We start from the raw sequence: 250393 nt of genomic DNA, 5'->3' as shown, positions 1-250393 counted from the left end.
GTTCAACAAATCGAAACAAGAGAGACACGGCGTCAGGGACAATGCGTGAAAGGCATTGCTTATTGTTTGTTCTCTCATCTAAGAAACGGACATCGCCAATCTCGCATATAGGTTTTAACTGGACTGACAAAGAAAGAATTTGTGGCAATTTATTCATGCCAAACCAAGTGTATTTGCATCTAAAAGGCTGTCCGCACATTAGTGTCAATGTTTAAGAAGGCGTATATAACGCAACGTTCAAACTCTGAGATTGCTTCTTCTGTTTTTTTCATATCGATTACGTCAGTCAACGCAAGCGAGGAAAATGAACCTGGTGATTTTATGTGCGCACTACATAGTGATTCATATTTAATATGACAAGAACAGTAACACAAGTGGAACTTTGTCTAACAGCTGGGTGTGGCTGCATTCAATGTGTGGAGTCATTGAATATGTGTCAGCAGTCAATATATGCGTCTGTAGTCGTATATTTGAAACTGAATATGCACTGGAATATGTAATTCACAAGCTTTTCCATTTTAACCAATAAAACGCTTGATTATATTGAAGTGGGTGATATATTAATTCCCCATATGCCATGTAAGCTAGAAGCTAGATAGATATAGCACAAAACATACGACTAGATCTAGTTCCACATCTTCATCACCTCAATCCGCACTCACGTGCCCAAACAACCCCACCCCCTCGGCCACAATCCCCACCCCAGCCACCTATCTACCAATCTGTCAATCTGTACAATCTGGTGATGGCCCTCGACACATTGCCATTTAAATTCAAAAGTCTGTCTACCAAATATGTAATATAATTGTCTGGGGTCGGCAATATCTATTAAAGTATCAATGTCAACGACTGACCAAGGGTTTAATCAAGCTTTCATTAAACGTCACGATTAACGACCATGTGGTAAAGAAAGTCGAATTTCATTAACTCTTCCTAACCCTTATAATCATTGAGAAAGTCTGCCTCACGATTAACAACGAAATTGGAGTAATTCTTTCGTAAACACTTGTAAATCTATGGCAGCCGGTTTCTACAAAATCTTATCCCAAAACCTTTAAAACGGACTTGGCTGATACGATTGAGAGGAGCTATCGTGTTATAATTCCGATATTCGGGGATTAACAGAGACTATGGAAATATCTCCAACGCTAAATCCTGTCAGCCTAATTGAGTTTGATATTGGCTCAATGCTGGACATCCACGCTCAATACAGGACGTCGCGGCAGCCATCTTGCGAGCGGACGCCCAGCTTTCGAGACCCATGTCGATTTCATGCTCAATTACGCTGATCGGTTATTCCCGGAGCTGCAAATGATTTTCGATGCAAAGCTTTTCTCTTCTACGCCTAATATGAATATTGCTTCTATTGTCCTTGCAATATGGTCGCTGTTAGGCGAACAATGTTTCAGGCTACCGCTTGCCATGTGTCGAACTGGGCGTGATTGACGCGCAGTAAATCCGTCCGCACGTGCCCGCATTCGGATCGGAAGCTCCGGACAATCTTTCCTGCGTGTCCCCTTCATTTCAGACTTGGGCAATTTCCAGGGTAGTCCTTACAGCTAGTTTATTATCCTCTAAATGTTGCTCCTTAGAAAGGCTTGGACGACTATGAATGTCATTTGTAGCCCATGTCTCTGATGGGGGATGTCTCATTATTTTAACCTAAACGGTTTTAGGGTAATTTGGGGCTCTGTAATTAACACAGCATCAAAAGAGCGCGCCTCTGGGGAGGAAAGTTTATAAAATAGGGGTATTAAACCGAAACCAAAAATATTTCCAAAGTTTGATAAAGATTTTGAACTGTTGTCCTGCTTTGCGATAAAATCGCATATTCGTTAAATGGACTAACATATCGAATCGAAAACCTAATTGGAAGGAAGGAGAATTCAAATATCTATCACTGATTGTACAGTAAATGTTTCCGGATAAACCTAGATACAACCTAGATAAAAACTAATAATACCTAGAGCATAAATGAAACTATTTCCGAAATAAAAATTGATTTTTTTTATTTATGTTCAATGAAAAGAAAGAATAATTCAGGTTTAAGAATAGCAATGGGATATAAACACCCGGGCAAAAGAAAGTATACACTTGAAAATTATATTTGACCAAAACATTACAAACGTTATCAAAACGTTACTAGACTGAAAACAGTCGCCGAAACACTGCCAACTAAAGTCCAAAACACAAATATGATACCCGTTTAATATAACATCACCATCGACTAACCATTTCTTGTTTTTCTTCATTTTAAGCACACATCAAACATTGGTGTATACTTTCTTGTGCAGTTTAGATTTAAGATATGGATATATTTCAGTTGGGACGTATCTTCCGATAACTTCAAATAAACTACGATGTAAGTATGTAAATGAAAACATAAGTAAAGTAGCATTTTGTTGTTTTATTGGCAGTCGGTATCCCTTAAAACCAGCTCTGTCTGGGGTATTTTCTTTACATTGTCAGATACCAAAGCGATTACACTTCCAGTTGACCTTGTCCTCTGACAAAATCCACTATATATGTCCCGGGTTCGCCTCTGACGCCGGCCACTCTCTCCCTTGGCGATCTGTGAGGAACAGCCCTAGAATTTGAATCTCGTGCTATTGACGAGAGCTCGGTGGAAAGCATTTCGCCAACTTGGACTAGTGGAGAAATTTTGTCAAAGGGGATAAACAAGAAAAAACATTTACGTATCAACATCCTTTCGGATCTTGGAAATATTTCATGGTAGTCTTCTGTATTTCAAAAAAGACAAACGCTCGAAAGTCTGGCGTATGAGATGCATGGCGGGTTATGCAATGTGAAGTTTCGGTTTGTCATGAATAATGTAGATTTTCCGGGATATGTGTTTAAGTGCAGAACGCAAGCCAACATCTAAATTTAAAATATATAAATATAAAAAGACGTGAATCAGTTTCATGTGTTTTAATGCAAAATCTTATCAAATATAACTGTGACATTTGAAAAGATTAATATCGATGGCCGAATAATAAATATATTTAAAAATTATCATTAAACTTGAGCGAAATATCATAAATAGTTTTGATAAAAGATAATAGAATGCGAAATCATCAAAAAACTGTTAATTACACTAATAATATTTGAGATTTTGTACACAGTTTATTCATACTTATATAATAGTCCCTATTTCTTCAATATTCACTATATACAACACTATGCCAGTATCCGACTTTACCACAGCAAACACATCTCCGCTAAGTTAAGCGTATTCATCTATCAACAGACCATTGAGTGTGTCTCCATGTGACCAGCATCTATCGTTAATGCCTTGTTTTCAATTTTGTCACGCAATTTAAGATTAAGTACAAACACACAATTTGATGAAAAAACGAGCCAAGGTCATTTAATGCATTTCTCAGCCATCAACAAACTTCACTGTGAAATATATTTGCATAGCGAAGGGTCTGATCTTAAATTACTGCTAATACTGGTAGTAATCCTCTCCTCAAACGAAAAATATTGTGTCTCTGACTCTTCAAATATTTATATTTTTTACATTGAAATAAGTTGAGCATATTTATTCAGAAATGTATACTGCCTCGGTAAAGTGTTGGCACAAAATATTGAAATAGACAACTTCGCGTGTCTTTAAGTGCAAAAAAGCTGCAACAATGTATGGCTTTATCAGTGAAGCAAAAATCGAATTTTGAAAGAATTTAGATATATGAGTTATCGACAAGTCTTCGTATCACCCCACGAAGTAACACAACGATAAATGGCTATCGAATGCCTGCTTCAATGGGGGTTGGACGCTGAACAGCCCGAGGGTAGACAAAATCGACTTCAAGTTCATAGAGTGCAAGGTATCACCGCCAGAGAAAACAAAACACATGATCAACGATATTGACATCTTTTACATTTCATTGAAATATACATGCGCTAATTTCGCTAACTGAGACTTAAGGTAATGCCCGGGATATTCCATAATGTATGTATACTGTAAACTGTCGGGCAAAATAAGTACATACCTATGTTTGGTGATGGCTAAACATGAAACGAACCAGAAATGTTTTTCGATGGTGATGTATTTCAAACGGGTATCATAGTTGAGTTTCAGCGACTGTTGTCAGGCGCTTATCGTTTTGATAACGTTTAACGTATTTTAGTCAAATCCAATTTTCAAGTTTATATTGTTCCCTGCAGTTTATGTTGACTGAAACACAATACAGCCAAACGGGAGTGTCGAATGCATTTTGTATCATTGAACATTTGCACATGGTTTGGTATATTTCGATATTAATAAATACAAGTAACATTGTTTCATAATCGTATCATCCTGAAAGAATATTGTATGATCAGAAATTACTTTTGAATTATATTTTGAGCCAAATTTCAATATTAAAGCAGATAATTAATTACACCTAATATTGATTGTAACTGGTATGATTAAATTAAAAATAAATGAAACTATTTTTCTCGTTTACAATTGTAATCAGCTGGTGCTATGACGTTCACAATGGCACGTGGAGTACACATAGCGATGATGGAGACATAGTCCATGCATAGCATCCTAATATTGTTTGAAGATACATAATGTCAATTTGCAGAGATAAGAATCAATATTGTTTAAGCTGCAACTGGCAGTGGATTAATGACGGTATACAAATCTATAAAACCTTGAGATACAGTCAAATAATCAGCATCCTTTTCAGCTTTTTCTTGTGTACAATTTCGAAACATATGTCGATATGCGATGGTGATTTATGCCTAATAAGGTTCTTACGTAATGAAGATAGATACACGTGTTATATGCTTTCTCGGATTTGTACTTATTAAAATGGCAAAAAGTGTTTAATATTGAACATTACAAGAATTCGTATTTAGACAAGAAAGTCCTTTATAATCGGGGGAAAATACAAGAGGATCACGAGAATGCGGAGTTCTTTTTTGAAAGAGTTGGGGGCGGGATGGTGGGGGTGGGGTGGGCATACACAACACGTAATTTGGGAACGCAACAACGTTTGGGTAGAGTACACAACTCACCATACAATATAACATTTGGTTTGGGAAAATATACAACTCAATACAGGAATATGGTATTTGTTTTGTGAAAATACACAACTCACCACACAGGGGTATAACATGTGTTTTGTGAAAATACACAACTCACCACACAGGGGTATAACATGTGTTTTGTGAAAATACACAACTCACCACACAGGGATATAACATGTGTTTTGTGAAAATACACAACTCACCACACAGGGATATAACATGTGTTTCGGGAAAATACACAACTCACCACACAGGGATATAACATGTGTTTTGTGAAAATACACAACTCACCACACAGGGATAAAACATGTTTTGTGAAAATACACAACTCACCATACAGGAAAATTACATTTGTTTTGGGGGAAATAAACAACTAATAGAACAGGCATATGACGTTTGTTTTGGGAAAATGCACAACTTTCTTTTCAGGAATAGTATATTTGTTGGGAAAATACACAACTCATAGTACATGAATATTACTTTTGTTGGGAAAATACACCACTCACCTCACATGAATATTTCATTTGTTGGGAAAATGTAAACTAATCACCTGACACGAATATTACATTTGTTGGGAAAATACATAACTCACGATACAGGGATATTACATTTGTTGGGAAAATACATAACTCACGATACAGGAATATTACATTTGTTGGGAAAATACATAACTCACGATACAGGGATATTACTTTTGTAATTCATCACCATACAGGAATATTACATTTGGTTTGGGAAAATACACAATTTATAATACAGAAACGTCACAATATTTGTGGAAGTGTGCAAACGCCATACTATTGGCGAATCCAAAGTAGGTGGGAAATGACATATATACGCATGACGCCTGCTCTTTAAATTTTTATTTAAATCACAAACCGCCATTACAATATGCCAAGTGTACATTTCATATTTATCTAACGTCAGTTTACAATATCGTAATTATATTCTTTAGAAATAGTACACAGGAAAGTCCTCTTCTGTGTCGGGTCTTGTATGTGCGACGAGATACACCCTTTAAACACTGACGCATGTGTCTTGCTAGACGTCTAATCCTGAAGGGGTGACAGATTGCTAAGGGTGATATTCACAACCCTTGTCGATGTATCTACACGTGCAGGCACTGGGTTGAAGTCTCTGGCAGTACTTGATGGGCAGGGGAGATTTGAATTGTGTACAAATGATATTTCCAGCTTATAGGACATGTACTATGTTCATCCCCTACGGAATGTATTCCTTACTTATATTTCGCTGGCGCCACCTGCGTGAAATCTCTGGCAGTGTCAATATCATGTCTGAAATATTCATGGCAATAGATGCCTAAAGAACGTTTGACCTATCAGATACCCATTGCATGTAATATGACAATCTGGGGACAAGTCTGCTATATAGCCCATGTGATATAGATACAGATGCGTGCATACCCGGATTAAGATCTTATCGGTTTTGTTCCAAGACGTGATAGATTTTGACAAGTGTCAAACTCAGCCCTCGAAATAATGCAAATCTTACGTTGAGTGCCTCATGAAAAATGTATACGGGGGATGGCCTGATCAAATTCAAAACTTTTTGACATCCGTAATGCATTTCACTTGTACAATAATTTGTCAATTTCACCAAGGTTTGAAATTTACATGTCATCGAAACCAAGATGGCGTCTGGTGTACGTTGCGTATTGCGACACTGCCGAACTTCATTGCTTGGACGAAGCGTACTTTCGAGGCTGGCAGGCACATATTTCGTTGCGTGTCCTAAATACAGCCGAGGATAGGGGTATGAATATGAACGCTGTCAATGGGTCGCGTTTCATTCGGACATGACTTTGAATGCATAGTTTTGGACAGGAAGTTGGGAGCCGTGCGAGGCTTTGACGAGACTCGTCATCGGAAGTCAAGGGCATGATGGGATTGACCTTACGGCGACTCCTCCAACTCTCGGGGATTAACGGAGCTGGGTCACCATGTACGAGGTTTTAAGAGATTTGTTGTATTGCCTCCGAGCCGTTACCTAAATGCCTATGAATGACTGTTGGACTTAAAGTGCATTTCCTTCCAATATGATCATTCAAAAAGTTATAAATAAACATATCTGTACATCATATATTTAAATTAAAGAAACTGTTTCTTTCCTTCGGATTTCTTAAAAATACTTAGCTTAAAATCAATAATCATTAAAACTTGGAAACATTTTTTATCCATTTTGTTATGAAACAGAGGAATTCAGTAAAGAAAGTTTCCAAGAATCCTAGAAAAGTTTAATGGTATACTATAGTACTTTAATGACACCTATTTTATCATCTATCCCCATAATCCTTTACGTGTTAATTTCTACGCTGATAAAGTTAGGAAGTAACTATCCAAACACTTAACCAAGCCCTGCCGCGCCGTGTAGTAGCCTTCAACGCCGATTTAAATCGTTGGCAAACGGCACAACGAACTTATTGACAAACCTAAAAGACAAGTCCCTAGTTCAGACAAAGACATCAGTTTGCAGTTTGTTGTTATTTTTCTACCAATCAAAATACTTGAGATTATTTACTCCGTAACTGCAAGCATTTTATTTGTTTCCGCTTCCATCGCATTTCGTCTTTTCAAACTTTCTGACAGGACTCGGAATTCTGTAGTGACACCCAACTGTATTGGATCTTTGTTTTAAAAGTGTGTTTATGTTGAACTGTAAGTAGATTGTGTGGTGGGTCAACAGAGAAGGTGCGAGAAGACATTTTGGGTATCTTGAAAATTTGGAATCACACCAGAATCGGGAACTTCTAAAACGAAATCGGACGTGTTAGGAGAAAGAGATCAATTCCAGAAAAAAGAACATCCGTTCGGAGACACTTATTCCCAACAATGTGTTTTTACAAAATTCCCTCGCGTTCGTAGTGTCCATATGTGAAATTGCAATGTGATTCTTTGCTGACCCAAAACCTTGACAGATTTGTTAATGCGTTGGAAGTATGTGTTTAATGCACTGCCCATTTGAAATCTTCTCTGTTCTAAGAAATGTGATAGTTTCGGAATTTTATGTATAACATGCGGAAAAAGACCAAATTTCCAAATGTTGCGAGTGTGAATTTAAACTGAAGGATACGCCGAAAGAAGGTAACTCATCGATTAGTTTTTTTGTTTACATGGAATTCGCACGTTTTCCGACAAATACTGTTATTCATGTTCTTGTTATCCGTTTTCGTCCTTTCATAGTTTAAATTTGAAAAAATACTTATAAGGAAAATTCTAATTTTTAACCAACACATTTTATCCTCTTTGTTCCACCATGTTAAAAGGTTGCAGAGGACACGGAATAGCAATTATCCAGTTCGACTCTCAACTTGATTCTATTAAGCCAAAACGGTATTGCAAAAGTCAAGTATTGAAAATTAAAATATACAATTCAATCATATAAATGGGTAATAAATCATTTGTCTTGAGTACAATCGTAAACAAGCAAATTTAAGATCAAAGCGAGCGGTTCGATATATGACGGGGCCGCCAATCAATAGACATGTTTATTGCAGCCGTCTGAAGATCTTTTCTTGTTCAAGTTACTCCTAACCTCGCAACTGGTGATTGGCGAAAAATTTACAGCTCGGAGTGTTTTGCACTATACCCGTCTGAAGATACTGATCAGCTGCACGTGTACCAAGAGAATATATGAGGACAGCTACCTTGAACCTACACCTACCTAAAACATACAAAACACATTTCAGAGATACTTTCTGAAACACAGTATAAAATACAGCAGGAAAAATAAATAAAAGCGACAAACCCTTTCCATAGCTACAAGAAATATCTGCTAAAAACAGTCGACTTTACAATTGAAGGACACCGCTATTGTATTCAAACAATCTCAATATTCTCACATTATCATACAGTGACAATCTAACCCCGTTAGTACGAAAACCCTATTGAAAATATCCATTGTTAATGCATGGGAATCAGTACTTACATATAATTCGTTAATCCGGATATTGGTTGATATTTCAGTAACAACTGCAACGTCTGGCTAAAAGGTGTTTCATTGTATTCGGACGAGTGACAAAGTGATGCGTTAACGGTAGTATCAACCAAAAGACATTATTTGAATTTTGAAATACCTCCATGCATTGAAATATCCGAGACATGGCTGCGGTTATACTTTGCATGCATGCTGCCATGTGGATATGAAAACAACAGACTTACAGCGCTACGCTTGGGAGGCATCGATCATGCATACATCAACATACAGAATATAATTCAACCTTGTTCACTTAACTGATGCTCTATTTAATTGTGTAGACCGTGGAGAATAGTCCCTTTAACATTTCATGCACACAAGCCAGTAAAACACACTATATTGAAACGTTGACCTGGCGATATTGTCGTAGTGTAGGTGCTCTTCTTTGAAATCTTTTGAACGTAATGTGTTCAACTTTATTTACGTTTTAAACTTTAATTACATCTACCAACTAACTTAGCTATAATTGCCATATTGACCTTTATCCAGGCCAGTGTTTTTCATAATTTTGACCTGGCAATGAAAAGTTAATTTAAGAAGAGCAATAACTCTACAATACACAAATAAACCAGGCGTGGGCATTCCAATGAACAGGCGATCCCCTTTAAGGGATGGATGTGTCAAGATTAAAATGTTATTTGTAATTAAAATAGTAAACGTTAAACTCGTTACTTTCATCGACATTTCAATCACTGAAATTTAATAATGTAATTAATGTGATACAATTACACAAGTCAAAGAAAATAAATGCTTAGGGAATTAAATTATTAAACAGATTTGACCTTATAATTTGCATTGTTATCGAAATCGGTTTACTTACAAAATCGTAAAAGGTAAGGTTAGTTTACAAAGTACACTTTGTTGACGTGTTTCCCGCATCTACACTTATAATGTCTCAATTTGTTAAATCCAAGACGTTAGACATTCTTGTTCTGACCTGTAGTTCGCGGTAGGCTTGCCATATTGTTTGTGTGTTCGATATTTACACCGAGTGACCATTTCTCGCGCTCACCAACACCCACACAGCTCTGCTGCGGTGAATGGGTTATTGCCTGGACAGAACACGCTCCATCTGTAAGTGCCAAATGGACCCCAAAAAATCATACACACATTTTAGCAGGATCATTTGGTAACAGATCTGTTGACAATCTATCAAATCAAGACAGCATTTGGTTTAAGTCTCTTCCACTTAAATCGTTCCGAATGTAAAATCCTGAATCCAAGTTGAAGTTTTTACGACATGAGAGGGTAGTACAAACCGAATACAGACGATTAAGCAAAACCGAATTGTCCATGACTATCGGATTACAGCTATGATTTTCTTTCTATTGACAAACTCTTGTGATTTTTAAGTATCTTAAAATCTCCCTGATTTGATATCAGATAAGTGAAGTTTTAGTCATGCAACATAAATTTTTTAAAATGAATTAACAAGTTCTTTGTATCGTCCTTCAATTGAGTCATAACCATATTCATAAACCGTTATGATGATGTGGCTTCAGTAAAAATGATAACATCGTAGAATAATACATTTTTATCACCTACGATACACTAAAACAACTCGCATTTTCGGTTGCTATCGAAATCTTGCTGATAGTGTTAGCGTAATGAAGTAATGACACATAGATTTCATTTTGATAGGGCGGTCGGGTAGCCTAGTGGTTAAAGCGTTCGCTCGTCACGCCGAAGACCCGGGTTCGATTCCCGACATGGGTACAATGTGTGAAGCCCATTTCTGGTGTCCCCCGCCATGATATTGCTGGAATATTGCTAAAAGCGGCGTGAAACCATACTCACTCACTCACTCATTTTGATAATGTTCTTGCTTGAAATGTATGGAGTGACGGGATCTGGATTAGCGAGGGTTAATTGTACAGGGGTGACCATAGTCTGTCTCACAGACCCTGGAATATTATAGTTCCTTCCACCTAGCCCTTACTGTAATGAGATAGCACTACATGAAGCCAGTCTAGCTTCACGGGCCTCAAACCGACGTTAACGCTACGGCGGTGGTTAACGCAAAACTGACGGGCAAAAGAAAGTTTACATCGACAATTGGATTTGACCCATAAATTTACAAACGTTATCGAAACGTGACTAGGCTGAAAACAGTCGCCGAAACACTGCAAACTTCAGGTCCAAACTATGATACCCGTATCAAATATATCACCATCGATTAACAATTTCGTATTTGTTTCATTTTTAGCCACCATCAAACATAGGTGTGTACTTTCTTTTGGCCAGTAGTTTACTTTAACATAGACTTACGACGGTAGGGACGCACCACGCCTTACTGAGGACACGAGGATAAGTATAATGCGTTAGTAAGTTGGCTTTAACTGCGCTTTAAACAGTATCCCAGGTATATAACTGGATGTGGGAGGATGGCCGGAAGTGATCCAGGTCTTTCACGCTTACAACTTTGGTAACATCAACGTGCACGGGTATGGTGCTAACAAACCTAGAAACATAATCGAACCGGGATTCGAACCCAAAATAGGATGGAAGGGACATTTACACAAGGGAAGTGAATATTCGACTGTGTCAACCTGATACTTCGTCCACGTGTTCGGACCTAGTGTCGGTGAACTATTCGTTGGTTGGTTGGTTTGTTGTTTAACGCCGCACTCAGCAATTTTCCAGTTATATGACGGCGGTCTGTAAATAATCGAGTCTGGACCAGACAATCCAGTGATCACTATCATGAGCATCGATCCACGCATTTGGGATCGATGACATGCATCAACTAAGTCAGCGAGTCTGACCACCCGATCCCGTTAGTCGCCTTTTACGACAAGCATAGTCGCCTTTTACGGCAAGTATAGGTTGCTGAAGACCTATTCTACCCCGGAATCTTCACGGGTCCGGTGAAATATTCATTTGAGTAACGTTATTGAGGAGGTTGAGGGACTGCGCAAGTTTCCATTCAGGTGGCATTCGGGTAAAGTGGTTGGGACAACAGAAATCGGTTCCCATGTGGAGAGTCGAACCCGGCGAGCGCTGGAACCAATCGGCTAACCTAACGCTCATTGATGTAATATAATTCTACCTTCATATGCACACTTCCGTCACCAGATGGTGATGTGAGGTGAAATGGGGTTTAACGTCGCGTTCAAGATTAATTAACGAATACTTTATGTACATGCACGTGTGTGTGTGCGTGCGTGCACATGTATGTGCGTGTACGTGCATGCGTGCGTGTGTGCACATGGGTTTGCGTGTACGTGCATGCGTGCGTGCCTGCGTGAACATGTGTGTGTGTGCGAGTGCGTGCGTGCGTGCGTGCACATGTGTGTGTGAGTGGGGCTGCTTGTACTAGTCCGGACTAGTTGTATACTGCTAGCCTACTGAAACACCATGCCGTAGTTTAACCCCACTCAGACAGTATACTGACTCCGAGCCGACCAGTCCTTGTTTTATCCCATTAATGCCGAGCGCCAGGGAAACAACAAGGACCATCTTGCAACGTGTTAGGTGTGAAGAGACGGGGGATCGAACAAGGACTTCCGCTCTTAGGGTAAACCGCTCTGTCCACTACACGACAGAGGCGGCAGATAGCGAAGACTGCCCTACCAATCACCAGCATACCATTCTAGGTCTTATAGAAGTGGATAGAAGCGGCTCGCCGGTGAACGAAGCGGACGACCCCACAGTGTGATGGGGCTAGGTGCTTTGTTCTGAAACGAACAATTTGTTACAGACAAGTACTGGAGAAAACAATATTTAAGTTAAAAGAAATATCCGGCCAAAAAAAGTGATTGTAAAAGCAATATATCATACGGCTTCTCCTCTCCTAGAAAATTAAAAAAAGTCGCACGTTCGGAAACAGCGATCGGAAACATATTCAAGGTCACTTACACAACCACCACATGAACCACATCACAACCCACCATTTCACAACACACCACATCACGACCCACCACATGCACCACATCACAACACACACGACACACCATTTCACAACACACCACATCACGACCAACCACATGCACTACATCACAACACACACAACCCACCATTTCACAACACACCACATCACAACCCACCATTTCACAACACACCACATCACGACCCACCACATGCACCACATCACAACACACACGACACACCATTTCACAACACACCACATCACGACCAACCACATGCACTACATCACAACACACACAACCCACCATTTCACAACACACCACATCACAACCCACCATTTCACAACACACCACATCACGACCCACCACATGCACCACATCACAACACACACGACACACCATTTCACAACACACCACATCACGACCCACCACAGGAACCACATCACAACCCACCATTTCACAACACACCACATCACAACCCATCATTTCACAACAAACCACATCACGACCCACCATATGCACCACATTACACAATGCACCACATCACAGCACAGAGGACCATACAATGACCATTCCCATATCTGACATCCAATGCCGCAGTTCTTTCTGTGATTCCAGATTAAATATTTTCATAAAAACACATATGAGAAAGGTTTTAGTACTGGCGTGATGAAGCTGCGATGAACGTTTTTTATCTGATATGACTGAGCGTGTAATTACCTGCAACATTTACAATTTTTTCAATTTCTTTGCTCTTACCGACAGGAGATAAACGCGACTTCAGGACACAAACATCTGTTTCATTAAAACGACAATGTAAGCAAACATTGGAACAAGACAGTTCCAGAAACTCGTCCATGTTTTGCGATAACCAACACAGCATTCCGAAGATGAAATAGACTTAAAACTTTGAAGAGTCATTTCAATTTCGGATACTTTAAGAATTGAATTTTCCCCCGTCAGCTTCAAACGACCAATATCAAAAACCTTTTTCACGAGTCCCTTAATTTTGTGAGAAAAAGGTAAAAAAGATTTGGCGATAATTCCATGAAATAACTTAGCAAAAAATCACACAAAAACCAGCTAGAAATTTTCCCCAGTTTTATTACAAAGTGAGTCAAAAGACCGCAGGTTTCTTTATCAGAGTGAACTTTTCGATATGCGACCACGTGATCTACTCACCAGTTCAGCTCGCCGATTGATTTATGCGCTCTGAGAAGATCAAAGATGGAGAAAAGTGTCGAACGCGCGCTCTGAGAGGGTCCAAAGATCCCAGATATCGGGTTTTGAGGAGGGGGAAACACGAGGGGTTCGAAACAGGACGAAATTATCTCTCGGCCAATAAGAGCTTCTGCACGTGCAAGGGCGGATGCCATGTGTAGCCTCGTTATCACCTTGTTAGACGCGATACGCTGTAAGAACGATGGTTAGAACAGCTTTCGTCTTCAGTTTTTACTTTCAAGATTGTCATTCTTACAGCAAAATATCAATAGCATTGAACCACATTCGTGCAATTTTGTGAGAAAATTCTGTTGAGATTTTCTGATGTTGAGATTGGGTGTTTGAGTAGAAATAAAAGCGTCTATAGAATTGATCGTCATGACTAAACCTTTTTCTTGACCCTTTTAATTTTTACGCTGCTATCCTATTTACGTAGGCAAGCACGCAAACCCAACACGGTTACAAAACAACGCTGGAAACTATTAATTTACACCAATCTAGAAGACAATTATGATATAAAAAAGTCATCGTAAATGTTTCATCGTTATCAAAATATTGAAATAACATATAGGTATGATGCGGATCATTCAAATACAAATGTTTCATCAAACGCGTTGTTACTCTTTTTCAATTTATACCTACATGTAATTGTACATTGAAAAAAATTGAAACCAACCAATAAGGTCTCGTCCCAATATGTTAACATTGGCAACTAAACTGCCGGGAAAAAGAGAGTTGTGATGGTGATGATGATGGTGATGATGATGATGATGATGAGGAGGAGGATGAGGATGAGGATGATGGCAAAAATGAAACAAACAAAAAGAAATATTATGAGCGGGTATCATCGTTGTGTTTTGGACCTTAAGTTTACATTGTTTCGGTGATTGCTTTGAGCCTGGTGACGTTTTGATAATGTTTGTATTTTTTGTCAAATCCAATTTTCAAGTGTGTACTTTCTTTCCCCCGGCAGTTTAATTTTATTGAACAAAACGAAATAAAACAAAGCTAAACAGATGTTGACTACCGTGCACGACAGTTTGTTGACAAACACACCGTTAAAATAACAAAAAAACATAAAACAATGTATACATAAGTATAGGAAACATACTTCTGCACAGTAAAGCTGCAAGACAACGTCAATTACATCAGCTGCCATGATTGACGGCAATTGACACCCACCACGTGGTATATGTCAAGTTGCACACATTTCAAACACGTGAAGAGGAAGCTGCAATTCGTATCGAAATCTCGATCTCGGTGGTGTTTAAGCTCTCATCATACGGACCCACTCGAATGGTAATTTTGTGAGTAAAGAAGCCGATGTTCTTGCCGATCTCACAACAGACAATAACATTCAAACTTCGCAAGAGAATTGACAAAGATTTGCAATATCCCGGGTGAAAAGCATTTCATTTGGACAAGCAATCGATTCCATCTCAACATTTAGAATGTGAAAGAGTGCAAGGCAATGTGTGTGAAAATAACGGTAATTAAGTAGTTTGGCCACCTCTCGAGCAAGGTCTTAGCTTCTTCACGTCGGGTTAAGGGGAGCGATCACAATCTTTAAATATGAAAACAGTATTATGTAAGGTCATCCTTCAAGGCAATGTTTACAACTTGTCAAAAACGAAATTTTCAAATATTTGCTAAACTTGCTGTCGGGAAGATGCAAACACGGAAACAGGCGATCTTGATTGAAACATATTGTCCAAATCGCAGTTGTCATCAAATTCATTAGATCCATCGCGCTTAAGAGTGAGCTTATTAAATACGTTAAAACGTTGAGTATAGCACTGATCATCCTACGATTAATTTGCAAGATTAATTGGCCGATTTCATCCAACCATTCATGTTCAAGAGGTTCAGACAATCAGCTGTGAAGAACATGGGCCAAAGAACATGTTTCGCCATCATGTTAATTGCATGTCAATTTCACCTTAGTTTATTAAGGTGGGTTATAAAAACGCGACCTTTCAATCAACATTTGGGTCCATCTCCTCATTAATATTGTGCCGATGCTAATATCAGTTCTAACGTCACGGCTCATGCTCTTGTTGAAGAGCCCGTGTCACCTAAAGAGCTCCTCCACCCGTCTGGCCGTGGAGTATTATTAAAGCAAGGTCTCTCTCCCATGGTTAATATTCTCACTTCCAGCCAACACAAAGCCATAAGGAGGGTCTTTTATCAACTCCATTGCTCCAGCCATGCTACCTGCCGTGAACATCAAGTTTGCCGGATACGTCGACGGCAAGCTACCACGACAGAGAGAGTTAATTTGTTCCACAACCAGAACAAGGGAATAGGGGGAAATAATCCTGGGCGCAAAACGCGGTTGATCCCACTGGAACAAGAATCCCGGGAAAACTCAGATTGCTTCTTTTCCTGTGAATAGCGTCCACCCAAGAAGGCCATTGTTCCAGGGATTTAATTTTTTTTATTTAAAGCAATATTTGGCGTAAGGATCGGTTCATTTAAAGTGCCTCATCCGGTTAATGAAGGCCAAGTGGGCAGTTTGTTCTTAACGCGATTGCGCCGATATCTGATTAGGGCTCTTCAGCCTTGGGAAGGAAATTGGACTGAAACACAATCAGGATGTACCTATGGAGACATCAGATGAGCGGTACAGCTGGGTACAGTGGAAGCTGTACATCTGTACTGGGGTATATTTGCGACTGCAGTTTATAGTGGAGCGGGATCCTGACATAGGTCCTTGTTTGTTTGTTTGTTTGTTTGTTTGTTGTTTAACACCGCACTCAGCAATAGTCCAGCTATGTGACGGCGGTCTGTAAATAATCGAGTCTGAACCAGACAATCCAGTGACTGACATCATGACCATCGATCCACGTAATTGGGATACGATAACATGCATCAACCAAGTCAGCGAGCCTGACCACCCGATCCCGTTAGTCGCCTCTTACGACAAACATATTCGCCTTTTTCGGCAAGCATGGGTTGCTGAAGACCTAGTCTACCCCGGATCTTCACGGGTGCCATGTAGAGGATTATCCAAAACACCACCCTTTTATATCACACATTTTTATCGCGGTTCTCCATCGGTAGACATTGAAGACGTATGATGATATTATGAAAGTTTTTTTAACGCTTTGTTAGGAATCACTGAGAGATACACAGACTGACATTGTTTGTCAGCATTTGGGTCACATGACCTGTATTGCATTTGAGTGCGTGAGTATGGTTTTACGCCGCTTTTAGCAATATTCCAGCAATATCACGGCGGGGGACACCAGAAATGGGCTTCACACATTGCACCCATGTGAGGAATCGAACCCGTGTCTTCCGCGTGACGAGCGAACGCGAATGTACGATTCCCGCTATATATCATAAGCATGAGTTTGTGAATAGTGGGTGTTCGCGAAAAGGCGAGCGTATCCTGCCCAACCAGTGGCACCAACACATGCAAAGGCAAGTCAGTACAGTACAGATTAATTTCCTTCATTGACTTCTTCAGCTGAACATATGTTTCAAATAAATAACAACGTACTTCGTATCATCCACATTTCGTGAATTGATAACATTTATCAATAACATCAATTTATTATCACCGTTTAGTTGCAAAAGATATATTTACATCTGGTATTAACATTACATGGTATTCATCGTCGGTTTACTCTTTTTCGCAGACTTTATCAGGATGAGTATCTGCTGATCTTCAACAAACATGGATATTTATACATCATGAAAGATCACCAGCATATGAGATATATACGACTGCATGTCAATATAAAACATCAACAAAGGACTATAACCAGTCTCGACTATCCGCCGAAACAAATTCCAACCCACGATCAGCAGATCCTGGCATGTTAAACTGAAACAAAGTTTCTGGACTTGATGGGTGGGTTAGTGAAGTCTGTGTGAATGATGATTGGGTTAGTGAAGTCTGTGTGAATGATGACTGGGTTAGTGAAGTCTGTGTGAATGATGGGTGGTTGAGTGAAGCCTATGTGAATGATGAGTGGGTTAGTGAAGTCTGTGTAAATGATGGGTGGGTTAGTGAAGTCTGTGTGAATGATGAGTGGGTTAGTGAAGTCTGTGTGAATGATGGGTGGGTTAGTGAAGTCTGTGTGAATGATGAGTGGGTTAGTGAAGTCTGTGTGAATGATGGGTGGGTTAGTGAAGTCTGTGTGAATGATGAGTGGGTTAGTGAAGTCTGTGTGAATGATGAGTGGGTTAGTGAAGTCTGTGTGAATGATGAGTGGGTTAGTGAAGTCTGTGTGAATGATGAGTGGGTTAGTGAAGTCTGTGTGAATGATGAGTGGGTTAGTGAAGTCTGTGTGAATGATGAGTGGGTTAGTGAAGTCTGTGTGAATGATGAGTGGGTTAGTGAAGTCTGTGTGAATGATGAGTGGGTTAGTGAAGTCTGTGTGAATGATGAGTGGGTTAGTGAAGTCTGTGTGAACGATGAGTGGGTTAGTGAAGTCTGTGTGAATGATGGGTGGGTTAGTGAAGCCTGTGTGAATGATGAGTGGGTTAGTGAAGCCTGTGTGAATGATGAGTGGGTTGAGTGAAGCCTGTGTGAATGATGGCTGGGTTAGTGAAGTCTTAGTGAATAATGGCTGGGTTGGTGAAGTCTGTGTGAATAATGATGGTAATGTTAGTGAAGTCTGTGTGAATGATGGTTGGGTGAGTGAAGCCTATGTGAATGATGGCTGGGTTAGTGAAGTCTGTGTGAATGATGGTTGGGTTAGTGAAGTCTGTGTGAATGATGGGTGGGTGAGTGAAGTCTGTGTGAATGATGGGTGGGTGAGTGAAGTCTGTGTGAATGATGGGTGGGTGAGTGAAGTCTGTGTGAATGATGGGTGGGTGAGTGAAGTCTGTGTGAATGATGAGTGGGTTAGTGAAGCCTGTGTGAATGATGAGTGGGTTAGTGAAGCCTATGTGAATGATGGCTGGGTTAGTGAAGTCTGTGTGAATGATGGGTGGGTGAGTGAAGTCTGTGTGAATGATGAGTGGGTTAGTGAAGTCTGTGTGAATGATGGGTGGGTTAGTGAAGCCTGTGTGAATGATGAGTGGGTTAGTGAAGCCTGTGTGAATGATGAGTGGGTTGAGTGAAGCCTGTGTGAATGATGGCTGGGTTAGTGAAGTCTTAGTGAATAATGGCTGGGTTGGTGAAGTCTGTGTGAATAATGATGGTAATGTTAGTGAAGTCTGTGTGAATGATGGTTGGGTGAGTGAAGCCTATGTGAATGATGGCTGGGTTAGTGAAGTCTGTGTGAATGATGGTTGGGTTAGTGAAGTCTGTGTGAATGATGGGTGGGTGAGTGAAGTCTGTGTGAATGATGGGTGGGTGAGTGAAGTCTGTGTGAATGATGGGTGGGTGAGTGAAGTCTGTGTGAATGATGGGTGGGTGAGTGAAGTCTGTGTGAATGATGGTTGGGTTAGTGAAGTCTGTGTAAATGATGGCTGGGTTTGTGAAGTCTTAGTGAAGTATGTTTTAATTATGGATGGGTTATTTAGTCTGTGTGAATGACGAGAGGGTTCGTGAAGTCCGTGTGAATGATGGGAGATTGAGTGGTAGATGTGTGAATTAGAGTGAGTGAGTGAGTGAGTGAGTGAGTGAGTGAGTGAGTGAGTGAGTGCGTCTTCTTTAGCAACTTCAGACACCATACTAAGTAGACTGCGGCTACTCAAACTGTTAACGGTCCAGGCCCTGATTTGTCTTTCGCACAGTATCTATACATATTTAATCAGGGAGTCTATATAAGATAGATTCCCTGGTATAATCGTTTCTCCGAGGATTAGGTCTGGTCAACATTAGTTTAGAAAAAAGAGACGTTCAAAACGATTCGATGTATTTTCTGACAAACACCGGCAGTGCAAGACCGACAGTATCAACACGCAGTGTATATACAAGGGCGAGTCAGTACTCATGTACTTACTGAACACGGTGATAGCCAAGGAGATAAAGACAGTCACGCCTCGTTATTCCGGACATCCCGTTTTCCGGGAGTCTACTGTGACTCATCTTCCAATATAAAAACTCATTACCACCGCAACAATAATTTATTAATCCGAAATATTGCAAATCGCAAAGATTTCACGTGGATGGCACCGGGTTTCACTGGGGTTTCACTGGGGTTTCACTGTACACATATAGTTGTGTGCGTGTCGTATGTCAGGCCTCTACACTGCACTGTTACTTAAACATTGACCCCGTGAAGATCCGGGTTTGAACTGGTCTTCAGCAACCCATGCTTGTCGTAAGAGGCGACTAACAAGATCGGGTGGTCAGGATGGCTGACTTGGTTGATGCATTTCATCGTATCCAAATTAAATTGCATAGATAGATGCTCATTATGTCAATCACTGGATTGTCTGAAACAGACTCCAATATTTGCAGACTGTCGTCATATAGCTGGAATATTTCTGAATGCGGCGTTTAATAACACACAAACAAACAAACAACTTCTCAACCATTGTGTGAGTGGGTTGTTCTCGCTGCAGTAAGCAATATTATATACAACAAAGGGTTGTAAATACTCGAATGAGTGAGTGCATGGTTCTACGCCGATTTAGCAATATTCCAGCAATATCACGACGGGGGACATCAGAATTTGAGCTTCACACATTGTACCCATGTGGGGAATCGTACCCGGATGTTCGGCATGACGAGCGAACGCTTTAACCACCAGGCTATCCCACCGCCCTTGTGATAACCAAACGAACAAGTGATTGATGAACAACGGTCCACGCTGTCGGCGTACGAAGCAGCACAATCAGCTGGGTCACATACCACCCTATCCCCATTTCCGTCGTATGGGGAGTTGTTGTAAGAGGCGATAAAGTGGACCGGATGTCAGGCTCCAATCTTTTCGAGGCAAGGGAGTTAACTGACTGTAAAAGTCCCGTTTCCATCCTTGCTGAACTAGGCTAGAATTTCTGCACTTGATTTTAGCGCCACCAGTGGCTATTATGAGTAATGTCTCTTCTACGTCCCTCCTACTGACCAATCAGATTTCACCTCTGATATCACTTGCATTTGCTTCAAACAAAATGGCGGCATCCAGTCAAGATGATCAGATCTATATTGTTAAAAAATGGTCTTACTTCGCGAAGTGCATCAAATCACGTGAGCACCTTGATTAGAAACATGAAAGGATTTGGAAAATGTCTGTTGACGCCGAGTTGGCGGTACACATGCTTTACAATCTGCAATCTGCACGGCAGTTGACGAACCGGATGTAAATTTCGTTTCGCGATTTTGATTGGACTATGCATAGACTCGTTAATCCAGCCAAGATATAGCTCCATAATTCCAGCCTAGTTCGGCCAGGGTGGAAACTGGACTTTGACAGTCAATTAACGCCCTTGCCTCGGGAAGATGTCAGGCTCCCTGAATTTGGCTGATTGCGTGTCGTCGTACCCCGACATCGTGGGATGTTGCTATTAATTTCAACGACTGCTTTGGCATCTGGCATATCTGGAATATTGCTGCCGTAAAACGACAAAACAACATAATAAAAAAACAAAGGAAGGCTGCATATGGATAAATATACCAATAAACTACTAAAGACAGTTTCACTGGTCGGACGACATCGGCCGTGTAAGGACACCCACTTCTTGGACACGTGTCATTTCTAACTGTGCAATATATCGTATGTGGCGGTAACGTCGCGTCTCCGTCGTTGTTTTGTATGTCTGTCTAACATTCTGTGTCTGTGTCCAACTATTGAAGCTGTCAGTATGTACTCGCGATTGAAGCAATACTTGGATCGGATGACCACCCGCGTTTACCCAGCTGTTGACGGCGTAGCTGCAGAAGGTATTCGGTGAGAAAACCATGGATGTCACATGTGGGATATGTTGGCATGTGTGCGAATAGAGCCACTGCGGGGTATTATCCGAGACATACCTGCTGTTTCGCTATCGTTTTTACACCAAGAAAATCAGAACATATACACCTGCTGCGCCCCGTTTCACAAAACTCCTATACTTGAAGATTCCTATACTTGAACACTCCTATACTTTAACACTCCTATACTTGAACACTCCTGTACTTGAACACTCCTATACTTTAACACTCCTATACTTTAACACTCCTATACTTTAACACTCCTATACTTTAACGCTCCTATACTTTAACACGCCTATCCTTGAACACTCCTATACTTGAACACTCCTATACTTGAACACTCCTATACTTGAACACTCCTGTACTTGAACACTCCTAAACTTGAACAATCCTATACTTGAACACTCCTATACTTGAACACTCCTATACTTGAACACTCCTATACTTTAACACTCCTATACTTTAACACGCCTATCCTTGAACACTCCTATACTTTAACACTCCTATACTTGAACACTCCTATACTTGAACACTCCTATACTTTAACACTCCTATACTTTAACACGCCTATCCTTGAACACTCCTATATTTTAACACTCCTATACTTTAACACTCCTATACTTGAACACTCCTATACTTTAACACGCCTATACTTTACACGCCTATACTTTACACTCCTATACTTGAACACTCCTATACTTTAACACTCCTATACTTTAACACTCCTATCCTTGAACACTCCTATACTTTAACACTCCTATACTTGAACACTCCTGTACTTGAAGATTCCTATACTTGAACACTCCTATACTTTAACACGCCTATACTTTACACTCCTATACTTTACACTCCTATACTTGAACACTCCTATACTTGAACACTCCTATACTTTAACACTCCTGTACTTTAACACTCCTGTACTTTAACACTCCTATACTTGAACACTCCTATACTTGAACACTCCTATACTTTACACTCCTATACTTGAACACTCCTGTACTTGAACACTCCTATACTTGAACACTCCTATACTTGAACACTCCTGTACTTTAACACTCCTATACTTTAACGCTCCTATACTTTAACACTCCTATACTTTAACACTCCTGTACTTGAACACTCCTATACTTGAACACTCCTGTACTTGAACACTCCTATACTTGAACACTCCTATACTTGAACACCCCTATACTTGAACACTCCTGTACTTTAACACTCCTATACTTTAACGCTCCTATACTTTAACACTCCTATACTTTAACACTCCTGTACTTGAACACTCCTATACTTTAACACTCCTGTACTTGAACACTCCTATACTTGAACACTCCTGTACTTTAACACTCCTATACTTTAACGCTCCTATACTTGAACACTCCTGTACTTTAACACTCCTATACTTGAACACTCCTATACTTGAACACTCCTATACTTGAACACTCCTGTACTTTAACACTCCTATACTTTAACACGCCTATCCTTGAACACTCCTGTACTTGAACACTCCTATACTTGAACACTCCTGTACTTGAACGCTCCTATATTTTAACGCTCCTGTACTTGAACACTCCTATACTTGAACACTCCTGTACTTGAACGCTCCTATATTTTAACACTCCTGTACTTTAACACTCCTATACTTGAACACTCCTGTACTTGAACGCTCCTATATTTTAACGCTCCTATACTTTAACACTCCTGTACTTTAACACTCCTATACTTGAATACTCCTGTACTTGAACACTCCTATACTTGAACGCTCCTATATTTTAACGCTCCTATACTTGAACACTCCTATACTTTAACACTCCTTTACTTTAACACGCCTATCCTTGAACACTCCTATACTTGAACACTCCTATACTTGAACACTCCTGTACTTGAACGCTCCTATACTTTAACGCTCCTATACTTTAACACTCCTATAATTTACACTTCTATACTTGAACACGCCTATACTTGAACACTCCTATACTTGAACACGCCTATCCTTGAACACAGACTTACGACAAGCGTAGAGCTATGATCGCTTTGTGAAACGGGCCTTGGAACAAGTTATACATCGTATTTTCTCATATATTCCGAAATTCCATATAGTTGTATATTTTTTTACATTGGACAATGATCTCAAGGAAGTGTTGTTTTACGACGCAGTGGGTAATGTCACGTGCAGATAGGACTGTAAATAACCGAGCCTGTGCCAGACAAACTAATGGTCGATAACATGCGCATCACTCCACACAGTCGGGATACAACACACTCTATCAACCAGACCGTACATGTCACAACCCTGTCGCAGCTATGCAAGTTTCATACACAGTTGCAAACATTACAGTCGAATATATGAATGTTGCATACAGGACAGTTACATGCATAATAGTTGCATGCGTGATAATTTATATATATGGAAGATGCCTGCATGACAGTTGTATACATGACAATTGCATGCAGGGAAATATGTATACATGACAGTTACATACATGGCAGTTACATACATGACAGTTACATATATGACGGTTACATACATGACAGTTACATATATGACAGTTACATACATGACAGTTACATACATGGCAGTTACATACATGGCTATTACATACATGGCAGTTACATATATGACAGATACATACATGACAGTTACATACATGACAGTTACATACATGACAGTTACATATATGACGGTTACATACATGACAGTTACATACATGGCTATTACATACATGGCAGTTACATACATGGCAGTTACATACATGACAGTTACATACATGACAGTTACATATATGACAGTTACATACATGGCAGTTACATACATGACAGTTACATATATGACAGTTATATACATGGCAGTTGCATATATGACAGTTACATACATGACAGTTACATACATGGCAGTTACATATATGACAGTTACATATATGACAGTTACATACATGACAGTTACATACATGACAGTTACATACATGGCAGTTACATACATGGCAGTTACATATATGACAGTTACATACATGACAGTTACATACATGGCAGTTACATACATGACAGTTACATACATGACAGTTACATACATGACAGTTACATACATGGCAGTTACATACATGACAGTTACATACATGACAGTTACATACATGACAGTGACAGTTACATACATGACAGTTACATACATGACAGTTACATACATGGCAGTTACATACATGGCTATTACATACATGGCAGTTACATATATGATGGTTACATACATGGCAGTTATATATTTGGCAATTGTAACATGACAGTTTCAAACATGACAATTTGTATATATGACAATTACATACATGGTAGTTACAAACATGACAGTTTTTTATTTTTGACAGTTACATACATTGACAATGTATACATTACTGTTTGAATATAGGGCAGTTACAAACATCGTAATAGTATACATGAAAGTTACATACATGACAATTAGCATACATGTCAGTTACATACATGACAGTTACATACATGACAATTAGCATACATGACAGTTACATACATGACAGTTGCATATACGTTAGTCGCATAGGGTAGCGGCATGTTCGCGATGAGGTTGTCAGAACATCATGGGCAACTCAAACACACCACCACCACCACCGCTTCTGCCCCCAGTAGTTCAATAATGACTTGATGGCTGTACTTAATTGCTATATTTGCTCATGTAGACATGTCTCATTTCGAAACCTGGCATTGTAGAATCTAAAGTATGTGTAATTCTGCACTTATCCTTCTCTTTTGGATAAAGAAAGGCTTTTAATGGAAGAAGTAGAAAGGCCGTGCTGGATTGAGCCACAATGGCAAGCGGCCTTCAACATCAACGGCCTAATCAGCTAACAGAAAATTCAAAAACCAAGAGGATTGAATATCATAGCCCGTACAATTATCGGAGGATTTTATCCAGAGTCCGTGTCTCGAAGCGGGATATTAAAACAAACAGCTGTTCCAAGTCGGATTTCTGCGTCACGAAGCTGGTAAACAAACATATGGTTAAGATTCGGAATCAAATGAAAACGATAGTAATGACGATTGGAATACCGTCAGCGTAACAAGGCCTGAATAAGACTCCCCCAAATATACCTTAATCACGTGGATGTGGATTTGAGGAAGGGAGGTAAGCCATGTTGGGGATGGCCGATTCTCGAAATGCGTGAATAAGTATTGATGAATCGAACAATTGAACAAACGATAACGCTGATTGTAAATGATCAAAGGGAGGTAACTGCTAGATGACAAATAATGCGATTTGTCTGGTCGTCGGTTTTGTTGCAGCTCTGCTAATGACAAGGATTTTACAAGATTGAGTTTCAAAATTTGAACGGTTTTGGTGTAAGGCACCTCCCCCGTTTCTGAAAGGGCTTGTTACCGGAGCAATGAGTCAATAGCGACAGAATGTTGGATTACAAGAGGATTTCAGATGAACTTTCAGATCAAACATGATGTGCCACCTGACCAGGACAAGACGAAAAAATAACAGAACAGATCCCCCCGCCAAACCTCACCAATTAATGCCCGGCTCATCTGACAAGATGGCGGAAGCGAGGGCAGTTACCGTTCTTGATGAAACAGTTAAACTTCGTATCTACATACAAAAGGAAGAATACGACGAGCTGGTGATGATAAGATCCGACCCGATCCACAAAGCGATCTTAGGATTAAGGCAGTCGTAATTCTGCTTAAATCTGGGTCTACACCTTGTAATTAGTTCTCTCCGTGATATCAGGGTAGTCATTCATTTCTGGATCGATATAGATATATGATAAAAACTGCCAGACTAAATGAACACGTGTATTTGGGGAACATAATCAAGCTTCCCCAGGGCTCCGTTCCACAAAGCGATCTTAGTGCTACGTTGATCGTAAGCCTATGATAAAGTATGGGAGTTACGATCAACTTTAGCACTAAGATCGCTTTGAGGAACGAGTTACAGGACTGCAAGATTTCCCTTGGTCCCGTTCCACAAAGCGATCTTAGCGCTACGACTATCGTAAGTCTATGTTAAAGTATGAGAGTTACGATCATCTTAGCGCTACGATCGCTTTGTGGACAGGGCCCCAGGCCTATAGTCACCTTCACAGACTACAGGTTAGGACAGTGGTAAAGATGAGATCGCTTTGTGCAACCGGGCACATAATGTGATCTTAATATACGACTATTGAATCACGGGAGAACTCCAATTGGCGGTCCCTCTAGAACATGTTGTTTGCAATTTCATCAAAAGAAGACAACAATACAACTTTAAACTATTCACATTGACCTTCTCTGACATTAAAAAACAAACTTGATCGGCTCGAATGGAATATAACCAGGATTAAATGGGATGACAAAACACTGTTTAATGTAAGCATCCAACTAAAGCGCCAACATCAGTTCCATAATCACAAAAGCGGCAAACCCTTGTCAAATTCCTACGAAATCTATGCTAAAAGCAGAGTCGATTGTACGATTCCGACTATATCATGAGCATGTGCTTTTTAATCACTATCAAATAGTGATGATACCATTCGCGGAAAGGTGAACGTTCCCTGCCCCACCGGTTCCGTCACAAACACATGAAAAGGCAGGTCAATTGTTTATGGTACAAGTCAAAATAGGGAACTGCAACAGACATCCTTTTACTCGCTGCTGCATTAAATTTGGAAGGTTTTTTTACATGTCTACCATAAAACGTTTTGAAATCTTTAATGGGGCCTCAAATGAAGGTTTAATGTATAGTTACATTTCTCCAGACGAAAGGTAATTCAATGAATGTGTACCTTCTACACAAAATACCAAATACTTCCAGAATCGGGCATCCGACCCTGGATGCAGCTCGGTGGATATATTGGAATATAATTGTCTATTAAAATAAACGATCAATTTAACTTTATGAAAATAAACCAAGGTTCCGGACAGTTAAACATTGGAACTTGACATAAATGCAAGAGAAATGTTGTTTCTACATGTCTCGAACGATTAGCGGCCGCCATCTTTTTGACGCCCTTTTTCTGGACCCTCCTCTCATTCTCATTCCGCATCATTTCTCAGTTTTGGTATACATGCACGTGCTGACTATTGTGGGGATGCGATACATCAACTGTCTTCTGTCATATTTCGGTTGTCAGTTACTGCGAGTACGTTCAAACACGTATTGCTGACAATGTAAATATTTTCTGAAGTAGTTTCCTAATGTGATAGAAAGCTTCGTTCTGGGATAGAAAAGGCTTGTTGATATAGAAAACAGAATATGAATATACGCGGACTTTAATCATATCTATTGTAAATATCTGGTTTTATATTTCGTGTGAAAGTAAGTTTTCCTCGTACCGTACATGGTAAAAAAATGTCATTTGGGTTTTAAGCGAGGTGAGTTGTAACATGTACGCTTTAAGCTTGAATAAACGTGTGTTAAGATACTTTTGCTGGGATAAATAAGCATGTCACACGTTTGAAAAATACGAAAAAAACTATCAGATATTTGATGATAAATGCTCTTTTTATTCTATTTCATTTTCATGTAAAACAAATAGTCGTTTATATTTTTTGTGCTGTATGTAAAAATACATGTTCCTGCAATTCTATGAAAAATCTGAAGCTGTAAAGTATTGCTATATCGGCCCCGGCTTGTGCTAGAAATAGTATTAGTTACGTTCATATACGAGAAATGTATTCAAACAAAGTGCCTGTCAAACTACTCGTTATGAAGGTGCATCCTTTGAGATTAAGTTCGGATAGAAGTTACCCCAAACCGTAACGAAAATATTCAACTGACGCGTGGAAAATAGAACCCTTTATCTCCAGTGCCTGGCACCAGTAACACACACACCCCTACCCACGGGCAAAACACGCAGGGAGGGGCGGATGGGATAGGGTGTTTAATCCAAGAAGAGGGCTAATTAAGACAAATACGGCCATGCCCTTTGTTCCGCACTGCAGGTGGTCCTCGCTTCTCCGCTGCTGTACTGAGTTACACAGGGATGTGTTCTCTCTCCCTCCCTATTAATACTGCTCATTCCGGGTAGGCTACCCCACAATAGACGACAGCACTTCAATGTCAAAACGTGACGTGACCCAAAGATTGGAACAATGTCTTTCACACCAGCCTTAATTAACCACTCTTATCTCGGTGAGTGTCAGGCACAATTATCAGTAGTAAAGTGGCCGAACCTCATCATGCACTCGCATCTACACTGGTACCCGTCGTAATGAAAAGGTCTTATTTCACACCGGGGTTAAAAACTATTGTTCGTTTCCGAAGGTGGGTGTCAGTTTCACATGGGTCTGATGACGTCAACGGGTGCATCGGTCTATTAGAACTATTCTGATTGGTGTTCCACAAGGAGCTTAATTGTCCCCCGTGTCAAAGGGGTACATATGGAAGGGTCAAGGGTTTTATGGGGTAGCAGTGATATTCCTAATTATTGCTCATAACGGAGAGTGTTTAGACGATATTGAGAAATCCAGAGTCCTTCAACGATGAATTAGGTCTTGTTAAGTGCACTCATTATCTCTCGATGTTCATATCAATCAATCAGGCTGTAACTTGGAAACGCCTTTTTCACGGACAGTCATACATCTTTCGAAAACAATATACAGTGCATGTATACAAAATAATACATTTTCAATATGTACAAAATTAATGGCGTGATTTATGGACATTTGGGATAGGCGTGTGTGCATTTTTTGTAAATCGATTAAGATTGTATGGCCGTCAAAGAAACCACCTCGAAACGGTTTTATCGAATGTTTTATGTTACACGTGGGATAGCATCAGCATTTAAAGTGATCAATTCCCATTTAAAGAGCAATCGAAATGTGTACTGTCCGTGCATTAATTCCGGATTCAAAAGACTTTTCTGTAAATACCAATACATTTAAAGGCCCCATCCATATTCATAAGATAATGTATATGCACAACCGATAGAAAGGATATGCACTCGTGCCGCTACTGATATGTAGCTTGAAAGGGGGTGTTCTGCCGGCCAAAAGAAAGCATACACTTGAAAATTCACACTTTGCCGATTACTGTGTACTGTGAAATTGCGAGCACCATGTTCCTTGAGACGTCATGTGCACGTTGTGGGATATTCATTGATACGATGCATGTAATATCACCTGTGCTACCCGTCTCAATCATATCACCACCAAATTCCAATATTTCTTGTATGTTTCATTTTAGCCACCATCAAACATGGATGTGTACTTTCTTTTGCCCGGCATTGAAAAACTAGGTGTTCTGTTGGTGCACCGGTATATGGAACGGAAATGTTCTTTTGATACAGCCAAAACATAGAAAAGAAATGTTTTATGCTGAAACCAATATATAGAAAGATGTTCTTATGCAGCAACCGAAATACAGAAACATGTTCACCTGACGCACCCATGATGTATTTTGTGTTTGTTTGGGGTTGGTTTTTGTTTTACGCCGCACTCAGCATAAATCCAGCTATATGACGATCAGGCAATCCAATGATTGATATCATGAACATCGATCTACGCAATTGGGATACAATGACATGCATCAGCCAAGTTAGCGAGTCTGACCACTGATCCCATTAGTCGCATCTTACGACAAGCATGGGTTCCTGAAGACTAATTCTAACCCGGATCATCACGGGTATTATACATGTAAAAGAAAGGAAACGCTCACACGTGGAACCGACAGAAAGGAGTTGTTCTCGTTCCTCACTCCATATGTTCGTATGTGCATCCGATATGTTCATAGATGGTGAGATGTTCATATAATCGATTCGTTAACGAAGCACCAAACATAATCAATTCAGTTTGACTTGTCACGTTACTGACAACCAGTCAGGTGTTATACAATTACTGAAATACAAAGTATAACAGAAACCGAGCCAAAGATGCATGGTGGTTTTTATGAATTATGAATACAGTAGTCAGTGTTTGAAACAATGAAGGATCTCGAAGCATGTGCCAATGAATGGACCAAAAGGGAAGAGGAACCTGTTGAATGTCCTTCAGAGTGGGTTAAGTCAGTGCGTGATGTCATTGGTAGAATGCATAAACTGAAATAGAGGAATCAGAATGGGAATAAACCCGTTCTGACCGAGCCAGCTACCATCCAACGTCTGGCTGTCCTACATGAAAAGTTTGTCGTTCGTCCCACTGACAAGGCCTCAAATGACATAACCATTACATGTAAGCATCACTACATTAGTTGTTGGATAAAAGAACTTGGTACACGTAACATATCAAATAATACCACATATAAGGCCAGTATGTTAACTGAGGAAGAATTCTGCTTAACCCATGCATCAGTGTTATCAACTTTTGGCTTGACTCTACAACATGTCCATTCCTCTTTTGTACTGGATTCCAAAGCCCCATAACAAAATCCATACAAAGAGAGATATATTGCTGGGTCCAGTAAATGTACCACCAAATCCCTGCCTCAACGATTAACCATTATCCTGAATACAATCAAGGAACTACTTTCTTCATATTCACAGAAAGTATTTGAGAAAAGTGGAATTAATATCATGGGGAGTCTCAAAAGACTCAAAGGATTCGCTTGACTTTTTGCAATCTCAGTAAAGAACCAGGTTCAATTCTGTGTCAATATTTGATCTTGCACCTTCATACACCATTATCCCATATAGCAACTTAGGGGGAAAACCCATTCCTTGATCCATGGGGCTTTTGTTACAAAACGTGGTGACCATAGATCCCTTTGCTTATCTATCTTCAGATTTTCAGGTCAATTTGTCAAAAATGAAACTTATTGCCATCGGAAGTTTAATGAGAAACAACTAAGTGAAATGCTGGACTTCCTCATTGAAAATGTATTTTTTTAGGGAAAGACAATTAGGCAAAGGGTAAGCATCCCCACGGGCACTAACTGTGCTCCCCTTCTTGCGGATCTGTTTCTTTATGTATATGAATCAGAATGTCTGCTCGGATTGGCCAAGTGAAAACAAGGTAATTTGGCCAAGAAGTTTAACTAAGGCTTCAAGTATATTGATGGTCTGATATCGTTCAATAACAATCAAATAGCCAATTCCCCTCCACTGATTTACCCACCTGAACTAGAAACAAAGGCGACCAGTGAAACAGGCTCATCTGTTTCATATTTAGATGTATGCATAAACATTCAGAGTGACTAAACACTCTCCACAAGACTATGTGACATGGGGGAAGACTTCAACTTTCCTACATGTTGAGCAATATTCCCAATGTATAGCCCTTGATGTCTACATTTCACAACTTTTGAGGTATAATCGAGCGTGTTCTTTCTAACAAGATTTCAAAGAGCGTCATACAACTGGTTACAACATTCAAGGCCTCTGTAAAGCTTTCAAAACGTTTTATGGTAGACATGGGGGGAACATTTTCAAATTTGACGCATTAGTGACAAAAAGGATGTTGGATACAATTCCCTACTTTGACTTCTACCATATGTTCCCGTGGTGTGTTCTTTTTAGGTGAACGATTAACTTGCGTTTGCATGTGTTTGTGACGGATGCCACCGGTATGAAATACGTTATATCTTATTCCATTAAGATCAGATAGATATTCTCTTTTCGTGTTAGCATTTCGTTACATGAACCATGTTTGTTTCTGGTTCAATCTGAATGTTGTTCTGCATACAGTGAAAACATATGCTGTTAAGTATACACAGTAAGACATTACCGAGGTTGCATGTGTACAGATGCACATTTCTCAGGACCATGATTCGTTAATATGCCATTTGTTTATCAGGATGATTTCACCCGAAACGGTACATTCCGGTTAACCGAGGTTTCATTGTACATAGATGAACATTTTATCAGCACCATGATTCATAGTAATTTGATAACGATTTCACCTGTCAGAATGCCGTCCGGTTTAACGAGGTTACACTGTACTTGATACCCGCAAACACTTGACTAAGTGGATATATACATAACATTTATTTGAATGTGAAATCGAATTCGGAGAAACAAACTGTAATGATTAAAACATGGAAGAAAACAAGTGGAAATATTCTTGTCATTTGAACACATTGCTTGAAACGAAAATCATCCCAGATATCTGTCAAAGCTGTGTTTGCTTGGCCACAATGAAAACAAAAACAAATGTAGGATTGTGTCACGAGAGAGTTGGGAAGTGGAGCTATGCCCAACCAACTATTTATCAGTGTAGGGATAGAATTAGACACATACAGAGGACACAATGCAGACACTTCCCGTCAACTAGCCGACCTGTATGTTCTTCTGATTAATTAATTCATATAATAATTAAAAATATACCTTGTTAAGTAGTATTTGCAATTTTTGATATTAATTAAGATGGTTGTGAAAGATACTGTGAATGAATGTGAAACACTTTCTGTTTAATAATTATGCAATTTCTTTATAGTTTGACAATACATTTTGAATTGACTGAAAGTGAAAGACTTTCTGTTAATTAAATATTAATTTCTTTATAGTAGACCATATGTATTAATGTGACAGAGCATAAAACACTTCCTGTATATTTAATTATTAAATTTCTTTATAGTTTAAAAATAGATATTAATGTGTCTGAATGTGACATACTGATTAATAATTATTAAAGTTCCTAATACTTCAAAAATATTAATTTTTGTGAGCAAATATGAAATACATGTACTTTTGGGGAATAAATCATTACATGTCTTTATTGTTCGGTGAAGCAGTATGTTCAATGTAAACGTTTCGTTAAACACGAACACATGTGGCCACACTTTTTATTCGATTTTCTCTTGGCTTAACTTGACAATGAACTCTCTTCGCGCAATACCCTCAAACTAAGAGCTATTACAACACTGACATTGCCGATCAACAAACACAGCTTATATAAGTCACATGTGATCGTTATAACGTAAAGGATATCATCTTGTTCCATGTTTCCTTGAAGTGAAATGTAATACATTTCATTTGTTCCAGAGTAAATCTCCAGTAATGATTGAGCGATATATACAAACACGTGTATGGTGCTAATGGAACCAGTGTCAATATGGTATGTACACCTTTCGTTTGAATGACGCCTGTCAACCTACTGAAATTGACAACATATCTAATCGCGTTGTTAAACAACTGGCGATAATAGGCGATCGGGTTCTATGCTAAATTTGCATCCACGAGACCCATTGCCAAGTTAGTTGTGTTACATAACGTGTATGCTATTCTGAAAGGAGGAATTGTGCATGCAAACACATCAGTACAATGAATGGAGTACAATGCTGCCTGTACTTGAATGCCCGTAATACGCTACCAACATCAATCATAGTCAACTGCAATTATTGAATCCGTTAATGTTGGTTATACGTAATAGAAAAACGTGCATGTTCATACGTGTTTAAATGTTGTTGAAAGATCTGATAACTGTGTAATTTTGTCATGTTATATAAACTGTGTGTAGATATTACCATGTGAATACAGTGAATATAAAATGTCAGCGCGAGAGAATAATCAGTCTGTAGTAAGATTATCTGCCGAAACAGATTCCACTGGGCGTTAAAGGCAGAACGGCGGTGAAAAGTACATGAATGGAACACTAAGAATCAGTGTTAGTACCAGGTGTTCGCCGTTTAACAGAACCCCGCATATCCGGACACCCCATATTCTGGACGTATTCGGGAATTTTGTTTCGTCTCATTCCTCTTGAGGGAGAGAGAGAGCGAGAGAGAGAGAGAGAGAGAGAGAGAGAGAGAGAGAGAGAAAGAGAGAGAGGGACAGGCAGAGAGAGAGAGAGGGACAGGCAGAGAGAGAGAGGGACAGGCAGAGTATATATAAATATAACAACACGTTCAAAGAAATTGATATTCTTTTAATCTGAAAAAAGAAATTGACATACTACACATGGAGACAGTACGTATATCATCCCTTCTGCACATACATGCAATATTTATCGTCCTATAAGACAAAATTTTAACGTAAATTCGTTTTCATGACATTGATAATTACTGTTCGGTTCCAATTAATTGGCAAACCATGACGTGGTAATCATTATCGTTGCAATACGAACTGAGATTCTGAAACATATATTTTTACATAAATACGAAATTCAATATGTACATAGCCTTTACATCGGAGTAAAGTCAGCCACACTTCTAATGTATATTAGCAGCTAAAGGTCAAACGCCTACCAGGTAAAACGCTCGTGAAACGCTAATTAACCTGTCCCGTCCTGGTGGCATCGAGTGCACAGCCTACGCGACACTCTAATTGTCTACGTCTAAACCGCTCCAGTTTCACCTGAGTTTTACCTGTTATCCACCTTAGATGTGCTGATGCCCCTGGGTGGCCGACGAGGAGGGTACCACTCAACGGATATATCCAAAATTCCTCGTAGGTGAGCGACGGCGAGCGCACTTTCTGTCCACCCTGAAATGGACGCTGTTATTTTGCTTGCTTCTTTTTGAGATACAGTGTAGCTGGTACCCCTTCGTTGTACGGGCGAACTAATTAACGCCGACAGACGAAATCGCGGGAGGAGATTGCGAAGTGTGATGGCTTAGATACAGGACCTGTACAAAATGCCATTGGATATAATTGCCTTGACAAGGAAGGATTTTTTTTGTATTTTCATCATAATTGGTTCGGGTAACAATCTGACACATAGGGTATATCTTATTTACTGAAGTAAGTCCTTGAATTAGGGTCATGTGTGTGAGCTTATTATTTGCATGGAATTTATCGTTTGTTAATGTTATGTCTCCCGGGCGGTTTAGTTAAGTTAAAGTGTAATAATACCGAACTAAAATAATATTGTTTTTTCGGTAATTTGTAAATACAGATGGGCAAGGGTATACACACAAGAATGAAAAAAAAATGAAATTTTCAGAACGAAAATGCTCTTCGTAATGCATAAAGAATAAATAAACGACTTTAATTATAATTTCGCCAAGTTAGCAAATGTTATAACACGTGTAGGTCTGTGAGGCGTGCTGTCCGTTGTGTCTCACACATGAATATAGTATGTTCCACTATGGTATGAATATAGTATAGATTATACCACTACACCCACATACAGACACAGGCGTGCACACCCAGGTATATTTAAACGACCATATTAACTAACATGAAAAACATGAATATCATTAACATGGTTACAAATACTCATTTAATGTGTTATCCCGAACAATTAGAAATCAGTACTAAAAACTTTCAGATTAAAACAAAGCGTTTACGTTTTAAGGAGGTATATTGCTGCATACGTGTATAAACAAAAAAACCGTTTTAATAATAAATCATTATAATACATTCAAACCAAATAATGGTTTGGTGACAATGAAAGGCTTATATCATATAGTTTCATCAGTAATGAGATATGTCGATCTTCATTAAATGTCAAATAGGGTTTCAGCCGGTTAATCTTTGACACTGGTTAACCTTACCTAACACCGTGTCATCTTCCTGTTCTTTGTTTTAAGGTTGTTGTTTTAATTCCACTAAATGTTTGTCTTACATTTATACACCTTTGTGTGTTTCTTCTGCAAATAATTGATGACGTAGACAACTATTATTTTGGTTATTACACAACCTCATACTTGTCACGATTACCTGACTATTAAAAGCAAAAAGTGAAAGTCATGAATTATTCAGGATAAATATTGAATTCAAAAATACACCCACTTAATATTTGCTTTGTAACATGTACATAGAATTGAAGCTTTTTCAGACTGAAGAGATATTGATATGCTATTTACTTAATAAGCATATTGTTTATAATAAATAACCGATTGTGTTTTGTCGAAGCCGGCGTTGTATGTATAATGAACTGAGGTAAAATGGATATTTCGACTTTTTTTCGACTATAATTAATTCAAACAGACAATATCATTTAGATAAATGTTTATCAATGAACGAAAATATTTGTTTACTTTTAACACTACAGTATTACCTTATAAAATATTGTTTTTACAAACAGCGCTATAATACCCTAAAAAATGACAATTGTTTAATTCGTTTGAATTTGAACACATACATGTAACGAGGAAGTATTTAAATACACTGTGATTTATATTTTCCTATGTGAAGTTATACAAAACGTCGATGATGCAAACGTGAGTAAACACGATATAAACACGATATAAACATTCAATACACAAACTTAATTTAGTCATTACCCGACACACTCCAGCCCATGGTTCGAAATTGGAGGGGGCTGGAGGTTTCGGGAGTTAGGGAAGCTCGCCATGAAATGTAAAAAGGATGGAGAAACGACCAGGTTATTTAGTGCTTACTTATATCTTTTTAGACGCCTTAAATTCGATATAATGATATATGATTTATAAGTTTATACTATTATGCCATGTACATATTTGTGCATGAGTTCCACATGCTAATACTATATATACCACATGCTAAATATATGATCATAGGTACGACGTCATATTATATGGCATTGTCAGTTACACTGAAGAGCTGTCATGAGACAGCGAAAGTACTATGTCTGAAACTGATATAAAGAAGATGATGGACTAACGTGGACTTTATTATTTTATAATATATTACATGTACACCGAGTGAACATTTACCTCATTTTTGTATATATATATATATATATATATATATATATATATATATATATATATATATATATATATATCACAGTTGTGAAATCGACATTGGTAACGATGATGAGCATATGACATAAAACAGTATATATACACGTTATATATGCATTATGACAGAGAACATACATGGACTACTGCGGATGTCTATCAACGAACACACTCATCACTTCTATGTACTATCTGCATTAAATATAAAAACATAAATTAACTGCATATCAGATATCACATGAATTAAAATACAAATGGATTTTGACACAAAGGAGTTTGAAACACGTGTGATTAAATAATCATTATTTGAGGGGTAATATGTTATACATGAAATGTGTCCATTTTCAAAATAAACAATTAAATATGGTAATATATTTTATCTTGACAAAGGGAAAATATGTAGATTTCCTTAAATGATCCCGTGATATTATTGTTAAGTGTAGAATCTAACTGACAGATTTCAGTATAATTTTAAGGTCGAAGGAACAATAGTAGGCATGAACATCAGCATGTATATATTCTGGTCAGGAATAACAGTAAACCACCTCTTAATTCTACGAACGAAGGAAAAAACAACAAAATCACGAAATAGTGGAAAGTAACATTGTTCGATTTCCGTGCAGCTGATCCGATGTTTGTGTTCAAAGAGCTTCAACATAGTGGGTAATTCGATATGAAAAGAAACATATGTTCATGACTTTACACCATCAAATATGATCAACATAAATCACGAACCTGGACATGTAATATATAATAATATTATTATAATGTGAAAAAAATAAATACATACAAATAATAATTAGTCAGGCAAGAATTATATTCTTTATGGATCAATAACCATGTTCAAGACCCAGCAAACCAGTTTTCCATAACTTTGTTGTACAAATGTGGACCAATAAAATTTAACCGTTATTATAGAAACATAACCCTTATATTCAAATATACACATTCGTAGGAATATTTCATGTGATATCCACGCTCCGGGCTGCAAGTGCCCACAGTGATACCCCCCTCCCCTCCCTACAACTCGTGTAACACTTAACCCATGTAGAAGGGGCGGTCTGTTGTCTAGAGTTCAAAAGCCGTGTTGCTTGTAATATAAGTCTTTTTGATGTGTTTGGTGACTTAAGTGGCTGCCCTGCCCACGGGAATATAGACAAACTGAATTGTGACCGTCACTTTCCCGTTAGCACGTCTGGTACATCTCCGCATATTGGTCTTACCACTCGTCCAGGTTTGGAAATTTGCAGAGTAGATCTCTACACAAATACGGAGGTTTGAGGAGAAGTGACAACAAGCGTTGTTACACGCTTGATTCCATATAGCTGTGTAGGTAGCAATCGCGTAACTTCACAGACAAAACGACAAAACAATGCAATTTATGTCAATAAGATTTGTTAGTGAGCCTAAGAAGGTTAGTAAAGTTTAAGCCAAAGACGGTTATTTTCTGCTGTAAATTTTCTCTCCGAGCACTGGAAACCGAGATGAAATTTTGGAATTCCGTTCTCAAACATTACTGTTTGAAAAGGAAATCACACATAAATAATGAAGCCGGAGTGAAGCAAGGTTAAATAGCTGTATGCTTGCTTAAGGGGGGGGAGAGTCAACAGCTCTCTGCGCTGAGAAAGCGCGCCTAGCGGCCATGATACAGGAAAATGTTTGTGCTGCTCAACGAGCACACAACAAAGTTATTGTTACATGTCCAGTCTTGTCTGTTTGTTGATTTTTCACACCTTCGTAAGAAATTTGCATTCAAAGTTTTTTTCTTAGTAAGCAAAGGAAAAGACCCCGGCATGAGGATAACGGACACCCTCCTTAAGAAGAATTAAGTTTGATTCTGGCGCCAAGATAAATCGCGGGACGGAAATTTGACGTTTATTCCCTTGTCTCTATCAACATGGCTACCATTCATCTCACCGATGGCACTGGGTTTGCAATAGGCACCTGTCACTCAAGTGCTAATAGCAGTAAAATATGTTCAAATATGCCAACAAAAACGGTGTTTGGTAATACACGGTATTCATTCCTATACCATCGTTAATGGGTGAATTTGGTGGTTACTTTGACTTCCGTTATAAGCAACTGGAGAGTTGTTTCAAATGACGTCACGTCGCACGCGTTTGTCTGTCGCCCATCATTAGTTTTGTTTCGCGATTCGTGCATGTCAATTTCAATGTGAAATGAATAACGGTGAAAATTACGCGTATTTGTTTAGTTGCTTTTCATTTCATATCTTGGCGTGTTGAGTCGTAGAGTGTGTTCGGACGAAGCGAGACTCTATGTACAAAGTGGTAGCGGGACGTGCCTTGCCGTTTTCTATCCGGCCGAGAAGCAGGGACGGGTTTTCCGGTGCAAGCGGCACAATTCGAAGAACAAAATGCATTTGTTTTGTCAGTAGCAAAACTGCGTACCATTAAGGCACGATTTATACACAATAACATTGACATGTTGTGCGACATGATCCGTCTAGGCCACTGACTCTTGACCAGTGCAAAGACGACGAGGGGTGTAATTCTCTAATCGAAATACCCGTTACGTCGCATTAACAGAAGAACGGTAACTATGTTCATTGAATGCACATTGTAATATAACAATTCACAAAGTCTCGTCTAACAGACATTAAGTTTATTTCATTGGACATATTTTACTTACTGATTTCTCACAAAACCAGGACATTACATTTTTTTTATCAATTAAAGGATATAATTTCATCGAAATGTCTGAAATTAAAATATCAATTTAATTGATGGCTCTTCAAAATGCACATATGTGACCTTGTATAGCTCCCCTCACATAAACAGAAATAACATCTAAGTCGAATATCGATATAAGAGACTTTTAACACAACTCACCAATGTACAATAGTACTATTCGTTCTCAGTATATTCATCAAGGGTTTCTATGCAATCCTGAGCACTGTTTTGTTTTTACGCTAATTTAATTTTATAGCCGATCAGGTAACTAGGCCTATTCCCGCAGCTTAAATCCAGAGGGTACATGTTTTTATGAAAGAAGATGAGTATTATCTTGTCCAGCGAATGTTATGTTAAGTAATAGGTATAATTAATATGAGTGAGTGGGTGAGTTATGGTTTATAGTCACATCGGCAATATTTCAGCCATATCGTGTAATTAATTAATTTGAATACAGAATGCAACAGTATATTGATTAATACTATGAATTATGTTCAAATGCAACATGAAATGCACATTAATGCGCATTCTCAAATACAGCACGAACTTCAACATTTACCCTTATACAATTTTACAGTTTTGTAATATAGTCGCAATTAGCTTCAAATAGCGTCGAACATATTGCGAAAATAACACAGAACCTTGCATAGAAATACAGAAACTGATTACATACCATCAGCTAAACGCCGGGACAATTATTTTTGTAAAAATATCAGCTCATCTTACAATGCAGTGAACCTGTTATAAGGGTCAAGGCATTTGAAATAAACACCGTTATTACGCTCGAGTTGGCAGTTGCGGTAATCTCACTTTCGTTTGATCGTGTGTGGTGAAATGTATAACAGTAACGCGATAGACGGGGACATGTACACATGTCTATTTCGTTGCTCCAGATGCGTTTATTAATTGGTGTTGTGTATATTCCATGCCCTATAAAGATAAGTGATTAACAAGCCGATTCGGTTTCGGTTGATAATGAACACTTAACGTGTTCATAACATGTGATAAACGTGCTCGCATTTATGACCGTTTTAACGTTGTGTTTATTTTCCATGTCAAAGGAAAAGACTTCCTTTATTCCAAACACACACTCACAGACCAAAAAGAGAAAAACGTGATTATTTTTAAATGATTATGAAAAGCAAATAATCAGTGTGCGGTTGTGCGGTGCATATCTGCTTTAATGGGAACTTTGAAAGTTCACAGAAAAACTAATTTGATATGATATTGATGTATTGTCTCTTCAAATGTACTCTCGGGCAATGCATTAGTGCGGTGTAATTAATAAACGTGATTGACTTTTAAACCATGGAAATACACACAAATTCTATCCCACACCAACGTACATGCAAGGATTTCCTTGGTAAGTAGTGATATGTTGAAACATTATCACAGAGTGATTAGATGTACATTTAGGGAAACTGTGCATGCTTGACTTATGCTAATCATATTATTATGGAACTTTCTCAGAAAGGAACGTTAACATCGCATAATTGCAGCTGTGCGCGCCGCTTACGTAAAGTCTTTCATACAATATCACTGTGTGTAGAAAGTAGAAAATTTCATTTCACGTTCTGCTCCAAAGCCAGCGCAAAAACACAGTTGCCGAACATCAAAGTCGTAATATGTGTATTTCAATAACTAGTTTGGAAAGGCAGAAAACCTTCTGATTAGAGACAGCGAGTTCAACCTGTATAAGAAGCAAGAAAATTGGATTTCTCAAATAATGTTGGCTGGAAATTAAAACCCGCTGTGCAAACACAAATCTTCAAAACGCTGCAAATTTGGACTGTATCCGTTCTCAGAGTGGTCCACTGCAAGGCAGATCTATTGATCCCTTTCTTTTGCCACTGACATTTTCCAGACGCTGAAAAAAGTTCAGAGGTGACCGAAGAATTCTAGCGGCTCCTCTCGCCGTATCTTACCTTCATTGAAAAGAAAACTATTTGCAATAAATGTGTTTAATTTACTTGGCAAGCGGCGGCGAAAGAAGCGGTGCAAATTAGCGAAATGCTTAGGGGTCAGAGGTTGCTATATTGAAACATAGGACGCTGTTGCCATTTCGGCCACGTTCAAATCGAAAGCTGGATAATTGGCAAGAAGAAGCTAATTAGGGCGGGAAACGGGATGAGTAAACATAAAATCTCAAACTGGGAGGTCGACAAAAATGAGATAAAAGCCCAACTTTTAGGGTGTACAATAATCCCAATTGCTTGACGTCAATAATGAGACGTACGTCGAAAGGGAAGGGGTTTCAGGCCTTTATCCTCCCCCAATCACGGCTTTGAGAGGCCACTTTACATCGCTACTATACCCGTGTAATTTTCACCAATTCACGTTTAAATTTCAAAGTACACACATAAAACAACGATTCCGTGATTTCTTCAATCGCGATCTTGATTTGAAGTAAGTTCATCTGCCAGACCGACCCAGGGAGAGGACCCGTCCCCCCGGGCTAATGTCCCGACGGATAACACAACATAAGAGCACTAGAAGCCAGCGAATAGTTCTGAACGCAACACAACAACACATAACACAATATGAACCCTGAATGTCTTCAAAAGGCTATTTTCTATAAACAATCCTTCAGTTCAAGCGGTGAGTCAACGATCTCCGTTTGTTAGACTTGTTAAACGACATCTGGTTGAACGAAGGGATGGGGATTAGTTTCATACGAACAGATATGCCGATAGTCCAAAATATTAAATATAAGAATTCTTGTTAAGTGACCCTTTAACTAACCCGGCAGATGTTGCATTATATCAACAACAAACATTTCAGGCTAAAGGGTTCAACTGTCAACGTGAAATTGACATGTTAACTAATTCTTGGAGTAATTGTATTGACAGTATAATGCGATTATAACAGTGAACCAGTCAGTTTAGTAGAAAGGCGCGTGAACCTCTGTCCGCGGACTGCACTGTGTTCTGTGCTGTGCCACCAACGTCATTGTATCTGTACGGAGAATTCTTCAATAACGACACGAGAATAACAAAAACAATGTTACGAATATGTTTAAAATAGTCTAGAAGAAAACATGTCTTTTACTGGTGTTCAGAAAAGTTTGCTCTCAGACTTATTAGAAAAAAATCAGCTTTGAAACTTGATAAAATATTTTATTCTTAGTTATCAAATTCTGGCCTATAACTTGTGTGTATACAGTATTTAAGATTAACATTTTCATATCTGGACAAAGGGATTGTTTTTGGTATAGTGACTGCGTGAGTTTAATAAAACACTAACACTGACAGATCATTCGCTCTCATCTACATCACAGCTGAGATACCACTCTATCAGTTAGGAACGCAGTGAAATGGCCAAATCCAAAAACAAATACTATTACAGTTATTCAGTTATATCAGTACGTATTGATTTTAAGGTCGCCGATAGTTAAGCTATCAATAATGTACTGCAATGATCACACGCTCGGGTAAACTGAACAAAGCTGACCTCTGACACCACGCGCCACGTGCTGCACGTGCATATATCCGGCAAGTGCCGCGATTGACCACACTACAAAACACTACTTTATACTAATTTCTGTTGCTTTGTCAATCTAGGCCTCTCCTTAATGTGCTCTATCCAAAAAAGAAGTTGAACGTCGGTAAGTGCATATGGTTGCCTCCCGTACTGATCAATAGTGCCGTTTCAGTAACGTCGCCGTTTGAAATAAAAAGAGCAACGACCAAAAAACATTGCTGGTTTTAATTCCGTTTACAGACAGACAAACAGATAGACAGACACTTCTATTCGGCAGTTGGGCCATCCGCCCATAATAAAAAAATAATGTAACAAATATATAATAGCATACTATCATGTTGAGCTTATAGGGGGTGAGTGAGTGAAGTGGGTTTAACGCCGCTTTTAACAGTATTCCAGTTATATCACGGCGTGTCAGCTTGATGTGGAAGGAAAGCCCGAAGTGATGTAGATCTCAGACGTTTACCACTTCGGTGAAACCCACGAGGACGGGTAGTTGAGTTATACCTTATACAGGTACATATGAACTAAATTATAATCTTGTTGCAATCTCTTCTCTTTTCTCTTATCTTTTTAACAAAACCAAAATATGACAGATAATTTGAAATATTAACTGTCACATCATATGTGGACATTATTCTTACAAAGCATCATTTGATGAGTTACTAAGTCATTTAAAACTCATTCACTTCTAGCCTGTGACTAGTTTACCAATACACATTGGAGAGACTGATGAGGACGAACCTTCTAAGACTAATTAAAACTCTGTATGTAAATACGCTCTTTGGGAAATTACAAGTGGGGAATATAAGCGGATTATTATATTTGTACTCTTACAACACCACATTACATCACTAAGAATACCACACCATTTTTATCTCCAGAATTTAGCCGAACGTTCATTACGTTCCATTTCAGAGATTTATCTTAATATCTTGATGTCTATTCAAGGGTTCATAACTTGGATGTGATTTGAAACATATTCGGCCTTAACCTCCTTAAAATGCCATTAAAATTATCCAGAGTTTGACAAATTAATAACGCGCTTCATACCGTGCCATTATTAGTTCGCCGGACACTGAACACAATGTGGGTTGTATATCATTCAGCTTTGTTAATAAGTTCGTTGAATCGTGTAACCGACAGTCCCGTGTGTTGTCAAACACAGTGGAGCCTCGTTCTGATCAAAAACACCTCTTATGGCCGTATAAAACCAGGCAACTAAATGATAAGGCAAGAATATGAAACAGTCGGTTAAATCTCCGAGTCTTTGATATGACAGCTTTAGGCTGCAGTAAATCCCAGCGGGAGGAGACGGCACCTTGCATTACCTAGGCCACAAAATATGTTGCCGTTATCGCCAAACTTTACAACCATCTTTTGATCCAAAGGAATATTGCTTTCGGTGAAATGGATCATTGGTACCTGTCCACCCTTATGATTGGTAATAGGTCAGCCTGCCTTTTTATATCGACCAGTCGATTTGATCCTAAAGGTCGAGTATGACCGAATGCGAAGTGAATTTACATTGTTTGATATTATCAGATAGCAAGAGATTTGGGGGATGATTTATACATGAATGTAATTGACTTCCAGTGTCGTCGTTTGGGCCATCGAGGATTGAACTATTATTGGATGAAATCTATAAACATAGCTGAGATAACAAAAAAAATATGTCACGCGATATAACGGAATATTATTGAATATAAGCCTAATCCTTTTAAATCCTACATCGGATTAAGAGTTTAATCGAATACGGGAACAAAAGAATCCTTTGTTTCGCATGTGTTGAACGGGCATAAGGCTGATAAAACTATCGAAGAAACGTCGTTAACTCTACGTTCTCGTAACTATAAAATATATATCGAGTTATCATCAGTTAAGTTTACATCGTAGCGGTAATATTGCAGCCATATCGCGATGAGAACAAGGTAGTTACTATTATTATAATGAAGTTCGACTTAACGAAGTATCCTTGGGTTTTTTATCACAGGGTTTGATTGTTTGTTTGTTTGTTTATTATAAAGCCACACTAAGCAATATTCAAGCTATGTGACGGCGGTCTGTAAATAATCGATAATAATAATCATGTAATTGCATCATGAGCATCGATCTACGCAATTGGGATACGACGACATGCATCAACCAGATCAGCGAGCCTGACCACCCGATCCCGTTAGTCGCCTCTTACGATAAGCATTCTACGAAATGTCTGACCCGGATCGTCACGGGTAACTTATTATTTTAAAGCGAAGGTTGATAGATAATGTTACAACGATAAACGTGCAGAATAGACCCGTTCTCGTGTAAGAGCCGACGAATGAGGATCCGATGGGTGCAATGCCACCCAGCTGATGGTGAGTCCTCGTGCCCCGACGGCGCAGAAAGTTGCTCATGGTATCAACCACTGGTGTGGTGTCCAGATTCTATTACTAAAAACCCTAGCTAAGCTAGATAATTGCTGTGTCGCAAAACACGATCAACAAACATTAACTGACTCCCCTATATATCACATAAACATTCTACGATATAAATATTATGAAACAGAACAGAGCAACGGAGCTAATGCAAATGATGATATAAATGTAAAATTGTTACTTTGCATTTATAAACGGTCAGGATAATGTCTGAATAAGTTGTAAAACTGTTATCAGCTGCAGATATCAGAAACCGTTATCTCCATAAATACGCCAAGAGTCTAATTTAAAGATGGGATGAATCGCGGTAAAATAAGGAAAACTGACAACAGTTTAACTGTTCTATCTTGACCCCTTATGTTGATGTATAAATATTCGAGATATGCGTCTCAGATATCACCCAAGTGTTAACCGTCGTGTCCTACAAAACTCTTAAACACCGATGACTTGCGGATAGAAATAATGAAACCATAATAGACAAGCGAGCGTCAAGCTATTTATTGGCCTTATATTCTCATGTGAGCGGAGCCCAATTTTGAATAGACATCCACTTATGAGTATGTGAGAAGACACCTACCCCCATAGAGGAGAATTTAATACCCCCGCGTTTGGGTTATATCCCACAGAGAGATGTGTTACAAGCGTACAGCAGATTATGAGACACTGAATACGTGTTTCTATCGATGTTGCAGCCCTCGTAGGTTTTATTTTACAGGTTTCATGGATATTAAAGTTTTTATTCCGGGCAACACATCAACATGTGTGTTAATATGTAACGTGGTATGACCTCTAAATTGAGGGTTTCAAACTACTGACGGCAAGGCGTTGACATGAGACATCTAGCGTTACACGCTCAATAAACATAATTGGGTGTACTGCAAGGCGCACATCTCCGTGTCATTCTTTTCACGTCTTAGTGCAAGAAATTGGCATCTTGAATTTTAGCTTCAAAAGAAAAATAGCTTAGATAATCTCTTCTGATAGGGTAGATAGTCAAATTAGTGAATAGTGTGTTAAATTCGTGTTTATCCACGTCAGTAGAAAACTCTTTTCGCGAATTACTGATTACTGATATCAGTATTGTGAACGTAATACCAAAACTCTAACTAACTGAAAAACTGTAGCATTAGAAGCAACACAAATAACACAATGCATTTACAGTTGCATACACTGGGTTTGGACTATATATAAATTTCAGGGGCATGGGTCCTGTCGTCTAAGTTGCGTCCCTTGGGCACACCAGAAACCTGTGATCATGGGCTCGAATCCCTGCAGTAACAGCTGAAGTATTAGTAGTATCAGTTGTAGTATAAGCAGTATCATCTGTAATATAGGTGAGGTGAAATTGGGTTTAACGTCGCGTCCCAGATTATTGCACTTATATAGCGACGTGCATGCACGTGTGTGTGTGGCTGCTTGTACTAGTCCGGACTGATGCCGATTATTAGTGCTAGCCCTCTGAGATACCATGTCACAGTTAGACATGAATACAACACTCAGACACAGTATACTGAATCCCAGCCGACCAGTCCTTGTTTTAGCCCCTCTCATGCCGAGCTCCAGACAGGGTAACAACAAGTACCATCTTTTAACGTCTTTTGGTATGACGCGGCCAGGGATCGAACCCCAGACCTTCCATCCCCCGGGCGGACGCTCTACCACTAGACCACGGAGGCGGTCCATCTGTAATATAAGCTGAATCAGATGTAGTGATAAGAACTGTCAGCCTAGTATACGCAGTACCAGCTTTAGTATAGGCCGTGCCAGCTGTAGTATAAGTAGTATGAGCTTTAGTGGCAGCTGTAGGATACGCAGTATCGACCGTAGTATAAGCAGTATAAGCAATACCAGTTGTAAGTAAGTATATTAAAAGCCGGCTTTAGTGCATAGTACATGATGCTACTACATTGCGCATAAGACTATGATTACGTAACTCTCATCAAACCGCCATCCCTGCATAAAACATCGATGGATGTCAATGCATCGCAAAATTCGTAATATCAAGTTTCTTAAATATGTGAAAACAAAACACGAGAACTCGAATAACACACCCTCCCTGTGTCGAATGACGAGACATTACATAGCAAACATTTTTCGTTTGAGGCGTTTCGTATGTTAAAGCAGCGTCAAAAAGTTTCGTCAAAAATGGATGAAAACTCGCACTTGCCAGAAAGCGTCTCAGCGTGGTGTTGGCTACACTATGCAAGCAAGCGTTACATCCCGATTCTGAAGCCAGTAAGCAGCATGCATATCCACACACCGATATGGGGCTTAATCGTCGGGTCATTTCTGCTGATCGGTACACAATTCAATTGCGAGGAGTCACGTACGTAGGACGCGTTGTCTCCGCACGTGACGATGGACCCCGTACCACCTCGGGGAGACTTCCTTCGAAATGTAAACGAAATCACCCTAAGTATCACCCTTAATTTGCTTGTCCTGCGATCGAGTTCCGGAATATTTGTCTCAAATCAAATTTTTACTGTTTGCGAGGCTAAAATAGTGTCTTGGCAAGCGCGTCACCGCATGGGGGAACCTGGATAATTTGTTAGTAAACAAATTAAATCCGAATTATTCTCTCTTTGTGATAGACAAATATTTTCCACTGTACCTTGGATTGTTGGTAGAGGCACGATCGTGTTCACTAAATGGACGTCAACGGGAAGGTGTGAACAGAAACATTGTGTGTAATATTATTTTATCAAGCTAACCTTCCCCTCCCCTTCAGTGTACCTTAACCCCCGGGCACATGGCTTCACCCTGGGTCGGGAATAACATCGGTTATATCCCCAAGGGAACTAGACAAAAATCTATACTCGTAAACTGTTGAGCCGTTTTTCCAGCATCGACGAGGCTTGGGAGATTGCAAGGTAAATTTAGAGGACTCGTTTGCGATGAGGTTTTGTATTTACGATGAAAAGGCGCAAGAATTTGGATATTTTGAAGAGGAAATTAACGACGTTTCCCAGTGCGATTCTGACAATAGAAAAGCGAGAAAGGTTGGTGGTTTAAGAAACATGGAGATTACATGTGAACATTACGATAAATTCTTGTCAATACACCTTCCCAAGCCACAGGACGCACAGCAAAAGCTACCAAAGCTAACCAGACGAAAATGTAGGGACAAACTGAGGGTTTGCAGCCATCAACATTTGCACATTTGAAATTATCCCGACACCTCCAGTGACGCTACTAGCGTTCGCCCACTGGTCTGTCTTTCACAGTCACTGAGCTAACATTGGCCCCGTCTTGTTTTGAAATCATTTCTCCAATCATTGCAAACAAATAATAAAAACGTCACCATTAAAACTACGGAATACCATAATTTCGCCGCTTTTGTCCCAAATTAAAATGCATGTCTCACGATGTGTGTTTATAGTACCCGTAGCTTGTATATAATGCAATTAACTGCGTTTGAATTCATATCCACAAGTTACGAAACTGATGGGGGTTTGTTTCAACCGTTTAGGAGTACAAAATGGCGTCACCGCTGTCTTACGTTTTTTTGGACACGTAATACGTAATAGCCTCCTTCTATGGATTCTTTAAGTGGCGTTTTTCAAACTAAATTCTACTGGAGAGTGATTCTGCCAAACAATAATCCCCTGCTCAGTTGGGCTTCGCGTGTGCTTAGGGTTGATCCGCGCAGACCGCGGGATTAGGGTTGGCCTCAACACTCAAGGTCAGCTCAAAGACGTCGCCACTGAAATCGACAACTGACATGAGATATCGTACAGAGGCCAGCCTCCGTCTTACTCTCACATGGATCTCAGAAGGAGAGGTTTCGCTACCACTTCGGCCTCTCACAGGTCCCCGTGTTGAAGGAGAACGCTGTCATGCTGGTTAAAGTGGATAGAATTAAGCTGTTTTGGTACTTGAGAGAATTATCTATCAAAATCGACACCGTGAAAACGTAATGACAGGTTCAGGCATTGAAATAGGGTTTAGTGACAGCTAGGTGAAATGTACAAGACTACTTAGTGAACACGCCGTTACCTGGCTAAGTGAGGAGGGGCTGTGGTGACCGCGGTGGTCAGTCTACTTCTCGTAGCTCACCTGCTATGTCTGGACCGTGTCCTCTGATCGAACTACTGGTCAGTACGGTAATTACGAATCGATCACTGCGACTGTTCGTGAATTTGGTCGTTACAGACTGGACGGAGCGCGGAGTTCTAACCATCGAATGGTAGTAGTCGTTACACAACAAGTATTTACATTGCGTAGGTCAATACTGTCTTTACACATCGAGTACTTGCACTCAGTTGGTCAGTACTGTTATCACACGAGGATTACTAACACTGAAAAGGTCAGAACTGCTATGGTACACATGGAATGTTCACACGCGCACCCAGATGGGTGGGGGTAGGGGTGGGGGTGTCTGGGGTAGCGCACCCCTCCCTTTTTTATACATTCGGGAATGTTATAGGTGATGGAGATACCATTTAAAGTACTTGGTGATACATTTTCAAATGTATTACACGAATGTTGAACACGTAATGCCAAACCATAAAATGCAACCTTCCTTTTCCAAAAACATGTACAGTATTGTTATTACACACACAATAGGTACGCCGATATTGTTCAGTATTGTTATTACACACACAATAGGTACGCCGATATTGGTCAGTATTGTTATTACACGCACACAACAGGTACGCCGATATTGGTCAGTATTGTTATTACACACACAACGGGTACGCCGATATTGGTCAGTAATGTTATTACACACACAATAGGTACGCCGATATTGGTCAGTATTGTTATTACACACACACAACAGGTACGCCGATATTGGTCAGTATTGTTATTACACACACACAACAGGTACGCCGATATTGGTCAGTATTGTTATTACACGCACACAACAGGTACGCCGATATTGTTCAGTATTGTTATTACACACACAATAGGTACGCCGATATTGGTCAGTATTGTTATTACACGCACACAACAGGTACGCCGATATTGGTCAGTATTGTTATTACACACACAATAGGTACGCCGATATTGGTCAGTATTGTTATTACACACACAATAGGTACACCGATATTGGTCAGTATTGTTATTACACACACAATAGGTACGCCGATATTGGTCAGTATTGTTATTACACACACAATAGGTACACCGATATTGGTCAGTATTGTTATTACACACACAATAGGTACGCCGATATTGGTCAGTATTGTTATTACACGCACACAACAGGTACGCCGATATTGGTCAGTATTGTTATTACACACACAATAGGTACGCCGATACTGGTCAGTATTGTTATTACACACACAACAGGTACGCCGATATTGGTCAGTATTGTTATTACACACACAATAGGTACGCCGATACTTGTCAGTATTGTTATTACACACACAACAGGTACGCCGATATTGGTCAGTATTGTTATTACACACACAACAGTTACGCCGATATTGTTCAGTATTGTTATTACACACACAATAGGTACACCGATATTGTTCAGTATTGTTATTACACACACAATAGGTACGCCGATATTGGTCAGTACTTACGTTATCCCACAGTTTTCACAGAATTGCTATACCAGGCGGTAAACTAGAATATACTAAAATCAGAAGACGTGTTGACAGACAACAAACAGACATTACGGTCTGTCTGCAATATTACGACAGTCTCAGCCGCTGCTAACAACAGCTTCATCTTTCATCACAGCCGGTGACACATCTAAACTGTCATGTTTCAAACGGAGCACATTAAAACAGTTAATGCAAAGGGAAGCAACTCGGGGTGAATTTATTTAACTGGATTTCGTAATGTAAAATGTGAAACAATTGATGGCAACAACCACCAAATCCACAATTTCATTAACATGAGCTCAAACGCTGGTGGGATATTGTTTGTGTATTGGATGGTTATTTTGAAGCTCCCAGTATATCCCCGCTATAAGGTCTGTCCCGTCTGTTGGTTCATTCCGTCCTTCCCTCAGCCAGGAATCCCAAGCACCAGACAGTCCACAGATACTCAGTGGAAGTTTTTATTTTTACTGGTCGAATCCCTCCCTTAATCCGAAAGCGAATATTTACTCCTCCTAAATGACAAAACATACTACACATATATCAACAATAATTAAATAGATAATATATATAAAACAAAATTATGATTCAGAACGTAACGTTCATTACTCTCCCAGACCGAGAGAATATAAATGAAAAAGCGAATTCATCGTCAGTCTAGAATGATTTGGCAAGTCTAGATTGTCTAAAATAAGAATTGTTCTGGGCTTCATTTTGATTTTATTACTTTATTTTGTAGATCTATATTTTTAAATATGATAAGTATATTTCTGGGACTAAATATTAGTCTAAAGACCCATCTGTGTTGCAAATGAAATAGTTCCCACGCCAGCGAAGAGAATTAGTCCAATTATAACTGCAATATGTCACGTCAACGCGATAAACATAACTACACTAGTAATTAAAGGACATAAACAAATAATTATATATTCGCTACATAACTGGGTCGGAGCGTTGTACTCATGGTAATAAACAACAGTTTATAATGATTCTGTAAACGACAACTTGAATCACGACGTAAATAATACAATGTACATTTCGTACATGCGGCATGAATCACACTCGCATCGTGTGAAAGTTCGGAATTAATATTACGACGTTATAATGTTGAATGTGAGGGACCGACGAACTTGGGGGAGGGGGTATCGAAAACGATACATTGTCCCCGAAAATTCTTGCAATTTTTGTGATGCCTCAGACCGTGGAAAATCAGGAATGGAATTTCCTGACACAAAAATACATTTATGCGAGGTGGTTGCAAGGCTTATTGTTTTAAATAAAGAATATATCTGGTTTTGTAGCTTAAACTGAAAAAAATTATCTAATCCTGATACAACACCACCACCACCACCCCTACCTACGCCCCCCACCCCACGTGCTCTCAGTTCAAATAATGTACATCACCTGATCCTAGTAGGACACTGCAAGTGTTCCCGCACTTTTAAAAGGAAGGGGTCCAAAATATCAAGGTCCTCACTCAGATAATTTAACTGCCAACTACATTTGGTTTTCAAAAAGGGAGGGGGTTGTGTGTGGACTACCTCCTACCCCTACCCCCCCCCCCCCCCCCCCCTTTCCCGGATCCGCCTATGCACTGGACGCAGAAATATTGCAAAGTGAAATTATAGCAGCGAGAAATCAATTTTCCATATCTGACTCCAAATTCCTCGTTAGACTTTAAAACAGGCAAACTTGGAATATGTATTCACCATAAAAATCAATTCTTCGATAAAATTATTTTTGAGTTCACCCCAGGACGAAAGATGTGTCAAAGAAAGTGTATTCCAGCTCCGCGATCAATCAGTCAACAGCAAAACCGCTTACCAAGTTCCCAGCAACCCTGGAATTTTCGCGAAATATTAGGGAATGTGCCAGTGCCACTTTTGTTCATTTTTGGAGTAAACTATTTCAAAGGCGCAAATAACGTTTTAAACGCAAATTTTCTTATATCATGTTTACTTCACAATAGTGAAGGCATGTGACTAGGTGCACTCTTTCTGAAAAGATTCGTCGTACCAATTTCACTTGTCAAATATATGATGGGTTATTTTTTCAATGACTAATACTACTTTTGAATTCTTTTCAAAGACTATTTACACACTGTCATTTATCTGTTAGATTCAGCTCAAAGTTATGCGTATACTGACATCTATTGCGAAATACATTAATCTGTCTTCTAAAGGAAAATACCGACATACAGTGAACACGCACCTTGTAAGCTTCGAGATTCAATTCTCATCAGGAAAATTACTGGTTAAAAACAGATTTGTGAATTTTTAATTATTTTTCACATCACCGTACTCAAACACAATTTAAAACTCGATTGAATAGTATGACTCCCCCACGAGGTAATTTTATAATGAACAAAACGTGCATACACACATGTAAACAACTACTATTAACAAAAGCACCAATAAACTTATATGTAAATAGAGAACGTTTTAGCATTATTTTATTCAAACGAATAATGACGGTAAATGAAGACACAAATTGTCCATTGGTCATTTGGTTTCAAATTAACAGTATGTATATATGACCAGCGTTCTCCGAGTATACCCAGCAAAATGATAATAAGCTATCGATGACTAAATAAATACTATTCGGGTCCATACGTGAGAGGTTCTCGTTTATACATTGGACATTGTAAATATTTTAGAGATTGAATATCTGGTGTTTACAGTTCACTTTTAGGCAAAGAAATGCATGATTTCTGTCAACACGTGATTCTGACGCGGCCTTATGTTGACATCAATACCCCTCCTGCCGTTAATCGTGAAAAAGGTCTTATTTAATTTTGTTGGGATGTGAAATGAAACAGAAAAACAACATACCTTAATAATACGATTGAAAAAGGTCTTACTTAATCTTGTTGGGATGTGAATTGAAACAGAAAAAAACATACTTTAACAATACGATTTATTATTTATTTAGTGGTAAGATACTGTATTTATCTGACAAAATAAACTTGATATATCACCCGAGTGAAATAAGAGTTTACGACGGAACTACTTTAATATGTCATCAATGACACAATGGTTTTCAGAGTTAAACCATGAAGACAAGTAAGAAAATATGTAATAAATAAACATTTTACGGCCATAGAACAAGGGAGTGTGTGTGTCTTTTCTGTCTAGCATGTTAATCTCGTGTCCCAACAAAGTTGACGTTGTACCTCGTGGCTGAGTCACTCGTGAAATAGTCAAGTTCGTGAGTTGATTCGATGAGATAAACGGGTAATTTGAAGAGAAAAGAAACATATCCTCTTTTTCTACCAACGTACACATGGGACAAAGGACATCTCAGGTTGTGATAGAATAAACAGTTGAAATGAATGTCACTGAAGTAATGCGCTGGATGTTTAAACTTTGTATGAACAAATACCGTTTTTCATGACAAAATATTGAACGTTCACTTTTAATAGAATTTTATTTTTGAGAACTTATTTCGAAAGCGTACGGATGTAATTACATAAGGAGATCATTTACTGTTTGTGATGATATGGAAGTCATTTAAGGCTGGTTTAGAAGACCGCGGTAAGAGGGTTACTGGTAAACACGGTGACGTTCTGCGTTGTAAGTGCAAGAGGCTATACAGTGATATATGTGGGTGCAAATTATTCATATATTCATTTCATATAAATCGCTTTCATAAACTATAAATTAAATGACTTAATTAATCAATGAAACAAAGCACTTTTATTACCACTGAAATAACGGAATTTCTGCAGTCCTTTGGACAGAATATATCACGCCATCGTCGGCTCCTAGAAACGTTGAGTACATTTCTGTAATCTGTGAAATCATTGCACGTCTAGAGTGAGTGAGTATGGTTTTACGCCGCTTTTAGTAATATTGTGACACTATCACGACAGGAGCACGTCTTGAAGTACATCACATGTATGCTGAAGTGTTGGAGCAATTTCTTTGATAACAATGACATATCTTTGTTTTAAGGAATTATTGACAAAAGAAGCTTCTCGAGAAATTGAAGGGAGGCAACTACTGTTTCATTGTGTGAGTGAGTGAGTTTGGTTCTACGCCGTTTCATCAATATTTCATTTCCCTCACGGCGTGGTATACGTTTATCCCCATCGTGAAACCAACCTGCACGGGTGTCGCGCAGTCAGACCAGTAATAATCGGGCATGATCCACGACCAAAAGCGCCTGTAACGACCAAGGGGCGCAACTCCAAACAATGAAATGCGGCACTTTAAACCACTGGGCCAAACGTGGAGTATTCGGTTGTGCATGTCTTCTCACCAATGCCTCTCTAATACATCAAGTAATCAAATGGTTTGACAAAAAATTCAGCGATCAAACAAACCAGACGGTTTTCTGTATCTGGATGTGGCTGATGTGATAACATTAATTGAGTTATAGATAGCGAGTTTCAAAGTAGAAAGGTGTTGTATTCATAGCAAACAAAAGAAAAAAACAAATGATAGCATATTTAAATAATTTGTCACGAATACATTTTTCCATTCATTTTTCGAAATATTCTTAATGAATTCCGACTGTTAAATTAAGAAATATTTGTCTTCCATGATTATGATCTGGCGAATCTAATGTAGTGGGATGTGAGGAATCGCAAATTTTAGCATCTGCTATTGCATATTTCTAATAAAAACATTTAAATAATAGTAATATTGACATTTAGCTCCTCGCTGAACAGATTCGCTTTCTCATCCTGAGAAACATTAAAGTGCAGGTAAGGTGTTTATTACGCATTTCTGTCGTGAATCACAATTTAAATATCGTTGTACTTGACCCAAGCTCTGACTCCAAAGAAAATGTCATTCGAGATATTCAAAATGTATCTTCCCACATATATTATTTAGCAGGGCTCAATAAAAATAGTATAAAAACTAAAAAAATATCCCTGTATTCAAAACGCACCTTTAAGTACTTTAAACTTAGTAGACAATACGGAGGCGACAAAACGACGTCAGTTGCGACATGCACGACATCTAAGGCTGGGCACTGGGTACAGGCAATAGCATGAATGGACAAAATTCATAAACCCATATCCTAATTTCTACTATGGGATTAACCAGGTCGGATGGATCTCTGGTCACGTTCTCAGGTTTGGCACTCCCCGAATCAGGATTCTCTAAATATGATATAGAGGTTTGGAAGTGCGTTTGGGCGACACACCTGTTTAATGACTAATAAACGTGGCAGTTGAGCATCGCCACATCAACACGAGACAAGAAGCCGTCCTGTTTCACATCTCTATGATAAACTAGACGCACATATGTGAACTCAGAAAAATAAATGATTGACAGGTGTCAGAAATACGTTTTATTTGATGACCCTCCTGAGATTTCAACTTTCAAAATTTATAAGATTATACATGTCACATATATTTCGGTATTTTTCAGAAATGACACACTCTTTCAACATTTGAAGGAGGGCGTCAGTTTACTAGCATGAGTCTTAATAATATTTCGCTCACTCAGAACTGCAAAACAAATAAACATGCACATCACATAAAGTGCATTTGGACAATATCAATTCTAACACCATTTCACGTATCATAAAATTGCGAAACAATTAAAATTACAAAATTATTTAAAGCACAATCTTCCCAGAACCAAACATGGTCTTCAGATGTTCAATTGCTTTAGAATACCACACTCGAAAAACACTATACTGGATTGTCGCTCATCGCCTCCCGTTCAATGGTGTTGCGACTAGTGGTAGTTGTGGATGGTCGTTTTAATTAAAGATGTAGTATAAAGGACCTTAGATGGACTAGCTGTCATCGGCAACATCTAAGTCACTTGACTGCTATTATCAAATCATGTTCAATCCTTGATCAGGACTTAATTTCCCGTGGAGAATAGGCCCGAATAAGCGCTTGAAATGAAGCAGTCCCGAGTGGCCGAGCTCTTCATAGGATATACCCTTTTGCGCGAAATACAGGAACTCGCTACAAGAGCATAATCTAATAAAAGCAGGCGAATTTAGAATGCATCTAAATTTTGGAAATTGGAAATTGCGTAAAATGAACAATCAGAAGCAGTTTTGTGTAAATATGCTGGCTTTGGAGTAGGATAAATGTGATTTGTGCCTTCTACCCGTCAATAGGATTCATTGTAAACCCAGACCATTGCAGGGGGCCTCGGAGATGAAAGTCTATTCAAATATTTACCCTTACATTTCGCCAGATAATTTCCCATCATTACGGCTTTTTTCGTCCGAGGTTGAAACTGTCATACTTTCCTCATTCGATCCCGTTTCTTTATTCTCGGCTTAAAACCCTCCCCTACTTTATTTTTTTCGTTCCGTTTTAGTCCCATTTCGACATATGCGTAAATGGCCTCTAACGAGAGGCCTGGCTGTACGCATTTCCTTCTTGAAAGCTTCTTCACTGGTCAAAGGTCACCTCCGCCTAATTACGTCGTTTTGAAAAAAGTATCCCTCCGCCTCTCGCGTTACTCAGTGAAACATGTTTGATTTTCGGCTCCCTTATGAGTTTCCATTTAAGAGTTGACAAACATGTCTGTTTTTTCGTCGACAAATGGAACGGACGCATTTCGTTTTATTCAGTTCAAAACACGATAGCACCACGAACGTGCGCGAAATATATAATATTACATTTCATATTAACAGCTACTTTGTTTGGTTTGAAATCAACATTTTACGGAGTTGATCGGTCGTATTGATAAAATACCGGCCTTTCTATTATCTCCTAATAGATCTGAATATTACACCTATTGCCATGTACACGGAGCCTTTAATGATAGATGCAGTTGTGGGAAAGTATTATATGAACACGAATCTTGGAGTGGTATTAGAACCTTCTATGGTACGAGCGACGTATTGCTTAAAGAAGAGGGTCAAGTTGGGCCATGGAAGGGCATTAATTGGCCACCTCGGGGCTGACATATCAGCCCGCTATTGTCAAGATTCGTACTTCACCTTTTACACAATCGGAACGTACCAATGAGCCTCTTGAGTTCGGAGTTCTATCCATAGAATTCATTTTCGAACGGCCATTGCCAATCTTTTTTTCTTGGTTGTGTTAATGCAGTACTTCAACCGAAATAGATAATTTATAATAGAGAAGTGTTTTTAAGAACCGTAGCCATTAAAGGGGTGTAGTTTGGGAACCATGGTTTCGTTCTTGTGATCATTACAAGCATAGGTGAAATATATTGTACTTTGTGGCCGGTGTCTGTTTCGAGAAACCGTCATGCGACACAATCACGCGGCGTTTAGATTTTGTGAGAACGCGCAATAACATGCTGAGGGGTCGTATTGGGTGACACCTTCCTTGGTCATCTGTGCTATCTCGCCTTGTGGCTGTGATATACAGGAATCGCCATTTTATAAAGTTATTCCGTGAATCAAGTGAGTCTATGCTTTCTGTTTGAACCAGTGTAAGCTCTTGACAAGCTCCTATAATGATAGAGTAGGACCAAGACGAGTGACGCGGCGTCACGCCATGTTTTGTTAGTTTGTTGTTTTACGCCGCACTCAGCAATATTCCAGCTATATGACGGCCGTCTGTAAATAATCGAGTCTGGACCAGACAATCCAGTGATTGACATCATGAGCAGACTCGCTGACTTGGTTGATGCATGTCATCGATCCACACATTTGGGATACGATGACATGCATCAACCAAGTCAGTGAGCCTGACCACCCGATCCCGTTAGTCGCCTCTTTCGACAAGCACAGTCGTCTTTTACGGCAATAGTGGGTTGCTGAAGACCTATTCTACCCCGGATCTTCACGGGTTTGAACCCAGAATGCGGCTTGATGAAAATGACAACAGGATAGTTCTTTTTTCTACCGTGATATCCTGCTTCTAAAAAGTAACGACACCACATACGTATAATATTTAATCACATGTGAATGTGTAGCACATTGGAAGATAACGACTAAGTGGCTGCGATAGTCGAGAAATATGTACTCAATTCGATGAAATCAAATCTATACTGCTCCCGTCTCTCTCCTATCCTGGATATTCCGATGGTGAAATCGTGGCGTCCAAATCCAGTGATACCACCAAAATATTGACAATTAGGAACTGGAAGCAAACAGTTTTTGTCTAAAGAAAGCATAGAAATCCCCCCATTTTAACCACGCATTAACTAGTTGACGATAAGTATAGCCGCTTTCGATTGGATAACCCGGCTGAACATGCGACCGTATGGACAAAGGGCTCTGCGATTAACCGGTGTCACTGGTATTTATTCTTTTTTCAGACCCTAAGTAAATTTGTGGAGCCAATGACTGAAGAGTGTCGGCCAAGTCAATGACTTCACAATTTGTTGCCATTTGCAATCTTTGGTTTACATGCAATTACAACGCCAAAGGGAACTAAATTACATCATGGCGTATTTTCAGACCAAATTTTGCGAGTCATACCAAACACGCTGGTCGTTCTTGAGGGCTGTCTGTTGCACGCCGAACTTTTGGTCGGTTCTTTGTAAACAAAAGGTATCGATCTTGAAAGGGGCCTTCCGTCTGGCTGGTCCAATGTAAATAAATTCAACATATTTCTACCGGTGTTCATGACAAAATGCGACGGCACATCATCCCTTGAACGACAGCCAAGAGAACAAACACAACGTCTTTGTTTTAAAAGTTTGTGAGAATACGAGCGTTCTCATGGTAATCAATGCAACCCCTCCCTCGTGTCACTTTCCCCTCCGCCCCCCTCATTTAATGTCCCCCACCCCTCCCTCCACCCCCTCGATCTCTCAAAACCTTCGTTGCCATTTTGACAGTCTTTAAAATCTTAGCGTTTAGTTCCACTCTTGTGTGGCTCGTCAGACCTACCCTTAACCATTATCATATATGGTTGTTCGAAACTATTGTCATGTGTGGCCCGTTTCACAAAGCGATCGTAGCGCTATGACTGTATTAAGTACTGTGTTAAACTGTATTAGTAAGACTGTAGTAAGTCTATGTTTAACAAGATGATTTACGACCATCGTAGTGCTGACATCTCTTTGTGAAACTTAGCCCTGAGATATATACTTGGACTATTTGCTACACCAGAAATTCAACTTGTGTTCAAACCTCAACATAGGAGTGAGTGAGTGAGTGAGTGAGTGAGTGAGTGAGTGAGTGAGTGAGTGAGTTGGGTTTAATGCCGCTTTTAACAGTATTCCAGTTATATCACGGCGTGTCAGCTTAATGTGAGAGGAAAGCCCGAAGTGATGCAGGTCTCAGACGTTTACCACTTCGGTGAAACCCACGAGCACGGGTATGGTGCTGACAAACCTAGAAACATAATCAGGGCGAACCGGGATCCGAACCCACAATCATAGGTTTCTGGCGTGCCCAAGGGACGCGACTCTGCACAGCGAATCGCGGCGCCTTAGACGAATGGGCCAACCGTGTCCCCTCTACATAGGAACGAGATATAGGACTACGTAATCAACCGTGATGACAGATCTGTACGACTTCTAGAGTTATGAGTAAGTACGGTTTTACGAAGCTTGTAGCAATATTCCAACAATATCACTGCGGGGGACACCACAAATAGGCTTCACACATACTGCCCATGTTGGGAATCGAACCCGAGCGTTTGGGCGTGTCGAACGAACGTTTTACCCACAAGGCTACCCCACCGCCCCAGGAGTTATGACTTATGACTTATGACTTAGGCTACGATGGCATTAAGGAACGGGGACACAGAATATGTTAAGACGTTCATGTTCATGCCGGTGCAGCATTATAGGTAAACTACTGATTCAAACTTATTGTGAGTGAGTCGTGTTTACCCTCGTTTTGAACAATATTCCAGTGATATCTCGGCGTGCCAACATCAGTAGGAGGAAAGTAACAAAATATGGAGGTCGTAGACGGTTACCACTTGGAAGAAACACACGAGCACGGGTTCTGACAGACCAATAATTCACACCCACGACCAGTACATGTTCGCACGAACACAGTCTTGTCCCCTGGCGTCAGTGCAGCGCCAGCGCAACACACACAGGGAACCAGGCTTCGTACAAGAGACTCAAACTTGGCCACCCGCGCGCCGAGGTGGTGAGGTGAGGTGAAATGGGGTCTAACGTCGCGTCCAAGATTATTGCACTTATACAGCGACGTGCATGCACGTGTATGTGTGTGTGTGGCTGCTTGTACTACTCCGGACGGATCCCGATTTATAGTGCTAGCTCACTGAGATACCATGCCGCAGTTTAACATGAATACCCCACTCAGACACAGTATACTGACTCCGAGCATACCAGTCCTTGTTTTAGCCCCTTAATGCCGAGCGCCAGACAGGGTAACAACAAGTACCATCTTTTAACGTCTTTTGGTATGACGCGGACGGGGATCGAACCCCGGACCTTCCGCTCTCTGGGCGGACGCTCTACCATTAGACCACGGAGGCGGTCCCGCTCGCCGAAGACGTCCACAAAAACCTAGCTCTCGTAGTTTGCTTCTCCCTACAATCACCACTACATTTCATTCAAAACTAGGCAGAAATTCACCAGAGGTAGAACACGCGTAGAACATTCGCATGTGTGCTTTAAGCCATGTTATTTAAGACCTCTAATGGATAATTTGTATTTGTGGAATCGAACCCGGACACATTCATCACTGAACTACCATACCACTTAGTATAGGAATATACTGCTTCCGACCAGAAATATTTTTGTATACACAACTGACAACATAAAAAGGTTTGTTTTTTTCACAAACGCGTAATTATGACTACATAAATATCGACGTCCATCATCGCTGTTATCTCTGAAGTACAACCATATATCCTTTGTAGTTTTCTTATAAAAGCTTGTGGATGTTAAAATCTATAGCCCTATTTTTTCTCGACGAACCTATGTAAATACACCTATCGTTTTAGCGAGTCCGTGCCACTGAGAAAAAGTACGATATAAGCCGATAAAAAGGTTCACACTCAACATCGATATACTCGCCTACATTGAACTTTAATATTATCGCACTCAACTTGGCGGTGTTCAGAATAGGAATGGGTTTAACCGTGAAAGTTGAAAAGAAAAAGAATTACTTTGTGCCTGCAAATGTGCTGCGGAAGACTTGACGCCTGACGTGTGAATTCGTCATTGATGCTCTAAAACAGTTTACAATAACATTTGGTAAAAAACAAACATCAAAAGGTCGTCCACGACAACAGCGCGGTACATGAAATATGATGATATTCGGCAACCTAATGCAATGAGAACACGTAACTTCGTACACTTAAGATTGATTCGCGAAACTTGGCTGGCGTTCTCAGCATCGTCCCCGCGACGTGTTGTGTTGCATACGTCCTGCATTGGCCACGGACTGTGCGAAAGAAGGGGGTTTAATATGCTGACAAAATAACGTCCATCGAATGGCATTAAATAGAAAATTTTGCATACGATGTTAAACACTCGGGGTCCCGCAACATCAACCCACTATCATCAAAGGGGCATTTGGTATGTTCGTGAAAACAGAGTGGAGAATTCGAACGCTTCAATCTGATGTCTCCACGCACGTCGGCTTTGTTTGAGGATGAAACTTCAGTTCTGCAATACATCGTTTAAATTCTGCAGTAGGGTATTGAAGTGTCGTGTTCGTTTCGGGGACGAAAACACTGACGGATGGATATCAAGCAAACAGGAGGTTAATGGGACAGGTTTGGTTTTACACAAATAACAGTTTCTGAAGAAATTAAACGTTTTCTGTTGATGATGATGATGATGATGATGATGATGATGATGTTTGTTGTTTAACGCCGCACTCAGCAATATTCCAACTATATGAATGCGGTCTGTAAATAATCTTGACCAGACAGTTCAGTGATTGACATCATGAGCATCGATCCACGCAAATGGGATACGATGACATGCATCAACCAAGTCAGCGAGCCTGACCACCCGATCCCGTTAGTCGCCTCTTTCGACAAGCATAGTCGCCTTTTATGGCAAGCATGGGTTGCTGAAGACCTATTCTACCCCGGATCTTCACGGGTCGTTTTCTGTTGAAGGCTCAAAGTTAGGATACAAACGTACATACATATGTAACTTAATTGTTGTTCCTGTTGGGTCAGCACTATTCCAGCTATGTGACGATGGCCTGCATATATTGAAGTCTGTACCAGGTACACCAGTAGATCTTAGCATGATCTTACGATAAGCAGTGGTCTGGGGACCTGTCTGACCCAGAGTCACCAGTGGGTGATACTCTTTATGCCCTTGTTTACGTTTATACAATGAAACCTTTCTAGTCCGGACCCTTCAGACGGTTACTGCCTGAATATAACACATGGTTACACCATGGTTTTATCCGTAACCATGTTTCGTTTATACAGACTATTTCGTACGGATTAACGGGGAATCACTATCCATCAGTATTAATGCTTCCTGTCGTCGTTTATGAAGATTGTATTTAGACGCAAATGAAAAATTATCAGTTAATATAATGCATACATCTCCGTACTAAACTCGTGGTTGAGCGTCCGCCCGGACAGCGGAAGGTCCGGGGTTCGATCCCCGGCCGCGTCATACCAAAAGACGTTAAAAAATGGTACTTGTTGTTACCCTGTCTGGAGCTCGGCATTAAGAGGCTAAAACAAGGACTGGTCGGCTTGGAGTCAGTATACTGTGTCTGAGTGGGGTATTCATGTCAAACTGCGGCATGGTATCTCAGTGGGCTAGCACTATAAATCGGCATCAATCCGGACCAGAAAAAAACAGCCACATGCACGTGCATGCAAGTCGCTATATAAGTGCAATAATCTGGGGAGCGACGTTAAACCCCTATATCACCTCACAGTAGTGAGGTGAGGTAAAATGGGGTTTAACGTCGCGTCCAAGATTATTGCACTTTATAGCGACGTGCATGTACGTGTGTGTGCTTGTGTGGCTGCTTGTACTATTCCGGACTGATGCCGATTTATAGTGCTAGCTCACTGAGATACCATGCCGCAGTAGGGATACAATGACATGCATCAACCAAGTCAGCGAGCCTGACCACCCGATCCTGTTAGTCGCCTCTTACGACAAGCATAGTCGCCTTTTACGGCAAGCATGGGTAGCTGAAGACCTATTCTACCCCGGATCTTGAAGGGTTTCATATGACATGTACTTGCGACCATCTGGAGAAATATACATCAGGTATCAGTTGTATCTTTGACATTTCTCAACATAAAATCAATGTCGATATTTCAAAAAAGATGTATCGACGTTTAAGGGAAATAACTATAAAACGTCAACGTCAGCAAAACATATTCAGTTGGGCGTAAATTGCAACATGGCGGTGAAAATCATACGAATGGATATCTGAAAACCGGTGATGACACCAGGTGTTCTCGGAAACAAAGGAGGGATGGTGGTAAACATATAACCTGGGTGACGTTGTACAAAGTGATCTTAGCGCTAAGGTGATCGTAACTCCCATCCATTTTCATAGGCTTACCACAGTCGCAGCCCTAAGGTTGTCTTGTACAACGACACCGAGCCCTACATACAAGTAAACGTTTAAAATTTAAAGCAATGTCACATCAATCGGAAGATTCCGACAAGGACAAAGTTTCACTGGCTGGCCGTAAACACCTTCGATTGCCCCCTACCCCTCGCTACCACCCTCCCCCACCCACCGCTGATGACCTCAAAGATGACCATGGTTTAAATGGAGAAGGTCTCCCCACTCTCTGTCATTACGGGGTGGTACAATAATGCTTTGTAGTTTGCATACACAGTGATGCTAAGAGGAGTCGCGACATCATAACTTATATGTATTATTTTGTTAACATTTACGTACGAAAAAAAGAAAGCCATTATATTAAGAAGACCACACGGCGCCCTATAACAATGTTCTACAAGGCCAGAACCAGGAGACCCGTGTAATCCTTGTCCGCTTGTGCATAATGTTCCCGGGGACCCAGGGGAGGGTATCGTGTATCATAATACATATGTTTGTACGGATTTGGAGGTAATTAACGATCAAAAGAAATCAAAGCAATCGGCATTTAAAAGGAAAACGTAATCTCGAAAATGGGAGCGAGTTTTCTCTTGCTGCTTGAAGCAAGGATTCACACGTAACGTCACGAAATAGGAAGGCGAGTAGATGAAACTAAATTGACGGTCTGATTTGAACAAACAAATGTGGGGAGAAATTTCCTTTCGCGCAAGTCTAACAGCGATAGGTAGCATTGGCCATTAGTCAGTTTGGGATTAAGGCGAATGGACAAACACACATTACGAGTGAGTCTGCGCAGATTGCTCTCTCCCAGGTCCGCGCATTACGGCGCAGCGACATCAAAGGATGCCGGTTTCAGCCGAAACCCTTGACCATTTCTTGTGGCGGAAGAGGCAGCTCGATGGACCAATGGGATTGGGAGTTGCAGAAACATTTTTTTAAATACTTCATAGTTGTCTCAAACACATATATAGAGTGTTTGAACATCAAAGGGAACGGTTGCTTTAAGGCAACGTGTCACTTTGGGTAGAGCTGATAACAAATACCGCAAATATTAATGTTCGCACATCTGGTATAGTGTGAGAGGCTGGCAAAGATTAGATACACTTCGACCTCTTCACATTTGAGGATATCACTACAAACATTAAAGTAGATTGCAAAAAGGGTGTGAGTGTTTTTACCGAGTTAAATTAGAAATGTCGCATACAGGGTGAAATTGATTAGCCTGAATAAAATATTGTCGACACCAAAAATAGTTGTACCTAGTATCACATTCAAGTTTCTTACATTGCAGGGTAGTTTCATGGAAGTATCCTAGCTCGACTATCTGCCGAAACAGATTCCAAAGGGCGTAAAAGACAAAAAAAAGTGATGAAAATAACATGTATGGGTCACTGACAATTAGTGATGACACCAGGTGCTGACGGAAATGGTGAACATTGCCTGCTCTACCGGGGCATACGCCACTCACATATTAGGAAAGATCGTCCATTTGTATTCAATTCATTTACTAGAACCAGTAGCCTTCTGACTTGAAGCCCATTTAACGCAAGTTTCGCCAGGAAATAGAACGTTATATTTTCATATGAATATAAGGGGGCGGTGTGGTAGCCTAGTGGTTAAAGCGTTTCCTCGTCACACCAGTCCAGGTTCGATTCCCCACATGGGCACAATGTGATGCCCATTTCTGGTGTCCTCCACCGTGATATTCCTGGAATATTGCTAAAAGCGGCGTTAAAGCGGGGGACACGGGCTTCACACATTGTAACCCTGAACTTCGGTATGTACAGTAAACTACGGTTATAACGAACACGCTTATAACGAACTGACGGATATAACGAACTTACTTTTTGGTCCCGACTACTGGCTGTAGTCATGCTGTATATGTACTTATAACGAACTACGGTTATAACGAACTAAAATTAGTAGTCCCTTTGAGTTTGTTTTAACCGTAGTTTACTGTACATAGATATAGAGATAGTCTAGTTCTAATTCCTAGTTTAATCAATTTAGATGTAAACATATTGGTCACTCGTCTCTAGACGTTGGGCTTTGCGCAAAATGGAAAAACTGCCAATGTACAATAAGGGTAATCATTTATTTCTAGAGTCAAATAAATCGAAAAGTGTTTACGCAGAAAGCATCATGTGGTTGAGGGTCCTTATTCCAACGTATTAAGGCTGTCAATATATTTAGCCAAAGCTGCACAATAAAGCTGTCCCATAAAATACTAACAAATCTGACCACAGTTATAGTATGCTGAGACATCACTCTCCCCCCTTCCCCTTGCCCTCTCTTCCCCCTCCCCCAAATTCAGTTTCAACTACCCCTTTTTCAACTGTATGAAGTATATTGATGAAACCAAGTATCTCCCATCATAATAGAGGCCGTAAAAGGTATTGAACCAGACTTCTGGTATCGAATCTACCTCATTGTACAAGAACTGACCATCATAGACCACAGCTATAGATTTAAAAGTGTCGATGTTCCTTAAGCACCCTCAGAGGGTCATTTCGCTTCGTTCCCATGGGGGGCACTTTTAACCAGGGTTCTCGTGCTTAGATCCTTCTTACATAGATTAGAACACGGGAGATGGCAATAGGGCAGGCACAATTGGACCGGGTCACGTGACCCTACTCTCGCCCACCCTTTAGAGGTACCCAGGTGCTTCGGAATAACAGCTTTTGTTGTGGTACATTACCAAAGCAAATAGGACTCTGAAAAGATTCGTTCGACATATATTTTCGCACCGATTTTTTGAAGGGAGTAAAAGGTTTGCTGAGACACAAATATGGCGGTACTCTGAACGCCGTATGGGAAAGTTATTAAAGGCATCTACGTCCGCCGTGTAATATTCTTTCTTGGGTATAGAATTTAGAGAAAAAATCCCGTTATGACTAGATCAAAGACTCCCGGGACGTCGCTCACAAAGACCGGGAACAGGGATGTCAGATTACGTAGGGAAATGGGTTTAAAGAGTTGAAAGCAACTTGTCTATTATCAGGGACGTATAGACGCGGGGCTAAGTCCCCTCATCCGAAGTTTTAAATGATTACTTGCAAGAAATTGTTGAGAAATAAATTCTGTTCTATGTCATCCCGATGTCGTAGGCAGTTTACTCAAATGAATAATTGTCGTGTCAAGCATTATTCACATTTAATATCATTTGATGTTTAGACATAAAATGACTCATTCTCGTGTGTATTTACAGGGTTTAATTTGCGTATTAAGTAAATAAAGGCGCGATTTACATACCGTTTTACTTTTTTAATTCGGGGATATATTTTTAAACACACACATCTCAAATAGCGTAGTTTATGTCCTTAATTCGGCATTTTTTTATTCCAATCAGCAAGGACAGAGAGTTTAGTATCTATATCACTCTACTCACGAACATTCAGATTAAGGGTCTAAAAGCATAATCATCGAACACTTAGAATTAGCACTGATCATTTAAAATGACTAAAATTGAAATAACTTAGTGTTAAATTGTCGAATGTCGTGAACGAAACTGAATGTAGTAATTCCGTCTAAACCAGACTTGTTTGGGACAGTGAGGTTTATACGTGTGTATCAGATAACGCTCAATCTACGTAAAAAATACAACATTAATATTTCAGACAATAAAACTCATTTTCCACATTAGGCTGAAGATTCATTCTGATAACTACACAGAACATTCATATTAATTTTCACATCAAAGCCATCAGATATCAATATATTCGACTATTTGTTTTAACAACACATCTTAATAAACACGCTCGTGCACTACACATTGTTATGATGATTATCTAACAAATATATGGGGAGATTTCGTTCACTGGTGACATTGGACTCGGTAAAATTGATTGTCATGACGTTAACGGGACTGTCATATGTTATCTCGAGGCTCTCATATAATGTTCGGTTATTATCATGTGATCACGCTTGTTTAACATAATAATTGTTTACGTATTGATGCAAAATGAAAGAGCTTCTCAAACAAGCTGTAAAGACTGTTGGATCGTCTACATATTGTACTTTAGGATTAGGTGAGGGGTCAGAAAACATTGTACGACACCTTTCTCGACAAATCTACAAGCTGGGTCGTGGGGGAAAGCTTACAGTGAAAGCTCCCATCGCCTAACAAACGTTTTAGGCCGTGATGTTTGACATCCTAAATAAAGTAGTCGTTTTGAGCAGACTGTTACGCGCTTGGCCAAGCGTTAGTGAAAAGTGGGAAAGCCTTTTCACAAACATGCATACTCCGCGACGGTAAACTCCGTGTTTCTTTTGGCACAAATCCTAAAATGTGTTGCGAAGTACAATATAATTCCGACCCAGGGAACCGGTTGAAGCTGTAAAGCGTCATGGCCTTGTATGCTAATCCGGCGGATCTACAGAAACGTCTAGTTCGCACCAGTTAAGTCTCTGAACGTAGCTCCTCGCTGGAGCCTTAATCCATACTCCCATGCCAATTGCTGGGCGGGGAAACATTTGCAAGCCAATTGGAAACGTAAATTTTATTTTGGATAAGGAAACAGTGATGGGAAGTTCGAGATGTTTATTTAATCAGGGTCAACTCATACGTTGGACGTGTTACCTTTATTTCAAACATTGTTGCTGTCTTACGAGGTATTTTGAGCGTATCGATAAGTATGTCAGGTATGGTGTGTGTTTACTTGTTGGAGAATGTAGAGATGCTTACAGTGATACTACGCATACACACTACGTATCCATAAAAATATATATATACTTTCTTTAACGTTCCTCAACATGTTAGCATCCAACATGCTCTTGAAATAGAGCTTCTGCAGATTTATAAAAACGTGTCCACGTTGCAATTCCGTCTTGTCATATTTACCGCTTAGTACAGGATTGGTTTAAGTCATCATTCAACAGAATCTATACAGGCATAAGGGCCCGTCATTTATTATAGGAGTGGGGGTCAGAGAGAATCAGGAGAGGGTCACCCAAAATATGATAGGATAGGGTAAAAATATTAACATCTTGGGGAGGGTCATGACAAAAATGTCAATGGACAGGGGGAGAATCATCCCCAAATATGACAAGTATAAGGGGAGGGTCAGTATTGTCAGTACATAAGTGCATCACGTCCCACACCCCAACCCCCTGCCCCCCTCCCCCGTAACAAAATGACCGGTCCCTTAATCTGCCTCATTCCTTCAGAAAGGGTTTACTAATGCAACATTCAGCACACCTAATGCTATCCTATGATTGTATTTTTCTTTAGTTTTTAAATTGGTTGTAATTTTATCTTGATCATGAACCAATATGAAAACGTTATTACTAACATTTTGATGTATTGAACAAGCATAGTAAATATTTCACAATATATTGAAAATAAATATGCAAGGTTATCAAACGAAATAGAATCCACGATCCGTATGACAGCCTATGTTGAGAAGGTTCTCAATATCAAAAGCGCGGGATTCGCACCTCTCTGGAACGTTCTAGTTCAACGTAAGCATATCTAATGAGGGGACACCCTTGACGAAAACGCTTAAGTTGAGGACTTTCCCATAGCTGACCACAGAATGTCTGCTATTGTCCGACTTCGAGGGTGCTCAGTAATCCACTTAGAAAATCCACATTTACACATAGTGGGAGGCGAAACCCTAAGTCGCGGAATAAGTGTGGAAATTGTTTTCTTTGGGCTGGACCTGGTTGAAGAGTAAAGGCATTGCTTCCAGTCGGTGTGGTCCGTTAATACAGGTCAACTGTAATAGGATTAAGTCCAAGGAAGGTCCTTCTTAAATGAAAAGTTTCCAAAACAAATAGGGTTGAAATTGTTCCCGAAGTTGTCAATTACACGGTGCAGTGCCATACATCAGCAACAGTGTGAGAAAAGTTGCCCCTTAGTTTGCATTCTCATGTATGAGAATGAACGTGAACTACAAATTGAACATTATTATCCACCAGCATCTGTGATTCATCATGTATGAATTCTTTACATGGTTCCACAAAGGATAATAATGGGTGAAATGCTTAACGCAAACAACGCATCTGGAGTTTTCATATCAACCTGACCTGAAAATATGGCAACTTTTCAAAATATGATTTCGTCGAAATACCATTTACCATGCTTACTGATCTCCATAATGACAAAGAAGTTGAATCAATAAATATGATGTGTCCACGGGGGACGGCTTTTCAAATTGACCATTCACTGGACATGGAAAGAGGGCCACAGTAACCAAAAGCAACAACTATTGAGACGAGTCCAAATCCTTAACATGCCCCGAAGGGGGCCAAACACGACATGCTCGATATTATTTCAAAGAAAGATTTATATAAAAACGTGTACGGTATACAAACGCAAAGAATAAGATGACACTAATGTCACTCCCGGCAGAATAGATGTAAAGTTATTTATCTATAATTCAGTGCAGTGTTAATGTACCTTCAGTATAGCGTAGCATGAAGTGACAGCTGGACAGTTTCCTTGCAAGGAGGTATTTGTGACATGCGTGCGTCATACTGTTTTTAAAACGTGCACGCTGTCGGGTATTTTAATTGAAGTTTGACGTCTATTGTCCTGCGCACGTGTGACACTAGGCTAGCATGACTGGTCAAGATTCGTGAGACACATACTCCCGAATCACGAGGTAAACGTTTCATACACCTCAACCATAACCATTATTTCTCAACTGGAGCGTTACACTTGTCCCAGTTTGACGTAAGGAGATAATCTAAGGCTCCACAGTCATTGCTAGGTGCGGTGTCCGGCAACAAACACGAATGTTTTTAAAATTGTGTGAGTGGCGGGTGCTTCAGGTTGAGCAGGACACGCTCGGCCTTTTTTTCGGCAGAGACCGATGATTCTCTGAATTTACATATGTCCAGAGTGTACACACACGCACACGCACACGCACACGCACACACACAGAGTGAATCCTTGTTGACCCAATTCCTTGGGGTCTATTGCAACAAGTCATCCATTAAAACCACAGCCTGATGATATTAGGCCACTGTGCTCTTAAGAATTCTGGGTGACTTGTATCACGTAATCTTAAAAAATATGTGGATTTGTTTCACCCAGCATAGTTTCATTGTATAGCATCGGCAATTTGCTGAGAATACCCTCATCATGACTGAATTTTACTGGTTTAACAATATTACAGCATACCACAGACAGTACCAAGGGATGATCAACATGATCAAAAGTTACCATGATCTACATAGTCAAACTGAGTGTTCAATGAGCTACATACTACCAAACCATTCTGTCTTACCAGCAAAACCACATAAAACACAACTGGAGCATAAACTAATTAAAGAATTAAGCACAACACCAAATCCAGATGTATGGGAATATTTTATTACAGATATTGACTTCCATACTGTATATGCCCGACTGCATATTTTGGTCAGTATCACAGAGGGAAAGTGAGTGACCTCACGGAGGACGGAAATCACACAAGACAATACTCAAACAAACACATGTATACTGTGTATAATGAGATCAAAATTATAATCATAACTGTCAAACACAAAGGTACAGCTGGTTTAAGCTTGCTTTGAACAGTATTCCAGTTATATCAGGGGGTGTCAGCTGTATGTGGGAGGAAAGCCCAAAGTGATGCAGGTCTCACACCACCAATTTGGTGAAACCCAGGAGCAGGGTATGATGCTGACAAACCCAGAAATATAATCAGAGCAAACCGTGATTTGAATTCACAATCACACATTTCTGGCATGCCCAAGGAACACAACTCTGCACAACAATATGTGGCGCCTTAGATGACTTGGCCACCCGTACCCCCACACAAAATAGTACACTATACAATAGCTGTCAAAATATAGTCAAATCTTATATCAAATATCAGTACCTCATGCTTTTCTCAAGGAAAACCACAATTATGCATTGTTCCTTCATCCCACACACAGAAAATATGTTTGTTTATGGGCAAACATTTCATATTCTGTGACCTGGGATTGTTTAAAAATATAATCTGCTCCTGAAAATGCTGGAAAACATACTATTCTTGTTTTGGTTTTACAACAATACAATAAACTGTTCACTAGACATGCTGCAATAGTATTTGGCTCCTCCTTACAGAAAAGGAACTGTGTGTTATGAAGACTTAAAGAAATGGTCAGGCCTCCCCGAGAACATTTAAGGTCCTCTAGTTTCCCTTCAACCTGACATAAGGCACAAGTGAGTGAGTGAGTATGATTTTACGCCGCTTTTAGCAATATTCCAGCAATATCACAGCGTGGGACACCAGAAATGGGCTTCACACATTGTACCCATGTCGGGAATCAAACCCGGGTCTTCGGCGTGACGAGCGAACGCTTAAACCACTAGGCTACACGACCGCCCCCATAAGGCACAAGATGTCCACAGAACTTAACACTGAGCTTCATCAACATCTACATGGTAGAATCAGGCCCTTGCAGCATAGTGAGTGAGTGAGTATGGTTTTACGCCGCTTTTAGCAATATTCCAGCAATATCACGGCGGGGGACACCAGAAATGGGCTTACCTTGCAGCATAGTAATGGAACTGAAACATGAGGTACATATTTCACCCTTTTTCTGACATAATACCATATAATCGACCAAATTTATGGCATCTATCACATAGCAGTGAATGGGTACCTGGTAGGATGAGATTGTGATGTGATTTGTTATGTTGTGGTGCCTCACATCCAGCTTACAATCTCCCCTGCCAGCTGACAATGTAATTAGAGTGCACACTGATCAACTGACCAGCTTGGTTTGTTGTTAAATAACGCCACACTCAGCAATATTCCAGCCATATGACGGCAGTCTGTACATAATCATGTCTGGACCAGACAATCCAGTGATTAATGTCATAAGCATCGATCCACGCAATTGGGATCGATGACATGCATCAACCAAGTCAGCGAGCCTGACCACCCGATCCCGTTAGTCGCCTTTTACGACAAGCATAGTCACCTTTTATGGCAAGCATGTGTTGCTGAAGACCTATTCTACCCCGGAATCTTCACGGGTCTCAACTGACCAGGGCAATATTGTTGAGCTTTGAGCAAGCTTTAGGGGAGTGGATTTGGTGTGATATAAACATGTACATTATTATTCAAGCACATTTCTTTTAGCATCTATCCTACATAAACACTTCGAGTGAGTGAGTATGGTTTTACGCCACTTTTAGCAATATTCCAGCAATATCATGGCGGGGGACACCAGAAATGGGCTTCACACATTGTACCCATGTGGGGAATCGAACCCGGGTCTTCAGCGTGACAAGCAAATGCTTTAACCACTAGGCTACCTGCCTGCCCCTTACCCTGAGAAGCAAATGATGCATCAGAAGAAAATGATGGATGAAGACTGGAGTTACTACAGTTAATCTTTCATACCAAGGATGGTTCATAACTAATTCTGAGTAGTATATATCCGGGTTTCACAACTGTATAGAATGGACACAAACATAATATATATTGCGTCTCGAGGGACACATGATAATATCCATTGTACCAAATTCTTCACAAGAAATATACCAGTAGAGTTCCTGTAAGTAAAGTAATTATTAAATCTTACAGTACAGTACACTACACGATTTCTTTACTTTAACGGGGCCCTCATATTTCCTGACAAGACCTGTGAAATTAGTAATTGAGGGTCCTTCAGACGCCTAGTATTGTTTATATATTTCTATTGAGGATTATGCTTAAATGCCCGGATATTTCTGCAAGATTATGGAATGCTTGCACTTGTATAACAGTGCACCTCCATATAAATATAAACACACAGGGGCCAGGTGTTAACAAGCCATGGCATATAACATAGATAATACAATCAATGTAAAACACACAAATGAACTGAACACACACTAGGACATGTAAATGCAGCACCCTTAAGTATATATAGTTTACAGGAAAACATGTTTCTACAACAACATATCACCTATTATGACAACTTCCATGTGGGGTTCCCTCTAATTCTGCCTACAGCCTGGAAAAAAACACTCCATGAATTGTTGTAGAGTTGTCTGCATTGCACACATTTGTTTAAGGTCATTCATTAATGAAAAGACTGTTCTAACAGGACCCGCTAGACTATCTGACTACAACCAGTACAGCCCTTATAGTTCTGTATAATACTCAAAATACCATAGAGCTAAACAATCTACAGTAATCATTTATTAAACCATATACTCTAAAATCTTGTGAAAACTCTTGGTTGAAGATGAACTGAATTTTTCATTAATAGATTCACATAAATATTGGATCATATTCCTCAATATGTTGGTGAATTTCATACACTCAACTTTTCGAAACACTGTGCGTCGTCACTATTTAATAGTGATTCATAAACACATGCTTATGATATAGTCCCAATCGTACAATGGAATCTGCTTTTAGCACAAATTTCTTAAGATTATTAAAAGGGTTTTGTCCCTTTTATGCACAAATAGGGAACAGCAGGTCATTGTCCTGGAGAAGCTGCCATTAACACACTGTTGTTCTTCCCGCAAGAGTGTAGACAGAATGAAAGGATGCCCTTTTAAAAATGGTGTCAAGATTATGCAATTGGAAAGAAAACCACACATTAACTATTATTAGGTTGAACTCACATTATTATCGTGCAAATAGCATTTTTCTACTACTATAATGATAATAATAATAATAAATAATGAGCCTAATCAGCCTCACTGTGCCAGGATCACCCAAACCTTCTTTGTCGCATTTTTTATTTAAATCTATAATAATAATAATAATAATAATAATAATAATAATAATAATAATAATAATGAACCCTGCTGATGCTTTTAAGTTATTCCTGCTGTACCCTGTATTTCTAAAAAAAGAACTTTCTCGCTGATGAAACATTATGTGCATATTGACATAAAAGATATTGCAGATGATTATCTAGAACATAACTTCAAAAATATTCTTTTTCCTAAAATGTGAAACAAATTTCTTTTAACTTGATATGCCAAGATCAATAACTTCCTCTTCAAAATTTTGCTAAAAGCGTACAATAAACATTTGAAAAAAACATACAATATTTGAAGTAAGACGAGTTCTATGGATGAACAACTTCTTTATTACAATTGGTGCGACGTTTCGGTGTAGATCCTAACACCTTCACTTGCTTGATAAAGGTGTTAGGATCTACACCGAAACGTCGCACCAATTGTAATAAAGAAGTTGTTCATCCATAGAACTCGTCTTACTTTATCACTCCAACTTCTAAATGCCACTCAAAGAAGTTATACAATATTTGGTTCGCAGGATGACTATGTCAGAAAGACCAACTAAATGGATCCTTTCAGAAACTTATTCGAAGACAATTTAATCCATACCATACCTTTTGTGTTATTTAAATATAAAACATCAATTGTATAACATCAGATTGTATAATACTGACAGAAAACTTGGGGTAAATATACCACTCTATCTTATAATATCTATAACATCCAACACATCTAACACTACATTTTATGAAACAATCATGACAAACTTCACATATATAGGAATATAGATATTGGCACTGTAAATATAACATACAATATATTAAATACTCTTATGTCAACAAAATCAACAATACAAATAGCATGATGGTAATAGGACTTCAAAATAAATAAATAAATAAATTATCCAAACACATGTAGATACTGACTTGCCATCACCAAGGCTGTATTTGATTATGAGGTATATGAAGAAAATACATGATTTCACTAAACACTTCAAATAAACCACACCAACAATGGAAGACAAATAAAACAAACCTGAAAGATTAAACCCATCAAATGTAATGTATGATATACTTGTACAGAATCAATGGAAGCCATGATGAACAAGAGTGCCTATGAGGCATCTCAGAGTTTCCTTCTGAAACCTGTAGATGTGGCAGTAAGTAAAAATAGTGACATGCAAATCACCTGACATGTTGGTTGGTTGGTTTGTTGTTTAACGCCACACTCAGCAATATTCCAGCTATATGACGGCGGTCTGTAAATAATCGAGTCTGGACCAGACAATCCAGTGATTAATATCATGAGCATGGATCTACGCAATTGGGATCGATGACCTGACATGTACTTACTGTTGAAATAATTAAGAATGTAAGTCTTACAGGTAGACATGTGCACCACTGCCACAGAAAAATATGTCATTCAAATGTGCAAAACCACCACAGGTTTACATATGGGTGGGATGGGGCAGGTATGTGGTGTGTGAATGTGTCCGTGTGTCGAGGGGCAAAGAGGTTTGTGTACATGTAGGTGTTGGTGTGTGTGGCAAGTCTGATGTATGTGTATAGGTGTATGTGTGGTAAGTCTGATGTATGTGTATAGGTGTATGTGTGGCAAGTCTGATGTATGTTTACATGTTGGTGTCGGTGTGCATGTGTGGCAAGTATGATGTATGTATATTTGCATATGCATGTGTATAGGTGTATGTGTGGCAAATTTGATGAAGGTGTACATGTTGTTACAGACACAAAAAAAATCAACCTTTGCCTGTTTCACCTTTGACATCAGGACTTAATGTAAATCATTTTCAGAAGCTCAGAAAATACCTTCTGATAATGTAACCCTCTCCAAACCTGCTCTCAATGCATGCATATCACCAACACAAATTGCAAATGAGCACGGCAATAAATTGCCGACATGTACAGAAAGCCAATTGACTATTTTTTAACTAATCACTAACATGCCATAAATTTAATGATCCCACCATTGCCACAAAATAGACTATGATTGTCCCATGTTTCCTACCCGTGGAGCACGAACCTCACCAAAGGAATAGAAAGAGGTCAATGAAGTTATAAATCCTGGAACAACTTAATTAACCAGGGAATGCTACTTTGATGGGCAGAAAGCTTTTCAAGGAAGATTTATAAACACTCTATTGTATATAGCTGTGATAAATATACTCTGGGTGCATGCTCAATATTCTCAAGCTCAAAGTCTAAGAGACAGCACCTGAATATTAGTTGACCCCTAGCCAGTCACAGTGCAACATAGAACAAGATAATATAAACTTGCAGCTAATGGCAAATTGACTGAAATAACACATGCACTAAAACCTTTACAGTTAACATTTGGGCTAAGTTTGTCTTTGGTATGTAAAGTTCCAAATCAGTGTCATAATGATATTCATTATTACTTATAGTTTTACATGACCAAAACAATCAAAGTGTAAAGTGTCATAAAAGCAGCATAAGTGTGGAATATTACTTATTTGCTTTTTTTGTCAGATGTGACGTAACACAAGAGAGTTACATTGGATCAACATTTCACTGACCCCTGTTCATATAGACGTATTTGGAAGGAAACATTTCATAGAAATTTCAAAATATATAAAATAATTTCTATAATGAGTTAATTGAAAAAATCTCATCAGTAAAGTTTCAACAGGAAGACATAAAGAGACAATATACCTTGGCAACAACAGATTCATAACTAGGAATATATAATACATGGACATTTCTAAGGTAAAGTGTTTATACAAATAGAGATTCTCCTCAGACAGTACATATTCTGGCAGGAATGTATATTGTAAATGCAGCGTAAAGTAGATTCTTTATGAAGGACCTGTTTTGGTAGACATTTTGGTATAAATATTACAACTGTGATCCAAATAAGAAAATAGTTACTTTGAACAACATATAAACATATAAACAAATATGAAGTATGAATATTTTCCAATGTATATATGGAAGACTGTATGACTTGGATTTATTTGGAATCATAACTCTCAGTCAGTTTACGTTGAAGCACAATCACTTGTCTTTCAAGTCTGAAAAAAATGAAAACAATATATAAGTATCAACATTGTCAGGTGATGTGCACATATTTTTCTTTGAATAAGAGTTATAGGTGGTGGTGAGCTATGGGTGGTGGTGGGGGATGGAGGTGTGTTGAGATATGGGTGGTGGGGGATGGAGGTGTGTTGAGATATGGGTGGTGGTGGGGGGTGGGGTGGTGGTGGGGGAGTGGTGAGCTATGGGTGGTGGGGGTTGGGGGAGTGGTCAGCTATGGGTGGTGGGGGATGGAGGTGTGTTGAAATATGGGTGGTGGTGGGGGGTGGGGTGGTGGTGGGGGAGTGGTGAGCTATGGGTGGTGGGGGTTGGGGGAGTGGTGAGCTATTGGTGGTGGGGGTTGGGGGAGTGGTGAGCTATTGGTGGTGGGGGATGGAGGTGTGTTGAAATATGGGTGGTGGTGGGGGGTGGGGTGGTGGTGGGGGAGTGGTGAGCTATGGGTGGTGGGGGTTGGGGGAGTGGTGAGCTATAGGTGGTGGGGGATGGAGGTGTGTTGAGATATGGGTGGTGGTGGGGGGTGGGGTGGTGGTGGGGGAGTGGTGAGCTATGGGTGGTGGGGGTTGGGGGAGTGGTCAGCTATGGGTGGTGGGGGATGGAGGTGTGTTGAGATATGGGTGGTGGTGGAAGGTGGGGGAGTGGTGAGCTATGGGTGGTGGGGGATGGAGGTGTGTTGAGATATGGGTGGTGGTGGGGGGTGGGGTGGTGGTGGGGGAGTGGTGAGCTATGGGTGGTGGGGGTTGGGGGAGTGGTCAGCTATGGGTGGTGGGGGATGGAGGTGTGTTGAAATATGGGTGGTGGTGGAAGGTGGGGGAGTGGTGAGCTATGGGTGGTGGGGGATGGAGGTGTGTTGAGATATGGGTGGTGGTGGGGGAGTGGTGAGCTATGGGTGGTGGGGGTTGGGGGAGTGGTGAGCTATGGGTGGTGGGGGATGGAGGTGTGTTGAAATATGGGTGGTGGTGGAAGGTGGGGGAGTGGTGAGCTATGGGTGGTGGGGGATGGAGGTGTGTTGAGATATGGGTGGTGGTGGAAGGTGGGGGAGTGGTGAGCTATGGGTGGTGGGGGATGGAGGTGTGTTGAGATATGGGTGGTGGTGGGGGGGTGGGGTGGTGGTGGGGGAGTGGTGAGCTATGGGTGGTGGGGGATGGAGGTGTGTTGAGATATGGGTGGTGGTGGGAGGGTGGGGTGGTGGTGGGGGAGTGGTGAGCTATGGGTGGTGGGGGATGGAGGTGTGTTGAAATATGGGTGGTGGTGGGAGGGTGGGGTGGTGGTGGGGGAGTGGTGAGCTATGGGTGGTGGGGGATGGAGGTGTGTTGAAATATGGGTGGTGGTGGAAGGTGGGGGAGTGGTGAGCTATGGGTGGTGGGGGATGGAGGTGTGTTGAGATATGGGTGGTGGTGGGGGAGTGGTGAGCTATGGGTGGTGGGGGTTGGGGGAGTGGTGAGCTATGGGTGGTGGGGGATGGAGGTGTGTTGAAATATGGGTGGTGGTGGGAGGGTGGGGTGGTGGTGGGGGAGTGGTGAGCTATGGGTGGTGGGGGATGGAGGTGTGTTGAAATATGGGTGGTGGTGGGAGGGTGGGGTGGTGGTGGGGGAGTGGTGAGCTATGGGTGGTGGGGGATGGAGGTGTGTTGAAATATGGGTGGTGGTGGAAGGTGGGGGAGTGGTGAGCTATGGGTGGTGGGGGATGGAGGTGTGTTGAGATATGGGTGGTGGTGGGGGAGTGGTGAGCTATGGGTGGTGGGGGTTGGGGGAGTGGTGAGCTATGGGTGGTGGGGGATGGAGGTGTGTTGAAATATGGGTGGTGGTGGGAGGGTGGGGTGGTGGTGGGGGAGTGGTGAGCTATGGGTGGTGGGGGATGGAGGTGTGTTGAAATATGGGTGGTGGTGGGAGGGTGGGGTGGTGGTGGGGGAGTGGTGAGCTATGGGTGGTGGGGGATGGAGGTGTGTTGAAATATGGGTGGTAGTGGGAGGGTGGGGTGGTGGTGGGGGAGTGGTGAGCTATGGGTGGTGGGGGATGGAGGTGTGTTGAGATATGGTTGTGGGGGATGGAGGTGTGGTTAGCTATGGACGGTGGTGCTGGGTGGATGTGAGGTGAGCTATGGTTGTGGGGGATGGAGGTGTGGTCAGCTATGGACGGTGGTGCTGGGTGGATGTGAGGTGAGCTATGGTTGTGGGGGATGGAGGTGTGGTCAGCTATGGGTGGTGGTGGGATGTAGGGGTGGGAGGAGCCATTGTGGTGGGGGATGGGTGTGTTATGAGCTATCGGGGCGTGATGAGCTATGGTGGTGGTGGTGGTGTGGGATGGAGGTGTTATGAGCTATCATGGCATGATGAGCTATGGTGGTGGGGTGTAGGGGTAGGAAGAGCCATATATATATATATGACACATGCCAACATTTCCATCAAAAATCAAAATACTTAAGATTCAAGCAAAGCATATTTAATCAAATTTGAGCACTCTTGTACATATCACAGGATTTTACCGTTCTTTATTACACCATTTAACATGTCCTAATAGTCTTTTATTGTATGGTTTTGTACTGATACATGACCTCGCTATACCCTTAACCTAAAGTTATCCTAATACCCCTCAAGAACAAACTATTAAAACTAACCCTATCAAAAACACAACAGGACATTTTCACATAAGATGGGCACCTAAACATAGCTGAGTAATGGGTAAAAGTATCATTTTTCAAAACCAACATCAAAGTTGTGAAAGCATATGTATGTGTATTTGATGTTTAATGCTGCACACCACAATGTACCAGCTGTATGACAGTGACTTGTAAATAGTGAGTGAGTGCAGTTTTACGCCGCTTTTAGCAATATTCTGGTTATTATATCATGGTGGGGAACACCAGAAATGGGCTTCACACATTGTACCCATGTCGGGTATGGAACCCGGGTCTTCAGTGTGACAAGCTAATGCCTTAACCACTAGGCTATCCCATCACCCAGCTTGTTATAAAATCAAGTCTAGTCCAGACAATCCAGTGACTGATAATGTGATAACGTTCCGCTACGTTATACTACGATGACAAGCAATGAACAAAGTCACCGAGCCTGATCACCTACTCCATTTGGTCACCTCTTATGACAGCAGAGGTTGCTGGGGACCATTTCTAACATGGAATCACACGGGATAAAAGTTCATGATGGAAAACAACCAAAAGACTGACCACCAACCTATCAGGAGCGAAAATGTTCACGTGATCATAAACTTTGTATCATTCTTTTATATGTCACATTTAAAAAAATACCACAGGGCCTGATTAAATAACGGCGGAAAAATTGAAATTAAATTCATTGACCATGAGAGAAGAGAACAAGTTGATTTATGATAGGGACAATGAAATAAGGTTGTATGTGACAGGTTAGGCTGTTGTTTATAAGCCATATGCTGTTAATCAATACAGCGACACCTGGTAGTTAGGCCTAGCGGCATGAAACTAGTAACACAATCCCTATAGGAAAACAGCATCCAAAAGCTGTTCTACTGACTGCACTGTGAGGGGTGGAGAGGAAAGATATTGGGGGAGATTATGTAACATATGGCTGGTGGATTTCAACAATAAATACAAGCCTGAGTTTGATAATAAGAGAGTTACAGACAAAGGGAGATGACTCTAACCTTGATTAAGCCATACTCCCAAATACTGCTTTGTCTTCCTAACAATGGCATGTAATGCATAATTCATGACTACCCTGAATATAAACTAAATCCTGTTATTTAAATGTTGTGATGAGTGTGTCCCAAAGAAATATGGATTATTTCGATGCCATTTCACAACTTGGTATGCTCTGATGGTATACTGTAAGTTTGTTAATGCCGCACTCAGCAAAATTCCAGCTTACGACGGCGGTCTGTAAATAATTGAGTCTGGACAATCCAGTTCTTGACATCATGAGCATCGATCTATGCAATTGGGATACAATGATATGCATCAACCAAGTCAGTGAGCCTGACCATCCGATCCCATCAGTCACCTTGCATTGGTTGGATCTTCCAGGGTCTTCACGGGAGGAAGATATTTGTATTAAATGACACTTTCCAATACTCTGTACTGGTTTTTTTACCTCAATAATTGAGGATGATATCAACACATTCATGAGTCAAGAATAAAATAATAACATTATTTTAAGCACAGATATGTTGCTGACAAACCATGGATAGGTCAAATCTGGCTTGTCCAATGGTAAATGGATCCTGGCGTGACTAAGGGATGCAACTGCACATCGTAGCACCTTTGAGCACAGGCCAACACATGCCCCCTCACACCTTGAGATGCTCACGTGGACTGATAAGAACTGCATACAAATATTACAGTCCAGATCCATCAGTGTCATGGGTGAGTGAGTGAGTGAGTGCAGATTTGACAGGTTCGTGATAAGTATCATGGTTCATTCCATGGCCTGTTTTGATCTCTTGTAGCAAAGGTTTTAACAATATAAATACTTCAGATCATCCATCTACTTTTACCTTCATGGGCATCTACAGTGTGTCAGTGCAATTTGCGGACCTTTTGGTGATAACGAGCTCATTTCATCAATATACAACCTGCATAATTAACCTCATGATTTGCCACACTTTGAAACGTTGTCATCCTCAAACGACTAGAGAGAGGGAGATCTATTTCCTGGGTTTGGACAGTCGTAGCATACATTCTCGAGCCAACTGTATGATGACCTTCACCTTGAAAGTTGCTACATCAACTCACTTCATAAATACTTGTAGTCGTAACTGTAACGATACATTGAGTCTAGATGTTTAACATTTCCCTCCCCTTTTTTTGACTATCCTTCTTTCCTAATGACAGAGCTTTAGAGAATCTATATCTTTAAAAGGCTCTGAAAGCTTAAAGCTCCCGAGGCTTGCCGAAAGGTTTTAAACTTTTATAGATGAGTGTTGATATGTTTGATATCCACTCAGTTTGCAAACAGTAATAACCAATGAATTGAGTGTAAAAAGTACAGCTAACCAGCTTCAGTGGCAAAGATAAGTGATGTCATTTGATTCTGGCGCCATGGTAACCAATGACATCACAATGGTCTGCAAAGCTTTGTGATGCAATTCACTATAGCAGAATATCCTAAGGGATATCAACAATGTCAAACAAACAATGTCCCCTGTGGAAGCCAGTTTTGTATGATAAATATTAATAATCCTAAGGTACTGACACTTTTAACACAAAGGACAAAATATGCAGATAAAAGCCATAATCCATGACTTACAGTTCCTGTAGCTAAGTGACAAGCAAGCAAATGACTTCATTCCTAAGCTAGGTTGCCATTTCTACAGACTCACTTACCGCTTGTTGTTGTCCATGGTCGTCTTCAGATGCATCTTCAGGTTATCCCGCTCCATCTTTACATGTTGCAGCTGACTGAGAAGCTGGTTGTTCTCCTGTCTCCACTGATTGTTCATGTGTCGAAGGTCGGACATGTCCTTGAGAGGACCATCAGGAGGCCATATTCTCTCCTTCTCTTGTCCCTCCATTGGGGAGGACCTTGATTTGTCCTTCTGTTTCTGAGCATCTAAGGTATTGTGGATCACTTCAGGTGACAAAGATTTCTGAAGACTAGAAAAAAAGACAAGTATTGTATAATTATTGCAATGATTTATTGTATTGTGACACAAATACACATCAGTTTGACAAAAGTTGTGTTCGTTTGTTTCTTGTTTAACGCCACACTAAGCAATATTCAAGCCATATGACAGCAGTCCGTAAATAATCGAGTCTGGACCAGACAATTCAATGTTTGATATCATGAGCATAGATCTACACAATTGGGATATGATGACATGCATCAACCAAGTCAGTGAGCCTCTTATGTCAAGCATGGGTTGCTAAAGACCTATTCTGCATCAGAATCTTCACCGTTCTTGACAAATGTACCGGAAATAAAAATGTTGCATTTGAAAACCCTACTTGGAACTAAATGAGCTGAAAATATCAAACCATATTCTGAAATAAACCAGCGGAACAGCAAGCAGACATTATCAAAAAGAAACAGAATTTCAACAAAGTGACTTTAACCATTACCCTTTGAAAGCAGTTTAGTGCCTGTGACTAGTCTGTGAAATAGTCTCAAAATATTGCTGGGCAGGTGGGCTAGCTCGCCTTAAAAGTTACTAGCCAGTTTCAAATTTCACAAGCTTAAATATGCAAGTTGATTTTTCCTCAAATTTGATTTAAAGAAGGTATGAATAAAGTAAATTCAAATTGTTAATCATGAGTCAAATAATATGAAAAGTGGTAACTATGATGCTGCAACCCCGATTGGATTTCTTATTTTTGAGGCTCCTAATTGCCAGCACACTATGCAGGAAGTGATCAAATGTAACTTTCTTAGTAAAATACAAATTCAAGCACTTTGGTGGTGGTGGGGGGGCACATAATCGCAAAGTCACTGACTTTGTGTGCTGGTGATTAGGTCACTCTGAGAGTGTGGGTTCAAATCCTGGATGGGAATCAACACCAAAAGTACTATGATGTCTCCTTTACTAAGAAAGTGTTATCCCAAATATAACATTAGTTACATTCTCATCTGCATGTTAATACTGATATAAATAAATGTGATCAAACCATTTCAATAATCATAAGAAATCTCTGCTAAAAGCAGAGTCCATTATAAGATTCCCGCTATATCACAAGCATGTGTTTATGAATCACTACGAAACACCAGGTGTTCTGCTCTATCGGCTGCATCATCACAAACACATGCAAAGGCAAGTCAATTGTTCCCTGAAAAAACCCACAGGAACACATGGTCCAAGTCAAAATAGGGAACAATGTGCTCTATAGACAGGGAGTCAATGAAGCCAAAAGATCTAAGCCTCTGTACACATTTGGGAATTAGATTTACCACATATTTCAAAGTTTTATGTGGCATTGCAGCTAAAATCTTCCACATGGCCAAGTTGCTTTGTTAAATCTATGGAAGAAACATCCACTCAAGAATAGTTTATGTGCTGATGCATTGTGCCTAAATCTAACAAAAGATATGTCCCAATGTTCTAGTTGATGGAATCTATGACAATCACTCAAGATCAACCATCACTTAGATTTGTTCATTCAATTTAGTTGATCATGTATGGGCGACTCATCTGGGAAAGATCACTCAGGCCCCAGTCCATCTAACCAATCACAATATGATCATGCTGTCGAAGCCATTGAATATAGAATCAGCTACGCTATCCACCAGTCCTGTCCACATCCAGCTTGGGAACTCAACCCTAAGTCAATGTCCTCCACTAACCCTATCTCAGGAGATGGAACACTGGTGTATTGTGGCAACATGGTGGATGATGACAACATCAACACTAAACACAAGCTTCGCCACTCGGCCCACCGAAATATGAACTGCTGGTGATATACAACAGCAAACCCTTTCACGGCAACCTGTCCTCTAGATATTATGACACCTCCAAATGGACGGAGTTCCCTGGGGAGAAGAGGATCTTGTTCTTTTGGTTCCTGACTGTGAATGGGTTTTGGTTTAGTGTACGAAATGTATAGCGTTTGTTCACATTCAGGTCTGTCCCCTAGAACTAGGATTAGACAGGAACTTGTCCCAATTTCTAAAATATAATATACGAAAATTATATATGTTCTTTGCCTAGCCCTGGTGTATTCCAAATGCATAAAATAGTCGAAACAAAATCTACTTTATAACTTTCTTTTGGAACATTGTTTCAAATCATAATTTTTTTGTTGCCTGTTGTTCATAAAGGTTATGCGAGACATCAGTAACATCTAATGAGAATACAAGGAGATTTCTCCAGTCTAGAACTTCAAGAACTTCTTGGTAACAAGCTCTTCATTGTTACAATTTGTTGTTTCTGAAGAAGTAAAACGTATGACACAGTCCTGAGACCACTCTCACCTCCCCACCCCACCCCCACCCCACTGAACCCCCTTGAATAAATTATCAGTCACTAAACAATACAAGGATGAACAAAGATGAAGCAAAGCCAGCACCACTTTCCAAAACAAAATCACCACATTCTGTTTCAAGATCAGACTATATCATAATATTCATATCAACAGCATCACACTAAAAAGTGTCCAATGACTTAATGTGAATATCAGAAAAAGGATTTGGCATGATCGCCATCATGCTGATGATGGTTTTCCTCCGTGATGTATCACAGCCCTTACATGAAAAGAATTAAACTCTCTCCAAATGCTGGCTTTGGATGACTTTTGCTGATATCTTTGATGTTGGATGGACCTAAGGACAATTTCAGGGCTGGATGTTTAAACATGAAATGGAATGGTTTGGGATCTTCATTACTTACAGGGAAGCTCTGAACAAAGAAATTCCTATATTGACCATGCTTCACTCCTTGATGGGTTTACATTGTGATTTCAACACAGCCTGACAACTTTCAAAATGTCCATACAAGAAAAATAGAAATAGCTGCTACACACACAGCTGAGGGCTGACTTAGACTGACTTATTATTCCTGAAGTGAAAAAGGGCTTTTCTTTAAGTTTTATCACATTCCTGTTCTTTCCAATTATCTGTATGCCTAAAAAATTGAAATGACAACACATAGCTACAAGACTGGGAGCAGTGATAAGGAATGAGATAGACTGAACGTCATTAAGTTGCTGGCAGAAATATTCCAGCTATATGACACTGGCCTGTAAATAGTCGGGTCTGTACCAGGTAAACCAGTGGCTGACAGGATCCACATTATCAGAGCACATTGATACAAGCTCAGCCGTGACACATACTGTAACCACCCAACTCTCAGTAGTTGCCTCTTACTACAAGCATGGAGTTTGGGGGATCTTTACTCCTTCTAAATTCCAACAGAGAAATGTACATGGAGTACTAGGGACCTACAATAATAGGGACATGTACTCCCCTGAACTCCTGCAGTACTAGGGACCTATACTCCCTGAACTGCTGCAGTACTAAGGACCTATATTCCCCTAAACCTCAACAGTACTAGGGGCACATACTCCCCTGAATTTTTGCAGTACTAGGCACACATACTCGCCTAAACTCCAGAAGTACTAGAGACCTATACTCTGCTGAACTCCTGCAGTACAGGGGAACTATATTCCCCTGAACTTCTGCAGTACTAAGGACACATACTCCCCTGAACTCCAGAAGTACTAGGGGCACATACTCCCCTGAACTCTCAGATAGTGACCTATACTCCATCAGAAACCGAATGGAAAGCCAATCACAGAGTCTGAGGGACCTATCCCGGAATTCCAGCATGGGACATTGATTGTGACCTGTGTAAGAGGATGGTGCTGTAGATGGAAGCATGGCTGCCACCTGTGTACTGCCCACCTGTAGGCAAGCTGTGTGTGCTGCATGCTCTCCTCCAGGTGTTTCACCTTCCTCAAGGCGGCATCCCTCTCCTGCTGCAGAACCTGGAAACAACACAAACAGCACTACAATATTCCACTCCATCTCATAAACTTGTTTAATGCCACGCTCAGCAATATTCCATATATATGACAGTGGTCTGTAAATAATCGAGTCTGGACCACACAATCCAGGGATTGATATCATGAGCATTGAATCACACTATCGGGATACGATGACATGCATCAACCAAGTCAGAAGCCTGACCACCCGATCCCGTAAGCGCCTCTTATGACAAGCATAGGCACCTTTTCCAGTAGGCATGGGTTGCTGAAGACTTATTCTTCCCCGGATATTCAATAATTGAGTCTGTACCACACAATCCTGTGATTGACATTGTGAGCAATGATCCACTCCATAGTGGTATGAGCACATGCAATCCACCAAATCACTGTCTGACCACTTGATCCATTAAGTCTCCTCCTTTGACCAGCACATGTAGCTGGGGACCAATTCTAACCCGAAACCTCCATGGGGACCTGACACTAATAACTGGTAGTGGTCTGTTGAATAAACCAATGTTCAGAGCACTGGAACATATTGGGCCTCAAATGGGGTACAATACTGTGAAATCTCGTATCAACACAAAACATTACATATTTGAATAGCATGTAAAATGGAATAAAACTGAACTAAAAACACTATTTTCTGATTGAATATTCAAGAGTTCTCAATCTATCTGGATTGATTCAAAATAAAAAAATATGTTTTTTTGTGCCTCAGTTCATTCTCTTTGTTTATGGAATAGCTTTTAAAGATGACAAGTATTACCAGCATAGCATGCATCACAGCCAGTATGGTCAGTTACAGTATACTGTAAAAAACCTTGGCTTGTACTGCCCTAGAGATGCTGCATATTTATGTAAAATAAACCAACATTACCCAATTACCTTTGAAAAACTTCCATACAAATATGAATGAAACATATAAAAAACAATAGTATGACACAGTACATGATTACCCAAAGTGGCCTTTTCAGCTGGCACACCAGTTCTACTGCAGTATATATAACTATAGAGCAACAGCTACTGTCCACTCACTTCCATCTTCAACTGTAGGTTTGCAGACAAAAAATAGTTGACAATTGGCCGATCATTTCAAACATATTGTCTCTCAAATACTCAAAGCCTATTGAAGATAATAACTATTCAAGGCTTGCACTGCCTACACAAAACCTCAATGACACCTCAAGGAAATCTATCATATGGAAATCACACAACATGTGCACTTGCTTATTCCTATCCATTAACCAATAAATGTACACCATATTACACCTAACTCTCTATGTCTAATGATACTACTGAAATATACAATACCTCATAAGTAACCCAAATTTATTCAGATTGCAAATTATCTTTTCAGACTGCTAATAAAAAAATTAAACTTAAACCATGAGTTTGAATGGAATCTGTAATTGGCTCAAAACCAACACGAAGAATGGAGATCAGCAAACAGCTTTGTTTACCCAAAATTAACACACAATGCTCCTTCAGATTTGAAATTCAAATTAATTTACACCTTTTCATTGTGTGCTGTAATACATATTTTATCGCAGAACATTGCTTTAAGCATCCAGTTCATGACCTTTCATGTGAAACACCATCCCTGGTGCCTAGCCAGGAAAACAAGGAAGGTTGGGGAAACTGACAAGGTGGATTAACGAGCCCCTTCAGGTGGGAATGGCAGCTAATTTACATGTGTACAAAGCCCAGGTGGATGATAGCTCGTGTCATCACACCACTAATTGGTCCAAATTTGTAAGTGAGGAGATAGCTCGCCTCTACAGCACGCGTCTAAATTGGATGAAAATGAAACTGTACGTAGAGGACGAGTTGGACGATGAAAATCGGCAACATTGCTGCAGCCGGTGAATTTCAAACGAAACTGATGGGAAGAAAATGGCTTTGAATTTTGCACAAAAGCAAACATTGGCAACAGAGGCCGTGCAGGGACATGAAGAAGAATCAATGTGGCGTGCTGTCATGAGAATTGCCGGAGATTCTCTGCGCCCGTTTCACCATATTCGTAGTGTTTATTTTTCATGTCTGGGCATGCTAATGATAGAATGACTTGATACCCGCTTCCTGATTCAGGAACATATTAATACACTCCCGCACTCAGATGAGACCAAGATGAAATTGTAGAACTTAGGAACAAAGCCCTTACACATCCATCTCCCATTCATTAGCCTGTAGTCCTTGTGTTGGCAGCTAATGAGTGAAAACGGCTTGTTTTCCTACCTAAAATCTTCCACCAGGGAAAGATTTTTTGATAGAAGTTTATGTTTTTTAAAATACAAGAATTTCCCTTCTGAATCTTAATGATGTTTGACAGCGGGAAAGTTTTTTAAAAAGACTTTCATTTAAAAGGAATAAATTTTACCTGATTCAAGGGACTTTACTCTAAATAGGGTCTAAAAGCAAAATTTATGTATTGACTGAGAGGATTTGGTCCTTCACATTTTAGCATCCACAATTATCGAAGCCTAATCTGTCTATAATGGTTTCGTTAACATAAGCCTTTTATGTCAGAAAAGTGAGCATATTTCCTTTGATGTATAAACACATCAATACTGTCCTACTTTACTGTCACTTCTTAAAAAAAATGTATTAAACATGCAATAAAGTACAAAATCCAAGATTTCATCATATAAGGAATTTTCTTCATTATTTGAACAAAATAAAGGAAAAATATAATATACAAATAGCATTCAAAAATTGAAAGCATTGCAGAAATTCTGCAATAATTTTATCATATTTTGAAAATATTTACACAGATACAATAATTTAACTCACTGATCCACAATTCTTCATTGAAACAACAAAGAACCTTTTATTACATAAAAAAATGAAAAATGCCTATTTACATGAGTGTAATTTGGCTATTTGACAAATGACACGGACGTGAAACATGTTCTGGGTGATCATCTACACCACTGACCAAACTTGCCACAGATTTAGACGATTCATGAAAACCAGCAACCAGCAATCAAAATTCGCTCAAAAACAACAAATCCATGTTGGAAATGATGACAAAGCGACCTCCAACTTTGACGAGAGATTAGACGCAAAGCTGTTCATGTAGGGATTAGCAAAGCCCCAATTCACTTCTGTGTCGGCCTATGGATAAAGCTCTAATCCTGGGATTATTACACAGGTTTTTACTAAACACTCTAATCTACCATGGCCTCCGAGCCAAGTAACTGTCAGCTGGGATGATGGTGAGTTTTGCATTCTTTCTGAAATGTTTAGAATTTGATGTCAGATTGATATCTCCAAGGAAATAGATTTTTATTTGGTTGTTTAGGCAGGTCAAAGCAGAGTGAAGGAGATTACATTGCTGTGTTTTTACTCTGAAACTTTTTATCAAAACACAGGGAAGAAAGATGCACTCTATCCTTATTTTGATGGGAGACCCTTTAGAATTTGCATCAGCATTCATTAATAAAATGTGTATAGAATATTTTATCTATTAATTAATGGAAATACACGTCCCTATGTAAACTTGAGCTGTTAAATACTAACACCTGCAAGAGGATTGGTACACTGGCTATCATATCTAACCAATGAAAAGTGCAAAAGGTGGTAACAAAAAAGGTTTGGGAAATAGCATCTGAACCATTTCAGTTCCTACAAAGGGATGTTCATAATTTTCCTTTCTATCCAAATAACAGAAACTATGATTATTATGTAATATTAGCAGGGTAAGCACAAAAGTCTGTATTTTCCCTTCATTAATATTTAAAACAAAACCTCTCATAATCATTGCTCACAGACAACTATCTGTAATCGAAGTAGTCTTGAGACTTTATTCCAAATTTGTCCTCAATCTCAGTTTTCTTTCAAAGTTTGGAGGTAATTATTCAATGTATGACAGAAAGTCTTCCCAGTAAATGTAAAGTTTGAACAATATGTAACCCAAAGATGCCACAGTGAATCAAAGACAAGAGACCTTCAAGAGTGCTTTCCTGAAATATTTGAAAAATTCATGAAGATTTTGGATCTTTAGTCATGGGATTTAGCTGCTCGCGGGCTTCTTTTCGTACTTTGTTGACATCACCTACGGATTGGGGCGATTATACCTGCGAGCTTTTGTCAGTGCGTTGTGGGATAGGTGGAATGGGATCGATTTTCGGCATTTCTGTTGCGGCTCGGGACATGCCGTTGCCATCACAACAGGGCGCGGCACGGAGCAGCAACATCCTCTTGACCCTGGTTTCGAGAGTGACAGTAACACATGGAGGAAAGAGATATCGGGCTAATCAACTGTCAATTGTGCCTGATCAATACATGTAATAACCGATCCATGATACGTCTATAGTCACCGTCATATTGTTTACCTTCCAAACAGGAAAACAAAGGCCAGAGCACTACAGATTACACCTTTTCTCTGTCACATAAATGGACAATGACGTGGTCACTTTGCATGAAGTATACCACCGCTGCAGTGAAATTGACGAGCCATCAGTGCTGTGACCTGACTAATTGTAGCCATCTTGTGTTGGATGAACAGTCAATACACAAGCGATACTGATAATTAAGTCATAAGGAGGCCGAGCCCAAACACAACAGGAAAACAAATAGGGAGGCCATTAAATATCCATTTTCCTTGCTTACATTTCGATGCTACACCTTTCTGCTGTGGTTTCTGGTCTTCTGTGATCTACATTCAATTGAACTTATCGCCTGCACTTTGGGTGCTTGATCAACTTGCTCTACAACAATGTCAGGTGAATCAGTCCTAACGATGACCTTTCTAGGTGAAATGAACACTTTCTGTGGTTGAAGACAGGGAAGGATATTATATGATGTCCGAATCAATATGAAATGTGATAGCGACTAGGAACACAGGGATAATTTTCATAGATAATCATGCTTGAAGTATCCTATGTCACACACAACTTCCTTCATAGGTAATGTTTACCAGACAACTCGTACCTGAATAAAACTATAGGGAAGAAGATCATGTGATGTCATAGATACATGCTTTACATGATATTGATATTTACTTTCATAGTAAAATTTTATATATAAAATGCAAACATTATTCACACAAAAAATCTGTTGGTGCCACAACCTTGTCTTAATTATGGATGACAAACATAGAATCTTGCCATCAGTGTAGAAATAAATGAAATATGGAACCTAAATGATGATAAAGAAGATGATGATGTTGGAGCTTTAACAAGCGCTTCCGCAAGAGCTGATTTCAAACTTGGCGACAGCTACATAAAAGTCAGCAGTTAACATAAAACAAAAGTGACAAAACAATTTCCGAAATTGTGAGAAATTGCTTCTAAAAGCAGTGTTGTATGATTCCAACCTTATCATAAGAATGTGTTTTTGAATAACTACCAATTAGTGACAGAATAATGAAAGAGAAGGGGGACTTGTTCACTGATGACTGGTTGAACCAACCTGATTGCTCTCCACTTTCCTGACCCCCCCCCCCCCCCCCTTCCACCACCAAAGATTCCAAAGTAATGTTTATCATGAAGTCTTCACAATTATTATGGATTTTTTTTTTGTAAAAAAATAATGTAATTTTGATTTTAACAGAATTAATTGTTTACAGGCTAATCCCCTAAACTATGTATCTCTTGTCAAACCCATCCTTCTGCATCAGTCATATTTGTGGGTGTATTTTTTGGCTGTGCCTCCTCACCACATAACAAATGATGCGTCTGATCTGAGCTGATGAATATAATCATACCTTCATTTGCTAAAAAATGCAGACAAAACGATAAAATGTTGATACTATATGCTTTAATTGACAAGAAACAACTTAATTCATTTACCTACCAGTACTGATTGCTGTTAGAAATATAGACACAGACAATATCAAAATGTCCTTCTCTCATTTCATAAATATTATGATTAAGATATGCCATTAGCGACAGGTCTATCTTTCTCTATATAAACACTTTAAAGAGGTGTAGTGTTGGTTGTGTTTTAAGGCTGTCAGTTTCATTGATAAGGTGAAGTTGTTCCACTATGTTTGTTGGCTAAATATTGTGCTAGTCAAGTGTATACACAATGAGGGAGAAATACACTGAGCTTTCCAGCACCACGCTCGTTCATTCACACAGACCAGTCAGTCAATGACTGACACAAATCTACAACACAAACATACACTTTGAATGGATATAACTTGTAATTAAACTTAACATTTTATAAGAAATTCTGAGAAATATTGTTTTTGCTTCTTGAGAAAAGAGTGAAATAATACATATTAATTGAGAAGCAGTATGATTTACAACATTAATTAATTTTTGTTTAAATAATAGACAAATATATTTCAAATCAGTGATGCAAGTTTTGAAAATAGCAACTGAATGTGTATGAAATATTTGAGAACATTGTATTCAACAGTCAATAAATCAAGTCAAATTCTGGTGGCAACCCTACTAAAAATAACAGCAAACATCAGACCAAATGAAGTGTTCATGCACAGATAAAACAAAAACATATTAAACTTGTCGACTGTAACAAACAATCAGGAATACATACTCCCAATACCATTTTAATAAGTTTCATATACAAACCTAACAACAAAATAATTCCACACTACATTGAAAATTATTATTATTATTATTATTACTAAGAAAAAAGAAAAAAGAAAAAGAATAACAAAAACAATTCCACAAGCAAAAAATGGAAAACAAAAATTATTTTGGATGTCTAATTCTAAATTCTCCCCTTGTCTACATTCACTGACCAAGGCAATGCTGTTGCAATGAAAGTGTATCATGTCTCTCTAAAGTCTTATCTACAAGAATCCATTAGCCCATACACACATTTGATGATCCGTAAATCTTGCAATATCCAGTCACAATGCTTTGATATGGCTTTTCACTCCGCCATTAGAATTATGGAGATTCCAGTTTTTACATGAAACCAGCCATCGTGTATTGTGTAGGTGATATCATAAATACACTCTAGTGTATGAAAAACGCATAAAGGGTTCCAGTCTCAATACCAAGTAAATAGTCCTGTCTTTGTAGCCTATCTCCTCACGAGGAAGGTTATTATACCGGTAGTTGAAACTTTCAGGTCTTCAAACTTTCTAAAGGAGGGAAATAAAATGGGATCTTTCGTACAATCACTATTTAAAGCTAATCATAAAGTTGGTGTATTTTGCCGTGGTAATTTGTATTCTGTTCAATGTACGATTATTTCCCTGACCCTGAAAACTAATAATAGTTTATCAACATTAAAGCGCTTGACATTTCTAGTCCCTGTGTAAATACAGGTGTGGACAGATCCCGCTTAGCCGCCCTGGTGACGAGGCTTGCTTCGGGTATGTCTCATTACCGAGGGCTGTGCATAATCGCTCGGCCCATCTACGCACTATGTACGGCATGCGCGTGTGATTTCATCCAACGGTTACAAGATAAAATCTTTAATGGTAGGCATCTGCAATCGATGATTTCCTGAAAACAATGAAACCTGAGTTTATACGACAATGGTATCGCTAACCGCTTCGTAAATGAAGACAAAAGAGATATTACAGAAATAATTTGCTTTGGAAAAAAGTACTCCCCACACTTGTAATACTGTTAGCATTTAAAGCTATCCGTCATTTTAGTTTGATAAGCTAACATGAAACACAATTGAAAGTCACTGATTTTGTTGAAGGCTGCTTTATGTGGATGTTTGGAGAGGCTTTTTATTGTCTGAACTTATTTCTGGAATGAAAACGACTTTAAAAACATAAAAATCATTCATGACAATGCTTTTTCTATTGTCTCAATCCTAATGCACAAAGACAATAGTTAATTCTCTATTCTGGTAAATGTGAGGGAATAATATGTTCTGTAGCTCAGAAGCCATCATCACTTGACTGCAATACCTGGGAATGTTTTCAGGCGATTTTTGTTTCAAACATATTTCCTACATTTGATGAAAAGAACTTCATGTTGTATTTCTGTTTACACTGATCAGAGAATTCCATTCAGGGGCCACAAAGGTGCTTTTGAAACGTTCCTAAACAAATTAGAACAATGAAATTTTAATGATTGTTTTTCAGATTAGTCTTTTAAAAAAACCTGCCATGACAGTGGTACAAATTGTATGCCTAAATGGACATACAAGCATGAAGCCTATTGAGGTGCATGACTTAATTGTGACTTCAGTCTCAAACACTTTATCCTGACATTTGAGAAGAGGATTTCGCATCATGCTTGAAACATTTCACAGCAATTCCACCTGAAATGAGATAAAACCTCATTCCCGTCCTTCCACTATCACCCAAAACAATCAGCGAAATAAATGTCCTGACTGAGAAATACGTCTTCCTTAAATCCTTCCCCGTCGGACAGTGTGAGAAATAAATTTCATCGTGGGTTGTCTCTAGTTCCTGCTTAAATACATCCGCTGGGTTTGAACGAGGGTGAGTGTGTCCACATAATGTTAACCTTGCTTAACCAATGATGGCAAAGATAAGAAAAAACAAATTTACCTACTCCACGTTCCAAACACTTTAACACGGCCCCCTCTGACCCTTTCATTTACAAAAATCATGTTTTGTTCCTTGTACTATGATTGTAAATCAACTTGATAAGATGCTGATGAAGACTGGTATGATATGAGGCCATTAGTGCTGATTTAGTTGCCCAGTCAGGGAAAGGAACACAATATCAAGCCATTTTCTTCTCTTCTCACTTATCAGTTGTGATTAGTAATGTCATCAGTGAGTGTTGACTATGTCTATTTACATTAAAGATGTGTTCGCAACTTCTACACAAAACAAATTTACTCTACTCAAGAGGTGGGCTAATTTAAGTCAACATCGACGGGATCCTATGTACTGGAGTCTACAAACAAAGGACTATACACTATCAAACGCTAATTCATTCATGACCTTGATGAGAGAAATATTACACAACACGTTCACTCCACGGACAGCCCCAAAATCTCGGCCTCCACTCTATTGTTCAAAATGTAATCTCTCCTCAGTTTTGGTCAATCCCTGTAACTTAGAAGACGATGCCATCTTTCTGGCTCCTCAGTCGTATTCTTGACACTTTTAATTTTGCTTGTGTAAACAGTCTATGTACGGTGTATTAGTGAACGATCTGGTGTGAATGGGGCTGGGGTAAGATGACCCCTGAGGAAGCCCCAGCCCTGATCAGATACCCTCAGATTAAATGCCAAGAGGCCCAGCAGGATGGTTTCACAGTAGAGGCTTTGAGCGATTAGGCTGTGTATGAATACATCACTGCTTCACCCCTGACCTCCAACATAGATTCTACTGTAGACACCAGTAGTAGGCATTGATGGGCATGTTGGTGGTCGATGTAAGTGCGGCAACTTAAGGTGGATGGTCTTATACTCATGTAATAAGTCTTGAAAATTAATAAATACACTGTATCCGTTAACATATGCAGAACATTAACAAATTTGGAACAAACAATAATGATGATATTTTTATGCTAGCAGGCAATACATGTGGAAGGAAGTGAGGTGAATTGGGTTTAATGTCATGTCCAAGATGATTGCATTTATCCAGCGATGTGCATTTATACAGTGATGTGCATTTATACAGTGATGTGCATTTATACAGTGATGTGCATGCACATGTGTGTGTGGCTGCCTAAACTAGCCCGAACTAATGCTGGTTTTATAGTGCTGGCCCACATAGATACCCCACTCAGACACAGTATACAGACTCCAAGCCAACTCCTCCAAGTCCTTGTTTTATCCCCTTAATGCCAAGTGCCAGACAGGGTAACAAGTACCATCTTTAATGTCTTTTGGTATGATGTGGCTGGGAATCAAACCACCGACCTTCCGCTCTCCGGGCAGGCGCTCTATCCGCAAGACCAAGGAGGTGATCAGGCAATATATGAAGTGATTACTATTCTTCTGATGACTTAAAAATTGTGTAGTTTCATTGAAACCACGACAGAGTGAGTGAATGGTGTTTTATGCAAATGTTATCAACATAACAGTCATACGACAATTACCTATCTGAAAAGGAATGGACCCATGACCACAAAATCCTAGGTCAAAGAAAACAAAAAAATTATTTTTTTAAAATCCCAAACTATCCAAAGGCGCCAGTTCACCACTAGACCTATTCATGTGCCAAGTCTGGTTAATCTCTCATGGTTTTTGAGTTCTGTTCCGGAAATGAAACTTGATGGAGGGACAGAAGGACGGATGGACACCACCAATTCCTTTATCCCCTTCCACTTCGTGGCGGGGGCTAATAATATAAGCAATAATATTGGAACAGACAAACCATGTCATGAGTGTGACCAATGATATTGAACCCAACAAACCACATGTCATGAATGTGCGCAAAGATACTGGTCCAGACAAACCAGATGTCCATTATATGAGCCAGCTCTGAACCAGACACACTACATGTCATGAGTGTGCGCAATGATATTGAACCCAACAAACCACATGTCATGAGTGTGCGCAATGATATTGGTCCAGACAAACCAGATGTCCATAATGAATGCAATGCTACTGGACCAGAAAAACCAATGGTTGATAATGTAATGAGACCAATGGTCCATGGTTGTGATCACACACAATGCTACGGGTCACAACAAGGCTGATGCTCTATAAGTTGCCTATCTCAAAACTCTCTATGAAGCTATATTTTGAAGGAATGAAGATCAGCTTAACAAGGTTTTTATTGTACTATTGTTAAATGCTCTCATTCATGGACATTCCTTTTCACATCAAACAAAATTGTAGTGAAAGAATCAAACTTTTCTGGCATTCTTACAAGACTTTTTTTTTTAAATTTCACGATAGACAATGTTTTACTTCTTTCGGCCTTATAAGTGTTGAAACTGTTTACTGATTCAGCTCATGTAAAGACAGGATTTAATAGAAAGGGATTCACAATACATGTCTAAGTGATGGGTAAAAAGCTGCAAGCTTCACGACTGTACCAGGAGTATAATTAACAAGAGATGCCCCGGATTTTCCCACACTGTCACATGTCCTGCACTGAGTCATTTCACACCTGGGAGGCAGCATCATATTCATCTTATTTATAAATCATCCCAATATCTGTGGATGTTATTTCTAGGTGTTACTTGCTTAAACAAAACTAGTGGTCTACACCCCCATGAAGGGTGTAGCTTCATACAGCTTAACTCATTCACCGACCAGGTATAGATGAAACAACAACACAGTCTGAATGCCAAGCAGGTAAAATGGACACAATTTCAATCAAACTGTGAGGCGTCTTGCCATCCTCCACAATTCTCCCCGACCACAGAACACTTTTTCTCTGGCCACAAGCACATTCACTGCATGAGAAACACTCAACAGCATTCTTTATCTACACGCCACAAAAACCAAGGCACAATTTTTAACTCATCCCCTTGAAAGTTCACCTGAGTTCATGAAAACACAGAAACAATATGGAGGCTACGGAGACCGGGAGAAGTGTCACCTCATTGCTAGATGAAGGTAGGCTGGTGATCGTCGAGCTCTCTACAGCATTCTTAACACCTGGGGATCCCTCGGGCTATGGGTGCTGAGGTTCCACAGTCCTCAACACAGAACCCTATTATCCTGTACACAGACATGAAACATTCACTTGTTTTGTCATTTGTCAAGCTACGTATTATGGGACGAGCCTCTCGAGGTTGATATGAACATTATAGGTACGACATCCTGGCCCAGGTGTGTGAGATGTAACTGGCTTCACCACAGGGTAATAGGACAGTCATATGTCTATTATGATCATGTAATTGAAATTGACAAATACGGAACAGTTGAGGAGGATACCCACAGAACTTGTAAGTGCAAGGAACAAGCAACTTGTACTCATTCACCAAAGAAGTAAATACAAATCCTGGGTGGATTCAATCTTTCACTGAAAACATTACAAACCTAAAAAGATTTTTCAGTTCCTTGTGACACCATTCAAGGGATTATAATTGATGGAGTTTAATTTCAATTGTAAAAAGGATTTTTGATTTGGGAGAGGTGATTCAATAAATATTGATCCTTATTCATCATATATAGACAGGGAAAGATTATACACTTGGACTTCCTTGATATATGTAACTGCTTCTGTATATATACAGACAATGAGTCAACAACACATTTTATTAAGTTCATCACTGTTCATGACCCTCATCTGTGTTTTTCCTAGTTCACAAGGTGCAACCAGTGAGGAAGATGACCAATGATAAACTACTTTTCATCATGGACTAGGTGTGTGTTCTCTTGCCATTGGCTGAATGAAGTGATGCCTATTTTAAGTATTCCTTACCATGATATTTACACAAACGCATACAAAATTATGTCAACCCAAAGGGAACAGTCACCTAGCCAAAATATCAATAAAAAACAAATCAGCATTATAATAGCTTCATTTTAATAATATCTCATTCACAGAGAGTTTGTACAGAGTGTTCATAGCTTTAACGTTAGGATGTACTCTTGATTTACTTTTCTGATCATATAACTTAAGCATAGCCGTTGCACGATTTTAAATATTTTCCTACATGGTTATATATGGCATTTGTGATTTTGTTTAAATATTGTGAATATGAAAAAAAATATTCTGAAGTTATTTTCTCAGAAGTTGTGGTTTGTCCAATGTATTACTGTAAGTTATCCTAAAATCTGCACCATAAATTATAATCAGTTCATAGGTTCACTCAAAATCATCTCCCTTACATTACAAAATGTCCTTACAAAGAATCAGAAACAACAGCAATTTTCCTTTTGGAGTTTGTCATCCCCCTACTAAACAGAAATGCTGCCTCTCAGATATACATATTTAATAAGCTCCATTGTTCCTGCACAATATGAAGGAAAATATTGCCAAATAAAAATATATCCATAAAAAGAAATTATTAACTAGTTTCACATCCATCATATTATACCACATTTCTAGACGTCAACAGCTTGCCCCTTCCCAGCATGCAAACTCTTGACACCCCATATTACTATTTGGATAATCCAACTTTATTATTTAGAATTAAACCAAGTGGGCCAACAGTTGTTTGAGGGTATCCCAAGGTGTTATCAGAGAGCTTTACATGAGACCCCTCCAGGACGATGACCAAGCGTGTCCAACATGATGCATCTCAGACAATAATCAAGTGGACAGCAGATTGACTTGAGTGGACAATGATCTCAGCCTTCCAACATCACACTCAAACTAATAAAACTGGTCACAATATCATCAGAAATTTGTAACCCTACTCCAGATGTTAAAAAGCTTTCGCAAGCAACATCAGCCCTCTTCCCAGATCGCCAGTCCTCAATGTCCACTCAGGGAAAATTGTCGACCTTTGTCCCTGGAACTGGCCATTTCAACTCTGGCTTTTAAAGAGACCATTAAACTCATAATAGTACCTCTGTCCACAGATGAAGAGAATGGGCAGTTCCTTTCAGCCCAAACTGCCATGTGCACCGTTAGGGTCTACCAAACAAACCCCAAGACAAGAAGCTAGCGGGAAGAATGGAGAGAGAGAAAGAAAGTTGGATAGTGTGATAGAATCTATAGTAGCACAGAGACAAGGAAAAGAGCGTTCAATTTGGTTCTATCTTTGCCATCTGTGCACAGAAGAGGGGTATATTGTTGGCGAACTGCCTTGTACAGTCGTAATCGCCAAGTGTCAACAGTTTCGGTAATTGCAATCCTGCTGGGTGCTAAGAAGAGGACAAAACTGGGGTGATAATATTGTGATGACTTCAATGGGATTCCATAAATCAGAGGCTCCATTAAATGAAAATGATCGGCAAATGAAACCATCCAAATGAAGACCAAGCAAAAATGTTATTCATGGATGTTATTCTTGAGCAGATCAAAGTTTGTTTGAATGTCAGTGATTCACTGCTTGTTCTTCGATCTACGTCCCAGTTTAGAAAGCGAAAAAGTCAGGATCAAATTTCATGCATAACAAGCGTTTAGTCTGTTTAATTCTGGCCAAATATGCCAAAAGCACAAAACTTGGATAAATGAAAAAAACAGTTAAGAAGGGGGAAATATTTTCACAAGTGACAAATCTCTTTGTATGACACAGACATGATGCAGACACATAATCAGAACCTCAACATTGAAAAATTGATTGTATTTATACAAGATTAAATTCAAACCATCTTGGTCAAATATCCATTGAGGACATTCAACCATGGAACAGAGCAAGTCAAACTTCATCTCGTCCATAAAAAGGGAACGAAATTCAGAAGAAACTTGAACACCAATGACCAAATTAAAACACTGATATAACAATAGATAACAAAAGATACAGGTGCTGGGTACTGTAGATTTTGACATATTTGCTGTTAACATTTCATGTTTATTCAAATTTGACAAAATTTTAAAATAGTCATTGAGAGTAAATTATTTTATAATAAATATTGTCTATGCTCTAAAAGGTTTCAGCTATAGAAAATAAGAAACATCTGCATGTGTGATACATTATCGGGTGATTTATAGAGGATGGGAGACAACTCTTGGTAAACATCCCACATGCTTGAACAACCAGCTCGCAGTAGTGTGCTTCACTGAAGATCTCCACTATTAAACCTATTTATTGAACATGATACTGCAAGTTATATTAAATTCTTTTTGTTCCATATAACTTCCTAATTCCAGCAAAATTACCAATATGTAAAAATATCAGAACATGACTTTTTAATGAAAAATTATTTAATGTGCAAAAACTCTCTTAATTAAGGAAATTGCATTCAAAGAAATTACAAAAATTAAAAAAAAAAAATATACCCTAATCCTAACACTAAAACTAATTAAACCCACTCATGGAATTTTCAGGCATTGGACAATACCCAGTACATGAGAAGATATGCAACCGTTCCTAAAATAGTTTCTATTGCAAGCCTCTCTCATTACATAAAGAACCTAAGCCTTGTCAAATGCGATAATTAAAGGACAAGCTTTTCACACCTAGCACTGAAAACTAATGCTAAACCTTTTTTTCTGTCTTTCGCACATCCCACCAAAATCTTCGAAATACTCTAAGCCTCATGGGAGGAAAATCTGGCCGCAATTTTCCTTTACAGACCCAATGGTGTAGAAAATTGAAGTAGCGAACCTGACGAGATGTTTAGGGTTGCTTTGTTGCACACCGAAAGCTTCAATCAAGCTCGTATTAAAACGCTCTAATGACCGCCTGTTATTGTTGTGTCGCCTGTAAAGTGTTAGTGCCCCATCCACACGATAATTACAAAAATGAGGGGGAAAGTCGCAAGGGAATGTGTATCATTTATGGCAAATTGCTGCAATGAATATTATAGTTTTTGTTATAATCACACAGCTTTTTAAATGGAGCAGGTAGTTTAATGTCATATTGACGCAGATCAATAAATCTTAAAACTTAAACTATAAAATGTGAAAGTATTTCAACTAGAAATTACTCAGTAATGGATTAATGTTTAAGTTTTTGTTACTTCTTCATAAAGTGTCGCCTTTTAGGATTATTCATCAATTTTATATAAAGGGTCTTAAAAACCTGTATTGTACAATTTGGTCTTAACTCATCTTTTCATGACATCAAAAGTGCCACGTATTTATCAAAAGTTTTTACATAGGAAACTAGGACACATGGTAAGTTTGGGAACAAAATTGAAATAAGCAAGTGTGTCATTAAACATAAACATGCAAACAGCATAATCCAATTCATTTCAGATGTTATATAATTTCTACTGAGAATCTCACTGACATTCCAGAATATCATTCTTAGAAAAAAACATTTAAAAAAATAAATTCATTGCTCTTTAAAGATTTATCTTCTAAAGTCAAAAGACTTTCATCACTTGCTGTCAAACATGTTTGTGATTTCATCCCCAAAAATTGCTCTTGATTACAATTTTTGAAAAAAGAAATACTTCAAGTTTTTGTTGTCTTTAAATCATCTGATCCTGTTCTTAGAGCTGATACTTTTTATCAAGTAGAAAGCTGTAAATAAATCAATCTTTTTACAAAGATTTAAAAAAGTAAACTTTCTACAAAAATAAAAGATTCTTTCAATATTAAATAAAAATCATGGACATTTGTCTGAAAGTGAATTTGTTTTATACAATACTATGTGGAAATTTCAGCATTGCTAGAGTTAAAACAAAAAGTTCCATCCACTAGTTTTATAACAGTGTCGGCTCAAACATCCTCCCCAAGGGATGAACATCCAGTAATTGCCTTTCTATCAATATAGTTATGATATTCACAACGGGATGTCAGATTGCAGCTTCTAACAGATTATACCCAGACCATAGGCAGCCATTTGTCAGGGGTGCTGCCACCTAGGTTCAAGCTCCCAGACCTTCGTTGTGGTTTAATTTGGACATTGGGGGCAAGGGGTAGATTAAAATTTGTCAAAATAGGAATGGATGCAGAATATTGATACTAAATCAGATTTCATCGTTCAATGGCTTATAAACTGTAGTCTGCAATCCAAACCAATTTCATCTTGAGCTAACCTAACTTGTAGTTTTTGGGTGCAGTCATTATTGCTTTATTTCTCTGTGATGCTGATAAGGTTGGGCCGTGGTAACATTCGACATGGCGAGCACTGTAAGTTCATGTCTGTTCTGTGTGGGTTGACAATGTAGGGTTGACAGTGTAGGGCAGGGCATGCTTTTCCTTTTGTGAACACCTGGTGTCATAACTGATTTTCCAGGATCCACACATATTATCTACACCACTATTTTGCCTTTTACGCCCAAATGAATCTGTTTTGGCTGATATATGAGACTGGTTATTCTCAGGCGTTGACGTTATATATTTTTTAAAAAGATACCCTGCTCTCTAATTGACTGAGCATACTGTGCCCTTTAGTAAATGATTATTATTTCACGTAATATTTTGCAAACTTTGTTCATCTGTTCCTTGCCATACCAGTACTTGGACCAAAGAAACCAGTGATTGATATTATGAGCAATATTCCATGCCAACAAGGTACAAAGCCATGCAACAGAGTCACTGCGCCTGACCCCAATCCATCAAACCACCTCTTACGACCAGGATTTGCTAATATTATTTGATCTACACCCAAATTAATATAGTAATCTTATGCAAGGCAAACATTCAAAACTAAAACTGCCAGATTAACAGTCATTACATTTATTGTATTTTGCAATGATGATATATATAAATAATTCATCTCAGTGAAAAAATGGAAATATTGCCCTCAATGTTTCATACCAAATTTACAGCAAAAGAAACATATGAGATGTTGACATAATTTTTTTCTGTAAAAAACCCTCTTTCTGCATAAGAAATAACCATATGAACACAGATTCTGACTTGTTTCCCACTTTCTATATAACTATCTATACAGCACTTCATTCATTCCGTACTGCTTAACACTTCATATAAACATAGAACACATAACAAGACTGAAGTAAAAATATGACTTACAGGTCAAGGTATTCAAGGGCACAGCTTTTGTCTTCAAAAAGTATATGATATGATGCCCAATTTGCATGAATTTTGTTTGGTTCAAATGTAAGTTTTTGTTTTTCAAAGATACATCTTAGTTTCATCTCTTGCTAAAAATGTTTAAATGTTGTTTTTTGTCAAATTCAGGTTACATTAAATTAAAAAAAATAGCAAGTAATAAATTGAAATCAAATACATTTAATTGATTTAGCACTGAAAGGGTAAGTGACAGAATAACAACGGTAATATGAAAGAATCGGGTGTTCTTTAACTTCTCTTGTGTAATATATATTACACTTTGTGGATCAGTGCAGAAAATCTGATTGGAAATACAAGGCTATGAATAATGCTGGTATTGTATTAGTACATACCTTTTTTATTATTATCAAACAAAGATTAAATCATTTTATACTTAATTAACCTTGCTAAATTGAATCCTGATCATTAAAACATTTTCAAGTTATCCCTAGCAGAGAGCCAATATTAAGCCAAAGTGTTGATAAGGATTTCGCTGGGAACTTAATGTAACATAATAGTGAATAGAATTTGAGTTAACAAGCATTCACACTACTTATAAGGAGTTAATCAAAGGTACTAGGATAGGCACAGTAATTAGGGCCTTTTTCAGCCAACAATATTTCTCTGGCTTTATTTGCTGTCAGGCTGCAAGGATAATTCCCCAATCTAATCCACCAGCTCCATACACAATCAATGAACCTGTATGCCAGTATATTTAAACTCACCACCATCAAGAAAATCTGAGGGATCTGTGCCGTCAATCTGGTGAGAACAACACAGCGTCTCCGACACACACATCTGCACTCCACGCACCAGCCTTTTCACACTTACTTAACTACAACAGGAACTATGTAAGACAGAATCAAACTCAAACTTAAATTGCGGGTATTTCCGGGACACTGAAATATACTCAACTAATACTGCTACAATTTGTCAAGTCTAGCAGGTCTGTGTATAGGGCTGGGGAGCCAGCGTGTTAGGCCTGTGTGTGTATGTGAGCAGATCTCAGGGTCAAGCCCTTAAGCCTAGTCTTCCTTTGATGGGGAATTCCCTCCGAGACTGCATTGAACAAGCATTGTTTGAAGTGGACTCAAGGCAAGATTTGAGGCTCACACAAAATGCCAGGTGAAAATGAGAACTCCAAATACAATATCTCCTGTCAAATTGTTCTGCTTTGTTACATAAATGTGGTAATATTAATTTCTGGCACAATGAATTTATTATCTTCTAAAATAATTATTTTCTTCAAATTTGAGATTTGGAATGAATATGTCTCTTCTTTGAAAATTATAGACTTCCTTCTATAAAATTATGATATAGCAAACTCTGATTCATTTCGATATTTTCTGTCAAAAATGGTTAATATCATATTTCATGAAAAAGGGTGCCTTATCATAAGAAGGTCTGCTGAATCATTTAAATCACTTTAGATATGAACTTACAAAAAGCAATATTCAAAATTCTGTCCATATTTAAACATTTCTGGCATTAAATACAAATCATGCCTTTTTTCCCAACATCTTGTCCAAAATCAATATTTAATTACTGTCTTCACCACTCCCCCAGTTACTTAAAAAAGAGACAAATATTATGTCAAATTCAGTGAAGGAAATCTTTCCATGCATTACAAAGTTTATCTTGGGAGTTGCAGAAGAACCACAGTGCTGGAGCAGTGGGCCAGAATTAATTACGGTCTGGTTGAAGCAAAATGCACTAATTAGGGTCTTCTAGGTAAACATGTGTTACAAACAGTTCATTTGCAGTTTTTCAACTGCAGCCCAGTGTTCACAACAGCTGGATATGGGGAAAATGTTTGAACTGGAGATATACTTTGTGATGCTGAACGCGCTTGTACAAGCTGATTGGGATTACTCCTCTGTCAGCTTGTTTCTTCCATTTCACTTATTTTCAGCTTCCTACAAATTAATTATTTTCATTAATCAAACTGGTCATATTTTCAGGATTGAATTCATCTTGCAACTCATCCAGCTGTAATTTAAACTGAGAAAAAAACTGAGACATTGGTGAAATGGAGAAAATCCTGAACTTCTTTGGCTGCTGCTAAATAGTTGATCACAAAGTGGAATAGGTAAGATTAGTAACTTTTTAGCTTTAGTGAGTCACCACAACATGGTTAGGTTTATTTAGTTACCCAAGACAGAGTCCTGTGTCTGGTTTTCAAAAGAAAGAAAACATGAACAAAACAGACCTACAAGGCTCTGCAGCTTGTCTGAAAGAATGGCAGCCATGTTTAAAGTCGGATCAGAAGTCTTTGAGCTCTTTGTAGAGACACCAAAGCTGGGATCTTTCATACAAAGTTTCAGCTCTATATGCCTGGTATTTTCAGAAAAGATGTTGAAAATGTTGAAAAAGATAGACAGACATCTTGCGGTGATGGCTAGACATTCAGCCAGGTGAGCTAAAAATTAGTTTCACTGTGTTCAGAAAATGTGGTGCAAACACGGAACTGACTTTTGTTTCATGGGTGTTCATTGAACTATGAACCATCATGGAGGAAATACAAAACCACTGAGGTTACAAAATGCCTTCACTCTTTGAAGGTTCATTTTCCTATATCCAGCTACAGATATCACTGCTGCCTGTAGTTGTACCACATCTGGACCAGGCAAACCAGTGCAACCAATGATCCATGCCATGAGGGTACCAAGATACATGACTTGGGAAGATCCAGGTCTTCAGCAACCCATGCTTGCCGTAAGAGGTTACTAAGAGGACCGGGTGGTCACGCTTGCTGACTTGGTTGATGCATGTCATTGTATCCCAATTGCATGGATCGATGCTCATGATGTCAATCACTGGACTGTCTAGTCCAGACTCAATTATTTACACACTACTGTCATATAGCTGGAATATTGCTGAGTGCACCATTAAACAGCAAACAAACAAATAAAACAATGCAACACAATGAACAGGTTACACTATGTAACAAATGGGTGACTGTTGGTGACCTAACAATTTTATTGAGTCTAACCCATCTTCAACAGTATTGCATTCCTTGACTCCTGCCTATCTTCCACAATGTCGCCTGCACTACAGCTTATAAATTACAATGATGAATCATGGCGAAGGAACCCATCAACTGATATGCTGAACATCTCTCTACAGTGATCATGTAACATGTTCAAGAAGGTTTCCGTAATTTCCCATTGACTTGTGTTTGTGCATCAAATTTAAAAGAAAGCAGACCCATGCTTGTTGTAAGAGGCGACTAAGAGGACCGGGTGGTCAGGCTTGCTGACTTGCTTGATGCATGTCATCGTATCCAATTGCGCTGATCGATGCTTATGATGTCAATCACTGAATTGTCTGGTCCAGATTTGATTATTTACAGACTGACGTCGCATAGCTGGAATATTGCTGAGTGCAGAGTTAAAAACAGAAAACAAACAAATAAACAATTAAAAGATGTTTTCTGAAGACCAATGTGTTTCATAGCCTTACCTTTTCATTGTACAGTAAAGATATGAGCTTTCCCAATCACTAATATAGTATATTATAGCTAAAATGGATAGAATTATCCTAAAAATGCCAGCATGTTTTCAGAAATGTGTGGGCCACTGTTACTTGATAGCAGCCCACATTTCTCCAATGACTGGGTCGGGTCTGTGTTACTGTTATGTAATGTCATTGGCATTACGTTTCTTGTTTGTGACATCGTCTTACATAACGTTCATCATTATCAGAATCCTCCATTGTGAGGATTTAACACCGCCACTAGACTTACGCTGCTAATTGTTGTTTTGTTCACTTTGGGATCTGCTAGAATTCTATCCATTTTAGCTGTAATAATGGTAACATTATTTTTCATGGCATTTTTAATAGCAGCTCCACCACATAGGACACAACCTACCCATAGAGCTGCCAGTCATCTCCCAACCCTGCCAGACCCTCCCACTGTTGGCATACAACATAGAATAATAGCAGATCAACCTCATAGGAAAACAACCTATCAATCGAGCTGCCAGTCATCTCCCAACCCTGCCAGATCCTCCCACTGTTGGCATACAACAGTTGGAAACAGACTAATAGCACCTCCACCTCATAGGACACAACCTACCCATAGAGCTGCCAGTCCCCTCCCAACCCTGCCAGATCCTCCCACTGTTGGCATACAACAGTTGGAAACAGACTAATAGCACCTCCACCTCATAGGACACAACCTACCCATAGAGCTGCCAGTCCCCTCCCAACCCTGCCAGATCCTCCCACTGTTGGCATACAACAGTTGGAAACAGACTAATAGCAGCTCCACCTCATAGGACACAACCTACCCATAGAGCGTGCTGGTCTTCCCTGAAGCCTGCCACATTCTCCCGATATTGGCGCAACTCACGTTCCATCTTCCTCCGCTGCAACATTACATATATTACACATTAGTAAGTGTCAAGGACTTTGTAAATCTTTAGCAATATGACAACAGGTATGTGACACTGGCTTCACTCACTGTACCCATGTTGGGAATCAACCCTGGCTTTCAGCCAAGATGAAATGCATTAACCACTATCCCACCACACTATTGTCCAAAGATATTTGAAATGATGTTCATCAAATATAGCTCATCTGGGATTTAAATACTCCCATTACCTATTTGGGTGACAAATAATATCTACTTTGTAGTTACTTAGTTATTAAATTATGGCAAAATACAGGTTTACAGGCAATATTCCAATCTATAGTATCTATAATCTATCATTTTGTCTTTATATTCAGTTTGCCTCCTCTACCATAAGACTTATCATCAATATACATATTCTCACCGCCACTAGAAATGCAACCATAGAAACATATAGAGAAGTACGTACGTTAAGAAAGGATGTTTCCAATGTGTACCAATTAATGACAAAACTAACAATCAGTCAAGTGTTACCACAGAGTGTCATTATTCTTATCACGATATGTTGTATGCGATTTCCAAACTTTACACACTAATCATGCACAAGACAAATGGTGCATCTTGAGTCATGGATCTATGACGTCACATGTGATGCATTCATGAGCTACTGTTCACACAACATACCAGTATGTTCGTTTGTGCATCAAACCAATTTAATCTCTCTTGAATATGTGTAATTATTCAACATATTAACAACATGTATGGTATTCGTGTTTCTTTTGGCATGAGTATATTATCGATAAATCTTTATAAGTGATAAATCCTTTACCAAAGATAAAAGTTGGAATTATAATGATTCCAAAACCAACAGGTTTAACATGTGAACTAAGTTGACATGATAGCAATGATGACACACGAAATAAGCAGGGCTACTTATTCAAAGATAGGTAGCACTACCTCAGCTACAGCTCGATCTCGGGAAAGGATAACAGCTGTCATATCTTTCTTCATGAACTCTCTCTCTGTCAGCATCTTGTCAATCTGACTCAGGAGACGGCAGCTGACCTGATCCACCGACACACTGTTCCTGGGACTGGAGTTTGTGGATGATGTCTGAAACATTAACTTCTGTGTAGACTATGCCTGAAACATTTACTTCTGTGAAGACAATGTCTGAAACATTTACTTCTGTGTAGACAATGTCTGAAACATTTAATTCTGTGTAGACTATGCCTGAAACATTTTCTTCTGTGTAGACAATGTCTGAAACATTTACTACTGTGAAGACAATGTCTGAAACATTTACCTATCTGTAGACCGTGTCTGAAACATTTTCCTTTGTGCAGACCATTTCTAATACATTTACTTCAGTGTAGAGGATATAGGAAACATATACTTCAGTGTAGAGAATATCTGAATCATTTACATGTATTACTTCAGTATAGGGATATCAGAATCATTTACTTCAGTGTAGGGGATATCTGAAACATTTACTTCAGTATAGGGTAGGGTATGGTTTTGTGTAGGATTTTTGGATTTTGTTACTGAAGAATTTATTTGTGACATATTTTACTCCAGTGTATGAGTACACAGTTCACTTCAGTTCACTTCACACATTTTATTTTTGTGTATGACACATTTTACTTCTGTGTATGACACATTTTACTTCAGTGTATGTCACATCAAAAAGTTCATAACATTTCCTTATCACTTGATATATAGCTTCCATGATAACATTAAATGTGATGCATCATATTTTACTTCAGTGTACGTCACATTTTACTTCTGTGTATGTCTCATTTCACTTCAGTGTATGACACATTTCACTTCAGTGTATGACACATTTCACTTCAGTGTATGACACATTTTACTTCTGCGTATGTCACATTTTACTTCAGTGTATGAAACATTTTACTTCAGTGTATGACACATCTTACTTCAGTGTATGTCACATTTCACTTCAGTGTATGACACATTTCACTTCAGTGTATGACACATTTTATTTCAGTGTATGTCACATTTCACTTCAGTGTATGACACATTTTACTTCTGTTATATGTCACATTTTATTTCAGCGTATGACACATTTCACTTCTGTTATATGTCACATTTTATTTCAGCGTATGACACATTTTACTTCTGTCTATGACACATTTTACTTCAGTGTATGACACATTTTATTTCAGTGTATGTCACATTTTACTTCAGTGTATGACACATTTTACTTCTGTGTATGACACATTTAATTTCAGTGGATGTCACATTTTATTTCTGTGTATGTGATATATTTTACTTCAAAGAATGTGACACATTTTGCTTCTGTGTGCATGACACATTTTACTTCTGTGTATGACACATTTTACTTCAGTGTATGTCACATTTTATTTCAGTGTATGTCACATTTTACTTCAGTGTATGACACATTTTACTTCTGTGTATGACACATTTTACTTCAAAGCATGTGATATATTTTACTTCAAAGCATGTGACACATTTTGCTTCTGTGTGCATGACACATTGGAGTACTGTGGATATTACACATTATACTTCTGTGTATGACACAGTTTACTTCAGTGTAGGTCACATTTTGCTTCTGTGTGCATGACACATTTTGCTTCTGTGTATGACACATTTTACTTCAAAGCATGTGATATATTTTACTTCAAAGCATGTGACACATTTTGCTTCTGTGTGCATGAGACATTTTGCTTTTTTGTGCATGAGATGTTTTGCTTCTGTGTGCATGAGACATTTTGCTTCTGTGTGCATGACACATTGGAGTACTGTGGATATTACACATTTAAGTTCTGTGTATGTGTTGCAATCTACTCTACACAATATTATTCTGTGAATGACAAATTCTACTTCTGAGGATGACACATATTACTTCTGTGTATGTATGTAACACATGTTACTTCTGTGCATCTGACACATTTTACTTCTGCTTAGAAGGGTGATAAGAGAGGAAATAGAGGGGCATTGAGATGCTCAGTTCCAAAATATGCATATAACATTTCATCAAGTATCCACAAACATCAGTCATGTCAAAGGAGATATTCATACATGACAATGAACCTTAAAGACTATTTACTAGTGGTTGAAATGTTTATAGAATTTGTTTATGACTTGGTTCAGCTCCCATGATTACATAATATGTGTTGCATCACACACTATAACATCACGACCCAAGATCCAGGGCAAAACAGGTCTTCAGCAACCCATGCTTGTCGTAAGAGGCGACAAATGGGATCGGGTGGTCAGGATTGCTGACTTGGTTGATGCATGTCATCGATGTCAATTGCATGAATCGATGCTCATTATGTCAATCAATGGATTGTCTAGTCCAGACTCGATTATTTATACAGACCGCCATCATATAGCTGGAATATTGTTGAGTGCGGCATTAAACAACAATCAAACAAACAAACTATAACATCACACAGTCTAATGCCTCCACCAACATCAAGATGTCACTATCATTCAACTGGCAAAGGCACAGATACAAAGTCCATCCTTCATGGGCCTGTCCAGACCCATTACAGAACCATATGAAACTGACTGCCATGTGTATTTTATATGCACTTCAAATAACAGCCAATATTTTTTTGCATCTCATAGTTTCATCCATCAATCTTGATTATACTAGTATTTAACAAGGATTGAAAACATGTGTACGTAGGTTGTGAGTCAGCAGCAATGGTCATGAGATGCAAATGCTTGGCAACAATTCTAGGTAGGAAACAAATACTGTTTAATAACACTCTGACAAACTTCAATCTTCAAACAGAACTACCTCAAGCTATCATTACTTACTATACCACTTAAGGGATATGTTTTATCATTTCTTGATTCACCCCACTTATGTCAACACTAATAACATGTAGATGTAACAGTGTCAAGTATTTCAGTACCTTTATCAAAGGTTGAGTGGTACATAAACAGTTTGTAACAAATATGGGGTCCCATAATAATCCACAAGGAAAATGTTTTCAAAAGCATATGCCTTATTATCAAAACGGAGTTGTTGCAAATGATATTCATCCACACAAGAGATAAATTTACTTTTATTATCTGCTTCCAAAATTAAACCCAGCCTGTCATTCAAACTGTTCTGCTTCAAATGTATTCACCACCAACTTGATCATTTTCAGATGTCCGTGTTACAAAGGCTGACCCAAATATGCCCATTGTGCGTATGTTTACTCATTAATATTCTACAATTAAGTGGAGGTTGTTGAGATTTTATACTTTCTCTCTGGGTGTCAGTCGTCGTAGACATGATGATTTCAACAAACAATCCATCAGTACTTTAATTTGGGCAGAGAGACGGACAGCTTTGACGGGCCATAGAAGACCCTCATCGGTTTGGACTGGACTCTTGGATTAATTCAACTTGAGAAGGGTCAGTCAAATCAGTTTGAGCGGAATGATTTGACAGAGTAAACAGAGATGTCTGTCACTGTCGCACAACCCTATTTCCACTGCGTGAGTAAAAGGGTCAGAGGTCGGTGCGAAACTCTATGTTCCTACCAATTAAATGTGTTGATTCGGTGGCAAAATGACGGAGGCCGAAGGAGCCTCTTTCCGGAGCCAAAATGGGCGCTACAAAGAGGCGACGACCCTCCAATATTTGCCCAAGTGCTGCTGGACTTCCCGAGGTAGAGTGGTCTAGGGGAAACTGACCACGAGTGGAAATGAAGTCTCAATGCCAGAGGTAGAGATGTTTGCTTTCTTTCCACGCCAGCAGAATTAAGAGAGTAAACATTCATTTATTTCCAGCTCAGCTGACTTGATCTATATGGCTGTCCATTATGCCTCTCATTAGTCACCGACTCCCAGTTTTTCTCTGCTAGCGAGACACTGCCTTTTTATTCAAACTTCTTTCACTGATTTTCTTTTCAAAAGCTCATGTCCCAGACAGATTGAGATTTCTTAAGTCGCTCTCAACTCCAGTCAGTTTCAATTTCTCTTACAATGACAGAAAGCTCTCACTATCATGAAGGATAAGTCCCTTAAATCTTCAAATTCTCTCTGATAGAAGATTGAAATGTTTACCTGGATGCAAATGAGAAATGAAAATAGCTTATTTTACATCAACATTGGTCACTGCTTCAAAAGCAAGGAGGACAGGAACATTATCAACCCCCGGATCGGCCGACACACACAGACACATTGGTGAGACTCACAGCCATCTTTAGTTTCGATGGGCTGCTTGGTATTTCAAGATATCTCCTCTTTCTATAGTCAAAACCAGATCTTAGTGTCACTTTTACAGTGATAGTTTTTGCTTTGAGTGTTTCTTATTCTTTTTGAGATGCTTCGACTAGTTTGATGACATAGATAGATCACATTCTATTCTGATTTTACCGTGACCAAATTTCACTCAATATGGATGAAATTGTATGTATTGTTCACCAAGAGCAACCACATAGAACCTAACTGAGTCCACTATGTGATTACATTAAACAGTCACAATAGTAAGTTGCTTTATGACCCTTATCGTGCTATTCCTCCTCCAAATATTCACATTTTTCTTTACAAAGTGCATTAATTTTTCTTTAGAAATGCTAATGGCTTATACTTCTCACAAATCTGAAGATGTGCCAATCCTATATCTCCTGTGGTAAGTGCTTCAAGTCAATACATTTGAAGACAACTATTACATCAGATATCATTCTCAAAGAGAGTGAATGCAAATATCCTTGAGCTGGCAAAAATTAAAAATATTTGAAAAATATCAAATTTCAATTGAATATGTCCCAACATAAGCATAGTCTACTGGTTTTGAAAAGTAATCACATTCAAAAGAGCACTCTAAAAAAGTAACAAGTGGTGATTTCAACTTGAAGTTTAAGATGTTTTTACCATCACGCAAACAACATTCCAACATTCTCTCCCTCAAGTATACATGTATGTATGCTCAACATGTTTACCTCAAACACAAATTCCAAATACCACTGAATGCTTATAACATAAGTGAATGAGTTGTCTTTTATATTATTTGTGGCATTAAATACTACTTAAAAGAAATCAAGGACCCCCCAGACAGATGCCATGACAGATTAGCTGTAGTAATATGAGTGAGTGAGTGAATATGGTTTTACGCCGCTTTTAGCAATATTCAAGCAATATCACGGCGGGGGACATCAGAAATGGGCTTCACACATTGTACCCATGTCAGGAATCGAACCCAGGTCATCGGTGTGACGAGCGAACGCTTTAACCACTAGGCTACCCGACCGCCCCTTGTAGTAATATGAAAGAATCAGGTGGTCCTCAGCATCTTTGGTGTAGTCCCCAAGCTAGATCATGTCATGGCACAAGAAGGATGTGCTTCACATATTGCAACAATGTAAGGAATTGAACTCAGTTCTTTGGCATTCCAAGTCAACACTTTACCCAGTCAGCTACCCCTCTGCACTGCCTTAACATGATACCATCTCAGGGGGAGTGAAAAAGTGAGTGAGTGAGTTGGGTTTAACACCGCTTTTAACAGTATTCCAGTTATATCACGGCGTGTCAGCTTAATGTGGGAGGAAACCCCAAAGTGATGCAGATGTGAGACGTTTACCATTTTGGTGAAACCCACGAGCACGGGTATGGTGCTGACAAACCTAGAAACATAATCGGGGTGAACTGGGATTCAAAACACAAGCACAGGTTTCTGGCATGCCCACAGCGAATCGCGACACCTTAGACGACTGTGCCACCTGTGCCCCGGGAGTGACAAAGAAAAGAGTGGGCTTGATAACATATCAGAACTTCAGTTTGATTTGAATACACATGACATAGAACCCATCGCATGTCAACATGACTGGACTGTTTCAGTGAGTGAATGAGGTTTTACGCCGCTTTTAACAATATTCCAGTAATATAACAGAATCTGGAATCGAACCCGGGTCTTCGGCATGACGAGTGACTGCTTTAACCACTAGGCTACCCGACCGCCCCGCATGGTCAGAAATATCAGGTTCATATTATAAGGTCAGTAGGATGATATCCATTTTGAAACACCGTCATAATCAGCATTACAGCTATTTCAAAGCAACAGGAAACCATTAAACTTGGATTAGACAAACCAAGGTTTAATAGCATGAGCATACTTACACACAAGGATGCTTCCATCTGCATTAAACAACAGCAGATCACAATCCAGTCGTGGTGAGTTCTCACAGAGTTCACATTAAAAGCATATAATTCAAAATAACATTACAGTCTTGTAGATAAAGATATAATAAAGCCATAACAATTAAAGATATTGTTCATGTAAATGTGTGGATCCAAACATACTGTGAAGTGTTTTTTTAAGTTACTTATCTATTGTGTTTGTGATGCTAAGCTGCTGGAGGGAGTGTATTGTATTTCAGTACTTCATTTATGTGTCAGCAAGATGTGGAAGGAAAGCCCAAAGTGATGCAGGTCTTAGACATTTACCACTCTGTCAAATCCAACATCGACTGACATCCTGCATGCATGGTGCTGACATCCAAGAAACATAGTAATGGCGAGTCGAGGATTCCCTACCTGCAAGAAGTTGAAATCTTGGTCACTTTCATCTGACTCCGCAGACTGCTCACTAGTGGCCTCTGATCTGTCACACAAGATCACATACAGTGAGGATGACTTAAAATAGCTGAATATTAGGTGAGTTTATCTATCATTGATAGTGAGTGAGTGAGTGAGTGAGTGAGTGAGTGAGTGAGTGAGTTTTACTCCTCTTTTAGCAATATTCCAGCAATATCACGGTGGGGAACACCAGAAATGGGCCTCATGAGTGAGTGAGTGAGGTGGTGTGAAATGCGGTTAACACTGTGTTCAAGATTATTTCATTATTCCACTTATGTAGCAACATGCATGCATGGACGGGTGTAAACGCTAGTGTACTGATCCAGACTTATGCCGCTTTTATGGTGCTAGCCCACTTAGATATCATGCCATAGTTTAACATTGTTACCCTACTCAGATACATCATACTGAACCGACTAGCCATTGTTTTATTCCCTTAATGTTGAGTACAAGACACGCAAATCATTCACTGCTAATTACTCATAGGGTTAGAAATAACCGAGTCCATAAAAATCGCATGTGCACGAGTGCATATATCACTTCTCATGCACCAGTATTTTGTTTCAATTATTCAGATGGCATTGTTGACATTATTCAAATCTTAAAGTTACAAAAGGTCAGAATGAGGTGAGGTGAGGTGAAATTGGTTTTAACGTCGCGTCCAAGATTAATGCACTTATATAGCAACGTGCATGCATGCACGTGTGTGTGTGTGGCTGCTTGTACTAGTCCGGACTGATGCCGATTTATAGTGCTAGCTCACTGAGATACCATGACGCAGTTTAACATGAATACCCCACTCAGTATACTGACTCCGAGCCGACCAGTCCTTGTTTTAGCCCCTTAATGCCGAGCGCCAGACAGGGTAACAACAAATACCATCTTTTAACGTCTTTTGGTATGACACGGCCGGGGATCGAACCCCAGACCTTCCCCTCTACGGGCGGACGCTCTACCACTAGACCACGGAGGCGGTTAGGTCAGAATGATGTCACACTAGAAATGATGTCATAGCTGAAGATTGTTGACATCATTCGATAAAGTATGGTTTTCTAGGACAGCGGTGGTGATTTTCTAAACGGGAGCTCAAAAGGGTTCAGAAATAATGGGTCATAAAGAAATTATTACACTCACACTGATTTAACGAAAATTGTGTTAGAATTCATGTATTACCATTGCACTCACTCAGTGTGACACACATGCTTGTATAATAATCTCGATTACCAAACAACATAGAACATTTCAAAATGAAATATCTTTTAAACATATTGGAAGAATTCTAGGATTAGTTGAAAACTAAACCATTCAGTTTTGTCAAAGAATAGCTTCATACCCTGTAGTTTTAAGTGAGATGTATCAGATCCATTGTAAGCCCATAATGACAGATAAGGTGAACATTTGGTTGATACAAGCAAAACATAAAAACTGACCTGTCATACACACTGGCATCAAAGTACAAAGAGCTATGAACATCCTCGTCAGTCTGGTCGGCAGGCCTCATCTGTTCCAGGATTGTGTCCTCCCCATGCCTATGAGCTTTACGGAACTGTTTCACCAGCTCTGGAACACCAATAGGTACACAGTATAGTGACCAGTTCAACAACACATAGACCTAATATTGTATATTTTGTAAGTCGCCAATACCAACCATCTACTTATTTCACAATTTGTTTTCACTTTTTTGTGTAAATTTTGCAGAAAGTTGGTTGGCGGGTGGAGGGAGCTGTTTCAATCTTATTGCTTTACTCTGGTAACAGCTTACAGCTTAATCACTGTAGCCTGTACTAAAACAAGCAAACCAGTGCTAGATATCACGAGCAACGATCCACATTGTCAGGGTACCATGACACACAATCAGCCTGATCACACATTTTGACTACAGATTCTCTTTTTAGCTAACTCTTAAACGACATGGAAACATCACTTGGATACTCTTCTGTCCTGGAATGCCCACATGGTGTATTTGGCAGTGTATACATTCAATGCCAGAATGGGGGCACGGTCGTCCAAGACACCACGATTTGCTGTGCAGAGTTGCGTTCCTTGGGCATGCCAGAAACCTATGATTGTGGGTTCGAATCCTGGTTTGCCCTGACTATGTTTCTAGGTTTGTTTCACCAAAGAGGTAAACGTCTGAGCCCTGCATCACTTTAGGCTGTCCTCCTTCCACATTAAGAATGAGTGAGTGAGCATGGTTTTACACCTCTTTTAACAATATTCCAGCAATATCACGGCGGGGGTCACCAGAAATGGGCTTCACACATTGTACCCATGTCGGGAATCGAACCCGGGTCTTCGGCGTGACGAGCGAACGCTTTAACCACTAGGCTACCCGACCGCCCCTCCACATTAAGATGACATGCTGTGATACAACTGGAATACTGTTATAAGTGGCGTTAAACCCAACTCACTCACTCAATGCCAGAAAGATGTATTCATTGTTCTGGCACTAATTCCCTTAACAGTTTTATTTCAGCAAGCCATCACATAATTTTCACTGCTATTTTGCTATTAATGCCCAATGGAATCTGTTTTGGTGAATAATCAAAGTTTTATATTATCATTTTATCATTATTCCTCCCATATTATTCACTGTTGCAACAGTGCTGTGACTGTTCTCTTCTTCTTAGCATGAGGTATCATATGCGAGCATGTGTGCTTGTATCTCTTCGGTTTGAAGTTTTCATTTTAATATTTTGAACAATTTAACACCACACTCAGCAATATTCCAGCTGCATGATGCATGTTTGTAAATAATCGAGTCTGGACAAGATTCCAGTGATTGATAATGTGAACAACGATCTACTTCATCAGGTGAGGTGAGGTGAAATGGGGTTTAACGTCGTGTCCAAGATTATTGCACTTACATAGCGACGTGCATGTATGTGTGTGTGTTTGTGTGGCTGCTTGTACTAATCCATACTGATGCCGATTTATAGTGCTAGCTCACTGAGATACCATGACGCAGTTTAACATGAATACCCCACTCACACACAGTATACTGACTCCGAGCCAACCAGTCCTTGTTTTAGCCCCTTAACGCTGAGCACCAGACAGGGTAACAACAAGTACCATCATTTAACATCTTTTGGTATGACGCGGCCGGGGATCGAACCCCGGACCTTCCGCTCTCCAGGCGGACTCTCTACCACTGGACCACGGAGGCGGTCTTACTTCATCAGGGTAAGATGACATGCAATCAACCGAACCACTTAGCCTGACCACCTGATTTTGTCACCTCTTATGACCACCATGGTTTGTTGGGGCTTATTCCAACACAGAATCCACACAAGGGACCATGTGCAATAAACGACTTCAGACATAGTATTATGGTACTATCAATGGAACCTTGTATTGCCTCAAATTACTTGTAAACACCAATGATTCTATACTCCGAAATGTGAGACTTTCTTCAGGAAATCTTTTCAATATTCTCAATGTAACAGAACTATCAGTAAACATATTAGGTACAGTTTCAGACCAATCACATTATTTCCTAAACTCCTACATTAGAATGTTTCTTGCAAGTCTAGTTAGGACACCAAATCTGAAAATATGTATTTGTGTATGAGTGAGTGAGTGAGTGAGTGAGTGAGTGAGTGAGTGAGTGAGTTTTACTCCTCTTTTAGCAATATTCCAGCAACATCACGGCAGGAGACACCAGAAATGGGTTTCAGTGAGTGAGTGAGTGAGTGAGTGAGTGAGTGAGTGAGTGAGTGAGTGAGTTTTACTCCTCTTTTAGCGATATTCCAGCAACATCACGTCGGGGGACACCAGAAATGGGCTTCAATTAGTGAGTGAGTGAGTGAGTGAGTGAGTGAGTTTTACTCCTCTTTTAGCAATATTCCAGCAATATCACGGCGGGGGACAGCAGAAATGGGCTTCACACATTGTACCCATGTTGGGATTCGAACATGGGTCTTCTGCGTGATGAGGGAACGCTTTAACCACTAGGCTGCCTGACCGCCCCTATTTGTGTATGAAAAAGACAAGTAACATTTCAAATGCAATAACACAAAATAGTATTTACACAAACCATTTTGGGAGCTGTTTTCAGCAAAATGAATATTCATATTGGCACTAGTCTAGACAATGGCAGCAATATATCAACTTGATAAAACGGCTTTCCCTATTTGGTGAAGTCAGGGCCAAATAAATGGAAGTTTATTAGTGCTGATGTCAAGATATAAAAACATTACTGTCATGCAAACAAACCTGACTTTCATCAATTACCTTCCCTCATCAATCTGATAGAATGAGTAGGGATCTCTGTGTTGTTAGGTTGGGGAGAATAATGAATGTTTTCATTTCCTTGTGAGCATAAACATCACTAAATGCTAGCTGAATCCCAATGGCCGTTCACATAAATGAATGATAACTTCCAAATTAAAAATAACTTTTCTTTTATAATGCCTTTCCTTTATAAACATATCTAAATGAGTTCATTGGGTACAGCTTTAAACCTCTAAATATTAATTACACATAGTAACCACCAAAATGTGATATTAGGGACATTGTTTCTGTAAACCAACCACTGAAAAAATAATAATAATGTTTTGACAATTGAGATAATTAGTTCTTACGATAATTTGTTAAAACGAGTGAGTGAGTAGGGTGGGGTTAACGACGCTTTTAACAGTATTCCAGTTATATCGCGGTGTGTGAGCTTAATGTGGGAGGAAAGCCCCAAGTGATGCAGGTCTCTGGTGAAACCCATGAACAAGGGTATGGAGCTGACCAACCTAGAATCAATCGGCGCGAACCAGGATTCGAACCCACAATCATAGGTTTCTGGCGTGCCCAAGGGATACAACTCTGCACAGCAAATTGCATTAGCTGACGAGGCCACCCGTGCCCCCTCGTTTAATGAAAGCATGTCATTACTCAGTCTTCATGACCTCACTGATATAATTGATAGGATGCCATTTGTAACTTCAAAGAAGTTGGGAAGCCTCCATCTCCCCGAGGCAAGGGAGTTAACTGATGGTAAAAGTCCAGTTTCAACCCCTGCTGAACTTGGCTGGAATTATGGAGTTATATTTTGGCTGGACTAACGAATCTATGCATCATGATGCATAGTCCAATCAAAATCTCGTAATTAAATCATCGACATCCAGTTCGAAAACAACATGGATGTCAACATGCAGATTTCAGTCGAATGCAGGTTTTGGAAAAGATGTGAACTGTCAACTGGGCATCGACAGATATTTTCCAAATCCTTTCATGTTTTTAATCAAGGTGCTCATGTGATTTGATGCATTTCCCTAGGTAAGACATGTTTTATTACAATATATATCTTGATCATCGATCAGATCAGCTGTGCGTCGCAATTTTGTTGAAGAAAATGCAAGTGATATGAGAGGTGGAATCTGAATGCTCAATAGGAGGGACATAGAAGGGACATTACTATTTCTAGCCACTGACGCTACGATCGAGCACAGAAATTCCAGTCTATTTGGCAAGGGTGGAAAGTGGATTTTTAGTCAGTTAACTCCCTTGCCTCAGGAAGATGGGAAACCAAGTGGTTACACGGCTTGTCACATAGAAGGCTCAGGCTTGATTCCTCCCATATGATATAAGTCGTCCACCAGTCTTGAGGGGACATGGGGTTAACGTACCCTCTATGTTAGTTTGCCATGTGACATAACCTAACATAGGAGGTACATCAACCCATGTCTCCCAAAGTACCAGTGGACAACGAATTCATACCAAAAGTTTCAGTCAGTCGAACATGGAACATAAGAAATGAGCCCTACATGTTAGCGGGTACATTCAAAATAACAGAATAGGTCTCAGCCAATCAGAATCTGACACTCATGTGTGAGATAAGATAATTTGTGAAGTCCATTACTGGTGACCCCACCATGATATAATTGGAATAATTCTAAAAGTGGGGTAAAACGACTCTCAATTGCTTTGTCCGAGATGGATTGTTTTTGCCACGGCTAGAGACTAGACTTTACTGTTTTAACTGATAATAGAGTTACTAGATATTCACACTGAATCTCTGTATTGATCATTCCAACAACAAAAACAAGATCCCTCCGGCATTAAAAACAAATAGAAATGAGTCTTATACCATTTATTTGCTGGTGTTGATTTGCTCTAATCTGATTCTTTTAATGTAAAATTTAAAAGAATGTCAACTCGAAAGGGTGCAGGGAATCACGCACGCACGAATACGGTGTTAGCGTTGGGCACCCTTTCGAGTTGAGTTGATTAGTTCAACTGTGTCATATGGCCCTGTGACGCAGGGGTAGCATTATGCAGATGGCTGTTTCAATGAATGCTCGTTCCACCCGTGACAAACAGGTCTGGTTGTTGATGAAATATAGTGATAGCCAAACAGACAGATTTTTTATTCATGCATCGATTGTCTTAAAATGTAATATCCAGTTATGTATGACTGTTTAATAATCTCATACCAACTTTGACTGGAGTAGGTCCAATAGTTTTTCAGATATTGTAGTAAACGTCAGTACCTTAAATTACCTTCCAGACTATAGTGCAGGACATGATGACCCTTTTCGCAAACACCTGGTGTCATCACTAATTTTCAGTGATCCATTCACATTATTTTCACTGCTATGTTGCCTTTTACGCCCAACGGAATCTGTTCCATTGGATCATCAAGACTGGTTATTCTCTGGCATTGTGGTTTTATATTTCAAGTCCCAGCAATGAAATCGATGACACTGCTTTAGCAATATTGCAGAAATGTCACATGGGAGGGTGGAGGCCATTTATATATGCAGCATGTTACATACTATCACAAACAGAAACTGACCATACAAATATTACCACACCATGACATCATTGAGTCTTCACTTGTGATGGGATCTAAAATGTCTTTCATTATTGATTTTTTAAACTGCACTTTGGTTGCCACAGGTCAAATCTATTTACAAAATTTTGTGGACGCAATCAAATTCCACTTGCAACATCGGCAATGACGGCTTGTACTACATGTCTGTCCGCCTGCACAAGTGATCACAGTGCAATTTTTATGCCATCCTCTCTAGCTATTCACCAGGACAGGTATAAATGACTTTATATTTTGATGAATATCACAGCAAACACACCTTTAAAATTGACGAGGGAAATGGATTACAGGTAGCGCAATAAACGAGCTTTCAAGATCCGAGCCTATGGGGTTCCACCTGGCTATAATGTGCATCTAGATTGCTATAAATTCACTGTGCTGCCATAATCCATATGAATCATGATGCTCTGTATGTCAATATTAGTCCAGTTAACGGTTATAGCTCTGAGCCATATAGGCGTAACACTGATATTTATGCTGCTTTGGCATTCCTGGTGAACTTTTGATGGGATTTCTCAGTCATTTACGCTAGGGAAATGATAAAATGTTTTTAGCTTTTACAGTTTTTAGGAGAAAGAAAATTAAGTTGTCCCAGGGCTAAATAATTTCCCTTGTTTTTATAGGTTGGACACAGGGAATGTTATGGCTTAAAGGAATCTGCCCTGTCTTTGTCTACCAATGTTCACAAGAAAACTATCTTTGACAATTATCCTCTAACAACATAATAGTCCTTACGTTAATTTCACCTTGAAAACAGGATGAAGAGATAAAAAAGAGACATCAGTTGTCATTGTTTCTGTTTCATTAGGATAAAAGGAGCTATTCATGTTTGAAGTGTATGAAGGAATTGCTCTAATATTCAAATGATAATAAAGGGTTCCATTTGATGGTAAGTAAGGGCGTGACCAAATCTCTAATTAGGAGATAAACATGTGGTTTTTTTTGGTTTTAGAAAAAAAAATCTTCAGTCGGTGCTTCAAGACTCAGGGTTCTTACTCACATATTTATTTTTCAGAACATCCTGCATGTCCTATGGATTATTTTTCCAGAATTTACTGGAACAAATAACTCCAGGCAGCCCCGTAAGAAATATTTCAGTTTCATACACTTCAACAGAAATGATTCGTACCAGGAGGCAATTCACCGTGACATAATCATGTCACAGGAAACTAATGTCTGGAAGCCCTTCAGTTGCCCTCAATGACGACCTATCTCTTGATCTAATGAAGTCATGTAAGCGCTCCTTGTCACGAAGCCTCGTGCACAGTACCTGCAGCCTTTTCCGTCATCTGTATCCTGGCCTCAGCCTCTCTCTGCTGACTGTGAAGCTGGATGGTCTTCAGTTTACACTCGGCCAGAGTCAGACTTTCTCTCAGCTGCAAGGAACAAATTTACTTTTCATGTTTTGATAATTCTACTTTTTAGTTTGTGCTCTGCTGAAAAAAACAACCCAAACACCATTCAGAGATGTCTGGTTTTCAGGGTTTCTCTCATCTGGAACAATAATAATAAATAAAAGCAACAAAAACATTTCCGTAATCATTAGATATCTACTAAAAGTGCATTGTATGATTCTGATTATATCGTAAGCATGCGTTTATGAATCACTATAAAACATTGATGATGTCAGGTGTTCGCGAGAACATTAGCGTATCGTACCCCACCAGTGGCACCCGTCACAAACACTGTACTGATAATTCTAACTTTTGGATATTCTCTCAGCTGGAATAAAAGAACTTAATCTTCATATTCAGATAATTCTAATTTTTACAGATAACAATTTACAACTCATACAACATGTACAAAGGAGAAAAGTGAAGAGCGTGACATCCTTGAAATTTACCAACCCAATCTTCAGACCGACCCGTGAAGATCCGGGGTAGAATTGGTCTTCAGCAACCCATGCTTGCCTTAAAAGGAGACTATGCTTGTCATAAAAGACGACTAACGGGAACGGGTGGTCAGACTTGCTGACTTGGTTGATGTAAGTCATTGATCCCAATTGCGTGGATTGATGCTTATGATATCAATCACTGGATTGTCTGGTCCAGACTCGATTATTTACGGACCACCGTCATACAGCTGGAATATTGCTGAGTGCAACGTAAAAAAACAAACCAACCATCTAACCAATCTTCAGACCAACAAGTATACACACTTCCTCCCACAGTGGCAGTTTAGAATCAATGTTGACTTCAACATGAGGGCATTCCTTAGATACACTTTCATACAATCAATCAATTCTAAGTTTCCAATAAAATATCAAGCAGTTGACTATTTAGCACCAATAAAAACATATCCATCTGATGACAAAACATATATTATGCATACAACTGATTTCAGAAAAAGACATCATGCAAAGACATCATGCAAAGACTTCATACAGGTGCACCTTCTTTACCAATGACCTTGACATTACAGAGGTTACTCAAAACCATTTTAGTTCAATACCACAATATGATGTACCTTCTTAAAACATTTACAACAAATACTTGTTTGTAAAAAGCTTATTGACTGAACATAACCTTTGATGCAAGTAAAAAATACATCCCCATGGCCATGATGGAAGCATTGCTCAAAATGCTATTCCTGGTGTGTATTCAATTAAAAAATGTCAATGCCAGAGAATAATGTTGATGATCTGCCAAAACGGATTCCACTGGATGTAAAAGACAAACTAGTGATGAAAATTATACGGATGGATCACCGAAACGAGGTGATGCCACCAGGTGTTTGCTGAACAACGTAAGCATGTCCTGCTTCCGGTAACACCCGCCACTCACAATTTTCATGAAAAAGTAAGTATTTGTTTGTTGCCCAATGCCCCAACCAGCAATACTCTAACCACATGACTGCAGCCTGTAAAGAATCGAGTCTGGACCAGACAATTCAGTGATCCAGAATCCAGTACCACTTTGTGGTACAACATGAATCTGTCAACCACATGAGTAAGCATGACCACCGATCCAATAAAATAATGCCAGTGACTAATGGGGTGTGTAAAGGTCGTAGTATGGGTTAGCCTCATGCATCATGTTGACAAGGAAATGTCATATTAAGTAAATTACTCTGAATGCCATGAGTGAAGTATGGCCTATTTTCATATTCAAATTTAAAAAAACGCAGGTTCCAGTGACCTAGGATGCAGTGACTGGCATATGACCAGTTCGTATCCATTTTCCAATCATGAAATGAAACCATACTCAGTTCACTCTGAAAGACGTTCCAGTGACCTTGTACTGAATGGAGGTCACTCAAAACATTTTAAGCAAAAAGACAACATTGACAAAGGTTTTACCTTCTCACTGAGCAGCCTCTGTGCCTCCAACTCGGTAGACAAACGCATCTTGACTTGAGTTGAGTAAGTAGCAGTAGGTGGCTGCACTGGCACATTCGTGTGCAGTCCATGGTGGCCATCATGACCTCCAAAACTCATGTACATCGGCTGGAACTCTGAAGTAGCTGGAAATCTGTTGGTCATGGAAGCCCCAAGATCGCTGGTTGCAGACGAATGTAGGGCATGTGGACGTGGAAACCTGGCACTTTGATGGCTTAAATCTTTCTCTTCTGTTGATACAAATCCAGATTCATTACTGGAAGACATGGTTGTCTTATCAGGTGTGATGGTCTTCTCAAGGGGGGACGAGAACCCTCGGTGATGACTTAAGTGAGGCTGGAAGGGAACAGACACTGGAAGGGAACGGACAACTCTGGGTGGAAGCTGATCGTGGGACTGGTACAGAACCGGGGAGGAAGAGCTCATGTAGCGCCAGAATGGCAGGTTGGAGGCAGGACCCGGCTGTGCTTCATACACATGGGAGTAAACAGGGAGGCCATCACTGTAGATTGGGGCTGGGGGCAGCACTGGGTTGCTAGACACGGGGTTGGTAGAAACAGGGTGGTTGTAAGGTTCATGCATCGGTCTGTGGGTCTGTCGTCTCAAGCCTGCCGGGTCTCTCTGTGGGTCAAGGTCAGATGTATCACTGATGGAGTGTCTGCGTATGTCAGCTCCCTTTAGCTGGGTGGTCGTGGCATTGTTGAAATCTGCAATGGGAACAAAGAACTGTATTGTATCTGTAGTACATTATCAAATACAGACTATTATGTCACTTTGCTCTGAAGTTTTATAGCGATCGTATCAATAGGGCCACACAAGGATGTGATACTGAACTTGAATTGAAGTTTTAATTTCAAACAGAAGTCAAGAAACAGTGAATTACACAGGGCTCATATTTTCAAATAAATCTTTCCATATATGACCATGAGCCTTTTCCTACTTTATGATAGCAAGATAACAGTGACAAAAATATCACCTCAATTGACCTCACGGCTGCAATTAGCAGACCAAAATGTGAGATCATTCTCAAACCTTCTAACAGATAGATAATGGATGCAAGCATGAATTCTGTGGCCGAGTCACCGTAGAATTATACTCAACATTTGATAAAGACCACACCTTTGACTAAAGATGAATAGTTTAGTTCTTTGCAGATGTTGAGTAGTTTATCTTTATTTTGCTTAAAAGTTAAACTGCCATTACAGATGCTTCGGCTTCAACCATTTAATTATGAGTAAAAATTCTTCCTCTCTGGGAAGGAATCTATGCCTACCGAGCCTACATCGAGCACCCACTGCTTCCCCAGGACCTGCTTCTCGTTCGCCTTTCTTCTCGTGGGCCTCATCTCCCCTGTTGTCCAGTCGAGCAAACTGTTCAGCCAGCTCATCACTACAATACAGGAAAACAGGGGGGATTATAACCTGTCTTTTTAACATGACAAGCAGATGCCTTATCCAAGTTTGTCATCCAACACTGTACTTAGCAACATTCCAGGAGTCGGCAATAATGAAATCTGGACTAGACAAACCAGTGATTGATTATTATGAGCAACAATCCACACCATTGGGGCATACAGACACACTATCAACCATGTCACCAAGCATCACAACCCCATTCATTACGTGCCTCGTACCACAAGCGTAGGTTGACCAGTTCTCACCCTGAATTCCCACTGGATGCATTCTCTAATAGGCTACCCCACTACCCTCCTCCTCAGAACAAAGAAGCAATGTCCAGCACGCACATTACATTTTGATTTCTTAAAATTTGTCCATGCCTCTTACACCCCAGGGTAATGGTTCCAGAAAAGACTGAATGTTCCAGTTTATATATACTGAATAAAATAAGTTAAGGATCATAACCATTTTTTGGAAGGATATTTCTTCCAAGTGAAGACTGAGCACACAATGCAATTTCACAAAAAAGACCAAAAAAAATATCCATGACCCATCCCTAACTTTGTTTAATCAGTATATATATGCTTTTCTTGTTGATTGTTTTTCTATTTTGAAATAATCCCGCATTGGATATAATTGTCCTGAAACAAAAGAGTATTGATAATGAGTGTTCTTGTAAAGTATGATCAGACAACTGTGCATTTTCATCCTCAAAGGTCTTTGAGGTTCCATATTCTGCACATGAGAATTTCCTACTGTGTGGAAGCCTTGTTTTTCAGGAGAACATATATTTTACATTATGGGCAAATGGGAATACAGAATGGCTGCTGCATGTACAATGATGTAGGTAGTGTTTGATAGATGGTTGATCACAAGTATCTGCTTTGTCCTCGTGTGTGTAGGACATATTGCAATGGCATGGACTGAGTTATTGACCAGGTAATAGACAAACACCATTGCAATGCTTGGCCTATCAGGTGACACTGGCTATTTGGCATATTGACTATTAGCTGTCAAAACTTGTTCAATGACTTAGAAAGCAACAGCTTAATGTAGACACTCTTTATCCATGGCACGAGCTGATCACCATAGCCGCTGCTGAAATAAGTACACGCCATATGCCCCAAGGCTGTCTGTAATAGTTTTTGTTTTGTTTGCTGCTTTTATCAAATGTTTCACAGATATCAGATTTCAAAAAACTATTCTTGAAGAAAAATAAAATTAGCCTGCCAGCTCCTCACTTTTGACAAATGAAAATCATGATCATGAAAATGACAAATGATCCGAAAACTATAATATCAACATTTGGTCATGTTGGTTGAGATATTGTGTTTAAATACTGACTCACAAGCAAATTAAACATAAATCAAATATGAAAGCTATTGCAGAAAGCACTTGTCAACCAAGTCTGCTACCCATTTCAACACCCAAGGATTTATTATGTATACACACCCCATGGGGAGTCAGGGTTATAATATAGGTCCGCAGCAACTTATACTAAATGGACACGCTGGTCAGGCTCAGTGACTTAGTTGATTACGTGTCATTTTATCCCAATTGCATGGATTGATGAACATGATGTCAATCACTAGATGGTCTGGTTCAGATTTGACTGTTTAGCGAGCACTATCATATATCTGAAATATTGCTGAGTTCAGCGTTAAAAAACAAACAGACAAACAAAACAAACATGCAACATGTTTGTTTCATAGTGGAGATAATAATGACTTAGTGGATAGCCACTGTCTCTCACTCATTCTAGGCAGTGAAGAATAAAGACTTCTCAGTAAACAAAAAATGTCATTGTCCCTTTAAAAAAACTACAGCCATTCAATACAATGGCATCATTGTAACACAGTACAAAATAAAAATTAAAGAATGAACTAAAAATTTAGAGTTGAAATTTACTCAAATATTTAGTTTATCTTGTAAAGTGACATGTCACAGGGTTTTACTGGATGCAAATTATTGTGTCCAACACACATATAAATTGAAAATAGATGTAAATAATTTACATCATGTGTCCTGGGGTTTAAAAGGTGATTGGCTGTTTGCTCAACATTAACTAATCAATATTGCAACTGACAATTCTATTCTGGTAAGAACTAGACTCCAAGCTCAAAGTGTCAGTGGTAGATTTTGATTATTACCATCCCCAACCATGATCAGAGAGAGAGAGAGAGAGAGAGAGAGAGAGAGAGAGAGAGAGAGAGAGAGAGAGAGAGAGAGAGAGAGAGAGAGAGAGAGAGAGAGAGAGAGAGAGAGAGAGAGAGAGAGAGAGAGAGAGAGAGAGAGAGAGAGAGAGAGTGAGTGAGTGAGTGAGTGAGTGAGTTGGCTTTAACGCCGCTTTTAACAGTATTCCAGTTATATCACGGCGTGTCAGCTTAATGTGGGAGGAAAGCCCCAAGTGATGCAGGGCTCAGACGTTTACCTCTTTGGTGAAACCCACGAGCATGGGTATGGTGCTGACAAACTGCTGACAAACCTAGAAACATAATCGGAGCGAACCAGGATTCGAACCCACAATCATAGGTTTCTGGCAAGCCCAACGAACGCAAATCTGCACAGCGAATTGCAGCACCTTAGACGACTGGGCCACCCGTGCCCCCTTAATCAGATAACAAGCTGAAGGTGTCTGACTATTGCATCAATATAATTTTTGGAAATCAAGTGAAATGTGCCACATGTTGCCAGCTTGGGACCCCAATGTTCTGCATTGGACCCACAGAAATAATAATTAAATAATAACTGAGCATCCCATGGACTGAAAAATAGAACAAGCCAGGTGTATTCCTGCTATATCTTCACAGTGATGCCTTAGCTACTTGATCATATGGTCAAAGTACATATCATTGATTTTGAGAGTAGTCCACTTAAAATTGGGCACACAATGCACAAAATATTAACATCCGAAAAAATGTGTAGTGATTATTGTTGTTCAATGAGCCCTCTGACATTCACATTTATTAAAAAAACCCAAAGCAATTGAACCACAAAAAAACAAATAGTTATGTCTGACATTTTGGCTCATATTGCAATTTTTAAGGATACATTCTGTTGCAATGCCATATGCACCCTGTGAGGAAAGTCAATCAATGACACGTGAAAGCCTGTTCAGGTGATGTATTCTATCATAAAAAAAGGTAGTGCGTGGAGATACTTATATAGGAACAAAAAAATTGGTAAACTTGCGTCTGTTAATTGAACTAATAATTGCTGAAAATTTCTTGAAAATGGACATCACAAAATTGAATTCATTTTCTCACCAAAATTCAGTGGTATCAACACATGACTCATAATACGATACACAAAATATTGCTGAATATCACTGTGCTATGATAGTTCAATCAATTGTGACAGGGAGCCGAGAATGAGTGCACAATGATCCAGTGACCAGGGTGATAATACGGCTTTGAGCATACCCCCAATTGGTGTGGAAGTATGCGCAAAAAGAATAGCTTATTAATATTCGTATTTACTGGACATATTCACAACAAAATGACAAAAAAATCAAGAAATCAATAACAAATAATAATCACCTTTAACCTAACCAATATATATAAAATTAAGACTACACCTGAAAATAAAAGTGTGTAACAAATATTGATCAGATAAAAATGATTCAGACTTTAAATTTCCTATCAACTGATGGCACATTCAAACGCCTGAACACAAAAACGCCACTATGTTAGCGACTTTATCTCACGCCCACAGAACACCCCCATAACCAATGCATTAACACCTGACAATCACCACGCAAATCAATTCTGTAACATTGAGAAGAAATAAAAGCAATGTTCAATTCAGGTGTACTTAATACATCAGTGCAACGACATAAGCTAACTACAGCTGATATCACATGCTTTCGTTCTCAAAATCACCCGTTTTGTGCAATGAGCACAACATCAATTTCAAGTTGGATACAAATCAGGTGTTGATCAGTGAGCCATTATTACGGAGATTTATGTTTCATTGTTGTGTACTGATAACAGCACGGTCGGTTACAAGTAAACCCAAACCTTTCTCTCTATTCACGCACAGTTGACTTTGCAAAAATCGGAAACTAACATTTGAATTGCTATAGTCAATATATTTAATTTCATCTCTCAAAGATTTATATTGATAAATGTCATAGAAGCAAAGGATCAACATGATAGATATATCTTACTTGAAAATACAACATAAATAACCTAACAGACCAATTAGGCTAGACATGCTACAGGCAATACCGGAAAATAAAACCTTGTTTCCTTGGACTTAATGTTATTTCTGTCTGGTTCTAAATCTTGATACAATCCTGACCAAATGCATCTGCTTTTAAACAAACCAAAAACATTGAAAAAGGTCCTACCAAAACCAACAAATTTAGGACTAAAAATATAAGCCATAAGTCAAATACAAAACAATATTCATATAAATAACAATTGCAATATTTTTGAAGACACAACAACCATAACAAGAGAATTATTTCACTGCCAAAAAACATCACTTACACCAACTATTACAATCAAGTGGATCACAAATCACAAACTTGACAATATCCATAATGAAGTACCCAGCATCACATGTACATATCCTTGTAGAAAGATAGACACAGTAGACACACAGTAGACACACAGTAGACACACGGCCAGTGTCTATACCCTTGTCCTAGTCACAAGTGACAAACCCCAACCCAGCACAACGACTTTATACCCCGGCGTAATGAGGATTCAAACCTTGCAAATATTTGATGTGTGGAATGTTTATAAATAATGCCTTAATATCGCCCTTCAAATATTTAACTGGGCCCAACCTCCCTCAGTATTTGAAGTTTGATGAGTTTACTCTTTTAACATAGGAAGAGAGTTCAATATTGATAAAGTTGAGATAAGGTCCTTCCCACTTTATGTACCCCGACATGGTAGAACGTTTTCTCATTTTGCGCCCAATCTCTTGATGAACATGTGAATATTTGTTTTCATATTGTAAGCAGAATGAAAGCTGTTACGAAAACAAACTGTCATTGTTTACAATGAGCACAGAGCAAGTAAAACAGTCATTTGCAAGGTCTGTCCAAATCAGGGATGCAAATATTTCCTTCGCACATAATATCTTGTGAACAGTGTTTGGTGATCCTCATCAATCGGTCTATAGACCAACACGATTTATGGTTTCCTTTATGAAGCAGAATCAACACCAGGAAGTCACATTTAATAGCATGCACAAACATATGATCGTAGCAAAAATCAACAGATCAGACTTAAACTGTTTCTGCTCTTACATAGGTGAATAGCATGAGGACAGTCTAGTATTTTCATTGTAAAGTTTGTTCAGGGCTCTAAACATACACGGTTATGGACCGCGAACACACACAACGCAAATTTGCTTGTGGTAATGAAATTGTCATCAATGTTCCTGTAGGGTTTGCGCTGTGGAATCTAGATATGACAGCCTAGTCAATGTCTATTGAAGTTAAGGGTGATTCAGAGATTTTATATATATTTGTTTAATCTTTAGACGTCAAACAGCGATTGTGGACGCCAAACAACTCTGTCCCATAAGTCCTTGTGTGAAACCGACGTGAGGAGTTAATCAGCGAACAGTGTTAGACAACTGTCAATGACACAAAAGCTGCCCACTAAACAGCTGATATGTCAACTTTCAAGGGAAAACATACACACAAGATACACAGTGTTCATTTCATGGTGTGTTGACGACACCAATGTTTATTTCATAGACCATGTTATTTACACAGCTTTATTTACAGCACTGGCAAGTCTATACAAATTTACAAAGAGACGTAAATAAATACCTTCTACCAGATTTGGAATAAGCGTGGATAAACCAAGTCTATTGAAATGCGCTAAGCAGGTCAATATACATATTTTATGTCAAATCTTAGCGTTATTGTCATCATTCTACTTTAAACATCATAAAAACATTGTTAGATTAGGTTAAGAACAGTTAAACTATGATCAATTCTTGAAATTAGAAAGCTAGAAAATACTAAATTTTGACAATTCTGTGACAAGGTGTCTTCAAGTTTCTTTGAACAAACTTCTTGTTGTGTTCAGTTTGGATTCATATTTTTACCCTTTCCCCCAAATAATAATGTCTATCGTAGTCAAAGATGGTGACAGAACCTATGCCAAAAGAGTCCGATGTACAGACAAAACTTCTACACGGCTCTTACAAAATTGATTTCAAATTAACCTATTTCTACATTATTGATCAGTCTTGCTTCTCACTGTACAAAGTTTAGGAATAGCATGAAACCTCAGCATGCAGTAGAAATCAATTTTACAGTAATTAGAATCGATAATTCATTTTCTTTCTTAGCAAGCTGTGAAGCACTTTATTGAACGTTTATAATCTGCAGCAAGATAAGAAATATAAAAACTACAAAACATATGTAGTGATTACAGTTACGACTGTGCTTTTCTGTGCTAGGTGTTGTCATTAATCATAAGTGGCAGAAAATTCCAAACTGTGTTGAAAGAAGCGGTTAAATTATGCACTGTTTTAAGTCTTAATTAAGAGGCACAATAATTCACTACATTCACATGATGCTGTAACGACCAACACCAATCATCACCATGTTCCCTGCCACGACAATCATAACACCCACATCACCATGCTCCCACATCACTACCACATTCCTGACAACTACTGATACTTGCCTACAACTGCCACTGCATTCCTGACAACTACTGTTACTAGCCTGCAACTAATACCCAATTCCTGACACCCACTGTTACACGTATACATCTACTACCCTATTCCTGAAAACTACTGATACTCGCCTACAACTATCACTACATTCCTGACAACTGCTGTTACTAGCCTACAACTAATACCCCATTCCTGACACCCACTGTTACACATCTACATCTACTACCCTATTCCTGAAAACTACTGATACTCGCCTACAACTACCACTACATTCCTGACAACTACTGTTACTAGCCTGCAACTACCACTACATTCCTGACAAATACTGTTACTAGCCTACAACTAATACCCCATTCCTGACACCCACTGTTACACGTCTACATCGTCTACCCTATTCCTGAAAACTACTGATACTCGCCTAAAACTACCACTACATTCCTGACAACTGCTGTTACTAGCCTACAACTAATACCCCATTCCTGACACCCACTGTTACACGTATACATCTACTACCCTATCCCTGAAAACTACTGATACTCGCTTACAACTACCACTACATTCCTGACAACTACTGTTACTAGCCTGCAACTACCACTACATTCCTGACAACTGCTGTTACTAGCCTACAACTAATACCCCATTCCTGACACCCACTGTTACACATCTACATCCACTACCCTATTCCTGAAAACTACTGATACTCGCCTACAACTATCACTACATTCCTGACAACTACTGTTACTAGCCTGCAACTAATACCCCATTCCTGACACCCACTGTTACACGTATACATCTACTACCCTATCCCTGAAAACTACTGATACTCGCTTACAACTACCACTACATTCCTGACAACTACTGTTACTAGCCTGCAACTACCACTACATTCCTGACAACTGCTGTTACTAGCCTACAACTAATACCCCATTCCTGACACCCACTGTTACACATCTACATCCACTACCCTATTCCTGAAAACTACTGATACTCGCCTACAACTACCACTACATTCCTGACAACTGCTGTTACTAGCCTACAACTACTACCCTATTCCTGACAAATACTGTTACTCGCCTACAACTACTGCCACATTTAAGACAGAGAGTACCAGCCTTGAACCACTAACACCTTTCCAAAGACTTTTCAAATTACAAGTGTTACTGTTCAATAACACAATATTGGTTCAGGGTTGAAACCTAGCCACATTCAAAACAAAGTAAAACTGTTTCATACACACAAATTTAGTTTCCATTTATAAGTTCACTAACAGACAATATTACACAAATAAAAAAGAAATCAGTCCAACCTAAAAAAAACAAATTCCTTGGGTGGATAGCCATCCCTCACTAACTTGAGACATAATTATGCTCTTTATCAGAAGATATTTTCGGACTGATAATTGAATACTTTTTAAAATGCCACTGCCATGAAACTGTCATATTGAATAAATGAATTACTGTTAATTATCAAGTAATGGGTACATAAATACACTATGGAACTCGCCGATACAATCTCCCTCTGACAATGGGTAACGTGATCAATCCTGTGAGTGGATGTTTTAGACACCTTTGATAATTTCCCATCTTGTGGCACTTGAGCTGATTGATAGACCATGTACTGGTATTCCATTAAACCTAAAAAATCTCCCCACTGAAAATGTGATAATCAGTGAGAGTTAGCTCTGCACAACAAAATTCCCCAGAGAGCAAAAATCAGAAATTGAAGCAGCTATGTCGACCATGATGCGAATCTTGGAATCAATACAAATGGATGAAGAAATAAAGGATTTACAGTGCATGAACAAGTGTCACCATCAAATCTATTACACTTTTATTTTTATTCCATCCATTTTGTCTCCTATTACGGAGATGGAATCAATGAGATGGCTTGAGGTGCGTTTAACGCTGGTAACATGAGTCCCTCCAGAGACGTGTCTCATTATAAGTGAATTATCTCTGCCACTCCGTACTCAGAGGGACCTACGTTTACCTAACTCACTAAATATCAAGAGAATGAGGCAGTCTGGACAAGGGTCATAATGAGAGATCATGTATCACTGCCCATGCTTCAATCAACAGACACAACATTATCATGGAAAACTTTCCATTGCTGATTAGTGAGATGGAGATTTGCCGAATCTGCATGGCTTTCTGACGAAGGTCTGCACCTGATGAGAAATGCATGCAAATGATATTTCGGATTTAGACGCAAACGGGAGATCGGACGAATTACGTCCGAGGATCCCTTTCCCTCCGAGGTTAATTACGCCGTCGGTCTAAATTTACCTCTTTACACACAAATGAATTACCATGTATTGACACACTTAAAAATTGCACAAATTTCATCAAACATAATTGAATAAGGCAGTGTTTGCTTTTCCTCCATAGTCGAACAGATCAAACAAGCTATCAGTGGTCATTTGTCTTGTTTTCAACCGTCCCAAGCAAAACATCACCCCAGGGGATCGCAGACGGCCCAACAATCAATTTTAATCACAACAAGTTACCATTCCATAGTAAATAATGTTTACTTTAGTATAGTGATCAGGCTGGGGTCATAAATTCGAACCCTAACTTGCCAGGCTTTGCCGCCAAAGTCATCGGGCTCCGCTGACGAATTTCCCGATTATTGCCCATCTTTAGGGTACGTCTAGCGTTTATAATCAGCGCGCTCTTGTCGTGGGGCAGATTTATTGCCCGAGACAACATCCACACCTTGTGGGAGGCCCAACAGCTCCAGATTCTGCCTCAATGAAAGTTGTCAAAATTAAATGCTGATAATAAAGACCAAATTGTGCCAGCCAAAAACTGCAACAATGAAAAGGTAAACAGGGGCCTGTCTTGGCAAACGTTCCACTAGCATTTATTTAGTCTCTCCTCGGAGTGTAAACACTCATTTGTGGAGGAAATGTTTGCAAAGATTGGCAGAGAAATGAGATCATCACGTCCTTCTAGTTCCTCAATCATATTAAAACTCATTTCATAACCATAACCTCTCGCCCCAAATTTGACTAGTAAAGGAATATGCCATCCCCATGAAAGGCCCAAATTTTGTGTCCATAATTATTTTGGAATAAAGCATTAGACCAGCAAACTATTCTGTTTCAGACTAAACAAAGGTACACACTCTGTCATGTAGATTTTCCATTGACGGACTGGGTATCATAATGTTTGTCAAAGATTTCACATGAACTTTATCAACCTCATCTGTAAGTGGATTTCGAGGAGCAGGAAAAATAGCTGATGTCATTCAAATTCTCACAGTGCTTTTTCGTTGGACTACCGTAATTATTTTAATTATATGATCACTCTAAACAGTGATAATTATGACTGAATATACAAACAGAAAAGTTTGACCTTTAGCTACCTCAAAAACTTGAACACACTCTTCATCTTGATAAAATTAATTTCTGTAACATCACATGGAAATAAAACTAGTTAACGTCCATTTCATGACACACACAATACCCCGGTAATCAAAATGTCTGGAAAAGAATAGTAATTCCTGATATTTTGTTTATTCTGGACATTGTTTGCAGTGATGAGAGTTAATATCACCACTGCTCTATCTTCTTTCGAATATAAATTAAAGAATGAATATTTCACTGTAATATATAAAATGTACAAACCGAGTATGGTCTCATGGTCCATCTCACTATCCCAACTTTCAAAATAAAGAGACTTTTGTCATGTTTGTTGATATTTTAGACTGTAATGCGTGCATCACTTAAGTTTTGTGCTCATATGAAGACTTGCGTTATCTATGTGATAAACCAATCCGATAACCTTGGTATCATGATCCGATAAATATGCAAATGAGGTCACCTAGCAGGAACTACTTTCAAGCTCTATATACCAATGTGATGTGTTCTTTCTCAATAAACTGGTCACTAACGTAATGCAAGTCATTTGGCATTATATGAAACAATTGGGCAGTTCACTCAAATATTGTATTCCTACGCATTTTTTTAAGACTCTTAATTGTTACGATTGAGTGAAATTAAATCTTAACCTACTATTATTATAAGAATGACATAACATGTGACATATATTGTGTGTTCCAGATTGTAAATTAAAAAATTGTATTATGTAAGCCTTTTGCGAAAGTGGTACATGTTTTTTATTCCTAATATATGATATTATTGATACAGAAACACTCTCGGCTAAAAATCTCGATTGATGACAGAAGGGTATACCATGAGTCTTGAAAGGCTCCATTCCTTCTGCGGAGTATTGACATATCTCAAGGATATTTCACAGAATCAAAGTCTTCCTCGTGTTCATTGGCGAACCTTATCTGGGTCTTCTTTTACATCCCACTCTAGTTACTCATATGTTAGCCATGATTTGTGTCAGTCTGTGTTACGATTACAGAGTACGAATCTAACGCACATCTGAACATGCTGAAGATTACAATTTTAGATCTATATTCAGCTTTCTTCCTTGTGGTGGTAAATTTATAGCCTTTTCATTACTTTTGTTAGGTGATCTTTTTGCGGGACAGTATTACTGGTGTGCTACCAGCCTGTCTGGCTGGGGACAAATTAGGGTGGATGTTTGGTTTAGGGATCCATGACACTTAAAACAACATAGTAGGGGAAAAAATCAGAATATAACTAGGATTTGTTTCATCAAAAGCACTTAACTGTGTCTTGACCAAATACATATGTGAAAAATGATATAATTACAAATATGAAGAAATGGTCACTGATCGAACTAAATATGTTCATTTATCAATCAAATTATCCATTACAAAGGGGAGATTACTCTCAATTGCACCTCGCCCCTATATTATGCAAATAATAAGACAAACTGCAAAAACCATCAGAGCCTACTTAAGAAATAGCTACCATTTCAGATAACATTCTGATAAACAAAAAATATAAAATTCTTTTCTCTTTTTTTCCACTTGGTGACTAGGATTACCAGACCAAGAAGACCAGAATTATCGGTCTTATAATCAAGCAAGAAATATTTCGTTTAAAGCACCCAAAAAGTCAAATAAAATGTTTATCTTGTAAAATGTATCATACTTTGAAACTGACATAGGCTTCTAAACTTTCTCCTTATCAATTTCATCTATGAATCCACTTCAACAAACAATTGACTATTAAATTTTTATTATGCTCATAAATATGGACATAGGATGGTTGATATTATGTTATCAGTCCAAATCACCCTCGCCTTCTTTCATGTCTAAATCTAAGACAAGTCTATTTATGCTAATACAAAGGCCGGTCAAGTTTTCCCACGAGCCAAACGAATTAAGTGACTTAGCTTAAATTCTCTGAACACTGCATCATATCAAAGTGGGTATTGCCACCTGGTAATTGTCTACCAAATCAAACAATGTAACATTTCTCACAACCACCACAACCTTAATCCAGGCTTGTTTCCTCAAAGATAACCCCAGTATGGAGTAATATAGAGATTTCAATATCAAATTGAGGATCAATAAACAAAACGCCATATCCCGCCCCCTGCCGAGTCTCCCCCCTTCCACCCTCGTAAACCACTACCTGCAATACGCCAGATCAAAGGCAGGCATAATCATAGGTGCTGCAATATTACAAACTAAACTGAGCTGGGGGGAGAAAATCTTATGAACTACATTCCAAGCCAGTTAATATCAGATTAATAATAATTCATCTGGACCATCTGTCTGTTCTGAACAATCACTGAAATCATGGGAATAGCACGGCTTCCGATTCAGACTCTGCATAACTTGATGACTCATGTGTTATTTTACGAGTTGTGAAGCTACTTGAAAGTCTTCAAGCAAAATTATTGCTGTTCTTCAGATTGGCTGGAAAGATTAATTAGCAGAATATTCGTTAACGTGGGTCGTTAATTGTGCAAGTGGCTGAGTAGTGTTAACTGCCATGTAATAGCATGAGGATTGGCTGCCATCTTATTCAGTTTGGTAAGGCTCAGCTCAGAAATGGAATACCAATTAGTAACAATCTCAGGCTCAGATTCAGATCAAATAACTGAAAATAATTTTCTAAATTGGAATTTATTCTAATTGGGATTCAGAATCAATTGAACGGAAAATCAATGAAGAAATGATAGACTTGAGCAAATATCAATTTGGAAAAGTTGTTTTTATTCCATGTTCTCAAAGACATTTGAAATTAATCAGTAATAATTAAGGTTCTAAAAGAAACCTTCACTGAAAATATTTCACAAAACTGGCTTCATTTCTCAATTATTTGTCATTTTAACATAGCATTTTAATTAATATTTCTGCTAAAAATCATAGCTGGTGCGGTATAGTCTAAGAAATTCAGCTTAATGACTAGTCCACAGGCCTAGTGGAAACTTAATTTCACTCTACCCTCAAGAGCTTGTAGCTCTTCTGCTTTACATTGCTTTAAGAAGAATTAACATTTATTCCAGATTTACACTTTACCCCTTGTGGTCAAACCTCTGTAAACACAGCACTACGACACACTATGAGAAGGAGAAGATAATTGGTGAACAACTGCCTGTATAGAAGTTCATGTTGCCAAAACTTTCCTGTTAATTGTTCGTATCCCGCCCAAGTCGGCAAACAAAGGTCACAACCTACTCTGCACCCTTGACCTTTGAAGGCTGGATCACACCTGATCCAAAACATTATCTTTAAATTTGAACGCTACTGCACACACAACCCAAATCAACATGTTTAAACATGGATTAAAATATCATAACGCTCCTCCTAATGTGAGAGCTCCAATCTCTCCACAGTTTTCTCCAAATTTTCACTATTTACTCCAAACTCATCAGAAAGCGGAAATCTTAATATTTCCTTTTTGTTTGCTCCTAGATGGCATGTTTGCAGAGTGGGAAAGTTTGGCCGATTCTTGGGGAATAATCCTTGTTAATCTATGGCTTTCCCCGCAATTAGAGAAGGTCTCCTTGTGATTACATACTCTAAGACTTGATTATCAAGGGATGTACTTTTTTGCAATTACAGCAGAATCCTAGTATTCCTGGAGGCACTGGAAGAATATCGTCAGGGTCAATAAGTCGTCATGGAAGTCCTTGTATTATTATATGGCAAGGGAACTTTTCATCATCCTTTCATTATTGTGATCTGAGAATCATAAATTCAGTGACACAAAAAAGGATTTTCAGTTCTGACTAGAGATTATAAATATACTAATGAAAACACATAAAGGAACATGAAGAGGCATAGAGTAGAAAGCATAGGGGCAGAGTTCAATATAAAGGCTTCATGTCATCTACATAAGGCATCGAGTGAAATGGCAGAAACTAGTGGGATTTGTTCCATCAATGTTGTCAGTATATTCAGTTCTGTTCATTGCTGTACGAACCCAAGGGGACTCTGGGAGAGTATAGGTCTCCAGCAGCCCATGCTTGTTGAAACAGCCAACTAAATTGATCAGGACCTACTTGCACAAAGCGATCTTAGTGCTAAGATGATCGTAACTCCCATACTTTAACATAAGCTTACAAGAGTCGTAGCGCTAAGATCGCTTTGTGCAAGTGGGTCCAGGTGGTCAGATATGGTGACATGGCAGATACATGTCATCATATCCTAATTACAAAGATCGATGCTCATGATGGCAATCACTGGATTGTCTGGTCTGGAAACAATTATTTACAGACAGCAGTCATAGATGGAATATTGCTTTGAGAGGCATTAAACAAACAAAGAAACAAAGCAAATGTTATCAGATTTATCAGAAACATATTATAATAAAATGTGTATGGCTTTTATAAAGCCATTGAGGAAGTAACAGGTGTAGAAATAAAATAAATGTATATCACTATCAGGCCTTTTAGTTATTATTTGTTGGTTTACAAAATGTTGGCATCCAAAAATAAAATTCCAGATGAGTGAGTGAGTGAGTGAGTGAGTGAGTGAGTGAGTGAGTGAGTGAGTGAGTGAGTGAGTGCTGACTTTGTTGATGCATGTCATCGCATCCCAATTGCGTGGATCGATACTCATGATGTCAATCACTGAATTGTCTGGTCCACCGTCATATAGCTTGAATATTGCTGAGTGCGGCGTTAAACAACAAATAAACAAACAAACTACAAGTTCGATTTTCATTCATTAGTAGCCTATTTCTGCTGTCCCCAGCCGTGATATTGCCGAGTATTGATAAAACCTTTGTAAAACCATACTCACTCACTCACAGTGAGTGAGTGAGTGAGTGAGTATGGTTTTACACAGCTTTTATCAATATTTTAACGCCGCACTCAGCAATATTCAAGCTATATGACGGTGGACCAGACAATTCAGTGATTGACATCATGAGTATCGATCCACGCAATTGGGATGCGATGACATGCATCAACAAAGTCAGCAAGCCTGACCACCTGATCCCGTTAGTCGCCTCTTATGACAAGCAAGGGTTGCTGAAGACAAATTCAAACTTGGATCTTCCCTAGGTTATCATGTTATGACAAGCATAGTTGCCTTTTACAGCATGCATGGGTTGCTGAAGACCTATTCTACCCCAGATCTTCACAGTCTGGTGGATATTGCAACACACAGCATTCCAAATGATCATGTTCTTCAACTTGTTTTGAGAGTGTACTTCATCAATAGTGATTCAGATTTCTTGAGGGCAAACAGGCCAATGATACTGGAAAACATCAGAGGCTCTCTATATTTGAGTAATATGCTCCTGATGCGTCTCTGATACTGACACTCTGAGTCTGGCCATAGTTTTACCTTGTGTGGTGAGAGTTGGGTTTTACGCTGCTTTTAACAGTATTCCAGTTATATCACAGTGTGTCAGCTTATTGTGGGAGGAAAGCCCAAAGTGATGCAGGTCTCAGACATTCACTCCTTCAGTGAAACCCACGAGCATGGGTATGGTGCTGACAAACCTAGAAACATAAATGGGGCGAACCGGGATTCGAACCCACAATCATAGGTTTCTGGCATGCCCAAGGGACGCAACTCTGCACAGCGAATCGCGGCACCTTAGACGACTGGGCCACCCGTGCCCCACCTTGTGTAGAATCACTTGAGTTATAACTTTTACACCAATCCAAATCTTAAGCTCTGGCATCAGGCAATGATGTTTCTATTAAGAGTTGATATACATAACAAATACTCCTTCAAACATCTCACCTCATTGAGAATGCACATAGGTTTCCCCATTCACTAACTGATATACATCTGATCTGTCAGTCAGTGAATCATCCTTTGCAGACTGTTTCTGTCATCACAGTGACCACAAAACATAGACAATAGCATATTCAAACATGCACATCCCAGTACGTAGCAGTAATTGTATATCATCTAGCATACAGCTGTTGCTGCATCTTCTCAGTTACCTGCATACCCACTGTCATCAACATTCTGCTGATAAATCATCTGATGATTAATGGCACTTCGTGCACAGCAGAGAGTCAAGCCACTGGTTCTGTAAACTCATCTTGTCTGTGTACTTACAAATATATACTACTCAAAAGAGGTTAAAGAACACCCAATTCTTGAATGAATTAATATTCTTTAACTTCTATAGTAATATGAAAGAAGAGGGGGTATTTAACTTCTATTGAGTAGTACATATTATTTTCAACATAGTACATTAGCAACAGAATATTTTTAAAAAGGTAAGAAAAGGTGTACAAATTGCTATCCATTATACCATGTTATACATATCCACTATCCATATCCACTATCATAGTGATAGTTTAGGAAACAGGCTGAGCCATGGTCAGTAGAAATGGCTACATAAGTCACCAAATGTAAATGGATCCACAGCATCTGGACCAGGCAACAAGTGGATGATAAGATGAGCAATGATCCATGGACTTGAACTTATTTTATCAATCTTACTGTAGCCTTTAGATGATATGCCATGCAGGTTTTTTCTGTTTGTTTGTTGTTTAAAGCTCTGCAATATTCCAGCTATATGACGGAGGTCTGTAAATAATAAAGCCTGGACCAGACAATCCAGTGATTGATATCATGAGCAATTGAGCATCAATCTACGCAGTTGGGATACAATGACATGTATCAACCAAGTCAGCGAGCCTGACCATCCAGTTACCTTAGTCACCTCTTACGACAGTCAGTGAACATCACATACCAATACCATCTCAGCGACATCAGAATGTAATGTTTATGCCAGAGAACATAAACAATGCATTATGTCTTTACTCCTTAATTATACTGAGGTGCAACTAAATATATAAGGAAAACCCCACGTAAATCATCAACATGATAACCTAGGGAAGATCCAGGTTTGAATTTGTCTTCAGCAACCCATGCCTGTCATAAGAGGCGACTAATGGCGACTAAGTCAGGTTTGTTGACTTAGTTGATGCATGTTACCGTATCACAATTGCGTAGATCAATGCCCATGGTGTCAATCACTGGATTGTGTGGGCCAGACTAGATTATTTACAGACCACCGTCATATAGCTGGAATATTGCTTAGTGCTGTGTTGAACAACAAATAAACAACATGATCAAATTGCAATTTTGTTAAAACAAGTTTCTGCCTCGTCAACATACAATTTATTTTACACATGCTGTTGCTAGACCATATATCTACAGTGAGGATAAGAACCCCTTTCACGCTAGACACCACCTGCATGTGACTGATATACAAGCTGCTTCCAGAGAACTTACTACATGGTATATATAGTGTGTATTTCACTGTGATAGGCAGATATAGCATATATATATATATATGCCAACTAGGAAGTATGTTGTATAACTCAACTCTACATCCATCAGCACATAAAGTGGATGCACTTCAATATGTTGAATGAGGTGTAAATTGTCAGCTGATCACGGGACAAAATTCCTTCTGATAAGAGTCCCAATGACCAAGATAAAGTTGTAATGATATGAACAAAATATGTTCTCACTCCCAAGGCCTTAAGGGCACAATTAGAAATAATATTTGCTTAAAAACAATGCCTAAAACATTTGTAATTGGTCAGTGAGAAATGTACGCAAGTAAATTTCATGCTAATGGAACACAAGTACAAGAACACATGTACAGAATGATTCACAATATAAACAGTAAAGTCAGAAATTGAAAATGGTATCATCGGGGCTCCAGAAAAAGGCTGTGTATGTACGGATTAAAATGTGCACGATTCGATGGGGGATGATTGAGAAAAACGTATCAGATATGCATCACAGCATGTATGTATGGACTAACATTTATAAATATAAGTATTTCCCCAAAAATATATTCTGATCTCAGCAGCATATTTTTTTTAGTATAGTGAGCACATTTTCCAAAAGAAACAGCTGTGTAAAGGCAATGCACATTATACACGCCATAATGAGTTTTGATGTTTTTACCCCAACGCAAAGATATTACCGTGAGCATGTAACGCCGGAAATACCATGTCAACAAATCCGTACTGACGCACGCAGTTTAATCCTGTAATTATACTGTCTGGTTACAAAAAGTGTTCATTGTATATCTGGAATATAATTGGTCAGTGAGAAATGTACATCACAAAAGTAAATTTCATGCTAATGGAACATATGTTCAAGTAATGAACAGTATGATTCACAAAATAAAGTGGTAATTCAACTCATTGAAAAGGGGGGACGTAAACTTAATTAACTGCAACTGCTTCATCTACCTCAAGGTGAAATGACATTAACTCATCCAAAAGAATGACGAAAGGTACTCTTCTTGCTGACACACACAAGTCCAAAGGGCATACCTATCTTAATAATCCCTGGGACTACCTCTGAGGTCTAGTGGTAGAGCGGAGGGTCTGGGGTCTGGGGTTTGATCCCCGGCCGCGTCATACCAAAAGACGTAAAAAGATGGTACTTGTTGTTACCCTGTCTGGCGCTCGGCATTAAGGGGCTAAAACAAGGACTGGTAAGAGTCAGTATACTGTGTGGGGTATTCATGTTAAACTGCGGCATGGTATCTCAGTGAGCTAGTACTATAAATCGGCATCAGTCCGGACTAGTACAAGCAGCCACACAAACACACACACGTACATGCACGTTGCTATATAAGTGCAATAATCTTGGACGCGACGTTAAACCCCATTTCACCTCACCTCACCTAATAATCCCTGGGTCACGTTGGAAATCACTTACATTTCTGTCCCTCCTGAGTGTGAAGCCCACCAATAAGAACATCTACTTCTACCCAGTTGGGACGGTGCAAACAATATTAGTGGCATGTGTTAGTTTTAGTGGCATACACATACAGGAATAAATATATTTATACACGGAGTGATTTTTACTGCTTCTAAACACTACCTGAGCCAGCTATATTACACTCCATATGCTACAGTGAAGAGATCTTTCATCAGCATTTGATTAAGCATCAGCATTATCAGCAGAGGACGAATACTGTTTCAGGGACAGGGTCTAGATGTTTCATGAGCCTGTTCACTGAATGATGAGGTATGTGTTGATGCTACTGTGAGAGTTTCTCTGTTGGGGTGAGAGGTATGTGCTGATGTTACTGTTAGCATGCCCATGGGCTATCAGCCATCAGTGGTGAGACTCACATGTTGATGTCACTGTGAGAGTTCCTCTGTAGGGGTGAGAGGTACGTGTTGATGGTGCTGTGAAAGTCTGTGGGCTATCAGTTATCAGGGGTGAGAGTCACATATTCACAAAGTCTGGATAAGACTCCAACACAGACAAGTAAATCTGTGTCCTTTACTCTCATAACATGGACAAACCATTGCTGATACACTGCTGACCAAAGCATAAATGAACTTACTGTTCACATCAGACTTATTCTGACCTGGAATTGCCACATAGACCAAGCATGGGGTTGTTAACCTATTCTGTCTCAGATATCCCCACAGGGGACAGACATGGGGTACTGTGAGCCTATCCTCTCCCAGGGGCCAAGCATGTGGGGTACTGCAGACCTAACCTGCCCTGGAGTCACTATGCATGAAAAGCATGAGACACTGTAGACCTGCCCTGAAATCACCATACATGACAAACATTGGGCACTGTAGACCTGCCCTGGAGTCACTATGTGTGGCAAACATGGGACACTGTAGACCTGCCCTGGAGTCACCTTACATGACAAACATGGGGCACTGTAGACCTGCCCTGGAGTCACCATGCATGACAAACATTGGGCACTGTAGACCTGCCCTGGAGTCACCATACATGACAAACATGGGACACTGTAGACCTGCCCTGGAGTCACCATACATGACAAACATGGGACACTGTAGACCTGCCCTGGCGTCACCATACATGACAAACATGGGACACTGTCGACCTGCCCTGGAGTCACCATACATGACAAACATGGGACACTGTCGACCTGCCTTGGAGTCACCATACATGACAAACATGGGACACTGTAGACCTGCCTTGGAGTCACCATACATGACAAACATGAGGCACTGTAGACCTGCCCTGTCATCACCATGCATGACAAACATGAGGCACTGTAGGCCTGCCCTGGCATCACCATGCATGACAAACATGGGGCACTGTAGACCTGCCCTAGCATCACCATGCATGACAAACATGAGGCACTGTAGAGCTGCCCTGGAGTCACCATGCATGACAAACATGAGGCACTGTAGAGCTGCCCTTGAGTCACCATGCATGACAAACATGGGGCACTGTAGACCTGCCCTGGCATCACCATGCATGACAAACATGGAGCACTGTAGACCTGCCCTGGAGTCACCATACATGACAAACATTGGGCTCTGTAGGCCTGCCCTGGAGTCACCATACATGACAAACATTGGGCACTGTAGGCCTGCCCTGGAGTCACCATACATGACAAACATTGGGCACTGTAGGCCTGCCCTGGAGTCACTATGCATGACAAACATGGGGCACTGTAGACCTGCCCTGGCATCACTATGCATGACAAACATGAGGCACTGTAGACCTGCCCTGGAGTCACCATGCATGACAAACATGGGGCACTGTAGACCTGCCCTGGTGTCACCATGCATGACAAACATGGGGCACTGTAGACCTGCCCTGGTGTCACCATGCACGACAAACATGAGGCACTGTAGACCTGCCCTGGCATCACCATGCATGACAAACATGGGGCACTGTAGACCTGCCCTGAAGTCACCATACATGACAAACATGGGGCACTGTAGACCTGCCCTGGAGTCACCATACATGACAAACATGGGGCACTGTAGACCTGCCCTGAATTCACCATGCATGACAAACATCAGGCACTGTAGACCTGCCCTGGAGTCACTATGCATGACAAACATGGGGCACTGTAGACCTATTCTGCCCTGGAATCTCCTAGGGATCTAATCTATTTAATATTTTTTTCACTCTAAGCATGTCAAGCTAAACAATACTTCAATACTTCAATACTTGCTAAACAATACATCAATACTTGCTGTCTTGTACACAAATTCTTCCTCCAGTCAAGGTCTCATAAATATACTGCAAGTGACTCCATGGCATTTGATTGACTAACCAAGCAATATTTTTTTGTACTTCCATAAACCAAAAAAAGAGATGGCACTACCTACGAGAGGACTTCCGGTTCCTGACTTACTGATAATAGGGTAGGTGGGACTTGTGTTGCATTATTGCACTGAATGAGGTCACTGAATTTGTTTTGTTGTCTTCAGTTTTTTGTGTGTTAATGATTAAATATACAATCTGTGAAGTTATTATTGTTGACTAAATTATATTTTTGCGTTTATGGAGGTATATGGATTTACTCAGTGTAGACACTGGTTGTTACATTAATATTTATATCTCCATTAACTTAAAAAGTGTTGAAGTCAAGACTACACTATGTTCCTCTAGAGAACAGTACACACTAGACCACAGAGTATTGGCAGTGAGAAGCATTCTTAACCAGTACAGTATAAAGCAGCATTATTACATTTCTAATATAGAAAAGAAATTATCAATATTCAGAATATCTAAACACAACTAATATGATACAAAATATAGGATGATATTTTTTCTCTCAGAATATCTTAAATATTTATTAAAATAGAATTAATTAAGTTGGATTATTGAAATATTGATGGTAAACACACCTTAAAGGATAAATCTGTCAATCTACTATGAGGGAAAACAATAACCTACAACACCTACAAGCTGTCACTTCATACATTGTCACAGCTGGCTAACACATCACCAGAAAAAAATGTATGAATCATAGTAGAAGGGAGGTAATTCATTCCTGTATGGAAATCATAATATTATCTCCCTTGAAAAGACACAAGAACATCAATGGATAAGGTCAGAAAAACACTGGTATTGGAAAGACATTGGGCAGATATCATCAAATTAAATTGGGCACAGTTTGTCAACTCTTCCAGTAGTATGCAAACCATAAACACTATAATAACATTTCTCAGCATTATTTAGAATCAGTGAGAACCCTAGCCTTTACATTGTTGGTTTGTTCATCACAAACCTTCATGCTGCTGTACCTAAATGAAGTTTCTTGTCTTGAACATTTTGTTTACATGTTAGACATGATTCATAATAATTTGTGTTCTTTTAATGTAAAATAAAATGTGTTTGTTGTTTAACGCCGCACTCACCAATATTCCAGCTATATGTACGTGCCTTTCAATAATAATGTCTGGACCAAACAATCCAGTGGTTAATATTGTGAGCAACGATCCACACCTCTGGGGTACGTGGACATGCTGTCAGCCGAGTCACCAAGTCTGACCACCTGATCCATTTGGCCACCGCTTATAACGACAAATAAATTGTGAATAAGGGCACCATTTTTGGTGCTTATGTCATGTTGCCTAGCAGAGTGATGTTCGAAATGTTCAACAACGACATTCAAACTCAGACCCTTCGGCCTCAGAACAAGAAATGATTTAGACAAAAACACAACAGTTATTCCTTTTGGAGTTATGGCATTCACATTACCACAATAGATGCGATAAAAAACAGCATATGACCAAGAATGTTTTTAATCACCTATGTTATATTTCTGACCAGTCTCTAACCCACATCTGGACCTATTCTGTGGTCCATGGGGATCTATTCTTCTAAAGAATCCCCATACAGGATATTATATAGACACTGATAAAATATTACTTACACCATCTCTTCAGTAACTTGGCTCCTAGGTGGGCCATTTATGTGGTTGTGTTTCATTATTGTTGGGTCCATTGCTTCAGTAACTTGGCTTCTGGCTGGACCATTCTGCTCGCTTTGCTCTCTGGTAGGCAACATCTCTGATGTTAAAATGTCTGTTTTATTTGCCCTTGGTAACCTATCTCTTAGTTCACTGTTAACATCAGCACTTTTGTACATATCAACCAAGTGCCCTTTCAACCTTTCTTCAACAGCCAATCGTAAAGATCTTTCCTCTTCAATGGTTTTCTCTCTGCAAACAAATCATTGTCATAATTAGGCAATTAGCCATTCTTGAATGAAAATCTAAAAGGTTAGAAGTAATGTATCCATTAAACAAATGTTAAACCCACAGACAGATATTTTCATATATAATACAACCATCTTAATATCAAAATAATAAATTGAAAAACTTTTTCAATCTTTCTTTAATTATTCAATAACTCATTATTGCAAATGGACATCAACCCTACTAACAGTCCAACACAATGAAACAATGTTGCACCATACACTCAAATAGCCATTGTTCTTGGTGTATATATTTTGTTTATTCACCATGTCATGTATAACATTTGAAACATACCTCAACGATGTTGCAGTGAGTAGTAACATTATTGCAAAGATTATGACATCATGACAGAGATAACCCCAACTGATACAAATTAGATCAGCTGTAAACTATGTACAAAACACAATGACAGTAACCAAACAATGAACTTGAAACCAACACACAAAGTTCCGTGATACATAATGCATGATAACTGAAATATAGTTGACAATATTAACAACGTGTTCCATGAGAAAAATCATGTTGCACTGCTCATCCATGTTTCAAAACTTTTGAAGTTGGAGATGTGTTTCCCTTTAAACCTTCACAAACCATACATCTTGCAGGGTTATTTTTTATCAAGATGTTTTGTCAGATGTCTGATTAACGAGTATTCGAGATGAGAACAGATTGTGGTTGGAAGCCCTCAGTGTTGCACAGTACTGCAGTGTCATTTCATCCACTCAAATGTAAAACTCATGATAATAAAAACGATTCACTGGTGCAATACCTTTTCCTAAACATGACAAAATTATCCAAGAACTGAGAAGATACCAGTGACAATCACACTTGCTGTGCTGACATGCTCTGATGACTTCAAGTACCATGGGTACTATTGGAAATGGTTTAATAAGGGTTAAGGCTCTGCTGTCTGCAGACATTTTCCAGTCAAGGTCTAGCCTTTGTAATTAGTACCCTATGTAAAATGGAGACACTACCTCTGTGTAATCACTAGCTGCTAGATGGATAGTTCAGCTTATGACGTCACTCTATTGTTCCAACTGTGTATTATTTCAAACAATTTCAGCCAAATAGCTGAAACTCCCCTGTCAACATGAACTCTGTCATTATCAATGCATATCTCCGAGTGATTCATTCACCACACGCGTGAAGTTGTGAACCCACGACATATGAACCTGCATGTGTAACCGACCGTTTCATTTCGACACAGGTGTAGTTGGTGTTGTTTGAGTACTGGCTCCTTATCAGTGTTGAGTTATTAATACACAAGATTTTTTAAAAATACACGCTTTGGGGGTCTTTCATTACATAATAAAGAGACTGGATTTTGATTAACTTGAATCAAACTTGCAAGGTTGAATTGACCAAAGTCTTGTACCTGATTAAGTGCTAATACGCAGCTGTAGTACCAACTTTTGGGCAAGTTATACAGTGTTCCGAGATTTTATTCAAATGTTTTGATAGTTGAATATTAGGTGTCACGTGAACATGACACGCGTATACACCAATCGATTTTTGAAATCAATAAGGTATAAATGATTCACGGGTGTTCATAACTGTTCAATGTCATGAGCTGTAGAATTATGTGATATACACATAGATTTTTCAGTTAATAAATCTACTAAAAACACTGTTCGTATCACAAACCGTTCTTCTATATCGTCCTTTAGTTTCCCGACAGATGTCACAGTTTTCTCTGTTGCTCGCCGAATTTGACTGATTAATTTTTTGTCAGTGTCGGGTAATTCATGAAACTGTTTTTCTGGCGTCCTGTCCAACCGCCGATGGTACCTGATCACTTCGGCTGCCCCAGGTGACGAGGGCCGAGCAGCCATATTGGAGCACCTGTAAACAAAGGTGCATCATGGGATCTTTCTGTCTGCAGTTATCTCCCTTTATCAACGGACTATTGATGTGAGAACTTTTTTTCAATTACATTCACCTTTAAATATTCACTATGGCTATGCTGTTTCTAACTAAATATTCATGTCTGTGAGTAGACTCCAAATAATAAACGGACCGTTTTATTAAAAGATGGAACTTTTCACAAATTGTTTGTTTGTTTGTTTGTTTGTTGTTTAACGCCGCACTCAGCAATATTCCAGATATATGACGGCGGTCTGTAAATAATCGAGGCTGGACCAGACAATCCAGTGATTGACATCATGAGCATCGATTAAATGACAGTGAGTGGAACTCGATTTTGATATATTCATGACGGGTTTTTTAAAAAAGAAATGCTAGTTGTCGCCTTATGATAACTGAAACATTGCCAATACGGTGTTAAATTTTCACTCACTCACTTGACAAACACCGTCAAGTCTAGGTTTAATAATTGATTGAAGCATCTATAAATGTTAAGTGAAGTTGATATTATGAGCGCTTCAATTCTAAATGCCTTTCAAAGGCTTCAATTATATTTGTGTTACATTTTCCTTCCTGAAATACATAAATACACAGTGCTGGACTTGCCTAAAGACTAAAGGGGATGTTTATGACTTCGTCAGTATTTCAATGATACAATTACTATTTTTAGTATTTCACTGTATAAGTTGTTAGTTTATTATATTACTGTTTGTTGTTTAATGCCACACTCAGCCATATTCCAATATATGACTGCGGTCTGTAAATAATCAAGTCTGAACCAGACAATCTGGTGATTGACATCATGAGCATCGATCTATGCAATTGGGATACAATGACATCCATCAACCAAATCAGCGAGCCTGACCACCCAATCCCATTCTTTGCCTCTTACAAGCAGAGTCGCCTCTTACAATTCTCACCTGGATCTTCATGGAGACTCAGTCTCTAGAATAGTGAAACTGCCATTTTGACAATGAAATCAATTTTTCTGATACATCAATAACTTCGTTAGTTGTTCAACTCGACACTCAGCAATGGTCACAGTGATTGTGGCGACCAACAATCCCCACTGTCTGGGTATGATGACACGCCATCAATCAAATCACAGAGTCTGACCACCCGATCCATATTTGTTTGTTGTTTAACACCACACTCGGCAATATTCCAGCTATATGACGGCGGTCTGTAAATAATCAAGTCCGGACCAGACAATCTGGTAATTGACATCATGAGCATCGATCTATGCAATTGGTATACAATGACATCTATCAACCAAATCAGCGAGCCTGACCACCCAATCCCGTTATTAGCCTCTTACGATAAGCAGAGTCGCCTTTTACGGCAAGCATGGGTTGCTGAAGACCTATTCTACCCCGGATCTTCACGGGTCTATTTCGATTACCCGATTATCCATAAGGTCCACTCATATGATCAGTATAAGTTGCTTGGGATCAATTCTAACCCGGAATCTCCACAGGGAACACCAATAACAGAACAAGAACACAAATATATTGCATTTATTACAAAACAGTCACAAGCAGTGACCATGCCAAAACTGACAATGTTTCAATGAAGATGATAACATGTGTGCTTGATTTCTGTTGGCTCAGATTTGAAAATGTCCAGCAACTAAACTGAACTGAGAAAATAAGTTTTCAAAGGCCAAATGAAGCCATTTCTAGTTTTCTAAACAATACTTTATGAATGTCTAATCTGAAAAGTGGAACTTCAAAACAATTGATGTATAGCACAAATAACACAATCAAAATGAAACAAAAAAGCTGTAATATATTCCAACATGGAAACTCAAGTGGAAGCAGTGGCAATATTGTCAAGCAATGGGGCCAGGGTACTGTAGTTCACCCTGCACAAGTATGGAAAAACAAGGCAGACACCTTGATTGTAGTCATCAACACAATGGCCAAGTTTGATCCAACTTGGTCCCTTTTATCACTTGAAATTGCTGCCTCAGCAACATTGGTACATTGTCCAAAGATGCTTTGAACAAGCTACTTAGGATTGTTACCATTCACAGAGAAGATACCGCCCAGTCTCGTGGTTTCCAAGAAGATCATGTGATGCCTTAAACAACTTGAGTCCATTCATAAGCAGGAATTGATACAGGTCAATCCAAAGTGAAAAAGGCTTATGAAAGGTGATGGATGACAAACATGGCATGAGGTCATCTGAGCTAAAATGATATCTTGTTGGCAGTGAACTAGACCGATAATGTCGGTTTTGACTCTGAATTAGAAAAGACGGTTCATTCAGTTTAGGAAGAAGCCTCCAGACAGGCATCCCTCACTGTTTCCATCAAAACATCTCAAATCAAGGACCAGGCATTCCAAAACTGTTGTTCAGGAACATTGAGCACTCTGAGTGAGTGATTTAGATCACAGCATAACACTGACCAGAATACTAGGAACATTTTCAAACTCAGTCCAAGACAGTAAGAAAACTTTATGGATAACAACTTCTGGTTTATTGCATATATTATCCATAAAGTTGTACGTTTTCTAAATTACTCACCAACTTCTAGAATGCCAATCAAACAGTTCACTCAACATCTCAAGACACCTGATGCTAAATCTCTTTGAAAAAGAAAGAGGATGCAAGCCTAACTTGTAAATTTAGTTGGATGGCAAAATAATTGTACAGGTGTGCAACCTGTTGTATTCTAAATGAACGAAAAGTTTCCTGAGTTTGGTTACCTGGTGTATGTTTATAACTTTTTGAATGCCTGAAAACAAATGTGAGCCTTCTGTCTTGTGTTAAACAAACTTTCAGCATCAAATGTCAGTGATGAGATATGCATTAACTCTCATTGGATGTATTTTACACTGGATCGACTGCAAAACTTCAATCATCAATTGTCATATTGTCAATGCTGACTGCTGCCGATGTTGTCTACCATGCCGTTGCCATCAATGCCGTTGTAGAAGAAGAAGTTGTTGTGGGGCTGGTCCTTCTGGGAGACAGCCTGCAAATATACAGTGAGTTAGTGAGGAGTTCCAGCAGTCATTAACATTGCAGCAATATCCCGGAAAGGGTGTCTGCAAGTTGTTTAACACCACACTCAGAAATTTTCCAGCTATTTCACAGCTGTCTGTATATAACTGAGTCCGGACCATACAAGCCAGTGATTGATATTATGAACCACAATCCTGGTGTTGAGGTACAATGACACGCTATCAACCAAGTCACCCTGTCGGACCACCTGATTCATTAGGTCACTCTTATGACCAGCACGGCTTGCTGGCGAGCTATTCCAACCGAAATCTCAACAGGATTATATAAAAAACAAGGAATAGTTTTTGGGTCTGGAGCATCAATTGAACTGACAATTATGAATGAATAATGATGTCCCTGTCACAGACAACATCTGACCTGTGTGGATGTATCCTATGCTTTCCTGTTCATTTGAATCACTGTGAAAGATTCAAATAAATTGCCAGACAGCAATACTGAATCACAAAAGAATCCAAACACTACAAGAGCTTTCCACAATTCATAAGAATTATGTCAGCTTGTGACCTGACAGCAGATGTCAAAATACTGACGGTGTTTGTGATTCAAAATGACATTTTACACAAGGACACCTTCTGGTCCTGAAATACTGCATTCCTAAATAATACAGCTGAGAACATCTGGACATACACAACACAATACTCTGCACCCACAATTTCTTGATCTAGGCTTTCATATTTTGGAGTATTTCATTAGGAATAGTACCATCTGGTAAATAATGGTTCTCTTCAAAATTCAGTTTATGATAAATAATGACGCAATGGTCTATTCATGAAGCTAAAATAGATTCATGATGATGATTTGAAAACATAAATTCATGGAAGATTGCTGCCAAAATCTTTGTGACAAGAGCCAAAACTGACTGATCCATTTTCTACCTTGACGATAAAATTTTATTATTTCAGAAACATACCACTGAAATTCCTGTTGTTGAACCTATTTGTGACTGTGTGTGTAGTATATTGTTCTCAATGTTAGAAAATTCAGTTATAAGGTAAGGGTAAATGATTTTATTTACTTCACGTCATCATACTTTCAATAAGACACAGCACTAAGCCCACCATTCCTCCAGTGAACTCTCACCTTAATAATCTCCTGTCCCAGTACTCCTCCCACAACAGCACACACAGGGCTCAGCTCCGCAAAACAGAAACTGCAGCAGAAAGGTTCAAAATCCATAAAAGCAGACTGATTTACCACTGTGTGAGTGAGTAGGGTGTTTCCCCCAGAACAGTCTCAGCATGTGTGGAAATCAGGCATAGGAGCAACAGCTAAACCTCTAAGCTACCAAATCTCTTTGTACCATTGGTTTACAATGAATACACTGGAAAGCTGAAGAACAGTACCAATATAATGTTTGGGTAGAATTTAGCCTGCTGAACCCTATCATGTACCGTACTGAATTACCTTACAGTGATGTATTCAAGTTGCTCCCTTTCATTACTTTGAAGGGGAACTGTCAAGGGCTGTGGACAGCAAAGTAACTGTTCTCCCTCAAGTGTCAGGAGATGTATTTCAATGCTTTCATCATTTTATACTATTTGATGTGGTGTATCGCAAGATACCAGGCGATACTCAGCTCTAGTTACCTGCCCAATGAGTCTCAGCGACCACCTGTGTGACCTGTTAGCTGTATACACATGTACAAACAGTGAGAATCGGACCCATTTGTGGACGTGGAGCAGAACAGGTCAAGAATGAGCCATAGATCCAATAATCCGCACAGGACAAGACATTATTACTTGATTTATAAATGTGCCAATTATGAGGCAACCACTGATCGGAGTCCTACTATGGATCTAAATCTTATGAATATCTCATAAATACTATGTATATTCTAGAAAACAACATGCTCTGACTCTCTGATTGTGATGTACAGCTTAATTCACTGTTGTTTCACCTTCTAACAATATTTTACCTAGCAAAGTCCTCTGGCACAAATTTCTTGTCCACCTTCAGTCTGTCTAGAGTTGTCTCCCTTAGTCCATTCAGGTCCGTCACATCTTCAGCCTTAGATTTGATCAGAGGTCTCCGCTTGTGTTTGCCGTAGAAGTCTAGAAGCACTGAAAAGACACCCCAAACCAGATAATAGCAACAATATTATCTGAATAAAGTTTGTTAACAGTAGCCTTGAATTAAATAGCATTATTTCACAACATTTGAAACAAACAATGTGTTTTTTTGTTTTTTTAAATTAATAGTGAGTGAGTGCGTTTGGTTTAACGCCGCTTTTAACAGTATTCCAGTTATATCGCGGCAGGTCAGCTTAATGTGGGAGGAAAGCCCGAAGTGATGCAGATCTTAGACGTTTATCACTTCGGTGAAACCCACGAGCACGGGTATGGTGCTGACAAACCTAGAAACATAATCGAGCGAAGCGGGATTCGAACCCACAATCATAGGTTTCTGGCGTGCCCAAGGGACGCAACTCTGCACAGCGAATCGCGGCGCCTTAGATGATTGGGCCACCGGTGCCCCCTTTTAAATTAATAAAAGAATTCTAAACTTGAAACTGGTTTAAAAACATATGTGTTTTCTAAAAGTATTTCAGGGTAAGCATAATCCAGCAAGCAGAAACGTTTGATATTCTGGTAGCTGCGGAGCAAAATTATTTGAAAGAAAATTATTTCAGACAACTTGCAGACATCATTATTGCATTTTAAGCAGTTGTTCATCCTGATCTTACCTTGCATGATGAAGTACGTGCTTGGTGTTCTCCTTAGTCTCTTTTTCATATCATCTACGCTCCAGTCAACATTGAGAGCATTCTCAAGCCGCTTGAATGACATGCACTGAAAAGCCACAAATATATCACTACCTGACACATTTGGCACTAAAGACATAGTGTGTAACATAATATTGTAATGACATTACCATTATTATTTCTATAATCTTATGCTGCACAAACCTAATGAAACTGACCGCACAACTTCCATGTCATCTTCCTGAGGCAAGGGAGTTAACTGACTATAAAAGTGCAGTTTCCAAAGTGCCGAACTAGGCTGGTATTGCGGAGTTACATTTTGGCTGGACTAAAGAGTCTATGCACAGTCCAATCAAAATCAAGCAACAAACTAGACATCCTGTTTGTAAACAAGGAATTCAAAGTGCAGATTTCGATCGACTGCAGGATTTGCAAAGCATGTGTACCGTCAGCTGGGCATCGACAGATATTTACAAATCTTTTCATGTTCTTAATCAAGGTGCTCAAATGATTTTATGCACATGGCAAGGAAAGACTCGTTTTATTACAATATAGATCTTGATTATCGATCAGATCATCTTCACTGGCCACTATTTTGTTTGAAGCAAATGCAAGTGGTATGAGAGGTGGAATCTCATTGGTCAATAGGAGGGACATTCTATTGACATTCCGGTGTAGTTCGGCAAGAACGGAAACTGCACTTTTGTAGTCAGTTAACACCCTTGCCTCAGGACGATGCCACCATGTCAGTGAGGAGAGAATGTAGAATATTCCAGTACAGCAGTTGAAAGAGACAAGAAGGCTGGCTGCAGTTCACCGCAGTGCATTGCTTGAACTCAAACACAGAACTGACAAAGACAAGTCAAACATTCTTGCAACTAACTGTCCTAACCTCGACAACCCATACACGCAATCTCCTTAATTCATAACATTTCAAAATAATTCCAACAATTCCAAACACACGCCATCATTGTTACAGGTACTTCCCAAATTGCCAAGTATTAGAGTTATCTCCCTTACATCAGTCACTCAGCACAATATTGTCGCCAGACCATCCACAGGGATATTCCAACTGAATCACAGCAGCCAATAACAAGTCAACCTAGTGGTTGACAGCAAGAGCAACTCTCCACACGATCAGCTAGGTCCACATAGTAACCACCCAATCCACAAGTGTCAGCTCTTCAGTTCTGACATGAGTAGGATAATGTGAGAATCTTGACACCCACTCTGTATTCAACAATGACATTCTATTCACATGAAGATAGGAGACAATTCTAATTACCTTTTTAACAACAAGAGTATCTGGTTCCTGAGTCTTCGCCTTCTTGGGTGATGGTTCACCTGTCTCATCATCTTCATCTGGCTTGGCCTTCGTGTTTGCAACCTCCCTACAGCGAGACATACATACATTATTGATATTTGAAGCAAACAGCTACCCAGAAAACAACCAGCAGCCACAGTTACAGATGGTAACTAGAGTCTTTACTGAACATCTTGCTAGGTTGTTTTTTCGTTTGTTTGTTGTAAAACGCCACACTCAGCAATATTCCAGCTGTATGATAAAATAATATGTGCATTTATAATGCCCCAAAATACCATTCATAAAGTGGATGCTCATAGCACTACACTATTATTACCCCTGTCAATGGATCAGTGTGCATTTGATTTTCATTCTCAGCTCCCTGGGGAGTATACAACCAAAGCTGCCTGTGAGGTAACAACCACATAACCATCTCATCCTACCAGGTTCCCATCAAGTGCGAGGTGAACAGAGGCACATTTTGGACAAAGTTACTTGCCTTAGGGGGCACCACATGTGATGGCAGACTGTAAATGATCAAGTCTGGACCAGACAATACAGTGATTACCTGATCCATGTGGTCACCTTTATGACCACTACAGGATGCTGGGAACCCATTCTACCCTGGAATCACCTAAGTCGTTGCCAGATTGGAGAGTGGACATTTGGGATATATAACAATCATTTATGAACACAAATACATTCTATCCTACATCAATATTCAAAACTAAGCATGAAAGGCAAGGATGCCTTGTAATGACATCATGTTAAACATTAAGAACCTAAGGGGTCCCTAGATTCAAGTGAGTGAGTGAGTTGGGTTTAAGGCCACTTTTAACAATATTCCAGTTATATCGCGGCAGGTCAGCTTAATGTGGGAGGAAAGCCCGAAGTGATGCAGGTCTAAGACGTTTACCACTTCGGTGAAACCCATAAACACGGGTATGGTGCGGACAAACCTAGAAACATAATCGGGGCGAACCTGGATTCAAACCCACAATCATAGGTTTCTGGAGTGCCCAAGGGACGCAACTCTGCACAGCGAATCGCGGCGCCTTAGACGACTGGGCCACCCGTGCCCCCCTAGATTCAAGTACTATAGCAGCATGTATCAAGGCCCTCAGGACATTCAACAGATCTCTCTATTCTAATGAAAAATACTATCACAAGTTCACATCATCCCTATACCATTTTCTTCAATCATATATATATATATTTTTATGCCGGGGACCACCCACAAATACCCGACATATTCCTGAGGGTACGCAAGCGAGTGAGTAAGTATGGTTTTACGCCGCTTCTAGCAATATTCCAGCAATATCACGGCGGGGGACACCAGAAATGGGCTTCACACATTGTACCAATGTTGGGAATCGAACCCTGGTCTTCGGCATGACGAGCGAAAGCTTTAACCATTAGGCTACCCGACCGCCCTAAGGGTACCCAAGACTAACAAACACTATTGTTTCTGTTCTGTCAACATTTAGCTATACAAATATCACTTCAATATTACAAGTAAGGGAAGCGACTCTTGTCATCATGGTCATTCAAATTTCTTTTTCACTTAATCCCCTCCTGGCCATACTTTAGTCTACTGTAGTGCATCATGCCTGTTGGTCAATACTTCAAGATCTTGTATACACTATGTTTCTCACCACCCTGAATACACTGACCTTGATTAGCTGACTAAACTGCAGTACACCACTGCACTCCATATGTATTCACAATTGAGGGGACGTTTGTTTGTTGTTTAATGCTGCACTCAGCAATATTCCAGATATATGAAGGCAGTCTGTAAATAATCGAATCTGAACCAGAAAATCTTCTGATCGATATCATGAGCATCAATCCACACAATTGGGATACGATGACATGCATCAACCAAGTAAGTGAGCCTGACCACCCGATCCCATTAGTCGCCTCTTACATGAAACATAGTCGCCTTTTCCGTCAAGCATGGGTTGCTGATGCCCAAATCTAGCCCGTATCTTCACGGGTATAAGGGGACGTAGTGCATACCAGCCTGTGAAGTGTTGACAGTGACCAGTCCACTACAAATCCTCAACAACTGCAGTAAAATACAACACGTCTGCATAACCAACAACTCACTCTGCATATTCATGTTCTCCTAGATCACTGAACATGTAACCATAGTAACCAAAGACATCTCCACTGAAGAACTGAATCTTTTTTCCTGCACAAATCTTGTTGATTCTGCACTGAGTGGCTGCTGGACAGCAGGTGACACAGACGACGTCAAAGTTGGAGAAGAAGGAGTCGTCCTTGGCGACAACATCCCCGGAGTCAGCTGAAACTTGCACCATCGGGTTGAGCAGCTGGACACGATGAAGGGAGGATTCAGCACGCTGGAGATAGGGAATTAATGCTGGTTACTCGACAAAATTCAGATATGACCAGTGATGACAATTTATGTACCAAAGATAAAAGATTGCACAGTATTAGAACTTTTTTATTTCCCTGTTGTATGTTTCTTTGTTTTATACTGCACTCAACTATATTCTTTGTTTTATGCTGCACTCAACTATATTCCAACTATGTGACGGCAATCTGTACCATGTCATATCATGACCAGAACAGAGCCTGACCACCCAATCCATTTGGTTGCCTCTTACAACCAGCATAGGTTGCTGGGGAACAATTACAACCTGGATTCTACACAGGGTTCTATTACTACTAGACCCATGAAGATCCGGGGTAGAATAGGTCTTCAGCAACCTATGGACCCGTGAAGATCCGGGGTAGAATAGGTCTTCAGCAACCCATGCTTGCCGTAAAAGGCGACTATGCTTGTAGTAAGAGGCAACTAACAGGATCCGGTGGTCAGGCTCCCTGACTTGGTTGATACATGTCATCGTATCCCAATTGCGTGGATGGATGCTCATGATGTCAATCACTGGATACTCTGGTCCAGACTTGATTTTTTCACAGACCGCTGTCAAAGAGCTGGAATATTGCTGAGTGTGGAACAAACACAACAAAGAAAACAAAAACTATTACAACTATCTCCTCCATCCAGCACCAGTATAATCCAGTCCTGTTAACTTACATTTTTGCCTAAATCAGCTCTTGACACAAGGAAGTGAGATGTGCAGTCTTCATCATCAACCTGTAAACAGAATGGCCTGAGAAATCACTACATTACTAATATACAGAATGGCCTGAGAAATCACTACATTACTAATATACTGAATGGCCTGAGAAATCACTACATTACTAATATACAGAATGGCCTGAGAAATCACTACATGACTAATATACTGAATGGCCTGAGAAATCACTACATTACTATTATACAGAATGGCCTGAGAAATCACTACATGACTAATATACTGAATGGCCTGAGAAATCACTACATTACTAATATACAGAATGGCCTGAGAAATCACTACATTACAAATATACTAAATGGCCTGAGAAATCACTACATTACTAATATACAGAATGGCCTGAGAAATCACTACATGACTAATATACTGAATGGCCTGAGAAATCACTACATTACTAATATACTGAATGGCCTGAGAAATCACTACATTACTAATAAACAGAATGGCCTGAGAAATCACTACATTACAAATATACTGAATGGCCTGAGAAATCACTACAATACTAATATACTGAATGGCCTGAGAAATCACTACATTACTAATATACTGAATGGCCTGAGAAATCACTACATTACAATTATACTGAATGGCCTGAGAAATCACTACATTACTAATATACTGAATGGCCTGAGAAATCACTACATTACTAATATACAGAATGGCCTGAGAAATCACTACATTACTAATATACAGAATGGTCTGAGAAATCACTACATTACTAATATACTGAATGGCCTGAGAAATCACTACATTACTAATATACTGAATGGCCTGAGAAATCACTACATTACTAATATACTGAATGGCCTGAGAAATCACTACATTACTAATATACAGAATGGCCTGAGAAATCACTACATTACTAATATACTGAATGGCCTGAGAAATCACTACATTACTAATATACTAAATGGCCTAAGAAATCACTACATTACTAATATACTGAATGGCCTGAGAAATCACTACATTACTAATATACTGAATGGCCTGAGAAATCACTACATTACTAATATACTAAATGGCCTGAGAAATCACTACATTACTAATATACTGGATGGCCTGAGAAATCACTACATTACTAATATACTAAATGGCCTGAGAAATTACTACATTACTAATATACTAAATGGTCTGAGAAATCACTCAGTGCTAATATATACTAAATGGCCTGAGAAATCACTACATTACTAATATACTAAATGGCCTGAGAAATCACTACATTACTAATATACTGAATGGCCTGAGAAATCACTACATTACTAATATACTAAATGGCCTGAGAAATCACTCAGTACTAATATACTAAATGGCCTGAGAAATCACTACATTACAAATATACTAAATGGCCTGAGAAATCACTACATTACTAATATACTAAATGGTCTGAGAAATCACTCAGTACTAATATACAGAATGGTCTGAGAAATCACTACATTACTAATATACTAAATGGCCTGAGAAAACACTACATTACTAATATACTAAATGGCCTGAGAAATCACTACATTACTAATATGCTAAATGGTCTGAGAAATCACTACATTACTAATATACTGAATGGCCTGAGAAATCACTACATTACTAGTATACAGAATAGCCTGAGAAATCACTACATTACTAATATACTAAATGGCCTAAGAAATCACTACATTACTAATATACTAAATGGTCTGAGAAATCACTTCATTACTAACATACTAAATGGCCTGAGAAATCACTACATTACTAATATACAGAATGGCCTGAGAAATCACTACATGACTAATATACAGAATGGCCTGAGAAATCACTGTGCTACTTATATATTATCAATACAATATATATTATTCTTAAAACATGTCAATGTTTTTGTTTATCATCAGGTCCACATTTCAGTTGTCTATTCTAATTCTTCTCCTTCAATGGTATTTCAAAATATCATGGCATGTCAGATATTGGTTTAAGGCGACAGTAACATAAGGAATGCAGGTCATAAATGGTTACCCATTGGTGAAGCATATAGACATGGGCCTGATGCAGATGAAACCAAGCATGATCATCATCATGAAATATGTGGCACATCTAGGATGCTGACTGGCTTCGGTAAACTGACAAAGTCATTTTCAGCCATACAAGTTATAAGATGGTGTAAGGCTAAATAATGACCTTCTCTTTTCCAGTGTTTATTAAATTTTAGTCCTTAATTGGAATATATTTATTATGAAGGAAGGAAGAAATCATATGTTCATAATTTACTTGCAAATTCGTAAAAAAACAAAAACAAACAAAAACTTCAGGACAAAGTACTAGTACAACATCTAGCCCATATTGGGATGCCACATCATAGTCATAATGATATACAGTCAAGTCTCGTTAATCCGACACTCGTTAATCCGAAAATCGGCTTTATCTGACACTAATGATGGGAACCGATTAAATCAGTGCTATTTAGACCCGTTAATCCGACAGTCTCGCATTCCGACTCCGACACACCTAATTTGCAACAAATTACCGAAATCACTCTTAATCAGTCTCGTTAATCCGACACAGTGATCAGCGTACCCCGTGGTCACCTGCACGCGAGTACACAGCCTGTGTTTTGATGCTAGACGAATCAGCTGGTAGGTGCATATTACAACGGCTGCAGTGACAAACTTGCTTAACAATAAACAATTAATGCTTTAAATAAAGAAAACAGGATAATTCACAAGATTAGATTACCTCAATGTTATTAAAATCAGATACAAGTTCTCACTATCGACGAGGACATCCCATTACAGGTCACGTCAGAACAACCTTTTGCGAACTATGACCTACCATTGAAATGACCAACAGGAAGTCGACGTTAGCCACTATGAAAGCAGCTTTCTTAAGCTTTGGGTACCAGTTTCAAAGTTGCGACTTCCTTTCCAGACTATGCTTTTTAAAGTATTTTGAATCGGTCATACAGTCCGTAACAGTTGTTTTGTGTTAAACTTTAGAGGTTGCATGATTAGAAAACATATTCCGCCAACAACGTAACATAACAATATGAATATTTATTTTATATTTTTTATTATGTGTTTGAATCCTTATCTATCGTGTAGTTGTCCGATTTTCGATCACGAATGTTGATACTACTAAATTTTGTTTATCCGACATACTCGTTATTCCGACATAATCATATGCAACCATCGATGTCGGATTAACGGGACTTGACTGTATAGTCTTGCATGGACAGCCCAGGCTGCTATTATTGAGTGAGTTAGGTTCAACGCCGCACTGAACAGTATTCCAGTTATATCACAGTGTGTCAGCTTAATGTGGGAGGACAGCCCAAAGTGATGCAGGTCTCAGATGTTTACCACTTTGGTGAAACCCACAAGCACGGGTATGGTGCTGACAAATCTAGAAACATAATAGGGGCGAACCGTGATTCGACCACAATCATAGGTTTCTTGGGTGCTCAAGGGACACAACTCTGCTAAGTGAACTGCAGCGTTTCACACAAGGAGGTCACCTGTGCACGTATGCTACTATTAACATGATAAATATCCAGAAAGATGTTCACTTTTAAGTCAGTGAAATGTCCTCACAAGTGAACTGTCAAGTAGAGTGATAGATTTGATTCCAGCAAGGACGATATTCTTGGCCACCTCTGCTCCAAGACCCTTCACTCCAACTAGAAGCACACGGGCTGCACGAAGTCTGAAATGCAAGTTGATTTTACACATAAAAAAACAGGTCCAAAACATCCTATTCAGCGGGTGTTTTTAAACATTTTTACTCCACTAGTCCTTATAATGATAACATATAGCAAAACCCATACAAATGGCAAATTTCTACTAGTCCATATGATACCTTAACTATTAGGCAGTTTGGCAAGGACTATAGGACTAGTGACAATTTCTAACGCTGTTATTGAGTCTTTTTAGCTGCTGAATGAAAATAGAAAAAAACATGTGCAGGATTTGTACCATAATGTAGTCCTTTACGCATGGTTTGACACTATCATCTGAATAAGTCAACTTTTACAATCCATCCCACTAATAGTAAGTACATGGCAACATTATTAGTTTAGTTCAAGACAAACAGAAAGAAACAACTTATTAGCCAAAAAGCTTCCTGTCATTTGCCGTGAAGTACCAAATGGTAAAACAAGTTTTTTTTAACCCCAAACCGAACCATCCCTACACTGATTGAAAAGGAAGCTTTTAGTGCGAGACTAGTAAAGGTCAGGAAGGACTAGTCACATTTCTTTCTGGACTATTAGTACAACTATTTAGTAGACGGCATCTCTGAAGATCATTTTTACGGACTAGTGAAACAAAAGTTCATTTCTAACCCTAAAGACATGTGTGAACATAGGAGAAGTGATACATTTTCAAAGGTTTAATAAGTAATTGCGGATTTTCAGACTACATATTGTGAAGTAACATATGCTTGTTTAACGCTGCTCTCAGCATATTCCAGCTACACAGCTGCTGTCTGTAAAAAAACAAGTCTGGACAATCCAGGGATTGAAATCATGAGCATCGATCTAAGCAATTGTGATACTATGACATGCATCAACCAAATCAGTGAATTTAACTACCTGATCCTGTTAGTCGCCTCTTACGACAAGCATACTAGCCTTTTATGGCAAGCATGGGTTGTTGAAGACCTATTCTACCCCGGATCTACCATTTTTGAACAAACATATTGTTAGTGATTTGTCGCGTTATAATGAGAGGTGTGACCTCATCAAAGCTGCCGACCTGACAGTTATCAGGCCTCTCAACATTGAGTTCTTCTGAAGTACTGTACACTGTCAGAACAGTGTGTCATCATTCAGAATTTTGGTGTTCGTGTCAAGATGAAAAAGAACAATGAACAAGAATTTGTTTTAATTCATCCATCCCTCAATCACATCAATTTCGTCTTAACTGCTTGAAAACAGGGTACATAATAATACACTGATAGTGACTAAGTCCTTGGCCTACATGACCTATTAAAGGAACTCTAAGATTTTCCATTTCATGTTCCTTGGTTTCCCCAAAGACGTATATATACGTATATCCATATACGTCTTTGGTTTCACCTATTTCATATGAGTGCTGGCTAAAACGGCACCTCAGCAAAACGTCACCAACTTCTCGGGCGAAAAAGGCACCTCATTTGGCGAAAACGGCTACTACTTGTCGGGCGAAAATGGCACCTCTAGTTTAATAACGATAAGAACGATTTATGTAGTAGATTATATGCTTTATTTACATGCTTTATTATTATGGCTCCACTGGTCACAGTTGTCACATTATACAGCATGTTGATTGGCAAACCAGATGACGTCACTATTGAACATCACGATGACGTCACCTGACAACAGGCGTGATAATCATGGCCCATTGTGCGGGTGCTTTAATGATGAATCTATCCATTTTAGCAATAATATTTGATAGTGATTCATAAACACATGCTCAGATATAGTCGGAATCGTAAATCAACTCTGCACTTTATGCCGAGGTTTCTATTGGATATGGAAAGGGTTAACATTTCACAATTATTGGTCTTTGCAAGTGACTATGTGAGTCTAATTTAATTTATTTCACTACCAAGGTAAAAATAAAGATATGGTGCCGTTTTCAGCAGGCAATAGTAGGCGTTTTCGGTTTATGCTCGGTAACGTTTTCGCCAATCGGTGCCGTTTTTGCTCGGTGACGTTTTGCTGAGGTACCGTTTAACCCTTTCGTATCAATCTCAACTCCCATCTTCAAATGAGATTGAGACAAGATGAGTGTGACATTGACAATCTCTTTTGAAAGCTTCTTTTCTAGTTTTACAGTGTCATCTATCGGTGATGGGTTTAATAATCAGATACAAGTTCAGCTCCTACATAACACCACATCGGTAGAAACACTTCATTCACTTAAAACCGACCAGTATTTGAACAATAACACGAACGCCAACAAACATGACAATGACAACTGACACGTACTGCTCGCATCGCTAAGATGTTAAATAGCCATTTCTCTATTTAACCAACCTTCTCTGGGCATCAAGACCCCACAGACGAATCTGTCTGTCGTAAAGTGCAGCCTCATCTTCTGTTATGTTTTCCTCCCTTCCCATGCTTTTCTCTCAGGTTGAAATAACAGAACAAATCTGCCGGCAGAAAGTACCTCAGGCTTTTGTAACGGAACATTTCATTGGTTAGATTTCCCAACATTAAAATCCGGAAAATAAACCATTAGCCACAGTTGAAACCTTAGTGAATGAGTGGATTAGATCGCTGACTTTCTGTACTGGCGATTAAGTGCCTCACTCTGAGAATGTGGGTTCGAATCCCGGATGTTTAGCAAAATACGATAGAATCATAAATGACCAATCCGTAATGCTGATTTTATAAAGCTACCTGGATTGCAGGGCCTGACGACGAGTTTTATCCCCTTTCACAGAGACAATACACCGATATATGGTCTCTGCCTTAAAGGGAAAATAATAATTAAACCCAACATTAAAAACCGGGCTTAATAAAGAAAACATATAAACGTAACCAAAATACTCCATTTTATTCAATTTTTAATGTATTACATATTTTCAAACTGAAAACTATACAATAAAACAATAATTGGGGAGACCAAGGTGCCTTCTAAATATGGAAGTCTCTCACAGCCCTAACAGTTTGAAAAAGTCTAGAATATACATGTAATACCGTTATACGCGTTTCGAAACTTACGCTACGGGTGAATCATAAGAAATTGATTTCCACACATGGGCGAACATAAAAGGGGGGGGGGGGGGAATCGTTTTTAAGCCTACAACAGAAAATAAGAAGAGGCTTAGATACGTGCATCTTTAGGACGAACGTACACTGGAACATGATTGCAGTTGTCTTTAACTTTTCTTTCATGGTGTCAATTAGAAACACACCCTATGTATTATATTTAACTGTTGGTGTGGAATAATACATTTTTACAAATCTGCAATTTCTATGTATGCATTTAATACAAATACTGACAGTTTGGGGATGATTTTCTTGGGTGCAGGCTAAAACGGCACCTCAGCAAAACGTCACCGATTTCTCTGGCGAAAACGGCAACTATGTGACGGGCGAAATTTTTCTTCCCTGCTGAAATACGGAATCAATGTGCATTTAAAGAAAAACTGTAAATTATAATTTATATTTTGAATGTAAATACATTTTGAATTTAAAATCACACAAAGATTGGCAAACATGACATCAGTGATTTTATCGTAAATTTACGACAATTTCTTTACAGTGTAGCTAGACTTTGCTATTATCAAAATCTAGATTGGTTTTGCATTAATGCATAATGTCTTTCTCAGTCGTGGCACGGACTGCCAAGTCGTCTAAGGAGCCCCAACTAGTTGTGCAGAGTTGCGTCCCCTTGGCTGATCAGAAACCTATAATCGTGGGTTCGAATCCCAGTCTCGCCACGATTATGTTTCTAGGTGTGTAGGCACCATACCCTTGCTCGTGGGCTTCATCAAAGTGGTAAACGTCTCAGACCTGCATCACTTCGGTCTTTGCTCACGCTTAAGCTGACACATTATGATATAACTGGAATGCTGTTCAAAGCGGCGTTAAACCCCACCCACTCACTCACTCTTCCCACGTCACGGCGCATCATTAGTTTGCATCTAAGGGACGTAACACTGACAGTCCCGGTCCCGTAGACCAGTCGCACAACTTGATGACATAAAATGACTTACAGGTTTTTTTCATATGGTGAGTGGGTGAGTTGGGTTTAACGCCGCTTTTAACAGTATTCAAGTTATATCGCGGCGTGTCAGCTTAATGTGGGAGGAAAGCCCGAAGTGATGCAGGTCTCAGACGATGACCACTTCGGTGAAACCCACGAGCACGGGTATGGTGCTGACAAACCTAGAAACATACTCGGGGCGAAACGGGATTCGAACCCACAAGCATAGGTTTCTGGCGTGCCCAAGGGACGTAACTCTGCACAGCGAATCACGGCGCCTTAGACGACTGGGTCACCCGTGCCCCCTTTTTCAAACGGAAATACCATACACGGATATTAAGCTCGTTCATCTGAAATGATCATAAGGCGTCGTGTCTTGAAATTAGCACATTTTAAATTATGATCTACATTGATAAAGTTATTGTGTGTAAGTAATCTATTCATCTACAACATTGGTCACATGAATTATACGGTTAATACAAAATATGTAATGGCATCTTTGCGGATAAAGTTTTGTAACTTTTAAGTTTTATCCTTACGTACAGTATCCCGTGAAGATCCGGGTTAGAATTTGTCTTCAGCAACCCCTACTTGTCGTAAAAGGGGACTAACCGGATCGGGTGGTCAGGCTCGCTGACTTGGTTGGTGCATGTCATCATATCCCAATTGTGTAGATCTATGCTCATGATGCCAATCACCAGATTGTCTGGTCCAGATTTGATTAATAATTTTACGGACTGACGTCATACAGCTGGAATATCGCACACTGAAGCGTTAAACAACAAACAAACAAAACCTTACGCACATAACTGAATACATAGTGAGGTGAGGTGAAATGGGGTTTAACGTCGCGTCCAAGATTATTGCACTTATATAGCGACGTGCATGTCGTGTGTGCTAGCCCACTGAGATACCATGCCGCAGTTTAACATGAATACCCCACTCAGACACAGTATACTGACGCCGAGCCGACCAGTCCTTGTTTTAGCCCCTTAATGCCGAGCGCCAGACAGGGTAACAACAAGTACCATATTTTAACGTCTTTTGGTATGACGCGGCCGGGGATCGAACCCCGGACCTTCCGCTCTCAGGGCGGACGCTCTGCCACTAGACCACGGAGGCGGTCTAACTGAATACATAACTAATACAAGGTGAGGTGAGGTGAGGTGAAATTAACGTCGCGTCCAAGATTATTGCACTTATATAGCGACGTGCTTGCACGTGTGTGTGTGTGTGTTTGTGTGGCTGCTTGTACTAGTCCGGACTGATGCCAATTTATAGTGCTAGCTCTCGAACCCCGGACCTTCCGCTCTCAGGGCGGACACTTTACCACTAGACCACGGAGGCGGTCTAACTAATACAAGCCACAGATTGAGAGGATGAAGAAAAAGTTTTTGTCAGTTTGCATGGGGTGCAAGTGAAACGGGTTTGTTTCTAGGAAAATTCAAGGAAAATATATTTGTATTAATATTTGAATGCAAGGAGGAACATACATATTGTTTACATACAGAGATTCTATGTAATAGATTACCCATTTCAACTTGTATTGTTCCTGTTGTAAAGCCATATGCTGTGTGTACTTGTGCATTCGTACCCTATTTTATTTTAAAATCTCAATTGCTAAAACCATTATCCAACCGTTAATTTTTTTAACCGTAACAGCTAGCTATACCAACTAGCACAAAATGAAAAAATATAATATGAATGTTAAATTTGACACTTTTGGAAATACATGCAAACACGGAAGTTGTACAGGAACAATATTTAACAGGATCGACAGCTCGTGATGTCTCATACTTATTTACTTACATGAAATATCAATATGAAAACGACCGTAAGAGCTCTTTACTGAGACCAGTCCGGTGTGACTATCCGATTCACGAGGAATTAATTTGAACCAATCAATGAGTCTGTTACAAATCAATGGCTTCGGTAGACTTGAAATATCAGGCTCAAATTCTACGAATATATATTTGTTTGAATAAGATCAATATTAATTCTGTTAGAACTTATGTGTGGCCATTATTTGGACTCCAGAATTTAACTACTATTTACTGTGTTAATATAACTAGCTAAATTAAATCCTTACTTCCCTTTTATGTCCTAGTGTTTTAACAATTAATATTCGTTTTAGGTAACGGAAGGTCACTTTTACTATTTCCTGAATTCAGTATACTGACTTCATTGCAAAAGAGTTACACCTTGTTGGCAGCATGTTGTTGGAAAATGACTTTGTGAGTAAAACATATGTTGTTTTAAATCAAAAGTTTGATATATTTTTCGACAGTTTTGAAAAGATTCTCCTTTGTGTCATGTGGTTTGAGTAATACTTGCCCTCTACATTTCAGTTCCTTACGGAGCTCACTCGACTTTTCCAGAAGGGGAAAACATCTGGATCGATCAGCCTCACCATGAAGCGATGTAAGACGAATGTTTTGGTTGATGAGAACTTTAAATAAATATTTACTATGTTATTCAGTGCAATATAAATGTTTGAACGGATAAAAGTGAAACTTTATTTGTGTTAATAAATGTAAATACGGAGCCTGGCTATGGATCATCCCGTAAGATAGATCTGCCAATGTGCGATGTAGGATTTACTTAAGAAATAAGCGACCACGAGTCGAAATCTTATATGAGATATCAACCTTATCTATAGGCTCTTTCAGAATGTTGATAAAATGTACAAGCTTTGAAAATAGTTACCTTGATTTTAATAATGATGACTCCCTGAATAGAATCTGACCTCGGCAATGTTGGACAAGTCCATTTCATGAAGTCTGGTATTTCACAATCACATATTCTCACAATCCTCATATTGATTATCTGTACATTTTCTCCTAATACTGATTGTCATGCCCCTCCCATTTTTGGATACTATCATTCTGCATACTCCAGCTACATCTATGGGGAACAACTCACTAGACACACACCTCTCAAAAGTAACGTCGTCCAGTATATGATGTCATCAAGTTGTGAGCGCTCATTCGAATCTCCAGATATGACCTTATGATAGATCAATGTTTTGTTGTGAAATAAACCGCTCTACGTTCTTAATTGGTCTTTGTGATTAACGTGTAGCTGAGTGATATATTTATGAATAAAGTATATATATTTATAACTCTTCATACTAGCCCACGATATGCTTATGATAGCATCCACAGCTGCCAGTGAATATGTGTTCAATGATAATTTATTCTGTTTCTTTCTAAATTTTTACATCTATTGATTGTTCTATTGTTCCTCTATAATTAATTTTTAAGAAGACCATCCGTGTACTTTATACAAAGCAGCTCACCTGTTTTCTTTGCCCGTGTAGCTCCTACACCACACATTTCACTCGTGATGTTGGATGGTTGGTTAGTATAATCAGAGACCATACCATTATATGGTCTCTTGCATAATGGTTAAAACATTCGCTTGTTATGTCTCAAGGCCTGGGTTCGATTCCACACACGGGTACAATGTATGAAGCCATTAACTGACATCCCCTATCACAATGCGGGAATTTTGCATAGTTAGCATAAACCGTACTCAATCACCCTTCACATGTGAATTCCCACACCCAGCAGAGTAAACGTAATGTTTAGATGCAGACGAGTATTTCCTGAAGATTATCTGTTCATGTTTTATATATGATACTTTTGTCCAGATGATGGCAGAACAAAACCTTTACCAAGAGCTGGACATGTGCCAGACCCAACAGAGTACAAGTGTCTGATACGCGCAGCGCTTGGCAGCAAGAAGATCAGTACTGTTGTGAGTATGGGGGATAGACACAGCCACTCATCTGTTAGTCCCAGACTAGTGAAATTTATAGACTTTGTTTTCTACCAAAATCTTGTTGTTTTACATAACCACTAGTTGAAAGTCAGCAGTAGACCTTTTGACCATTTCCAATGGTATAGGCCCATATACAAATAATAGTTTACAAGTATGGTAGTGGCAAAATACATCATTTTAAACATTGTTGCAATTAGGATACAATGACCTGCATCAACCAAATCAACTAGTCTGACCACCCGATCATGTTAGTTGCCTTTCAAGCATGGGTTGCTGAAGACCTATTCTTGTTAACTATGTACACAGATGTATTGATGTGTGTGTTGTTCTCTTTCAGGTGCATCAGAAAGATGTCAATAAGTTTCAGTTGGTAAGTCTCTTTCAACAATGAATTATGATGGCACAGATTAAGTAACCATGGTAACCCATCATTCTGTAAATTATTTGTTGAACATGAATTGAATTACTGGTTAATAAGCAGAGTTAGCATAACCCCAAGCTTGTTATACCTGATTATGAATTGTGCTGTGGTGATATGCTATTTTATGTGTGAAAGTAGGGGTTGTGTGTCCAGCCATGTCTGAGTAAAATGCTGCTACCATTATATTGAACATCTACTCGGGGAGTGGAAGGTCGTGGGTTTGATCGTACCAAAAGACATTAAAAGATGGTACTTGATGTTAGCTTGCCTAGTGCTCGTCATTAAGGAGCTGAAACTAGGACTGGTAGGCTCAGAGTGGGGTATTCATGTTAAACTGCGGCATGGTATCTCTGTGGGGTGGCACTATAAAATGAGACTAGTACAAGCAGCCGCACACACATGTTCATACATGTTTGAATATAAGTGCAATAATCTTAAATGTGACGTTAAACCCCATTTCACCTCACCTACTACCACGATATGTTGCAGGGAAGAGGGCTCGAATGAGTCGCAATATACTACCCAGGTACCCGACCCCAAATAACCCCAACCTACCTAGGTACCCGCTGTAGGTCTCAAGAGATGGTTACAAAATATCCTATTCGGAATTGTTTGACCAGAGCCCTGGCAATAAGTATTTACACATATTAAATGCTCTGATCATGCATACACTGAAGTTGACTGAAGCTTTGCTCAAACAGTCAGAAGGAATGCATGCATAGTCCGAAAGAAATCCGAAACATTAGTGACTTGTAGTGTAATCATGGATTCATGGATAATTTTTGTCATTAAACAATATATCATGTGACTGCAATGTAGCATGTGTCCAGGTTGTCCTGTGGGTACCCAGGTTTGTGCTCAGTACCCACTTGACCAGAGTACCCAAGACACCCAGCTCATCCCAGCCCAAATAGGGATAGAAAAGCAGGTCGCCAATACGCTTTGCATTGACACCAGTCTACAGGCAGTAACCGATATAGATATATGCCACTGAGTGTTTTACAGTGTTTACCATTATGCACAACATTTATGCATACGTTTACCAGGGGTCGATTTAATTGCTGGCCCATTGGCCCATGTCCAGTTAAAATTACAAAGGGCTTGCTGAACTGTAAAGTAGATGGCCCGTCTGGCTTTCAAAATTTCACCCCTTCTCCATGTATGTTTATTCATGTTTGATAATCTCCACAGAATGACAACCGGCCACCATATTGTATGTTGTAAACATCTTTTTTTGCTCATAAATCCCTACGAAATGAGGCAAATTGAAGCCAAGATTTAATCTCTGAGAGAGCAGGCAAAAATGTTTCAGGGGAGAGGAGTTCTTATATTTTCAGAGCCCTGCTAGGTCGCTATACGACCTCAAATTCGGCCTCTTCCAATCTCATTAAAATCAGATCTTAGTTCTTGTTATCACTAAACAAATATCTGAGGACATCCCATTACAGGTCACGTCAGAATGACCTTTCATCCAACCAATCAAAGTGTCGCTTACCAGATCATGAAAGTGACAGTCGGAATGAGTTTTCTAATCATGCAACCTTGAAAAGGTTAACATGGTGTGTTCTGAACGACTGTTATGGCCCGTACGACTGATTCCGTCAAAATTATCGTCAATTCTCGCTTCCATGGGATAAACATTTGATCAGAGGAGGCATGGGGAGCACTGCCATACAATCTCAACCATATATTAGACCTTCTGGAATGTTTGTTCAGTTTACAAAATTTTAATCAAGAACAGTGATAATTTTTTCAAGTGTAGTCTGAAATGGATGTCACCAGGTTGAAACGAGTGCCGTAAAGCTTGAGAAAGCTGCTTTCTAATTGGCTGATGTCGACTTCTTGTTAGTCAATTCAGTGGTCGGTCAAAGTTTGTGAAAGGTCGTTCTGACATGACCGCTAATGTGATGTCCTCAGAACTTTGTTTGGCGGCAGTGAGAACCAAGATCTGATTTTAATGAGATTGGGCCACTTCGCGACACCCACTGTTTAGTTTTAGGACAGTTTGGAGGAGCGCCATGAACTTTTAATGTGGGTGTAGAATGGTTCATTCGAGATGCAACTGAACTGTTCTCTTGGCAATTGAAAATGTGATGTTTTATCTCTTGTTATCTGTGTGACTCCTCAATAATGACTTTTAAGAAGTGTCCACATATATTTCCTACCTGTGTGTCCCCATATATATTACTGTTTTCATCTTCCAGGCATATGCTAATCTCATCAAAGGAAACTTGGATGGAATGAAGAAGAAAGACAAAGGGAAGAAGAAGAAAGCCACTCAGTAGATGTTGGTCATACCTGTTGTCATAAAATATCATCCCCCCAATCTACTCAACATGTGAAAGAAGGCAAAAACAAACTTTGTTGTGGTTTCCGTGACTCAACTAGCCTTGATTTTTCATGTTTATTTCACTGATCCACGTTTTTATCAAATACATGACAAATACAACTGAAGTCTTGTGGTTGTATATAGACCGTGGATGGAATTTTATTTAAAACTGTTCACACATTTCCTACAGACCAGCCCTAAATATGTCAGCAGGTCCACAACAGCTGTTTAGTCATGATGACACCAAGTGAAATGCACACCTGCCAATCATCATTGTTGTCAGCTTTCATGCAAATGCATTCCCTACCTTGCTGTTTTGCAGTTTCTGTTTAATTTTTGTGGTAAACATGATCTGAATGAATTTTTCATTTGAAGATGTGAGCAAGTACACCAAATGTTTTTGTTTTTATAATAAGTACAGTATTTCATTTATTTCTCTCTTGTGATGAGATTACAACTGACTATAAAGTTCCTTGCTGATAACAAGGGGGGGTCGGGTAGCCTAGTGGTTAGAGCGTTTGCTCGTCACGCCAAAGATCCGGGTTCGATTCCCGACATGGGTACAACGTGTGAAGCCCATTTCTGGTGTCCCCGTCGTGATATTGCTGGAATACTCACTTGCTGATAACATGCTTAACTTGGGCTTCCCCATATTTTGAGATTTTAACAAATTTTCTGAAAGAAAATGTTTTCTGTTGAAGAAAGTATGTCAGGTAGTTCTATGCAGAGAGTGTAATGCTGGTACCCCTGTAACTCCAGTATATGACCGGGAGGGCTTGTAGAGCTGGTAGTGTAATGACATGCAAATCAGAGTTACTTCCCTTACCTATCAGACCGTGTTTGAATATTGAGCTAGCCAACCCCCTTTTTGGTATGCAGAAATCAGGGTCTATTTAGAGGTTATTCAGGTCTCAGCAGTGTGGTATGCGGGACGAAAATAAAATCATACTTGGTACAGAGATTCAACATTCAAATTGCAGCATTTTCTCAATGCTTTTGAGGTTTGTGTAAGTAGTATTTGTGATTCAGGGTTTAGCAATGAGATTCCGATGAAAGATTTGATGGTTTGGGGGATTCCGAGGAGGGGGTTGGCACCCTCAATACTTTCCATACATGTTTCTGATCTTGTTACAAGCCACATGAAGATCTGGGGTAGAATAGGTCTTCAGCAACCAATGCTTGCCAAAAAGGGCGACTATGCTTGTAAGAGGCGATTGACTGGATCGGGTGGTCAGGCTCGCTGACTTGGTTGATGCATGTCATCGTATCCTAATTGCGTAGATCGATGCTCATGATGTCAATCACTGGATTGTCTGTCCCAGACTCGATTATTTACAGATCGCTTCCATCTAGCTAGAATATTGAGTATGGCGTTAAAAAACAAACAAACAAATACATGCCACCTGTAAACATGGTAAATAAGTTGGTACCAAATAATTTCAATGTATATACTGACATATAGTATTGAATAAATGATGGTTTTGTTGAAGTAGGTAGAGGTTAAATGTTTCTATGTAGGAATCTTTGAGTGTAGCTGATGTAAGGGGACAATTTGACAAGATGTCAGCATTTTCACACAACTTATGTTAAGGAGGAGACATGAAAGAACTGATAAAACTGAAGATGTTTTGAAATGATTTAACAATTATCTACATTCATTTTTCCATTATGTTTTATTATCAATGTGGGGGGAGTTTTCCTCCTCCTTCTAGACAGTAAGGACATGGAGGAACCCGGTTGTTGACTGTCTGAAGCTGACTGAGTTATTTATGGTGTTTTCTTTGTGATTTAACACAATTATGTGTATTTATATTGTATATACAAGCATAGAATACAGCTCAGTCAGTAGCACACTGTGTTTCTTGTTTGTGGTGTTGTCTTTGAACATGTGGATGACATCCTGGTCCATTTGAACTGTTTGTGAGTGAGTATGGTTTTACGCCACGTTTATAGCAATATTCCAGCAATATCAGGGCGGATGACACCAGAAATAGGCTTCACACATTGTACCCATGTCGGGAAACAAACTCGGGTCTTAAGCGTGACGAGCGAACGCTTTAACCACTAGGCTACCCGACCGCCCCTGAACTATTCAGGAAGCTGGTATTTGAAGTCTGTTAGAATGTGGCACAGTGCTTCTTGTACGAGTCAACTAAAATGGCCCTGTGAATATCCGGGTTAGAACGGGTGTTCAGGAAATCATGCTTGTGGTAAGAGGCGACTGTCAGGATCTGGTGGTCAGACCCACTGACTTGGTTTAAGTCAGTGTCATCATGTCCTAATTGAGGAGATCGTTGCTCATGATGTCAATCACTGGACTTTTACAGGTCACTGGTCATTTACAGGCCACTGTCAATTAGCTGGAATATTGCAGTGGTCAACAACAAACGAAACTAAAATTGCCATTGGTGTAGTCACAATGTCCTTTGCAGTGGTATTATATCAGGCACAGTGTCTACTTTTGTCACAGTGGCCATCTTTCCCCATTACTGACTGTAAATGTCGTTTCCACCCTTGCCGAACTAGGCTGGAATTTTATTTTGGCTGAACTTACGAGTCTAACCTTAGTCAAATCAAAATCGCGTTACGAAATCGACATCCGGTTCGAAATTAACATGGATTTCAATGTGCAGATTTTGTTCGACTGCAATATTTGCAAAGGATATGTACAGACAACTGATCGTCGACAAATGTTTTCCAAATCTTTTCATCTTTTTAATCAAGGTGCTCACGTGATTGGATGAATGCACTTCGCGGGGTAAGACCCGTTTTATTACAATATAGATCTTGATTATCGATGAGATCGTCTTGACTGGGTGCCGCCATTTTGTTTGAAGCAAATACAACTAATATGAGAGGTGGAATCTGATTGGTCAAGAGGAAGGGGGATCGAAGCGCTAATTTCATAATTGCAACTGGTGGCGCTACGATCGAGCCCAGAAATTCCAGCCTTGTCTGGCAAGGGTTGAAAGTGGTCTTTTATGACTCCCTTGCCTCGGAAAGATGCACAATGGCCTGTGTTATGGTAACAGTAGTGTGGGAAGTGGCCATGTATGGGCCTTTGTTGCAAAAACATAGTTACCATAGTCTTTGCTGTGGTCACAGTTATGTCGGGTTTGGCGACATACTGAAGGCTTTGCACAGAGATTCACCCATGATTACAACACAAGCCCCGCCCATTCTATTATCAAGAATCCAACCAGGAAACCAGTCCGTTAGTGGGCGTGGCCATTTCTTTCTTTCGGTTTAAGCACCCAAATGCTTGGTTAGCCAATCAAATGCCACGAAATCCCCTGCAATGTTATTTATTAGATACTAGTAAAATATTTAGGTTTCTGTAATTCAAGACGAGTCTGTGATGTGTAAAAACAATGTACGAGTTTCGTCAGAAAATGACTACAAAATACGATTTTAAATATTAACAAGCATGAAATACTCATATGCCCCCTCAATGTGACATGTCCGATTGTGTGCAAGGCAAGTAATATTGTACGGTTTTCAAGATCCCCCTCGTGATCCTGCTACAACTTATATTACACTACACAGGGGGTAGAGCAAACTTTATTTCCCTTAAATATGATATACGTGGTATTTCTTGAATATGATTATACGAAGCTCATCTTTTCCATGTATATGCATGGTCACCGAACAAATGATATTAATTCATCAATAAAGATGAGGCATATGTTCCTTTAGAAATGATTTATTTCTGTTTTGGACACATATAATGACTGTGATAAATAAGCGTACTTGTGTGAGGAGGGGCGACGTCACCAGCATACCTCTACGTAGGTATATCTGAATCTTAGACGCACATCACCAACGTATCGAGGTCTCGGCACACGGAAACCACCTTGGCAATCCCAGCTGGGTCAACAACCTCTGTGCAATGTGTGTTGGCACACTTCTCCACATCCTGGAACAACCAATCGCAGACAGTTTAACAATGGCAATCCCAGCTGGGTCAACAACCTCTGTGCAATGTGTGTTGGCACACGCCTCCACCTCCTGGAACGACCAATCATAGACAGTGTGCAGAGTTGCGTCCCTTGGGCACACCAGGAACCTATGATTGTGGGTTCGAATCTCAGCTCGCCTCGATTATGTTTCTAACTTTGTTACCATCATGAAGCTCGAGGGTTTCACCAAAGTGGTAAACGTCTGAGAACTGCATCACTTGGTGCTTTCCTCCCACATTAAGCTGACAGGCCGTGATATAGCTCGAATACTGGTGAAACCGCCGCTAAACCCATCTTCCCGAGGAAAGACTGTCCACTATGCCAAGTAAAGTCAAGTTTCTACCCTTGCCATTTCAAGCCTTCTTTTCTGGACTCGATCGTGGCGCCTCCCCGTGTAGAACACGATTTGAGTCCCATGTGATGTAAAACGCGATATCCAATCAGATCGCTGTTTCTATCTTGAATGGCTTCACAAAGATGACTACAATAGCAGGCTACCTAGTTAATCACATAACGAATAGACAGACAAACGAAATGAGGCCTAGATTACCACAGTAGAGATACCTATTACCGCCGCATTTCACTCTTATAATCGTACAGGCACACAAACTACACGTACAGTATCATGACAAAAAAAAATTCAGTCTCTACTTTTGAAATTTTGAGACGGTAGATGTGTAAACCAATTAATGTAGACTGAGGTAACTTACATCAGCGCAGATGTTGCAAATGTACATGCATTTGTGTGAATTGCTTATATCAGACGTGGACAGGTTATCATCAGGAAGCAACCGATCTTGCCCTCTCACGGGTACAGACAGATAGGCAGTCAGCACACACGCCAGAAGCAGGAGGAACTTCATACTTCACCGTGGACTCTGAAATGAGGGATTCATGGAGACATGGATTCACTGCCAGTCGGTGTGTATTGACTTCGACACAGTTCAGGAGAATAGACGATCCGGGGTAGAATGGGTCTTCATCAAACCATGATTGCCGTAAATGGCGACCACGGTTGTCGTGAGAGGCGACTAACGGGAATGGGTGGTCAGGCTCGCTGACTTGGTTGATACATGTCATCGTATCCCATATGCATGAATTTATGTTCATGATGTAAATCACTCGCTTGTCTGGTCCAGACGCGATCATTTTACAGACCGCCGTCTTATAGCTGGCATATTGCTGAGTGCGGCGTTAAACAACAAACAAACAAACAAAACAAACAAAACAATTAAAAACTATTAAATGTCAACGCCAGAGAATACCAATCTCGACCTCGAATCAGGTGAGTTGAAATTAATGTTTGACGTCACGTTCAAGATTTGCACTTATATGGCGACGTGCATTCAGTTATATCACGGCGTTATATCAGCTTAAATGGGAGGGAAGCCGAATTGATCAGGTCCTCGACGATTATTTCTTTGTTAAGGCTGACAAACAAGAAAACAGTCAGCATGAATCAGAAAACGTTTTCATCTGCATCATTATACCAGTCACATTGAACATATCTGAGGGGCGGTCGGGTAGCCTAGTGGTTAAAGCGTTCGCTCGTCACGCCGAAGACCCGGGTTCAATTCCCGACATGGATACAATGTGTGAAGCCCATTTCTGGTGTCCCCCGCCGTGATATTGCTGGAATATTGCTAAAAGCGGCGTAAAACTATACTCACTCACTCCCTGATACCAGTAGGTCTTACTTCTATAAGGCCAAGGTGCAGGAAAACCACAACTTAGACTCGAACCTACAACCTATTTACTCTTACCTGGAGGAATAGCGTCCAGTTAAGCACAGATGACTTCTTGTACTGGTCGAATGTGTATAGCATGGCTGGCGACAGCTTGTGTGGGTGTGGCTCGTTTCTTCAGTATTGACTTCGTTGGTCTCAATTGAATTTAGTTCCATTGTATTTATTGTTATTACCCCATACCATATGTTGATGTCTCCAGTCCTACACGTCAGTCGATACTCGTGTATCAATTTATAGGAAATATGATGTGTTAAGTAGGTGTTGGACGATTCAATGATTGTCTCCGACCCAGGTACTGCAGCTGTTCAAGGTCATTTACATGGGCGCCGCGTACAAAGTGCGCCACATTAAACCATTGAAGACCATGACCGAGATATGAACTGAACTGACATACTTCCGAAACAATGACGCAATTCATTATTTCTTGAAGGATTCGTAAAATCATTCGTAGATAAAGCATCTATGTTGACAGTGATCTCTTTCTGTCAGTATGTGTGTGCGTATGTCTCAGTTCTCGGTGTTGCCTATCTATAGCTGCCTCTATGTGTATGTCCGTCTGCCACTTGCTCCGTGAATACGCTGTAGGGTATATACTAAGACATCATCATCATCTTCATCATCATCATCATCATCATCATCATCATCATCATCATCATCATCATCATCACCACCACCACCACCATCATCATCATTATCATCACCACCACCACCACCACCACCACCACCACCACCATCATCATCATTATCATCACCATCATTATCATCACCACCACCACCACCTTCATCATCATTATCATCACCACCACCACCATCATCATCACCATCATCATCATCATCATCACCACCACCACCACCACCACCACCACCATCATCATCATTATCATCACCATCATTATCATCACCACCACCACCACCATCATCATCATTATCATCACCACCACCACCATCATCATCACCATCATCATCATCATCACCACCACCACCACCACCACCACCACCACCATCATCATCATTATCATCACCATCATCATCATCACCATCAACACCATCATCATTATCATCATCATCATCACCACCACCACCATCATCATCATCATCATTATCATCACCATCATCATCATCATTATCATCATCATCACCATCATCATTATCATCATCATCATCATCATCATCACGTAATAGGACCCACGCCCTATGTGACTGATAAATTTACTCATGACAAGCACGACACAGAGGAACATGTGTCTAATCGTGTCTAATCAAGTATACCAACTATTATTGATAATAACGGTATTCGTAATTACACACATTAACCGATATACTCCTTCATCTCACCTCTTCCCGATCCGCTGAAGTTACTGACATCACATACAAGACCAAACTGCTGATCAAAATACGACAGTAGAGTATGTTTCTGAATGTATCAATACCTTTAATATATGTCCCACCCCCACCCCCCTTCTCTCTGACTGCGTGTCTCTCTGTCTGCCCCCTCTCTCCCCCCTCATCGGGTCGACTCGGCTAATTCCGCTACCTACGTAATACCTCTGCATGTCAGCAACGGAGTGGTGATATTCCGAGAATTCACTGTAAACCGTGTAACGCCACATCGTTCGTATAATATAAGGCCGGTTATGAAGAGAGGTGTTTCTAATAAGGTATACACCTTGATGAAAAAGACACCTTACACCTGCTTAAGAAGGACATTGTCGTTAGAAAACTGTACAAAACTGCTACCCAAAGGGCTCTTACACGTCAACTGACCTCTGATTTTTTGTTGATTGCTTAGTTGGTGTAGTTTTACCAAAACCACTTGGTTTAAATACGAACAGAAACAATACATTAAACGATGCTGTTTTTTTATGAATAAGAACTTACTACTACTATCGGTTCCTTGAAAAAAGGAAAACAATCGCGCCACGGGGTTTGTAGCAATAATCCAGCTATATGAGGGCTGTCGGGTAGCCTAGTGGTTAAAGCGTTCGCTCGTCACGCCGAAGACCCGGGTTCGATTCCCGACATGGGTACAATGTGTGAAGCCCATTTCTGGTGTCCCCCGCCGTGATATTGCTGGAATATTGCTAAAAGCGGCGTAAAACCACACTCACTCTCTCTCCAGCTATAAGATGGCGGTCTGCAAATAATCGAGACTGGACCAGATAATCCTGTGATCACAAGCATCGATCCACGCAATTTGGATACGATGACAGCATCGAATGCAATCAACCAAGTCACGGAGGTGACCATCCAATGCTTTGAATCCAATCTTACGACAATCATACGTTGCTGGGGACTTATACCCTTACCATAATCCCCACGGTAGTCAACACTTTCAAAATATGCTTTTAGCATTCAAGTACTTTATAAATAAAATTAAGCCTTAACACTGAAATTTAATGATTTGAACAAAATATGAGCAAAAGAGCAGCTATGCCTTTGGGAGACCTTCAAATTTAATATATAGCAAAGAAAACCCCAGAACATGTATGCTGAGGCTCACTACTAACTACAAATGTACCAACTTATATTCCATTTTATAAAGAAATGTCATAGTGATAGCAATAAATAGGTTTTTCAATGTGGCTGCCCTGGTGGCCATATTGAAAATCGGATTTCAACCTCTTGAACAAAACAGGGAGTAATCTTTGGTGGGAAGTTATGTGAAGGTTAGCTTCATGAGATGTTCACGACGGACACACAAGCCATGACATGAGCTCTTAATCAGGTGAGCTGAAACTTAGAGACAAAGGCTTACTTCCCACATTGACCTAATTAAAAATTGCCTTCATTTAGGGAAGAACGAACAGTACAGATGACTTGGCGGGGGAAAAATAAGGCTGGGTTCAATACTTAATTGTATTCCGTATTTGTGAAATTATTCCTACGGGTCCATAAACCTAGATATGCAAAGAGTCTAATGATAACAAACTAGATAACTGCTGGTTATCACATCGACGTTAGTTTATTTCGAAGTGTGATGAACAGAGCTGCCCGTCTACTGGTTGGTCTCCTGCTGGGTATTCGTATCCGGCGGGGAATACGTATTCGTCTTTTTCGGGAAGACGTACTGATCCAGTAACGCTGTGTCGTTGCACGTCCTCCCAATCAAAACCAGGTCGACGACGTTGCAGCGGTCGGGGCTGCAGATGCTGTTGACGCAATACATCAACATGTCTAACTGAAAATATATTACAACGCTAGATGTTAGGGTCCACATTGTTGAACACAGGTTATTGAATTGAGCCATTTAAGACATTATATCTACCTGCTCTACACAACTAGCCGTGGTCTAGTTGGGGCTACAGCGTTTGCTCAAAAGATGTTAAAAGATGCTACTTGTAGTTATCTCGCCTGGTGCTCGACATTAAGGGGATAACACAAGGACAGGCTGGCTGGGAGTCAGTATACTGTCTGCGTGGAGTATCCAAGTTAAACTGCGGCACGACAAAAGCGGCATTAGTACAAGCAAAAGCGGCATTAGTACAAGCGCGCGCGCACGCACACACACACACACACACACACACACACACGTGCATCACGTCGCTACATAAGTGCAATAATCTTGGACGAGACGATAAACCCTATTTTACCTCACCTCACCTCACCTCACCTCACCTCACCTCACCTCACCTCCGCACAAATCCAGCGGGATTCCATAGATTATGAATAGGTCAAAAGTATCACATAGTAAAAGTCGGTTAAAATGTGAATTGGGTGGTTACAATGTGCGACTGTTTTGTAGGTTGATTGGTTTTCGCTATTGACCGCAATATTCCAGGTGTAACACTGAAATTAACCGATCGTCGGTCAAGAAATCAGTGTCCCCGACACATGGTACGATGACACACAATACGCCAAGCCTGACCCTACGATCTCTTTTTAAGTCGTCCCCATGCAAGTCCTGGGGTACTGGAGACCTATTGTGTTCCGGAATCCTCGCTGAGGTTGGATATTGCTGTATGCAATTCACTTTAATATTGATCGCGGCCTTTGAAGGAAAACATCGGTATTATACAAATTTTCATGAAACGTTGTTTTCGATCGTTTCCACGTTGTCTCCAGCGAATCAAGCTCTTGCCTTTCTTGCTGATTCACCTTTCAGAAATAACCGTTCTTATCTGTATGAATGCCACGTGACGAGACAAATGCTACAATACATTACCGATGTATTTGCGACGGAAGACAACAATTGGACGTTGTTGGAAGCGTCGTGTCATTGTTTGTTCGTTTGTTTGTTGTTGAACGCCGCACTCAGCAATATTCCAGCTATATGACGGCGGTCTGTAAATAATCGAGTCTGGACCAAACAGTCCAGTGATTGATGCCATGAGCATTGATCAACGCGATTAGGATACAGAGCTCCAGATAAGCTTTTGGTGTTGTGGGTATTTTACGCATGCATTTTAAAATCATTGGGTATCAGTAATTCTATCTGGGTATTCAAATTTCTGTTACCCACTAGTTTTTACACATGTGGTATTTAAGTTAAATATTTAAAAACACTATTCATCTAGTCCCTGCAAACTGGTGTCGTGTGGGTTCGAGAGCTTTGTAGGACTCAAAAATACCACGATACTTCCACAAGAAAGTGTGATGGCAAATGATCATGATGTAACTGTCATCGTGGAGTTTGGCAAGGTTGACGGAATGCCCGTTTATAATTTCAAAATAAGTTGCTGATTTGCGAATCGAATACGCAGGGTTACTTCACAATATTTAGATGACGCACAAGTTTTATTTTTGTAGCGCATCTGTAATGTTCGTTGCGTATTTCATACGCTTGGATTTTATTTTACTGCGTATATCTGCATTTCTGATCAACCAAGTCAGCGAGCCTGGCCACCCGATCCCGGTAGTCGCCTCTTACGATCGTGTCATTGAAACCGGCCTCAAAACGAGACTAGGTGGCGAAAGTGTCCAGGTTGTAAATTAGAATGGAGATATGGTTCAGAGCATAATTGAGGATAATTCTCACTTACTTGAAAAGAAGAACATATATAAATATATATATTTGTTTCAGCCCTACAGATATATACTAAAGTGTTAATTTGTCATCTCGAGATGAAATAATCAGTCTATTGTATAACCCTACAAAGGCGTAAACGGACACGAGGAACGCATCCAGTGAACTCACATCGTTCCTGAAACACATTTCACAGATGAAGAGGCAGGCAGAGTCCGGTGAGACAAGCGGATGCCTCAGATCGATGACAGGAAGCACAGGAGCAGCATCAGGTTCGTTTGACGTCACTACCGGTATGCATGCTAGCACTGCGCATGCCATAAAGAGAAAAGTAACCGACGTCATGTTTCACTGAAAGTCTGAAACAAAGGCAAATATATGCAGTTAACTGACAAATACAGCTGAATAAACTTAATAGTCATCTTGAAAAGAACCGTTTCCCCATCGTTGTTATCTGTTGCTTTGACTAAAACATCTTTGCACACTATTTTATTGTATTCCTTTGACTGAATATTAACTGTAACTTGTTCTAGAAGTATGTATCCTAGCTTCCTAGGCATTAGTTCATTGACACACAACGATCGGTTTAAGAGGTAGGTTTCGCTACACACGTACATTATATTAATGTACCCATTCATTCTTTAAGACAATCCAACCTCGTGGGGGTCCTCTATGTATATGATATCTTTGGGTATATTTTCGCTCAACGAAAACCCCACTTCAACAGCCTACACACCGACCGACATGCAAATGTTTAGGCTTGGTGACTTGGTGGATTGGACTTTTTTGTTTGATTGTTTAACGCCGCACGGCGGCGGCCTGTAAATAATCCAGTCTGGACCAGACAATCCAGTGATTGACATCATGAGCATCGAGCCACGCAATTGGGATACCATGATATGCATCAACCAAGTCAGTGAGCCTGACCACCCGATCCTGTTAGTCGCCTCTTACGACAAGCATTTCAGACTCTCTAGCATGTCAGTCTCCCTAGCATGTCAGTCTCTCTAGCATGTCAGACACTCTAACATGTCAGTCTCTCTAGCATGTAAGACACTCTAGCATGTCAGTCTCTCTAGCATGTCAGTCTCTCTAGCATGTAAGACTGACTCTGTAGCATGTCAGTCTCTCTAGCATGTCAGACACTCTAGCATGTCAGTCTCTCTAGCAAGTAAGACTGACTCTGTAGCATGTCAGTCTCTCTAGCATGTCAGTCTCTCTAGCATGTCAGACACTCTAGCATGTGAGACTGACTTTGTAGCATGTCAGTCTCTCTAGCATGTCAGTCTCTCTAGCATGTCAGTCTCTCTAGCATGTCAGACACTCTAGCATGTCAGACTCTGTAGCATGTCAGTCTCACTAGCATGTCAGTCTCTCTAGCATGTCAGTCTCTCTAGCATGTCAGACACTCTAGCAAGTGAGACTGACTCTGTAGCATGTCAGTCTCTCTAGCATGTCAGTCTCTCTAGCATGTAAGTCTCTCTAGCATGTCAGACACTCTAGCATGTGAGACTGACTCTGTAGCATGTAAGTCTCTCTAGCATGTCAGTCTCTCTAGCATGTAAGACTCTCTAGCATGTCAGACACTCTAGCATGTCAGACTCTCTTGCATGTACGACCCTCCAGCATGTCAGACTGACTCTGTAGCATGTCAGGCTCTCTAGCATGTCAGTCTCTCTAGCATGTCAGTCTCTCTAGCATGTAAGTCTCTCTAGCATGTCAGACACTCTAGCATGTCAGACTCTCTAGCATGTCAGACACTCTAGCATGTCAGTCTCTCTAGCATGTCAGACACTCTAGCATGTGAGACTGACTCTGTAGCATGTCAGTCTCTCTAGCATGTCAGTCTCTCTAGCATGTAAGTCTCTCTAGCATGTCAGACACTCTAGCATGTCAGACTCTCTAGCATGTCAGACACTCTAGCATGTCAGACTCTCTAGCATGTAAGACACTCTAGCATGTCAGACACTCTAGCATGTCAGACTCACTAGCATGTCAGTCTCTCTAGCATGTCAGTCTCTCTAGCATGTCAGACACTCTAGCATGTGAGACTGACTCTGTAGCATGTCAGTCTCTCTAGCATGTCAGTCTCTCTAGCATGTCAGACACTCTAGCATGTCAGACTCTGTAGCATGTCAGTCTCTCTAGCATGTCAGTCTCTCTAGCATGTAAGTCTCTCTAGCATGTCAGACACTCTAGCATGTCAGACTCTCTAGCATGTCAGATACTCTAGCATGTCAGACTCTCTAGCATGTGAGACTTTCTAGCATGAAAGTCTCTCTAGCATGTCAGACACTCTAGCATGTCAGACTCTCTAGCATGTCAGTCTCACTAGCATGTCAGCCTCTCTAGCATGTCAGTTTCTCTAGCATGTCAGACACTCTAGCATGTGAGACTGACTCAGTAGCATGTCAGTCTCACTAGCATGTCAGTCTCTCTAGCATGTCAGACTCTCTAGCATATCAGTCTCACTAGCATGTCAGTCACTCTAGCATGTCAGTCTCTCTAGCATGTCAGTCTCTCTAGCATGTCAGTCTCTCTAGCATGTCAGACACTCTCGCATGTCAGACTCTCTAGCATGTCAGTCTCCCTAGCATGTCAGTCTCTCTAGCATGTCAGTCTCTCTAGCATGTCAGTCTCTCTAGCATGTCAGTCTCTCTAGCATGTCAGACACTCTAGCATGTCAGACTCTCTAGCATGTACGACCCTCCAGCATGTCAGACTGACTCTGTAGCATGTCAGTCTCTCTAGCATGTCAGTCTCTCTAGCATGTCAGTCTCTCTAGCATGTAAGTCTCTCTAGCATGTCAGACACTCTAGCATGTCAGACTCTCTAGCATGTCAGACACTCTAGCATGTCAGACTCTCTAGCATGTCAGACACTCTAGCATGTCAGTCTCTCTAGCATGTCAGACACTCTAGCATGTGAGACTGACTCTGTAGCATGTCAGTCTCTCTAGCATGTCAGTCTCTCTAGCATGTAAGTCTCTCTAGCATGTCAGACACTCTAGCATGTCAGACTCTCTAGCATGTCAGACACTCTAGCATGTCAGACACTCTAGAATGTGAGACTCTCTAGCATGTCAGACACTCTAGCATGTCAGACACTCTAGCACGCCAGACACTCTAGCATGTCAGTCTCTCTGGCATGTAAGACTGACTCTGTAGCAATTCAGTCTCTCTAGCATGTCAGTCTCTCTAGCATGTCAGTCTCTCTAGCATGAAAGACTCTCTATCATGTCAGACACTCTAGCATGTAAGACTGACTCTGTAGCATGTCAGTCTCTCCAGCATGTCGGTCTCTCTAGCATGTCAGTCTCTCTAGCATGTAAGACTCTCTAGCATGTCAGACACTCTAGCATGTCAGTCTCTCTAGCATGTAAGACTGACTCTGTAGCAATTCAGTCTCTCTAGCATGTCAGTCTCTCTAGCATGTCAGTCTCTCTAGCATGAAAGACTCTCTATCATGTCAGACACTCTAGCATGTAAGACTGACTCTGTAGCATGTCAGTCTCTCCAGCATGTCGGTCTCTCTAGCATGTCAGTCTCTCTAGCATGTAAGACTCTCTAGCATGTCAGACACTCTAGCATGTGAGACTGACTCTGTAGCATGTCAGTCTCTCTAGCATGTCAGTCTCTCTAGCATGTAAGACTCTCTAGCATGTCAGACACTCTAGCATGTGAGACTGACTCTGTAGCATGTCAGTCTCTCTAGCATGTCAGTCTCTCTAGCATGTAAGACTCTCTAGCATGTAAGACTCTCTAGCATGTAAGACTCTCTAGCATGTAAGACTCTGTAGCATGTCAGTCTCTCTAGCATGTAAGACTCTCTAGCATGTAAGACTCTCTAGCATGTAAGACTCTGTAGCATGTCAGTCTCTCTAGCATGTACGACTCTCCAGCATGTCAGTCTCTCTAGCATGTCAGACTCTCTAGCATGTAAGACTCTCTAGCATGTAAGACTCTGTAGCATGTCAGTCTCTCTAGCATGTACGACTCTCCAGCATGTCAGTCTCTCTAGCATGTCAGACACTCTAGCATGTACGACCCTCCAGCATGTCAGTCTCTCTAGCATGTAAGACTCTCTAGCATGTACGACCCTCCAGCATGTCAGTCTCTCTAGCATGTAAGACTGACTCTGTAGCAATTCAGTCTCTCCAGCATGTCAGTCTCTCTAGCATGTCAGTCTCTCTAGCATGAAAGACTCTCTATCATGTCAGACACTCTAGCATGTAAGACTGACTCTGTAGCATGTCAGTCTCTCCAGCATGTCGGTCTCTCTAGCATGTCAGTCTCTCTAGCATGTAAGACTCTCTAGCATGTCAGACACTCTAGCATGTGAGACTGACTCTGTAGCATGTCAGTCTCTCTAGCATGTCAGTCTCTCTAGCATGTAAGACTCTCTAGCATGTCAGACACTCTAGCATGTGAGACTGACTCTGTAGCATGTCAGTCTCTCTAGCATGTCAGTCTCTCTAGCATGTAAGACTCTCTAGCATGTAAGACTCTCTAGCATGTAAGACTCTCTAGCATGTAAGACTCTGTAGCATGTCAGTCTCTCTAGCATGTAAGACTCTCTAGCATGTAAGACTCTCTAGCATGTCAGACTCTGTAGCATGTCAGTCTCTCTAGCATGTACGACTCTCCAGCATGTCAGTCTCTCTAGCATGTCAGACTCTCTAGCATGTAAGACTCTCTAGCATGTAAGACTCTGTAGCATGTCAGTCTCTCTAGCATGTACGACTCTCCAGCATGTCAGTCTCTCTAGCATGTCAGACACTCTAGCATGTACGACCCTCCAGCATGTCAGTCTCTCTAGCATGTAAGACTCTCTAGCATGTACGACCCTCCAGCATGTCAGTCTCTCTAGCATGTAAGACTCTGTAGCATGTACGACCCTCCAGCATGTCAGACTCTCTAGCATGTAAGACTCTCTAGCATGTCAGACTCTCTAGCATGTCAGACTCTCTAGCATGTCAGACTCTCTAGCATGTCAGTCTCTCTAGCATGTCAGTCTCTCTAGCATGTCAGTCTCTCTAGCATGTCAGACTCTCTAGCATGTCAGTCTCTCTAGCATGTACGACTCTCCAGCATGTCAGTCTCTCTAGCATGTCAGACACTCTAGCATGTACGACCCTCCAGCATGTCAGTCTCTCTAGCATGTAAGACTCTCTAGCATGTACGACCCTCCAGCATGTCAGTCTCTCTAGCATGTAAGACTCTGTAGCATGTACGACCCTCCAGCATGTCAGACTCTCTAGCATGTAAGACTCTCTAGCATGTCAGACTCTCTAGCATGTCAGACTCTCTAGCATGTCAGACTCTCTAGCATGTCAGACTCTCTAGCATGTCAGACTCTCTAGCATGTAAGACTGACTCTGTAGCATGTAAGACTCTCTAGCATGTAAGACAGACTCTCTAGCATGTAAGACAGACTCTGTAGCATGTAAGACTCTCTAGCATGTCAGACTCTCTAGCATGTAAGACTGACTCTCTAGCATGTCAGACTCTCTAGCATGTCAGACTCTCTAGCATGTAAGACTCTGTAGCATGTACGACCCTCCAGCATGTCAGACTCTCTAGCATGTAAGACTCTCTAGCATGTAAGACTCTCTAGCATGTAAGACTCTCTAGCATGTAAGACTCTGTAGCATGTACGACCCTCCAGCATGTAAGACTCTCTAGCATGTCAGACTCTCTAGCATGTCAGACTCTCTAGCATGTCAGACTCTCTAGCATGTCAGACTCTCTAGCATGTCAGACTCTAGCCAGACATGACTGCAAGCGTTGCGGACTTACTAGTTTGTAATCGTTACAAGACACCAGACCTGTAATCAAGCACATATTCTTCCATAGTTAGGATACTCCCGTTAGGTGCTGTGGCGAACGAAACGTGCCTAAACATTTAATCGCTCACGTATTGAGGAATTCAGTTCCATTGAACCAGAACAACCTGCCTCAATTTTCTAAAATCTTGCCGCTGGTATGGCGTCCCGAACATGTTCGTTAGAGAGCAGATCCTGAAATAGACATTGCCCGACCATAGATTCAATGTGGTGGGAGAGACACACGAAAGACATGGTGGCTACAGCCTTTGCATGAATAGAGGGGGAAAGGGGGACTGTACCAGCCTGACCTCGTGGAGGATCGTATCCTCAATCCACCGCTCGGTGACAGTTGTGTGTTGGCGTGTTGGTGTTCCACGTCAAATGAAGTACCCGGTCCAATATAATGATAGTTTGGCGGTTAATTTTCGACCTGGGCTCGGAATTGTTAAAATATTTTTTGTCTAAAGATTTAGACGTAAGACCATTTTTTCACTTTAAATATGTGTGTTACCTCAAATTTGTATAATGTTCATCAATCTAACGGGGCGGTGGGTTGAGTGGTTTAAGCGTTCTTTCACGAAATCCCCACGGAGTAACTGTTAGATTGGTGAGTGAGTATGTGTTTACGCCGCTTTTAGCAATATTCCGGGGGGGGGGGGGGGGGGTGATTCATCAAACAAACGACAGGGGAGGCTCATAAAAATTAATCCACATATTTTGTAAGAGTCATGAAAAAAAGGAATTCTTTAATATAATGAGCTTTGCATTTTGTCTTTTCCGGGAAGGTCATGAAAAAACTGTAGAAGGACATGGGAAGGCCTTGGGTCATCCAAAAAATATGACAGCATTAAGGGAAGGCCAATATTTTCAGTACATGAGTGCATCAAAAACCTCCGACCCACCCACCCCTGTAATATAAGCCCGGTCCTTAGGTCCATCTATATATTTTTCCGTCTTGTAATCCCTCCGGTTTTTCGCCTTTTAACATGTCGACACCATCCTAGCAACAGTCGCATATGGTGTTTTCATTTACTATTTTGGGCATTTGTCTTGATACTAATATAATTATAACCATTACATTCTCAACAAAATGTATTTATTTATTTTCTCTCTTTGTATTCTCCGACCGACTTCCTTCCCAAGCAAATGGATATGAAACATACAAAATATGGAATGCAAGAAGCTGACACGCGTAACAGAAATACGGCGTAAAACACTACTCACAATCTGAAATCGAAATGAAAAACTTAAAAAAATACCTGAGCCATAATATCTTTTAGGAAAACATTAAGCGGCCTAGCGTTAGAACTTATAACGAGCCCCGGCCCATCTGTATGCCCACGCCCAGTTTCAGAGAGGCAGGGATTGGAAACTTGCTCCCATTTAGTTTTTCTTCTGACGGGCGACTGATGAATCGTTTCTATCCTGGATATTCTTAACATGCAGTTTACGGACAATAGCGAGTATAAAGTGAAAATTTATTTTAAGGTCGTGAAGGTTTACAAATATGGCCACGAATCGTGCTTTATAGCCATATTAATCCCACATGATTCAACAACATATATTGATTCTATAGAAACACAATTTCGTTCTCTCAGTACACAATGTCGCTTCAAATGAATGAAATTTCCTCAAAAGACGCCTCGTTTATTTTCATTAATCGATTAAATTAAATCACTTCTCCCACATATAGAATTGTGCTTTATTTCCACGAAACATATCCTAATTTATCTCAGAGTTTTATTATTTGAATTAAATCAGTTCATTTTCCTTCCGTTGAAATCGCTGTATCACATGCTGACTCTAATTCAGTTTTGGACACACAACTTTCCGGTCGAGTTATTTAGAGCTTAGGAGAGGTTATATTTATATCCTGAAATTGTTATTGATCATTGCTGATGTATTCAACCGAATTATGGCTTCGCTGCGCCAAACAAAACGATTAACGTTTTTAGCTGTTGGCATGGAACGCTAACTGAAATTGTCATACCGCAAAACCACATCCGACAAAGCAGAACGTATCAGTATGCTAACTTACTTTTAGTGGATGTAAAAAAAAATCAATATTTGAAAACAAGCAACCAATGTTATTTTGAAAGGCGAGACCGTGGTACGTATGAGTGCATATGTACATGTATAATCAGTATCTTACCTACCACGTGAATGTCGGGTTCTGATTGGCTGAGACCCATTGTATTATTTTCAGTGTACCCGCTAATGTATAAGGTACATTTCTTATGTTCCCCACTCGAATTGTCGAACTTTTGGCATTACATTTGGAACACACTCAAAGACGGGGTAGAATAGGTCTTCAGCAACCCATGATTGCCATAAAAGGCGACTATGCTTGTCGTAAGAGGCGACTAACGGGATTGGGGCGTCAGGCTCGCTGATTTGGTTGATGCATGTCATCGATCCCAATTGCGTGGATCGATGCTCATGATGTTAATCACTGGATTGTCTGGTCCAGACTCGATTATTTAGAGACCGTCACATAGGTGGAATATTGCTGAGTGCGGCGTTAAAAAACAAACAAACAAACATGAGGGTCCTTTCAAGGGTATGACCACAAGCACTACAAGTGGGAACTTGCACCCTTAAGCTTATCAGAATAAATATATGAATAATATAAACTGCCGGGCCCACAAAAAGTATACGCTAGAAAATTGGATTTGATAAAAAAACATTGCAAACGTTATCAAAACGTTACTAGGCTTTAAACAGTCGCCGAAACACTGCAAACCTAAGGTCCTAAACACAACAGCGCTACTCGTATTAAATACATCACCAGCGAAAAACCATTTCTTGTTTGTTTCATTTTACGCCACCATCAAACATGGGTGTATACTTTCTTTTGTCCGGCAGTTTACATCGCTGAAATTAATATAGAAAGTTCACAAACAAATTAAAGATAGCAGTTGAACTCGGCGCATAGTCAACTTTACATTAAATGTTACATGTCAAACAATAAAAAATACCAACCTGCTTGCTTTGCCCGAGATGAAGGATTGATATAGACAACTAATCACGTGATATATATGTGTCAATCAAGTGTAATGATACTGCACGACCAAGGCAGCTGTGGATACAGCTGTACTTTGAATGAGAAAGTTGGGCAATGTAAAACCCAAACGGTTAATATATACTACTCAAAAGAAGTTAAAGAAACCGATTTTTTCCTACTACTTTTGTTAATCTGTCTTGACATCTCTTCGTTTGAGTAGTATTGGCTAGAGAGAGTGAGTAGAGCTGTAGTGTGAGTTGTATGACTGAGTTATATTTTAGCAATAGTCTCTTCATATCATAGCATGTGTAGGCTTCGCATATTGTACCCATATGGGGAAACGAACCCGGGTCTTCGGGGTGACGAACCAACACTCAACTAATACTTACTTTATATGCAAAGAATGTGAGTGGTGGGTTCTGCCGGTAGAGCAGGACGGTTCCCTTTTCGCGAACACCTGGTTTGATCACTGACGTTCAGTGAACCATGATTTTCACCACAACTTGCCCTTTCCGCCCAATGGAATCATCTTCCCGAGGCAAGAGAGTTAACTGACTATAAAAGTCCAGTTTCCACTGGACTTTTATAGTCAGTTAACTCCCTTGCCTCGGGAAGATGAATGGAATATGTTTCGGCAGATAATCGGGACTGGCTGTTCTCTGGCGTTTACGTTTATATGTACATGCGATTCCTATCATGGGTGAATTGGGTTTCAGGACTTTGAAAGATATTCAGTTCATAAACCAGTTAACTTAATTCTGATGGAGAACCCGAAGTGATGAGGATGACGAATCCCATGATAAATGGTTACTAATGGCGCTGACAGATGAATGGTACCTTAGGCCACTGACCCCGTTTTATTAGACGATAATAACTTTTAAAAAGCTATTACCAATTCCGATATCTCAGAACTTAAATCCGGACGTGACTTGACTCTCAAAACATCATGTAACTGGAATCCTAAGCGCACTTTTAGCCGTGATCATCCGACGCTAATGGTATATCTAAATATACATCAAATGTACACATTGTGAGTTAACATATATCTGTGACCTATAATAAGTCATAGGTCTAAAGCATTACCAACAGCTTCGTCTATAATTGTTTTAACCTACATTTATTCTGTGCGAACACCGTAACAAGCTATAATTAGGGGAGCTATCAAGCCGCATCCACACACGTGAAGGCAAACATTGGAAATTATCTGGACTGCTACCACTTGTGCTGCGGCTACAGCTACTACGACAACTATTTCTGTTGCTGCAGCTGCTACTGCTTCTACTTATGCAGTCAGCTACTGCAACTAGTACTGCTGCTGCTACTAATAACGTTGCGGCTGCTGCTACTAGTATTACTGCTGCTGCTACAACTACTGTTGATGTTGCTGCTACTACTATTACTTCTGCTACTACTACTACTACTACTACTACTACTACTACTACTACTACTACTGCTGCTACAGCTACCATTGATGCTGTTACTACTATTATTGCTGCTGCTGCTACTACTACTTCTACTATCGCTGCTGCTAGAACTACCGTTGATGCTGCTAATACTATTGTTACTGCTGCTACTACTACTACTACTACTACTACTACTACTACTACTGTTGATACAACTACTACTGTTGCTGATGCTAATACAACTACTGCTCCTACTGCAGATACTACTACCACCACCACCACCACCACTACTACTACTACTACTACTACGACTACTACTACTACTACTGCTGCTAAAAATAATGTTGCTGCTACTACTACTATTATTATTATTACTACTACTACTAATGCTGGTGCTTACTACTACTACTACTACTACTACTACTACTATTACTACTACTACTACCACTACTACTGTTTATGTTTCTACTATTTGGGAGGGGCGGTCGGGTAGCCTAGTGGTTAAAGCGTTCGCTCGTCACGCCGAAGACCCGGGTTCGATTCCCGACATGGGTACAATGTGTGAAGCCCATTTCTGGTGTCCCCCGCCGTGACATTGCTGGAATATTGCTAAAAGCGGCGTAAAACCATACTCACTCACTACTATTTGGGCTGCTGCTATTGACACTATTCTGTAGCTGCAGCTCCTGCTACTGGTACTATTACTGACAAACACGTTTATTCAGTATCATGGGCTACATGGCCTAAAGTACAATTGGTACTAACTACAGCAGAATATATTTTCACGTGAATTAGCAGACGTTACATCTTCTTTAATCTGATATTTCAAACATACTTTAGATACGCAGTCACTGACATGGTAACACGTATATTTGTGAGTTGATAACATTCATGAGTCCGCCCCTTTGATCCGCTAAAGCTATAGTGAGTGAGTGAGTGAGTAAGGTTTTACGCCGCTTTTAGCAATATTTCAGCAATATCACGGCGGGGGTCACCAGAAATGGGCTTCACACATTGTACCAATGTCGAGAATCGAACCCTGGTCTTCGGCGTGACGAGCGAACGCTTTAACCACTAGGCTACCCGACCGCCCCGCTAAAGCTATAGCTTAATGAGCGATATCTTCACTCCCACCCACTCACAACATCTAGTTGTAACACCACTGTATGTACATATTTATGATGGAGATTGTTTCATATGCTTCTTTTTCAGCGTGTGATTTTATCAATGCTGTACATCTGTCTCCAGCATAGCCGAGTCTTGTGCTGTAATATGAGTTGCTATCTACACACAGCAACCAAACTAGATACGAACGATCAGGTACACTTAACCCAAAGGGTTTTTGTAACAGCGAATAAGTGACCAAACTGAAACTGCCATGACCCTCTTGGTACCACGGGACTATACAAACTGCCGGGGAAAATAAAGTATACACGCCCCTTTTAAACTGTGAATTAAGATGTCAAACACTGAGGTCACAAGGTCAACATTATAACCACCATCACCCATCATCTCAGCTTTGACATCTTGTTGTTTATTAAACATTAATAAGGATATCCTCCGTTGTGAGGAATACTTGGATTATTTAGCCATTGTTTATTTTTCGTCCTTTGAACATGTCCTATGTTAATTACGTTGTTTTGATCGTTAATTAACGAATACAGTGAAACCTTTACAAACCAGATTTTCATCAGGATATATAATAATTCTCATTGTCAACACAATCCTTGAAGCAGACTGCTTATGAATAAATCACGACCACTTTCGTCAATTGTCTTTTGACTTCGAAAACATTGACAATTTTATTTCAAATAAGCCTACGGAGAGACACCATGAGGTGAAAGCTTTATTCCAGCAGTACAACGGCGGTGGTCACCAAGACTAGGCCTAAGTTAGTACACCCATATTGAATATAGAACACAGGGATCGCGACGGGACAACCGAGAGCTTTCACCACATGTATAGGTGGCGTATACTATTGTTAGGTTAAGAATGGTTTCATACTGATGTAAAATCAATCTTATTAATTTTACCGCTAAACAAAGATCTGAGGACATCCCATTACGGGTCACGTCAGAACGACCTTTCGCGAATTTTGACCGACCAATGAAATTAGCCAATCAAACGGCAGCTTTCTCGAGCTTTACGACACTAGATTCAAACTGGCGACTACGCCTCGAAACATATTTTGACGTATTCTCGATTAAAAAAATATAAAACTGATAAGAACATTCTGGAATTTTTTATAGATGGCCTAGATTGTATGGATATAATCATAAAACCCGTAACTGTCGTTCGGAATACCCCGTGTTAAATATTTCGTGGTTGCATGATTAGAAAACACATTCCGACTGTCACTTTCATGATCTGGTAAGCGACGCTCTGACTGGTTGGATGAAAGGTCGTTCTGACGTGACCCTTAATGGGATGTCCTCAGATCTTTGTTGAGCGATAGCGAGAACTAAGATCTGATTTTAATGAGATTGATGTAAAATAGTTCTACCAGAACCAAATTATCAGGCAAAGGTACTAACTGATGCTGAAACTCCAAATTTCCCACTCAGAATTTAAGTTCCCACTTCTCCATGAAATCCAACGATACAGTAGAAACAGTTATATCTATCTTCAGAGGTTCGGGACTTTTTGTCAAAATGATAGCAAATGTCATTTGAAGTTTACTGAGAAAAAATGTGAAACGTTGGAATTCCTCGTTGAAAACATCTTTCTAAATTTTGGGGAAAAGGCATTTAGGGTAGAATTTGGCATCCCCTTGGGCACCAATTGTGCTCCCCTTCTTGGTGTTGTTTTTATGCATATGAGTCGAATTTCTGTTCGGATTGGCAAAGTCAAAACAAAGTAATTTTGCCAAGAAGTTTGACTTAAGGTTCAGGTATATCGATGATCTGGTTAAAAAACGATCAAATAGCCAATTCTCCTTCCACAGATTTATCCACATGAACTAAAAAAAGGAGACCAGCGAGACCGCCTCATCTGTTTCATATTTAGATCTGTGCATAAAGATTCAGAGTGACAAAACACTCTCCACACGACTGAATGACAAGGGGGATGACTTCAACTTTCCATTTGTCAACTTTCCTTTTATGTCGAGCAATATTACTGCAGTTCCAGCCTTTGGTGTTTGCATTTCACAACTTTTGAGGTACTATTGTGCTTGCTCTTTCTACGAAGATTTCAAAGAGCGTCATGAGACTCTTGCTCGGAGGGTGTTTGACCAAGGTTGCAAAGGTCAAGGCCTCGGTAAAGCTTCCAAATAGTTTTATGGTATATGTGGCCTCACTTCGACATTTTCAAATTTGACAAAAATGACAAAAATGATGATGATGCATTTTCCTATTTTGACTTGAACCAGATGTTCCCGTGTTTTTTTTCAGGTGCACTATTGACTTGCCTTTGCATGTGTTCGTGACGGGTGCCACCGATTGGGCAAGATAAGCTCACCTTTTCGCGAACACCTGGTATCATCACAATTTGATGGTGATTCCTAAACACATGCTTATTATTGGATTTAGTCTTTATCGTAAATCGACTATGCTTTTGGCGGAGATTTATTATGAGTATGGAAAGGGTTTTGTTTATTTACAAATACAAAACCAAATCCCATTTGGCTGGCTCAGAACTTTCCCAGTGTGCAATGGATAAAGGCTTACGTCAAAACTGGTTTTATCGATCACTTTTTACAAAGTTGGAGGAGAATCAAAATTTATTAATTTGTATAAAGATGTCCCCTCAATTGAAGATTATTTACTGTATTTACCTATCAATTTATGAATTTGGCTAAGTAAAAATAAAACTTCCGAACCAACTAAAACTGGTAGATGGTATAACATCGTTAAGGAAGATAGTGATGTTGATGATGGATTCCATTTCATATGACATAGAATGCCGTGCATTGGATCATTTAAGAAATATATATCTTCCGTCGTGTTGTAAATTTTCAAATAATGAAAGTTTTATTTCACTCAAAGCATGCTCTTGTAAACCCACTATCTTACGACTATCTCAGTGTGTTAAATGTGGACTGCGTATGCTCCACTAACAATTATCTCATTCCTGTGTATATATGTTTTGCTTGTTAACATCTCCATGTCATGATTCATGAGAATAAACTTCTTCTTCATCATCTCCTTCTTCTCCTTCTTCATCTCCTCCTCCTTCTCATTCTTTTTCTCCTTCTTCATCTCCTCCTTCTTCTCCATGTTCTTCTCCTTCTTCATCTCCTTCTTCTCCTTCTTCATCTCCTCCTTCTTCTCCATGTTCCTCTCCTTCTTCATCTCCTCCTCCTTCTCATTCTTTTTCTCCTTCTTCATCTCCTCCTTCTTCTCCATGTTCTTCTCCTTCTTCATCTCCTTCTTCTCAATCTTCTTCTCCTTCTTCATCTCCTCCTTCTTCTCCTTCTTGATCTCCTTCTTCTTCTCAATCTTCTTCATCTCCTCCTTCTCCATGTTCTTCTCCTTCTTCATCTCCTCAATCTTCTTCTTCTCCTTCTTCATCTCCTCCTTCTTCTCCATGTTCTTCTCCTTCTTGATCTCCTTCTTCTTCTCAATCTTCTTCTCCTTCTTCATCTCCTTCTTCTCCATGTTCTTCTCCTTCTTGATCTCCTTCTTCTTCTCAATCTTCTTCTCCTTCTTCATCTCCTCCTTCTCCATGTTCTTCTCCTTCTTCATCTCCTTCTTCTTCTCAATCTTCTTCTCCTTCTTCATCTCCCCCTTCCTCTCCATCTTCTCCTTCTTCATCTTCTTCTCCTTCTTCATCTCCTCCTTCTTCTCCATCTTCTTCTCCTCCTCCTTCTTCTTCATTCTTCTTCTTCTACTACTACCCACCGCTCGTTAAATCCATAAAATCGGCATGACATCGTGTCTGAATAAATTCAGAAGTTCGTAGCCAATTTAGAGACTTAAAGCGGTGTCGTCGGCCGACATTGACACAAGTGACAATATATCACTGACAATCCATTAAAGGATTTCTGTACTGCTCTGTGTCGGGGCGAGATGAAAGGGACCGGTTGTTATGTCGCGTGGGAGGGCGACCTCAACAAATGTTATCCCCTTTAATATACTATGAATGTGTCTACATTGTCAGATGAAAGCAGGGGATATTAATGCGTTGTGATGCCAAAGTTTTTCTGTCATTCAAAATGAAACACTCCTAGGATATTTCTGTCATATTTGTTACTTTACATCAGCACTACATGTCTGTCACCAACAGTTGATTTCCAAAGTGTTGTGTTCTGGACACGCGATTGCACGATTCCAACATATATTCATTTAACATTGCCATACAGCTATCGGTCCCCTTTGACATTGTGCTGAATTACAGGGTGGTTGTTATAAAGGGGTTTCGCTGTATATTGTTCATGTATTCTAAGACCCGTGAAGATCCGGGGTAGAATAGATCTTCAGCAACCCATGCTTGCCGTAAAAGGCGACTATGCTTGTCGTAAGAGGCGACTAACGGAATCGGGTGGTCAGGCTCGCTGACTTGGTTGATGCTTGTCATCGTATACCAATTACGTTTATCAATGCTCATGATGAAAACACTAGATTGTCTGGTCCAGACTCGATTATTTACAGACCGCCGTCATATAGCTGTAATGTTGCTGAGTGCGGCGTTAAACAACAAACAAACAAACAAACGAACACATCATGTATTCTAACGGCATACAGACGTGCATATCACTAGCATGCCATGTAAAACCGCTCGCTGCAAGACTATGGATATTGGCATTAGAGTTTGGTGTGTCACAGGGTGTAATAGCACTTGACAGTCGATGCCTTCTGTGATAAATAATCTGTGGTTCTGGAATTGTGTACGTTGAGCCAATTGGGTTACACGTCACGTTCAATATTATTGCATTTATATGGCGATGTGCATGTATTTGTGCGCGCGTGCGTGTGTGTGCGCGTGTGTGCGTGTGTGTGCGCGTGTGTGCGCGTGTGGCTGCTTGTAAGAAACCGGACAAATACCGGTGTTAAGTGCGCTCCCCACAGAGATACCATGCCGCAGTTAAACATGGATACCGAACTCAGACACAGCATTTGGTCTCCCAGGCGACCATTCCCTTTTGTCATCCCCCATATGTCGAGCGCTAGGCGGGCCGGGCAACAACAAGTACCATGTCTTTTGGTATGACGCGGCTGGGGATCGAACCACCGAACTTCCGCTCTCCGGGCCGACCCTGACGAAGGAGGCGATATACATCACTTTAACATTAGGTATCAGCAATGTTTCGCGAGAGACCCAGAATTGTTTGTCTGTTGTAGTCAATTCAATTCTTAATTAGCTTTAAGCTCTACAGCTTATCAGTGTAAACCAAACAATCGTATTAACAATAAGACCCATTGATGCAGTATACAGGACGTGGAGAATACATAATTATCAACATTTAATATTTCTCAATTTACATGCTTTAAATAAAATGTTACCAAAAAGTGACATTGGGTTGACATGTTTTTAAACTGAAAGGTTTTACAAGTTTAAATGCTGATGTTTTTTCAAACAATCGTATTAACAATAAGACCAATTGATGCCGTAAACTTGACGATGAGAATACATAATTATCAACATTTAATATTTCTCAATTTACATGTTTTAAATAAAATGTTACCAAAAAGTGACATTTGGTTTACATGTTTTAAATTGAAAAGTTCTACAAGTTTAAATGCTGTTGTATTTTTTCAAGTAATATAGCTTGGTGTACTTTTTCCTGAGGTCATCATACAACGGACATTTTATCCTTAAATGAAATTCATCCTCCAAATCTAAAGGTCAATAAGGACATTTCCTATCACAAAGTTAGAAAGCTTGGCACCTTGCAGTTTCAATTACTAGCACATGAGAAGAAAGTCTAAGTTCTGAAATACATTTTCTTTGATATCCCCAAGATAGCGGGCGACACAAAAAACCGTGAAATTCATTCTTCTCAAATCCATATAATAATGTTTGCGAATTCTATTTTTCATTTACCATTACTAGATGATTCTATATACAGAGCACGTGACGTATATCGGAAACATACTAATGCAGTCTGAAAATGATGTAAGATTAGCATCCAACAAGTAATGTTCAGTATTGATCTGTGACGTCACACCAAGGTAACAATCTGATTTTGATGATTGAGAAAAAGGCGTTCACCATCCTTGGTAATATAACCTTTCGGCTTCTGTTTAATAGACCTAAAAATAACCGGGGTACCATACTTGTTGACCCCCCATACGTATCCATCTCCGCTGCTTTCCAATATGTCTTACTTTCGTAACTCATATCATTCCATTCCTATCGGAAAACGGGTCGGTCGGGTAGCCTAGTGGTTAAAGCGTTCGCTCGTCACGCCGAAGACCCGGGTTCGATTCCCAACATGGGTACAATGTGTGAAGCCCATTTCTAGTGTCCCCCGCCGTCATATTGCTGGAATATTGCTAAAAGCGGCGTAAAACCATACCACTCACTCACTCCTATCGGAAAACATCACGTCATAGCATGTCTTTGTAATCTTGATGAAAGCATGTAAAAAGTTCGTTCAGTTTGTTTTAAAGTCCTATCAGCAATATTTCAGCTACGTAATGGCTGCTTCTATATCATCGTGTCTGGACCTAAAATCCGGTGATTGATATTATGAACAACGCCCCTAGCCTCGCCGTTGGGATACGATGACACGCCCTTTAGGCTCTCCTCCCACACCAAGCCATCTAGCCGTGATATGAACTGAAATAGTTGCGGTAACGATATCTCTGTGCTTCTATCTAATCGATTTTGATCTGGACTTGCCGCTACCTAGAGTTACGGGTTATTCATTATATTCCTAATAGATTCCCGATTCAGAACTTACCGCACTAACATCTTTGTTTTAATGTACATGAATCATAATCCAATTAAGACTTCAACACGATTCGCTTCCTAAAACACTTACCTCCGAATGTGTGTACTTACATTTCGATCATGCACCTATGTACCTATCAAGTTGAACCCGTGAAGAGCCGGGGTAGAATAGGTCTTCAGCAACCCATGCTTGCCTTAAAAGGCGACTATGCTTGTCGTAAAAGGCGACTAACGGGATCGGGTGGTCAGGCTCCCTGACTTGGTTGATGCATGTCATCGATCCCAATTGCGTGGATCAATGCTCATGATATTGATCACTGGATTGTCTGGTCCAGACTCGATTATTTACAGACCGCCGTCATATAGCTAGAATATTGCTGAGTGCAGCGTTAAACAACCAACCAACCAACCTATCAAACTGGAATCATCGAGCGGGTACAGAATTTTGGCAGCCATCGTGGTGTGCAAAGGCGGATAGAAATACTTTGCCGGTCCGGGTTTTTTTCCCACTCGATAAGTAAATATTCTATTGCACGATCCAAAATATAAGTACTCGTATCTGAAGGCAAGTTTCGTTGGAAGTGAATCATGTTGCATCTGTCGTTAGATCCCGACGGCCACAAAGCATGTAAAGGGCGGTGCAGATTTGGACGGGGGATCTGTTATGAAAAAGACTAAGGAAAATCCAGCGACAGGTCAGTATCAAAATCGGAACAGCGCAGCGATACGATAACCGCAGTTAGTACTGCCCTACTCTTTAAAGCGGCGTCAAACAACACCAACTCATCCGATGCTGACGCCATACCTAGTATATTGCTAGTATAATTCCATCAATAAAGGCAAATTCGTGCCTGGTTCTAAAACCAAATAGTATCTACGTAGACCACACTTTCATCTACGTAGATGATACTTATATCTACGTCTATGATTCTATGATCTACGTAAAAGAAAGTATCATCTACAATCGAACAATATCACCGGCTGAGTAACGATACTCACGATTATGATAGCATATACGTAGTTGAAAGGATCTTCTACGTTAATGTGAGTAGTATCATATACGTAGATCAAAGCATCTTCTACGTAAATTAGAGTAGTATCATCTACGAAGATGAAAGCATCTTCTACCTAGATGTGAGTAGTATCATATACGTAGATGCAAGCATCTTCTACGTAAATGTGAGTAGTATCATCTACGAAGATGAAAGCATCTTCTACGTAGATGTGAGTGGTATGATCTACGGAGATAAAAGTACCACGTACGTAGATAACAATATTTTCAGAATGTGGTACTAATACGCTTCCATGCCGATCAACTCACATATGGTATCCTGTATCATATTGGAAAGATACAACAATACATACAGTATTTAACAAATTTATTGTATGGCTACATTGACATGGATCCTAGTCCTTAACATTTTATTCATTTGTCCTCAAACAATGGCTTTTTACCTCATTATAATCTACAATTGCGAACCTATTTAAAAAAGGCATTACAGAGGCGTACCTGCGAATACATTCTTTCCTTTTCATCTGAAATTATTGAGCAATCATTATGAAAACCGTTTTGTTGGTTTATTGAACTCCAAAACATCCATCACCATTGTGTCACTGACCCATAACAATTTCAACGTAAGACCTTAACAGAAAAATACTTAAACGATAACGTTTTGTCCAACCCCGTTGCAGGAAGTATCCAGACTCCATCCGGTTCGATTCTTGATGAGTAGATCTAGGGTGTTAACTGGAACACATGCTGTAACATGCATCCCCGCGGATGGGTTTCTTGTTGAAATGCTTTAAATGCCATTATGTTATAAAAGGGCCACTTTAACAGGTCTACGTCTAGTGTCTAGTGCACTGTCTGGATGTGAAGGTGATGACGAAATCAAAAGTCAGTTTGTTGAACCTGGATTCTACTTGGACAAGAATTTGTCAAGGAGTGCTGGGTTCTTGCAGGTGCGGCCCACCCACACCATCCCGGGGGCGTTGCAGGTCCCAGCAGCGCACACCTCGTTAGCGCAGTACAACATCGCTTTAGGCTGAAATATAATGTGAAATAATCTTATACATTGCCTTCACTTCTGGATTACAGATGAATTCATAACTTGATCTGCAACTGCTCATCAGCCACCCGATCCCCACTTTATACCAACAGTAACCGTCAGCCACCCGATCTCCACTTTACACCAACAGTAACTATCACCCATACGATCCCCGCTTTACACCAACAGTAACCATCAGCCATGATCCAATCCCCACTTTACACAAACACTAACCGTCAGCCACCCGATCCCCACTTTACACCAACAGTAACTATCACCCATACGATCCCCGCTTTACACCAACAGTAACCATTAACCACCCGATCACCGCTTTACCCCACCAGTAACCATTAACCACCCGATCCCCACTTTACACCAACTGGTACCACCAACCACCTGATCCCAACTTTACACCAACAGTTACCATTAGCCACCCGATCCCCACTTTACACCAACAGTAACCATCAGCCACCCGATCCCCGCTTTACACCAACAGTAACCACCAGCCACCCGATCACCGCTTTACATCACCAGTAACCACCAGCCACCCGATCACCGCTTTACATCACCAGTAACAATCAGCCACCCAATCCCCGCTTTACATCACCAGTAACCACCAGCCACCCGATCACCGCTTTACATCACCAGTAACCACCAGCCACCCGATCACCGCTTTACATCACCAGTAACCACCAGCCACCCGATCACCGCTTTACATCACCAGTAACAATCAGCCACCCAATCCCCGCTTTACATCACCAGTAACAATCAGCCACCCGATCACCGCTTTACATCACCAGTAACCACCAGCCACCCGATCACCGCTTTACATCACCAGTAACCACCAGCCACCCGATCACCGCTTTACACCACCAGTAAGCTACAGCAACCCGATCACCGCTTTACACCACCAGTAAGCTTCAGTCACCCGATCCCCAATTTACACCAACAGTAGCCATCAGCCACCCGATCCACGCTTGACACCGACAGTAACATTCAGACACCAGATCCCCACTTTACACCAACAACCACCATCAGCCACCCAATCCTCACTTTACACCAACAGTAACCATCACCCATCCGATCCCTCTTTACACCAACAGTAACCATCACCCATCCGATCCCTCTTTACACCAACAACCACCATCAGCCACCCAATCCTCACTTTACACCAACAGTAACCATCACCCATCCGATCCCTCTTTACACCAACAGTAACCACCAGCCACCCGATCACCGCTTTACATCACCAGTAACAATAAGCCACCCAATCCCCGCTTTACACCACCAGTAAGCTACAGCAACCCGATCACCGCTTTACATCACCAGTAACCACCAGCCACCCGATCACCGCTTTACATCACCAGTAACCACCAGCCACCCAATCCCCGCTTTACACCACCAGTAAGCTACAGCCACCCGATCACCGCTTTACATCACCAGTAACAATCAGCCACCCAATCCCCGCTTTACACCACCAGTAAGCTACAGCAACCCGATCACCGCTTTACATCACCAGTAACCACCAGCCACCCGATCACCGCTTTACACCACCAGTAAGCTACAGCAACCCGATCACCGCTTTACACCACCAGTAACAATCAGCCACCCAATCCCCGCTTTACACCACCAGTAAGCTTCAGTCACCCGATCACCGCTTTACACCACCAGTAAGCTTCAGTCACCCGATCCCCAATTTACACCAACAGTAGCCATCAGCCACCCGATCCACGCTTGACACCGACAGTAACATTCAGACACCAGATCCCCACTTTACACCAACAGTAACCATCAGCCACCTGATCCCCACTTTACACCAACAGTAACCATCAGCCACCCGATCCCCACTTTACACCAACAGTAACCATCAGCCACCAGATCCCCACTTTACACCAACAGTAACCATCAGCCACCCGATCCAGGTTTACACCAACAATAACCATTAGCCAGCCGATCCCCAATTTACACCAACAGTAACCATCACCCATCCGATCCTCACTTTACACAAACAGTATCCATCAGCCACCCGATCCCCACTTTACACAAACAGTAACCATCAGACACCCGATCCCCACTTTACACCAACAGTTACACCAGCCACCCGATGCCCGCTTTACACCAACAGTAACCATCAGACACCCGATCCCCACTTTACACCAACAGTAACATCAGCCACCCGATCCTCGCTTTACACCAACAGTAACCATCAGACACCCGATCCCAAATTTACACAAACAGTAGCCTTCAGCCACCCGATCCCCTCTTTACACAAACGGTAACATCACCCATCCGATTCCCACTTTACACCAACAGTAGCCGTGAGACACCCGATCCCCACTTTACACCAACAGTAACCATCAGACACACGATCCCCACTTTACACCAACAGTAACCATCAGCCACCAGATCCCCACTTTACACCAACAGTAACCATCAGCTACCCGATCCCCACTTTACACCAACAGCCACCCGATCCCCACTTTTCACCAACAGTAACCATCAGACACCCGATCTCCACTTAACACCAACAGTAACCATCAGCCACCCGATACCCACTTTAAACCAACAGTAACCATCAGACACCCGATCCCTCTTTACACCAACAGTAACCATCAGCTACCCGATCCCTCTTTACAACAACAGTGCCCATTTCTGGTGTCCCCCGCCGTGATATTGCTGGAATATTGCTAAAAGCGGCGTAAAACCATACTCACTCACTCACTCAATTACACCAACAGTAACCATCAGGCACCCGATCCCTCTTTACACCAACAGTAACCATCAGCTACCCGATCCCTCTTTACACAAACAGTAACCATCAGACACCCGATCCCCACTTTACACCAACAGTAACCATCAGCTACATTGAAACATTGGACAAGTAGTTGTTACAATATTCGTTCTCTTCGTGTGGTCATTATTGCCTTGACTTACAAAGTTATTAACATCACGATCGTTGATTGGTTCATTCACTGTCCTTACGTCCAAAATCTCGGAAAAACCAAGATTTTCAGGTGTTCGTGAGGACGTAACGGAGAAATCAACATCTACTTGCCATAATCGATAGATTCGAGCGATATTCCCGTCTTAAACCATGTTAAGGTTGATACTATAATTTCTCTATAATTTTGCATAATGATCTATAGCATGCTACTTTAAATGCACGTTCAAGATGGCCAGTGAATTCATTGTCATTATCAACTGCAGCCACAATAGGGTGACCTCACCATAAAGGAGTCATTCGAACTAGGCACTTAGTGAAACAAACTTGACAAAGATGAAATGAGTGATCATGATTAAAAGCATGGAAGACTGAAGAAACTTACAAATCCGGTGAAACACATTTCACACATAAACAGACATGCGTGTTCAGATCCCATGTCTTTCAGTCCTACTTCCGGTAGCGTGGGCGATGGCGTGACGACTGATACGAGGAGTACCATTGCGCATGCGCAGCTGAATAGGGTTGCAGAAGACATACCGAGCTTCTTTGTTCAAAGCCTGTAAAGAAAGATTGTGGTCATGAATACTTAATGCTTCACACATCAAGTTAGTTTAACCTTAAGTTGTTATGTCATATAGGTCTAGCGCTCTGATCTGGGGAGTACTTAACTGCCTGGCGAAAAAACTATACATTCATGTTTGATGGTGGCTAAAAATGAAACACAAAAAAGAAATGGTTATGCGATGGTGAGGTATTTCGTACGGGTATCATAGTTGTGTTTGGACGCACGTCTGTAGTGTTTCGGCGACTGTTTTCAGCCCAGTAACGTTTTGTTAACGTTTGCATTTTTCGGTAAAATTCAATTTTCAAGTTTATACTTCCTTTTGCCCGTAAGGTTACGTTTGTTTGTTTGTTTGTTTGTTGTTGTCGCCACACTCAGCAATATTCCAGCAGCTATATGACGGCGGTCCGTAAATAATAGAATCTGGACCAGACAATCCAATAACTGATATCATGAGCATCGGTCCACGCAGTCAGCGAGCCTGACAATCCGATCCCGTTAGTCGTCTCTTTCGTCAAACATGGGTTGCTGAAGACCTATTCTTCCCCGGATCTTCACTGGTCCCCGGCAGGTTATGTCTCAGTGTTAGGTAATCGTAGTGGCACACTATGTTAAGCACAGGAACTACCCCCTAGCTCGACGTATTAAGGAAGTGGGTTGGTGCTTTAAACTCCACTTTGACCAATAATTCAGACACGTCACTGTGTGTCACCTATATGTATGAGGAAAGACGGTCTTATGGGAATTATCACAGGCAGCACATACGGTCCAAGGCCGACCTGCAAACCCTGGCTTGAAATACCCACACACGACAGTGACGTTAACAGTAAGCAATTGTTTCGGCAGTTTCTTATATCAAAATTGTATGTACTTCGAAATCAGTAGTGCATGTGTCTTTCCAAGATATCAGGATTAGAAAAAAACTGTATAAAATCTTATCTATTCATGTTAAGTTGTAGTGTCAAGATAATGATCTTGAAATTTCAAGATAATACGTTGAAATACGTTGAACTGAAATATGTGTCTTGAAATTTTAACATAGCTTCTGGGAATTTCAAGAATATTTTCTTAAAAAGTCCATGGCCCTAAAAGGCTTCCATAATAGTGAAACCCATCCATACAGACAGTGCTGTCCACACTGAATTGTCCGGTTAATGGTTCCACTTGACGTATCATTGACTTGGCACCTCTGTACCTACACGCGCTGAGTTCGCGGGGCGAACCATCAGTGGAACTAGCACACCTTTGAGCTTCCCTTGATATCGCGAAAGGAGATAAGCAATAAGTCATAATATTCCAGTTATTACAGGAATTAACTTTGAATCACAAGTGTAAAGAATCGATGGAGCCAATTAAATGAAGCAGGAAAAGCTCCAGTGACTTCTTTGCGTTACGAATGACCTTTCAGATGACACTTCACGACAGTTGCTGTTCTGGTGTCATGTGTATTCATCATAGCGTCATCTTGTCGGGAGCAATCCTAATTCTGTGATTGCAGCAGATGCGCCATAAGACAGTGACCTCTAATTGGCGGTCATCAACAGCTTGTCTGCCTTTACATGGGGATGGTGAGTGAGTGAGTGGGTGAGTGAGTTAATGGGCGCACGATGGAGTTATGGACGAATGAATGAGTGGGTTGATGTATTAGTGAGTGAGTGAGTGAGTGAGTGAGTGAGTGAGTGAGTGAGTGAGAGGGCGCATGATGGAGTTATGGACGGATGAATGAGTGGGTTGATGTATTAGTGAGTGAGTGAGTGAGTGAGTTGGGTTTAACGCCGCTATTAACAGTATTCCAGTTATAACACGGCGTGTCAGCTTAATGTGGGAGGAAAGCCCGAAGTGATGCAGTTCTAAGACGTTTACCACTTCGGTGAAACCCACGAGCACGGGTATGGTGCTGACAAACCTAGAAACATAATTGGGGCGAACCTGGATTCGAACCCACAATCATAGGTTTCTGGCGTGCCCAAGGGACGCAACTCTGCACAGCGAATCGCGGCGCCTTAGACGACTGGGCCACCCGTGTCCCCAGGTGTGGTTGAGTTAATGTGAGTGAGTGAGTGGGTGAGTGAGTGAGTGAGTGAGTGATTGATTACTGAGTAAGTGTGTGGGTGGATGAGAGAGTTGATAAATGTGTGATTGAGTTAATGGGCGCACGAGCGATTTATGGACGGTTGGATGCTTTTGTTGTGAGTTCGTGGTTGTGAGATGCAGGACTGATGTCAGTCTAGTAGCTGTGGGGCGTCCGGGTTCGAGTTAGTCCCCATCAACATAAATTTGGCCTGGTGTAAGTGAATCCTATTGTTGGCGTTTGGTGATGGTTTGGGGGGGAATTTATGGCAACCAACAGACGGGACTTGTCATCATCCGTGGCAACCTCAACTTCCAGATCTACAGGGAGGACGTTCTGCAACCCATGGTGGTTCGATCCTTCACAAACAGCATCATGGAGCTTTCTTACAGCACGGTCGCACACAGCAAGGGTCGTCGTTCTCCCTTTGCATCCTTGTGGAATTATGTAGATGGTCACATCTGGAGGTGTCCTCATCCACTACAGAAACTGTCAAAAGCTCATTTTCCCGAGGCAAGGGAGTTAACTGACTATAAGAGTCCAGTTCCCACCCTTCCCGAATAAGGCCGGAGTTATATTTTTGGCTGGACAAACGAGTCTATGCTTAGTCCAATCAAAATCGCGTTACGAAATCGACATCCGGTTCGACAAACTACAGTACAGATTTCGGTCGATTGCAATATTTGCAAAGCATGTCGACCACCAACTCGGCGTCAACAGATATTTTGCAAATCTTTCCATGTTTTTAATCACGGTACACGTCGCGAAGTAAAACCCGTTATATAACAATATAGATCTTCATTATTGATCAGATCATCTTGACTGGGACCCGCCATTTTGTTTGAAGCAAATACAAGGTGGGAGGTGGAATCTGATTGGTCAATAGGAGGGACATAGAGGGGCGTACCTAGTTATAGATACTGGTGGCGCTACGATCGAGCCCAGAAACTGGACTTTTATAATCAGTTTACTCCCTTGCCTCGGGAAGATGTCAACAGCTGTTAGACGCATTGAGGGACGAGTGGCAACGGATTCGCACTGACGTCATACAGCTGACGACATCGCCGAGACGGCGAGCACTGGCGTAGACTGGTGCTCGTAGTGGTTGAAAATGGTATCTGTGAAGGAATGGAAACTGATCATGACAATCCCTGCCTCACTCTGCTCATTACTGTGTGACGTGAAATTGCGACCCCGTGATCCTTGAGACGTTTTGTGCACGTCACCTGTTGTGAGATAGGCATTGATTGATGCATGTTATATCGCCTATGATATCGTATAAAATGTGTGACCACCAAACAACCATTTCTTGTTCGTTTAATTCTTTTACCACCATCAAACATGGGTGTATACTTTCTTTTGTCCGACACGTATGCTGGTTGTGAGATCGGTGGTCAGGCTCGGTCACTGTTGGTGGATTGTTATCGAATCCCGACTGAATAGATCGTTTCTCATGATATCACCCACTGGATTGTCTGGATAGACCGCGACCGCCTCCGTGGTCTAGTGGTAGAGCGTCCGCCCGGAGAGCGGAAGGTCCAGGGTTCGATTCCCGGCCGCGTCATACTAAAAGACGTTAAAAGATGGTACTTGTTGTTACCCTGTCTGGCGTTCGGCATTAAGGGGCTAAAGCAAGGACTGCTCGGCTCGAAGTCAGTATACTGTGTCTGAGTGGGGTATTCATGTTAAACTGCGGCATGTTATCTCAGTGAGCTAGCACTATAAATCGGCATCACTCCGGACTAGTACAAGCAGCCACACACACACACACACACACACACACACGCGTACATGCACGTCGCTATATAAGTGCAATAATCTTGGACGCGACGTCAAACCCCATTTCACCTCACCTCACCACCTCTGGATAGACCGCCGTCATATAGCGGTATTGTTGCTCAGTGCGGGAACAAAAAAAATAGATAAAAAAGTTTACCCAAGTAAGAACGGCCAATGACCAACTGACAGACCAACCCGATAACGCATGGATTTTACAGAAGCAACACCACAAGTCAGGGGATGAGCTTGAGAACGATATTATCGTATTCATGCTTTTCAAACGTTGTTTCTATGATGCATGAAGTCAGTCAATATATGCAATACTATTTGTACTTTTAAGTATAACGTTGAATGCCCCTGTACCCGCTATTTCTCAAGCAGCCACAGTGGGGCGCTGGTCGGGTGACATTTAGACGCCATCAGCATTCATGGCTTACCCTGTCGACACAGAGAATGCCAAGCCACCTGAAGGTCTTCGATCACTCATTATTGCCTTATGTCTCACTCACGACCAAGAACCAATCCAATATATATGCATATGTCTTCTGTTCTTATCTCCCAGTATCCTCCTTGCAAAAATAGCTTTTCTTCTGGCCAATCCACTATTATACATGTATAAGGAATTTGTCTCATGATAATATTTATTGAGAAAAGCAAGAATGTACACTCAAGAGTTAATTTTCTTTTCACTGTTTTGAGTAAGCGAGTTGGGGGTTAACATTTTAAACAACATTTCTTTTATATCACGGCGGGAGAATCGATTTGTTGTTGTTTAACGCTGCAATCAGCAATATTCCAGCTTTGTGACGGTGGTCTGTAACTCATCGAGTCTGGACAACACAATCCAATGATTGACATCATGAGCATCTATATAAGCCTTTGGGATATGATGACATGCTTCAATCAAGTCAGCAAGCCTGACCACCCGATCCCGTTAGTCGCCTCATACGACAAGCATAGTCGCCTTCCACGGCAAGCATGGGTTTCTGAAGACCTATTCTAACCCGGGTCTTCACGGTTGTATACCTTAGTGTGAAGAGAGCGGGTTGCATGTTCCGACCCAGAAAGAAACGGAGTTTGGGCAACAAGGGAAAGATAAAGTTGTTCTTTTGGTAAGGAGTTTGGTTTCAAACTACGTAGCCCAAGTTCCATATCCAAGATGGCGGGCAACACGTGAAATGCTAAGTTCATCCTCACCAAATTCATATGATACTGTTGTCGAGTCCTTTTTTTCATTGACCATTAATGTATCTATCAGATTCTAAATAGAGAGCACATGATGTACATCGGAAACATGCTAATGCAGTCTGAAAATGTAAGATTAGCATCCAGCAAGTATTGTTCAGTATTGATCTGTGACGTCACACCAAGGTAACAGTCAGACTTAGTAGACTTATATAAAGGTGTGTACCGTTCTTGGCAATATAACCTGTCAGCTTCTGTTTTATAGACCTGAAAATAACCGGGGTACCGTGCCTGTTGTATTCCCATACGTATCCATCTCCGCTTTTATCTGACATCTTTCTGTCATATTTTCCTAACTCCTATCATTCCATTCCTATCGAAGAGTGAGTGAGTGAGTTGGGTTTAACACCGCTTTTAACATTATTCCAGTTATATCACGGCGTGTCAGCTTAATGTGGGAGGAAAGCCCGAAGTGATGCAGGGCTCAGACGTTTACCACTTCGGTGAAACCCACAAGCACGGGTATGGTGCTGACAAACCTAGAAACATAACCGGGGCGAACCTGGATTCGAACCCACAATCATAGGTTTCTGGCGTGCCCAAGGGACGCAACTCTGCACAGCGAATCGCGGCGCCTTAGACGACTGGACCACCCGTGCCCCCTCCTATCGAAGAACAGCATCATGTTGCGGCATATTTTGTTATCTTGATGAAGGCATGTACAATGTTCTTGCTTGTTCTTTAACACCGCACTCAGCAATATTCCAGCTACATGATTGCGGCCTGTAAATAATCGAGTCTGAACCAGACAAACCAGTGACTGATAATGTGAGCAAGGATCCACGCAGTCGTGGTACGATGACCAAGTCACGGAGCCTGACCACCAAATCGATCCAGTCGTAGCTGTGGACCTTGTCTAACCCTTAATCCCCACAGAGTTCATGTACAAGAATCTGGTCCAATAGTCAACATTTGTGTACATACACAACGGAACCCTATAACATTCCCCATACATTGTACACGGCATGTTCTCCTGAACCTACTCGCAAACAAACAGATGAACTATAGCGAGAGCGTCCAACTTAGAAAAGCCGTATATTTCTTAGTATAAAAAATCTTACCCAATTTAATAAATAAATTGTAAGTGATTCCGTGGCATTTTACTGGCAAGCCAAATTTGTTTTGTCGTAATGTTTCCATAACGACCTGATGTTTCCCGATTGGCTGATAATAGAATGGGCGGGGCTTGTGTTGCATTATTGCGTTGAACGATGTCACTAAATTCGTTTTGGTTCGTATTCGTATAGTTTTTTGTGTGTTGATCCTTAAATATCAGTCTGGGAAGTTATATTGTTGACGTGTTCATCCCTAACAACTGACGTCAATATGTTCTTACGTTTATGGAGTTGTAGAGGTACAAACCGGTGTTCACACTTTGCGTAAATTCGCAACGCGTTTTTACACAGTGAGCACACATACTTTTAGGTTTTAACCTCCATAAACGCAAAAAAATCCAGGTTACTGACTTTGACAGTGTCTGAGCTTTTCAAAAAGCCATTTCTCTGATTTTGACATAACCAAGTTTCTAAACAAACATCTTTTTAAACAACGAACTGATCTGAATTCGACAAAAGCTGCTACATTAGCAACTGGGTAATATCTGGTATTTTCATAAACTTCGGGCAAAAGGAAGCATGAACATATAAATTGGATTTTACCAAACAATTACAAACCTCATCACAACGCTACTGGGCTTAAAAACAGTCGCCGAAACAGTGCAAACGTATGGTCCAAAACACAACTATGACACCCGTATCAAATACATCACAAACGAATAAATATTTTTTATCTGTTTCCTTTTTAGCGCAATCAAACATGGGTGTATATTTTATTTTGCCCGTCAGGTTACATTGGGGTTTACCACGTTAACGTAGAAATACAACCATCGTTGATACATTTTCAACCATTAATAACCAATGTTATTGTCGAGAGATGAAAAAACTTTATTGACATTTTTATGACGACTTTTTGCAGATTAGGTTTATCAGTAATTATATTAAGTTTACTCATTAGGCGTCAGCAAAGGAATTAAATACACCAGAGAGCACCAAATAACGTCGATGTTATTATGAAAGATGAGGATGGAAAATGTTCAAATGATAGCTAAATATGATAAGAAAATTTATTAAATCACGAAAAACACCACAAACTTTGACAAAATGATATAAAAGATTTAAAAATAATAATGATAAACTAAATATGATAAGATAATGTAGTTTCGTTTATACATCTCCACATAGCCACAGCGGCTATAGTAACACTCTATCACGAACTGGAAGCGGCGAAGCACTTACCTGAGAGCCGTGATGACGCTTGTAGCGGGAGGAGGTGAAGTGAACGCAGCCGATGGCGAGGAGGGATTTATACATTCCTAGTATCGATCCGATCGATTCCACATCGATGCCACTATCACAGAGATTGAACGCTAAGATCACAGACCACAGAGCTGGAAGCCGTTATTACAATCAGTGCCATGTTTGCGCTGTTTCACCAACAGTGTATGGTACACAGCAGATAGATGATTAGTTCACAGACCGACCCATGCTCTTTTTAAAAATATATCTGTTGTACAAATATAGGGTCGTGATTACTGTCGAATGTCTCGGTGCTATGACATAGAAAGTGTGTTGTTTGGCAGTTCGTCACCAACATTTCACATGCCATTGTATTTTAGATATTCAAAGGCAGTCTATTTTTGTTACAGCAGAATTTTCAAAACACACCTTTATCTTCTGCAGCATTGTGTTATCGGTGGAGTGGTGTTCAAGAACATATTTGCGTCTACAACCACGGACGACGTGGAAAATGGGTTGGTCGTAAGACATGAACGGGATAATTTGTGAATTAGTTTGTCGTGTACATCTGTGCACAACAATTTAAGACGTTTGAAAAAAGCCGTAAAATCGGATACTTAAGTCCGTAAAGACGATTCACACGTACCCAGATGTATGTTTCGTATCTTTCTAATGTCATACTAAGTCTTGACAAATACAGATCAACTCGGGTAAGACTCGGTTGATATGCTATGCATCCAAATGCGCGTATAAGGTTTCTTGGTCAATTGCCTCAAACAGCGAACAGAGAAACGAATTATTTAACTGTCTTTCGTCTTCAGATACGTTACGCTCGTTGTGATGTGTCACGTTGCGATGTGGTTTTACTTGTTATTTCAATCGTTGTCGTATCTATGTCTTTAAATACTAGAACTATTTTTTGTCATACGGGAATAAAAGGAGTTTCTGTATCATACGTAAATATGTGAGAATCTTTCAATGTAATACGAAGTTGAACGCCCCTCTACCGTTATTACCACGAGGGACCCTGGCGAGGTCTGTTGCGGTCATTCTTATCTTACGATGTATGAAGTCAGTCAATGCCAAACCAAACCAGCCAAACCAGTGACTGACAGCATGAGCAACACACCACGCAGTCGGGGCACGATGACACAAATCGACCTCCGCGTCTCACCACACTGCCCTCATTAGATGCATCTTATGATTAGCATGGAATACTGGCGAGTGACAATTCACGTAGTTTAACAAGAGACCTGTTATTGTAATTTGAAACCTCTGACTTATCATTGGTGAGAAATTCAAACCACAAATCAGTGCCAACTACAGTCATGTGCAATTTTTAAAAGTTATAAGTTTCATTCTAAAAAACAACAAGTTGTGCAAAGGTAAATATATTTGTGAACCATCTTTCATAATCTGAGCGCAGTGTCAAGAATACCACCATCAGGGCCATCACTTACATAACACAACGTGGCCTCCCAAGGTCGACAGGGACGCAGCTAAATACAGATTAGATAAGGATGCAATTCCCACTGAATAATAAGCTAGGATCCCTCGGGTGACTTACTGCAGATGCAATTAACTCCGTGACTTCTCTATTCACATAGGACCACACAATCGTGGATGTACCGTTTATATGTCTATCGCCATTAGTCTGGCACGAAATTTATAAATGTCAAATGTCAACAGTGTGCCCGATCCTATAGACCAATATTAACTTTGGTTTGGTTTGGTTTGGTTTGGTTTTTTGTTGTACGCCGCACTCAGCAATATTCCAGCTATATGACGGCGGTCTGTAAAATAATCGAGTCTGGACCAGACAATCCATTGATTGACATCATGAGCATCGATCTGCGCAATTGGGATCCACGACCTGCATCAACCAAGTCAGCGAGCCTGACCACCCGATCCCGTTAGTCGCCTTTTACGACAAGCATAGTCGCCTTTTATGGCAAGCATGGGTTGCTGAAGACCTATTCTAACCTGGATCTTCACGGGTCCCAATATTAGCAGCCACGTAGCACTTAGTTTGTGTTACAACTGAGGTGATACATTAATTAACACCAATAAGAACTGCACGATGGTTGTGTTACAACTGAGGTGATACATTAATTAACACCAGTAAGAACTGCACGATGGTTGTGTTCGGTTCTTTTTAATTGTTATAAAGAATTTTTTTTCTATAACGTAACATCTCTGTTATGGATCAATAATTAAATTAAATTTTATGTAAATAAAGTAGGACGTTTTTAATGCATTTGTTGTCTTTTTTGTTGTATATTTTGGTAATTGAGTAAAATGTACGCAGTAAAAGTTTTGTCAATATTTCACCATTGTTATGTCGAACATACAATGAAACTTCTCATATGAAACTTCAATTAACTCGAAGTGAGAGTAAATTTGGTTGTACGCCGCTTTAAGCAATATTCCAGCTATATCACGGCGGGAGACACCAGAAATGGGATTCGCACATTGTACCCATGTCGGGAATCGAACCCGGGTCTTCGGCGTGACGGCCGAACGCTTTAACAACTAGGCTACGCGACCGCCCCCACTTGACACGAAAAGATAGTCATGACAGAAACTATAATCCCAAAAACTTCGAGAAAGGTTCAGAGTACGGGCTTCTCTCGATTAACCTCAAAATCTGTGAAGATCCGGGTAGAAAATAGGTCTTCAGCAACCCATGCTTGCCGTAAAAAGCGGGTTCGGGTGGTCCGGCTAGCTGACTTGGTTGATTCATGTCATCATACCCCAACTGCGTGGATCGATGCTCATGATGTCGATCACAGGATTGTCTGGTCCAGACTCGATGATTTACAGACCGCAGTCATATAGCTTGAACATTGCTGAGTGCGGCCTTAAATTACAACCAACCAAAATATTTTATAATCCTCTTTTCCCCTGTGTGTATTATCTGTTGTTTGAAGAAAAGAACGCTTTACTATTAATTTACATGCATTCAGCTAGACATATTCGTTGCACTATGTTCTATTTTTCTATGGATATGTCGTAGTCGGGATGTGATTTAATGTGTTTCACGTGCATCAAATTCGTTTTGTTTCTTATCTGGAAATCCGCCTACGATTCACAGCGGTGAAGTTCGATTCTTGCATCCCCCGAGGAATGAAATTCACAAACTGTACCCCGCATCCCCATTTAGCAACCTATGTTTGTCGTAAGAGGTGACTAACGGGATCGGGTGATCAGGCTCGCTGACTTGGTCATCGTAGATCGATGTCATCGTAGATCGATGCTCGTGATGTCAATCGCTGGGTTGCCTGGTCCACACTCGATTATTTACTGACTGTCATCACACAGCTGGAATATTGCTGAGTGAGGCGTTAAACAACAGCACAAAAAAATCAAAACCAAACTGACTCACTTTTAGGTGAACAAGAAATGAAACCTGTTTCAGTACAGATTTGTCTAAAGCTGTCCCGTTTAACGAGTTCGTGATAGATCCCTTTGATTGAAACAGTTCCCAGGTTAGTAGTACGTGTGTAGCGTTGTACACGCCTTTAATATCTGGTCATCACTGCTCTAGCCTAGATTTGTTTGTTTATAGATATGTTTGTTTACTGCAGCCCAACTGTCCCTGATATTATAAGATAGTGTATTTTACAATGATTGTAACTGTATCACATTGTTTGGTTGAGATTCAGCAGACTCTCATTGCACTGTATTTGAACAATGATTAGTTGTCAGGAATTTAGTACTATTTAATGTAAGCAGTGGTGCGGACGTTACGATATTTAGATGCCAGTGTGATGTGTAAACTTCCGGAATAGCATGGATGGATGTCAAACGTTATAGAAACATGTGAAATATTCTGCACTGTGTGGAAAGTTCTGGAAGCTAGTTGGACTATATAAGTGGAGTGGTCGCTTGCCTTACTTATTCCATATTTCATGAAATCAAGACCAGCTTTCGTGTGAGATCACTTATCACCTCGGATTCCAAGCCTCGGTCCATCTCGGAAACTTAACCACTATCGCTGCCTGTGGTGAATATATTATTATAACTGATTTTGGCTATCACCACTATTTTTTGTATTTGATACTGACCACAGCGATCATATTATATATTGCCACTGAATATTGTACTACCACTCTTTTGTATACTGCCATTATAATTGTTGAGCAGTAATTTGTATCAGTTTGTAAACCTATTGAATTGTGTAAAACATTTATTGATTGTATACCACTTGTTGGCAGTTTGTTGGTTTCAAACTAAATTCTTTTACGTGCGGATTTCTGGGTTAACATATTGTTTCAATTTGAGAATCGACACGTAACACTAAACAAACATGTAACGGTTGTGACGTAATATCAACAAATAGTTTAGCATCAGGTGGTGTCGCCATGTGTTAGCAACGTCCACGTTTTGTTCAAAGATGTTTCCTTTCAAGACAACCTCAATCACGATGACGCCGTCTGAAGTTTTATTTTTCGTTGAAGTACAAAGCAAACCTTTTAAGTACAATGAACAATGGAGATGAGGGCAAAGGGATACGCGTATGTTTGCAACAATCCCGAATCCATATTAAACACGAAACGAATATTGTGAAGGACAATTCTCGGAAAAACATTCCAGAAATCCTGCCTGGTAAACCCAGAGTCCATGACAACTGTACGGGGAATCGATTGCTGTTGGGGTTCTTGAATAAATGCGTGAAGTGTAAGCTTATTAGCAGCACCGGGAGGACACTGGCATACACAAGAATGGACTGAGAAGAAATCGATAAAACACGCCTCTTGTAGTTCCCCTCGAACAATTAGCAAAACATGAAGAAATCTTATCCCATGTGTATAACATCAAACGTATCATATCATGAACAATACGCGTTTCATGCCGTTAAAAAAGAAGCATCATCAATACCTTAAATAAAATGGTCAGGTCTGGCATAGTCGGTTTGTTCCAGGTCATCAATTGTCTAAATATTTCAACAAACGCCATATGGATCCATAGCGAATTGGCTTAAACGTTTACACCAAATTACACAATAAGTTTATTGAGGTTTCGTTTTGGTGAAAGAGATGGTACTGACGTAGATTCTAAAGACAGGCATGAAAACGTTGACATGTTACGCCTGCAGCAAGGAGGCCCATCAACAAGGTGGCTCGTATCGAATTTGAGAAGGGGGACCTCTGGTCAAGCATGCTGTACTAACTATTATATAATAGGCATCAGTCAAGTCATTACAAACAAGGGTATTTGGGACCAATTATTAACGTGAATACCAATGGATGAGGAGAAATCTTTAACTTTTAGACGTAAAAGGGGAATGGTAGATTATCATTTTAAAAAACCCCAAAACAAACTGTACCAGGGAGGAAACACTCAAATAGCTGGTCTTCATCAACCCATGCTTGTCGTAAGAGGATACTATGCTTGCCGTAAGAGGGGACTATGCTTGTCGTAAGAGGAGATTATGCTTGTTGTAAGAGGAGATTATGCTTGTCGTAAGAGGAGATTGAGCTTGTCGTAAGAGGCGACTTTGCTTGTCGTAAGAGGCGACTATGCTTGTCGTAAGAGGAGATTATGCTTGTCGTAAGAGGAGATTATGCTTGTCGTAAGAGGAGATCGTGCTTGTCGTAAGAGGCGACTATGCTTGTCGTAAGAGGCGACTATGCTTGTCGTAAGAGGAGACTATGCTTGTCGTAAGAGGAGATCGTGCTTGTCGTAAGAGGCGACTATGCTTGTCGTAAGAGGCGACTATGCTTGTCGTAAGAGGCGACTATGCTTGTCGTAAGAGGAGACTATGCTTGTCGTAAGAGAAGACTATGCTTGTCGTAAGAGGAGAGTATGCTTGTCGTAAGAGGCGACTATGCTTGTCGTAAGAGGCGACTATGCTTGTCGTAAGAGGAGACTATGCTTGTCGTAAGAGGAGACTGTGCTTGTCGTAAGAGGAGACTGTGCTTGTAAGAGGAGAGTATGCTTGTCGTAAGAGGAGACTATGCTTGTCGTAAGAGGCGACTATGCTTGTCGTAAGAGGCGACTATGCTTGTCGTAAGAGGCGACTATGCTTGTCGTAAGAGGAGACTATGCTTGTCGTAAGAGGAGACTATGCTTGTCGTAAGAGGAGACTATGCTTGTCGTAAGAGGAGACTGTGCTTGTAAGAGGAGAGTATGCTTGTCGTAAGAGGAGACTATGCTTGCCGTAAGAGGCGACTAACGGGATCCGGTGGTTAGGCTCGCTGACTCGGTTGACAGTTTGTTAACGTAATAACCAGTACCGTAAGTCCACCATGTACAACTAACCAGCTTCAGTGGCAGAGAGATTAGTGTTTGTTTGTTGTTTAACGCCGCACTCAGCTATATGACGGCGGTCTGTAAATAATCGAGTCTGCACCAGACAATCATATGATCAGTATCATGGTTGTTCGTTTGTTTTTTGTTTAACGCCGCACTCAGAAATATTCCATCTATAATCGTCTGAAGTTTGATTTTTGGTTGAAGTACAAAGCAAGCCTTTTATGTACAACGAACAATAGATATCATGTATCCTGGTTAACCACTCATTCAGAGAAGTGGAAAAGAAATGTTTGACTGACTATGTAGGCCTATATCATTGTTGTCATGATAATCCCGTAATACCTCCAGTATCCGAGTCTTGTTCCAATAACACCAGTACTCGAACACCTGGTGTCATCACTGATTTTCGGTGATCCATTCATATATTGTTTACCGCTGTTTTGCCTTTTACGCCCAACGGAATCTGTTTCGGCGGATAATCGAGACTGGCTATTCATATAAATGAAAATATGGCTACACAAAAGTTATTTAAAGAATTACATCATATAATCAAGAGTGAGTGAGTATGGTTTTACGCCGCTATTCCAGCAATATCACGGCGGGGGACACCAGAAATGGGTTTCACACATTGTACCCATGTCGGGAATCGAACCTGGGTCTTCGGCGTGACAAGCGACGCTTTAACCACTAGGCTACCCGACCGCCCCCATATAATCAAGAGGTACAAAAGCTTGCATAATACACTTTTAATTCCTTATATGTATTTGTCATTCTACATGATGTCCCATAATTGAATAAGATTGAAATAAACTTTGCTATTTGTCATAAAACAAACGTTGGTTATCTTTTCGTAACATCGTACCTCTAAACTGCTGAACGAAAGAAAATATACCTCTCAGCTGATTTTATAACATGCTTGTTTTTAATTTGAAAATATCTAAGTTAGCGATATCTTTCCAACAATGAACTGATCTGGTGTTTAGTCAGCACTCAAGGAATGCTTCTACATTCTATTATTGCTTTAAATGTAATTTTTTAAAAAGAAAAAGAAAAAATCGCATAACACACAACTCCTGATTGGTACCTTAGACATCTTGTCTTTGAAAATCAATATTTATTTTTTTTCGGCTCAAATTTACAACTTTTCAAACATAGTAGGGATCATGTGGTGTTCCAAATTCATTTCTTACCCGTCTTCATAGAATCAATATATTTGTACAGGCTGCTGTAAGAATGAGTGATGGTTAATTAGACATAATCAAATTTAACAATAGGTCGATAAAAAAATGATTAATCAAATGTTTGGTGGAAATCAATAAATTTTAATAACCCAATAGGGATGGTCTTGTGAGACACACCTGAACGGAATAGAGTTTTTTTTCATTTCAAAAACAGAAATCTACATTGCCAAAATTGACATGGTATTGTAAACAAAATGTTCATTTCGGATATCAACGTCTAGTTCATAGATAATATTGCCTGAAATTTCAATAATTCCCAACACATTAATCACACATACGGTGTTAATATCCTAACTCGTCTAGGACTTCAACACGAAAGCATCTCTTGATTTCGTCAGCTTGTCGTCATTCCATCAAACTGATTGGAAGCGTAAATTAATTTGAATTTTTATTTGAAGAATTATTATATTTCTATATTTATTTTTTGCCAATGTCAGACGGGCATATATTTGTACAGTATTTGTAATACTATACTTTTCAACAGTTCTCTCCAAAACGAATATTCCCGACCGCGACTGAAGCGCTAAAATTCGCGATCGAGGGGACGTATGTTGTGAACAGTAGTATGCAAACGCAGGTATACTGCAGGTGTGTTATATCTCAATACCAGTATGAAACATGTGGAAGTAGGTGGTTATATGGGACTGGGTATCCGGAATTATGAAAGTCAGCCTGTCTACAGTTGCACCTTGATAAACAGAATGTTAACATTAACATACAACGTGTCCTTCCTTGACAAAGGGTATGTAAGTACATGCAACTGACCTATTACTATCATAAAATCGCATCACTATTATTAAATCTGAAAGTTTGTTTTCCAGAATAACAATGTCCTATTTAACGAGGTTCCCCTGAGTGTATATGACAGTGTCCTCTATGCGAAGATACAGGGAAACAACCCAGTACTCATTGACTACCTTGTACAGGTATTTCAATAGTTTTTCGACGATTTATCTAAAAATAAACCACTACACGCCCCCAGTGACATCCGGATCCATAAACCGAATGCGAATTATCAAATTATTAGTTTTGTTAACACGTTTCGGGAAGGATCTTGTAACGATTTCCGGTAATCCTAGCTGTACCTCGAGAACAACATACCCCATCACCCTCTCCGGGTCCTCTTCCTCCTCCCGGCATCCTCATTCTTCAATACGCAATCGAATTGCAAGTATGTCCTTTGCCTGACCCAACGGTCAATAAGCATTACCGGGCCGGTGATTGTGAACCTGTTGTTTCAAGGAATTAAAGTCTTAATGTCCTAGGATTAAAGGGGGCTACCATCGGGCGGAAGCCAGACACCAAGGTAGCGTTTGACCTTCTCGCTAATTAGCCGTGTTTATGTTGGATGTATGGATTTCGAGGATGCGTTGTGATACGCTTTGAAGGTTTGGTCAGTGCATGTAGGTAACATCATCATCACCATCTCGAAATGGAGATTATAATTGCCCCAATTTCTGGAATTATTTTCCTTCTAAATTGAACGTGACGTCATTGACATTCTGACATGAGGCTTTTAGGCAGATTAGTAAGAGACAGCATCGTGTTACCCAATTTTACTGATTATCTTTAGTATTTTGTTTTTCAAAATTATAGGTTTAGGGTTGAACAGCCAAGTTAATGAGTTGGTTCTGAAGATTCCGGGTGAGGATAAGTCTTCAGCAACCCATGCTTGTCGTAATAAGCGACGAACGGGATCGGGTAGTCAGGCTCGCTGACTTGGTTGATACATGCCATCGTATCCCAATTGCGTAGATCGATGTTCTCTTTGTCAATCACTGGATTATCTTGTCCAGATTCGATTATTTACAGACCTCCGACTTACAGCTGGAATACTGCTGAGTGCGGCTTTAAACAACAAACAAACAAAGTTGGTTCTATTGCAGAATGCATCGCACTGAAGCATTAAAAATCAGGGTTTATTGTTTCAAATTCGTAGTCAACTGAAGGTATACAAAACCTCCAATATCTTGTAGTAATGTTTAATAATTTAGGAAATCGGATATTGTAAAGTCATAACGTACAAAAACATAGTTTTTCGTATTATTTCTATGGCGTTACGTCACGTCGGGGTGTTGAAAAAGAACATTACAACGTCAGAAGATGAATGAATTTGAAACAAGCTTCAAATAAGACGGCACGTCAAATCATGTCACTGATAAAAAAGTGTATTGTTCCAGTACGGACATTTCCTAATTAAGCCCTGTGAAATTCTTTCTGATGACAATGGCTATACCACTGCCCACATATGATGTCAACCCGACCACATGACAGCACCGCTGTGGGGGAAGTGGTGACCTTCTGGGGAGACGTTACCTCCAGGAAGCGGACTCACCGTGGTGCCACAGCGTCATGGTCAATACCAGTGTCCACCCCCGCACCCCGCGGAGGCCACTTTGCCCTGACTGATGCCATCTGACAGCTACCTGTGGTCATCATGACAATTCAAAGGCGTCCGTGAGGAGGTATATATTGCCAACTGTTCTGAAGCATCGCTAACCATTGTATAGAGTTGCCTCCCTTGGCTTTGCTAGGATCTGAGTATCCAAACGCACACCGAACATATATTTTAGTGTGTCAAATGCGTCCATGAGGAGGTATAGATTGCCAACTCTTCTGAAGCACCGCAACCCATTGTACAGAGTTGCGTCCCTTGGCTTTACTAGGATATGATTATCTAAACGCACACCGTTTATTATAGTTTAGTGTGTTCCATTCTCATGTTTTTAGCCAGGTGAGAAACGTCTACTACCTGTATCACGTTTGGTTCCCACCCCACCCTTGGACAGGCCGGGATATAACTGAAATAGTTTGAAGTATTAAATGTTCGCCGAACTTTACGTTCTAATTTCTTGTTTATGCATGACACACAAACAATACGTAGATAATATACTTGAAACTTGCTTGTTGTGAACTGTAAACAAATTACGCTGCCAAAGTCATGTGTATATTTGGTATATTTGGGAAGGAGTGTGTACAATATCATTAAAATCAGCTCGCTAACGCTAAACAAAAATCTGAGGACATTCCATTACAGGTCATGTCAGAACCACCGTTCGCGAACTTTGACCGACCAATGAAAGAGGCTTTCTCTAGCATTACGGCACTAGTTTCAAACTGTTCTTGATTCAAAATTTGAAAATGTCTAATAGATGGTCGAGATTGTAGGTAGTCCTTCCCAAGTCTCTTCTTTCAAATGTGTATCGGGCGGTCGGGTAGCCTAGTGGTTAAAGCGTTCGCTCGTCACGCCAAAGACCCGGGTTCAATTCCCGACATGGGTACAAAGTGTGAAGCCAATTTCTGGTGTCCCCGCCGTGATATAGCTGGAATATTGCTAAAAGCAGCGTTAAACCATACTCACTCACTCACTCAAATGTGTATCCCAGTGAAGCACGATGATTTTGACGGAATCAGTCGAACAGCCTGCATCTGTCATTCGGAACACCTTTTCGGGGTTGAGTGGTTAGAAAACACATTTCTGGTAAGAGACGCTTGATTGGTCGGATGAAAGATCGCTCTGACGTGACCCATGATGGAATGTCCTCAGATCTTTGTTTAGCGGTAACGAGAACTAAGATCTGATTTCAATTATGTGTGAATTGTTTCACACCGTTTGATGTCCCACTCCCAGCAATTATCAGGAATGGGTGCACCAAGAATGGGTGTCACACAATGGACCCAAACGGGGACTTAAACCCGGGTCTTCGGTGTGCTAAGCGAACGCATTTACCACTAGACTATAGAACTGGTTGTTGATGTTGTGAACGATGTCGTTGTTGTATGTGAGGGTGAGTCTAAGTGGTTGTTCTACCACCAAATGACTGTCACGCTGGTCGAATGACGTCACGTAATGATTTGGTCACGCCCACATACATAGATTAATTCCCTAAATAGCACTCGGTCGGTCGCGTGTATTAAATGATTTAATCATACTTTTCTTTCACAAATGTTTTACATCCGATCGTCCTATTTTTTAAATATGTTTATCCTTTACCTGATCGATCTATCAAATAGATTATAAGAGATTAGGACTCAAACGTCACGTTCTCTGACAGGAAATGATTGATTATAGTTGACTGATATCGTTCAATAATTGTCAAATAGCCAATTCCCACCCGCTGGTTTACCCCCCTAAAATAAAGAGACATGTAAAACTGCGTCACCTGTTTCATATTTAGAAATATGCAGAAAGATCCAGAGTGACAACAACTCTCCACAAGACTGTAAGACTGGGGGATGACTACAACTTTCCCTTTATGTGGAACTTTAATCCACCAGCCCCACCTTTTAGTGTAGAATGTTTGAGGTAAAATCGAGCATGCTGTTTCTATTAAAAGTTCAAGTGAGTGAGTGAGTGAGGTTTTTCTCCGCTTTTAGCAATATTCCAGCAATTTCACGGCGGGGGACGCCACAAATGGGCTTCACACATTGTACCCATGTCGGGAATCGAACCCGTGTCTTCGGCGTGACGATCGAACGCTTTAACCAGAAGGCTACCCGACCGCCCCTAATAGTTCAAGAACTCTTCCTCAAATGCTCACACGTATATAGTCGGAATCGTACAATCGACTTTGCTTTTAGTAGAGATTTCTTATGAATATGGAAATACTTTTGTCGCTTTTACTTAAATGGTGGCATATAGATAACAAATGTGCAATTATCACAATACTAATATACTCCATTATGTCACGTGCTTTGGAAGGGAGGAGACAGAAAGTTGATGATAATTACGATGATGCTGTAGGTAGTTATTAATATGATTGCAATTATAACGAGGACAACACAACGGTGTCGATTACAATCATAATACACATGACCGATAATCACTATCATCATAAGAGTTTTAAACGCCGACTTAAACAGTATTTCAGTTATATCACAGAAGGGATACCAAGAATGGGCTTCACACATTGTACCCATGTGGGAATCGAACCCGGATCGCAGTGACGCGTATATGCTCCGTCCCCAAGGTTCGTCAGTTCCAGGACATTCAACAGTGTGACAATGATCACAGACAGTTTCTCGACGCAGCTGAAATGGACGACAGATTTCCAGACCAAGTCATGGAGTACCCACCCGTCAGGACATCAGCTGACTGACCATCAGGGGTCTAATGATAATTGCTGGTCCGTTAATGTCTGGTGGCAGGCAACGTGAGTAATAGACACTGACTGACAGGCGGTAATGAAGTGGCGACGAGCTGATGATTGTAATTAACGACACTGGATACTTGGGCCCACTACTTTCATACAGGTTATGATATATCTCCAACACTAGCTGCTATCTGAAGAGAGAGAGAGAGAGAGAGAGAGAGAGACAGAGAGAGACAGAGAGAGACACAGAGAGAGAGAGAGACACAGAGAGACAGACAGACAGACAGAGAGAGACAGAGAGAGAAAAAAGAGAGAGAGAGAGACGGAGGGAGAGAGAGAGAGGGAGGGGTAGGCGGTGGGTGAGAGAGCGAGAATGAGAATGAGAGAGAGAAAGAGAAAGAGAGAGGGAGAGGGGAAGAGAAATAGATAGTGAAATTAAGAAAGAGAGATCTATTTACCGAGCAAGTGAGGTGAGAAACAAAGAGGGAGAGAGGTATGCGCGCGCGTGTGTGTATAGGTATGTGTGTGTGTGTGGGTGTGGGGGGGGGGGGGGGGGGGGGAATACCTTTTATAAGCGATATCGAAAAGTACAGAAACATACAACTGCCCTACAATCAATCAGCATTGTGGGTGATGTCAATAACTTTAGCGGATCGGGAGGAGGTGAGATGAGGGTTAATGTATGTAATTACGAATACCGTTATTATCAATAGTAGTTGGTATGCTTGATTAGACACGATTAGACAAATATTTCTCTTTGTAGTGCTGGTCATGAATAAATTTACCAGTAACGCCAGATAAGATAGTGGGCCCTAATACGTACCGATAATCATTATGATTATATATGACGATTACACTACATAAACTGCGAAAATAATAACAACAATGACAACAATAATGGTGATGATGATGATGATCTAAACATCTCAATATATACTCTACTGCGTATTTGTGATGCCTATTTTCACCGAACACACGTTGTTATCTTATTGAGGAAACTCTCATTACCGTACATGAATGTCAGGTCTTGTTGCTGAGACGAATGTAGAAATAACAAGATCATACTTAGAAGTGAATACTGATATAGTGCCACTTGCATATGTAACACACCTGTCTGGCGATGGCGGTCTTCATTAGATGTCTTTGTTCACTGTCAGGTGTAGGCAGGTGGAAACAAATAAAGCAACCTCTTAACCTCTCAGTGTACGCGATGCGTCTAGTGCATGTTGTTGCTGATACTTGCTTCCAATCCAACAGCATCGTACACAAACAGCGACGTGGATGGTTGAGCATTGTATCAATGTCTGGTCCGGATCCAGTTACTTAAAGACGCCCCCGTATACTACTACTACTACTACTACTACTACTACTACTACTACTTCTATTACTACTACTACTACTACTACTACTACTACTACCGCCACCACCACCAGTACCACTACTATGACCACCACCACCACTACTACTACTACTACTACTACTACTACTACTACTACTACTACTACTACTACTACTACTACTACTGCCACTTCTACTACTGCTCCAAATACTACTACTACAACTGCTACTACTACAACTACTTCTACTACTACAACTACTACTACAGCTACTACTATGACTACTACTACTATTACTACTATTACTACTACTACTACAACTACATCTACTACTACTACAACTACTACTATTACTATTACTACTACTACAACTACTACTACTACAACTACATCTACTACTACTACTAAGACTACTACTACTACAACTACTATTACTACTTCTACTACAACTACTACTACTACAACTACTACTATGACTACTACTATTACTACAACAACTACTACTACTACATGTACAACTACTACTATGACTACTACTACTCCTACAACTGCTACTATTGCTACTACTACTATTACTACTTCTACTACTGGCACTTATACGTCTGCTATTACGTCATTACTACTACTGCTACTGTTGCTGCAGCTGCTAGTACTACTTGTCCCAATACCACTTCTAATACTACTGTTTCCACAATCCCTTAATTGAGATTCCCAGAGGACTACGTGCTGACAAAAGAGTTCCCATTGTAATCTGAATGGTGCCCCATAGACATCATACTGATGGCCGCCGTGATATTGCTGGAATATTGCTAAAAGCGGCGTAAAACCATACTCACTCACTCACTCACTCATACTGATGGCTGCCGTGATATTGCTGGAATATTGCTAAAAGCTGCGTAAAACCATACTCACTCACTCACACATACTGATGGCCGCCGTGATATTGCTGGAATATTGCTAAAAGCGGCGTAAAACCATACTCACTCACTCACTCACTCATACTGATGGCTGCCGTGATATTGCTGGAATATTGCTAAAAGCTGCGTAAAACCATACTCACTCACTCACTCATACTGATGGGCAGAGAGAGTACATCATGCCAGTTGCCTTAGAAGAGCTAACATCATGCAATTGTCAATGATAGCATTCGTGATTTACGAACTCCATGGATTTGCTGTTAAGTAAACGTGTTTTCCTGCCAAGAAGAGGTAATATCCTAAACCACACACAGTTGCAGTATTACTCTCAGATCAATAAGAATGGATGTAAATGTGTCCTGATTACATCTTTATTGCATATTACCTATTTATTCACTGACATCTCACGTTTTCATTTAAAAGCTAATACGCACAAACCACACTTAACAGTTAACACGCACATCCCACACTGAACAGCTGACACGCACATCCCACACTGAACAGCTAACACGCACATCCCGCACTGAACAGCTAACACGCATATCCTGCACTGAACAGCTAACACGCACATCCCACACTGAACAGCTTACACGCACATCCCACTGAACAGCTAACACGCATATCCCACACTGAACAGCTAACACGCATATCCTGCACTGAACAGCTAACACGCACATCCCACACTGAACAGCTTACACGCACATCCCACTGAACAGCTAACACGCACATCCCACACTGAACAGCTAACACGCATATCCCGCACTGAACAGCTAACACGCACATCCCACACTGAACAGCTAACACGCATATCCCGCACTGAACAGCTAACACGCACATCCCACACTGAAGAGCTAACACGCACATCCCGCACTGAACAGCTTACACGCACATCCCACTGAACAGCGAACACGCATATCCCGCACTGAACAGCTAACACGCATCCCACACTGAACAGCTAACACGCATATCCCACTGAACAGCTAACACGCATAACCCGCACTGAACAGCTAACACGCATATCCCACACTGAACAGCTAACACGCACATCCAACACTGAACAGCTAACACGCACATCCCACTGAACAGCTAACACGCATATCCCGCACTGAACAATTAACACGCACATCCCACACTGAACAGCTAACACAAACATCCCACACTGAACAGTTAACACGCACATCCCACACTGAACAGCTAACACGCATATCCCACACAGAACAGCTAACACGCACATCCCACTGAACAGCTAACACGCACATCCCACACTGAACAGCTAACACGCACATCCCATACTGAACAGCTAACACGCACAACCCACTGAACAGCTAACACGCACATCCCACACTGAACAGCTAACACGCACATCCCACTGAACAGCTAACACGCACATCCCATACTGAACAGCTAACACGCACATCCCACACTGAAGAGCTAACACGCACATCCCACACTGAACAGCTAACACGCACATCCCACACTGAACAGCTAACACACACATCCAATACTGAACAGCTAACACGCACATCCCACACTGAACAGCTAACACGCACATCCCACACTGAACAGCTAACACGCGCATCCCACACTGAACAGCTAACACGCACATCCCACACTGAACAGCTAACACACACATCCAATACTGAACAGCTAACACGCACATCCCACACTGAACAGCTAACACGCACATCCCACACTGAACAGCTAACACGCGCATCCCACACTGAACAGATAACACGCGCATCCCACACTGAACAGCTAACACGCACATCCCACTGAAAAGCTAACACGTAGATCCCACTGAACAGCTAACACGCACATCCCACACTGAACAGCTAACACGCACATCCCACACTGAACAGCTAACACGCACATCCCACACTGAACAGCTAACACACACATCCAATACTGAACAGCTAACACGCACATCCCACACTGAACAGCTAACACGCACATCCCACACTGAACAGCTAACACGCGCATCCCACACTGAACAGATAACACGCGCATCCCACACTGAACAGCTAACACGCACATCCCACTGAAAAGCTAACACGTAGATCCCACTGAACAGCTAACACGCACATCCCACACTGAACAGCTAACACGCACATCCCACACTGAACAGCTAACACGCACATCCCACACTGAACAGCTAACACACACATCCAATACTGAACAGCTAACACGCACATCCCACACTGAACAGCTAACACGCACATCCCACACTGAACAGCTAACACGCGCATCCCACACTGAACAGATAACACGCGCATCCCACACTGAACAGCTAACACGCACATCCCACACTGAACAGCTAACACACACATCCAATACTGAACAGCTAACACGCACATCCCACACTGAACAGCTAACACGCACATCCCACACTGAACAGCTAACACGCGCATCCCACACTGAACAGATAACACGCGCATCCCACACTGAACAGCTAACACGCACATCCCACTGAAAAGCTAACACGTAGATCCCACTGAACAGCTAACACGCACATCCCACACTGAACAGCTAACACGCACATCCCACACTGAACAGCTAACACGCACATCCCACACTGAACAGCTAACACACACATCCAATACTGAACAGCTAACACGCACATCCCACACTGAACAGCTAACACGCACATCCCACACTGAACAGCTAACACGCGCATCCCACACTGAACAGATAACACGCGCATCCCACACTGAACAGCTAACACGCACATCCCACTGAAAAGCTAACACGTAGATCCCACTGAACAGCTAACACGCACATCCCACACTGAACAGCTAACACGCACATCCCATACTGAACAGCTAACACGCACAACCCACTGAACAGCTAACACGCACATCCCACACTGAACAGCTAACACGCACATCCCACTGAACAGCTAACACGCACATCCCATACTGAACAGCTAACACGCACATCCCACACTGAAGAGCTAACACACACATCCAATACTGAACAGCTAACACGCACATCCCACACTGAACAGCTAACACGCACATCCCACACTGAACAGCTAACACGCGCATCCCACACTGAACAGCTAACACGCACATCCCATTGAAAAGCTAACACGTAGATCCCATACTGAACAGCTAACGTGGCACCACACAGCCAACACGACAGGCCAATCAGCAATCATTATCTGATTTGAAAGCAATCACGAGCAGTTCTGTTGAGCAGTGTTCAGCAAGTGAGTCGTACGTACAATATCAGATAGACGGGCCAATCGCTATGCTTTGATTAGGCAATATTCTTCACAAACAGCAATTGCCCATCGGGGAAGTCATAACGTTTTGGACTTTTCGCTTGTCTCGATATACGGATAACGCGATTTATCATATAATGAGTAGGTTTCTCGGCAGGATAAAGCCAACGGATAAAACGATATCCGTTGGGGTCATATGCGGATAGAGATGCAAATATCAAAGGTCAAGTAGCGACTACTTTCACTGTTTATAAACAAACATGGCGTCGCCCTCGGCATTTGGCGATCGAGTCAAAATTAACCATCGGGAATCTGGATAAACTACAGGGATAATTGCTATCATTATCAAAAGAACAGTCTAATATACTGAAAATCAGTGTCTAACTGTGACGTAGCTAAGGCATTTTATAAGTTTTGGCAACTTTGGAGATATAAATTTCGAAACAATTTTGCGAGGGCACGAGGTCTAGCCAAGCGGGATCAGTAGCCATATCTGTGCTTGTAGACCTCTGCGGCTTGAAACCTTCTCCACAAATTAAAATAGTTGGATTTGGAACCAAATATGTTTGAATTGTTACCTTGTTTCGTTTTGTGGCTGTGTGTACATCTGACTGCACTTCTTAACGTTATGACAGGACAGGCCGACTGTCAACAGCGTCTGACCGTGGCCGTGACGTCTCATAGACTAGGGTTAGAGTAGCTTCCCTTTGACAAAGGGCAGTTACTCTAGCGGACAGACCGATGGATTGCCGCGAAAGGCAAATAAAAACAATTGTTGTTTTGCGTATATGTTCCTTCGCAACTGTATAAGAAACAGATTTCAGATGGAACTATATTGGCCACTGTCACTGTCCGACTGACCCATCACTTACCCTATGACGTATTATATATTAATGCGCGCATTCCAGGAAAACTCGCAATGTTTCGGTAATGTTTGTGAGAGAGGGAAAGCAATTTTGAAGCACAGAATTAAAGAATGACATTATATGATAAAGAGGTTATCACGCTTGTGTGTTTGGGGATGGTAAATATCCTGTATTAGGAATAAACACTATGTATTTAGCTCGCCAAGGCTCGCTAAATACAATGTTTATTCCTAATGCAGGATATTTACCATCCCCAAACACACTCGCGCGATAACCTCTATATATGTTCGACGATCAGTTAACCATCGAGTGAACAAGGTTTAACTTATGTTATACTGGACATCTGAAGCGGATGTTTTTTCTAAAGTTTAAAGCAACTATGCATCATGCTTTATGTGTCATATTGTTTCATATACTATTTTAAAAAGTAATTCTATATAAGATACGCAAGCATAGGGTATTATGGGTACCGACTATTCCCCGGAACCCCCTTAACTACGTGTGTGAGATCTAAAGCCTATACCAGTCCTTGTACATTTCAGGATTACTGGAGAGCAACCGCGGATCACTGGCAAGTATTACGTTTGTTTGTTTGTTGTTTAACGACGCATTCAGCAATATCCCAGCTATATGACGGCGGTCTTTAAAAAAATCGAGTCTAGAATTGCTATGTTATGTTTATTGTAATATGAAATGAACCCACAACCAGCAGATCAACATCCAAGGTATGCAACTGCATCTTCCATCTTAGCTTCTAGAAGCAGTCAGCAATTTTCCAGGATTGAATCATTATAACGTTGGACCAGGCAAATCAGTGATTGAGCCCCCTTGAGTCAGTGAGTGATTGGACCCGTGAAGATCCGGGGTAGAATAGGTCTTCAGCAACCCATGCTTTCTGTAAAAAGCGACTCTGCTTGTAAGAGGCGACTAACGGGATCGGGTGGTCAGGCTCGCTGACTTGGTTGATGCATGTCATTGATCCCAGTTGCGTGGATCGATGCTCATGATGTCAGTGATCCCAATTGCGTGGATCGATGCTCATGATGTCAATCACTGGATTATCTGGTCCAGACTCGATTATTTTCAGACCGCCGTCATATAGCTGGAATATTGCTGAGTACGGCGTTAAACAACAATCCAACCAACCAACCATCTCACCCCTGCAACTGTCTTTTCTCCTAAGCATGCACGAGTTATCTCCCTTACACCACTGATCAATCGTCCAAACGCGGCCGCAAAGGATATCCTATTGGGAATCTAAATGAATTAAGCTGTTACGTATATACATTGGACTGATACGCTGATGCGAGATCCACCTTATAAGTAAAGTGTCTGTTATCATCACGACTATCTGTTGATCAGTAATACATATTTCCAAGGAATTCATCAACACGGACAATTGTGTCCATCAACTGCTTAAGTGGTTCTATTGCGCTTCAATAGGTTGGTGAAAACCCTGTATAAACTGTAGGGAGAAAGAAAGTACACACCCATGTTTGACAGGGGCTAAATTGAAACAGACAAAAAATGGTTATTCCACGGTGATGTATTTGATACAGGTGTCATAGTTATGCTTTGGAGTTTAAATTTGCAGTGTTTCGGCGACTGTTTTCAGCCCAGTAACGTTTTGACAACGTTTGTAACGGTTTGGCCACATCCAATTTTCAAGTGCAATCATTCTTTTAAGAGCTGTTTTTCTGCTTTGATGGCAAGCGTTTGAACAATAGTCACCTCAACAATTATTGTAATCACAGGTGTAAATAAATATTTTAAAGCATGAAACATGAAATCGGGCCTCACAATATGTGTCATTAAGTACATTTCATTGTGTGGAATTCGTGCCAATAACTTATCTTTTCATCTCATATTGTCATGTGGTCCATTGATCAAGTTTAGTTACCAAGACCTGTAATTTACGAAAAAATAAAAACACAATTTCCGTGCCCAGACAGTGTTTCTTAAAACAAAACAAGAAAAAATTGATTGGTCACGGGTCGCCCGATCTTCCCAGGCGTCGTAATCCGCTGGTCAGAGTTGCGTCCCTTAGATGTGCCAGGAAATTATATTCGTAATTATGATGTTCGGTTTGTCAGCAAGTGGTGCAGGTCTTAACATGCATCACTTCAGGTTTTCCTTCACATTTAACTGACACGCCGTTATTTAGCTGGAATGGTGTTGAGACCAGTGTAAAACACACATAATTATAGACGAATAGTGCTACTGTGCTGGTGAATTTCTCCTTGATATTACTTACACATTCCATGACATAGAGGCACGGCTGGGCCAGTCGTCTAAGGCGCCGCGATTCGCTGTGCAGAGTTGCGTCCCTTGGGCACGCCAGAAACTTATGATTGTGGGTTCGAATCCCAGTTCGCCCCGATTATGTTTCTAGGTTTGTCAGCACCATACCCGTGCTCGTGGGTTTCACCAAACTGGTAAACGTCTGAGACATGCATCTCTTCGGGCTTTCCTCCCACATAAAGCTGACACGCCGTGATATAACTGGAAAAAATGTTAAAAAGCGGCGTTAAACCCAACTCACTCACTATGACATATTATCACCAAACAAAAACCGTGTATATCATTGTAGATCAAGCTTCTCGTCTGGTCGCCACCTTTAATACAACGTCATCATTAAATACCGCAAACATGTTTATTGGTATTCTCACTCCTAATCACACTTGCCTGATGTCTATCAATAACATTTACAAGTGTTTTCAAACCCCATCAGCAAAACATTCGCCACCACATCTCGTCCCTCCCTCTTGTCTTGACTCACAGGCCATGGTATGTAGTTATTGTTGTATTGGACATAGCGGCGCCACGCTGGAGATTCCTTATCACAACATATGAAATCGAAGAACTTGTTCCAAACAAACGTTCCCATGGTTTATAGATTAACGTCCATTGTTAATGTCCACAGACACGACTTCCAGAACTATATACTGATAATAAACTCATTTTACGATTATGGGGATACGTTTTTCGTTGATGTCATATCTATGACTTTCATCGGGGTTTAAATGCAATCTAGCCATCCCCAAAACTGATGCCCGCGAACTCGCGTTGATTTGGAAAACATTCCACATGCACGGTTAGATAGTTCATTGTAAACAGTGGTGTCTGAAATTACATAAACGGAAAAGGATATTTTCATACCTGTAGAAAGGTCTAGTAATCTGAACATAGAAGAGCATATCTTTAAAAAAATGTCGACAAGAAATGTCTGGATACAAAACGACAGTAGTATTTAAGTAATGGTTTGCTGCTAGAATATTCATATTAAATCAAATTGCCCATTAATAATCTGACCATACCCCCCCCCCCCCACACACACACACCACTCATTTAACATCCACCCTCACCCCGACACTCACAGCCATCCCACCCAATTGGGACCGACCACGATAACACCCCGCGTGTTTACACCTGTAAGTCTATCAAGACAACACTGCTGATATGATGGTAATGGCAACAAATATGATAAAATACCGTTTTGGACATGTTTGCTGATAGTGGAAAAAATGTGTGATGTTCTAACTTTCTTATATATGTATAGCATTAGAGTGAATAAAAAGGAATTACTGGTAAGATAAACACTACTTTCGGGGAAAACATTTCAAAATAACCAGTTAGTAGGCTCTTGAAGTTTGCTGCAAGTTATTTTTCAAATATTTCAAATGTATTTTTGAACTTTAGGAAACTCATTTTCCTCTCTGTTGCAGCGCCGCTGGGTCTGTGATTGGTTTTCAACATAGGGCAGAGTCCTGGCTGGAGTTCACAGATTTAATAAACAATAAACAGTCCCGATAAAACATACCGGAAACATCAACAGTGTCAGCCCGACATACAGCAATAAGAATGAGTGAGTGAGTGAGTGAGTGAGTAATATTCCAGCAATATCACGGCCGGGGACACCCGAAATTGGCCTCACACATTGGACCCATGCGTGGAATCGAACCCGGGTCTTTGGCGTGACGAGCGAACGCTTTACCCACTAGGCCAGTAGGCCCCCCAGCAATAAGAACAACGCTAAAGATAATGTTGATCGTCACTAATTCATCATAAAATGAAACCGTGATAATCCGAATGATTCAGGTTCATTAACATCGACCATAATCCTGAGGTTTACTAGGCTTAATATAACACATGACGAACCCCAAGGGTAACTCAAAAACAGGGGCCTGTTCCAAACAAGTGGTCTCAGTGCTACGACTGTCTGTAGATACAATAGGTTAAAATACAATTATGACAGTCGTGGTGCTGAGGCCACTCTGTGGACAATGGCTTGTTCGTTGGGTTTGAAATTCAACAATATCCGGAACTCCAAGTTTTTAACCAGTAAATTTGTTGTACATGCATATTTATCCAAAGAACAAACGGTGTGTTTACGAAGTAACGAGATTTGCAATAAATTCCAACAAATTTCAGATTTAAAATGATGGATTTCAACAATAACAAAATAACAACAGTTTTCAATAGATGAAGACCCGTCTTGTAACATGAACCTGCATATCGACCAGCTCGTCTGAGCAATAAACACGATCGGAAGGATCAACGGGGAAGACCGGGGATGACGAGACATAGGCGCCATATTTGCACCATCAAAGTACATCGTAGACGTTTTCAAAGCATGGTTATCTCGGCAATATAAGACTCACGCATGTGCACGTGTGGTAGACGACAGTGGGTTCGTATTCAGTTGCACATTAACCCGTTTACTCAACATATGTTACACGATCAGCTATACTCATGTGAAACTAAAGATTTCCCCGTTAAATTTATCGATGACATAATGTACATTTTTCAAAGCAGATGGATTTCCTGCCAGTGCTTTACTCAAATGTAAAATAAAAAACATACATGTTGGAACTTCAAGTTTGTTACCAGTAAATTTGTTTGTACATGCATGTTTATCTCATGAACAAACGGTGTGTTTGCGAAGTAACGAGATTTGCAATATACCGAGGTTCCGTTGTGCACTGTTTCACCCAGTGGGGATCCCGGAGTTAGAATAGGTCTCCAGGAAACTGCATGTTTTAAGTGGATCGGGTGGTTGGACTAGGTGACTTGATTGATTGCTTGTCTTGGTACCCTGCACTACTCCTACAGATACTCAAATCATTTTATTGTCTGGTCCTGGCTCAGTGACAGACCGCCGCCATATACCTGGAATACTCTGAGTGCGGCGTAAAACAACAAACAAACTGAACAACAAATAGCAGTTTACCGGAATAACGAGGTCCGTTATAAAGAGATTCCATTGTGTACTTGAACACGTCTCCGCTCTCACAGCACAGAAATGTACAGTTTGAAACCGAAATACAGCGAGTATGCGGTCTCACCTTCATCAGGCAACATAACTCTCTCGTATTCAAGACTTTGGTTTTTACATCACATACGTCGACAAGAACCTACAGGGAGATTGTATCTGGAGAGCTGTTATCAAGTTAAGAGTTATGGATAGCATGAGACACTTCTTTCATGGTAACTTCTTCATTAACAACGATACACACGTTCCAAACTCATTCAATCAACGAAATAAAGGTTTGCCAGCAAACTAAATATATACGATATACGATATAAATAACGCATGAATAATGAACAACTGGAAATTGAAACATTTCCCCTAAGAAAAAAGGAAACATTTCAGCATAAGCAAATCTGAAAATTCTCAAAATGAGACATTTTCCTTTGTGAGATAAAATCTATCGCGCTAACCCATCTACCATGAAAGTCTAATTATTCAAAAGCCGCTACATAAAATATAAATCTATGTGTAGCGCTGTGTACACATCTAGAGGAAGCAGCTCCTACTGACTTCACGTTTTTTTCCTTCAAAATATATTTCGACATCCACTTAGTCTTGCCAATTACGTTACGGGCTGATTTTAAGGAAACAATTTTTTATTGCTCTGTGAGTCGGTGCCCTACCGACGTTGAGATATCCTACCCAGCTGAGCAGGGGAACTCTATAGATTAGGTTTTATCCGAGCTGAACACATTACGAGCATCTCGACTTATTTTTCACATTTCCAAATGAACATTTTTTACAAAAGTGTTGTATATTAATAGGAAAGAAAATGGTTTGCTGGGATCAAACGGAGCAGCAAATTTGCTATTAACATTTTGGGTATTAACACGTCTTGGGTCGTAACAGTGTTCCGAGTACTGGAAGCGTATATATAGATATTTACCATCTGCAAGGACAGAGCTGGATGTGGGTGATACAATGTGGTTTGTGGTGTAAGGCAGGGTGGTGTTCTGCCCGATATTGTTTTAGTGTAATGTGCATGCGTATATTAGCTTTCTGCACTGGCACTCATGTTTACCGTGGTAATGATTCGGATATCCGACACAAAGAAGGTTTTTTTTAAGTTTGTCAACTTCATATTTTATGCACAGGTGAAAACATCAATAAAATATCTTTTGGGACCAGAAGTTTATTTTAAAGGCCTATATGTCGCAATAATCGACAACGTTACAAGAAACTAAAATATTGCAGACTGCGGCGTTAAAATACAGAAGAAAAAAAACCCAAGACAAACTTCGTGACATAAGAAGGTAAACGCTTGAAATTGGATTTTACCAAAAACATACACACGTTATCAAAACGCTACTGGGCTGAAAAGAGTCACTTCAAACGTAAGGTGCAAAATATAACTGTGATACCCGTAATACATACATCAATCATCGAATATACATTTCTTGTTTGTTAGTCACCATCGAACTTTGGTGTATACTTTCTTTTGCCCGGCAGTGTATTACAATAGGCGTCTTGCAAACAAATAATGATCCGCAGGTTTTACTGTGAAACATTGGACATACTGGATATTCTGAAAACGAATGCGTTGTGGGTGATGACAAATTGTTTATACACAGCCAGTGAAGGCACAGAGCCTTATCCAATTTAGTCAACTCTAACGACCAGTACTGGGGTACTTGTAGTCCTGCACCATGACTGGAATTTATATATTTGGTTTGTTTTTTAACTAAAAACCAAGGCAAGTCTAGATCAAACTAATCAAGTCTAGTTTGCTTGATTAGCAGAAGATGAAAGTTTCTTTCGAAGAAAACAAATTATTTTAATGACATGTTTTCATTGACTAAGTGTTAGTCCAGGGTGCCTGGTTAGAACCTCAGGTCTGGCAATAGGAGATTGCCTGGATGCGTTAGTTAACATGATTCGAAGATCAGTGCAGTAACTATGTTAGTAACTCGAAAGAAAGTAACACAAAACGTGTCTGTCACGGACGAGGTGGTGAATATTTATACATGGCAACAACAGGTAACATAAAAAGACAGCATAATGTTATGAGGTAAATATGCACCCCCAAAAAGCCTCAGAAAATTCCAACAAATTTCAGATTTATAATGACGGATGTCAATAATAACAAAATAACAGCAGTTTTCAATAGATGAAGACCCGTCTTGTAACATGAACCTGCATATCGACCAGCTCGTCTGAGCAATAAACACGATCGGAAGGATCAACGGGGAAGACCGGGGATGACGAGACATAGGCGCCACTATTGCACCATCAAAGTACATCGTAGACGTTTTCAAAGCATGGTTATCTGGGCAATATAAGACTGACGCATGTGCACGTGTGGTAGACGACAGTGGGTTCGTATTCAGTTGCACATTAACCCGTTTACTCAACATATGTTACACGATCAGCTATACTCATGTGTAACTAAAGATTTCCCCGTTAAATAGATCTATGACATAATGTACATTTTTCAAACCATATGGATTTCGTGCCAATGCGTTGCTCAAATGCTCAAATAAAAACATCCTTGTCTAGTTACAGGCGGTCCAGGTGGTGAGTGAGTGAGTTTAACGCCACTTTGAACTGTATTTTAGTTACATTACGTCTTCAGGTTAGTGTGGGGAAAGCCCAAAGTGATGCAGGTTCACGACCAATTGTTACAATCGGAGCTTCTCTGGGATTCGATGGGCGGCCGGGTAGCCTAGTGGTTAAAGCGTTCTCTCGTCATGCCGAAGACCTGGGTTCGATTCCCCCCATTGGCTACAATGTGTGAAGCCCATTTCTGGTGTTCCCCGCCCTGATATTGCTTCAATAAAGCTAAAAGCGGCGTAAAACCATCCTCACTCACTCTGGAATTCGAACTAACGGTGAGCAGAACCTAGATCTAGCACGACCAGAGATTACTACTCCGACTTACACATAGTCTCCTAAATAAAGTCATGTCTAAGGTTAACTAAAAATAATAGTATTACTGTTTAGGAACCCTCAAGTCTCTTAATGTCAGAGCTGAAAAGGGTATATGTATGGGTTGCAAGAGCTGAGAAGGGAATGAGAATGAATAGGTGCCGCGCCTTAAACTCGTGATTCTACCGGAATTAAAACCGAGCTGCTGATTTCAAACGTGATGTGCAACCTGTATTGCAAGCTCTTGTCTACCATGGGCACGATGAATGATGTATACGTGACTTTAAAGAGGGGAAAGTGGTCCTAGACCACTATCCGCATCAGCCCATAAGAAATAGTTTACTGGCACAAAACAATCTGATACTGTGGAGGTGAACGTGCTCTGGAACATTCAAAGGTTGATGGTATCGATTCTTTACTGCTTTTAAGTTCGCCATGTTGCCGTCTCCCGCATGGATCGTGCACCTAAACCCATACCTGGAGGAAGCAGGGTCCGATTACGCGCCTTCATCATCAACGTCTCTGATCTTTAATTGATTCATCTTTTGTGGGTCTTGTTCAAGACGGAAAAGGCACCTGCGGGTCTCTCTCTCTCTCTCTCTCTCTCTCTCTCTCTCTCTCTCTCTCTCTCTCTCTCTCTCTCTCTCTCTCTCTCTCTCTCTCTCTCTCTCTCTCTCTCTCTCTCTCTCTCTCTCTCTCTCTCTCTCTCTCGGCGTCTGTTGCCAATCAGGAGCAGTAGCGTTCGACGTGTCAAAGAGTGACGGGAATACAATGGCGAAGGGAGTGACTCTGATGGCCACGGTCAAGGATTCCAGGTATGCGAGACATGGCGAGAACTCCACGAAACGTGATGGGCTTCTCACGGGAAGTAGAAACAGATGAAGCGAGTTAGTCAGTGTTAGAAGTCCTACTGACAGCAAATACAACTCGGGGTAGAGAACAAGGGATTAAGCAGTCGCGACAATAGTTTTTTTAAGATCTTTAAGTTATTGATTTATCAACTAATATTTGAGTATCTCGTTTGTTTTTAATTTTCAACAGTTATTAATTTTTTAAATTTTATTTATCAAGTTAATATATTTGATTCAGTGTTTATGGTTATTTTTTGTCAATATTCAAGTTCTTCAGTTGCATGTTATAAGAATTTGTGTATTCAATTTGTTTTTAATTTTTAACAGCTATTTATTTGATTAATTTTATTTATCAATTTAATTTATTTGATTAACTCTTTATCTTTATTTGTGGTCAATGTTTAAGTTCTTTAGTTTCAACTAGAATAAAATCCTCCACATCTTCAAAATAATGAAAACGTCGTGATGTATTTATGCGGCAATGAGAAAAATTAAACTGTTTTTTTTTCATCCCGAAAATCAACCCCCCCCCCCCCCCCCCCCCAAAAAAAAAAGAAAAAAAAGAAAAAGAAAGAAGAAGCAACAACAAGAAACTCCCAGTAGAAATTATGTTAATGATGTTGATATATTTGGTGAATACTGCAAAGACTTACCTGTTTTGCACATTTCTGTAGTTGGTTTATTATTAAAGTACATGTATGTTTCCACGCATGTTGTCTATTGGTTTACATCTAGGTTAGATTGCCCTACCCTCTGTTTCCTAATTCTCCTCATTCCATGCACATCCAGCAAGTCTCGGTCGTATTCATAAATTAACTTAAAGCATGTTTTAAAGTTCTTAATTGTGAACAAATCCATAAATTTAATGTACTTCTTAGTACATTAAATTATTCTTAAATCTAAGAGTTCTCCTCGGTCATATTCTTAAGAACGTAAATGGCTACGGTAACTTTTAGAAGCAACCAAAAAATTACACTCGAGGATTTTTAATGCCTTAAGAATATTCCTAACGATTCTAAATGACAAACTTGCACATTAACTGACGTGTCAGGTGGGTACTTTTACGTTAGGAGGTGAAATGGGGTTTAACGTCGCGTTCAAGTTTAATGCACTCTTATAGCGACGTGCATACACGCGCGCACGTGTGTGCGTGTGTGTGTGTGTGTGTGTGGCTGCTAGTACTAATGGCGGTTTTTAAGTGCTAGCTCACTTTGATACCATGCCACAGTTTAACATGGATACTCCACTCAGAATCACTATACTGACTCCGCGCCAGTCCTTGTTTCAGCTGAACGCCAGGCAGGGTAACAACAAGTACCATCTTTTTAAACTTCTTTGAAATTAGGTCAGCCAACTTCTTCTGGGAACTACTTCTAATAAATGTATGCCAACATGTGATGCCAACATGATAAAACAAACTTTGCATAACATTCCACAAAAGTTAATTTAATTTTCCCGATGTGTGATATACATTTTAGTAAAAATCCTACAAGTAATAATTATATTTATATCTTGGAAAAGAAGAACACTGCTATTAACAGAAATGTCATGTAAATATAACAAGAAAGACCAAATTGTAAATCTGACGTAAAAGGCGCATACATTTTCATGCTTAATGTATTTTGGGCCGGAGGCCTTTTACTGAAAACGTTCCTTATGTGTGAGAGCCAGTCATAGAGGTAGAATTCTACATCAAATCCTAATTCAAGACAGACTAACGGGTCCCTCACGAAGGTAGAATTGTGCATCAAATCCTAATCTAAAGCAGACTAACGGGTCCCTAACGGAAATAGAATTGCACATCAAATCCTAATTCAAGACAGACTAACGGGTCCCTCACGAAGGTAGAATTGTGCATCAAATCCTAATCCAAAGCAGACTAACGGGTCCCTAACGGAAATAGAATTGCACATCAAATCCTAATTCAAGACAGACTAACGGGTCCCTCACGAAGGTAGAATTGTGCATCAAATCCTAATGCAAAGCAGACTAACGGGTCCCTCACGGAAATAGAATTGCGCATCAAATCCTAATTTCAAGACAGACTAATGGGTCCCTCACGAAGGTAGAAATGCGCATCAAATCCTAATTCAAGGCAGACTAACTGGTCCTTAATGAAGATAGAAATGGCATAAAATCCTAATACGAGGCAGACTAACGGGTCCCTCACGAAGGCAGAAATGCGCATCAAATCCTAATGCAAAGTACATCAACGGCGCGGGTCCCTCACGAAGGTAGAATTGCGCATCAATTCCTAAGGCAACGCAGACTAACGGGTCCCCCGGGAAGACAGAAATGTGCCTCAAATCCTTATGCAAAACAGACTATCGGGTCCCTCACGAAGGTAGAATTGCGCACCAAATCCTAATGCAAAGTACACTAACGGCGTGGGTCCCTCACGAAGGCAGGAATGTGCATCAAATCCTAATTTCAAGACAGACAAACGGGTCCCTCACAAAGGTAGAACTGCGCATCAAATCCTAATGCAAGCAGACTAACGGGTCCCACACGAAGGCAGAATGGCGC

General features: G+C 40.1%; 4 protein-coding genes and 3 long non-coding RNA genes across 7 annotated transcripts; 1 reads left to right on the top strand and 6 right to left on the bottom strand.

The window, feature by feature from the left end:
* Positions 1-76191: 76191 nt before the first annotated feature.
* LOC124145331 lies at positions 76192-153847 on the bottom strand. Its single transcript, XM_046515051.2, has 12 exons — positions 153648-153847; positions 151677-151964; positions 128887-129002; positions 127575-128320; positions 125547-125652; positions 118884-119013; positions 117412-117478; positions 110845-111000; positions 109826-109903; positions 88050-88132; positions 84044-84313; positions 76192-78711 (listed from the first exon to the last, which is right to left on the bottom strand). The coding sequence occupies exons 1-12, from the start codon at positions 153833-153835 to the stop codon at positions 78651-78653; spliced, it is 2289 nt and encodes a 762-aa protein (XP_046371007.2). The 5' UTR covers positions 153836-153847; the 3' UTR covers positions 76192-78650.
* Positions 153848-155369: 1522 nt separating this feature from the next.
* Positions 155370-170156, bottom strand: LOC124145323 (SUMO-activating enzyme subunit 1-like). The gene is made up of 9 exons (XM_046515041.2): positions 170009-170156; positions 167583-167694; positions 163968-164027; positions 163010-163266; positions 160883-160988; positions 159580-159685; positions 158812-158956; positions 157977-158046; positions 155370-156846 (listed from the first exon to the last, which is right to left on the bottom strand). The coding sequence occupies exons 1-9, from the start codon at positions 170092-170094 to the stop codon at positions 156748-156750; spliced, it is 1041 nt and encodes a 346-aa protein (XP_046370997.2). The 5' UTR covers positions 170095-170156; the 3' UTR covers positions 155370-156747.
* Positions 170157-173798: 3642 nt separating this feature from the next.
* Positions 173799-180073, top strand: LOC124145302 (signal recognition particle 14 kDa protein-like). The gene is made up of 5 exons (XM_046515028.2): positions 173799-173923; positions 174038-174110; positions 175342-175448; positions 175810-175842; positions 178098-180073. The coding sequence occupies exons 1-5, from the start codon at positions 173903-173905 to the stop codon at positions 178176-178178; spliced, it is 315 nt and encodes a 104-aa protein (XP_046370984.1). The 5' UTR covers positions 173799-173902; the 3' UTR covers positions 178179-180073.
* Positions 180074-181909: 1836 nt separating this feature from the next.
* Positions 181910-184036, bottom strand: LOC124145317. Its single transcript, XR_006862539.2, has 3 exons — positions 183945-184036; positions 182892-183059; positions 181910-182138 (listed from the first exon to the last, which is right to left on the bottom strand). It is a non-coding gene; the product is annotated as an uncharacterized LOC124145317 (long non-coding RNA).
* Positions 184037-186873: 2837 nt separating this feature from the next.
* LOC124146579 lies at positions 186874-197760 on the bottom strand. Its single transcript, XR_006862704.2, has 3 exons — positions 197702-197760; positions 189064-189251; positions 186874-187107 (listed from the first exon to the last, which is right to left on the bottom strand). It is a non-coding gene; the product is annotated as an uncharacterized LOC124146579 (long non-coding RNA).
* Positions 197761-203469: 5709 nt separating this feature from the next.
* On the bottom strand, positions 203470-205215 carry LOC125384364 (protein PXR1-like; the record flags this gene model as incomplete). Its single annotated transcript, XM_048403390.1, has 2 exons — positions 205165-205215; positions 203470-203889 (listed from the first exon to the last, which is right to left on the bottom strand). Coding segments are annotated over exons 1-2 (471 nt in total), but the record flags the coding sequence as incomplete, so codon positions are not given.
* Positions 205216-208326: 3111 nt separating this feature from the next.
* On the bottom strand, positions 208327-220030 carry LOC124146572. The gene is made up of 3 exons (XR_006862701.2): positions 219906-220030; positions 212337-212511; positions 208327-209007 (listed from the first exon to the last, which is right to left on the bottom strand). It is a non-coding gene; the product is annotated as an uncharacterized LOC124146572 (long non-coding RNA).
* Positions 220031-250393: the final 30363 nt, after the last annotated feature.

Source organism: Haliotis rufescens, unplaced genomic scaffold, assembly GCF_023055435.1.
Source record: "Haliotis rufescens isolate VD_foot unplaced genomic scaffold, xgHalRufe1.0.p SCAF_3, whole genome shotgun sequence".
NCBI lineage: Eukaryota > Metazoa > Mollusca > Gastropoda > Lepetellida > Haliotidae > Haliotis > Haliotis rufescens.
This window is presented reverse-complemented; position numbering and strand designations above follow the sequence as displayed.

Excerpts from the sequence above, each read along its gene's own strand:
- LOC124145331 (XM_046515051.2), bottom strand. The coding sequence starts at position 153,835 with ATGGCTGCTCGGCCCTCGTCACCTGGGGCAGCCGAAGTGATCAGGTAC. Across the intron at positions 151,965-153,647 it reads AAGGACGATATAGAAGAACG|AGAGAAAACCATTGAAGAGG; the intron begins GTTTGTGATACG and ends ATTTGTTTGCAG. Across the intron at positions 88,133-109,825 it reads AAGACCAGCACGCTCTATGG|GTTCTGCAGCAGGAGAGGGA; the intron begins GTAGGTTGTGTC and ends TGTTGTTTCCAG.
- LOC124145323 (XM_046515041.2), bottom strand. The coding sequence starts at position 170,094 with ATGGGAAGGGAGGAAAACATAACAGAAGATGAGGCTGCACTTTACGAC. Across the intron at positions 164,028-167,582 it reads CTCTACTTGACAGTTCACTT|GTTGATGATGAAGACTGCAC; the intron begins GTGAGGACATTT and ends TTCTGTTTACAG. Across the intron at positions 160,989-163,009 it reads GGAGAACATGAATATGCAGA|GGAGGTTGCAAACACGAAGG; the intron begins GTGAGTTGTTGG and ends GTCTCGCTGTAG.
- LOC124145302 (XM_046515028.2), top strand. The coding sequence starts at position 173,903 with ATGTTGTTGGAAAATGACTTT. Across the intron at positions 173,924-174,037 it reads TGTTGTTGGAAAATGACTTT|TTCCTTACGGAGCTCACTCG; the intron begins GTGAGTAAAACA and ends TCTACATTTCAG. Across the intron at positions 175,449-175,809 it reads GCAAGAAGATCAGTACTGTT|GTGCATCAGAAAGATGTCAA; the intron begins GTGAGTATGGGG and ends GTTCTCTTTCAG.